Source organism: Lissotriton vulgaris, chromosome 1_1 (assembly GCF_964263255.1).
Source record: "Lissotriton vulgaris chromosome 1_1, aLisVul1.2, whole genome shotgun sequence".
Taxonomy (NCBI): Eukaryota; Metazoa; Chordata; class Amphibia; order Caudata; family Salamandridae; genus Lissotriton; species Lissotriton vulgaris.
Window position 1 is genome coordinate 1,494,872,259 of NC_141685.1, and position 288,358 is coordinate 1,495,160,616.

Here is a 288,358-nt window from a genome sequence, read left to right on the forward strand (position 1 = left end):
TTTTCTGGAGTGAAAGGTATGCAGCAAATAGATGCTTTCTCAACCTTGATTTACCAAATGTGGATATTATGTGGATTGGCCAGAGACGATTGAGATGTCACCAATTGATGCCATTGGTAAAATCCTTTTTGCATCTCCCACACCCTGACCTCATAATTGTGCATTGTGGTGGCAATTACCTAGGCAATTTGACTGGGGTAGGTCTGGAAATGCTTTTAAAGGACACCTTTAGGCAATTGATGTCACTTTTTCCACAAACTGCCTTTGTATATTCTAATATATGCCAAAGGCAAAAATGGAACTTGTCCAACCAATATTGTCCACAGATTGAGAAACCAAGGAAACATGTGAATAAGTCTGTTTCTGCTTTCCTCAGAGACTATGGTATGGGTTCTATATACCACAACAACTTGCGTTACAACATGCAAGGCACTTATAGAGGAGACGGAGTACATTTCACAGATGAGGGTAACAGAGTCTTCCTCTGTAACTGGCAACAGGCAAGTGATGTTAAAAAATACCTGGCCTAGTGATACAAAAAACTATTTAATAAGCACTGGCTGGTATTGGGACCCACACAGGAAAGTAAGCTCATAAACCTGCTTAATCTTTCCGACACCACATTTTTTAATAATACCAGCCAGTGCTTATTAAATAGTTTTTTGTATCACTAGGCCAGGTATTTTTTAACATCACTTGCCTATCACCCCTGACCCCACTGACACTCACTCCATTCACTCACATAGCACCCACAATTAAAAAGGTGCTCCAGCGTAGTCGCTTGTCGCAGCACTGCCCCGTCCGGCAGCCGGGCGGGAAGACCCCGATGATGAAGCATGACACCAAGGGCCCTTTTGGTGTTTGAGGGGTATTTTAACCACATGTGTGTATCCCAAGGTCACCAAGATACGCACTAACCTCTTTGTTTGAGGTAGACCTTTTTGATTACAGTTACTTTTGCAAGAGGAGGACGTGCCCTCCTCGGTGCCACACAGCACCACCTCTTCCTCCCCCCTTTCGATTTCCTTACTAATTATTTGGTATTGCACAGTGACAATTTCTGACTTGAGCATTTCTGTACTTGCTTTTGAAGACAAATTTCCCACAAACATCTCATATATTAAAGTTTGTGCAGCAGGGTTAGTCTCTATATCTGACCATTCAACATTTCTCCTGTTGTTCACTGTCTCAACAAAGTTTTTAAAGATAGCAGAAGGCCTATTTGCACTGTAAAAATAGAGTTTAAAAATCTAGCACTCAGCTCTTGATGGTCACTGTTGGAGAGTCATCCTGTGCCCTGGGCACCCCCCCAGCTTTTTCTGACTGGTACTGGTGGTAACTGACTCTGACTGACCCTGGGCTCTGCCTAAGCAGGTCCAGGGCTGAAAGAGACACACTTAGAATACAGTGAAAACATCTACATACACCTGGGTACCCTATGGGTTGGGGTACCCCTGTGATTTGGCATGACCTACCCTATACGGCCCTAGTACATAATAGTGTCAGGGGGATTGACACTACCTCTCAGTCCTTAGTATATAATAGGGCATAGCAGTTTACAGGCCAGCAGACCTTCCTGCACTTGTATTTGTGCACTTCTGAGGCTTGAGGTCCGTTTAAAAGTGGCTCTGTGTTGCAGGACTACTTTTAAAAAGTAAATTGTGGCCAAACTTGGCTTTGGTGCTTAGGGCACTTAAGAATGGACGTCCTACAATGTTTGGACATATTATGTACCCCCAGGGTCTCCCCTAGGTGTCCCAGGGGTGGGGAATCAGGTATTTATAAGGAAGACCCTTATAGAATGAGTTTTATATGCCCTGGGTTAAGTGAAATTGCACATTTCACTCCCCACATTGTGATAAAGTGCTGCACAAAATCGGCTTTGGTGCTAGGAGCACTGTGGTGGGAAGATCTGCAATATTTTTACATATTCAAAACACCTACAGTCTCCCCCAGGGTGTTCCAGTGGTGGGGTCCTGTAGATATAGGCAGAGGACCTATAAAATATGTTTTAATAAGCCACGGTGCTGGAAGAGGTACTCAAGTCATTTTCCCATTGCAAATCCCATGCCACATAGGTTAACATGGCAAGAAGTTATTAACTACTAACTCTTGGGAGGAGAAGGCTAAAAATACCATTCAAAGACTTCCCAGAATGGTATTAATAAACTCAACAATATGATATTGTTGAATTTCTCCTAAAATGTACAGACAAGAAATTATAAGACTTTCTTGTTTGTAAGCCTAGATTCAGCCTTCCAGTGGGCTGTCCTGATAGATCAGAGATAAGTGGATTGGCTAGGCTCCTTTGGAGAGATGATAAAGTGCCCCTGTGGTTAACCAGCTCCGCTGGTAGGGCAGTGTTCTGTTACACAGGAACGCCAGAGCAGGGGAAGGGTTGTAAACAATGGACTTCAGGGAAAGGGAAAGACACCAGTGTCATTTACAACTCTACTCTTTTGAACCCAGCCAGTTGAAAGGCTTAAGGAAGGAGTGAACATATGCAAGTGTGAGAGTCTATGGAGATTAGCCATCGTAGGGGTGTGTTTAGCCAGCTCTTCTCTCCCTACTAGAAAATCAGCCATTATGAATTTGGAAGAATTGGTGCACTCTGGGGCAAAATAGTGCAACACTTTGCAGGATGTGGTCATACCTTTGGGTGGTACCATGCACGCCATTGGACAGGAGTCACCGCCTGCTTGACCCAGAGAACTTGGAATAAGTATCTGAGAGGGGCAGAGCCTCTCAGATGTGCTGCTTAAAACTTAAGAAAGCAAGACAGGCCTTGGTGAGAAGGTACATGTGCATTTTCTAAGGTCTGCGCTATGAAGATTGCACCTTCTACACCATCTAGAACTACAGCCCTGTGAACTACCCTGCTGTAAAAGGAATAAAGAGTGGCCTCCCTGCAAGCTACATGTTAATAGACCTCACCTGGAAAATCACCACTATCCTCAACCTGGAGAACTACCAGTGGACTTGTAAGGGTTTTGTCCAAGTGTATTGTGGGAACTGAAGTCCTCAATTTTCAAGGACCATCTTGGAGATTCCAGACCCTTGGAGTGAGTTTGAGACACTTTGAGACACGTTGGGCAACTTCAAGAAGAAGTTCCCGAAGTTTGGAGAACTTTGGAAAAAAGCTCCATATGTGGACCGACTCAACCTAGTCAGCCAAGCTGCCTGCCTTCAACCGCGAGCCGGCCTACCGTCCAAGTTTGTCCGGCTGAAAAGCTCCATAGGTCCTAAGTCCAGAGTTTGACCGGGCGTGGTCGAAATCTAAGGCTGGTGAACCCTCACCGAATCCGGCCTGGTGAAGTGCTTCGAGGGACCCCACAAGAAAAAGCCCTGTAAGGGTTTCTGTCCGAACGAAGAAAAGGTGACCGAGAGCAACCGCGAAAGCCAAGCCGCCTGCCTTCATCTTCGTGTCGGCTTGGATCCTTGGTTTGTCCCGCTGGAATGCTCCAGTCGTCGGACTTCCATAAGTTTGACTGGGAGCTTGTCACAAAGCAATCCGGAGAACCCTCACGAATCCCGACTAGCTGAGAGCTTCGAGACACCCCTGGAAGAAAAGCACTAGAAACTTTTCCAAGTCAGAAGTTTAAAACTTTGAGCGAGAAATACCGTGAGGGGTAGCCGCCCAGGGCCCCATCGTGGTCAGCCTTAAACTTTGACCTGATCTATCATGACCAGATGTCCCAATAAGGCGCTATAGGTTTCTATGTGCTAGATAATGCTTAATCTTCGAAAATTCATATCTCCGGTTCCCTACATTGGATTTTTGTCATTTTGGTGTCATTTGAAAGATAACAATATTTCCTATTTTATAAATTGGTGTTTGATTTTTATTTTGCATTTTGTCTTAATCATTTACTTAATTGGTGTTTTTAAATGCTTTACATGCCTGTCTTTGAAATTAAGCCTGTCTGCTCGCTGCCAAGCTACCAAGGGTTGAGCATGGAAATAATTTTCTAAGACCTATTCTGAGCCCTATATTGTGTTAGTGGCATTATTGCCAGTGGCAGATATACATTTGCCCCTACTAATAATCCACTTTCCATACATTTGGTGCTTAGCGGTGTGGATGAGGACTTGTGTTTAAAATGTACATCTTCAGTAAAATGAATTAAGATTGTAAAATCCTCTAAATTGCCTTAGAACAAAACTTATGAGTTCGATTTTTGGAATTTGGACTAAACTGTTTTTAATTGGTTGTTTTGCTTTTCCAAATTGTTTCAAGTCTGTTGTGACAGAAAACTAGGGAACCATAGACCTGGACCTGGCTAAAGGTCCCACTTCGAGTGGATGATCTTAGGGTACAGTGTAGGCTTAGGGGGCTGCCTGCTTCCAACAAAATTAAGAAGGCAGGGTTGCTTAGGTCCCTAAAGGCCTGGGCTGGGGTATTTGAGGAGATTTAGGGGGGATGGACAGTGTTACCCCCAAACTCACCACAGAGGGGGGTGAGGATGATGCCTCTTCCATTTTTTTAGTGTTAGCCATATGATTCCAGATGGTGAGGTGGCGGGTCCCTTACTCCGAAACCACCACTGTCCCTTGCAGAGAGATGGCTTTGGAGCAGAGGAAACTGGAATTGGCTGAAAAGAGATGGGAGAGGGAAGAGGCATTGAAAATAAATGGTGTCAGTGAAAATGATGAAGATTTTGAGATGTACAGGGGTGGTGGCTTAGATCACAAGCTTCCCAAGGGTATAGTACCCAAGTACACAGAAGGGGGGACATTGATAAGTGGCTAGCAGTCTTTGAGATGGCCCTTAGAATGATTAGGGTCCATTTTAAGTATTGGGTTGCACTCCTGTGGGAGTTGATTCCAGTATCTGGGAGGGATTTGCTCCTGACCCTGAAAGGGGAGGTTGCAGAATCCTACCAGCAGATGAAGGCATGCTTAGTGACGAGATTTGGTCTGACTTCAGAGCAGTACAGGGTGAAATTTAGAGGCACCCAGAAATTGAGTTCAAAGTCTTTGGTAGGGTTTGTGGACGTTTCAGTGAAAGCACTGGAAGACTGGATTGTTGGTAACACACATGAGGGATTGTATAGTTTGTTTTTCAAAGAACATATTTTGACTCATTGTGCAGAAGAGAAGTTACGCCAGAATCTAATGGACCCTAAGCTTACAGACCCCAGACGTGGAGAAGTGTGGCTCACCGGTTAGAGGAGGCAGTCCCTGATGCAGAGGTCAGACCCGGGATCAGGGTTCAATCCCCGACGCGGCAGGGCCTTGAGCTCAAAATGTCAGCGGACTCGATAATTCTCGCCTCAGTGCCTACTCGAATCGTGGGATCACACTCTGCAACTCTGGGCAATAGCTTGCTTAATCTCCACTACGGCCCCACCGCGATGGGATGCCTGGTCTTCACCTTGGGGATGCCCAGTAGGGATAATCTTGCAGGGAAAGGCCAGGACGGGTTCCCAAAGCAAGCGCCTTGAGACCTTACGGTGAAAGGCGCTATATAAGAACGTATGATTTACGATTTATTTATTTACCCCAGAGAGCTGGGGGAAGCAGCTGCTTCAGCACCGGGGGGGGACAGATCTCTGACCAGGGGAAAGGTCAAAACCAGAAGGAGTCCTCCAAAGACCTACAAAAACCTGCACAAGGAGGGGGGCCATGAGCCAACTCAAATTCAAAGGGACGGGGTATCAGGGAAAGAATGGTAGGTTCTTTGATCCTTCAAAGGTGGGTAAGTGCTTTGACACACAAAGGAAGGGAAATGCTGTCTGCGCCAAGAAGCTCCCCCCCAAGGGGCCATCCACAGGGATTGCCAGTGTAAGTGTAGGGGTGGAGAGTGGCGACCCAGAGAGGGGTAGTCAGATGGTGGAAACAACTTTAGTGTCCCTGGGTGGGGTGAATTTTGCAACCCTTGCTGCCTTACCTCTAAACATGGACAAGTACAGGCAGAGGCCTAAAGTGAATGGGAGTGAGGTTGAGGCTATCAGAGAGACACGGGATAGTGTAACTATGGTCCTGGATGAGATGGTGCCTCCAGAGCGGTTGCTAACTGGTGAGTTTCACCAAGTGACTTATGCAGACAGCACTACCAAATATGGCGGTGGTGGATTTGGAATGGGGAGGTGTGACAGGCTCTATAAAGGTAGCTGTGTCAAAGGTACAACCAGTCCACTGTTCACTGGAGAATGATCTTGAAAGCCTCTTAGTGGTCAAAGGTGGAGAGAGGACTCCAAATTAAAATATTGGAGCTCCCTGAGTGGGTATGTGCTGTGACTAGGTCACAGACTAGCCAGAAGGGAGGGGCTAGACACTTGGACCCGGGAACAAAGGGCCAAGCATCCAAGGGCAAGGGTACTGGGCCTGGTGAGCCAGCCCAAGGAACTCCAGAGGTATAAGAAGAATCTAAACCTGATGGGGATAATCTGGCCTCTGACTGAGGGACTCCATCCCTGCCAGAGCTTTCAGATTTGCCAGAACTGACAGGAGCAGGTGGACCCTCCAGAGAGGAGTTCAGTAAGGGACAGAGAGACTGTTCCACCCTTGAGAGCTTGTGGCGTTCTGCCTCCAAGCAAGAGGAGGGGATGAAGTGGGTTTCACAAAATCTACTGGGCAGATTGACTGCTTTATACTGAGGCCAAAAACCTCAAGGAGGGGGCCACCAGGAGGGTGGTGGTGCCCCAGAAGTACAGAGAGTTCATCCTGACTTTGGGTCATGATATTACCCCTGGCAGGACATTTGGGCCAGACAAAGACATAGAACCGGTTGGTGAACCATTTCTACTGACCCCATATGTCTGAAAAGGTAAAGGAGTTTTGCAGCTCCTGTGTCATCTGTGAGGCCTGTGACAAGGCAGGGGGCAAGACAACGGTTCCCCTAATACCACTACCAGTCGTTGGGGTTTCTATTGTAAGGGTGGGGATGGACATTGTTAGCCCCTGGACCTATTCCCAAGGGAATAGGTATATCTTAGTGGTAGTGGGCCATGCCACTAAGTACCCTGAAGCAATCCCTCTTAGAACCATTGATGCTCCTGCAGGTGCTAGAGCACTCTTTGGTGTGTTCACCAGAGTGGGTTTTTCGAAAGAGGTGGTATCAGATAGGGGCATGAACTTTCTGTCTAGCTATCTGACTGCTATGTGGGATGAGTGTGGTGTCAACTAGAAGTTCACCACCCCCTATCACCCACAAGCAAATGGTCTAGTTGAGAGATTCAACAAAACCCTGATGGGCATGATAAATGGCTTGTCAGAGAAACTCAGGAGGAGATGGGACATTCTCCTCCACTGCCTACTGTTTGCCTACAAGGACGTGCCACAGAAAGGGGTTGGGTTCAGTCCCTTTGAGCTGTTGTTTGGACACACTGTGAGGGGGCACTTGAGCCTGCTGAGAGTCTTTAGAGAAGCCAATTAAAGAAGCAACGTTCAATGTGCTTGACTATACGCTAGGCCCGAGATCTAGAATGGCAGAGTACATGTACAAGGCAAGCAGGAAACTGGAGGCCAGCCAAGAGGTCATGAAGCACTGGTATGACCAGAATGCTACTATGCCGGAGTATGCTCCAGGACAACTGGTGTGGGTTTTGGAGCCTGTGGCGGCTCCTAGGGCCCTCCATGACCAGTGGAGTGGGCCCTATCCAATCTTAGAAAAGAAGGGTGAGGTTACCTATTTGGTTGAGCTTGGCACCCCCAGAAACCCTCACAGGGTCCTGCATGTGAATAGATTGAAACCCCACCACAACAGGGCAGATATGACCATGTTATTGGTCACTGATGAGGGAGTGGAGAAGGAAACTGAGCCAGTGCCTGACCTACTCCCCACTAATGTGCAAGATGGGTCAGTAGAAGTAGTTGTACTCTCTCCCAAGTTGACAGATCAGCAGCACAGAGACCTGTTCTCTTGATCCCAGGCATCACTGAGTAGTGTGTGCGCCAAATTGACACTGCTGACAGCCTACCTGTCATAAATATAATGTACAGGTTGTCTGGCCATGTCAGAGCCAGCATTAAAGCTGAGGTTGCTAAGATGCTGGAATTGAGGGTAATTTAACGGTCTGAAAGTCCATGGACCAGTCCAGTGGTACTGCTGCCCAAACCTAATCCACACGGAAGACCCATGGAGTTAAGGTTCTGTGTGGACTGCAGAGGATTAAATGCAGTCACAAAGACTGATGATCACCCTATACCTAGAGCTGATGAGCTGATTGACAGGTTAGGGGCTGCTAAGTACCCGAGTACTTTTGATTTGACTTCAGGGTACTGGAAGATTGCCTTCACTGATGGAGCAAAGGAGAGGTCAGCATTCTCCTCGCCAGAGGGACATTATCAGTTCAAGGTAATGCCCTTTTGCTTTAGGAATGCACCTGCTACCTTCCAAAGGTTGGTGAATGGGGTCTTGTCTGGGTTGGGACAGTTCAGTGCAGTTTATCTGGACAATATAGCTGTATATAGTTCCACCTGGGGGGATCACTTAAGCCACCTAAGGAAAGTTCTTCAGCCCATGCAGCAGACAGGCTTGACTATTAAAGAAAGTGCCAAATGGGGCAGAGTTCTGTGATGTACCTGCACCACCTGGTGGGTGGATGCCATGTACAGCCTCTCCAGCTTAAACTATTTTGGATTGGACAGCTCCTGTTACCCAGACTCAGGTCAGGGTATTCCATGGACTGACAGGGTATTATAGAAGGTTTTTAAAAAGTATGGGACCATTGTGGGGCCCCTAATAGAACTCACTTCTACGAAGAGGCCCAAAAAGGTGGATTGGACCGCAGAATGTCAGAAGGCTTTTGACACTCTGAAAGTTGCTTTGCGTTCAGCACCAGACTACCCAAAAGAATTTATGGTTCAGACAGATGCTTCAGAGCAAGGGATTGGGGCAGTGTGGTCACAGCTAAATGAAGAGGGCCTTCATCAGCCAGTTGCCTTTATTAGCAAGAGACTTCTTCACAGAGAGCAGAGGTGGAGTGCCATTGAGAGAGAGGCTTTTGCTGTGGTTTGAAAAGATTGAGACCATATTTGTTTGGGACTCATTTTCGAATTCAAACTGACCACAGCCTCTAAGATGGCTCATGCTGATGGGAGTGGAGAATCCCAAGATGTTAAGGTGGTCCATTTCCCAACAGGGAATGAACTTTACAGTGGAACACAGACCTGGGGTCGCCCATGCAAATGCGGATGGTCTTTCCAGGTTTTTCCACTTAGCTGATGAGGCCTACCAGGGTGTAGGTTAGTAACCCATCACCTTTCATTGGGGAGGGGTGGGGGGGCTATGTTCGAAAGTCATCCTGTGCCCTGGGCACCCCTCAACTTTTTGCTGGCTGGTACTGGTGGTAACGGACTCTGGACTCTGCCAACCAGGCCCAGGGCCAGTGCTATGCTGACAGACACACATTTAGAATACAGTGAAAACACCTACATACACTAGGGTACACAATGGGTTGGGGTAACACTGTGATTGGCATGATCTACCCTTTAAGGCCCTAGTACATTATAGGGCATGGAGATTGAAACTACTTCTCAGTCTCTGGTATATAATAGGGCTTGGCAGTTTACAGGCCAGCAACCCTTTCTGCACTTGCATTTGTGCACTGCTGAAGCCTGAGGTCCGTTTAAAAGTGTCTCTGTGTTGCAGGACTGCTTTTAAAAGGTAAATTGTGCCCAAACTTGACTTTGGGGTTCGGGGCAGTGTTTTGGCATATTAGGTACCCCCGGGTCTCCCCTAGGTGTCCCAGGGGTGGGGGTAAGGTATTTATAAGGAGGCCCCTTATAACATGAGTTGTATATGCACTGTATTAAGTGAAATTGCACATTTCATTCCCCACATTGTGATAAAGTGCTGCACAAAACCGACTTTGGTGCTAGGAGCACTGTGGGGGAGGATCTGCAATATTTTTACATATTCAGAACCCCTACAGTCTCCCCTAGGTGTTCCAGGGGTGGGGGTCCTGCAGGGATAGGCAGAGTACTTTATAAAATATTTGTTATAAGCCCTGGTGCTGGAAAGATGACCCAAGTCATTTTTCCCACTACAAAACCATGCCACATGGCAAGAAGTTAATAACTACTAACTCTTGATAGGAGAAGGCTAAAAATACCCTTCCAAGACTTCCCAGAATGGTATTAATAAACTCAACAATATGATATTGTTGAATTTCTCCTAAAATGTACAAACAAGAAGTTATAAGACTTTCTTGTATATAAGCCCAGATTCAACCTTAGCCAGGTTCCTTTGAAGAGGTGATAGAAAGCACCTGGGGTTAACAAGCTCTGCTGGTAGGGCAGTGTTCTGGTACACATGATTGCCAGAGCAGGAGGAGGAGTCGAATACAATGGACTTAAAGGGAAGAGGAAGACACCAGTGTCATTAACCTGTTGTGTGCTCATGACGAGCTCAGCTCGTCATGAGGCACGGTTGAGCTGCACTCATGACGAACTGAGCTCGTCACGGCCGTTGGAAAGTTCGCACATGGGAATAATTTCCCCACTGTGCTGAACGTTCCAAAACGGGTGTGGTTGTGACGAGCTCAGCTCGTCATGAGTGCAGCTCCAATGTGCCTCATGACGAGCTGAGCTCGTCACAAGCACGGCGGCGCAGCACGCGGGCACCCTCCCCCCTGCACAGCAGGTGAAAACGCCCCACAGCCAAGGGGTTAACAACTCTACTCTTTTGAACCCAGCCAGGTGCTAGGCTTAAGGAAGGAATGAGCAGATGCAAGGGGAAGAGTCTATGGAGATTAACCATCCTAGGGGTGTGTTCAGCCAGCCCATCTCTCTCTGCTGGAGAATTAGCCATTATGAATTTGGAAGAATTGGTACACTCTGGGACAAAATAGTGCCACACTTTGCAGGATGTTGTCATACCTTTGGGTGGTACCCTGTACCCCATTGAAAAGGAGTGGCCTCCTGCTTGACCCAGAGGAGTATTGCTGTTAAAGGACTATTGAGTGGACTCCGAGCAAGCTACAGGTTAACAGAGCTCACCTTGAACATCACCACCAGGAATCCACAACCTAGCGAACTACCAGTGGATTTGTAAGGGTTTTGTACAAGTAGACAGTGGGAACTGAAGTCCTCAACTTTCAAGGACCATCTTGGAGATTCCAGGCCCTTGGAGTGAGTTTGAGACACTTTGAGACCCTTTGGGGAACTTCAAGAAGAAGTTCCAAAAGTTTGGAGAGCTTTGGAAAAAAGCTCCATAAGTTAACCGACTCAATCTAGTCAGCCAAGGCACGTGCCTTTAACCGCGAGTCGTACTGCTGTCCAGGTTTGTCCAGCTGAAAAGCTCCGTAGGGCCTACTTCCAGAGTTTGACCGGGAGTAGTCAAAATCCGAGGCCGGCGAACCCTCACCGAATGCGGCCTGGTGAAAAGCATTGAGGGACCCCGCGAGAAAAAGCTCTGTAAAGGTTTCTAAGTCTGAATGAAGAAAAGGTGACCGAGAGCAACCTCAAAAGCCAAGCTACCTGCTCTCAACCGCATGTCGGCCTGGATGTGAGAAAGTGCCATCTTTCTTGCATGGTATGCCCCAACTTTTTGCTGAATTGCTGATGTAGTTTGACTGAGTATGCCCTGGGCTCCTGCCAATCAGGTGCCCAGGGCCTGTGTTCCTTCCCTAAAACTGTGTTGAAGCTAAAACCCAATCGGCATCTCTAGCCACGTCAGCCCCTGGTAAATGGTACCAGAGGTACCCAGGGCCTTGTGACCAGAGAAGACACATAAGGGCTGCAGCACTTATTGTGCCACTCTTAGGGGCCCTGCACCCTGACACACACACACTGCCTTTGCAGGCTGACTGTCCTGGTGCAGAACTAAACAAAGAGTCGACATGGCACACATCCCTGTGTGCCATGCCCACAAACCCACTGCCCTGGCATACATCAGTCACCCCTCTAGCTGGGTGCCCTATGCCAGTGGTGTGGGCATAGGTGCATGAGCCCTGTGCCCCTACAGTGCCCAGGGCCATTCCTGGGCACAGTAAGTACAGTGATGCCATTAAGAGTATATGGTGCTGGGAGTTTGTCATTACGAACTCCACAGCACCATAATGGCTACACCGAAGACTGACAAGTTTTATATCACACTTCTCAGCACAATAAACGCACACTGATGCCAGTGTGGGATTTAATGTAAGATGCACTACAGAGGGCATCTTAGAGACGCCCCCTGAAACCTAACCTACTATCCACGTCTTGTCTGAGAGGCTGCCTAGGCTGCCACACAGCAAACATGTTGCTGGACCCCTGGGTGGAGAGCCCCCCGCTCTCCTGGGCCTGCAACAACGCACATCCTGGGCGAGGTGCTAGGTCTCCTCCCCCAGGATGGGAAGGGGGAAGCTTCAAAGGCATGCCTCCTTTGTGAGCTTCTCCAGGCCACTTGCTGTACTCAGCAACTGGCCCCCACCGGTTCTGACCCCCACTCTGGCGGAAAGCCTGGCGGGAAACCTTACATGAGGAAAGGGGTGTGCCAGCCTGTGCCAACTCACCCCTCAGGTGGGAGAGGCGAGATGAAGCACAACTCCGGGCTCCAGCCATCTTGAGGATGGGGAGCCCTGCCCAATCAGAGATCGGCTCCTGCCCCCCTCCCACAGGAGAGGAGCAGGATAGGGGTTGTACTTACCCCAGGACAGGAACCTATTGTTCCCTGCCATTCCCCTGCCTTTAACTCCCCAAAATTTTGTTTTTAGGGGCACCTTCCTCAGATCTTGATTTTGAAACAATAAAGAACACCAAGAAGAAGAAGACCTACCATGCAGCTCCTAACAAGAGGACAATGAGGTGGAATTGAGCGACTATGAGGACCATGACGATGAACATGCACTGCCTGAACCCAACACAGCAGGAGTTGCGACACCAACCGATGGCAGACACAGACGGGCAGATATCACACGCAACTACTTTTAAGTAAGTGAAGAGACACAGACAGGTGGAGTATGCACCCAACGTAGTTTAATATTTGGCACTGCACAGGTACTCAAAAGCACAAATGTGCAACACAAATGTAATCCATTTAATAATGGTATTCCTGGGTCACTTCCCCATTTACTGTACAATTCATTTCTGCCCACGCCTACCAGTGGCAGATGTAAGTGGCTGGCTCTCCTCACTGTGTGTTTGGGCTGTTGGCTCACCATGGCGCCTGCTGCTCCTCCGTGTCTCAACAACAAGGGGGCTTGTCATGCTGCTCCTACTGGTGCTTTTCTCACTTTCCGGTACATCCAGAGCAGCAGTTTGTGCTGCAGTTTCACGGACGGTGCACTGGTTGGATGATTATTGAGTGCTTCTCCTGTCGAATGTTTAGCTGGGGAACTGATTAGCTTAAGGTTTCCCCTCAAATCAGCTGTAGGTGTAGGAAACACCCTCGTGTGTGTCACCACACACGCCTCTGGAGTCTTTACGTTGTTGACCCAGAACCATTACTGTTGAGTGCTAAGGAGTGCCCGAACTGTACGTCCCTGAAGAGGAGGTTGGCTGCACCCCCAGGGGTGTGTCCCCCTATTGTAGTGTGGGGGGGGACCTCGTGAGCCATTTAAAGTACCCTTGTCCTGATGAAGCCACAAGATACTGTTGGCGGAAACGCGACCGTGACTGCGTCGACATCTGATTAAGGAGTCCTACTATACTGTATATACTTTGTAAATAATATCAAGCACTGTGTACAAACACTATATTGTTTTTGATTAGGAGAAATAATAACTTTCGCGCTATAAGGACTACCTTGGTTGTGATACTCCACCAAAATTGAGGAGTGGGTACTTACAGAAAATTGATTGTGCTTTTCTCTTTTTTCTTTTTGTTGAGGGTACACACTGTTGTATATATAATGTATAAATTGCATCGATAGGTTTTGTTATTTTGTTATACACTGTACATATGTTGACCTCCTTGTCTTTTGACTTTGAATACTGTCCTTTTCAAATCATATCATTTAATGATAACAGAAATCACTGTATAAAACAGGATAATAAATTGTATCCTGTTTTGAAGTAGTCTATATGTCATTGATTCCTCAGTACCTTTCTTTCTACTTTTTCATCTTTTGATGCTCCTTGCCCAGGTATGCGAGGATAATTTGGGCAGAACCCCTGTTCATTCCATAGTCTGTGCATTATTCAGCACCTCTACAGCACTGGTCATCCTAGCAATGCCCCTAGACACCTCATTGCTGTTGTGTGTGAGTCCCTCCTGCATGTTGATGCATTGTCTGCATAGCAGGGAAGTGGCTGTGGCCAGGCGGTTCATTGCCTTACTTTGTTTTTGCGCATGCCGCCTCTCCTTGCGCCTTGCTAACATGTCCTGGTCCAGTTTACTGCACAGAAGCTGCACCGATTGTGTCATGTCCCGCATCCCTGCAGCCATCTCCTTGCTCACATCAACCAGTTCTCTGATGCCCTTCCCTATGTCTGCCATATTTATGTTCAGGTTCCTCATCTGGCGTTGCACAGACTGGATGGCCTTCCCCTGCATCCTTTGAATCTTGACCATGCTACCCTCCAGCCCACGGAAGACACTGGGACCCTCCACATGTGCTGCAACACTGCTATCTCTGGGCCTGCGGCGTCTGCTACCTGTATGGGCACCCACTGCACTGGACTGCTGTGTGGCAGTGCTTTCTTCCCCAGCCAAGGTTTGAGTGTCACCCCCCTCCATGTCACCTGTTGAGGACTCCATTGGGACTAGTGGGGCAACTACATGCCTCTTGCTCTTTTGTGATGCAGGTGTTGTTAGAGGCAGTGACGCAGGCAGTTCAGGTGAGGACAGTGGCAGGGGGGATCCTGAACGTTCTGGGGACGCCTGCAGATGTGGAGACATTTCAAGGTCTTGGGATGGTGGCTGTGTTGTGGGTGCACCTGTGTCCTCATTGACATTCTCTGCACTTGTGGCTGCCTCCTGGCTGTCATCCCTCTCTGGTGCCGTGCCTTCCATCTCCCTGGTACGCCTGCGAGATGTCTCGCCTGTGGGCATATAAGCGTACATTAGCTCTGTGCACCTGCCTCACAGCCTCTGCAATTAAATGATTCACACTGAAACACTGTACATGTTGCTTGCGCTTGATTATGTCGGAAACGATTTGCCTAACTTGTTGCTTGATGTGCTGTATGACATGGTGTTTCATTTAATGAATACATGTCCCATAATGCATTGCTCCTGTATAGTGCTACCTCTACTGGACTGGGGTTAACTTTGCCACATAGGGAAAATGGAAGGTGATGGGGTGGGGGTGATTGCTGTGCATGCCTCTTACCTTTTCTGGTGGCAGTTCAGGCTGAGCTGTCTGCATCTCCCAGTCCACAGACGCTCTCTGGTTCAATGGTGGACCCCACCAGCTCCTCCAGCTCAGTCTGGGGGGGTGCACAGTTCTTCCCTCCTCCAGTTTTGTTTGCCTCTTTGTGGAGCTCAGCAATTTTTTTCTTAGTCAGGCTCCTCAGGTCATACCACCTCTTTTTCAGGTTATCTATGTCCCTTGGAGTCACTCCTACAGCATTCACCTTTGCTTGTATGTCCAGCCAAATCTTCCTTTTGTCAGATTCAGACACAGTCAGGGACAGCTTGCCAAACAATTTCCGGTGTTCCTTCACCACCTCCTCCACGAGGACCTGCAGCTCCATGGTGCAACATTTTATTTTTCTCTTCCTCTCTGGAAGTTCCTTTTCACTGCTGCTTGCCATTTTCAAAGTTTAAAAGCACATACCTTTTCCTGTGGCTCAGGGACTCAGCTTAGCTTTCACAGCCTCTCCAGGAGGTTTTAATTACTTGCAGCTGTCTGTGTAGCCACTTCCTGGTAGGGTGGGGGAGGGTGGTAGCACCTGATTGGCTGCCTACTTAAGTTTCACTTTTATTTGCTTTCCGATTCGGTATTTACCAATTACCGAATCAGTAAATACCGATTCGGTAAATTCCGAATGGCAGATTCCGAATTTCACCGAATCTGTAAAAAATAACGAATTTTTACTTACATTGCATTTACCGATTCTGAAATACTGAATCTGTAAAATTCGGTATTTTAGAGTCGATAAATTGCAATTACCTACATCTAGCCCTATATCTTTTGATACAAAACAATTGGCCTAGAGTTCAGTTCTTGAGTGTGTGAGACCCTTTTCTGACTGAGTGTGCACAACAAATGCTTTACACTGTCCTCTGATACTGCCTTACTGCTCGACTAAGCTACCACTTTAGAAAGTAAGGTTATATCTAACTTTAGCCTCTGCCAAACCTCTGGGGACTGGAGACTCTGTGCACACTGTACCTTACTTTGGTCCAGTATATACAGAGCCACTTTCTTACAATGGATCCTTGGTTTGTCCAGCTGCAAAGCTCCAGAGGTCGGACTCACATAAGTTTGACCGGGAGCTCGTCACAAGGCAATCGGCGAACCCTTACGAATCCGGACTGGCTGAGAGCTTCGAGAGACCCTGTGAAGAAAAGCTCCGGAAAAGTTTCTAAGTCAGAAGTTAAAAACTTTGACCAAGAGCTACCACGAGGGTAAACCGCACAGGGCTCCATCGTGGTCGGCCTAAAAACTTTGACCCGGTCTATCACGTCCAGAGGTCCCGATAAGGCGCTGTAGGTTTCTCTGTGCTAGATAATGCTACATCTTTGAAAATTCATATCTCCGGTTCCCTACATTGGATTTTTGTCATTTTAAAGATAAAAATATTTCCTATTTTTATAAATTGGTATTGGATTTATTGTGCATTGTGTCTTAATTATTTACAGAATTGGTGTTTTCAAATATTTTACATGCCTGTCTGTGAAGTTAAGCCTACTTGCGCGCAGCAAAAGCTACCAAGGGTTGAGCATGGGAATAATTTTCTAAGACGTATTCAGAGCCCTATACTTTGGTAGTGGCAGATATAGATTTGCCCCTACTAATAATCCACTTTCGAACGGTCACTATCTGATCTTGGGATTACAGTCATATCCATCAGAAAAGGCCACAGTACCTGATCCAGCAGTATGTAATCGATATTACAAGTTAAAGAACCTCTTTTAAAAGTTGGGGAAGCGGGGGGAGTCCGATCTAGTGTTGCCATTAGCTATCCTTAAGACATGTTCTGCAGTTAAATCTTCCAACTGCGCTACCACTGCAGTCAGTTTCCTTGCAACTTGCTCTGCGGCCCTCGATCTAGTTGATAAATCAAATGTTTGCAGCAATTGATCTAGATTAATTTGATTAGTAGCAAGACACAATTTCCAGTCCCCTGCAATAGGTTTTAGGGCATTTCGATGTAGATGTTTCATCATGTCTGGGAGATGGTACATTATAGGGGATGGGATATTTGGGGGTACTGGTCTGACGTAAATATTGATAATACCAATATATCTCACCCCATGTAGAGAATTTCTTTTAATTTCAAGCCCCAATAAGTCATTAATATTTGATGGAACGATTTTGGCTATTGGAGAAGATCCATCCTTAGCAAGATCAGTAATTCGCCTGAGGCTCTTCCAGACCTAGATGGTACTGCGTTGGCACAGTGTGTAATAAACCCATATCTGAATACCGGGGCCACTTCCCAAGTCTCCTGTAGGAGAATATTATGATGTTGGTCAATGAACTCCCTCATTGAGGGTCTGAGAGCTTTACTCTAACTCCCGCCTGATTCAAAGACACTAGTCTTACAGAATGTCCTCCAGTCTCCCCCCTTTCTACCCTATACAAACTTGAGATACAAGCCTGGCCTTTATATACATTAATATCTTTCTCACCTGACATGATTACTTTGTGTTCCCCCTCTGGGATTATTGATCTGTCAAAACTACTCTATCAGTGTAGTAGTGATTGTTGTACCCCCCACCAGGTTACCCTTCAGTGAATCATTCTCGGACAGATTGGACCTCCGCCTTGTCCGAGTTTAGCTTCAGACGGCTGTTCCTCATCCAGTCGGTGACGGCCTTCATTCCCTCGTGGAGGTTGATTTTGGCGGTGTGCTGGTCCTTGGTGAGGGAGAGGATAAGCTGGGTGTCGTTGGCATATGGAGATGATGTTGAGGTGCTGTTGGCGGGCCACTTGTGCAAGGGGGGCCATGTAGATGTTGAACAGCGTCGGGCTAAGGGATGAGCCCTGGGGGACGCCGCAGATGATGTCGGTGGCTTTGGATCGGAAGGGCGGGAGGCGGACGCTCTGGGTTCTGCCGGAGAGGAAGGACGTGGTCCAGTCAAGGGCCTTCTCTTGGATTCCGGCTTCTAGGAGGTGTGTCTTTAGAGTGCGATGACAGACCGTGTCGAAGGCGGCTGACAGGTCCAGGAGGGTGAGGGCTGATGTTTCGCCATTGTCTAGTTAGGGCCTGAAGTCATCTGTGTCGGCGATGAGGGTGTCTCGGTGCTGTGGTTTCGTCTGAACCCGGCCTGGGACGGGTCCAAGATGTTGTTGTCTTCCAGGTGGCGGGCCAGTTGCATATCGACGATTTTCTCGATGACCTTCGCCGGGAACGGGAGCAGGGAGATGGGCCGGAAGTTCTTGAGGTCCTTGGGGTCCGCCTTGGGCTTCTTGAGGAGGGCGTTGATATCGGCGTGCTTCCAGCTTTCTGGGAATGTCACTGTTTCGAAGGAGATGTTGATGACCTTCCGTAGTTGGGGTGCGATGGCTGTGTCTGCTTTGTTGAATACGTGGTGTGGGCACAGGTCTGACGGAGATCCTGAGTGGATGAAGTTCATGACCTTGCGTGTCTCGTCATTGTTGACGTTGGACCAGGAGGTCAGGCGGTTGGCGCTAGTGGTGTTCATAGGGGATGTGGGGTCTGGCATAGTCAGGGCAGTCGTGGTGTTGAAGCTGTCATGGATGTCAGCGATCTTGCGGTGGAAGAAGATAGCGAGTGAGTCGCACAGTTCTTGTGAGGGCGGGATGTCGTTTGCGTTGGCGCTGGGGTTGGAGAGTTCCTTTACGATGCTGAAGAGCTCTTTGCTGTTGTGTGCGTTGTTATCTAGGCGGTCTTTGAAGGAGGATCTCTTGGCTAATCTGATGAGGTGGTGATGTCTACGGGTGGCGTCCTCGTGGGCTGCGTGGTTGTCCGGTGTGCGTTCGAGGAGCCATATCTTCTCCAGTTTCCGGCTTGCACGTTTGGAGGTCTGAAGCTCGTCAGTGAACCAGGTGGCTCTCTAACTGGCGTGGTTGTTGGAGGGTTTCTTCAGCGGGGCGAGGGTGTTGGCGCAGTCGTCGATTCACTGTCTGAGGTTGCGGGCTGCGGTGTCTGGGTTGGTGGGGTCGGTGGGTGGGTTCTGGGCGAGGGTAGTGATCAGCTGGTCTTCGGTGACTTTGCTCCAGCAGCGGCAAGGTAGATGTTGGGTGCGGTGGTGCGTGGTTGGTTTCTTGAAGGTGAAATGGATGCAGCGGTGGTCGGTCCAGTGGAGTTCGGTGGTGTGGTTGAAGGCGACGTGGGTGCCTGTGGAGAAGACGGGGTCCAGCGTGTGGCCGGTGGCGTGGGTGGGTGTGGTGACGAGTTGTCTGAGGCTGAGGTTGTCGATCAGGGTGGTGGAGTTGGCGTCGTTGTTGTTCTCGAGGTGGAACTTCAGGTCTCCGAGGAGGATGTAGTCTGTGGAGGCGAGTGCGTGGATGTTGGTGAGGTCGGCGATGGAGTCGCTGTACTGAGCTCGGGGTCCGGTGGGTCTGTAGATGAGTGTTCCTCTGAGGGTGGTGTTGGGGTCGGTATGGATCTGGAAGTGCAGGTGTTCGGAGGTGTTGAGGGTGTCGTATGCGTGGCTGGCGACCTTGAGGGTAGACTTGTGGACGATGGCTATTCCTCCTACGATTCCGTTGGCGCAATCCCTGCGGGTGATCTTGTAGTCATCTGGGATGGCTATGGCGATGTCGGGCGCCGAGGAGTCGTTCCACCAGGTCTCGACCGGAAGGCCACGTCTGGGGCTCGACAGCCTGCTTGCGTGCAGAGCGGGTGTTGAGTATGCAGCGGAGGTGGTTGGGTCCAGTCTGTGGAGGTTTGGCGGTTCTGTCGCAGGTGAAGCTGCAGGTGTGGCAGGAGAAAGGTCTGTGAGTCCGTTTCGGGGCGGCCTGGAAGCAGGTGTGGTTTCGGCCAGCGTTGAGTGCGTAGAGGGTGCTGGCGTCATAGCGGAGTCTGGTGCTGTGGCGTTTATGGGGTCCAGGAGTTCTGGCGCTGGGCGTGGTCCAGGGGCAGAAGGCTTGCCTCGCCCGCTGCGCGGCCTCCATAAGAGGGGGAGAGAGAGGGAGGAGCAGCTGTGAGGCGGGAGCGGGGTGGCCAATGGGGAAGCAGGGGGGGGCGGGCCGCAGCGTTGGGAGGAGTGGGAACGGTGAGAAAAGGCGGGCAGCAGTATCAGGCACGAAGCAGCTGGCAGCCGTGTGGTGGCGTGGGGAGCGACCTGCCTGCGAGCAGGGTCAGAGGTCGCTCCTTCACCACCGCGCGGCCTCCATAAGAGGGGAGAGGGAGGGAAGAGCAGCTGGGAGGCGAGAGGGGGGTGGCCAATGGGGAAGCAGGGGGGTGGGGCCGCAGGGACGCAGCGGTCGGAGGAGTGGGAATGGCGGGAAAAGGCGGGCAGCAGTATCAGACACGAAGCAGGTGGCAACCGTGTGGTGGCGTGGGGAGCGACCTGCCTGCGAGCAGGGTCAGAGGCCGCAGATGTCTACCACAGGTTACCTGACCCACCGGCACTCCGGAACACTAGCATGCAAGTATACGCTTTTGACAACCACTAACCGATGCAGCTTTGCGGCGTGTTCCAAGACGACCTGTCCCATGACTCCACTTGCCGAAGAGCGAAAGTCTACTTGTCGCAAGAAGGGTCAGGATTCCTCCTTAGTTGTCGCATGGCCCAGGTTCTCAACCTCATACAAATTGCCTTTGGCGTGCATGTGTATGATCTAGACCGTCTGTTGCAGGATTTCCCACAGCTCTTCGACTGAATCGGCGGCCTGGCAGGCCCAGACATTCAACTGCACATTGATGAGTCTGTTGCTGCCATGGCCCTCAGACATGAAAGGGTTGCATTCCACCTTAAATCCAAGGTGGAGGCTGAACTGAAGCTCTTCGAAAAGGCTGGCAAAATTGAGTGGGTAAGAGGCCCGTACCGTGGGTATCCCCTATCGTAGTGGCAAAAAAGTCCAAGCAGCCAGACGCAGTCCGTATTTGTGTTTACAAGAGGGTCCCGAACCTAGCCAAACGGGAACGTCATCTTACACCAACCACAGATTACATCATTGGGGAGCTGGCGGGCTCAAAATGGTTCACCAAAATGGACCTCAGGTCAGGCTAACACCAAATCCCACTGTACCTGGACTCCCTTCCCATCACCACCTTCTCAACCCAGACAGTCTTATGGAGGTACACAAGGCTTAACTTTAGCATCTCCAGCGCAGCCAAAGTCTTCCAGAACATCGTGAAGAACGTCCTCCATGGCCTACCTGGAGTGCCTTATGTTAGTGATGATACCCTCATTCACGCTTCCATGCTTGAAAACATCTGACTTACTTCCATGTCATCTTCACATGGCTCACGCTACACTGTGAGAAGTGTGACTTCCTACGTAGGGACATCAGTTTCCTCGGGTTCTGATTTTCTGACAAAGGCATCAGCCTCGACAAAGTAAAGGACATTCAGGAGGCCCTGCCACATCATCCGTGTCAGGAGTCCGTAGTTTCCTGGACATGGTGACATACTGTGAGCACTTCATGAAAAACCTATCAGACATTACTGGCCTGCTCAGGGATCTCACCAAGTCGTCCAGCCCATGGGTATGGGGCCACAGCAGAAGAATCGTTCTGACAGACCAAGGCTGTCCTGTCCACCGATACCACTCTGGTGTACTCCTATCCCGCCTGGACTACGGGAATGCCCTGTTCAACGGCATCCCACAGTACAGCCTGCGTAAGCTCCAACTGGTTCAGAACCAGGTGCCCGCCTTGTATTCGGTCTCCCCAGATTCCACCACACCTCTCCTCCGTTGAAGACCCTTCACTGGCTTCCAATTCGGGAACGCGCCTTGTTTAAACTAGGCTGCATGGCCTTTCAGGCCAGGTCTGGTCTTGCCCCCATCTTCATATCCTCAGCCATCAAAACTTACGTTCCTTGCAGAGACCTCCGTTCCTCAGCTCAACATCTACTAGTAGCCCCACGTTTCAGAAAAAAAAAACAGGGTGGTTCTAAATTTGCTACTCTGGCCCGTGTTTTGGAATTCCCTTCCCTTCCACCTAAGATCCCTTACCCAGTATTCCCTCTTCCGTAAATCCCTGAAAACTTTCTTGTTTGCCCAGGCCTTTTTGCCTTAAAATCCCACCCCGTTTCAGTTTACGTCCTAGTGGTTGACTCTACCCCCTCTGGTAGTTTGCTATCTCAGCGCCAAGAAACCGCTCGGTGTATGTCGCGCTTTAGAAATATTTTAAAACTAAACTAAACTAAACTTCCGTCTCCAGAGGGAATCACAACTAGTGGTAGATGCTAGTCCCACTGGCCTGTGTGCAGTGCTGGCTCAATTGCAAGAATTCAGAGAATGGAGTCCGGAGGCATACGCCAGCCGTATGCTTACACTCTCGGAGCAGCGCTATTCCCAAATAGAGAATGAGGTAATTGCAATCCTATAGGGCTGAAGGCACTTCTTCATCCACCTGTACTGCCATCCCTCCTCCATCATCACAGACGTTAAGCCACTTATCCTGCTCTGCCAAGGGTCCTCGTCAATGCCTCCCCCGAGGATTGAAAAGCAGATCCGGCGGCTGCAAGAGTTTGAGTTCACTGTGGAATACCGAACTGGCACCTGGAACCCAGCCGAATTCCTGGCCAGGCATGCCCGACCAGCTACTCTTCCAGAGGCCACGTAAACCGAAGAATACGTGAGGATGACTGTAGATCGCTCCAAGTCTCTCCTGTGTCCCTGGTGGAAGTAATAGACGCCACCCAATGCGATGACTAATTACATATCACTATCAAGGCAGTTGCCACCGGTGACTGGTGGACGTTTCAATACCCAACATCCTTCCGCACAGTAGCCACCCTGTCAGTCCTCAAGGCATTGTATCACATCTGTCAGGAGCTGTATGTAACCAGTGATGGGTCCACAAATTGTACTACCTGAAAGTCTCACACAGAAAGCAGAGCTCCTGGCACTCAGAGCACACCAAGGCATCGGAAAGTCCAAGAACCAGCTCACGAGTAAGGTCTGATTCCCAGGTCTGGCTCATAGAGTGGAGGCAGTCATACAAAGTTGTCCAGTCTGCCACGCTACGAGTCCACCCGACTGCCCGGCACCTGTTATCACAGAAGCAGGCCCCAGTACCCCATGGCAGAGAGTAAGCACAGACTTCTGCAGCTTACCTGGTTGACAACACATGCTGGTCATTGTAGATGACTATTCACGCTATCCCAAGGTAGAAATCATAGCGACAACATCTGCCACATAAGTCATCAAGAAACTGGAAAAGCTCATGGCCACTCACAGCCTATTCGAAGAGATCCACACGGACAATGGGCCTCCCTTCAACAGTTCCGATCTAGCTGAGTGTCTGAACTCTTACAATATCAAGCACCACCACATAACCTCTTGGTGGCGCCACCGTATTAGTAAGGTGGCGTGTCTGATGAGAACCCTCTCCAAAATGATTCAAATTGCAATGCCGGAAGGCACCAAAACTGAACATGCCTTGTACCAATTCTTACAGGAATATACTCACACCTCACTGCACAACAGGCATCTCCCAAGCAAACTTTGCTTTGGCCGATCAGTAACGGATACCATTTTCCATCAACCTGCATAGGAGAAAGTGCCAAACCCCCTGAATCAATCGGACATCTGGAGAAACTGCTCAAATGAGTACGCCTTCCGAAAACGATGGGCTAAGGAGAGCCCCATCAAGCTGGGTGACAAAGTGCTTGTGAAAGACTGCTACCCAGGCGGCAAGTTCAGACTACCCTTCAAACTGGGTCCATGGGTTGTCATTGACATAAAAAAAGTGACGGCCAAGAGAGGCCACGAGTGCGTTACACAAAACGTCTCCCAGTTGAAGGAAGTCCTGTGGAGACCCGCCCATTACACCTAAGTTAGTCGCTCTGCAGGAAGATGCTGTGGCTAGCAGGCCCCCGGCTATTGAACGATTCAGAAAAGGGGGTGGTGATGGACAGAGTATCTGAATTAAGTAGAACACTCGTACCCAGTCAACAGATCAGAGCTTGATCCATCACTGTTTTTTAGCTCACTGCACCATCCCAGCTCAGAACCTGGCTACATGCAAATTAGTCTGTCCCTGGCCCAGTGCATCATGGGAACAGGGCAGACCAAACCACCAAGCCAACTCTTTAACTGGAAAGGAAACAAGCTTCCGGGGACCGGTTTCTGGCATTACAGCCGTCTTCGGCCCAGCTTGCTTGAATCCTGATGGTGCAGTGAGCAAGGGACTCATGTCTGAGCATACCCTTCCACGCTTATGGTGGACAAAACGATTCAGAAAAGGGGGTGGTGATGGACAGAGTATCTGAATTAAGCAGAACACTCGTACCCAGTCAACAGATCAGGGCTTGATCCATCACCGTTTTTAGCTCACTGCACCATCCCAGCTCAGAACCTGGCTACATGGAAATTAGTCTGTCCCTGGCCCAGTGCATCATGGGAACAGGGCAGACCAAACTACCAAGCCAATTCTTTAACTGGAAAGGAAACACGCTTCCGGGGACCAGTTTCTGGCATTACAGCCGTCTTCGGCCCGGCTTGCTTGAATCCTGATGGTGCAGTGAGCAAGGGACTCATGTCTGAGCATACCCTTCCACGCTTATGGTGGACAAAACGATTCAGAAAAGGGGGTGGTGATGGACAGAGTATCTGAATTAAGCAGAACACTCGTACCCAGTTGGCCCTCAAACCTAGGGACCCCGACACAATTCGTAGTGCTAGGAGAGTATATAAATGCGCATTAAAAGAAAGAACCCAGGCCTTAAAAAAGCAAGCATGGGCTACATTAAGAGAAGCATGTGCCCAGAAAAACACCACCAAGTTTTGGAGACTTGTCAAGTCCTTGTACCAACCAAATAATAACGGTAATAAAATAGATCTGGCAATAACAGGCGACAGATGGTTGACACACTTTAGGCAGTTATACATGGACACAAAGCCAGCTGACACTATCACTCCGATAGGGCAGGTCCCAACTGTCCCACAAACTATAGACAGTAGGAGAGAGACCCATTCCCATACCTGTGCATTCCCCATTGACATAACATTTACTGTAGGGGAAATGCATGATGCAATCAGGGATAGTGCATCAGGCAAAGCACCAGGGTCAGACCCCGGTAGATGTGTACAAAGCTGAACCAGATTTTTGGGCCCCCTTGCTCACAAATGTGTTGAATAAGGGCAACCAAAAGGGGTTTATAGAAAGCTGGTCGGACGCAATAGTGGTCCCCATTTTTAAAAAGGGCAGGCGTGATGATCCAACCTGCTATAGGCCAATATCCCTATTAGACGGCCTTATGAAATTAGCAGGGAGGATTATTTTAAAGAGACTTCAGGAGTGGGAGGAGGAACACAATGTAGTCTCACATCTCCAATATGGATTCAGGAAGGGTATAGGGACTGCTGAGCAGTGTTTAAATCTGGCCCTTCTTTGTGCTAAATACACGCAGGCTAGAGGCGGGTCACTTTTTATAACTTTTGTTGATTTGAGTTCTGCTTTTGATTGCGTGGACCATTCTTTGTTATGGTCAACATTGGCCGAGATGGGTATTGACGCATGCTTAATTACCTTCATTAGAGAACTATATCATAACTGCGGGGCAAGAGTGAGATTTGGCAAGCAGGGCGAATGTACTGATAAATTCGCCCTGTCAAGAGGGGTTAGGCAAGGGTGTATCCTAGCCCCCAGGCTATTCACTTACTATATAAACTCAGTGGGCCATTATCTCTCTCTTTTTCAAAACGATTACCCTACCGTGAAAGGTTTACCGGCGCCAATCCTCTTGTACGCCGATGACGCGGCCATAATGTCCCAGACCCAAGTGGGACTGCAGAGGGCAGTGACGAAATCTGCAGGTTTTATGCAGGATTGAGGGCTGAAAGTAAATATTTTGAAGACCTTTACCATGCCGTGCACTAACAAGCGCAGTAAGGTGCCATGTAATGTGTTCCTGAACAAACAGAATATAGCCATCGTAGATAAGTTTTGCTACCTTGGCATACTGTTTGACAGGAAATGTCGCTGGAAACAGGCGATTGAAGCAAGGAAGCTGGTCTTTATCCACACTATAGGCGCCTTACGCGCTTTTTCCAACAGAGTGGGTGGTAAACCAATCAAAGAACTTGTTCAAATATATCAGGCAAAGTGCGTGTCCACAGCCACCTACGGGGCGGGACTTTGGGGCATCGAGAAGGATCAATCTTTGCAGAGCTGTGAGAACCAATTCATCAGCTACCTTCTAGGTGTCCCAAAGACTACATCCTCATTTATGACACATATAGAGGCTGGAGTCAAGCATTTGGGCGACACAATCAAGATGGCCCCAATTCTCTTATGGCACAAGGTATGGACAACCAGGGAGGCCAGTTTTAATAGGGACCTCCTGGAGGATTGCTTGGCCCTAGATGGGGTTGCAAACTTCCGTTGGTTGTCGTACGTAAGATCTGTACTTAGTGAGATAGGTCTCCTAGATTATTATGTAAATCCTAGGACCCTGGAGGGCGTATCTAGATCAGTTCTTAAGAAAACACTGACCGCCCATCTGGAAACTTTGAGATGGAACGCTGAAAAGAACAAACAAACTATCTTAAACTTTCAAGAAATCACCCCTAACGAAGGCATGCAAATGTATCTAAAAGTGGACCCCAGCCCCTATCACAGAATGCTTTTGACTCGTCTCCATCTTGGGATTTTCTTTCGTATGGTTTCGGTACCGGAGATGAACAACTGGTCTTCACTGACTCTGACATGTTCGTGTGACAATACCGCACTTCAATCTAATTTGCATTTAATGTTCTTTTGCTCTTTTTATTCCACCCCTAGAAAACTTTATTTAAAACCTCTGTTAAAACGTTGGGGAGTAAGAAACTGTAGGCCTGCCTTCTTAAGACTGTTAAAACTTGAAGACGAGCATGTGATCTTTGCGGTATCTTGTTTTTTAAGATCTGCCATGTTGTTGCGGAAAACCATGCTGTAAAACATTCTTGCCTGGGTCCCTCTATGCCTTTTGTGTTGGTCAGCACTAATTCCATTTCACATTGTATTGTATTGAATGAATTTTTAAGACTTGATTATGATAATAGCTGCTCTTTTTAACTGTTAAATCTCATATGTAAGCTTCTATTAAGTGTGATGTTTTTATATGTATGTGTTGTGCTTTTATGATTTTACGAAAATCGAATAAAGCTTATATTACTTACTTACTTACTTACTCGTACCCAGTCAACAGATCAGGGCTTGATCCATCACCGTTTTTTAGCTCACTGCACCATCCCAGCTCAGAACCTGGCTACATGCAAATTAGTCTGTCCCTGGCCCAGTGCATCATGGGAACAGGGCTGACCAAACTACCAAGCCAATTCTTTAACTGGAAAGGAAACAAGATTCCAGGGACCGGTTTCTGGCATTACAGCCGTCTTCGGCCCGGGTTGCTTGAATCCTGATGGTGCAGTGAGCAAGGGACTCATGTCTGAGCATACCCTTCCACGCTTATGGTGGACAAAACGATTCAGAAAAGGGGGTGGTGAGGGACAGAGTATCTGAATTAAGCAGAACACTCGTACCCAGTAAACAGATCAGGGCTTGATCCATCACCGTTTTTTAGCTCACTGCACCATCCCAGCTCAGAACCTGGCTAAATGCAACTTAGTCTGTCCCTGGCCCAGTGCATCATGGGAACAGGGCAGACCAAACTACCAAGCCAATTCTTTAACTGGAAAGGAAACAAGCTTCTGGGGACCGGTTTCTGGCATTACAGCCGTCTTCGGCCCGGCTTGCTTGAGTCCTGATGGTGCAGTGAGCAAGGGACTCATGTCTGAGCATACCCTTCCACGCTTATGGTGGACAAAACGATTCAGAAAAGGGGGTGGTGATGGACAGAGTATCTGAATTAAGCAGAACACTCGTACCCAGTCAACAGATCAGGGCTTGATCAATCACCGTTTTTTAGCTCACTGCACAATCCCAGCTCAGAACCTGGCTACATGCAAATTAGTCTGTCCCTGGCCCAGTGCATCATGGGAACGGGGCAGACCAAACTACCAAGACAATTCTTTAACTGGAGAGGAAACAAGCTTCCGGGGACCGGTTTCTGGCATTACAGCCGTCTTCGGCCCGGCTTGCTTGAATCCTGATGGTGCAGTGAGCAAAGGACTCATGTCTGAGCATACCCTTCCACGCTTATGGTGGACAAAACGATTCAGAAAAGAGGGTGGTGATGGACAGAGTATCTGAATTAAGCAGAACACTCGTACCCAGTCAACAGATCAGGGCTTGATCCATCACCGTTTTTTAGCTCACTGCACCATCCCAGCTCAGAACCTGGCTACATGCAAATTAGTCTGTCCCTGGCCCAGTGCATCATGGGAACAGGGCAGACCAAACTACCAAGCCAATTATTTGACTGGAAAGGAAACAAGCTTCCGGGGACCGGTTTCTGGCATTACAGCCGTCTTCGGCCCGGCTTGCTTGAATCCTGATGGTGCAATGAGCAAGGGACTCATGTCTGAGCATACCCTTCCACGCTTATGGTGGACAAAACGATTCAGAAAAGGGGGTGGTGATGGACAGAGTATCTGAATTAGACAGAAGACTCATACCCAGTCAACAGATCAGGGCTTGATCCATCACCGGTTTTTAGCTCACTGCACCATCCCAGCTCAGAACCTGGCTACATGCAAATTAGTCTGTCCCTGGCCCAGTGCTTCATGGGAACAGGGCAGACCAAACTACCAAGCCAATTCTTTAACTGGAAAGGAAACAAGCTTCCGGGGACCAGTTTCTGGCATTACAGCTGTCTTCGGCCCGGCTTGCTTGAATCCTGATGGTGCAGTGAGCAAGGAACTCATGTCTGAGCATACCCTTCCACGCTTATGGTGGACAAAACGATTCATAAAAGGGGGTGGTGATGGACAGAGTATCTGAATTAAGCAGAACACTCGTACTCAGTCAACAGATCAGGGATTGATCCATCCCCGTTTTTTAGCTCACTGCACCATCCCAGCTCAGAACCTGGCTACATGCAAATTAGTCTGTCCCTGGCCCAGTGCATCATGGGAACAGGGCTGACCAAACTACCAAGCCAATTCTTTAACTGGAAAGGAAACAAGCTTCCAGGGACCGGTTTCTGGCATTACAGCCGTCTTCGGCCCGGCTTGCTTGAAGGTTGATGGTGCAGTGAGCAAGGGACTCATGTCTGAGCATACCCTTCCACGCTTATGGTGGACAAAACGATTCAGAAAAGGGAGTGGTGAGGGACAGAGTATCTGAATTAAGCAGAACACTCGTACCCAGTCAACAGATCAGGGCTTGATCCATCGCCGTTTTTTAGCTCACTGCACCATCCCAGCTCAGAACCTGGCTACATGCAAATTAGTCTGTCCCTGGCCCAGTGCATCATGGGAACAGGGCAGACCAAACTACCAAGCCAATTCTTTAACTGGAAAGGAAACAAGCTTCCGAGGACCGGTTTCTGGCATTAGAGCCCTCTTCGGCCTGGCTTGCTTGAATCCTGATGGTGCAGTGAGCAAAGGACTCATGTCTGAGCATACCCTTCCACGCTTATGGTGGACAAAACGATTCAGAAAAGAGGGTGGTGATGGACAGAGTATCTGAATTAAGCAGAACACTCGTACCCAGTCAACAGATCAGGGCTTGATCCATCACCGTTTTTTAGCTCACTGCACCATCCCAGCTCAGAACCTGGCTACATGCAAATTAGTCTGTCCCTGGCCCAGTGCATCATGGGAACAGGGCAGACCAAACTACCAAGCTAATTCTTTGACTGGAAAGGAACAAGCTTCCGGGGACCGGTTTCTGGCATTACAGCCGTCTTCGGCCCGGCTTGCTTGAATCCTGATTGTGCAGTGAGCAAGGGACTCATGTCTGAGCATACCCTTCCACGCTTATGGTGGACAAAACGATTCAGAAAAGGGGGTGGTGATGGACAGAGTATCTGAATTAGACAGAAGACTCATACCCAGTCAACAGATCAGGGCTTGATCCATCACCGTTTTTTAGCTCACTGCACCATCCCAGCTCAGAACCTGGCTACATGCAAATTAGTCTGTCCCTGGCCCAGTGCTTCATGGGAACAGGGCAGACCAAACTACCAAGCCAATTCTTTAACTGGAAAGGAAACAAGCTTCCGGGGACCAGTTTCTGGCATTACAGCTGTCTTCGGCCCGGCTTGCTTGAATCCTGATGGTGCAGTGAGCAAGGAACTCATGTCTGAGCATACCCTTCCACGCTTATGGTGGACAAAACGATTCATAAAAGGGGGTGGTGATGGACAGAGTATCTGAATTAAGCAGAACACTCGTACCCAGTCAACAGATCAGGGATTGATCCATCCCCGTTTTTTAGCTCACTGCACCATCCCAGCTCAGAACCTGGCTACATGCAAATTAGTCTGTCCCTGGCCCAGTGCATCATGGGAACAGGGCTGACCAAACTACCAAGCCAATTCTTTAACTGGAAAGGAAACAAGCTTCCAGGGACCGGTTTCTGGCATTACAGCCGTCTTCGGCCCGGCTTGCTTGAAGGTTGATGGCGCAGTGAGCAAGGGACTCATGTCTGAGCATACCCTTCCACGCTTATGGTGGACAAAACGATTCAGAAAAGGGAGTGGTGAGGGACAGAGTATATGAATTAAGCAGAACACTCGTACCCAGTAAACAGATCAGGGCTTGATCCATCACCGTTTTTTAGCTCACTGCACCATCCCAGCTCGGAACCTGGCTAAATGCAACTTAGTCTGTCCCTGGCCCAGTGCATCATGGGAACAGGGCAGACCAAACTACCAAGCCAGTTCTTTAACTGGAAAGGAAACAAGCTTCTGGGGACCGGTTTCTGCCATTGCAGCCGTCTTCGGCCCGGCTTGCTTGAATCCTGATGGTGCAGTGAGCAAGGGACTCATGTCTGAGCATACCCTTCCACGCTTATGGTGGACAAAACGATTCAGAAAAGGGGGTGGTGATGGACAGAGTATCTGAATTAAGCAGATTACTCGTACCCAGTCAACAGATCAGGGCTTGATCCATCACCGTTTTTTAGCTCACTGCACCATCCCAGCTCAGAACCTGGCTACATGCAAATTAGTCTGTCCCTGGCCCAGTGCATCATGGGAACAGGGCAGACCAAACTACCAAGCCAATTCTTTAACTGGAAAGGAAACAAGCTTCCGAGGACCGGTTTCTGGCATTAGAGCCCTCTTCGGCCTGGCTTGCTTGAATCCTGATGGTGCAGTGAGCAAGGGACTCATGTCAAGTCAAGTCAAAATTTATATAGCGCACTACATACCCAGAGGGTCTCAAGGTGCTTGAGGAAGGGGGGGAGGATTACTTATCGAATATCCAGGTTTTAAGCTGTTTTCTGAAGGCTAGGTGGTTTTGAGTAAGGCGGAGGTGGATGGGAAGGGAATTCCAGGTTTTGGCCGCTCATGTCTGAGCATACCCTTCCACGCTTATGGTGGACAAAACGATTCAGAAAAGGGAGTGGTGATGGACAGAGTATCTGAATTAAGCAGAACACTTGTACCCAGTCAACAGATCAGGGCTTGATCCATCACCGTTTTTTAGCTCACTGCACCATCCCAGCTCAGAACCTGGCTACATGCAAATTAGTCTGTCCCTGGCCCAGTGCATCATGGGAACAGGGCAGACCAAACTACCAAGCCAATTCTTTAACTGGAAAGGAAACAAGCTTCCGAGGACCGGTTTCTGGCATTAGAGCCCTCTTCGGCCTGGCTTGCTTGAATCCTGATGGTGCAGTGAGCAAGGGACTCATGTCAAGTCAAGTCAAAATTTATATAGCGCACTACATACCCAGAGGGTCTCAAGGTGCTTGAGGAAGGGGGGGAGGATTACTTATCGAATATCCAGGTTTTAAGCTGTTTTCTGAAGGCTAGGTGGTTTTGAGTAAGGCGGAGGTGGATGGGAAGGGAATTCCAGGTTTTGGCCGCTCATGTCTGAGCATACCCTTCCACGCTTATGGTGGACAAAACGATTCAGAAAAGGGAGTGGTGATGGACAGAGTATCTGAATTAAGCAGAACACTTGTACCCAGTCAACAGATCAGGGCTTGATCCATCACCGTTTTTTAGCTCACTGCACCATCCCAGCTCAGAACCTGGCTACATGCAGGGAAGACATGGCTTGGCAGTTCGGGCTGAACTGTTCCCATGAGGCACAGGGTCAGACTGATTTGCATATAGCCATGTCTGAACTGGGGTGGCAGATTGGGCTAAAGAACGGTGATGGATTAAACCCAGATCTTTTGACTGGGTGTGAGTGTTTGATTGATTCAGATGCTCCGTCCATCGCCACCCCCTTTTGTACCGCTTTTGGCCGCCATTAGTGTGGCAGGGTATGCTCAGATGTGAGTCCCTTGCTCACTTTGCCACTGGATTCAAGCAAGCCGGGCTGAAGACGGCTGGAATGCCAGAAACCGGTCCTCTGAAGCTTGTTTCCGGTCCAGGCAAGACATGGCTTGGCAGTTCGGGCTGAACTGTTCCCATGAGGCACAGGGTCAGACTGATTTGCATATAGCCATGTCTGAACTGGGGTGGCAGAGTGGGCTAAAGAACGGTGATGGATTAAACCCAGATCTTTTGACTGGGTGTGAGTGTTTGATTGATTCAGATGCTCCGTTCATCACCACCCGCTTTTGTACCGCCCCGGCTATTGAAGACAATTACCATCAGGACCAGGAGCAAGGTACATTTTCAGAGGGAGTGTTCTCAGGGTCGACTCCCAGCCCCCCTCAAGACACAGAGAGTGGTCCTCCGGCAGAACTCAACAGGAGCCCTAGAGACTCCAACACATCGAGCCTGGGAGGATCTTCACCAGAATCCTCAGCCAGGGGTGACCAATATCTGATGCAGCCCCAAGCCATCTTAGAAGCACAAAGACTTTATAGCCGGCTAACCTAGGACTGATGGGAGTGTTTCGTTTGCGAGTAGGTTCACCTTTTCCATGACAACAAGTAAGAGAGTGATGTGAGATGTATGCCAGATCTGGACTGTGGCAAGGCACTGTTGTTAATTTTGATATTTTTCTGTTTAATGTTTGGTATCTCCTGGTAAGGGAGGAATGTAGTGTACCCGGTCATGGGCAACACCATGAGATGATCAGCGTGCACCATGGGAATGTCTATAAACCCCGGTGCTCGTAAGTGCAGTGGTAACGCTGGCGTTTGCCAGAGTAAGTACATAAATCATCCTGGGTACGGCTCAGTCTGGAGACCACCACTGAATAGAAATGTGTGCGTCATCCTTTGGGCGATAACAGGGCCTAACTGACCACACTGCAACTGTCAATGAAGTCCTTCTGTGCTGCAAGTCGATGACAATTTATAGTCCTACTTCTGTTTGTAGACTGTCCCAGTGGTTGGTTTACAAAATCTGGTAACCCTACAGGTATAGCAAGCCAATAGTTTCGAAAGTCAGGAGTTTTTAGTTTTGCCAATTTTGTTGTTTTTGGGCACTGGAAATTAAATGGATTTAACTAAAATCACAGGATGTCGAGCAGATATTGAAACTCGAATATGGTTCCTGAACGGTGACTAATGGCGTATTTCATTTCAAAATAGTTCTTCATAAACGTCTTTATCCTATTCTCGAAGTGAGCAGTACAGGAACTTGGAAAATCAAGTGCTCCCAACCAATAGTTTCTAAAGTCAGGAGCTTTTGGTTTTGCCAATGCTTGTTTTAAGGCACTGGAAATTAAATGGGTTTACCTAAATTCACAGGATGTCGAGCAGACATTGAAACTCGAATATGGTTCCTGGACGGTGCCTAAAGGCGTACTTCTCTTTAAATGAATATTCGTTATTTCGCAGTGAACTCTTATTTCAAAATAGTTCTTCATAAACGTCTTTGTCCTATTCTCGAAGCGAGCTGTGCAGGAGCTTGGGAAACCAAAGTGCTCACAACCAATCGCGTACGGCAAAGCATCTTGTATTTGTAATGGGAAAGCGTGATAAGATTTAATTGGTTGTGAGCACAGTCATCGTGATTAGCTAGTTGAGTTCTCATTGTCCATTGGCTATCGGCCCTAAAGATTGTCCCGCGGACTAGGATTGCCCACGAAAATGCTTGCCAGTTGATCATTGGTTGTGCTAATCCAGACAGTGCACGTGCCCCGGCATAGAATTTGCCTGCTGCACGTACCTATTTCTGACAGTGGGCAGGCTCCTTGATTTTTCATTGTGCGATTTTGCCCATTACCCCAGTGAGTTGGCGCTTGGACTGAGGCATCTGGACATACCCCTTTGATCCGCGTAAACTAGGTGGATGCTGGTGAGTACTCTGTTCGTTAAAGCGGTAGTCTAACGTCACTGCAGCAGAAACTACTCTGACGCCACCTGAAACCGAGAGCCACTCGGCCTCTGCATACGTCAGGACCGCGTCGCCCTCTGCGCCCCTCCGTTCCTCCCTCCAGAGCACAGTGGCTCTGCCCCTGGACCCAGGCCCCACCCTGTACCGCCACCGCAGAGTGCCACTTGTGTACGCAGGACGCCGGCCGACTGGTGAAAGTCGGGGCATACATCCCACCACGGGCCACCGCTACTGCGTAGGGCCGCTGCGAGGGCGGTGAGTGTGATGAGCAGGGCTTCCTCCAGCTCCGCACCTACTCGTCTGCGGAACTAACCTCCCTAGGCTCTGCACCCATCATTCCGCGAGGGGCGGGGCTTAGCTGCACCCTGGCCACCCACCTCTGCTTGAGCCGGGATGCTGCTGCTCGAGGTTGATTCCCGCTCAGAGGGTATCATGCAGGTGCTGTCAGTGATCTGTAACAACCTCTTGAATTACGTTGGCCGTTAGGGGACGTTTTCATCTGCTTTGGGGGACCTGTGTTTTTATGTTGGCTTCCTCGCGCTTTGTTCTAGCTATGTATTTTTGTTACAATTCAAATATCCATTCTGGAGAAAAAAATCTTTTTGCTGCATAGTTTTATATATTTGCACAAATGTGTAACGTGTTTGTATCCACTTCATTCAAATTTAGTCTTAGAGAAGTATTTGTCATTTAGTAACAACTATACGATCAGTGAGGTAAAACTTGAGTGCTCTTAAGGAATTATACATGTAAACATCTAATTCTCTTACCGTTCCTTGGTGCATCCGTACAAGATGACCGTGGTAGGAAATTGGACACGTGTTTTACACGTTGCTTATTTAGCTTCGAATTATTTTTGCATTAGTGCGTCGTACTAAGGACTCCTATCAGCAATACGGATGGATGAGGTGGACCGCTGGACAATAGGAAGGCAAGGTCTTTTATCATTTTTTTCAAAAGGGCACTGCTTTGTTGGGCAGGTTTGACTACATGTTGTGTTTGTGGCTGCGCTTAGCACTGCTGCGCTATTTCGTTTCAAGTGTAGGCTTTCTGTCTCAAGACAATGGAGCACTTGCACACCAACACTTGCTATTGTCATACCAGGCAATCCTAAAAAGAGATCAGTTGATTCAAACTGAATTACTCTGAGCAAGTACGACCTACATCAAAACTCAGTTCCATGCTTCCTAACGATGTGTACTCCTCTCCTCCCCCCCCCCCCCCCCCCGCTGCTCCTTGTGATAGTGCGCAGGTCACCCGACTCACATTACCATACTCACCTGGGCCCATAAACAACATGTGATAAGATTTAATCCGATTACCTGTGCACTTACTCTAATCAGTGATTTATAAATTTCATTTAGGACCTATACCATTGACTTACCAATCCTCGTCATTGGTACCTAAAGTCCTAAGTGATCAAAGGAGTTAGAATAATAGGTAAAATAATAACATTTGCACTCATTAAATAACCACAACTCGGGAAAGGTTTAAACTCTTTATCTAAAATCTTTAAAATGTCAAAATTCAAGCATTGAACAAAAGAAAATTCTCAATTAGGAAAATAACAATTAGAATGAAAATATGCAGAGTTTTTATAAAGCAGTCTTCACGCATTTGACAAGAGGATGGTAAAAGAGAAGGAATCAGAACAATAATATACGACAATATGCAATTTTTTTTAGCATTTAACATTAGGGTGGGAAGAGAAAAGTAAACAGAACAATGACATACCCACATTTTATATTTACCTGGAATGGTGTGAAGAACTAAACCTGGCCACGGGTCAGTTTAGAGGACAGAACCCCGAAAGTGCAGGCACCATAAAGGCAGGCAGGTGCAGATCGGAATCAGGACAGGTAAAGCCAAATTGGATCAGGACAGAACCACCACAGGCTAAGATCGGCACCCGCAGTTAAAGTTGCAACACCTGCGTTACTCCCTCTCTGCAGCGAACAGCCAGATCCAGCAAGAGTTATCAATTTATCCGACAAAGTGCTTCGCCAGCACTTCAGCTCTCAAACCCCAATCTGGGTTTCGAACCTTCTGACAGAGGGTTCCGCCAGCACCTCTGCTTCCTATCACGTATTGAGTGCGTTGGGTCAGTGACAGGTCAGCTATTCGGACAAACTAACTAGCTAAGCCTACCCTAGTTATACTATTTTCCAGGTCAGTGAACAACCCCCTCAATGTTGCAAGTGTAAGGATCCCCAATTTTGATTGGACAAAAGAATGAGGAGAGGTCATCGCACCATACCAAAATGAGAATTTTTGAATGAATATTATCATTTGCGTTCCCGCAGAGCATTTTATTTTCCCACGTATGTTTTATTCCACCCGGCAGTGAATGTATCAATAATGATTACAATGTAGTCCATATTTTAGTTCAGCTTCTTTCACAGGGGTCAGGAGTTGACGTTCCCATGAACATCTTCTAGCAAGTCATGAGTTGGCCGGGTTTCAATGTCCGTGCTTCAGGGTTTGTATTTTTATTCTGCGTAGACGCAGTTTCTTTCAATATGGAGTAGAGCGATGGGAGTCTGGCCCAAAATGATTTACATGTAAGAATAGAAAAGAAACAGTTTGAGAACACGGAATAAATGAATGGACTGTATACCACTTATATCTATTCTATTCCCATTACTTTATTTGAACTATTGCATTAGGAATTAGGCAAAACAAACAGCTTAGCAAAAGCAGCAGTGCAAGCTTCATGCATGCGGTAGCACAGGGCAGCCATCTTAGTTTTAATGCGCAGAAGAGAAAGTTTCCCTCCAAGCTGAGAAAGACGTCATGTCATATGAGTATGACAGACGCATGCACAGTAGGAAATCCCGCGTAGCAGCGGTCATTTTTAGTGCAAGCAGATTATCGTTAGTAGAAATACATATGCAAGCTTCTTCTAGATACCCAAGGATTTTGTGAAATGCAATATTAATAAAACGAACATGTTGGTTAGCGCATTAATGCTATGTCGAGAGGACTGAATTCAAGCAAGTCGCATTACTTGCAAATCCTTGCTCCATGACTTGTCAGGTACAGCAGTCTCTGCTGTGCCAATATCAGTAGGCGCACCGGGTAATAATTGAAGAAACAACATGTATTTTCTGATATACATGGGTACAAATCACAATGCTCCTCATGCTAAATTTCTGTGGATTGGCTGAATTGAGATTGGGGTCCTCATGCTAAATTTCTGTGGATTGGCTGAATTGAGATTGGGGTCCTTCCTTTATTTGTTTTTTCGAGAGTGCTGAACTGTAATTATTTTTTTTAATGCCACCCAACAGTCACAACCACCACCTCAAGTAGGTATTGTGTGGGATACGTGGGACTTGTCATGAAATTCTGGCAGTAGGTTGTACACGTGTAGCAGAGATTTGTTTATCAGCAGCTTAGAATATCTGCAATGCCACCGCGGTCTTTTCAGACTTCTATGTTATGCCAGATTTTTAGCATATCCCCATTTGGATAAATGTTCTTATCTTAAAATCTGGGATGGATCCGGCCCTCAATGACCGACTTTGGAGAACCCTGAACTACAGCATCCATTTTTTTAAAACAAAAGTCAGTTAAAATGTTTTTTTTTTTTTCTGTTCATGTGATCATCCTGTCTTCTTTTAAAACAAATGGCTGTTTGTCCGTTCAAGCAAGACACCATTTTGCAAGACTTTTGGCTAAGTAATTTAGTGCTTCCCTGATGACACGGAGAATAGTAAAAAAAAAAGCGAGATGGGTCACAAAGCGGAAATGTGGCTTGAGCTTCTGACTTTGGGACCCAGCTTAAAACCTTGGTCTCAAATCCTTGTACGCTTTTGAGCTAATCACTTTATCTCCCTGTACCCAAAATGTGAAATGTTTGTGTAATCTCAACTCAGTGTGCACATCTTATAGATTGCCTCCCAAACCCCCATGTAATGTAGAACACTTTATTGCTTCTTAGCTACGTTAACACTACAATCGTACTACAGAAGAGATTTGAGGATTTGTAAGAAAAGAACACGTTGTTCTATGCAGATCATGTCTGTTTGAGGGGGATTGATGTCTAGACCCAATGCTCAAACATTTGTATGTTCATCTTTCCAAATGCTATCTCTTAAATCCTTTGAGAAGAACTAGTTGAAAAAATATAATTAAGTATGTCTTAATAAAAACGTTATGCAATAGCACAGTATATATCTGCTTGAAATTTGCTGCAGCACCTTAATCTATGTAGGATATGTTATATCTAGCCTGTCGCCGAGAATCCATACTGAAACCTACCTTATGTACTACAGCTCCACGCAGCAATAACTCTGAATTTTATCTTGTAGCAAGTCTCTCTGTGACTTACTGTCTGCCATGCTTGGCATCACATTTTTGCTATTTTCGTGTAGCTGCTTAGTAGAAATACTATGGAGACTGCTAAAGCAGCACACTGGACCTTCTTGGATAGCTTTGCACACATTCCTACTCTTCTGCTTTGGGAAGTGCTGAATGCCAAAGGCAGGGTTTGCCCTCGGAGGAGGCTACCTAGTGAAGAGCACATTGGCACAGCTTTGTCAGCAAGTTTTCATGATCTATGCGTCGCCAAAGGTATTTTTTAAAATAAATTGTAGTTACCCACCAGTGCTACAGTTGAGTATAAATGCCTGTTTGAAAAGACATTTTTTTATTTTTAACTTGTGCCATGTACAGGAATGGAGTAATGGTTACTTACACTATTAGTAATAGCTGACAGCAACTTTGGCATCCTATTCACTAATTGGTAATTAAAAAAAAATTGCAGCATCAAATATTTGGAGCTGATGCTTAGCTAGCAAGGTGTCTTCCAGACTGCACCAGTCAAGCTGATTAAATTTTTACAAGATTTATTTAAGATGTACTTGAGCAGAAGCATGTTTTTTTTTCTGCAAGTTAGTTGAGAAGTGTGCAACTAAGAATTACCTTTTTAAAGTATGAAGGGCCTGCCCTGTAAATCGTAACACTATTTTGACACGTAGAGCAAAATAATTATTTCTTCTATGAGGTACTAGGGTAAATAGTAACTGAAGATGGCATATTTTGTTTATTTCTTAAAGAACAAAATGACAGTGCAGAGAGAGAGAGTTGGGCAATAGTCTAAATATAGAGATAAATTAGAGGTATAGTGTCTGCTCAAACATTTACTTCGCATTTTCGTACAAAGCTGCATCTTCATTCGTAATCTGTCCTTTGTCAAAAATACTGAGCTGTTAAACATGAGCTCCTTTGCCAACATCTGGTAGCATGCGAGTGCACAAAGGTCTTCCTTATGGCAATTGGTTGGCTCAGTCACACTATTCTGGGAGCCCAATGTAATGTTGGTGTATACCTTGCACCTGATATTGCTGTTATTTATTACATGCTGTGCCATAATCGTATTGTATACACTTCATAGTGGGACAAATTTAACAAAACAAGTAAGACAATTGCAGCAAAAGCCTTTTGCAGTTTCTTCTTCCTTTATCAGTTCAGCTACCATATGAAAACCTCTCTGCCGCCTTCAACACCGTCTGCCACCGCACACGCCTCCACGCCGCAGGGATCCGAGACAAGTCTCTGGATTTGACCACCTCCTTCCTCTCCGGCAGAATCCAGAGCCCTCGCCTTCTCTCCCCCCCCCCCCCCCATTCCGTTCCAAAGCCTCTGAGATAATCTGTGGCGTACCCCGGAAATCCTCCCTCAGCCCGACGCTGGTTAACATTTACATGGCCCCGCTTCCACATGTAGCCCGACAGCAGGACCTCAACCTAATCTCCATCTTCGACAACACTCAGCTGATCCTCTCCCTCACCAAGGTCCCCATCACCGCCAAAGCCAACCTCCACGTAGGAATGAAGGCTGTCGCCGACTGGATGAAGACCTGCCGTCTGAAGCTGAACTCGGACATGACGGAGGTCCTGATCCTCGGCTCCAACCCTTCAGCCTGGGACGACTCCTGGTGGCCGACGGCACTGGAGGCAGCCCCGACACCCACCGACCTCGCACGCAGCCTGGGAATCCTCCTCGACTCAACGCTCTCAATGACCAAGCAAATCAACGCCGTCTCCTCCTCCTGCTTCAACACCCTCCGCAAGATCTACAGATGGATCCCAACAGTTGCAAGAAAGACAGTCACCCAGGCCCTCGTCAGCAGCAGACTCGACTACCGAAACGCCCTCTACGCGGGAGCCCCGGCCAAGCTCATGAAACCACTACAGCGCATCCAAAACACCTTGACACGACTGATCCTCGACGTACCACGCCACGCGAACATCAACCCCCACCTGAGAAACCTACACTGGCTCCCCGTCAACAAGAGGATATTTTTCAAGCTCCTCACCCACGCACACAAGGCACTCCACAGGACTGACCCAGCCTACCTCAACAGACGGCTCTCCTTCTACATCCCCAACCGCCAGCTACGCTACGCCGACCTCTCACTTTCCACCATCTTGCACATCCGAAGGACAACCACCGGTGGGATATCCTTTTCCCACCTCGCCGCCAAGACATGGAACACCCTCCCACTCAGCCTACGACAGACCCGAGACCTGCTGACCTTCAGGAGGATACTCCAGACCTGGCTGTTCCATCAGTAGCGCCCCCCACCTCCTTGAGACCCTCGCGGGCATGTTGTGCGCTTTACAAATGATTGATTGATATAGGAATATATATATGGTCCTGTGCCTTTCAATTGAAATGCAAAATTATATCCACTTTTGTTCAGATTTGCTTGTTTTAATTAATAGTAACGTGTCTTTTTTTTTTTTTTGGTTATGCCACTGCAACCACTTTTGAAGTTGTAGTGAAGGGTAAAACAGGACTTCCTTGGAAGTACAAGATCAATCCGCACAATGGTGAATGCTACATGAAACCATGAGCAACTCGATTCTATTTTGTCATTGCACACACTCTTTTTAAAGTCTGGTTTTGACAGCACAGATGTGTGAAACTGAACTTTTGATAGTAGTATACAAATAGTGGGCTTTGTTTCCGCCCCTTTTAAACATTGGCCTTCCTCAAACAGCATATTTTTTCTGCCTTTGACTTCAGACTTTGTCAGTCACATCTTGGCTTAGTCCACTGGAACATTGATCTCTCACTTGATGTTATTGACTGTTTCAGGGGTGTGGAGTTTAATAAAATATCTACTTGTCCATAGAACAGGTTGCTTAAAAAATCTACATGTCCTGAAAAAAAAAATCAACTTGTGCCTTTAATGCCATATAGTGCAGTGACAAATTATGACAACAATTTCATTATGTAAAAGCTCTGATATTGGCCTTTCTGATTCTTGCCAGGGCTCATACTATAGCTGGGATTGAATTCTAGTAATTTCCTTATTTTGCCACATATATGCAGAACTACATACTGGAGATGGAGTTAGCCTTAAGCAAAAGTCCCGGGGTTGTAATGGCTTTTTTGAGTCTCTGCAAACCTACTAAATTGCATGTTTTAGCTGTTTTCGCCAGTTCTTCTCTTTTCCCATACTGAGAAAGGTTGGACAATTACTCCTGACAATGGCAGAAGTAAAATTTCTTCCAGGGTTAGGTAAAAAAAAGTGGTTCGAGGGAAAGTGAACTAGCAAACACTCTGCAGATTTTCGCATGAGCGAAAATGGGATGTGTTTCGCCAGAAGAGTTAAATCTAAGGCTCACCGCAAATTTACCTGGCACCTGGACGGGCAACCCCTGTCCCCAGTAGACTCCTACAAATATCTAGGTTTCACTATTGACCGTAACCTCAACTTCAATTTACAACTGGGGCAAGGCCGTATCAGAGCTAAACAACTGCAGTTCGCTTTCAGTGTCCTAAAGAAAAAACTTACGGGGTGCTCTACAGGCCATTTGCTCAAAGCCATTTCAGCAAAATTTTTACCCTCAATTTCATACGGCTCGGAAATTCTAAATACGAAAGACGTCATCTCCTCAAACTCAGCACAATCAACTCTCTTCAAGGCCCTGTTCTCAATCCCCCCACACATTTCACCATCCCAAATTCGTCTTGAGTATGGCCTGAGAAACCAGATCCCCGACAGGCAAGGGGCATTAGCAAAATACTACTGGAGAATGAGGGACGCAGATGATAACACCTTAGCACACTACTGCTGGAAACCCAATCCAGGCTAAGTAATTCAACGTTCAGCGTTCTGAAAGACTCTCTCGCGGCTCTGCAAGTCGAGGAGGCCTGGCTTACCCTCCCTACTTACTCCAGTTTCAAAATCGTAGTGAACAACGCAATCAAAAGGACCTCCCTATTAATGGACAAAACAACTGTCTCAAAAAAAAAACACGCCTGGACCGTGATTCAAGGCTATCAGCGGCTGAAACGTCAACCATATTTACTTGATCATTTCTCCTAGGAGAGAAAACAGTACTTAACGTTACTGCGGCTGGGGTCATTTCCATCAAAAGATCTGATACCAAAATGGAAACACCTCTGGCAATCTAAGGAATGTCGCTTATGCGGAGGCCGGGAAGAGTCCCTTCTACACCTGCTATGCATATGCCCCTCCCTAGTAGCTACCCGAAGAACGGTCCTTTGGGAAGCCTTAAGGAAGGAAGAAATACGGACATGTAGAGCAGCTGTCATCCAAAGCCTTGGAGGGTCATCAATCCAACTGTCCTGTAGGGCAATAACATTTCTCAAAACGGCAGCAAGAGAGCTGAATAAAAAGGAAACCATTCACTAATTTAATTAGTTCCAGCATACCCATCAATGGCATAGTCTTAATGTTTTAAATTCCACTGTTTTAAAATTTAAAATGTATTTTTATTTAAGGTGGTACCCCACCCTTTTATGATTTTTTAATTGAAATCAAATAAAAGTATTCATGACGGACTGAATTAGTGAGCATTCTGGGATCAATGTAGGTTGCCTAATATTGTTAAACTTTGTAGTGTGTACACTTTGCTACACCGAAACCACTGTCAGTAGGGCAGTCCAAGCTTACATTTCCTTAGAACTCTCAACCTAATAAGAAAGGCTTTATGTTAATGAACCATAAATACAAGTACCAACAGCATTAACGTATGGACACAAATATTACCTTAACTGCAGACCATGACCTTTTCTGATCCTAATGTGGTACAGTAAACTGGCAACCAAAGGGTTTGAACTTCAGGGGGTTGGGCCTACTTGTCAGAAGGACAAAATCAACATAAAACCTGTCTGCCCTTGAACCCAAAACAGTATATCCTGGGAATTGAGCTATAGGAATCACAACCCCTCTTTTTGGACGTTCGCTTCAACCTCAACTTGAATGTTTGCATAGATCTTCATGATGGCCTGCTTAGTATCTGTACCATTTTACTTTAGCTCCTGCTGACTCCATTTCCTATTTTTTCCCCTTAATTATCTGTACATTCATAGATGTCCACCTTCTCATCTCCTACATTGTTCCCCCTTAATCCCCATCTGCTCCTAGTTTCCCTCTGCCCAATACCCATTCTACTTCGCCCCTCCCTCCTTCCAATATGTGCTTCTTGTGGACCCAGCACCAGGCTGTCATGAACGCTCATTATTTAAACCACCCTTCCACTTTCCATACATAGGCTTGTACCAACCTCTTCCTGACACTCTTGAGTTCTCACCCCAACCTCCTTTTGCTTTTTGTATGCTTAATTCCTAGTGGCTTCTAATGCCAGCCTCTGGGACTTTATATCTATTTTTTTCCTTTACCTTGTATGCTGAAGGATTGCTTGCCCTAAAATTTCAATCTTTCTTTCCATGTAAAAAGGTCTTAAGGCAAGGAATCCATCATAGTCCTTCTTTTATCCTTGTGTTATAAAAACTGATGAATGACTGTAAGAATGCTCTTTTGCCATTTGACCTTTATTTGAAATAGAAACAAAAACAGAACTGTATTGAAGGGAAGGGGGGCCTTCAGTACAGTCTACCTTTTTGTTTCCTTGTCTGGCTTTAATGTGCTTGCTCTAGATGTTTTAGCACATTAAACCTTGTCTTGTTTGCTTCGCAAACGCTTGTTCTCTCAGTGACCCAAACCATTGAAAATATATTCCATGGTATTAGACCCTTTTGTTTGCTCCATCTCTTGAACTCAACACATTACCAAAAGTGCCCAGTGTGTTGCGCTGGGTACAAGAAGCCCAGGCTCAACAAAAAAACTACCATCGGCAAACTCATGGAGAGGCAGCAGCCCAAGAAGGGGAACGGAGAGCCCTGGTACCTGTACTGTGCTGGAGAGCAGGCAGAGCACGTTTGCCTGACCTGCGGCTAATCCTACTGCTTCACGCATCTCGCCCCGCACCGCGGAGGGGACCACGTTCTGCTGAGACCGCTTGGGGTGGAGGTGCTTTAGCTCTGCCGAGAGCATGGCTGGCCTCTGGAGCTGTACTGTCCGGTCCGCGGGAAGCCAGTCTGCGCCCCGTGTGCGGAGCACAAACATGCAGACTGCAAGCCGGTGCCCTTACAGCCGCTGCTGCAGATAGCTGGTGAGTGACCGCTGGTAAACAAGCCACCTCTCTGCCCAAAGAACGAGATTCGGGCTGCAACGATAAATTGGATTGTAGTGCGAGGTGTTAATAATTGCGTTTTTCCAATATTCTTGTCATTCACAAATATACTTCAGCAATTAGTTATATGTGCAACTTTAGAGTCAAACGCGAGCCAATACAAAGCACAGTAAACTTTCCAATAGAGACAATTTCTGGATGAATGGTGCTTTCTGTATTTGGCATAGTCATCTGGTGAGGGCGGGGGAGTATGAATGTTTATAATTCCATAGAATCGGATAGCCCTGACCACCTAGCTTATACAAGCGCTCCCCATTGCCTTATCCTCCCAGTGATCCTCTGAGCTCCGTGCCTGCTTCCCAGCTGTCGTGAAGACTTTTCTTTTCTGCTTGTTAAATAAACAAGCAGATAAGAAAAGTCTTCACGATAGCTGTGAATCAGGCAAGCCAGTCCGGAAAAAAGCCAAAGGGAGGCAACGAAAAACCCTCCTTTCCAATGGGAAGCCAGTGTTTACCATAAACTCTGATGATACCCAATGGAAATGAGGGGCGGGCTCGAGTCCCCTTCTTGAAACTGACTACCTATAGCTCTCGCAGGCGAGGAGCGCATGTGCGGTCCAACGCCAGGCGAGACATAATGAATGGCATATGGCAGTTATGGGTTTAGTAAAATCATGTTTTCTTCCTTTTAATCATGAACTCCCAGCCCACTGAATTTTAAGGCCTGGGGCAAATTTAATTTCTTTGAGCACAGCGAGAATCCACCTTAACATGCACCTTTTTTGGACTAAAGCATAAGCTATTAATTTGAAAGGAATGGAGTGGAAATAGGCATAGGATTTGTAGCACTGTCATGTATCGTGTCACTTATTTAGATTTACTTGAACCTTGTTTCAAAGGTAATTTGTCATTTCATTAATGTTGATGTTACATGACCAGATGGTGTGTGTGATAAGAGCTTGCATGTGCCAGGTTCTAGACCCATATCATTGGTCTGTTAAAATAATTATTTAAATTTGGGGGCCATTTAGTGTTTGTATGTATACCAGAAGGTCTGTAAATTGGTTGTGGTCTGACCCTACCAAACTCTTGGTTCCCCTCCTCTTGAAGAGGGGACAAAACTGCCTGTTTTCCAGCCAGTGAATGAGGCTCATCAGGCCTGCTCTCAAACTTTAGACTGGGTGTCCATTTGCTTCAGGGCCGCCAGTGTGTACATGTTAAGAGGCCTGGTGGTTTTAAGGCATTCCTTCTGAGGGTATTCTTTTTTTTTTTTTTTTTTTTTTTTTTTTTTAAATTGCTTGGGGTGGTCAGACGAGCACATTCAAGCACAAAGATGGATAATAGTATTTCATTGAACCCTATCACCAACGTTTACTCTGGAAATATAAGATGGAGGGAGCATGGGGTGACCTGCCCTGACATACACTGCTCTGGGACAAAGAGCTATATGGCTTAAATTTGGGTGCTTGCGTCACTATCAGATGGGTCGAAGGTAGTTTGGTGATGGAGCTAAAGAAATCTAGGAATATTATATTAATCGCCATCACATGCTCTGATACCATAGAATACCAGTACCTTCCCCACACTTAATTCCTTGAAGTGGCATCTGTTTGTCCATGCCATTCCTTCGGAAGACTTCAGGCAAACACCCAGCCATGACCTCGGAACAAAGTGGGTAGATAGAAACTTTGTACAGTGTAACTGTTGCAAATAGCATTGTAGAAAGAGTTTGAGGTGTTTGCAGAGAGTCTTCAATCAGTGCATTTGGAGACAATTAATTAAATGCATCTAATGGTCTCCATGATGAACTCAAAAAAGGTACGCTGTTTTTTAATAACGAGGCATCCATTTTGTAGAGCAGTTGTTCTCATTGGAGAGTGGATGATAACCATACTGTTGCTCAGTCCTCCCCAAAGGATTTGGTGAATGGTGTAGCATAGAGGCACAAGTGAGTCATTCTCAGCTAAAGCAGTCGGGGCCCAAACATACAGGTGAGTAAATGGGAAAAGGATCTTGTGGCATCAACAGCACTGTTGGTTTCCGCTGCTGACGCAGGGACTTCTGCAATTTTCCTTTTGTTATGGCGATATGAGAACCGTAGCAAGGCCTGTGTCCTGCATGATTTCAGCTTCTGGCTTAAAGCTCTTGGTTGCGGCCATGGTGTTTTGTTCTCTTTTTCCTTGCAGAGACGCAAAGTTGTCCAGGAAACATAACGGCGACCTTCATTGGAGCCATGACTGTCCATGGCATCGAATTGAAAACTATGTCCACAATGCTCTTGTGTGCCAAGGATGTTTGTTTTTGTATTCGAGAAACAGCCCCTGCAGCCCCACTTTGGGGATGAAGGTATGTCTCCGCGATGCAAAAACAAATAAACAGTGGCCCACCAATTCATGCATATTTGTCGGAGTGCTCCCTCATTGTTGACTTTCACGAAGGATGGCTGCCCAATTTGGGTGTCAAGAGGCAGGGGCTTGACCTTCATCACAGCTATAGTTTTCCGGCCCATTCATAATTTTCTAAATTACCCGTTTATTTTTTTTACATTTTTTTTTTAATTGTTTAGGGTCTTATTCTTATTCTTCTTATTTGTTCTTAGTCTATAACGGAGCTCACCACCCAAGCTGGTCATTTAGGTGTACATCTTCCCTTAAATCTACTTGGGTGTACTTGTAGTTGAAAGCTACTGAGATGTTTAAGAAAATTCTGTGTACTTCAATTTTCCTCTTGGTTTAATTGAATAATGTGTTACTTGAGTGGTTTCGTGGTTAATGCAAAATTGTAAAAAAGGTTGTGCTCTCTTTCCCATAACATTAGAGTTTGCCACATTTCTATGATAAAACAAGGTGGACTTGAAACATTCCTTTTCTTAATACCCAAAATCTTTTCAAACTACAGCATTAATTACATACACCCAACATCCCTCCATCATCTGACCGCCCACCCACGAACGAACACACCAAGAATTATACTCTTTCTCCGACAAGTCATGTCCATATACCCTACCATCGTATGTCCATTAGATAACACTGTTTGCACACACACACACACACACACACACACACACACACACACACACACACACACACACACACACACACACACACACCACTACTGTTTGACATTGCATAAAGTGTCACACCAGTAAATTAGTCACCCTATCATTCAACTTAGGAGTACCAAACTGACCTCTGTTACATCAGTGTAGAAGCCAGAAGGTTTCTTATGGTCCTCTGCTTCACACTTACAACCGTTCATAAGCTGGACCCAGTCATTCTTTAAGGTATCTGCCTGCGTTTCCTGCACTTTGCTTTATGCTGTACATACATCTGCACACTAGGCAGGTAGCTGGGTGCAGGGAGCGATGTTTTGGCAAAGCCAATCGAGACCCCCTCTTGGGGGCTAGCACTACCTCCTGGATGTTGTCACAAGGCCCTGTTGACTTTGTGATCCAGCCACCTCTCTTCTGTCAGAGTGGTCAATGGGAGAGATTCTGCAACAATGTTCACGGGTGGCAAGATTAGCCTATGTGGTCTGGTCTGTGGCATATATTTCTCCCTCCTGTCTCCACTCCAGCAGGTTTGGGGAAAACCTTTCCTGGATCAGAGGCAGTCCCTTAAGGCCTTTGTCTCTCCTGCTTCCCCCCCCCCCCCCCCCCCCCCTGTCTTTGGGGCTGGCACGGATCAGTCAATCTTTCCTCTCCACCACATTGAACCTGTTGCAGGGTGACCGCGATGACCGTCTTGCAGAAAGTTGGCACATGGTGGGTCTGGTTGCATGGTGCCTTAGACATTTGTGGTCATCTTGCTTGTGGCCACTCCCTGCTTCTCCCATTATCTTTTGAAAAGCCTTGAAATGCTCTACAGTCTGTTTAAAATATGGAGTAAAAATAAATGTCCCATCACTATAAGCGGAACCACAGTTCGGTGAACTTTGGTTGTCCGTAATTCTCCTCACAACTGATGTTAATTTAGGGAGGTGGTAAATTGAAGCTGTATTAGATTTATCTATCTTTGAATTTCCCAGCGATAGTAAAGAGACCCAAAAAGGCCACTAGCTCATCTGTCAAAGTAATAACGCAATATGGATCGTCCATGTTAAGGCTGTATACCATAATAAGGTTTTCTTTTCTTGAGCCTGCAGCATTGTCTCAAACACTACCTCTATTCAGACATCAGACCTAGAACTAAGAATCTTTACTTAAGAGTTTTTTGTACAATAATATTGCCTCCCCTTCTGAAAGTTAAATAATTATAACTTTCAAACCTTCAATTACCATTTATATTCTATGAACACACCCTGCACATCTTTTAAATTCTAAGAATATTGGTTTCTCATTTTTTTACTATCTGCACGTATTAATTTTGCATCATCTAAAAACATACTTCATTGAAACATTCCTAAAATTTTGGCAGCATCTTTCACTATATCCACCCCCAGCTGCTGTTCAAACCCTGCACCGGAAGCATCCCCTCATCTGGTCGGACCTTAGTTGAGTTTCAGACAGGTCTTCCCTTATCTTTGATTGATTTATTTATTTATTTAATGTTGTAGTGTACATTGTTGACAAGACCGTGAGTGTTGCAGAGCGCTTTTCAGAGGATCAACAATAAGAAATTGTGTGTATAAATCATCAGCTAAGTAAAGGTATAAAAATTAGGACTCCAAAATACATTACTTTCTGGAGAACTTATCTTGTACGTCTTGCCCTGATGGGGAACATTTCTAATGACTGTGACGTAGGCGTTCACCTTTAAAATTTTGTATGACTAGAAACCTATCTGAAAATAAAACGGTGGCTTTTTCATAATTTGCTTTAAGCATTACGATAAGCTGCTGCATCTGTCATTGCCTCTTGTCTTTCTCTCCTGGTTCTTAAGGGCTTATTGAGAATGGTTAACAAGGCTAGGAATTTGTCTGGTATTGGGGGAGCACTTTTACCCTTACCTTAAACAACTGAAAATAAACTGGATTCTTTTGCCTTGCTCTTCATGGCTTTCAGGTCTTTTTCATCCTTTGTTAAAGCTGTTCCTTGTTTCCTCATCAGAGTGGCTAGCTTTTTGTGAGCAGCTTTTAGCGTTCTATTGCTGTCCTCAATTTTTGTACTCTATCTACTGTCCTTACAGTTTGCTGTATCATACTGAATTTAGAGACCATAAACTCATACTCCTTACAATGTTCTTTTCCAGTTATGAGTGCTTTTCTAAATAGCTCTTGGGTAGACTTGCAAGTGTGGGAGCCATTCTTGTGCTTGCCTCAAGTAATTCTTTGGACTCTAAAAGTGTTTCTGGAGATTGCGTCGATAGCTGTAATTCCTTTTGTGTCTGGTATTTGCCTAACCCTCCCCCACTTCATTAGTTTCCTGCAAACATCTAAATGTTAAGACCAAATTCTCCAAACAAGGCTGCCCCTCTTGGATTTTCGATAGTCTTATATTAGAATGCTTTTCTTCTTAATCCTTGTGTAAAAACTATTTTATTAATTGACTAATCCATCTTGAGGTCCCACAAGTTGGTCATTTTCGAGCATTAGGTGACGTGCTCTGGCCTCTCCCATATCATGAGTCTCCCATAGTTGATAGGGGGGCTGGCTAACATTAGTGTTTCAATTATTCTTTTACTAGAAGTTAAGTGCACTTTGAGTCTACTAGTTGAGAATAAGCTGGAGACCTTCGAATGTCATGGAATGGTAGAGTTGGGGAGAGGGCACAGTGATTCTCCTCTACCTAGTAAACGTGTCTCGTTCCATGACAGGCCTTATGGAGAGCTACTTCTTTATTAATTTCAGTAATAGTTGAAATTTGCGGAGCCCCTAAAAAACTTAGTAACTGAGGAATGAGCTAGCTTTTGCTCCTCCCGCGACCTGTTAAGGTAATGTTTAAACCCTTCTCTAGGACTATCACAAACGGATCACAAACACGTGGTAGACAATACTGCAAAGTAGCCATGGCTGGACAGTGCTGCATGCTACTGAGGCAACTGAAGACTGCCAAGATTAATACTGAAAGTGGGAGAGCAACTGCCTGCAGTCGCACCCTATCTGCCATGCCATGTTATGTTAGGTTTTTTATTGGCGCCATAATGTCCACTAGCTACTTTTTATGTTTATTTTAATTGAATTCTACAGCAAACATGATTTATCTTTTACGTTAACTGGCCTTGAAATAATTATTCCCTGCTATATTTATATCTTTGGACTGATCTATATTAGGCAGAGCAAATTTTGCAGTTTAACTGTCGCTATTGAAACATTTACGAGAGCAGAGCTCAGGTGATGATGAAGCAGCTTGTTAGGCGCACAGCTGCTCTGTAGAAGTGTCCCGGTGCCAAGCACAGGTCCGAAGAGAAAATCATTTTGGTTCTTTCAAGCCTGGACAAATAGCCCAAGTTTTAAGCAACCTCTTTTTAAACATTGTCACGTTGCTAACTGTTCGGAGCTCGAGTCAGTATGTTCCAAGCTATATATCTCAGTTGGACAAGAGACTTTCCCCCAACTTTCGCACGCCAGGTTCTGGATGTGTCTGCTAAAAATGTATTAACTTACCTCTGTTTTCTTGCTGGAACATCAAAATTAAATCTAGTTCTGAGGTAGATTGCGCCAATCTGATATAGGGCTCCATGAACTAGCAGCAAGACCTTAAACCTAACCCTTTTCCTCACAGGAAACCATTGAAGACTGTGCAGGTCAGGGGACATGTACGTTCTAACTGGCAGATTCAAAAGAAGGCAAACTGCTGCATTTTGGATCACCTAAAGCTTCTCTAGCTGATACCAGGCAGCCCTAAGTTGAGGGCATTGCCATAGTTCAACCTCGAGGTTATCAAGGCTTGGAAAACCATCTATGTTGCTGTGAAGGCCAAACAGTGAAGAATCTTTTTCACGGCCCTCCGTACATAAAAATGTTACTAAGCCCGCAGATGTAGTAATTGGAATAATCTACACCACCTAACTGTAATGGACTTCCAAGTTAATTGTAGGAAGACATAAACTGACTTTTGACCTCGGTCTCTAAACTCAGAACAAATGTGATTAGATAAAAACAAGATTTAAATGCATCTTTACTGTTCATTCACTTTGTGAATGAACAGAACTGTTCTTTGCTCACCTCACCAGAAGTAGGCCCTAATAATAGCTCGCTCTGATACAATCCGACTTGCCTTTTATTAGTAGATTTCTCAATGCCTGATTTTTTTAGACCGTTGCTTCTTTTAAGAGTTTTTCTGTTTTTAGGTTTTATAATGCTATACTTCCACACCAAGTCCATGTAGGAAAAGAGCTATTGCACAAGTGACAGAGGTCTTCAAACATTTTGATGCCGAGCCCCCCTTCCTGTCAAAAATGTTTAGGCATAAGGACCACCTCCTGACAAAAAATTCTAGAACCTGGTGCTCCTCATTGACTACCATAAACGCCCCCAATTCCCACAGAAAATCATTTTATGGTGGGAAAGTATATTAAACAGGGTTAAGCAAACCAAGATTTGTGGGTTACTGTTAGGTGTCGGAGGCCTACCAGACAGTTCAAATACAGTTTTCAAAAAGAATCAAAAATACACAATGGTACTTCTATATTTCACAAACAAAACTAATTTGACAAAATTTATTTGGATAATAACACTTTTTTGACCAAGTTGATGGGTGTGCCTTTTTTTCTCCCGAGAGATGGTCAATATGTGGTTGCACCTCATTAGTACCAGTTTAATACTCCAATATAGCAATAAACAACAAAAAGGTAATCAGCCTAGCTTTGCACAGGGCCTTCTCCAGCATGCGCAGTAACAGTCGCCACTACTTTTAAGTAACTTTTGAATCAGTTAACCTATTAAAAAAATGTTAACATCAGCGCATTATGCAAAGGATGATGGATTATGTGGCAAAAGAAAATCGTACGCGGCCGCACAATCTCATACTCCCTGTGACCCGGTGTATAATGGCTGTAATGCATCGGCTGCAACTTTGATGCACGCCATCAGAGGACGACCATACTAAATTTCAAGGGATGCTGACAGCTTGGCTTTTGCAGCTGCATGGAACGGGAGGTTAATGGAACATCATAATTAAAACATACCGTTTACAGTCATTAACGATTAACTGTAAGGTCAAAGTAGAGTGCTTTTTTTCATTCCAGGAGAGGAAGTGTTCCCTTAATCTTATTACACAGTTTTTCGAAAAAAGTGTAAATTTTTACTGTTATGAAAACAGACGCTTCTATTTTAGCAAAAACTGACACCTAGTTTCATTAGTTTGCTGCTGTTGACTCATTGGGTGGGGGGCAGAAGGCCATGAGTGTCTGAGTGTGGGGGCAATGTCAAAGGCGTGGCTAAAAAAACAAAAAATTTAATATTTTTAGGGTTTTCACAGTGAGGTAGATGCATATAAAATAATGGGCAGCTTAAATGGAAAAAAATACAAAAACTTGTTACTCAATGTGAAATGCACTTTAGTACATTATGAATCCTCTGTTAGTTAATACAGTGCAAAGGTCTATGTGTAACTAGAAAGCTACAGAATTAAATCTTGGTTAGTGATATGTGTATTTGTAGTGCTACGTGGTGACAGCCTGTGACAAAAAGCACTGTGAATGTGTAAGTCATTATTCTATACTTGCATCAAACACAGTATAAGAAACTTTAAAAAAAATGCGCAAAATGTTTTGTGATAAAATTCTGCTTCCAAAATGTAGACTTTAGTAATATCCAGACTGTATGTAGTGCAATTTGTCTGTCCCTTGAACACCTCAGGTAAGTGCTTTGTAAATATAATCACAATTAAAAGCACGCACTTCGGAGCTCAGTTGTCCATTCAGATTGCCCAGAGGCTTGGCAGTTCGGGCTGGACTGTTCCCATGAGGCACAGGGTCAGACTGATTTGCATATGGCCATGTCTGAACTGGGGTGGTGTGGAGCTCAAAAAAACGATGGATTTAGGCCCAGGTCTCTGTACTGGGGTGAATGTATGACATTGTTCTGCATTCTGTCCATCAACTGTGGTTTTTGCATTTGTCACCCCGAGTGGGATGGGTATGCTCAGACGTGAGTCCCATGCTCTCCACACCACTGGATTCAAGCAAGCCGGGCTGAAGACGGCTGGAATGCCAGAAACCGGTCCTCGGAAACTTGTTTCCGGTCCAGGGAAGGCATGGCTTGGCAGTTCAAGCTGGACTGTTCCCATGAGGCACAGGGTCAGACTGATTTGCATATGGCCATGCTTGAACTAGGGTGGTGTGGAGCGCATAAAAACGATGGATTTAGGCCCAGATCTCTGTACTGGGGTGAATGTATGACATTGTTCTGCATTCTGTCCATCAACTGGTTTTTGCATTTGTCCTTTATTGAAGCAGAGTATGCCGCATGACGTTTCGGCTCCGTAGAGCCTTGCTCACATCCGATATAGAGAGAGATAGATAGATATCAAAATATACATTTAAAGAAAGAAAACCTTAAAGTACCAAAGAGCAACATTGGCCCATAGAAAGCATTGAGGGAGAGTTCACTTTAGTAACATATCCAAGTCGTCATAATAGTCCACATTCCAGCCAATCAGGCTGTAGCACCCTCTAGAACCTTCTCCTCAGAAGCTCAGGCCCTCAGATTTTCTACCGCACGTGGTGTGAAGGGAGTCTCCCTGAGCTCTGCTCAGTTTCCTTCAACTTCAATCCTTCAGAACTCCAAGAACATGTCTTCTACAAAAAAGTCTTTATTCAGGCCCTGTTCTGCCTGTGGGAAACTTCGTCTTTTCTCTGAGGACCCTCATAAAAAATGCATCTACTGCTTGTACCCGGACCATGAGGTGAGGAGTTGCAAATTTTGCAGGACATTTTCATCAAAGACCCTAAAAGATAGAGAGGCCCGTCTCCTTATGTTGCTACAGAGGTTGAAAACTTCGGACAACCCTGTGTCTGATATAGTGTGTCTTCTTGCCAATCTAAGACCTCTCTGAAGCGTGGGTCTGAGACTGAGATTCCTTCTCCTTTTCTTAAAAAGAAGAAGCTTGTGGACGCTCCGAAATCAGTCTCCCCACGGGATCTGCCAGCCTCTACGCCTGCGGGACATAGTTCTCTGGCGTCGGCGAGCCACTCTATGCCCTCGTCCTCTAAAACGAGTGCCAGATCGTCGACGAGCCCGGCGACGCGCACGTTGACTATGACCAGATCCGTCGACGTTATACCAACGTCGACGACGACCACGACTACGTCGTCGATGGTCCAAGATGTCCGGCCTATCTTGTCCATTGTTAAGATCTCGTCGACGGGGAAGAAATCCGTCTCGTCGACGAACCTTCCTAAGCGTCATTCGTCGACGAAGACTTCGTCGCGTACCGTCGACCCAACCTCTTTCGTCGACGGTGGTCTCGTCGACTGCCAGTACCTCGTCAACTACAGCTTCGTCGACGATGACTCGTCGACGCTGAAGATTTCGTCGACTGCAGCACCATCTTCATCGATGCCAGTGTCCTCGTCGACGAAGACCTCTGCTTTGTTGATGGAAACCAAAACGTCATCTTCTGCGCCAGGAACATCATCGAAGCCCTGGACCGTCGGCGGCTCCATATTCTCTGGCAACTGCAACCACCTTCACAGTGGTGACGGCTCTTTCGTCGACGGTGGTCTCGTCGACGGCCAGTACCTCGTCGACTACAGCTTCGTCGACGATGACTCGTCGACGCTGAAGATTTCGTCGACGGCAGCACCATCTTCATCGATGCCAGTGTCCTCGTCGACGAAGACCTCTGCTTTGTTGATGGAAACCAAAACGTCATCTTCTGCGCCAGGAATATCATCATCGAAGCCCTGGACCGTCGACGGCTCCATATTCTCTGGCAACTGCAACCACCTTCACAGTGGTGACGGCTACTACTGTTAAGCGTCCAGCTCCACTGGTTTTGAGCCCTTTACAACTTCGCTCAGGCCCACCGGCTCAACTATTTGCGTCAAGGACGTTTCAGATGACTCCTATGCAGATGACACCTTTCGTGCTGCCAGTAACCGGTCAGAGCTACATATCAAATGCCAAGACTATGATGACGATGATTAACGGGAGTCACACATTTCAGTTCCTTATGATACACGTGATGATGGCCACGATGTTCCTATGGTGCAGTTGCCAATGTCTTTGATCTCCAATCTTCAACACATGCTGGATGATTATAATTGCCGCTTCCCACCTTCTTCGCAGGCCTCTCCAACACCTCCTTCAAGTCAGGCGTCAGCTCAGGTCGCACCGGCCCGGTCACCAGTTCCACAGTATCCTGATAATGAAGATGCTGACCATCATAACGATACAGACCAGGATGATGATGCTGGCCTAGCGGCTTGGGACAATTACCAGGCTCAGACTCCGTCCCCTCCTCCTGCTTCTCCTCTGGCATCTCCACCAGTGGGGGTTTTCACCTTTTGATGGAGAAAGCCGCAAAGCGTTTCCACTTGCCTATGGTCGTTAGGCAACAGGACTGTTTTCTTTATGATTTTAAAGATCAACCTTTGAAACAAGTGCATACCATTCCAATCATAGATTTCATTTGGAAGGAAGGACTCAAACTCCTGGAACGGCCTAATTCAGTTCCGGCCGTACTCCCACGCGTTCACAAGAAGTGTAAGGCGCCTAAAGATTCGCCTGCCTGCCTTGTTCCTCAACCAAAGCCTGACTGTCATTTCGCAGGCTGCCCAAAAGAGAACACGTAATCCGGCTTCTCCTTTAACATCACCGCCGGACAAGTAAGGTCGACGCCTAGACACCATTGGCAAAAAATTCTCCACGATGGCTGCAACAACTGAAAGGGCGGCAAATTCTTTGGCCATCCTTGGCCGTTACGACCGACCAATGCAGCGATTTCCAACCACATTTGTCGACCTGAATCCTCCAGGGCAGAGGTACAAAATATCCTGCAAGAGGGTGAAAGAATTTCATTGGAAATTATAGACTGCGCCATCGATATTTCCTCGACAGGCTTCAGACAACTGGCAGGCGCTGCAGCCTTAAGAAGGCAGGGCTGGCTTAAGGTTACGTCCTTTCGGCCGGAGGAGCAAGCAAAAATACTCGACTTGCCCTTCGATGGAGAGTCCCTCTTTGGCAAGCATGTGGACGATGCCTTGGAGTCCATCAAAAAGGATACAGACACTGCTCGCGCCCTAGGATCTCTCCAATACCGGAAGCGACCATTTAATGGAGCACGTGGCAGGGGCACATCCTCCAATTTTCGAGGCTCCTCCCAGTACCGCTCCTACGGTGACAACAGACCGTGTTACTCCAACCAGCCTCAGTCTAGACAGACCGATTCCAGACCATACAGGAGAAAATCCTCCTACAGAGGAGGAATTTCCTCTAAAAAGCAATGACTTTCTAAACACCAATTCTTTTCCTGCTCTGCAGATTGGAGGTCAAATCTCACAAAACTTTTACAATTGGTTGCAAATAACTTCCGATCGTTGGGTCTTGAATGTGATTTCAAGAGGCCACGCCCTAGAATTTCTCAAGTTTTCTCCCAACCGCCCACCTACTGATTCCCCCCCCCCCCCCCCCACCCCCCTCTCCAGCACACTTGAAGGAACTGTTTGCACAAGTTGCAGTCATGATTCAAAAAGGAGAAGTCGAAGTGGTTCCTCGATTACAACGAGGGACGGGCTTTTACTCCTGATTGTTTCTCATCAAAAAGAAATTGGGAGAGTGGCGCCCGATATTAGGTCTCCGAGCCCTCATCAAGTCCCAAACGTTTTGAATGCTGACTTTGCTGGAAATCTTACAGTTCCTAAACTCTGAGGAGTTCCTCTCCACAATCGACCTCCAAGATGCCTACTATCATGTGCCAATCCACCACAGACACAGAAAGTACCGGCGTTTCAAAGTAGGGACGAAACACTTCCAATTCAACGTTCTGCTTTTTGGCCTTCATTCAGCTCCGAGGGTCTTCACAAAGATCATGGCTCCGGTAGCAGCTTATTTACGCCTACAGGGCATACAAATTTACCCCTACTTAGACGACTGCCTGATAAAGCCCCCAACCTTTCTCGCAGCACAACAACACACTCATACTTGCCTATCAGTTTTCAAGAACTTGGGTCTTTCCATCAACTACGAGAAATTGCACGTCCTTCCGGCACAGCAAAGAGTTTTTCTGGGAGCATTAATAGACATGAACCTAGCAAAGGTGTTTGTTTCACTGGAGCGCCAAGCTCGCATTTCCAAACTGGTGGCTCTTCTACGCTCCTAGACGTCTACTTCTGTCCAAATATGACACATGAGTACTCCAAGAAGAATTGGACAAACAATAGAGGCATGTCTCAGGCACATTCAATGACAAGGACTCACTGAAACTTCGACTTCAGGGAGCGTTAACATGGTGGGCTCACCTTCAAAACATCGCGACAGGGCGCATGTTTCAGGAGACAGTCCCCAGGCTTACCCTTACAACGGACGCTTCCTTAGAGGGTTGGGACGCACACCTCAAAGGGTTGTCGGTCAACAGCAAATGGACTGCGGACCAACGCAGGTGGCACATCATTCGCCAGGAGCTCTTGGCCTTCTTTCTCGCCCTGAAGTCCTCCCGTCTGCTGGTGGAAGGAGTCTCTGTTGGTGGTACGGACAACACCACCAGAATTATGCACTACCTCAACAAGCAAGGAGGTACGAAATCTCTTCTGCTCTCCAGACAGGCACAGCAGATCTGGGAATGGGCGATACAGCATAGAGTCCATTTGACTGCAGTTCACGTACCAGGCATCTCCAACGCCCTTGCAGACTCTCTCAGCAGATCTGCCATGGTCAACCAAGAGTGTGAACGCCATCAGCCAACTCTGGACTATGTCTTTCACATGTGGGGCCAACCGGACCTGGATCTATTTGCGACACCACTCAATCGCAAATGCCTACGCTATGCAAGTTGGCATCCCCACAAAGGATCGAGCGGGAATGCATTTTCGATCAACTGGTCGAAAGAATTCGCATACGCTTTTCAGCCAATCTCTCTTGTTCCTTTTCTCCTCCACAGAATGAGAGCACAACCATGCCTCATCCTGTTGATTGCGCCCAGGTGGCCGCCTTGACCATGGTTCACGGATCTTCTTCTTCTTTCCCAGTGCGATCCGATCCCTCTTTGCCCCCTGCCTCACCTTCTCACCATGAACCACGGACAGATCTGCCATCCAGACCCGGCATCTCTCCAGCTTCATGCTTGGAACCTGAGCACCTTGAGTTCGCCCATCTAAATATTGCTCCTGCCTTCAGAGAGGTCATTGCTCATGCACGTGCTCCTTCAACCATTAAAACCTATAAATTGAAATGGAGACGGTTTTGTGTTTGGTGCCACTTGGAAAACATTGATCCTATGCTTGCCACCCCTGAGCAAATCCTGCCTTTCTTCGTCCTTTTAGCAAAGTCGGGACTTTCACATTCCACTCTCAAAGTTTTCCTGGCCACACTTTCACGCTTTCGCCATGATGGTTCCACATCGCTATACTCCTCTCTGATCATTTTCCAATTCTTTAAGGGTCTGTTCCAGATGTTTCCACCTATCCGGCGTTCTCCACCTGCTTGGCGTCTGAATCTGGTCTTGGCTAAGCTTCTCAAGCCTCCATTCGAACAAATCCACTCAGCGGATTTGAAATTACTTACTTGGAAAGTTTCCCTCCTCCTCGCACTTACATCCTCCAGGCGAGTGAGCGACATCCAAGCTTTCACCATTCAGCCGCCTTTTCTTCAACTCTCAAAGGACGCTGTTGTACTTCGTACAAACCCTAAGTTTATACCAAATGTTCCATCTGACTTCCACCTTTAACGAACCTGTCATTCTCAAGACTTTTTTCCCTAACCGTCAGTCTCCCGCTGAGCGTACTCTTCATTCCCTTGACCTGAAGCATTACCTAAAATTCTACATCCAACGCACCGCTGTCTTTCGAAGGTCCGGCCAACTCTTTGTAGCCTATGGGCGGATACGCAAGGGACATCTTGTCACTAAACAGACCATCACTCGTTGGAGTTCTTCTGCAATGTCTTTCTGCCATCAACGAGCTGGCAAGCCTCTTTCTGCTCCGGTGCGAGCACACCCGACGAGAGCAGTTGCATCCTCTACCGCCCTGTTTGCTGGAGTGCCTCTACATCAGATCTGCAGGGCGGCAACGTGGTCCAGCAGGCACACGTTCACGAGGCACTACTGTCTTTGAGACCGCTAACGCTGCAGACACTGCTGTGGGTCAAGCGGTGCTACGAAATGCCTCTGTTGCTTCCCGCCTCCTGTCATCAAAGGTTTTTCTTGTGTAAATATGCAATGTTAATGTGTGTTGATATGATTGCATTTTTTCTTTATTGCCTTTTTATGACTCAATTTATGTTGGCTTACTGCTTTCTATTCTTATTCAAGTGAATCTATGAAAGACACCCTAATACTGGAGAAGAACAAAAGTTACTTACCTGTAAACTGTGGTTCTCAGTATTGGTGTCTTTAATAGATTCACATGCAACCCACCCTTCCTCCCCTCAGAGGCTCTCTTCTCCTCGTGCTCTCTTGGTCACTCTTGTGCTACAAAAATCTGAGGGCTTGAGCTTCTGAGGAGAAGGTTCTAGAGGGTGCTACAGCCTGATTGGATGGGATGTGGACTATTATAATGACTTGGATATGTTACTAAAATGAACTCTCCCTCAATGCTTTCTATGGACCAATGCTCTATGGTACTTTAAGGTTTTAATTCTTAATATGTATATTTTGATATGTATATTTTGATATATATTTCTTACTACTATTTTATGTACCGTGGGACTCCCACTTCGACGACAGGGAATTATTCAAGTATGTGAATCTATGAAAGACACCAATACTGGAGAACCACAGTTTACAGGTAAGTAACTTTTGTTTTGCAGCGTGAATCTTTCTGGATTCACTATCCTGTGCATTATTCCGCGGTCTAGTGGTTGGGTCCGGAATCGTAGTCCTTTTTTTTTTTTCGTAGCCCAGGTGGGCTTCGACGTCTCACCTTTTGGTGTCCTTCCTGTGACGTCGGCATGCTTCCTGCGGAAGCTCCCAACCTTGGGCGCCATCTTCAGATTCTTTTTTCCGCCATTGTGTCTGGATCGTTCCCGAGAGGGCTTCAGAGATTAGGAGAGAAGAGAAGCAAAACTCGAGATTTTTTGGAAAAAAACACTTGAGAAGACGAAGGAAGACTACACCATCGAAAGGACGACGAAGAAAGAAAAACCTCAACACAATTCGACGTCCAGAGAAGAATGCGCAACCAGGGGGCACCCCTGAACTCAAGACATGGACAACATACCATTCAAATTCTGCCGCAACTGGCACCATAAGTACGCGCAGAAGGACCAACACCCAGTCTGTAACCTCTGCCTGCCGGTCGACCACGAAAGCAAGGACTGCAACGCCTGCTCCGTATTCACGCTGAAGACCCTTAGAGAGAGGCAAAGAATAGCAAACTACACCATGCAGGGCAAGGGCCAACCACCGTCCCTTCGAGACCTGGGACTCTCGACCGACGAAGAGGATTACGTTGCCGAAGAAGACATCGGCTACACGGTCGCAGAGACCGATAATAAGAAAACTACAGAAAAGGTAGTAGACTCGACGCCCCAAGAAGGCACAAAAAGGATTGCACCGCCTAAAAGGTTACCAGCACCTGCATGGAACCTCAATATAGTGCTAACAGAACTCATGAAGGCACCCTTTAAACCAATGCATAAAGCCTCACTACAGATGCTAGCGTTAAAAACAGCATTCCTTGTGGCAATTACCTCGCTGCGCAGAGTAAGCGAGCTACAGGCGTTGACGCTACAGGAACCCTACATACAAATTCACAACGATAGGGTGGTGATGAGAGCGGATCCACACTGTATGCCAATGATGGTGTCCAAGTTCCACATAAACCAGGCAAATCAAATACCGAGTTTCTTCCAGAAACCAACAACAAAAGCTGAAAGGGCACTGCACACTCTGGACACTAGACGTGCAGTCATGCATTACATAGAGAGAACTAAAGACCACGGGAAAATGAAACAGTTTTTTGTGTCATTTGCTAAAGGTTTCATGGGCAAAGCTGTTACTAAAGGGACAATTGCACGATGGATTGCGCAAGCTATACAATTCTGCCACAAACAAGCTGGACAGGAACTAAGAGCGGCCACGGGCCCATTCAACAAGGAAAAAGGGAGGTACAATAACCTCTTGGCAAACACTCCCATTCAGGACATATGCCTGGCGGCAACATGGGCTTCTGTGCACGTGTTTACAAAACACTACTGTGTGGACATACAAATGAACAAGGAAGCACAAGTGGGACAAAGTGCTTCAGCACATATTCAAGAACCCAAGCTCCTCTTCCACCCAGCCGCCACAATAACAACAAACCGCTACAAAGTCTATGCACAGCATAGTGAATCCAGAAAGATTCACGCTGCAAAACTAATAGTTTCTTACCTGTCCGTGTAGTTTTGCAGCTTGAAGATCTTTCTGGATTCACTAGCGAACCCACCCACCTCCGCCAGAAAGATGAGGCTGGAGAAAAGAGGTGGTAAACAAAAAAAAAAAGAGACTTTAATGGAACTTCAAGGAAAAGAGCGGTAAAAGAAAAGATCAAAACATTGACATACAATTCGGAAACAGAACACAAACGGAAAAAGAAAAAAGAATCCGAAGATGGCGCCCAAGGGTGGGAGCTTCCGCAGGAAGCATGCTGACGTCACAGGAAGGACACCAAAAGGTGGGACGTCGAAGCCCACCTGAGCTACGAAAAAAAAAAACAAAGAAAAGACTACGATTCCGGACCCAACCACTAGACCGCGGAATAATAAGCAGTATAGTGAATCCAGAAAGATCTTCAAGCTGCAAAACTACACCGACCGGTAACAAACTATTTGTTCTTCATGGTGGGCCATGAGCATTGAGGACAGCAGTGGGAAATTACTCATAAATGAATAAAAGGAATGTTTTTCAGCTTAATGTTCTGAATGGCGTAGGCAACTCGCGCGTCATTGTTTTTGTTCAGTTGATGTCACTAAGTGCCCCTTTTTGAAAAACCTGTCATTACTTATTATAAACCCAACCACACTTTTTCTGTTTGCCTTGAAGTTAAAATGGTTTCTCACTAATCCAGTCTTCAGATAGCATATGCAAGTAACAAATTGTAGTGCGCAGCCTTCCAGGCACAATTTTACAAGTTTATTTTCAGTGGGCTGGCTAGCATGTTTCCCCTCTCCACCATCTGTGGAAAGTATCACCTAGAAGAAGAGCGTGTTATTGGGCCTGGTGAGGCAGATGGTTACTGATACTAGATTACTGGACAGCTTATTCTTCATTATTAGGGTGTCTTTCATAGATTCACATGCTTGAATATACCCTGTCATCGAAGTGGGAGTCCTACGGTAAATAAAATAGCAATAACATATGTATGTAACTACAGAACACATGAAATAATACCAGAAAATACATAATAAATACTCAAAAACAATTCCTACATAGTAATACATGGTAGAGAGAAAAAACGCTTGTAACATATTCCTGTCATGTTAGTCCAAACTACTGCCAATCAGGCGCCAGCACCCTTCCAGAACCTTCTCAGAGCTCAGACCCTCAGATGCTACTGCACGTCGTGTGAAGGGAGTATCCCTGAGTTCTGCTCAGTTTTCTCAACTTCTTCAAGTTTTCCAGTCTTCTCAGCATGTTTTCAAGTATGAAGTCTTTATTTAGACCTTGCTCTTCTTGTGGGAGATTGCGTCTTTACTCTGAGGACCCCCACAAGAAGTGCATTTATTGTCTTTATCCCGACCATGAGGTTGCTAACTGCAAGTTTTACAGGACTTTCTCTACAAAAACCCTTATGGACAGAGAAGGCTGTCTCCTCATTTGGCTCCAGCGACTTGAGGATTTGTCACTGTCAGATGCAGAAAGTTTGCAATCTGGACCTTCTAAGGCAGCCTCCAAACGTAGTAGTGTGCAGGATATGCCTTCACCTTTTCTAAAGTGGAAGAAACTTTCCCTCTCTGTGGCTCCTGTGTCCCAGGAGGCTTGTTTCCGGTAAAGGGAAGACATGGCTTTGGTAGTTCGGGCTGGACTGTTACCATGAGGCACATGGTCAGACTGATTTGCATATGGCCGTGTCTGAACTGGGGAGGCGGAGTGAGCTAAAGAATGGTGATGGATTAAACCCAGATCAGTTGACTGGGGGTGAGTGTTTGATTTGCTCAAACGCTCCGTCAATCATCCCCTTTTGTATCTCTTTATTCATGATGACTGATCTGATGATGAGAACCACTAAAGTTTAAATCTGTATTGTCATGGATAGTGATCTTTATGCTAAAGCGAATGCAGTCTTTTTAGTCTGTTTACTATGTGCTTTTTTGTTTAAGATCTTTATTTTCCTCAGTTTGAATATCCTAACTCGTTAGCCCCATGCTTCCTCACGTGCATTAACTATTTTAGCAATGTTACAGTTGCCTTTTGTAATTTGCTCTGGACAGACTATAACAAGTTGAACCTTTTATTTGTAGATTTGCGCTATATAGAAACTGTAATCGAGTCACTAGCTCTTTGATCTTGGGCAGTGTTTTATCCGTTACAAGACTTAACACCACTTAGCTCAGAATGACCTTCTGCATAATCCACAAATTAAATGTGTAAGTTGTGAGAGGCATGTCTTGTATTACTTTGGGCCTTCGTTCTAGGACAACCTATTTGACCACCAACCGTGTATCAAAGGCTATCTTTCTGTTAAGGGGGCCCTGAATGCCATATGTCTGTTCATTCTCTCTTGTTATGGTGGGCAATTCATGTCACCTTTGTAGTTGGTAATATAGAGTGTATTTTGGGACCAAGAGGCAATCGGTTGTGCATGCGTTTCCTTTTTATAAATTTACAATTAACTCATAAAGGACAATAAAGGTACAATATTAAAGATAGAGGGAAGAAAAGTATTGTCAGTGGATCCCTTAAAACGGAAGGCTTACAACTTGCTATTGTTTTCTATAAACCAGGTTTGTGGTATTTTAAATTTGCCATCCATTTAAGAATCTTTGGGCATTTAATTGCAAGCAATCACTCACTGCCCTCCATTTTAAATGTTTCTGTATGTAGTACCTAGAAACACTCGACCAGTGTACTGCTGGGACTCTGCCTATTTAAGGCTGCGTTACCTGTACCTTATGATGCAGAAGCAGCAATAATTCAGGTCAGTGTATCAAAAATACATTTTGACATCCAGGAACCCTAAATCTACCCATGTTTCTGTGGCATGTTAATTCCCTCAACCCCCAAACCTGCATCACACACACACTGAGCTTTCCAGATGTCGCAGGGGGTTAATATTCTGGGAGATCATTTTACTGCCATGCAGTGCCACCACTGTATATCCCTCCTTTAACATAGGCGCGTGTGCTCTCTAGATCAGGCACTGGTGAAACACCAGTATTTTCAATATTTGGTTCGTTCAACTAGGTTTAGATCAGGCATCTAGCCTCATTAGCTCAATTTAACCAGCTAGGACTGGCCCTAGACCAACCCACTTTGGAGGACACGACCTTGATGCCATATCTTCTTCCATGAAGCCTGGTATCAGTCACAGTAAACATCCCTACCATATGGGGTAATGAACATATTGTCCAGTTCAAACCAATCTTGCTTTCTGCACCTGGGGCTCCCTTAGAATTCAATACCCTCAATCCATATTTATTTCGGACGAACTTCGAACAAAACTAGGTACTAGAAAAAGTCAGTTTCCTTCCCTTCTAAGGCAAAAATGACAGTAAAAAGTGTTTTTTTTCAACTCCATACATTTATGACCCCTTCAAAAGGAAGGAGGATGGTTCAACTCTTATGTGGAATGAAGAAAAGGAGAAAACAGATCACTTTAAATCATATGGAGGATGTCGTATATTGTTTTCAACAAAAGAACAACACCAAAGGGATTATTGTTTTTACAGAAATTCCACCCCAAAATCAGAAAGGTCACACTAGACCCAACATATCACATGATGCTGGTTGCCCTCCTAAACAACTTTTCAAGTTGGTTCATGAATTTTGTAATCTTACCTGTGTCCACTCAAGTTTTCAAACCCTCTTCGGACCTCTGTGACGCCTTACTGACACACTTCATGGTAAAAAGTGCTTATCTTACTTCCTAATAAAGGTGAACAACACCGACCAGTCTTCATGCTCCCAACTGAAATAACTATTGCTAATACACCCTATTGACTAGATCGGAAGCATACAGTTGATAGTCTATCTTAAGATCCATTCACTACAAACCTCTTCAAAACTATTATCTTCAAATGCTCTTCTGTAGTTAGTCAACGAACGTCAACTTCCCCCTGTGCATAAGTGAATTCCCATGTGAATAAAAAGCCTCTTTACTTAAACCTAAATTACAGAAACAGCAACTTGACAAGACCGACCAAGCAAACTGCCCAAAAAGAGTTTACTTGCTATTGGCCTTTAAACTGAACAAAAAGGTGACTTTCTCCCAGATTTCTTTTAAACAGATTGATTTCAAGCCCAGAACAAGCGCAGAATCTGCACTTATTTCCATATCTGACAACGTGTAGAAATTTCTCTACACTAACGCAGTGGCTGCTTTATTCCCACTCTACCTGTTATCAACATTTGATACGACTGACCACCAAATACATCCCAAAAATACTTTGACTCATGGATAAGCTGAATGGATACAATCCTACCTCAAGTTTAGATTGTCTCAGAAGCTCCATTCGAAACCCCACCCTATACAGTCCTGCCAAAATCCTAACCTTGTATGATCTTCACAAAATATTAAGTGAAGTAAAAAAACATAGCTTGATCATGAATGTGAAACCCTCGCTTGAAAGTTTAATCAACAAAATGATGAGCTAAACATAGTATATGATTTGAATGCTTAAACTTATTGTCTGGTGATCTCTTTAATGCAGGATACAGGCATGTCATGCGTTTGTGCGATCGTGCTTGTACAGCCCAAAAAGACTTGCACTAGACTTTAAAGAAAAGAAGAAGCAATAGCACTCTGGTTACCCGTGGCTAGTAGAAATTGGTCAAAATTTCTGTTTAGTGGGCTACGGCTAGGCTTCTTACAATCCAAATTAAGGTTCTAAAACCAAGGGACAAACCTTAGGTCAAGTATGGCCCCATTCATGAAAAGTCTGTCCTTGAACCCCGACTCCAGTGATTTGGCTAGACGGAGCTCTTTCCCAGTACATATATGCAAGCTCCGGAATATCCTCCACAGAGAGGATTAAGAACACCAACAGCAGTTAACAATTCAGATTATAATTAAATCCTAGCTTTTCCAAAATGTTGAACCCAATGCAGCCCATGCTGCAGCCGTCCAGTTGTTTGTATGGTCTACTTCCTATCCCACCCTCGCACTCCTGTTTAACAACTTCCTTCATAAGCCTCATGTTCATGCCTGTGCACCAAGTCTGGAGCATACCCCTGGCCCTCGCACACAACAACAACACTCCACACTAATATATGTGAAGTTTACCAACAAACCTCTCCATTCCATGCACTATAGATGTAGGAGCTACTAGTCTTACTACTGTAAAGTATTTGGAGGCCTTAGCAAGAGGTAAGAAAGCTATATACAGGAGTGACTGGTGTAAGGGAAATGTGGTTCAGCAGCGCAGGGGGTGCACAAGGGGGCAACAACAATTAAGGAGGAAGCTTGTTTTGTGCTCCATCGGGAGCTGCGACCCTGTCCCTGCTGATCTTCTAAACAGGTGCTTGGAGAGCTCTGTGTGCGTGACGGTTTGGCGTCCTAAGACGACTGGCCGAATTGGCATGCGCACTGACAGCAGGGCCCACCACTCCTCCACCTGCTGCAGCGCTATGGCCCTGCCACCAACACTCAGCCACAAGACGAAAAATAAAATGATCTGCATGAAGATCATTTTAATTTTCGTTTTGCTCGGCGGGTAGTGGGGCTACGTTCCTCTGCCATAGTGGAGGAGCCTCCCCAGGCTATATTAATATTGCAGTTCAGTACAATGGAGGGGAAATCTCTTACCATGAAGCTAATCTTGTACATTCTCTGCAATGCCTGGATGAATTGTATCCCTAGGCGCTATTCCAGGAGATGCATGAAGTGCTTTTGATTCGATTGAATGTACTCTGTTTAGGCTATAAGGAAGGCTTCATCATTAATTCAGATTCTATATGGTAATCTGACTGGATGTGTGAAGTGGTAATAATATATGCCTGCACAAGACGAGCATGACCTTTGTTGTCTGTTTATTCTAGCACTGAAACCACTCGCTATGCAGATTGGAAATGAGTTGTAATCTGAATGTATATGGGGAAATAGTAATTGCTTTCAACAGATATGTTGATGGAGGAACCAAGGAGCTCAACAGGGCTAGTAAAAAATAAAAGGACTGAATTCTCTTGGGGGTTTGACTATTAAATCAGCTGGGCAATAATGCGAGGTATTCTCTCTGACCGTATAAACAATGTAAGCACAGTGGTTAAAGGAGAAATATTGCTTGGTGGCTCTGATTATTAAAAACTTGCATTCAAAGTAGAAATGTGAGTTGAAGCATGTTGGGGATGGACAACTTCAACTAAAGTACCAGATCGCTTCGAAGTTATGAAACTAGGATAAACTAGAAACTTAATTCAATGTAGAGAGGTGATGAAGCTACATAGGATATATCTTGTGTCGCTGCAAGAATCTAACACACTGGCATGTGAGTGAGAATGACTACATAGGTACATAAACCTATACCAAAAAGCCTAGGTTTAATTTTCAAGGGCTACTGAAAATTAGCAAAACAGTATCCTGGTGATTAGCACAAGGTTTATAGCAGCCCAAAATCTGCCCACAGAGATGGTTGAATGGGCGACAGGCATTGGAGACTGATAGCTGAATCTTCAAATGTCTTCCCGAGAACACCAGCAAAATGGCTACACTGGCCCTGATTATCAGCAGACTTGACTATGTCAACACAATCTATGCTGGAATCACTGAATCTGTTGAACAAGCTAGTCAAAACAATGCAGCAAGATTCCGCCTCAATCTACCTCTTATTGCAATTGATTTATGTAGCTCTTACTTCTCCAGTATTAGGGGTGTCTTTCATAGATTCACATGCTTGAATATTCCCCGTCGTCGAAGTGGGAGTCCCACGGTAAATAAAATAGCAATAATGCTAATAATATATATATATATATATATATATATATATATATATATATATATATATATATATATATATATATAAAGTATCATATAAGTAGCAAAAACTGATAAAATATGTACTGAAAACCTTTACAAAGGTTATTACATAGGAATGCATTAGAGAGAAAAAACTCATTTGTAACATATCAGTGTCATTATGTTAGTCCAAACTGCAGCCAATCAGGCTCAAGCACCCTCTAGAACCTTCTCCTCAGAAGCTCAAGCCCTCAGATTTTCTACCGCACGTCGTGTGAAGGGAGTCTCCCTGAGCTCTGCTCAGTTTTTTCAACTTATCTACTCTTCTCAGTTTTTTCACAAAGATGTCAAGTAAGCAGTCTTTATTTAGACCTTGTTCCTCCTGTGGGAAATTACGTTTATTTGAGAAAGACCCTCATGACAAGTGCATTTATTGCTTGTATCCTGATCACAAAGTGGTTGATTGTAGGTTATGTAGAACTTTCAATCCTAAAACCCTTAAGGACAGGGAGGGTCGCCTCCTATTATGGCTTAAGCGCCTTCAAGATAAGGACGCTGTTGTTTCTGACGCAGAAAGCCTTCAGTCAGCTCCTTCTTCTGTGGCTTCTAAGCGTGGCAGTGTTCAGGAGTTGCCATCTCCTTTCCTGAAGAAAAGAAAGCTGGCTTTGACTGTGGCTGCAGTTCCACCTACTGCTTCTGTGCCTGTTGTAACTACGCCCACGAGATCTGACTCTCAGGCGTCGTTTCCAGCTTCTATTAAAGTGGTTACACTTCTCACAGCGCGGTCGTCGACGGGCCCGTCGACGACCACTCCGACGACGAGATTGGCTGCTGTGGCCTCGTCTACGACTACAGTCACGATGACATCGGCGTCGTCATCGTCGACGAGAATCTCGACGACGGCTCTCTCGTCGACGAGAGCCTCTGTTTCTTCAATCTCGTCGACGATCCCCATCATATCGTCGACGAAGAAGCCATCGTCGATGAAGAACCCATCGTCAATCCCATCGTCGACGAAGGCCTCGTCGACGAGAACGACGAAGATTCCGTCGACGAAGATTCCATCGACGAAGATTCCGTCGACGAAGGTACCTTCGACGAAGATTCCGTCGACGAAGGTACCTTCGACGAAGATTCCGTCGACGAAGGTACCTTCGACGAAGATTCCGTCGACGAAGGTACCTTCGACGAAGGTACCGTCGACGAAGGTACCGTCGACGAAGGCACCGTCGACGAAGGCACCTTCGATGTCTAGGATGCCGCCTGCAATACAGTCACCGTCGACGGCCCAGACGACGTTTACTGCATCGTCGACGACAGCGTCATCGACGGGCTCGTCGATGAGCAAACCAGCGACAGTAGGGCCTAAGCCTTCTACGTCCACGGAGGCGCCTAGAGACTTACCGTCTACGGCGACAGCAACTTCCAGTTCTTCTTCCTATGCCAACATGCCTTTGGTGGCCATGGACACTTCAGTTTCTACTGTACAGTCCTCATTCAATAAAGAGGAAGATTCCGCTTTCCACCTTCAATCCCCTGCTCTACAACCACCACTTCAGTTGTTCGTGTCTGATCATGAGACTGAGTCAGTTCCAGATGACACTGTTTATGGGGATGCCCGGAGTCCATCAGATTTAATCATTAAATGCCAGGACACTTCTTCTGAAGAAGAAGAGGAAGAAGAAGTTGAGCAGGTAGATGAGCACGAAGGCCAATGCGTGCAAATCCCTATGACGTCTATTCCAATGACACTTTTTTCTAACCTCCAACATATGTTGGACGATTATAACAGACGTTTTCCACCTACCCCTCAGGGTACTCCAGTTCATGAGTCTACTGATGTAACACTTTCGCATCAACCACTACATACTCCTCCAAGACAGTCGGCTCCGTCAGTACATTTGAGTGCTCCCCTGTCTACTAATCCACTTACTGACACTGACTCAGAGCCAGAGAGAGAGGAAGGAGAGGTGTGTCAGGACTCAGAGGGTGAGCAGGATCCTTATTTGGCGGAGTTTGATAATTATCGAGTGCAAACACCTTCGCCGCAACAGGGCCCTTCAAGTGATTCACCTCCTGTGGACATTGCTAGTTTTCATAAACTTATGGACAAGGCGGCGGACCGCTTCAAGTTGACAAGGGTCCAACGTGATGAAGACTGTTTTCTGTATGATTTCAAAAATCAGCCGTATAAACAGGTGCATACAATACCAATTATTGAATTTATTTGGAAGGAAGGGCAAAAGATTATGAAGGCTCCTAACTCCTTGCCGGCCCAGATACCTAGATTGGAGAAGAAGTACAAGGCTCCAACTGGCTCACCTGCTTGTCTGCTCTCTCACCCAAAGCCAGATTCAGTTGTGACTCAAGCAGCACAACGTCGTGCACGTAATCCTACAGCGCCTGTCACTTCCCCTCCCGATAGAGAGGGACGCCGATTGGATGCAATCGGAAAGAAATTTTCGTCCATGGCTTCAACTTCAGCCCGTGCTGCGAATGCTCTTGCAATTTTGGGTCGTTTCGACCGACAAATGTGGTCAGACATGTCCATCTTTCTTGCGCAACTTCCTGAGTCATCGAAAGTGGAAGCGCTCCAGGTCCTTCAAGATGGTCAAAGGGCTTCGGAGGAGATTATAGACTGTGCTGTAGATGTGGCGAATACTGCATTCCGTATCCTTGCCAGTGCGGCGGCGCTCCGACGCCAGGGATGGTTAAAGTCTACTTCTTTCAGGCAAGAGGTCCAGTCAATGATAATTGACATGCCGTATGATGGCGAATCTTTGTTCGGTTCCCAAATCGATGCTTCTTTGGAAACCATAAAGAAGGATACCGACACAGCGAAGTCGCTTGGGTCATTACAATTTAAGAAACAGCCCTTTCGTGCTGCACGGGGGCGGGGCACCTCGTCCAATTTTACCAGAGGAGGACAGTCTCAGTACCGCCAGTACAATCAAGGAAACCAACGGTACTCGAATCCACAATCTGCTCGCCAACGACAATCCAGACCCTATAGAGGGAAGTCCAATTATAGAGGTGCCAACAACACCAACAAACGACAATGACTTGCCAGTTCAGCAGGATGTTGGAGGTCGAATCTCGCAGTTCTACTCCCAGTGGTCTCAAATAACATCGGACCAATGGGTGTTGGACATTGTGCGCAAGGGTCACGCCTTGGAATTCACAGAGTTTCCTCCTCCATCTCCGCCTTCGGGTCCGCCACCTCCCCATCTCGAAGAACTACAACATCAAGTTCAACTATTACTAACAAAGGGTGCAGTCGAAGTGGTTCCTCTATCACAGCGGGAGAAAGGCTTCTATTCAAGGTTCTTCCTCATTCTAAAGAAGACGGGGGAGTGGCGTCCCATTATGGATTTGAGGTATCTCAACCTCTTCCTGAAACAACAGTCCTTCCGCATGCTAACATTGTCAGAAGTCTTGCGGTTTCTCTGCAGCGGCGATTTTTTGACTACAATAGACCTGCAAGACGCCTATTTTCATGTACCAATCATTCCTCAACATCGAAAATACTTGAGATTCAAAGTAGGACGCAACCACTATCAATTCAAGGTCCTACCGTTTGGCCTCAGATCAGCTCCCCGTGTGTTCACTAAGGTTCTGGCTCCGGTCATGGCTTACCTGCGTCTTCAGGGAGTCCAGATATTTCCTTACTTGGACGATTGTCTGTTGAAATCCCAATCCGCAAGTCAGCTGCATCACGACACACGCTTGTGTCTCACCCTCTTCAATTCCCTAGGGTTGACCATCAATGTAAAGAAGTCACATTTCACTCCTCTACGAAGCAGGACATTCCTCGGAGCTGTTATAGACACGGACGTGTCAAAAGCGTTCATCTCCCCCGAGCGGAGACTGAAGATAGTTTATCTGGTCTCCACCATCAGATCAAGAAAGTCAGTTTCAGTGCGAATGTTAAAGTCATTTCTGGGGATGGCATCATCTTGTATCGCACTGATCCCGAATTGCAGGTTACGTACCCGTCCTATTCAGGAGGAATTGGACCTACAATGGCGACAGGTGTCGGGGTCGTTCAACGACCAGGTGACAGTCACAGCTGGCATGAAGAACAGTCTACTCTGATGGGAGCGACGGACCAATCTGAACCAAGGGGTCTCTTTCCTTATCCAGACTCCAGATCTGACATTGACCACGGATGCGTCCATGGACGGATGGGGAGCCCATATCCTGGATCTTTCCATCAAAGGAAAGTGGACGGCGACTCAGAAAACCTGGCATATCAACAGGCTGGAATTGCTGGCGATCTTCCTAGCGCTGAAGGCCTTCTTACCGGTGGTGCACGGAGAATCGGTGCTGGTTCAAACAGACAACACCACCAGCATGCACTACATGAACAAACAGGGAGGCACGAAATCTCAGCCCCTGTCTTGTCTTGCCCAGAGGATTTGGGAATGGGCACTTCGTCACCACATTTCTTTGACAGCAGTCCATTTGCCGGGAGCGTCAAACATACTAGCAGATTCCCTAAGCAGGTCTGCGTCATCCACTCACGAATGGGAGTTACTCCAGTCGACTCTGGACCTCGTGTTCCACCAATGGGGTCATCCCAAGATCGACCTATTTGCAACGCCAGTGAATCGAAAATGCCAGGCTTTTGCCAGTTGGCATCCACATCCGGAATCCAGCGGCAATGCCCTACTCATGGATTGGACCGGCCTATTTGCATATGCGTTTCCACCACTCCCACTGGTACCAAGGACGTTATGGAAGATGCGCAGGCAACCCTGCCGCTTGATCTTAATCGCCCCACGTTGGCCCAGACAGGCGTGGTTTTCAGAACTCCTTCTGATGTCCCAATGCAAACCAATTCGCCTCCATCCACGTCCGGATCTTCTGACTATGGACGGCGGACAAGTGTGTCACCCAGATCCGTCAACGCTTCAATTGTGGGCTTGGAACCTGAATTCATGGAGTTTGCCTCTTTAAGTATACCTCAGGACTGTAGAGACATTCTAGCGTCAGCTAGAGCTCCATCAACAATCAAAACATATAGGTTAAAGTGGAAGCGCTTCTGTCATTGGTGCGCAGCATCCAACGTACATCCTATCAGTTCCACTCCAGAACAACTGTTACCGTTCTTCTTAAGTCTTGCTCAGTTTGGTCTTTCACATGCCACATTGAGAGTCTTTTTGGCGGCCATCTCACGCTACCGTCATGACGGCTCTACGTCTCTCTGTTCATCCAGAATCATCAGACAGTTCTTTAAAGGACTTTTCAGGAAGTTCCCTCCGTTAAGGCGCCCTCCTCCAGCTTGGCACCTCAACGTGGTGTTATCACAACTTATGAAACCTCCATTTGAGCCAATTCATCGTTCAAACCTCAAGTTTCTGACCTGGAAAGTGGCTTTGCTTTTAGCTTTAACTTCGTCTCGTCGTGTAAGTGACTTGCACGCTTGCACCATCAAACCTCCATATTTGCAGTTCAAACCTGATGGAGTGTCACTTTGTACCAATCCTTCTTTTCTTCCAAAAGTGCCTTCTGACTTCCATTTGAACGAGCCAGTTTTCTTAAAGACTTTTTTCCCGGATCCTAAATCCCCTGCGGAACAGCGACTACATTCCTTAGACATCAAACGGTGTCTGAAATTCTACATTTCTAGGACAGCCCCTTTTCGTAAATCCAATCAGCTATTCTTAGCATATGGACTACTGCGCAAAGGACACTCAGTGACTAAACAGACTATAACACGATGGCTCTCTTCAGCCATATCGTTTTGCCATCAGCAGGCTGGCAGGCCTTTACCTACTCCAGTGAGAGCACATTCTACGAGAGCGATGGCGTCGTCCATCGCATTGTTTGCCGGAGTGCCTCTACACCAGATTTGTCGTGCAGCGACATGGTCCAGCAGGCACACCTTTACCAGACATTATTGTTTGGATGCTGTCAACGAGGCGGACACCGCAGTGGGGCAAGCAGTGCTTCGTCATCTTTTCAAATAAGGTGAGCCTCTTTCCCTCCTCCATTCTTGAGATTGCCTTGCTTTTATGCTATATATATTGTTCTTCTATTGTTTGGAAATATTGCAATCTCATCTCCAGGAGGTTACTGCTATCTATTCTATTCAAGCATGTGAATCTATGAAAGACACCCCTAATACTGGAGAAGAACAATTGTTACTTACCTGTAAACAGGTGGTTCTCCAGTATTGGTGTCTTTCATAGATTCACATGCGACCCACCCATCCTCCCCTCAGAGGCTCTTTTCTCCTCATGCGCTATTATTACTAGTGCTACGAAAATCTGAGGGCTTGAGCTTCTGAGGAGAAGGTTCTAGAGGGTGCTTGAGCCTGATTGGCTGCAGTTTGGACTAACATAATGACACTGATATGTTACAAATGAGTTTTTTCTCTCTAATGCATTCCTATGTAATAACCTTTTGTAAAGGTTTTCAGTACATATTTTATCAGTTTTTGCTACTTATATGATACTTTATATATTTATATATATATATATATATTATTAGCATTATTGCTATTTTATTTACCGTGGGACTCCCACTTCGACGACGGGGAATATTCAAGCATGTGAATCTATGAAAGACACCAATACTGGAGAACCACCTGTTTACAGGTAAGTAACAATTGTTCTTCCCTATACGAGGCTTCAAAGTGTTTTTTCGTCGAGTAGCAGGCTACTCCAGAACCCATAAAGGATTAGTGTTGAATTAGTATAGTGAAATATGGAAGTAATGTGAGTGGTGGATAGGTTAGTCAGTTATTTGGATTCAGAAGGATAGCAGACGGAAAAAAGTTTGCCTTTGTGTAGTGCGTTACCCCTGATGGGGTGTTTTAGCAATTTTTATTGGTGAGTACCTCTCTACTCCGGAACACAAAGGATTAGTGGTGTATTAGTATAGTGAAATATATGAAAGTAATTTGAGCACTCTCATGACCCATTTCAGGGAACAGCAATGGCTCCCAACCTACAAACGCAACCGTTCATACTGCTTACACACACATAAAAGGCACCACACAACACTGGCCCGGCCTACCTTAAGTCACATACACTTCTACACACCTCCCAGGCACCTCAGCTTAGCTAGACTCTTACTGGCACGGCTACCCTGCATCCGCAGGGTAGCCGTGCCAGTAAGTGGCTGCAGCTTGATGCTGTGCCTTCTCTTGTATATCTCCCAAAGCATTGAACTGCCTTTGCTACATCAGCCTCCTCATCGCTTCTCGTCTTCTGCAAGAAGTTGAAGACCTGGCTTTTCCAATAACCTTATCAAGGATACCGCTGCTTCACCCTCCTGCAATGTAAATGTTTTTCTATGAGCAGAGCAGACAGCCTGTGTAGAGCAGGCAGATAGAGAAGTGGAAAAGTCTGCTTTAGGCGAGCAAAGAGTATAGACTTGGAAGACTGTAAGGAGTTAAATGGTAAAAAGTGGATCATAGGATAAGATTGTCGAAAAATCCTAAAGTTTGTAGAGGAACTATCTAATACTGCATTTTGTACGAAAAAGAAAGTGGTTGAATTGTAAGCATGGCCCCTTTCAAGATACTGCATAAATACAAGTTTCAGTAACCTTTACAGTGTCTTCCTGTACTAACTTTGTACAGAGGAAGAGTGAATTATGCCTACTGGCAGTGTGAAGCAACCACTTAAGTCTGCTTTGTTTGAGTGGAGACTATGTATCAAAGTATCTTCGTCTTTCAAATGTAAGATACAACTTCTGTTTTATGTAGCATTTTTCCAACAACTAATTTAAAAAAATAATGTGGTACTCCTTTTCCAAATTTTTCTATGGAGCTTTGCATTTTGACCTGTTTATAAACTAATGCAGGATGTGAATTTGTAAAGACTGTAAGTCTTTGTTCCGCTGATGGCAAAATAATGTATCTCCCATGAAGAAGGAATTAGTGTAGTTTTTGTGGAGCAAGCCCTTACACATAGGATCTAGGTCTTTTGTTGTGGGGAATAGCAGAGGATGGCATGAACGAAGGGTGTTTAGGGGACTCTTCTTACTCCACACCGGATAAAACTATTTGTGTGGCTGTAGATGCACATGCTCTGCATACTCCTGCTATCTAGAGTTGGGCAGTGACATAACATGTTTTTGACTTGACTCCTTCGTTAGCTTACCTGCACATGGGCTCTGACTCCACCGTAGATTTTTTTTTTTTCATTCTCACCATCTGCTTTGGATGTGTTGAGCAGCAGCTCAGAGATGGACTCGTTCCTCACCTGTTCCAGTCTTTAAGACCGTAGACTCAAATTACAATCCCTGCTCAAGTATTTCCAAATAGGGTCACCTTTGCACTTGTACCGACCACTTTTTCTCAACAACCAGGCAGCTAACCATCCGGTCCCTGTCTCTGGAGTCTTTTTTTCGATCTCCATGGAGCTCGTTTGGAGAATGCGAGAAAGAACGGGGTGATAGAATGCATACCCTTCTTATTTTATCTAAGATGCAGCACGAAATATCTGTGGGCAGACGAGATGACATTTGCAAACATATCCTCTTCATGACTGCAACAAGATCTCTCATGAGGTGTGCTCGCCTTTCGGTGCAAAGACTTGGAGGTACCAAAAGGAAAGAACTTAGATGTACACGTAAATGCAGCAATAGTAATCCTACTAGATGCCAACGTCTTCAGTGAACAGGATGCGCTGAGCATCGAAGAGGAAGAACTGTCCTCTCTGGAATCCTATTTGCCTAACTGACACCTAGTCCTGAGTTTCTGTCCTTGAGTGCCCAGAGGAAGATCAAGGCAGCGAGCCTTTCACATCAACACCATCATGCCCTCACAACAGGAAGACACAGAGCACTATAAATACCACCCTAGCGCTAAGCAAAGGGATGAAACTCCACTCATGTAAGCACTGCTCCTGCAGGAGTCCGGTATTGAACCGTGGACAGGGCAGAAAGAGGGTATAAGCCTGTGGCCCACCGCCTCTCAAGTTCTGGTTGGCATCAAGAGAAAGTGTGTGTGTGGCGCTCTGTGTGTGTGGCGCTCTGTGTGTGTGGCGCTCTGTGTGTGTGGCGCTCTGTGTGTGTGGCGCTCTGTGTGTGTGGCGCTCTGTGTGTGTGGCGCTCTGTGTGTGTGGCGCTCTGTGTGTGTGGCGCTCTGTGTGTGTGGCGCTCTGTGTGTGGCGCTCTGTGTGTGTGTGTGGCGCTCTGTGTGTGTGTGTGGCGCTCTGTGTGTGTGTGTGGCGCTCTGTGTGTGTGTGGCGCTCTGTGTGTGTGTGTGGCGCTCTGTGTGTGTGTGTGTGGCGCTCTGTGTGTGTGGCGCTCTGTGTGTGTGGCGCTCTGTGTGTGTGGTGCTCTGTGTGTGTGTGTGTGTGCAAATGCAAAAGGTCTCGCATTTGCAAGACATTAAGCTATTGGCATTGTAAATGACAATTCCATTTATTTATCTGTTTTCAAAACCAACACATGTATAAAAATCATTTACAATGCAAATAGCTCTAAATTTAGCAAAGGCGAGACCGTTGTATTATAAATGCTTGTTTCTTGTATGGTGAGATTTTGAGGTGAGATGCACCTTTAGAGCAGAGGTTCCTTTGTTGAATGTGTCTGGTGATTTTATTCCTGATGAAGAGTGGTCCCATTCCATGTATTGCTTTGTGGGTGATACAAAGCAGCTTGAAAGTGGATCTTCTGGCAACTGGTAACCAATTCAGGGCTTTCAAAGCAGGGGAGATGTGGTCTCGCGGTTTGATATGCAAGAGTAGTCTGGCAGCCAAGTTCTGAATCAGTTTTAGTCTTTTCATGGTCGTTCAAGGTGATCCGTGGTTGATGCTATTGGTGTAATCGAGTTTGGACAGAACAAGGGAGATGATAGCTTGGACCTTGTGTGGAAATCCCAAAGGAGGGAAAACTCGTTGCAGCGTTTTTATAGTAGCAAAGCTTGATCTTGCTAGTTTATCCACTTGGGCATTCATCAACAGCTTGGAGTCCGTGGCCATTCCGAGTTTTTTTACTTCCTTCGATACTTTAGGCAGTGATCCCAGTTCATCCGGCCATGCGGCAAGCGGGTTGTAATGTTTCCAATCGCAACACGTGAGTATTTCAGTTTTTGAAGCATTCAGTTTGAGATGGCTCCAGGTCATCCACTGATCCACGGCTCTGAGACAGCTGAAAATTGGTGATTTTCCAATGTCTTTGGGGCATTCCAGTTGAAGGAGTATTTGCATGTCATCTGCATAGTTATAGCACGTAAGGTGAAATGTATTAATCAGTACTGGTAATGACTTCATGTAGATGTTGAAAAGCATAGGCGAGATGATAGAACCTTGAGGGACCCCTGCTTTTGTGGAGTACGGTTTGGACCAGAAAGGTGGGGTATGGATGACATTAGTTCTGTTTCGAAGGTAGGACGCGATCCAGTCTAGAGCAATTCCCTCTATGCCGGCTTCATAAAGTCTTTGTTTGAGTGTCATGGTTAACCATGTCAAAGGCAGCTGAGAGGTCCAAGAGGAGTAGCGCAGCAACCCCGTTGCAGTCAACTGTATTCTTTAGGTCATCCCAGATGGCAAGGAGGGCAGATTCAGTGCCTCTTCCCGGATGGAATCCTGTTTGGAAGTCTGAAAGTATGTCATTCTCTTCAATGAATTGTGACATCTGGGCGAACGCTGCTCTTTCTATCAGTTTGCCCAGGAACGGTCCATTTGTAATGGGTCTGTAGTTGTCAGGGTTCAGCGGGTCCAAGTTTGTTTTCTTCAGTAAAGGGAGTATGTATGACTTTTTGAGTTCTTCTGGAAATATTCTAGTAGTTAATGAATCTTTGATGATTCTTCTTACTGGAGTGGCAGCAGAGGTTGTTAAAAGAATAGTCTTGAAAGTTTGTGACGGACAGGGGTCAGAAAGGCTGCCGGCAGGCCTGCTTTCTTTGACCAGGTCCATAAATTCATTGTGTGAAATGTGTTGGAAGGAACGAAGAGGCTTGATTAGAGCATTCTTGGATTGTTGTTTTGTACAAGGGTTACTGATGGTGCTTGGTTTCTGTTAAATGTACAATTCCAACATGTCTGCTTTGTCCGTGTAATGATTTGCCACTTTGTCTGTGAGATCTTGAGTAACCGGAAGCGTTCCTTCTAAGCAATTTTGGTTTGAGAAATTCATTGAGTATTTTATAGAATTCTTGCACATTTAGCGTTTTGAATTCTGTTTGAATAGTACCTTTTCTTAGCTTTTTTTTGATAGCAGACTTGTATAATCTGTAAATTTTCTGTAGGTGAAGTTAGTATTGTTTGGCTTTTGTTTTGAGCCAGGTACGTTGCAGCTTTCTAATTTGTTTTATGTCTTTTATTTCTGTTTCTCCAAGGCACTTTTTTTCTTTTGTTCTGTTGTATGGTTTTGAGTGGTATCAGGATGTCAAAAGCTTCCTGTAGCCACTCATATAGATTTTAACCAGAATTTATGGTTTCCAGATTTGTACTGGATGTTAGTTGTGTTTCCAAGTGTTCCAAATTAATTTATTCCACAGCCGATAGGTGGCTGGATGTAAGGTAGTTTTAGGTGAGTCGCTTAGCGTTGTTTTATGTTGGAAGGCAAGCAAGTGGTGGTCTGACCATGTGACTGGAGTTATAGTTTGAGTGATAACTAGTTCAGTATTAGCAAAAATGACATCTAGGCTATGTCCAGCGGTGTATGTCGGATTGTGGACAGTCTGATGCAGGTTCAATGCGTCTAGGCCATTGATTATAGTTTTTGTATGGATCATATTGGGTTTATCAAACCAAATGTTAAGGTCACCCAGAACGCATAGGTTGGAGTGTATTGTTATCAGGTTTGAAACTGTGTCTAGAAGTGCATCTGGGAATGTTGCCTTGCTAGGTGGAGGTCTGTAAAGGAGCAGGAAGTTACAGGAGGAAGATGTAGGATTGCATCTTGTTAGAAGAGCCTCACAATTATTCATGGAGATGTCAATTTTAGTGATATGTATTGTTTGCCTGAATACAACAGCTAGACCACCTCCTTTTTTGGCTAAACGATTTTGGGTGATTATTTGATAGCCTAGAGGAATGGCTTCATGCAGGACTGGAGCCATATCTTCTCCCAACCATGATTTGGTTATGAATAGTATGTCTGGTTTTGCATCGGTGAGAAGGTCTACGATGTGATGCTTGTTTTTAGAGAGGGATCGAGCATTTATTAGTAGACAGTTTAGTGAGTGGCCTTTGCTGATGGTGGCACTTTGTTTGGTAGAAGTGATCAGTATTGTGTGGGCTTGTAGCAGGTGTGTTTTTAGTGCTGGTATTAGCTGTATTAGTGTTGCATTAAATAAAACCAGGAATTAGTCAAATTACCCTCACATATCTTGGAGTGTTATATTGCCAGTCTTTCATCTATGGATTCAGTTAATTTCTTTTCATCATTTGAATAGCACATTCACAGAAGCTTTAAGAAGCTCTGGCAAAGAAATGTATTTGCAGCTCGGTTGAAGTAAACAGTCCAGCAAGTTGACATTCGGTCCCCCCCAATAAAGAAACCTTGAGCAGCATTCCTTGTGTTTCCAACCAATGGTGTCTAATGCTATGCAATTCTTCTCCCAAAACACTCAATTGCCTTCACTTGATGGTTTACCAGACCAAGAACTTAACCCACATTTGCTTCCTCTCATTTACACCAGACACTTGAACTACTGGTTCACTCTTTTGTATTATGGATAAATTGCAGCTGTGTGAGTAAAGGCTGGTAGCTCACTCGGAGGATGTTCCTTCCATTCTCTGATAAGGGAGTTATCTTAGTTTTTAATTTACGTACCTGGAACAGGCACCTATAAAACATACGTTTGCAAACACACGATTCAAGGGTTAATTTTACAAATTCATAAGATGACTTCAGTTAGTAAATTACAAACATTAGTGTTTTCAAGAGAAAAATAGACTCCAACTCCAAAGTATTAGGTAGTCAGTCATCCATCCCTTAGCTACCCAGCCTGATGGATTATATTAGTGAACGTTTATACATACATGATTTTTATGTACTAATTCAGTTGTGTAGAAAATGCTCAAACTATCACTCCATGATGCTAATGCTGTTTTCCTTTCTTTCAGAATTTGTCCGAGCACTTCTAAAAGTGCTGTTTTGTTGCCATAATTATGGACAAAACATGCAGTAATCTTCGTAAAAAACGCTTTTTGCGCAATCAGGTATTTGGAAAGATTTAAAAATATTTGTTGTTGCCTTGTCCTCCACAATGTGCCCATTTCGCCTTTTGTTATTGCTAAATGTACATCAAGGTGTAGAGTTCGAGTTGCATCTTAAGTAATGTGTGGTAGTCTTAATTAGTTATTGTTGGTAACTTTATTTTTTTCTCAGCAAAACGGAGAAAATGAGCCAGAGCTGGAAGAAAATAGGCCCGGCACGCAGAAAATTCCGTTGAGGGACAAATGTTTTCAGACCGATCACCATCATCATGGCTGCTGTGAACAAGGTGTGTATATATATATATATATTTTCTTTTTTTAAAGAACTAAATAGTTTACATCGCTTTCTTAGATAACTAATTTCATGCCTAAACAGAGAAGCTTTATTACAGTGGTCTGCTCCCATTTGTTTGCATTTATTTGTTTGAGCTCTGCATATATTTATTGTAATGAATAAATATTTGTAGCCATTACCCACCCACAATTTTCAACCTCATTTCATTTTTTAGTAGTAAGATTATCCACTATATTAGTCGAATCAACTGATGGTATGTAGCTAATTCACCCCAGTTCCTTTTTTATGAATTTATTTTTGCCTTAACTGAGAACTTGGCATTTCTGAATGAGTAACTGATGGTAATAAAATCATTTTATAGAATTTGAGGTAATAGCCTTTAAAAAATAAAAAGACTAACTGGGCAGCGGGGAACAACATACAACTTATTATTTTATCAAATATTTAGTTTTGTCTTAAGAACATTCTAGTGGTGGTAAAGTCATATTTACAATATGTACTTTTGTGTCCAAACTTGGCTGTTGATATTGACTTGTCCAGTTGTACCAAGGATGTCTTTTGCAGAATTCTATTCAGTGACAGAATTGTTCATTCAAATTAAATGGTTTAGCAAAAACAATTTGTTGAGAAAGAGGTACGTTGATTTATTTGGTTGCCTCTTGGAGTTTGATTTAAACAAGTGCGATTCAGAACAGTTTATTGAAAGAACATGAGTAATGCTCACGCCAGAAAGAGCCTGTGTGTTATGAAAGAAATTAACCTGAAATGATTTGGAGTTTTTGCTGTTTTGCTTTTGCACAGACTACAGATTAGGTTCCTCCAGACATTTTCCATGCCTGAGCCCCTATGTTTACCGTAGTATAGAGTATTATAATGTTCATTTCTTAGTTACTGATACTCAGATCGAAGTTTTTACCGGTTTCTTTCTTTACACATTAACCTGGTGGATTATGGAGGCAGGTGAGCGCCATCTTTGTGTGGGGTTCATGTTGTAGTCTGTGGTTACTAGGCAATAACAGTGAGGGTAATTGTTGTTTATCACTGGTGTCCTGTGGCCACAGCACTATTTCACATACACTGAATGAGTGAATTATCACTTGACTCATACAATAGGGTAGTTGAGCAATCAAGGCTTACTCCAAGAAATGGCGTGGGGTCAGAAATTCCGAAACAGTGTGACTCTGCAAATAACACACAAAGAATGTTGAGATGATTTGTTATTTGCTTGGAGCAAATACAGATGGGTATCAAAACCGTAGGCCCAACCTTTAACTTTTCAGTAGCTCCTTGGCTTGGTGCCTAGACCAAGCTCGAGTTGCTGGTAGCTGCCCTGCAACTTGTAAGTAGCTCGTCTGTGCTCAATCTATACAATTTTAAGCTTTTCCTTGGCTGAGGTAATATATGTAGACCAAAATTCGGACTTAGTATTTTAGACAATGTGGGAATTGTAAGAACTCGTACATCTATGTTCAAAAGCAGATATGCGACTAATCACAAATCAAATGTAATGAACTATTAACTATTGCTGGTTGTGACGTGACCAAACTTATCAGATTCCCAACTTATTCTCGTACTATAATTTCAAATCATAGACCACTCTTTCAAAAGAGATATTCATCCAGGTCTTACTCAGAATTCAGTTGATCATAATTTACTTTAGTATGTTAATAAGTCCAAAGTTAAGGACTGATAATTTGAAGTATAAACAGTTTCTGTACAAATATTTAAATTTTTTATTCATCACCAGTTTCTCTTCTTTATAATTTAGAGTGCAGATTTCTGTCTTTCATGTATAATGGTTCTTCGGCTGAAACTTACATTTAGTGGAACCATAATCTTCTAGTTTTAGAGATTTATGTTATAATAGTATTGGAAATTTACTTGCAACTCCTCATCCACATTCATCTTTCTTTCTACAGTCCATAATTTGTGAATCCATAAGAGATCCAGCTTCCTTAATTTTAACATTCTGTCCCTGCCACTTTGATCATGTAAAATTAATCTGCGATAATAGGATTTTGCCTACCTCTAGTACTGTTGAGTTCCAATTCTATTAAGGACACAGAAGCTTTATTTTTACGGCAGGAAATGTCAAAACCATTAAAAACTACTACTCCCATGAACTCAGGAGTAGAACAAACAAAGTCATAACAGTCCATCGACGCTATCCATTAACCGGCCTCGCTTGGTCCCTCCTCGGTACTTCCTCTTACTTCGCGCGAACAGCCTCCATCGGAACATCACGCCTCCTGCTTGGACCCATCCTTCCCTGCAAAGAACAGGTCATATTAGAACCAAGTCCAAAATCAGGTAAAAGAGGCAACTGAAGAGACATTACTGACCCGCATAAGGGGTTACGCAACAACCACAACCATAACCACACAATGACTGACATTTCAGCAAAAAAAGATATCCCCTAAAGAGCAATACTTACTCCAGAAGGAGGAGGGTCCACGGGTTCACCAGACGCCGGGAGGGATAATCCTCGCCTCCATGTCCTTAATATAATTGGAACTTATCAGTACTAGAGCTAGCCAAATTCCTATTCTATGTTTGGACCGGAGACTCAGATTATGCCAGTTCAAAGCTTATCCACCACCAGCTGAGCCACTTCCAGTACTGCCTTAAAATAGAACGTCTTGATGGTTGAATCCAAGGACCAGTCGGCCGCACACATGAGGTCTAACAATGCTCCGAGTGCAAACGCTTAAGAGGCCATAGCACCTCGCGCTGAATGAGCTCCAAAATGTTATTGGTCCAACATTGCACCGTGAATGAGAACGGCAGGAGATTGAGGCAATTGATGTACAACGAGTGCTCCGGTACTGACCAGGTACCACCGTTAAAAATCCCCGCATCTGGCTCCCCAGCCTGTTCGACTGCCATCTGACTTTATCACAATATCTGGGGCCTACCCGAAGATCGCACACCCATTCCACGCCTCTATGTGGGTGAGCCACCACATCACCTCCTCCTTCACCTCTGCCGAGTGAGGAACAGACTGGGAAGAAGTCAGACCTCTCTGGAGGTGGTGTGCTTTGAGCTGCTGCAAAGCCCGGTAGTGCAGAGGACCCGGAAAGATGGCTTGCATCAAAGACGAGAGAAGCCCAACTAAGCAGGCCAGCTGACGCAGTGAGGTATGGGATTTAGCCAACATTTGGCGGAACTTGTGCCTGATCTTTGCCATTTTCCTGGCTGGCCGGCTCAGTCTACAAAATGGAATCTATAGTGAAACAGAGGAACGTAGCGTTCTGCACTGGGGACAGGAGAGATTTCTTCTTGTAGATTACAAACCCCAGCCTTTGAAGCAGGTTGACCGCCACCTGAAGTTGACTGGAGAGGGTCTGGGGGCATTGAGCCATCAGAAGCATGTCGTCCAGGTAGACGATCATACGAATGCCCTGAGGAATTCCACTGCCGGTCGAAAAACCTTGGTGAAGCACCAATGCGCTGAGGAAAGACCGAAAGACAGAGTGGTAAACTCGAACACCTGACCATCCCAAGCGAACTGAAGGAAGTGGCGGTGCGGGGGAAAGAAATCAGGATTGAGAGGTACGCGTCTTTCCGATCCAATCGGACCAATCATTCACAAGGCCTCAGTACGTCCCGAGGAGGTGGATCCCCCCCTTTTTGAAATAGCGATACACCACCCACTGCGGCCCCCGTCGGGCTTGTTGACCAGCAACAGATTGCTGAGAAAACCTTGGGGGTGCTCCTGTGCGCAACAGATAGCTCATTTTTGGAGGAGAGCTGAGATCTCTTCACCTACCGGCTCCGCATCGCGCTGCGAGAAAGAGATGGGGCAAGGCCGGGACAACTGCCGAGGACGGCCATGGAACTCCTGAACCGTCTGCAGCACACAAGGGTCGCTCGTGAGCGAGAGACCCATGCTGGGAGAAACTGCGCTAAACGACCACCCACTCGCAAGCGTGCCACAGGTAGCACACTCACCTTTTCCAAGGTTATTGGATTCTCCCTTGAAACCTCCACGACCCCGGAACTTCTGTCCTCTGGTGGGGTTGAAGGTGTTAAATCGGGACCCATCCTGATACTGCCCGCATCCGGAGCCTTTCCCCCTTTCAGGGTTGTGATAGTTTGAGCGTCCGGTCGCGCGGCCCTTGCTGCGGCCTGCCCTTGGAAAACCTGAGGGTTGAACACCCTTGTCCAGCGACATGAACGTGGCTATGGATATGCCCAACTCTCGCACGAAGGGATAGCCTAAAAGGCCTCCTTGGGCAACCGCATCCGCCTCCAAAGAGGCAAGGTCCCCCAATTTAGGGTCCACCTTGATCAAGAGCGACCAGCGTCTCTCCTTGGAGAGGGCGCAGTTGGCGTTCCCCAGGAACACAGTAGCCTGATGCGCCCAGCCAGAAAGCACTCTGGGTCAATTAAGGACCCAGATGTCTTGGCCTACCCTGCCATATGTAGGATTTTGGTAACCGGCCCAACGGCATCGATGAGCTTGTCCTGGCATGAACGCCAGAACCTGTCAATACCCTTCTTAGGGTCTTTGACGAATTTGTCGCCATCTTGGGGTCCGGGGGAGGGGGGGGGGCGATCTTATTCTGAAGACAAGGGCACTCCGCCCAGAGACTGTTGCGAGCCTCATTTTCCATTGGCTTGCGAAAACTGCCTGCCACATACTTCGCAACCTTATCTGCTGGGACTCAGTTGGTAGACCTAGGATGGCCTCTATCATCCGGGTGCAGCATATCAGAACTACCACCTGGGGCAGGGGAGGGGATCCAGGGTCTAGAAGGGCCCGCATCATCCTCATCGGTATCCCCAGGAGAGTCCCTGGTATCCTGAGGGTCGGGGCGTAGTCTGGGCGTCAACCTGGGTTGCTGCTGACTCTGACGGGAACCTGCGCTAAAAAGGTCAGATTCAGGCACGCGAAAGCGTCTGTGTCGACTCCTTCGCCAGGGTGCTTCTTGGCGGGCAGGAGACCTTCCCTCGCGGACCATTAGGAGTCTCCGGAGAGTTTGCGGGCGGCTTCTTCCATTGGCGCACTCCCGTGCAATTTGTGACGAGAGGCGAAGTTCAAGAGGTTCGAAGGCCTGGTTTACGACCCTGTATATGGAATCCCAGGGCAGGTAGGACAAATTCCCCCTTCCCCCAGTAAAGATCCTGGTCCTGCATTATACTTAAATAATGGCCCCTTGTAACCAGCAGGCTGTGCCTCAAGAAAATACCAGGAACACTGGTGTGAAGGATCACGCAGCAGGTGTGAGCAAATTGTGGCTGCGAGGCAGCCCAGACTACTGTGGGTGAACCGGAGGCTCACAATTATGCGGGCAGAGCCGTGGAGGCACTTAGGGCCTTAAATTAAGACCGGGCCGTCATCCCCCGAGAAAGTGTTCCCGTGGCGCAGCCGCCACCAATACAACCCTGCAGGGCATCACACGCTGAGAAAGATACAGACCCCGATCGGGGCGTAGCCGAAGAGCGGTGAAAAACAGAATCCAACTTTCTCCGGTCACTCGGGAGACCGGGGAAAGCAAGGCTCCTGACCAGGCAGGTCTCATCAGCACTCTATGATCAGTGCTGGTACACGCTGCCCGGGAGAGAGACCACAGCGCCCCGCGCTGTGGGAGACGTCCATCGCAATAGGCAGAGTCACGACTCTGGGATCTGAAAAGTAAAGACCGCAACATTTGACAACCCTCTACAAATCTCCAACATGCACAAAACTCGAGCAAATAAAACACAAGCCGTACTAACATTCCCCACAAGCAGAGAATAATAGTGACTTATCTTGCTTCTGAGCAGCGAAGGAAGAGGAAGTACTGAGGAGGGACATAGTGGAGGCTGGTTAATGGACAGCGTTCATGGACTATTATGACTTTGTTCTACTCCTGAGTGTTCATGAGAGTAGCAGTTTTTAATGGTTTCAAAATGTGCTGCTGTAAAAATAAAGTAAAGGGAGAAGGCATAATCTGAGCCTCTGGTCCTGACATAGAATTTAGTTATGAAGGTTTCTCCCAAATGTATTGATTAATCCATAGTTGTGACCAGACCTTTTAACTTGTCACTAAAATGGAGGTCGCCAGGTTCCCTCATGGAAAGTTCTGCTTCTGTAGACCCTAGCGCTAACCTCCCAAAATTATTTTTTATTTGTGTGTATGTGTACTCTGTGAAACATGTATAGTGTGTAAATATGTGAGACCAGAGTAATGGAGGCATGTGGATTCCATTTTTGGAAGTCCCTGGTCTATTTCTGCACACAAGATGGATGTGAGTCTGTTTTGTAGACAGTGGAAAGGTGTTGCTGACATTCCCAAAGAAGGGGGAAGGAGGCCTAGACTGAAGTGGGGACAGAATAGACTAGTCTCCTTTAGTAATTCGGTTCGTGCTTGAGAATAGCTTTTCCTGCCCCTATTTCCTGTTCTGCTTGCCATACCACTACTCTTGATCCCTCTGGTGTCTTTCAGTTTCGTGTAATTTCTCGATTTGCAAGTATAACCAGCATTTGCAGTGCAAGCGGCCTCTCCTTTGGGACCTTATATGTATTTAGCTACGCAGCACATTGCCTTTTAGTGGGAAATGGTATAGTCCCAAGCTCTGTTTTTAATATAAAATCGGGGCCTTTGTTGGTCATATCCCTAAAAATACAAGATTTGAAAGGAGAATGCTAAAGTGATTCTAGTATTTTACTGACCTCTGCTGGTCGTTTTCTATCTAGACAGTTAAATAGAGGCAGTTGAACAGAACAAAATGCCCCTAAGTCGAAGCAGACTAGTCCCAGGGCTGATCTCCAGAGCCCACAACGCATATACACATATGAGTATATATTAAAGTATATACAAAATGTCTTGAATGCTCAACCTAAAAACTAGGTCCTGAAACCTGCTTGTAGCTTTAGTTTGAGCAGCGTGCGTAAACCAATGCAATAAGCAGTTTTCTGGGGTGTTTAGGACCTCCCTCTCCGTTAGCATTGTAGTGTTCTTCTGCCAATATACAGTTATATTGGGTAATACCTAAACATGTGCATGAATTTCTCCCTGCTACACCATGGTCATCTCGCATTGGTCGTATTAAAGTGTTGATTCACTCGCCCATGAGTGAGATAAGCCATGCAAGATACACACTTTTAGCTTAAAGCCGGCATTTCTCCATACCTTAGGACCCTCTCCAGTATGCTAGCCCAGTCCTTCATGGGTACGTTGTTCCCTAGGCCCTCCTCCCAGCGTGTCTAGAGGGTACTGAGGCAGCACAATATGTCCTCTGTTTGCCCTATATAGGCAAGTAACTGCCTTGAAGGTCTGTGTTGGCGTGATCATGTAGTGACAGCTGTTATGGTGGGGAGGTACAGTCAGGCCCGCTTATCCGTGTTTACGCATTGCTGATTTTACAGTGCCATAGAGTAGGAAGTGTCCCGAATGGAAGTCCTCCAGTACAAGGAGTACCTCTGCTTGGAACTGGTTGCCCAACATGGTCACTCCCACATCCGCCCATTCTGTCAGTCCTTGCCAGTCTCTTCTGGGGTATTTTCATGTGTGTTTTCTGCAAGCAGCAGACTCAACAGCGACACATCACTCTTAAATTCTGTGGTAGCTACCTCAGTAGGGCATCTAAGCTGTAGTAGTATCCTAAGTAGGTGGTGGAGGTCATGGACAAAAGAACCCATCTCACTCCCAAGTGTTAGTCTACCCGCCACCCACTGCGTCAACTATTGGAGCTGTGCCGCCAAGTAATGTGATTTAAATTCGGGGGCTGCCAGAGTGACCAGAGCCACTCTCCTGTGGCCCGAGCCTCCGATAAATGCTATCATGAGGGATCGAGCTCTTTAAATATCACTTGAGGAATCCACACAGGCAACACCGTAAATAAAATAAGTTGGGGGAGTGCGACCATTTACAACCAGGCAAATTGGCCCACAACTAAAAGAGGAAATGCAGTCCAGAATTCCATTTCCCTCTTGAGAGTTCGTATCACTTTCGCAACGTTCCGCGTGAGTAGGTCAGTTGGGTTGTGAAAGATTTGTACCCCTAGGTAGTGCATGCATCAGGGTTCCTATTGTAACAGCACCAGGTCCCTTGGGGAGGGTGGTCACAATTTGCTGGTGTGGTGAATAAGAGTGATTTCTGACTATTTACTCACATTCCCGCGAGCAAGACTAATTTCTCTGGCAGCCCTCAAGCACCCTCTAGCAACATAGTAGTGTTCCTTAAAAAGATCAGGATGTCGTCTGCATATAGAGCAATATAATGGATTTATCCTTTGATCTCTATCAACCCCTCTCCCCTCCAAGCATTCACGGTCTGGACATTGCATGCTAGTAGCTCTATTGCTAGGACGAACAGAGGCGTCAAAGGGCACCCCTGTCTGGTTCCGTGACCCACCTGACCTCTTTCAGAAATAGTGAACCCTAACAGTTTGGCCTGGGGCAGAGATTTGTGGCCTGGACCAAAGCGCTCCACAACTACGTAGAGAAATGGCAATTCTAGATCATCAAAGGCAATCTCTATATCCACAGTGAAAATGGCCACTTCCTCTCAATCATAAGTATCCGTCTCTAAACTCATAGGAGTCTCTTTATTTAATTTCTGTATTGTGACCAGGTGTAAATCATTCTTGGTTGGAGTGTATGAGTCAAGGCATGCGTGGGAGAAGCCTAGTGGCAAGAATCCGGGTAAGGATCCTCTAGCCTATATTCAGCATATACAACGGTGGATTTGCCTTTGTCATGAGCTGCTATCCCAGGTATGAGCAGGGGCACTACATGGGCTTTCCGGGTGGATGATGACATAAGGCCCTTGTCTCTAGCTGCCTTATAAAGTTCGACGAGTGTGGGAACCAAGTAGTCTCTGAAAGCAGTGTAGAATTTCACTGGGAATACATCCGCCCCTGGTGTTTTGTCCAGAGCCATACCTTTTATAACTGTCGGACCTCCGATAGAGTGATCTCCCCATCTAGCTCCTCTGCTTCCTCAGGAGCTAAGGTTGGGAACTTCAATGGTGCCAGAAAAGCATCTGTCTGTGGGCCAGTCTGTGGTGGTGAGTAGTTAGTGTATAACTTGGGATTGTCTGCATGCCAGTAGACCCTGGTGCACTGGTCAGTCTCAATCTCCACTATAGCTGATCCCTCGCTAAGCAGGGTTAGTCTCTCTCTGTATGCGCCCTAGTCATATAGGCCTTCTAATAAAAGCATCACAATTTTTCTACCTTCTCTGCAACTGGTTCCTTGGCCACCAGCAGTTCTGATTGCACTTCTGGGTGTCCTGGCCTACGCTGTTCAATTATTCTCAAGCATCTTCAGCCAATAGCACTTCTGTTAGCAACATGCATCACACGTCCATCGATGCTGCAATACACTGCCCCCTGAGCACTGTCTCGACAGCATCCCACTCCACCTGAGGGGACAAGACCCTGCCGGCATTTTCTTTGAAATACTGTCTGATGCTATAACCTACTGAGGACCGAAAGGCCTGGTCCTCCAAGGACTCCAGCTTTAGTTTAAATCTTGGGATTCAGGGTAAATACCGCCCTCCATCTCAGGTTAAATAAAACTGGATTATGTTCTATGTTCTGACACGGTTCTAGAGAGATATCCGATGATGTGTACTGTGTACGTCCGGAGTACAGAGATATGCATCTAAGCGCACGTGTAAATAAGGTAGTGATAAAAGGCATAGTCTTGTTCCTATGGGTGTTGCAAGTGCCAGGTGTCAAGGAGTCCCCGTTCTGTCTGCTAGTCCGAAAACACACGAGCCAGCCTCGTAGTGGGTGGCAGGGGGTATTCTCTCAACGGGGGGGTTGGAGCAGTTGGACACTGAGTCCAACAAACAATTATAGTCCCCACACATGACGATTGAGTAGGTCAAATAAGGGGTAAAGATTCTAAAAATCCATGAAAAACAACCCTTGGTCGGTGTTTGGTGCATATACATTAAGGCTATCTGTCGTCCTTCCAGTCGACCAGTCAGCACCACAAACCTGCCCGATGGGTCAATAAGGGTTCCTCTACACTGGGAGGGAAATCCTGGGGATATCCACACTAATACTTCCTAGTATAGGCCTGGTAGGTTGTATTATAGACCAGGCCTCTCCATCTGCACTGTAGTCCAGCCCTTTCTTTACTTTTCAGGCGTGTTACCGTATGTCTCTTGGTCATGGTGTGCCTCCCACCGAACATCCCAGGATAAAACTTTATAGGTCACTGGGGTGCCATCTTGTGTGGTTAAGGATTCCAGAGTGACTCCACTCGCTCTCTAATACACAGTAACTTGTTCTCATCTTGGGGGGGAGATGGCCGCAACTTATGCGAGCTCCTCACAGATGCCCGAAAGGAAATAAACACAATAATCCTGCAATATAGAAACCAAAATGCTAGGCCCTGGTGGGGATTGATAAAGCTGACCATCCGTACCTGCACCTGGCTGTGTTGGACCAATCTGGGCCTTTGAAATAGCTTGAAGAGGTGCTGTGACCCGGGAGGCCTGTCAGGGTGAAACCGAAACTTAAACAGCGGCCTGTTGTGTAAGGTGAGGCTGAGACGCACGGCACGTCAGGCGGACTCTGACCGGCTTGGAGACCGCTGCGACCGAAGCCCCCCGGATTGGCAGTGAGGCGGGAGACTCTGAGGTTTCGGGCAGTGCCGAGCTTCTGCTGCATGGTTGGACAGCAGCCCACTTTCCAGAATTACGGCGCACACGCTGCAGGCCCCGTGAGGCTCTGCCTGTTCGAGAGGGGACAGATTGTGGCTGAGTGAGGTCCGTCTTAGATCCGGTGATGAAGGAAAGTGAGGCTTGGGCGGCCCTGGAAGTGGAGGGCCCCCCTAATGGCTGTGGCATTTACCCACCTGGCAGTGCACTGGGAGCAAGTGGAGGCATAAGGCAGCAGCTGAGAGGCGGACAGGGAAACTGCTGGGGACCGATCTGGTGCGATACGTGGTGCGGGGTTTGATGGGAAGCACCCATCGACAGAAATACAGTAGGGACAGAATCTCACATGTGCAACCAGACAAGCCAGAGAAAGCGCGCCGGAAGTCAAGAACACAGCTGGTCTCCCCCACCGCAGCTGCTAAGAAGGGCGAGCGAGCCAACACTTGACTATACCACAAAGATCTATAACCTTTGCACTACAAACCAAGACCAACGATGGGCAAACCTGACGGGATCCAACCGAAAATAACTTTTGAACATAATAAGAAACCCCCGGATTGGAGCTCTGAAGAACCGCTATCGCAGATGTCAAGAGTGCAGCAAGTGGAGTTACTAATGGCGACGTGCAGGCAATGTTCACCACGATACAAGCAGCGTTGACCAATCTAGATAGTAAGATTGACTCTCTCACGTACCATGTCGACAGAATGTCGGAACGCATGGACAGACATACGAAGAGGTTGGATATGGCCAAACGCCATATATCCGAGGCAGAAGATGCACATGTTCAGATGGACACGAAGCAGGTGAGGATGGATAAACAACTGGCGGACCTCGCTGCTAAAGCTGAAGATTTGGAGGCACGGTCTTGAAGAAACAACATCCGTCTGATGGGTATTTCAGAGACAACGAACACAGAACCTGCCGCCTGCCTCGCTGCCGCTGACCACGCCCCCTCCTCCGAGCGGCGTTGTCCGTGCTCGGCTGCCGGCTGCCTTGCTTCTTATATTATTTGTTCTTGTTTTTGCCATCCATTTGTGCTTGTATCATTGTACTTTGTAATTTGTGCCCGTGTTAACATTTTTCCTTCCTGTTTGCCCGCCTACCTCGCCGCCCCCCGCTCTCCCTCCCCGCTTCCCGCCACCGCCGATTACCCCGCCCCTTTTTCTCTTCTGTACCCTCCCCGCTCCCGCCTCCCAGCTGCTCCGCCCACCCGCGCACTTCGCCTTATATGGAGACCGTGCGAACGTGCAGCGGTCACGCGCAGCGGGTGCGCCGAAGGCGCGCCAAAGGTAAGCCCGTCTGCGCCCGTCCGCGACCGGATCGCGACCAGCGCCAGGACCCCTGCCCCCCGAAGACCCCGACCGACCCGCCTGACGTACTCCGCCGCCTCCCTCACCGCACTCAACACCGGCCGACTCCCAGAATGCCACCAAGCCACACCACGACGCACCCACGGACCCTTCAGCTGCCATGCCTGCAAATTCACCTGCATCCGGACCTGCCTCGCACCAGCACCCGCCAAGTCGAACTCCAGCAGCACCCACCTCAAGTGCATCCTGCTCAACACCCGCTCCGTCCACAGACACGCCATCGAACTCTGGAACCTCCTAGACGCCACAGCCCCTGACGTTGCCTTCCACACAGAGACCTGGATGAACGCCTCTTCAGCTCCCGACATCGCCATCGCTATCCCAGAGGGCTACAAGATCATCCGGAGGGACCGCAACGCCAACCAGATGGGAGGAGGCATCGCCATCATCCACAGGAACACCATCCGTCTCACGACCAGCACCGACAACTCCCTGACCACTGCGGAACACCTGCATTTCCAGATCCACACCGACCCGAACACCACCCTCATAGGCACCCTGATCTACCGACCCCCGGGACCACGCACACAATTCAGCGAGGACATCGCCGACTTCGTCAGCCCGCATGCCCTCCCCTCCGCTGACTACATCCTCATGGGGGACCTCAACTTCCACCTGGAGAACAACAACGACCGCAACACCAGCACCCTGCTCGACAACCTCGCCAATCTTGGACTCAAGCAGCTGGTGTCCACCCCCACCCACCTCGCCGGACACACACTCGACGCAGTCTTCTCTTCCAGCACAGACATCGACTTCAGCCACGCCACAGAGCTTCAATGGACAGACCACAGCTGCGTCCACTTCACCTTCAAGAGAACGACGACCCACCACCACCAGCAACAGGCCGCCCGCAGAAGCTGGAACAAGATCACAGCAGACCAGCTCGCCACCTCCCTGCGCCAGCACCCTCCTGCCAGCTCAGCGAACCCCAGCCAGGCCGCCGACAACCTCACGAAGTGGATCAGCATCTGCGCGGACGAGCTCGCCCCGCTGAGGACCCCGCCCAGCAGACCCGGCAGCAAGAAAGCCCCGTGGTTCACCGACTAACTCAAGAGCTCCAAGAAGAACTGCCGAGCCCTCGAAAGTCTGGAGAAGGGAACCCACACCGGACAACAGGACCACCTTCAAGCTGGCCACCCGGAAGCACCCCCAGCTGATCCGCGCCGCCAAGAAAACTGCATTCAAGGACCGGCTGGACAACAACGCACACAACTGCAAGGAACTCTTCAACATCGTGAAAGAGCTATCCAACCCCAGCGCAGGAAACGACATCACCCCATCGCAAGACCTCTGCAACTCCCTCGCTTCATACTTCCACAACAAGATCGCGGACATACACAACAGCTTCAACAACCAACCAACGCACACCAAGACCGAACAACCACCCCCCACCACCATCCTCCACGCCTGGACCCCGATCAGCACCGAAGACACCATCCGCACGATGAACTCCATCCACTCCGGATCACTGACCGACCCCTGCCCTCACCACGTCTTCAACAAGGCCGACGCTGTCATCGCACCCCACCTGCGAGACATCATCAACACATCCTTCGACACCGCCACCTTCCCTGAGAGCTGGAAGCACGCCGAACTCAGCGCTCTACTCAAGAAACCCACAGCGGACTCCACCGAACTCAAGAATTACCGCCCCATCTCGCTCCTCCCGTTTCCAGCCAAAGTCATCGAGAAGACCGTCAACAAGCAGATGGCCGCCTTCCTCGAGACGAATGGATCCCTCGACCCCCTCACAGTCCGGCTTCCGAGCCAACCACAGCACAGAGACCGCCCTCATCGCCGCCACCGATGACATCCGAGCCCTGATGGACAACGGAGAAACAGTGGCCCTCATCGTCCTAGACCTCTCCGCGGCATTCAACACCGTCTGCCACCGCACCCTAGTACAGCGCCTCAGCAACGTCGGAATCCAGGACAAGGCGCTGGAATGGATCATCTCCTTCCTCGACGGAAGAACACAGAGAGTCCGCCTACCACCGTACAAGTCAGAGGCCACCGAAGTCATCTGCGGCGTCCCCCAAGGATCCTCACTGAGCCCCACCCTCTTCAACGTCTACATGAGCCCCCTCGCGGCCATCGCACGCCAACACAACCTCAACATCATCTCCTACGCCGACGACACCCAGCTGATCCTCTCCCTGACCAACGACCCCGCCGCCGCCAGAGCCAACCTGCACGAAGAGATGAAAGAGGTAGCCGAGTGGATGACGACCAGCCGCCTGAAACTGAACTCGGACAAGACGGAGGTCCTCATCCTGGGCTCTTCACCCTCCGCCTGGGACGACTCCTGGTGGCCTCCCGCCCTGGGCACCGCACCCAAACCGACAGACCATGCACGCAACCTGGGCTTCATCCTGGACTCCTCCCTCTCCATGACCAGGCAAGTCAACAACGTCTCCTCGGCGTGCTTCAACATCCTACGCATGCTACGGAAGATCTTCTGGTGGATCCCCACCGAGACCAGGAAGACCGTCACCCAGGCCCTCGTCACTAGCCGACTGGACTACGGCAACGCCCTCTACGCCGGTACCACCGCCAAGCTCCAGAAGAGACTCCAGCGGATCCAGAACGCCTCAACCAGACTCATCCTCGACACCCCACGACACAGCCACATCTCCGGACATCTGAAAGACCTGCATTGGCTCCCCGTCAACAAAAGAATCACCTTCCGTCTCCTCACCCACGCACACAAAGCCCTACACGATCAAGGACCGAGCTACCTCAACAACCGCATCAACTTCTACGCTCCCAAACGTCATCTCCGATCAGCCAGCCACGCCCTCGCCGCCGTCCCCCGCATCCGAAGAACGACAACAGGAGGAAGGTCCTTCTCCTACCTGGCCGCCAAGACCTGGAACTCCCTCCCGACCGACCTGCGCCTGACCCAAGACCACCTCTCCTTCAGGAAGAAGCTCAAGACCTGGCTAGCGGCACCCCCCTCCCCTCCCCCCCCAAGCACCTTGAGACCCTCCGGGTAAGTAGTGCGCTCTATAAATGTCTGTGATTGATTGATTGATTGATTGATTGATTGAGCTACTAGGATACAGCTACTACAAGAAAAATTGGTATTGCCTGACCAAGCAGGCTTTGTACCAAATAGATCCACCACCCAAAACATAAGCACTATTTTTGCCCTTTGTCATCACCTGGATCCGGAGCTGCCGGTAGCGGCTGCATTGCTAGACGCTGCAAAAGCTTTCGATTCGGTGGAATGGAAGTACATGTTTGTAGTGTTATGCAGGATGGGATTCCCGGAGGGCTTTGTAAGATGGATAGACATTTTGTATACCGACCCGACTGCTAGAATCAGAATAAATGGACAAACCTCTAACCCCATACATATAGGCAGAGGGACGAGGCAGGGATGCCCACTATCACCGATACTGTTCACGCTGGTTTTAGAGCCCCTGGCCTGTAAGATTCGCCAATGTCACTCGGAAGCTGCTCTACAGCTAGGCCTACGCCCTCTCCATATTTCCCTATACGCTGACGACATGGTATTATTCATTCGCGATCCAAACACCCATCTCAATGACCGGATCAGGGAGTACATTCGCTTCGAACAGTATGCAGGGCTACGAATAAACTGGGACAAATCCATACTAATTCCTCCAACGCTGGGCACGACTCACCCAACACTAAATTACCCCCTAAAATGGCAGTCAGACCCAGTCCAGTACCTGGCAGTATGGATACATAGGGACCCAGATCAAGTATTAAGGGAGTAACTATGGTATGGCACTGGCTAAACTTGATGAGCAGATACCCAGATGGATACAGCTACCTTTTATCGTTGGTAGGTAGGACTGTGCTGCAGAAGATGATAATTCTACCCACATTTTTATATTTATTTATCAATACCCCAATTTGGCTGACGCAGGCGTTTTTCTCCAAACTGCGATCCCTGTTGCAGAGACTCACGTAGGTGGGCAATCAAGCCAGAGTAAGCTGGAAAGTATTGACAAAGCCATACCACCAGGGCGGTTTCGCAGCTATATTTTTATTGTGCACAGGCGCAGCACGCGCACTATTGGTCAACACATTACGCGTACATTCCACATGTTGCGGTAGAGACGGACAATGTACACCCAACTCCACTGATCGCTTTTATAACTCACCCAATGTCCCATATACCTGCAGAAACGATCCAACCTGTGCGCTGCACCTCAAGAGCATGGCACACACTGGCGAGCAGGGTGGATAAACTACCCATTTAGTCCCCAGCACTACCCATTAGCTAACCACCCGAGACTGTCGGTGACGCAGGAAAAGATAATGACACAGTTACTAGAGGACATGAAGATCTACACAATGAAGGATATATTCCCACATGGCAGATTCACAGAACGAAACGACCCATCACTGAGCATACATAACACTCCAATGAAGGTGTTCGCCCATATGCGTCTACAGATGGCGATCAGGGATTTGTATGCAACTTATCCGGAGGAACCACCAACATTACTCGCACTACAAGGCCTGTTGAAAGCACCAACACGTCAAAAATGAATAACCCGCCTATACACTGCATCACAATCAGAGCAAACAGAGCGTAGTACCAAATCATTCCTTGGGTGGTAAAAACTGCTGGGTGGGACCATTGAAGAACAGGACTGGGAGTATAGCTGTACACAACTACAGTTACTGACATCAAATTGTAACTTATTATTCACTTCAAATTTCTACACCAATTTTATTACTCCCCGACTCAATTACACAACTACGGATTGTGGAAGGGGTGCGCCTCTCACCTCAGGGTGGCGCTCGAGCAGGATTTCCATGTCTGCTGACCCTCCCGCGTCCCTGACGACCAGGACTCCTCCTCTCTTTCTTTCCCTGCAGGAAACAGAACAAGCAGCGGGGTTGCGCAACGAAACGGAAGTGATCTCCTGTGACCCTGGAAGTCCCGCCCCCATCACCAGCCCGACACACAGAAAAGCCGACGACGAAGAGAGGAGAGCGTTCCAGGTGGCGGACTCATGGCAGGAGACAGCGTGCAGAGAACCAGAAGAAGAGAGCAGAAGGAGAGTGAGGAGCGGAGACGAAGAAGAGGAGGACGTCTGGACCGAAGAGTGGTGGAGTCCTCAGGAGGTTGCTGGAGAGCGGCCGCGACTCGCAGGAGAGTTGCGGCGGGGCACGCGAAGCCGACTCCCGTCTGACAACCAGAAGACAGCCAGAAGACCTCTTCACCCAGACAGCCGCCGAGCCGAGCACAACCCTGTTCAGCCGACGCCTCGGGGAAAAGACTACAAAGCATCCAGGCTCACACCCTTGTTCACCCCTTTTTGGCTACCCTGATACCGAACAATAATAAAAACCGCTACAATAGCGCAATACATCCGGCCTCCACGCCTGTTATTCCGGTCCGCACCAACCCAAAGTCCACACGGACTCAGAACGCATGACAAATACACAGATACACAAATACTGGCAAGAAATAATGGATACACTAACAGGTATACTAGCCGAACTAGTGCTGAGCACCCCTCTGGTGTGTTTGCTGGGGATACATAAATTAAAGCCAGCCAATAGACGGTAGTACCTAGCGGCATCCCTGTTGCTAGCAAAAAGAAGAGTGGCTATTAGATGGAGTAGCAAGCGCCCGCTCCCCCCCAACCCCCCCAGGTTTAAGGACTGGCTCATTGACCTGTCCTATTGCAGGGAAACTATGGAGGTATGCGCGAAAGAAATGTGTGAAGAAACATGGATAAAGTTCCTGGGTCAGGGTAAACAATGTATGTTAAGTAACACACCCAGGCAAGCAATATGACTACTGGCACAGGTTAAATGGCAAACAAAACCGGATTAATGATGAAACACTGAATTAGCATAGAAAGTACATTTTAATAAATTTCATAAAACTTGTCAGAATTAAGTCATTGACATCTTGATAAAACATGATAAAAATAGATCCATCATCAAATATGCATTATTTGTGTAAAAAGTAATATAGTTGAGGGATGGTTTCCTGTCAATGCGATATATGCGGAAGAACTACCGCAGCCACCGAGGCCCAAAGACTTCTGGGAACCACTAAAACAATATCTCTTGAATATGCAGGGTGATTAGGTAGTGATAGAATATGTAAATGTACTTATAAGAGGTCAGTAGTGATTATGCTTTGCAGGGAGAACAACAGTATGAATATGCGACGGGCATCTATCCAAAGGAATGTGTAAATGATAAGGTGTAAAATGTCATAGGAAACTTATATCCTGTAGAAAGCCCTAAGATACACTAGTAAATGTTAATACATTAATATAAGATCTTATGTGACTATTGCTGATGTCCTGCTGTGGCTTGTACGTATTTCAACACTATTACTGTACACTGTGACCTGAATACTCACAATGTAAATGTGAATAACTTGTCTGACCAGACAAAATAAATAAAGTAAAAAAAAAAAAACCTTGTTCTCATCCTGCCCTGTGACAATAGTTGAACTGTTTGTGAGACACGACTCGTATTCAACATTTGAACAACAGCTAATACTCATGGGTGTGGTCACAGAAAATACCACTAACAAGGAGGGGTGGTGAGCGCGGTGGTCACAGTTTTCTGCGAGTGGGGGGCAGGAGGGGGGGTAGTTGGTGTTATTTAACATTTGCCTGTCTTTTGTTCCTTCCTCTTCATGAACTCGCTTGATGTATCAACAGAACTGCAGCCGTTCTATACTGTTCATATGTAGGTGCGCGTTCTGTCGCGTTGCATAAATCTACAGGACTGTTGTCCTCATGTCTAGCCTGTTCGATTTAATTTGATCCAGTTTACTGTAACAATATTTACTCTGACAAGGAATGAAATAAGAAAAAAGTAAAAGGAGGGCTGGTGAGTGTCCTAGAGCCCGTAGCCTCCGGGTCCTCCACACCCATCGCGTAGTCGAGAAAATTGAATGAAGAACATGCACAGGGGGGCAACCCACTGTCTCCACAGTTCTCACAATGCAAAACTGGCTCCAGTTCGGAATCACGGATCTCCTCTCCATCCATCGACGCTGCTGGGCTTGTCCCTTCACCTCTGAAACTTCCACCGCTCTTTGCTGCTCTCGGTGGATCTCTTTACCTGTGCATATCCTCTGGGCTCTCTCCACGTCTTGATCTCTGCCATCTGGTAGGCCCCTCAGATCTCTGACTGGTTATTCCGGTGGATGTAAATCAATCCACTGTAATGCCTCTTGCAGGGATCGAACGAATTGCACCCTTCAGGGGTCACCACACACAGACTAGCAGGGAACAGCTTGGCGTAAGGCAAGCCATTTTGGCGAGGACAAGGAGTGTCGACCGTTGTTTTTTTTACCTCCTTTGTGAAGTTTGAGAAAATCATGGCTTTGCTATTATCCGCCTTGATGTCGCCCTTCTTTCTGGCTTGTTCCAGGATATAGTCCCTGTCCCTGTAATATAGTAGTCGGGCCACCACTAGTGTTGGGGGTACATCTGTCAACTGGGCCCGTGCTGGCCCCCTGGGGGCTCTTTCCATGAACAAATGGGTGAGAGCTCCTCAGGAGTGATCTCCTCTCTCAGGCATCTCTCCCTGTAGTCCAGCATATTGTTCCCCACAACTCTCTCTGGAAGGCTATTCACTCAAATGCTGTTCCTCCTCTGTTTTCCGCTTCATCCGCCCTTTGTTCCAGTATCTGCACTTTTCCTTCCAGAAGTGTTGTTCACGACATGTCAGTAAATCAAAGGGAATCTCTGCCACCGTTCTCTCTGTTGTGGTGACTCGTTCCACCAGTCTTCGGTGGTCATCCTTGAGAATGCCCAGGTTTGCTCCCAATGTGTCCACTTTAATTTCTAGTACTTCTCTGGAAGCGGTGATGGCCTGTAGGATATCTTGCACTGTGGGGCCCTCAGGTGACTTATCCAGAGTAGTAATTGTGTCATTGTGTGGCACATGGGCAACCTAGCCACTCTAGGCCAAGCGCCCCCAAGTTCAGAGCCTTTTTTCTGAGTCCGTATATCCATTTAGTCGACTTCAGGGTGGAAAGCGCTGCGAAGTGAGAGGGTAATACAGTGCAGCTGCACTATTTCAGAGGCATCTCGATGCTAATTAAGTCAAAGGAGCAAATGGGCTTATATCGGCCTCAGCAAAGTCGGACACCTCAATGCAAAACCCCACCCACCCCCCTGGTTCTAGGGCACCTCGCCTGGCCCGCGTTTCTCCAGGTATCCGGTATCGTAGTTAAATCACAGTTCTTCCCCATTACGGAGTGGATGCCCTCTGGGTAAAGTTCCTGATGTGATTGGTGGCAAATAGTATGGCTTTTCGGGCTTGTGAACATGGACAGGACATCTCAGGGGTGTAGTCCCACGGTATCCCAGATCAAGGACCTGGGCTTCTCTGCCACGTGCCCTTCAATGATGCCAACTCCCGAGTCCAGGTTGAGCCCACTTGCTAGCTGAGCACCGATTGGGAAATGCTGCGCTAGTCACCTCTCATCTGCTAAGCTCTGGGATCCATACACATCGCCAGTACCACCTGCAGTGATCACCTCCACGAGGTTGACAGCCATGTTACTGTGCTCCCAGGCAATTCGGTTGGGTTTGGGCCTCTCCAGGGAAAATCTTCAACTGGCACCTCCAGTCATAACACATAGGCGTGGTTCCAAGCACCCCACGGCTAGTATGTGTCAGTGGTGTACTTGTTCCAGGTCTACCCTGTGGGGGTATAGTGGACTATGGAGATGCTTCTTCAGTATTCCTGAGTCCCCACTAGGTTGGAGAGTGCTTACTAAGACATGTTCATTTCAGCACGCTAGAAGCCTCAAGGCGGGGCGCTGCTCTAGCCCCTCGTAGTCAGCAAGCAGGTATAAAACGTCTTGCAAGGGAAGCGGAGGGTAGTGGTTCGTCCTCAGGAGCTCTGGCTGAGTTGTCCGCACCCTATTGCCGCTTGGCCACGCCCCTCCCTCCCCCACCACCGTTTAAACCTATTTGTTAGTGGCTATTTTCAAACTATTTAATTTATTTTATTTGCTGTCTTGCAGAGTATCAGCTGGAACCTGGAGACCCTCCTTTATTGCAAAAGCCACTGCAGATGTCAAGATCTGGAATTTTGCAAATTATTGATTGCTTTAAATCAGGTAAGAACCGTACATTTTACTTTTTGTGGGGTCTTTTTACCTGTTGCAAAGCAAAATGCTTTGCAGATATGTTTTAAAGTTGCATATTTCCAGCAGTATGCCATTATATGTGAAAGTGATAGAGGAGCATGTGAATACTGGAATCCTTATGCAAGAGTGGGACATGTGGGAATATTTAGGTTAAAAAAAAAAACGGATGCTTCTAACTGCAGATTTCTCAACTGTAGAAAATCCCTAGGTGCCAGACCTGACCCGGAAGATTGAAACAGCATTGCTCCTTACCGTTGGGCGGCATTATACAGCTTTATATTGATTTTATTCTGCCACAGAAGAGACGTTGGAGATGCATGTAAACATCCCTGCTTGTGGACACCAGATCTTTGCTTTCTGTGCCTTCATATTTGCTGTAAACTTCTTTCTAGTTGGTTCACAAATATGTGCAAGGGCACCATTGTAAAACAATTTTAAGCCTTGTAGGAACTGTCACAAACAACTGCTATGACAGATCACCCCAGGGTGTGACTCTGGTGTCTAAATTCAGATCACAACTCCAAGTCCTGCAAGGAGTGTGCCCTTATGAAGCCGAAGGTGATCTGAGAACGCGAAGTGAAGCAAAGCTGTATGTTTCTAAACACAAACATTTTGAGAGACCCAGTTGCAAACCTTTGGCACTCTTTTGGCTCCATCTGGCATGCCTTTGGCCCTGAGGATCTGCGGAGGCCTCCATTGGTATTACCACTGGTGGGCTGTCCTCTCCGCAATCTGCCTTGTTCAACCTGCCTCTGTTCCGCTCTTGACTTTAGAGCCAACTTCTAATACATCTCCAAAATCCACAGCGATCATTGCATCATTGACGCACTCTGTTGCTATGGTCCTATTTGACTCCGAGCTGAATTGATCTCTGATTTGACTGAGGTTGCATGCTAAAGCCGCTGCGATGCACCCAGTCCCAGTTCAATCCAACAGAACCATGCCTGGTGTGCAGAGCCTCACCCCAGCGCCCCAACAAATTAAGATCAGCGTTACCGATCTTTTGGAGATTAAATTGGAGATTGGGGAGGATTACTTTCCTCAACACTACCATCTGTACGTGCACTTGCAGGAGGCTAGTGGGCTGGATGCTTTCCCAGATACTGGGTTTGCTTTCTCCCTCTGGCCCATAAACTGAAGGGAGTGCCTCCTTCGCTGTGGAAATGTGACAGTCAGACTAGTTGTTGAACCTACAGCTGCCAACTTTGGAAGTCCAAACTAATGTTCTTGTGGAGGTTTTGGCTGGACTTGTCTGAGCCCCTAATAGCATTGAATGAATCCCTGACATACACCCTATCAGCATCTAGTCTTAGCCTTGTTCCTGCCTGCTGGAGCAGACAGGTTGCTAGGCTCCACAGACTGGCACCAGACAGCCTGATTTCTTAACACAACACTGGGAAGTTTGGTGGTTCAGGCTTACACCAACAGGGTGAACTGAAACATTTTATGTTTTTCTCAGCTAGTCTAGCCCTCTGGTAAGTCACTGCCAGCTGTTTGCGGAAGAGCTATTCCCATGCTTTCATGGGACATGGGCGATGAGATCATGTTGGCAGCCCTGAGGAATTCCGGGCCTACCTGGCTTCCACCAATGAAGATACGATCAAATACATCAGAATCAAACATTTCCTCCATTGGTGGCAAAATATATCGCGTGAGGGAGGAAGGGGGCCAGCTATGCCTTACTATACCTTTTCGACCACCTCATCCGAGCTTCTTTGAGAGGAGCACCTGTCCATCTTGCTTCAAGTGCAGAGTATTTTGGCCAAAGCAGCCTTGGAAAAGTAGAAAATAATTCATACGCCTAATATTTCCTCATTCAGAAAAAGGATGGTGCCTTCGTTCTGTTTTGGGTGTCTGTCGTTTGAATGCCTTCTTGTGGAAGGGCACATCTAGGATGCTCACACTGGTCCAGGTACTGTTCTGCATCCAGTTGACTGTATGATGGCATTGGCGTGCAGGACACCTATTTTCATGTGCCAGTCCTGCGGTTCCACAGACGCTACTTGTAGTTCAAGGTAGATCAGAGGCCTTTCTAGTTTCCTTGGCTCCCCTTTGCCCACATTAGTGCCACTCTGGGATTCACCAAAGTTGTGGCGGTGGTCTCTGCACACCTTCGGAGGTTGGGGAACCCCAGTCTTTCCTTACCTCGGGAACTGGCTGTTAAGGGTTGACTCTCCAAAGTCTTAGACCATCTCCAGACAACAGCGAACTTCTGACATCATTGGCCAAGTTCACACCTGACTTTCACATAATCTTATTTTTTTAATCAAGCTGCCCTGGAGACTGTAGTTTTAGGCCTCCACCACAGTGGGTCCAAGACATTCTGGCTATGATCCCAATGCTTAATCCTCAGTCCTGAGGTTTGAGGAGTTGCTCTGAGGCTTCTGGGTCTTTTAGGATCCTGCATCCTGCTCATCTGCTTTGTTCTGCTGTGGAATGTGGAGTGATAGTGGGCTCGGCACCAGGGGAGACTCTCCGATTCTGTCCAGGTTTCGTCCGAGACTAGAAAAGAGTTGCAGTTGTGGCTGCTCGACAGCAGTTGGACTAGCTTCAAACTCCTTTCCTTGCACCACAGCTGACCATGGTGACAGATGTAGTGGTGTTGCTGGATTAGGGAGGCTATCTGGGAGAATTGAAGATCAGGGGATTCTGGTCTTCAGTGGAGACCTGACTCTAAATGACCTTTTTCGAGGTATGTGCCATTTGCTGGTTGCTGAGAGCCTTCCTACCATTCATCAAGGGGAGTTTAGTTCAGGTTCTCACAGGCAACACCGCCGAGTTGGCATTCTAGAAAGTGTGCCTGGTGCCAGGAGACTTTTCACCTTTTGGAGTTGGGATATCCCTGGTCGTCAGCCCCATGGTGGGATCTTTAAACACTGTAGCGGCTAAACTCTGCATGTGGTGGATAAAGAGTTGCGATTAAATCCTAGGGTGGCACTTGGATCTGCTCACTATTGAATGTTTCATGTCAAAATATTGTGTATTGGAAATTTGAATGAAGTACTCTCTCCGAAGGGGTGGAAGGGTGCTTTCCTGATAGTGGAGCATGGTTCTCCTGTACGACTTTCTGCTGCTACCTCTCATGCGAAGAGTTCTGAAGCAGGTCAGAAAAAAACGATCTGAAGTCATCCTAGTGGCTCCACACTGGGTTAGGAGATGGTACTACCTGGATCATCTGGACATGAGCATATGTCTTCCGTATATGCTACAGCTTTGGGAGGATCTACTGTCGCAGGGCAGGGTTATGAACCTGAAACTGCGGAATCTACAGCTCCATACATGGAGATTGATCAGTGACTGTTGATTGTGTTTTACCTTTCTTTCGATGTTCTGGATATCGTCCATGCTGCCAGGGATCCTTCTACAAAGCCTGTTTACACTAGGCACTGGGATACATTTGTGACCTATGGAGGCACCCACAATACAAACCCTTTCCAGGCAAAATTGTTGCATGTCTTTTTTGCTTCATCTCAAGCCCAGCAAGGACTTTCAGTGGGCACTGTTAAAGCTCATTTGTGAGTCTTTCAGCCTTTTATGTGTTTGCTAGACTTATCTTCACTGTTCAAATCACTTGTGGAATGAGGTTTCATAAGCCAATGACATGTTTCCCCCGAAAACCTTTGTGATGCCACTGTGAAACCTCAGTTTGGTACTTGCTTTCCTCACGTGCTCTCTATTTCAACAAATGCACAACTGTCCACTGCTTCTCCTGACTTTGAAGACCGTTTTTCCTGGTCGCTGTAACTTTAGTTTGTCACGTTAGTAAACTCCATGTGCTCTCAGTGCAGCCGCCTTACACCACCTTTTTTCCTGAGAAATTGGAGTGGAGGACCAGGCCTGCCTTTTATTTTTTTTTCTCCAACGGTTGTGACTACTTTTCACATTGGGCAATCCATCACTCTCCAAATGTTTTTTGCCCTGTTTTATTCCTCAAAGGAGGAATAGTAACCCTAGAAGAGCCTAAGCTTCTACATTGAATGCACTAAAAGCCATTGGGTAGATGGTCAGCTTTTGTGGGATTATCCGGAGCAAAGAAAGGCAAGTCAGTGTAGAAATTACCTGTCAATATGGATGGCATTAAATCTCATACATAATAGCCACGAAGCAGCCTGCGGAATGACAGAGGGCCCATTCCACCATGGTCAAGGCTGCTGCCACTGTGCTGACATGCGTAGTGCCTGTCTGACATCTGTTAGGCCGAAACGAAGAAGTCCGTGTACAGGTTCACAAACTGTACTTTTTGGTCTAAGCCATGCAGCAGAAGTTAAAAGTATCCATTACAAGAAAAAGTTACTTACATTTGGTAAGCTCTCTCTGGTGGAATTTCTATCACAGCAGATTTCTCATCGCCCTGCCACCTCCCCTTTCTTTGGAATGGTCTCTTTTCTCATCTAAAATGGTCTCAAACTAGCGATCTGCACACTGGTTCCTCTGATCACTGTTTGGCTGCACATCCTAGGTTGCTGACAGTGTCAAAGAAACTACGATTGATGCCCTGGGGTGTGGGTGTGGTTTACCCGTCACTCTTTGGGCAGGACGAAGTCAATTAAGAGCAATGCAGTTTAAACTTCAGGATCCAGTCTGGTGTCTGTGGATATTCTAAAGGTGAGTAATCTGTAAGAGTATTCACCAGAAAGAGAATTACCTAGGGTAAGTAATGTGTTCTTCACTTAACAGATTATTTTCTGTCACTTCATAGGTTGAATGTAAGGTCTCAACAAAACATTTAACATCTTTGGACTGGGTGTGGACCAGGCTCAGAGTTGTCTTCAGCCTTGCTTGTGCAGTCCCTAACCAAAGCGCATGTATAGCAGAGGTTGGGAAAAATGCAGGGCCTTTTGCCAGGTCATGATCCCATCTGAAAGAGACATGTTGGTGAAAGATTCCTTACCTTAGAATATCCCCAGGCGTCTGACTGGATCCGGAAAGTATTCGTCAGCAGTACCCCTGCGCGTCAGATGGTGGCGTTGTAAGGCTCCGTGTCAGTCGCTGGCGTCGTATCCGCCGAAATGACGTCACGGAGACTACTTAGGCGCCACCCATTTGCGTTGACGTTGGTTCTTTCTTTTTCCCCGCCAGCAAGCGCAGATCCGGTTAGAGCACGTACCCTAGTCACTTTTTGACTATTTGAAACTTTTTTGTCTTCCATTTTTGAGTCTTTGACTCCTGGTACCACGTAGGGATGCTTAGATTTAAATCCTGCGGGCCCTGTCGCCGTACGATGTCGGTTGCCGACCCACATGTCTCTACTGTCTGGAGTGCAACCATGACTCCCGGTCATGTTCCGACTGTCTTGCCATGACTTTGAAGGCCTTATGGGAGAGGTACCATAAGCTGCTAGAGGTGTGTCAGTCGTCTCCGTGCCGTTCGAGGTCCAGGTGTCGCTCGAGGAACTGCTCGCAGAGCCATCGTCATTGCTTCCCGGGGTCAAAGTCTTCACACTCTGATTCGGGTATCATATTGTTAATATGATATTCAGATTATAATGGTTTTAGTTTTTTATGCTTAGATTGATGATATTATCTTCTCTTATAATATATACATATCACTCTCTTATCTTATTTAAATTTTCTATTGTATAATTTAGATTTTACTATATTTGTCATGATTTAATATCTTTTTACTTTCTAATGTGTTGACCTACAGATAGTCTTTTATCTAATGCAATGTTTATATAATTAGACAGTGTAATTAACATGCTACACATTTTCCTTTCCATAGTATATTGAAATGAGTTCATGTAATTTATTGTTCGAGGCATGTGGGCTGCTAAATTCATATCTGTGCATAGATCGCCGCCTAGTGTTGGGTCCGAATGATGGCACATTGTTGTCCTGGAAGAGTCTTCGAAGTATCACGAGATAGGTGGCTCCTCCCCTGGACTACAGTGCGCATGGGCATCGACTCCATCCTCAGATTGTTTTTTTCCGCCATTGGGTTCGGATGTATATTGGTTCACTCTAGTCGGAATCGATATAAACTTTCTTTAGGCCAAAAGGCCTTTAGTTTTCTTCGTCGGTATAGTCTTGCGTTCGGTGCCTGATTCTTCCAGCTCGGATCCGAGCCGGATTCCAGAAAACCGCGTGCTTTCGACGCGGAGGGCCCAGTCGACGCCACAGACCCTATCGACTGATCATCATGGAACGGAGCCCGTTCAAGAGATGTCCCGTGTGCAACTCCAAGTATCCCCACATCGACGTCCACCCGGTGTGCAACAAGTGTCTGTCAACAGATCATGATGAAGCCAGTTGCATGGCTTGTTCCCGTTTTCGATCCAAGAAGACGCTTAAACATCGAAGCGCTGCGCGCCAGGAGGCCCAGCAGACTGCACCGGCGCCTGTGGACATCTTCGATGCCGGGGATGATGAAGGAGCTGACCGGGAAGTTGGTGAAAACCTGTCTAATCCAGCGTCGGAGGTCGACTATAACTACGACGCGGACCCTGAAATGTTCGAAGCGGAAGAAGTCGTTGACGAGGTAGGAGACCACGATGGGGCCTTTGGGGCCATGGAAGATAGCTCGAGCGAAGAGCTACCTCAGACTGACATTGGGGCCGAAACGCTTCAAAAGGCTCAGGTCGAGGGATCGCCACTATGCCTTACCCAAGATCTTACTATGGGTTCTACGGCCCCGCCTTCGGGCTCTGCCACAGACATTGCTATTCAGCCGACCCTGCAAAAACTAAACCGAAAGTGAAAACAACGGTCTCGGCGCAAGTGAAAGCACTGGTGCCCCCCTCGAAACCGAAGGTGTGCATTACTTTGGTCCGATCGAAGGCCTCAGAGCCGTCGGCACCGACGAAGCAGAAGGGTGTTGTCGATCCGAAGACACAGCTCAAGGGCGTCGAGACGAAGTCTGCCACGCCGAAGACAAAGGACCAGGTGGTTGAACTGAGTAAATCGGCGCCAAAGATGGTCGACACCAACAAGGGACTCGGTGATCCGAAGGTTCTCGAGATTCCGCGTCAACAAGACAAGGCCAAAAGCAGCACAACACACGAGTCCACGTCCAGCGGTGCCTCGAAGGATCACGTCGACTCAGCGCGGCCGGCCGCCGCTTTGTCCAAGCAGGTGGCGGACTCCCTAAAGCGCATCAAGGAGAAGGCCTCAACTGTCGGCCCAAAAGATCCTCCCCCTTCGAAGCCGGTCGATAAACCTCATAAAGCGTCAACGCCCATTCACTTCACGTTGCCGCCGAAAGTGGCGCCGAAGGCTTTCACCCCTAGGATGGTCGCCAGCGTGCCAGAGAAGGTGCCCTCTGTGCCTAAGTCGACGACAGTGGTCCCGACCTTAAAGCATCGACAATCTTTGCTGGAAGAACAGCAAGAACATTTTATCGATGCCGAGACAGGCAGACTTTCCCTTCATAAACGGAAAATTGCCCCGGAACAGCCAATGGAGTCCTATAAAATTCCTTTAAAGAAAAAGAAGGATTCCACTTCAACTCCTGTTCTTGTGGAACCACTTTCTCCACATGGCCATGATGTCTCACCCACTTACTCTTGACGTGGACGCTGGGGAAGGTGATGATGAGAAGTACAGCTATCCTGTCTACACCGATCCAGATGATACCAATGAACCCTGGGCAGCTGGTGCTGACCCAGGTGATCCTCATTCTACCCCAGACACTCAGCTCTATGCTGTAAAAACGTTGCCTACAGAGGATTCAGCGGCGTTTAAAGCCCTCATTGAAAGGGCGGCTAAAAATCATGACGTCCAGCTCCATGCTGACCCCATTGAAGTGGACTTTCTTTTTGACACCTTTTCCATCTCAGAGAGAACTGTCAAGACTCTGCCTATGTTGAAGGGTGTCTTAAAACATGCTGGGGAGATCTTTAAAGAGCCTACCAGAGCCAGGGTGATAAACCCTAGAATTGAGAAGAAGTATAAACCAGCACCTACTGACCGTACTTACATCAAGGGACAGTTGCCTTTGGACTCTCTTGTTGTCTCAAATGCCCGGAAGAGGGCTAATTCTCAAACAACGGGTGATGCTCCTCCACCAGATAAAGAATCTAAGGTGTTTGAGATATCAGGGAAAAGGGTGGCAGTTCAAGCGGCCGAGATCTGGCGCATTTCAAATACACAAGCACTTCTAGCGATGTATGACAGGGCACACTATGACACACTGGAGACCCTGTTGCAGCACCTGCCAGACGAATACAAAGAGGCAGCTGAGATGCTCATCCAAGAGGGGAAGCTGATATCCAATGCTTCTATTAAATGTGCACTGGATGCGGCTGACACCGCGGCCAGAGCTGTCAACACTAGTGTTATGCTGAGACGACATACCTGGCTCAGAATCTCGGGATTCAAGCCAGAGATACAGACCACCATTCTTAATCAGACAGTCAACCCTGATCATCTGTTTGGCCCAGAGGTGGACACCACCTTAGAAAAGATCAAAAAGGACACTGAAACTGCTAAGTCCATGGGGGCCCTGCAGTCCCAGCAATTCAGGGGTGGTTCTTTTCGTCGCTCAAGCACTAGAGGTGTTTCCAGAGGCCAGCTCTCCCAAACCACGCAGTACTATAAAGGCAACACGCAGACCACATACACCAAACAAAGTCGAGGTGGATATCGTGGGAACAGCGCCAAAGGCAGAGGTCGTGGAAACAACAACTCCAGATCCTTCGCCACTAACAAACAGTGACGCCTTGTCACTGCCCCCCGACCACGCAACACCTGTCGGGGGGAGACTTCAACAGTTCCTGCCAGTCTGGAAGACCATCACCACAGACAGGCGGGTCACACAGCTTATACAGTATAGTTATTGTCTGGAGTTAACATCCACTCCACCCAACATACCCCCAAGACACCGTCCTATGTCCGCCGAGCATTTGCACTAATTGCAGCAGGAGGTCCTCGCCCTGCTGCAAAAAGGGGCAATCGAGCTCGTGCCTGTGGAAGAAAGAGGCACAGGAGTTTACTTACTGTACTTCTTGATACCAAAAAAGGACGGGTCCCTCAGACCCATACTGGACCTCAGACTCCTCAATCAGTACATCCTATCGGAGCACTTTCACATGCTGACCCTGCAGCAAGTACCCCCGTTGCTCAGTCAGGGGGATTTTCTCGCAACTTTAGATCTAAAGGATGCGCATTTTCACATTCCGCTGCACCCGTCGCACAAAAAATACCTCTGGTTCACCATCCAAAACCAACATTACCAGTTCAAGGTTTTGCCTTTTGGGGTCACCACGGCACCCAGGGTGTTTACGAAGTGCCTGGCGACGGTGGCAGCACACCTAAGGAGACAAAACATTCACGTCTACCCTTATCTGGACGACTGGCTCATCCAGGCAAAGTCAGCCCAGCAGTATGCCGCCCACATGTCCCACACCATTCACCTTCTTCACGATCTGGGATTCTCACCGAATTACCCAAAGTCCCACCTGCCCCCCGCCCACATGCCGCAGTATCTGGGTGCGACAATAAACACTCTGGCAGCCACAGCACAGCCAAATTCAGTGAGGGTCATCAGCATTCAATCGCTGATACAAACATTCAGACCTCAACACTCGCTTCCAGCGAGAGTGTTCATGCAGTTGATAGGCATGATGGCCTCCTGCATCTCCATAGTCCCGCACGCGAGAATACATATGCGTCCGCTTCAGGATTGCTAAGCACGTCAGTGGACTCAGGCTCACGGACAGTTGAAAGACATAGTGTTGGTGAGCGGTCGGGCTTACAACTCTCTGCATTGGTGGAATCCACAAAACCTTTGCAAGGGCGACCGTTCCAAGAGATCGTCCTGATGACGGACGCTTCTCTCCAGGGATGGGGAGCTCATGTACTCCATTACACTGTGCAGGGACTATGGACACCACAGCAAAGGAAGATGCACATCAATGTTCTGGAACTGATGGCGATCTTCATGTCACTAAAAGCCTTCAAAGTACATCTGTGCAACAAGGTCGTGTTGATCCGGACGGACAACATGACGGCCTTGTACTACATTCAGAAGCAGGGAGGAACACACTCTCCACAGTTGTCTCATTTGGCTCAGAGCATGTGGAAGTGGGCCATTCAGAGAAATATCTTCCTCATGGCAGAACACCTCCCAGGCAAAGACAATCAGATGGCAGACCTGCTCAGCAGGTACAGCCACCAAACGCACGAGTGGGAGTTACATCCATCGGTACTCCACCCGTAATTCCAAAGGTGGGGTCATCCAGAGATAGACCTGTTCGCCACAAAGGAGAATGCAAAATGCCGAAGCTTTGCCGCCAGGTTTCCACACCTCCAGTCGCAAGGCAATGAGAAATAGATGAACTGGTCAGGCAAATTTGCGTACGCTTTTCCCCCAGCACCTCTAATACCGCTGGTGGCACGCAAGCTGAAGCAGCACTCGATGACTCTCATCCTGGTTGCTCCAATATGGGCTCGCCAACCATGGTACACCACGTTTCTGGAACTGTCCGTGGTACCGCATCAAAGGCTGCGCCTCACACCCAGGCTTTTGACGCAGAGCCATGGCGACATTCAGCATCCAGATCCGCAACAGCTCAACCTGGCGATCTGGCTCCTGAGGTCTTGGAGTTTGGCTACCTCAACTTACCTCCTGACTGTATGGACATCATCCGGGAGGCAAGGAAGCCCACCACCAGAGCATGCTCTGCGGCAAAGTGGAAGCCGTTTGTCATTTATTGTGCAGGCCACAACATTAACCCGCTAGATGCCTATATTCAAAACATCATTTGTTATCTATTGCATCTGTACAAATGTAATCTGGCCTATGCTTCCATTCGCATACATTTATCCGCAATGGCTGCTTATCTCCAAAACAGACAGCACCTCTCACTTTTCAGGGTGCCGGCCATTAAATCCTTTCTGGAAGGACTCCAACAAGTCATTCCTCTGCGGACGCCACCAGCTCCAGAGTGGAACCTCCATGTGGTCCTCACCAGGCTGATGGGTCCCCTTTTGAACCACTGCATTCCTGCGAGATTGAATTCTTGAAATGGAAAGTGGCTTTCCTTATAGCGATTACGTCGCTACCACGAGTTAGTAAACTCCAGGCACTAACTATCCAAGAGCCATTTATTCAAATTCATTCTAACAGGGTGGTGCTTCGCACTAACCCTAAATTCCTTCCTAAGGTAGTGTCTCAGTTCCATATCAACCAGACTATAGAACTACCTGTGTTCTTCCAAAATCGAGAGTCACTGGCGGAGAGAATGCACCACACACTTGACGTCAAAAGGGCCCTAATGTATTACATAGATAGGACCAAAGATTTTAGGAAGACTAAACCACTCTTTGTTGCCTTTGTGCCACAACACAAAGGTAACCTAATTTCCAAGGCTGGTATAGCCAGGTGGATCGTTAAATGCATTCAGATCTGCTATCCGAAAGCCAAGCGCACTCTCACCATTCCACCACGGGCCCACTCCACCCGAAAGTTGGGGGCCTCCATGGCTTTCCTTGGAAATATTCCTTTGGAAGACATATGTAGAGCAGACACATGGTCTACCACACACACATTTACAAAACATTACAGTGTTGATGTGCACTCCAAACAGCAGGCAGCTGTAGGGCAGGCTGTTCTAAAAACACTTTTCCAAACTGCTGCAGCTGGCACGGGCGGCCGCCGTTAATGGAGGGACTGCTATGTATTCTATGCACTGATATGAATTCAGCAACCCACATGCCTCGAACCGAATATGCTACTTACCAGTATGCATCTATTCTTGGCATGTAGGGCTGCTGACATTCATATCGCCCACCCTCCTCCCCGGCGCCTGTAGCGGCTGCAGCATTCACACATACTTCTAGCATGGTCATCATTCACTTAGTTTCACCCCATCTTGGCCACAATGGCTAAAAACAATCTGAGGATGGAGTCGATGCCCATGCGCACTGTAGTCCAGGTGAGGAGCCACCTATCTCGTGATACTTCGAAGACTCTTCCAGAACAACAATGTGCGATCATCCGGACTCAACACTAGGCGGCGATCTATGCACAGATATGAATGTCAGCAGCCCTACATGCCAAGAACAGATGCATACTGGTAAGTAGCATATTCGATTTCACATATGGACTAGTATACTGGTATATATTTCATATGCATTTTTTTAAACATGAAATACTAATAAAAAATGATAACACAAAAGAGACTTCATAAGAAGTTGAAGAAGCATTTCCGCTCTCAGACGTCCCCTCCTCGGTCTCTGGACGCGGACAAGAGGGCCGGGGGTACCACCCCCATCTCTTTTGGAGCATGTGAGTCCCGCGGCCTACCCACCTTATCCGGGTCAGTCGGCGACTCCTGCCCGGGTGCAAGATTTTCTTGCAGCCATGGACCGCCGCCTCTGGCTCCCGCCGGCACACCCTCTGGCCCCGCGGTCCCAGTTGAGGGCCCTTCTTTGCTGCCTGCTCCACTGCTTGCGGCCCCGGCCCCGCTGGGACCTCTGCCCGCGGCTCCGATCCCGGCGTCGCAGTGGGTTCCGTTCTTTCCACCACCACCACCCTTGCCCGGGTTCCTGGACAATTTTGCTCCTGGTTGGGACCCTAATTGGGACACGGAGCCATACCGGCGTCGACCGTTGCCGGCGCTGTTTGACCATTTTGTATTCCCCTGTCCCTCCCTCACCACCGCAGCCTATTCCACAGGCAGTGGAGGAAGGGAATGACTGGGAGGGGGTCTGAGGACCCTCTCGCACGGTAATGCAGGTCAGAACAGGAATGGACAGAAGAGCTAGAGGATGCCGGTGGCCTTGACCTCTCCTCTGACCCTGGTTTTCTTTCTCCTCCTGCGGTGGCTATGGAGTAGGGTGCCACATACACTGTGGGGCTCCGTAGAACAGCTGAGGCTCTTTACCTTGACCTGCCTACAGTGACCCACAAGACTAATCCCTTCACTGAAGTACTTCAGACTGCGACAAGCTCTTTGGAGGCATTGCTTCTGACATCTTGATGGGCACCTGGTCTAGACCGGCCACAGGGGTTCCCGTGGATTAGAATATGGCCCTGCGACTTCGCCCGGCCCGGTTGACCCTGCTTTTCTATCCACCTACCCAGCACCGGAGAGCCTGGTCATCCAGGCATTCACTTCCCAAAGCGCATTCCCTACTGCTCCACGGGATTAGGAATCCAAAAAGCTGGAACAGTTCGGCAAGAAACTGTTTTCATCTGCCAGTTTAGGGCTATGGTCGGTGAACATCGCATGCCTCTTGGGCCGCTATTCCCATGCTGTGTGGGACACAGTTGCGCAGGTGCTGCCTCAGTGTCCGGAGGAGGCTCGGACCATGCTTTCCCAAGCTGTTGCAGCGGGGAAAGATGCAGCAAAGTTCGCCATTAGGTGTGGACTGGACACCGGAGACTCACTGAGTAGGGCGATTTCCACGACAGTGGTCCTCCATCGCCACACCTTGTTCCAGTCCACTGGTTTTTCGGGAGATGTTCAAAGTTCTCTTATAGACATGTCCTTTGATGGTACTCGCCTATTTGACGATAAGGCAGATAGTGCGCTGGAGCGTTTTAAGGACTACTGTGCTACGGCTAAGTCCTTGGGTCTCTCCAGCACGTGCCTGCCACGTCTACTTTTCGTTCCTCCATTCGTGGCCACGGAAGGGGCGCCCAACACGTTTGTTCAGCCAGAAGCCTGCACAGAACCAACCTCTGCGCTGCCGAGGACGAGGTTCCTGCGGAGGGGGGGCAGGGGCCAGCGTGCGGGTCCGTCCACCACCGCTCCCACAGCATCTGCCTCAAAGCCTTTCTAGTTCGAACTTTGGGGCACACCTCATGCCGGTCGGCTGCAGGATTCGCCATCACCTTCCTCACTGGCGTTCCTTTACCTCTGACAGGTGGGTGCTGCAAATCGTCCTAAGGGGCTACTCCCTCCCCCTCAAGACTACACCTCCAGACATGCCACCTCATTTCCAACACATATCGGGGGACCATTTTGTGCTTCTCCAGCAGGAAGTCGCGTCCCTCTTAGCCAAGGGGGCCATTAAGCGCGTTCCTTGGCCAGAAGTAGTATGTGTTTGTTATTCCCACTACTTCCTGGTCCCCAAGAAAGAGAAAGGGGGCCTGCGTCCCCATCTTGGACCTTGGAAACGTCAACCGCTTCCTCCGGAAGAAGGTCAAGATTTTGACTCTAGCTCAGGTCTTGGCTTCCCTCAACCCCCGAGACTGGATGGTAGCGTTGGACTTAAAGGACGCTTATTTTCACATCCCCTTCCTGCCGGCCCACCGGCGTTATCTGCGGTTCAAGGTGGGCCAAGAGCTCTTTCAGTTTGCCATGCTCCCTTTCGTCCTTACCAGAGCCCTTCGGGTGTTCACAAAGGTGATGGCAGTGATAGCAGCACATCTGCGCAGATCAGGGGTTTCAGTCTCCCTATCTTGACGACTGGCTGTTGAAGGCGGGCCCGCCCCAGGCAGTCTTCTCCCACCAAGACTACAGCCGACCTCCTGCATTTGCTGGGGTTCTCCATCAATGTGCCGAAGTCGCACCTGAGTCCCTCTCAGAAGCTCCCCTTCAATGGAGCGGTTCTGAATTCGACGCAGTTTCGGGTTTATCCTCCAGAGCAGCGAGTCCAGGATATTCGGGCTATGATTCTAATCTTTCAGCCTCTATCCCGGGTTTCAGTCCGGGGGGAAACATCCTTTACAACACAACTTTTACAACGCACTACCATTACGACGCAACTTTTACAAATGTAAATGTATGTGTCATGTAAAGTGCACTGCTGCCCTGAGGCGTCGTGGCGCTGTAGACCGCTAGGCATCCCGTCCTGGCTATCCCTGTGAGATGGTTCCTACTTGGTATCTCTAAGGTGAAACCAGGCATCCCATGCGGATGTGGGGGGTAGAGATGAGGCAAGCTAATGCCCAGAGTTGCCGAGTGTGATCCCTGGTTAGAGTAGGCACCGAGGCGAGAATTATCGAGTCTGCTGACCCTGGTCCACGACCCTGCCGCGCCAGGAATTGAACCGTGGTCCCGGGCCGTTCTCTGCTTCGGGGTCTGCCCCCTCTAACCAGTGAGCCACACCACTCCACTACAACGCATTGCGCTGGAGGGCGCTCTAGGATAGGATAGAGAATAGTTTAATTATTAATCCAACACCTTCCCTACGATCCACGGGGACTGGAGTTGGAATAGTAAATTAAACTATTCACTATCCAGCGCCCCCCAACGCAAGTCGTTGTAACGACTTGCGTTGTAAAAGTTGCGTCGTAATGGCATGCGTTGTAAAAGCATGCGTTGTAATGACATACATCCAGTCCGGGTGACCCTCCGGCTCCTGGGCCTCATGGTCTCTTGCATCCTGCTAGTGCAACATGTCAGATGGCAATTGCGGCCTCTGCAGTGGGACCAGAAGTTCCAGTGGGCCCAGCATCAGGGCAACCTGTCCCATCACGTCCAGATCTCGGAGGGCACTTCACAAGATTTGCAGTGGTGGCTCGCGAATCGCGATTGGGTAAAGGGCAGATCCCCCTCCCGTCCCCAACCGGAGCACACAGTGGTGGCGGATGCGTTCCTCCTGGGATGGGGCGGCCACATGGGAGAGGCGGAGATCAGAAGACTTTAGTCTCCGGCGGAGTCCCGGCTCCATATCAACCTTTTGGGGCTTCGGGCTATCCCACTTGCACTGAAAGCATTCCTTCCCTCTGTCCAGGAAGTGTAGTGCAGGTGTTCACGGACAACACCACCGCCATGTGGTATTGCAACAAATGGGGCGGGGTGGGTCATGTGCCCTATGTCGGGAGGCTCACCGCCAATGGACATGGCTGGAACATCAAGGCATAACCTAGGTGGTTCAACACCCGACAGGTTTTCTGAGTGCCAGAGCGGACTAACTCAGCCGCGGGTGCATGATGGAACACGAATGGCGTCTTCACTCGGAGGTGGCGCAGGGTCTCTTTATGAAGTTGGAAGAGCCTGGGTTAAATCGATTTGCCACCGAAGAGAACTCTAAATATCATCAATTCTGCTCGTTGAAATTTCCAAGGCGGCACTCGCTTGGCGACGCTTTTGTCACGAGTAGAGCTGCGTCTGTACGCTTTTCCACCTATACTTCTGCCCAGAGTGCTGAAGAAGATTCGCGCGCGACCGGGCCCAAGTCATCCTTGTGGCTCCGGATTGGGCACAAAGGCACTGGTATCCCTGAGCATGGCACTCGCTCCCCCGATCCGACTGCCTCTTCAGGAGTATCTTCTGTTGCAGCAACAGGTGACGGTCCTCCATCTGAACCTGCCCAGCCTCCACCTCCATGCGTGGGGATTGAGCGGGGACAGTTGACAGTTTTCGACCTTCCTTCCGAAGTCTGTTAACTTATTCTGGCAGCCAGGCGTCCCTCCACTAAGAGGGTATACGCATGCAGGTGGAACACATTTGTGGCATGGTGCACAGCAAAGGCTGTGGATCCCCTTGCTGTCCCTCTTTCCGAGGTCCTTCTGTTCCTTCTCTCTTTGGCCCAGCAGGGCTCTGCTCTGGGCACTATCAACGGTTATCTCTCGGCCATTTCCGCCTATATACGGCTTCAAGAGCAGCCTTCTCTTTTTAAGTCCCCAATTGTTAATCGCTTCCTGAAATGCATTAAACACGTTTCCTCCCGTGCCCTTCATAATGCCTCAATGGGACTTAAATCTTGACTTCACTTATCGGATGTGCTCTCCCTTTTGAGCTTCTTCATAACTGTCCCTTACGTCTTCTCACTCTAAAGACTGCCTTCCTGGTAGCGATCACCTCTGCCAGAAGACTGAGCGAGCTCCAGACTCTCTCTTCTAAACCTCCTTTTCTCTCTGTTCATCTGGACAAAGTGGTTTTAAGGACTCGTCCTTCTTTCTTGCCAAAGGTTGGCACACCCTTCCACATCGGTCAGACAGCACTTTGCCCACCTTCTTTCCGCATCCTAGAAAAGAAGAGAGGCTCCACCATCTGGACCCAAAACGTGTGCGCCTATTCTATCTAAAGCGCACACAACAGTTCCGGGTGGATGACCAACTTTTTGTTAATGTACGTGGGCGCCAAAAAAGGTTGGGCCGTGCACAAACGGACCATCTCTCGGTGGGTTGTTCTCTGCATCAAAGCCTGTTACTCATTGGCTAAGAAGGAGCCTCCTGTGGGGCTGCGTGCCCATTCTACCAGGGCAATAGCAGCACTACTGCTTTGGGACGGGTCGTTCCCTTGCAGGACATCTGTCAGGCAGCTACGTGGGCCTCGCTGCACACTTTTTTACCAAGCACTACTACCTGGACAGCCAAGTACGGAGAGACGGCTTCTTTGCCCGTTCGGTTCTCCGGGACTTTCTGGTATGATATTGGTTCGCAGACCCATCACCGAGTTTGGTATTGCTCTGGTATCTATTCTAAGGTAAGGAATCTATCTCTAATGTGTCTCTTTCAGATGCACAAGTTACTACTTGTGTAACGATATATCTGTAAGAGACATTAGTTGGCAACAGATTCCTTACTGCCCCACCCACCCGTTCTGCGAACTGATTTCTAGGATTAAGGTCCTCCCTTTCAGGGCCCTAGTTTCATTGGCAGTTTCTTGCATGGCTCTGCGTTCCAGGTGCGAAAAGTCGTGTACAGAACTGACGTCAGCGTGCATGGGTGGTACCTAAGTAGTCTCCGTCACATCTTCTTGGCTCATACGATGCCTGCGACGGACGCGGAGCAGCGCAACGCCACCTTTCGACGAGCAGGGTCACTGCTGACGGAAACTTTCCGGATCCAGTCTGATGCCTGGGGATATTCTAAGGTAATGATTCTATCACTAACTAATGTTTCTTACAGATATATCGTTAGAGTAGTAACTTGTGCAATACACTGCTCAACTCTCCTCCCTCTTTGCTCAACTTTGAGCCATGGCGGATTTCTTGCAGGGTGGATTCCGGCCTCCACAAATAAGTGGCATTTTTAGGTCGAGTTATTTATAACTCGAAACCTATTGGGGCTAAACTAAGGGCTAAACTAAGCTCTCAAAAAATGCGGATTTCCAGAAGTGCATGTGTCCCGTGCATGCGCTTCTATCCGCCTGCCTCGCATCACCACATCAAAGCCAGCCATCTGTTGCTTTCCCTGAAGCTTCCCCCAGCATGCGCTCGGCCTCAGGCATTTCTCCTCCCCTAATTATTCACTGCCGGCAGTACTTTCACGGCCGCCAGGCCGTGTCTCGCATTTCTTCTCCCCCTTAAACTTGTTTCCCTTGTTGTTTTTCCATTTGTTGTCCTTTTTCGTTTTTTCCGGAATCTGTATGCGTTTAAATTGCCTTTCGGTTAATTTTGTTGAATGCCGGTAGTACCTTTTATTTGCGCAAGAATCTTATTTTCCTATATGTTTTAAAACTAAAAAGGGCTGCTGTACATATACTGAGTACACCTACCTGCTAGGAGGCACCTTCACAGTAATATTACACTTATATGCAGTGTTTCATTATAAAGAATAATACAAGCATAGAATTGTCACATTTAAGCGGCAGCATGTTTAATTGTTTCCTTTGTTATTTTTATGGCATATGCTTGCAATAAAAAGTAGGAAAAGCATTACTCCAGCTTTCCCATGGGGGCAGATCTTTGCCAGTGCTTGTTTTAAATGCTTACCACTGTGACAGGGACCCCTCCGATCTTTATGACATTACGGCTCCCGAAGAAGGCTCGAACTTGGAGGCCGATTGGTGTGGACACTGCCCAGTCAGGAGAAAATGAGCACTTTTACATTTATATCCCGACCCACGACGTTAACCTCTTAGTTTCATTATCCGGCCTTGTATGGAAGACGTTCAACTAAGATTGTGCGCAACTTCAGGTAGTCTGTTTTTACTAGACATTGAATAATTTTTGGCACTTTTGTACGTGAGTGGCGATTTTTTGCGCGTCTTTCACTGTGCTCGCCTTCCAAAGAAAATATTTTCTGCCCGTTTGCCAACTCTCTCACGGCTGGTTCGGCGCCCTTGTTTTTGCAGCAGATGCTAATGCTGTGTAAGATGCTAATGCTGTGTAAAATGTTTTCGCTTCGTATGGCGGCAGTTGAAAAGGATCAGGGGGCATTTTTCTCCGTCTGCGCCTGTCTTGCTGCAGAGCTCCGGCAGCCGATTCTCATGAAGTGTTGCCGCTCAGCCAGGCTTTCTTCCAGGGCCTGAAACCCACACCTGCTTTTCTGAATACAAGACCCGCCCGAGCGCATAGTTTATCGGGATTTGTGCGAGAAATGAGGTGCCTAAGACATTTTCGAGTTTTGGGTTGGGGGTTATTTTTTTTAAAACCTACTTTGGTGGTATTATTTGAATGTCTGGCAAAAAAATCAATAGAGGTAGTGACTGCCCACCCATCCCAGCGTTACAGGTATCAATTAGGCCCCTTTCGTGTCATCATCTCACTACACCTCCACCATTACCGTGTTCGTGGAACCTCTCAGGAGCACAGATACATAAAGTCATCAATTCTCATTCTCGTGGCAATCGTTTCACATTGCATGTTAGAATTCCCAATTAACATACATCCCATTAATAACATCCCCTCCCTGACCCCCCGCCCCACTCCCCGCCACCAGTGTGCTCTGTGTCTCAGATTCAATACAATAAATAGGGTACTTTGAGAACCAGTAGGCTCCTACCGGGTGGTACAGCACCCTGCTTGACTCTTTCACTCTATCCTGGAACTTCCCCAGACACTTGGGTTAGTACTGTTTGAACCAGCCCCTCCCATGCTCTCGCTCCGTCCAGTGCCTTCTCATTATTCAGCCGTCGCACTTGCTGAAAGCGAGCAGCACCCTCGCCACTAGCCCATTTTATCAGTTCAGCCCTCCACCTCTTGCTACTAGGACCCTCTTTTGATCTCCAGAGCATCGTTATTTCTCTTTTAGCCGGCACCAATCCCATATCTATGAACTTACTCGTCACCTTACTCTTGGAGGTATGAGGGAACCAGTGCAATATACACGTGACCATATCAAAGTCCAATTGGTGTTCCATGGCTACATTCAATAGTTCACCCACCATTCCCCAGTAGCTCCCCAATTTCGGGCATTCCCACAGCATGTGCTCCAACTCCGCACTCACTCTAGCGCATCTAGGACACATCACACTGTCAACATTAAAATATTTCATGATCTTGCCAGGTATTAAATATACCCTGTGTAGTATAAAGAAATGCACTAGCTGAAATCTTGCATTTGTGGTGCCCTTCCATGCTCTGTGTAGATTCTGCCCCCAAGTGGCCTCGGGAATGGGTTTCCCTATACTCTCCTCCCATTTAGTCCCTCACACACCCTCAATCACCTCACACCCTCACAACCTTCTCCCCCTCACAACCTTCTCCCACTCACAACCCTCTACCCCTCACAACCCTCTCCCCCTCACAACCCTCTCCCCCTCACTCACTCACACCCTCAGCCTTTCTCACCCCCACACCCCCAACCTCACTCGCCCTCACCCTCACATACCCTCACCTCCTCACCCTCACCTCCTCACCCTCTCACACTCACACACTCATTCCCCCTCACACCCCCTCAAACATCCTCACTCACCCTCAAACACCCTCACACACATCGCATAACATAACACACCATAGCATAACAAAAAAAGCATAGGATAGCAAAACATAGCATACCATAACAAAACATAGCATAGCGAAACACAACAAAGCATAGCATTGCATAGCAAAACAAAGCATAGCATAGCATAACGCAAAGCAAAACAAAAGATAGCATAGTATAACCCCTTCGGTGCTCATGACGAGCTCAGCTCGTCATGAGGCACGGTGCTAGTTTGCTCATGACGAGCTGAGCTCGTCATGACCACACCCAAGACCATTATTGCCCAGCACAGGAGAGGAATATCCTGCGCAGCCAAGGTGATAACAAAACATAGCATAACATAACAAAACATAGCATAGCAGAATATAGCGTAGCAGAACATAGCGTAGCAGAACATAGCATAGCAGAACATAGCGTAGCAGAACATAGCGTAGCAGAACATAGCGTAGCAGAACATAGCGTAGCAGAACATAGCGTAGCAGAACATAGCGTAGCAGAACATAGCGTAGCAGAACATAGCGTAGCAGAACATAGCGTAGCAGAACATAGCCTAGCAGAACATAGCCTAGCAGAACATTGCGTAGCAGAACATTGCGTAGCAGAACATTGCGTAGCAGAACATTGCGTAGCAGAACATTGCGTAGCAGAACATTGCGTAGCAGAACATTGCGTAGCAGAACATTGCGTAGCAGAACATTGCGTAGCAGAACATTGCGTAGCAGAACATTGCGTAGCAGAACATTGCGTAGCAGAACATTGCGTAGCAGAACATTGCGTAGCAGAACATTGCGTAGCAGAACATTGCGTAGCAGAACATAGCGTAGCAGAACATAGCGTAGCAGAACATATAGCAGAGCATAGCAAAGCATAGCAAAGCAGAGCAAAGCAGAGCAAAGCATAGCATAGCAAAGCATAGCATAGCAAAGCATAGCAGAGCAAAGCATAGCATAGCAAAGCATAGCAGAGCAAAGCATAGCAGAGCAAAGCATAGCAGAGCAAAGCATAGCAGAGCAAAGCATAGCAGAGCAAAGCATAGCAGAGCAAAGCATAGCAGAGCAAAGCATAGCAGAGCAGAGCATAGCAGAGCAGAGCATAGCAGAGCATAGCATAGCAGAGCAGAGCATAGCATAGCAAAGCATAGCAGAGCAAAGCATAAATAGCATAACAAAACATAACATAGCATACATAGCATAACAAAACACAACATAGCATAACAAAACAAAGCATAGCATAGCAAACACCACTAAGCATAGCATAGCATAACAAAGCATAGCATAACAAAGCATAGCAGAACATAGCATAGCAGAACATAGCATAGCAGAACATAGCATAGCAGAGCAAAGCATAGCAGAGCAAAGCATAGCAGAGCAAAGCATAGCAGAACATAGCATAGCAGAACATAGCATAGCAGAACATAGCATAGCAGAACATAGCATAGCATAGCAGAACATAGCATAGCAGAACATAGCATAGCAGAACATAGCATAGCAGAACATAGCATAGCAGAACATAGCATAGCAGAGCATAGCAGAGCAAAGCAAAGCAGAGCAGAGCAGAGCAAAGCATAACCAAACATAGCATAGCCTAACAAAACACAACATAGCCTAACAAAACACAACAAAGCATAGCATAACATAGCATAGCAAAACCAAACAAAACATAGCATAGCATAACAAAGCATAGCATACCAAAACATAGCATAGCATAGCATAACAAATCAAAGCATAGGATAGCAAAACATAGCATAGCAAAACATAGCATAGCATACAGCCTCACTCAGCACCACCACAGCATCACTCAAGGGCACCACAACATCACTATGCGCTACCACAGCATCGCTGAACGCTACAGCATCACTCGTTCGCCACCACATCACTCAGGGCCACCACAGCATCAATCTCTGCAACCATTCAACAACAACTGGTTAAAATATGTTCTCTCAATGTTTCAAGCTTTATTACAAATGTAACAAAAAGATGTTAATATTTCACTTCTGTGCTTGGATTTTCGTCACAATAAAATGCGTTGAACATAATCTTCACAAAAGTTATTTACAAAAGTGTAAGCTATTGCCATTATAAATTACAATAATTTTTATTTTAATTATTAATTATTTTTAAAAAATTAAAAGCCATTGTTATTTGTAATATCAATACATGTAAGTAACGAAAATACAACACCTATTGCATTACAAATGCTATAGGTGTCACATTTGTGAAAGTTATACTATTGGCATTGTAAATGACAAAGCTATTAATTTTGCTATTTTCAAAAACAAAACATAAATAAAAAATGTGTCATTTACAATACCAATAGCTCAAACTTTCCTAATGCGAGACCTATTGCATTGCAAATGCTTGTTACTTTTATTTTCTGCATTTTGGTCTCCCAGGTGCTATCTTGGTTTGGATCAAATTTGGGATTTCATTGTTGCCTTTTCAGTCCCTTCACGTTGTCTTGATCGTCTTGGAGTTGTTTTCTCAACCGTTATTCTTTATTTTTTTTGCGTTATGGGCTCAGAGCACCATGCTGATAAGAGGTCAGTAGCAACGGAAATGTTTCTGCTGAGTACAGCTAACCAGGTCACTTTGGGGTCTGCATTCCCCATAATGGACAAAGTGCAATTTGTTTGTTATTCCTTTGTTTTTATGTCTTCTGTCTGCATAAAAGTGTGCGAACTTTCGCCTGTTAACGGACATGATTATCAAGTCATTTAACCCTTCAGAGCCTGCTGGACACCATTTGTAACACATTTATAACACTACCTATCGGATTACCATCAGATCTCAGAAAGGCTTTTTTTGCGTAACGAAGTTTCCTGGCATATTTTGCGTCTTTCTGTTTCGTTTTTGTTTTGCTAGGAAACTAATTCCTATCAAGCTAGAATGGAAGAATCCTTTTTGGATACTTCACTGGGTGTATCTGAACTAGCTTGGGATGCCAAAAGGCACTGCCAGTTGTGCAAATAGTCCAATCAGTTTAGTGCAATTTCTCTCAAATGTGTGATAATTCTGAGCGAACCATAAATGGCCATTTTAATGGAAACTAAAACCTAAGCAAAACTAGAGTGTATTACCATATATGTTTTTGAACAAATACACGTTACTCTTGTTGCATTATCTTTTTTAACTATGCTACATGTTACTGGCTGATCTGCTCTTGAATCCTGAATCAAGGTCAGCAGTGCGTTGTCTCCGTTTTGGAGGGCAAGTAACCTACTTTTTGACTAAATGTGTTTAAGTGGGCTTGAAATTGCATGTATGTTCCGGAAATACCAGGTTGCCTCGCACTGTGAAGCTTGATATGCTCAGAACTGCTCACTACCTTCATTGTATAGGATGGCCATTCTATTTAGGTCTACTTCTGAGTGTTATATGTTATCAAACATACTCCTCTTGCTTTGTGGACCACTGACTTTAGTATTTGTTTTTGTATCAAATCCCTCGATTAAAAATTATACCGTTTTTGTGTTTCAGGGACAAAACAACTGAAACATATATTGTTAAAGGAAGTGGACACCATCTTTGAGTGCAGATCATGCCGCAGTCTGTTCAGAGGATTACCGAATTTAATTACTCACAAGCAGTACTACTGCCTTTCCAGGTTCAGCATGGATGGTAATAGATTTTCTGTCGAAAATATGTGACTTCAAGTTATACTAACTCATCATAAGGCAAAAGCAAGTGTATTTTAACCTGCATTGCGTTTTTAAAAAATGGGAGGAAATTAGACTGCCTGTTAGCAATGTAAACCAAGTCATTCAAATTTTATTTTGAGTTTGAATTAGGTTTCACTTGTGATTATCATTTTAGCAAGAATGCAAGTCATCAATTTCGGACATTGTAGATCTAATTTGAAGGTAAGTGGTAGAATTTATTATAGGTTGGAATACACGTTTTCTAGCAACATTTAGAAAAATATGATGCTTTACCAACTCCTTTACGGCAAAACTAGATTTTGTTTATTAGAATGGAACTGTTAACTTATATTTGAATTTACGCTTCTGTACATTGTGGAAACGTTTTGCTTCCAATTTCCCAGACCAATGAAAGGCGTTATTCCGTTTACCATTCTGGATATGTAATCACTCTCAGCCACACTATCAAAAAATTGCAATTTCTCATAAACAAAAATTGTATACATTGAAAGTGCTGCATATTTATTATTGAAGACAGTTTTTGTGATTCAACTTGTGTTTTTTTGTTTGGAATGTACAGCTTTCTACTATTCTGTGTCTTAAGGTATGCCTTTACCATACCCAATCATTTCAAATAGTTAAAAGTAAGAATTGGCATTCTATCACAAAATAGATGAGATTATGGCATTTCTTTTCTAGCTTGCTGTAACACGTTTCGACAGGATCCCCTCACTGCCTTGCTCACACACTGAGCTCCATTGCTTCCCTCCCTTGTTTTGAGCAGTCAGTCACATGGTGTTACGGATATAGACAACATACTACCAAACTGCATTCAGTGCATTTTAGTGCCAGTTACCCCACAATACGTTTCTTATTGAAATCCATTTTGAATTACAAGATTTCTTTACACTTTCATTCTATCGTTTCTTTTTAAAAAATGATCTTATTTTATAAAAACTTTTTTTCGTTTTAACTTTTCTGTGCATACCACTTTTGAGCATAATATTTTTGTAAATAACATGTTTGCACTGTATCAAAGTGTAAAATATTATAACAAATTCTATGTTCAATACTCTCAGAAATGAGCTGGTTTCTTGGAACCCACTTCGGCGTTTGTTTTGTTTTTTATTTTTTATAAAACTGATTTTAATGCTTAGGTGCAGCATGAAAAATGACAACTCTTTATTACTCGGTGTATAACACTTTTGTACTTAATGGGTTAAGAGCCTCAAATTGGTAATGTATGTCAGTTGCTTTTTTAGCTCTCTGCTACTAGACCGCACCTGTGCTGTCTGTTGCAAGACATATTCTCTGCTTACAGTGAGCTTCGAGCACACCTATTACTTACCATTGGTTGTATTTTTTTTTGTCACTCATTTTCTTTCTTTTTATTTGTTCGCTTGTGTGGGCTTCACTTCCTCATCCTAGTTGTTCCTAATCCGGAGCATAGATATTGTACTTTTGTACACCATTGCTCATTTTTCAGTTGCTACTTTTTTCTTTTTGTTAGTTGCTTTCTCACCCATGTCCTTTTCCTTCCCCCTAGCCCCCCATTATTCTTTGCAGTTTGCTTTCCCCTTCTCCGTTCAACATTACTTTCTCATCAGTTTGCTGTGGTTTGCTTCCTCCCACCCACGCCCCGTTGTTGCTTCTGCTTGCCCATTCCCAGCCCTCTGTATTGATTTGCTTCCACCCTCTTGCACTACCCTTTTTTCCTTTTTGCTTATTTATCCAGCTCTGAATGGTAGACAAGACAGAACAGGCATCGCTAAGACCATTGGCAAAGCCAGTTGGTACCAGAGGGCATATTTTCCGGCTTTTTCTCTCTTGTACCACCCCCCTCCGACCAACCCTCTGCACTTGTGTTTCTCTTTCTTCACTCATGTCCTTCTTCCCGCCTACCCTTTGTGATTCAATCCCCCTTGCATGCAACTTCACCCTGCCTCACGTTGCTTTCTCACCCATGTCCTTTTCCTTCCCCCCAGCCCCCCATTATTCTTTGCAGTTTGCTTTCCCCTTCTCCGTTCAACATTACTTTCTCATCAGTTTGCTGTGGTTTGCTTCCTCCCACCCACGCCCCGTTGTTGCTTCTGCTTGCCCATTCCCAGCCCTCTGTATTGTTTTGCTTCCACCCACCCTCTTGCACTACCCATTTTTCCTTTTTGATTATTTATCCAGCTCTGAATGGTAGACAAGACAGAACAGGCATCGCTAAGACCATTGGCAAAGCCAGTTGGTACCAAAGGTGAAATCTACTGACTGTGCCAATACTTGTTTGGCTGTAACATTATCACCATAGTGTTGCCAAATTGTTTTTAACAATGGTGATGTGGGTAAAATGCATTGAAACACAGTGGATTAGGTGGGCACTGTTTTGCCTGCTACACAATACAGCACTTTACATGGCTTGGGAGAGAATCCTTGTGGAGTAGATCCTGTCTGAGCCGAGGTTTGAAATGCAACTCCACGAAGATTATGATTTCAGACATCTATTTTAAGAACGTTCTTGATCAGGTTGCAAGACCTAGAGGGAGGGGCGGAGTCATTACCAGGTCAACATCAGTGCCGAAACAACTATCAACATCAAGTCACGCATCTGTCAAACATCCAGACCAGGCTTTGCCTCAGGACAAAGCATTGGATCTGAAAAAAGGCTTGGCGTTGAGCCATTCGGACTCAAAGTGCATCAACACCAGCAAAGCTTAGACAGCAGTCGTTTTTCGATGACGAAAAATACCTTAATTCCAACAACCCAAAAAACAAACCTACATTCCTCCACAACAACACCATTGCCAGAGAAACAGGCAAAAACACTCCACACATCTGTAATGCAAAATGAAGAAGCCACTGTACTTGAAGGCCTTCATGAACTCATGAAATTGAAAAGCCATAAAAAAGGCCAAAAGGCAAGCACAAAACCAAACAAGCATTTGCAATGCAATAGGTCTCGCAGCATTAAAGTTTGAGTTACTGGCATTGTAAATGACTGTGCTTTGCATTAACTTTTTTTTTATTTGCAATTGGTATATAAACATTGTTTGTGAATGGTTAGCTGTTGCTTATGCCAAGCAAAGTTGCTAGTAATATAGTGTGCTAGTTTTGCTGTGCTGAATAAATATAGGCCTTGTTCGCTACGCCTTTGTAATGGAAGTCAACAGACATAGTCAATGACCACAAGTGTTTAACTTGTAGCAGTGAGTGATATGTTGTAGATTGTATGCCTTATTTGAAGTGGGGGGGGGACGGGACAGGACATAGGTTAATAAAATAAGACCATGTAAAATTCAATATGCCTCAACCCGTAAAAAGGATAAAAAATAAATTAAGAAACACAACCTGCGAGGTGCTGCGATGTAATAACATTTTTCTTTTACGCCCCGAGACATCATAACTGGGTAAGAGGCGCAGCTCCTGCATAATGAGGTGTCCGTGTGTGCACGGCAGTGGTGGTATGCGTGTGTGCATTGCAGTGGTGGTGTTCATGTGTGTATGGCAGTGGTGGTGTCCGTGTGTGTATGGCAGTGGTGGTGTCCGTGTGTGTATGGCAGTGGTGGTGTCCGTGTGTGTATGGCAGTGGTGGTGTCCGTGTGTGTATGGCAGTGGTGGTGTCCGTGCGTGTATGGCAGTGGTGGTGTCCGTGTGTGTATGGCAGTGGTGGTGTCCGTGTGTGTATGGCAGTGGTGGTGTCCGTGTGTGTGTATGGCAGTGGTGGTGTCCGTGTGTGTGTGTGTGTGTGCATGGCAGTGGTGGTGTGTGTGTGTGTGTGTGTGTGTGTGTGCATGGCAGTGGTGGTGTGTGTGTGCATGGCAGTGGTGGTGTGTGTGTGTGTATGTGTGTATGGCAGTGGTGGTGTGTATGTGTGTATGGCAGTGGTGGTGTGTGTGTGTGCATGGCAGTGGTGGTGTGTGTGTGTGTGTGTGCATGGCAGTGGTGGTGTGTGTGTGTGTGTGCATGGCAGTGGTGGTGTGTGTGTGTGTGTGCATGGCAGTGGTGGTGTGTGTGTGTGTGCATGGCAGTGGTGGTGTGTGTGTGTGTGCATGGTAGTGGTGGTGTGTGCGTGTGTGTGTGTGTATGGCAGTGGTGGTGTCAGTGTGTGTATGGCAGTGGTGTTGTCAGTGTGTGTATGGCAGTGGTGTTGTCAGTGTGTGTATGGCAGTGGTGTTGTCCGTGTGTGGACAATGTAAAATTCAATATGACACAAACCGTAAAGAGGATAAAAAATAATTTAAAAAAAACACAACTTGCGAGTTGTTGCGATGTAATAACATTTTTCTTTTACGCCCCCGAGACATCCTAAAGGGCCGAGAGGCGCAGCTCCTGCATAATGAGGTGGTGTCCGTGTGTGCACGGCAGTGGTGGTGTCCTTGTGTGCACGGCAGTGGTGGTGTCCTTGTGTGCACGGCAGTGGTGGTGTCCTTGTGTGCACGGCAGTGGTGGTGTCCTTGTGTCCACGGCAGTGGTGGTGTCTGTGTGTGCACGGCAGTGGTGGTGTCTGTGTGTGCACGGCAGTGGTGGTGTCTGTGTGTGCACGGCAGTGGTGGTGTCAGTGTGTGCACGGCAGTGGTGGTGTCAGTGTGTGCACGGCACTGGTGGTGTCCGTGTGTGTATGGCAGTGGTGGTGTCCGTGTGTGTATGGCAGTGGTGGTGTCCGTGTGTGTATGGCAGTGCTGGTGTCCGTGTGTGTATGGCAGTGCTGGTGTCCGTGTGTGTATGGCAGTGCTGGTGTCCGTGTGTGTATGGCAGTGCTGGTGTCCGTGTGTGTATGGCAGTGGTGGTTTCCGTGTGTGTATGGCAGTGGTGGTTTCCGTGTGTGTATGTTAGTGGTGATCTCCGTGTGTGCCTATCAAAAAGAGGTTCATTACTTAGAGGATGGAAGTGGGCTGGGGGGACGGGACAGGACATGGGTAGGTTAATAAAATAACGGACAATGTAAAATTCAATATGCCACAAACCGTAACGAGGATAAAAAATAATGTAAAAAACACAGCTTGCGAGGTGTTGCGATGTAATAACATTTTTCATTTATGCCCCAGACATCATAATGGGGCGAGAGGCGCAGTTCCTGCATAATGAGGTGGTGTCCGTGTGTGCACGGCAGTGGTGTGTCTGTGTGTGCATGGCAGTGGTGGTGTCTGTATGTGCATGGCAGTGGTGGTGTCCATGTGTGCATGGCAGTGATCAGCGTGCAAAGAACAGCGTTTCCTGGCAAACTTTCGTGCTCAGAGATTTAGGCACGCATGGCGGTTTCTGTCTGGAAGGGCCGACGCCGTCCTGTTTTCAGGAAGCGCATCACTTTGAAGAGATGTTGTGTGCAAGTGCTCTGTTTAGACTCCCATCAAAGACTTTAAAAAGCAATAAAAGACAGAGCACTTTAAGCGCGCGGGACAGATGTTTGCGATTGCACTTTAGGTTTTTGTTTTCATAATCGGCAGTGGGTTGGTTTTAGTGTAATTTCATTATCAAATCCATGTTTACACATTACTTGCTCAGACTGCCTTGCGAACTTGAGGTTATATTTGTGTAAGATGCGCCCGTTTTGCACGCTGGTTTCAAAACATTTCCCAAATGAAGCCTGCCGGCTCCAGCCCTCCTCTGCTTCCGCCTCTCCCGCACTCTGTCTCCGACGTCAGCCTCTTTAGGAGCGCTGCGCGCCTCTCTGCAGACTCCCCCTGCATTCCAAGAGGCGCACGTCGTGATCCGGTCTGCATTGGCATGCTGCGGAGAGATGACCTTGCCGCGCACAATGTTATCCTATGGGGAAACGCTGCGCGCCGCCAGGTCTTGTCTCCACAGTCCTTTTTTAGGTCTCGCCTGTCGATGCGCATGCGCATCGAGCAAGCGAGACTATAGGGGCTCATCCACTCTTTATCTAACTGCAAGGAATCGTGGCGATTCCTTGCAGTGCCCGTGACTTTTAAGGTCAATGCGCATTAAGCTTATGCGCATGCGCATTGACCTTAAAAGTCACGGGCGCGTGCACGTCCGTGTTTGTTTACCCTTGCCTACTCTCTCTCTCTCCCCTCTCCGCCCCCGTTCCGCCCCCTCCCCTTCCCGCCGTGTCGCATTTCTCCTCCCCCCTCCCCTCTCTTCCCCTGCCTGCCTGCCGCTAGCCTTGTTGATGCTTGTTTTCCTCCCCGCCTCTCTCCTCGCCCCGTTTACTGTGCAGCTCGCCTAACTCGATCTTGACTGCACAGAACATATTTATTTAAAAGCAGGGCGACTAGTTTTGTGACAGGAACGTGCAAGGATGCGCACGCTGCATGTTCTCTTTTGTTAAATAAATGTTAGGCTTGTCTCCCTGTCCCGTGTTTGACCGCCCCCACAACCCCACCGTAATTGCTGTTTTTTTTTCCTTACAGCGCACAAACTACTCTTTTTTTTGTTTTAACAACCAGTCATGGCGGCCGCTCGTCTTGCTGTACGCCAGTTGTCCAAAAATATGCCTTGATGTTAATAAACCATTTCATTCCACTGATATTTTGAAAACCAAGTTTACATTACGATGTGGGGAAACAAATATGGGGAACACGCTTTTCCGTAGCTTTCAGTAATTGCTTGTCTCTCCCCTCTCCGCACCCGTTCCGCCCCCTCCCCTTCCCGCCGTGTCGCATTTCTCCTCCCCCCTCCCTTCTCTTCCCCTGCCTGCCTGCCGCTAGCCTTGTTGATGCTTGTTTTCCTCCCCGCCTCTCTCCTCGCCCCGTTTACTGTGCAGCTCGCCTAACTCGATCTTGACTGCACAGAACATATTTATTTAAAAGCAGGGCGACTAGTTTTGTGACAGGAACGTGCAAGGATGCGCACGCTGCATGTTCTCTTTTGTTAAATAAAGGTTAGGCTTGTCTCCCTGTCCCGTGTTTGACCGCCCCCATAACCCCACCGAACCCCACCGTAATTGCTGTTTTTTTTTCCTTACAGCGCACAAACTACTCTTTTTTTTGTTTTAACAACCAGTCATGGCGGCCGCTCGTCTTGCTGTACGCCAGTTGTCCAAAAATATGCCTTGATGTTAATAAACCATTTCATTCCACTGATATTTTGAAAACCAAGTTTACATTACAATGTGGGGAAACAAATATGGGGAACACGCTTTTCCGTAGCTTTCAGTAATTGCTTGTTCCTTTCATGTTTTATGCACGACTTTTTAAAACTTTTTTTTTTTTTTACTTTTGTACCGGCACTCCAAAGGTATCACAGCGCTCGCTCGCAACCGGTTCCCTCGCTTCAAAGACGCTCGCTCCAGCCATTACATCGGGATCCTCGTCATTGCCCTGTTCTGCCTGACCCCTCCACCCGTGCTAATTAATTACAGGCATAACGGGGTCAGCATTTTGGTGAAGGCAAAGGTATCCATTGTATATGGAGGGCGCTCTTTTTAGATGAGTATTGAGTGGCAAATTGTCCCCAATAACTTAGATGTTTCTGCTGATGAGACAAAACAGATTTCATTTCGAGCGACATTGACACCAAGTGAGGAGCCGTCTGGTTTGCATTTTTTTACAGCGCAAACACGGCCCGAAGGTATTTCTGCAGAAACATACGGTACAATAAATTGCTCACTCACTCACCCTCAACCCCTCCCCCTCGACCCCTCCCCCTCAACCCCTCACCCTCACCCTCACTCACCCTCACTCACCCTCAACCCCTCACCCTCAAACCCTCACTCACCCTCAACCCCTCACCCTCAACCCCTCACTCACCCTCACTCTCACTCATCCTCACTCACCCTCAACCCCTCACTCACCCTCACTCACCCTCAACCCCTCACCCTCACTCACCCTCACCCTCAACCCCTCACCCTCACTCACCCTCAATGCCTCACCCTCAATCACCCTCAACCCCTCACCCTCACCCACCTTCACTCACCCTCACCCACCCTCACTCACACTCATCCTCACTCACCCTCAACCCCTCATCCTCACTCACCCTCAACCCCTCATCCTCACTCACTCACCCTCAACCCCTCCCCCTCCACCCCTCCACCTCAACCCCTCACTCTCACCCTCACTCACCCTCAACCCCTCGCCCTCAAACCCTCACTCACCCTCAACCCCTCACCCTCAACCCCTCACTCACCCTCACTCTCACTCATCCTCACTCACCCTCAACCCCTCACCCTCAACCCCTCACCCTCACCCTCAACCCCTCACCCTCACTCACCCTCAACGCCTCACCCTCAATCACCCTCAACCCCTCACCCTCACCCACCTTCACTCACCCTCACTCACCCTCACCCACCCTCAACCCCTCATCCTCACTCACCCTCAACCCCTCATCCTCACTCACCCTCAACCCCTCATCCTCACTCACCCTCAACCCCTCACCCTCACTCACCCTCAACCCCTCACCCTCACTCACCCCCACTCACCCTCAACCCCTCACCCTCCCTCACCCTCACCCTCAACCCCTCACTCACCCTCAACCCCTCACCCACCCTCAATCCCTCACCCTCAATCCCTCACCCTCACTCACCCACACTCACCCACACTCACCCACCCACCCTCACTCACCCTCACCCTCACTCACCTTCACCCTCACTCACCCTCAACCCCTCACCCTCACTCACCCCCACTCACCCTCAACCCCTCACCCTCAACCCCTCACCCTCCCTCACCCTCATACACCCTCAACCCCTCACCCTCACTCACCCTCAACCCCTCACCCTCACTCACCCTCAACCCCTCACCCTCAATCCCTCACCCTCACCCACACTCACCCACACTCACCCACCCTCACTCACACTCACCCACACTCACACTCACCCACCCTCACTCACCCTCACCCTCACTCACCCTCACCCTCACTCACCCTCACTCACCCTCAACCCCTCACCCTCACTCACCCTCAACCCCTCACCCACCCTCAACCCCTCACCCACCCTCAACCCCTCACCCTCACTCACCCTCAACTCCTCACCCTCAACCCCTCACTCACCCTCACTCACCCTCAGCCTCACCCTCACTCACCCTCAACCCCTCACCCTCACTCACCAACCCTCAACCCCTCACCCTCACTCACTCACCCTCAACCCCTCACTCACTCACCCTCAACCCCTCCCCCTCGACCCCTCCCCCTCAACCCCTCACCCTCACCCTCACTCACCCTCACTCACCCTCAACCCCTCACCCTCAAACCCTCACTCACCCTCAACCCCTCACCCTCAACCCCTCACTCACCCTCACTCTCACTCATCCTCACTCACCCTCAACCCCTCACTCACCCTCACTCACCCTCAACCCCTCACCCTCACTCACCCTCACCCTCAACCCCTCACCCTCACTCACCCTCACTCACCCTCAATGCCTCACCCTCAATCACCCTCAACCCCTCACCCTCACCCACCTTTACTCACCCTCACCCTCACTCACCCTCACTCACACTCACCCTCACCCACCCTCAAACCCTCATCCTCACTCACCCTCAACCCCTCATCCTCACTCACCCTCAACCCCTCATCCTCACTCACCCTCAACCCCTCACCCTCACTCACCCTCAACCCCTCACCCTCACTCACCCCCACTCACCCTCAACCCCTCACCCTCACTCACCCCCACTCACCCTCAACCCCTCACCCTCACTCACCCTCACCCTCAACCCCTCACTCACCCTCAACCCCTCACCCTCAATCCCTCACCCTCACTCACCCACACTCACCCACCCCCACCCTCACTCACCTTCACCCTCACTCACCCTCAACCCCTCACCCTCACTCATCCCCACTCACCCTCAACCCCTCACCCTCAACCCCTCACCCTCCCTCACCCTCATTCACCCTCAACCCCTCACCCTCACTCACCCTCAACCCCTCACCCTCACTCACCCTCAACCCCTCACCCTCAATCCCTCACCCTCACCCACACTCACCCACCCTCACTCACCCTCACTCACCCTCACTCACCCTCACTCACCCTCACTCACCCTCACTCACCCTCACTCACCCTCACTCAGCCTCACCCTCACTCACCCTCAACCCCTCACCCTCACTCACCCTCACTCACCCTCAACCTCATGCTAAAGATTTACAAAAAAACCCATAAACAATTCTAAAAGCACTAACTCTAATGCTGCGAGACCTATTGCATTTCTAATGCTTGTTGTGCAGAGACTCCGACTATAGTTCTCGATACGAGAACGCGCTTTTAGCGCGTTTGTCGTAGCGAGGCCTAAAAAGGTAGATACAGAGCATAGGGGCATAAGCCCCATGCCATCAAGTCAACCATCATTACCACGCATGAGATCCTCCTCACCTTCCCAGTAAATGGAGTGAGGAGACATCCCAAAACAAGAGGCTTATTGCTATGACTCGCAGGGAGACAATGCACATAGACCCGATCCATGGGACAACTATGATGTGGTACTCCCAGACACTGACATCGAATCACCTATCCCAAATAAGGCATGTTCACCGGAAGATACCTCTTCGTATCATAGTGATTCAAAGGGCAGCCAAATATCACAAACTGCCTATGCACACCACTGAGTAAGAAACATACTGCCTCTAGAGGACGGTCCAACACTTGCCAATGATAGGATCTATGCTTAAAGTCTCAAAAGATATTTTTAAAGGTCCAGTAAAATGAAGGGTACTTACGTCACCTATCGGGGGGGAAAAAATAAATGATCACCTTCGAACCCTCTATATTTCAGAGGACACCCTGCTGCAGACTGCAGACTGCAGCACGTAAAAGAGCTGCATCCCAATTCAGGGGTTGGCCCCACCTCCTGGTAAGAAGTGCAAGCGCATTGATGCTGCAGGGAAGAGAGCGTAATAAGGCATGCCAGTCACTGGAGGATAGCAAACTCTGTGGGCCTCCTATTCCTGTATAATAAAACAACATGGGATGGATTGGAGGAACTATTGCAAAATGTCCCGGACCAATACAAAAAGAAAGGGGAAGAGCTAGTTGCGTAAAGGAGACAAATGTCAAAAGCAACAAGTAGATGTGCACTGGATAGTGTAGACACAGCTGCAGGAGGCATCATTACTTCAGTAATGTTACATCACCATGTACGGCTTTGCATATCCGGATTTAAGCCAGAAGTTCAACAACTTACTCTGAACATTCCATTTGACGGCGAACATCCATTTCATCCTGAGTTTGCCACACAGCTTTAAAACATGCAAAGGGACATACCACCAAATCAATGAGTGCCTTGCAGAAAAAAACTCCTGAATAGCAATCTTTTGGAGGTACCAAGACTGAAAGGCCTCAAAGAATAACACACTGGAGACCCCAAGTTACCAATGACAGCAACAGCAATAACACCAGCAATCTGGCCATGGATATTACAGAGGTGGTTTAAGTCTAGAGTCCAAGGTAGAGGAGCACCCACAAATGGAGCCTTTTTCTCCAACCATTCCCCCAATCACACATTACCTGTTGAGGGAAGGTTACAACAATTTCATCAGTTGTGGCCACAAATCGCACCTGACCAATGGCTAAATTACTACATCCTATGTAAGCACTTCCACATGATGACACTACAGGATGTAATACCTTTTACTACTGGAAGGCGACTTTATGGCCGCACTAGATCTGAAGGACCCGTATTTCCATATACCAATCCATCCGGCGCATCGCCAGTACCTGCGGTCTGTGCTAAGTGGGCGCCCTTTTCAATTCAAAGTACTACCATTTGGTGTGAACACAGGCCCATGCATGCTCACCAAATGCTTAGCTGTAGTAGCTGCAAGTCTATGGAGGGAAAATATACATTTCTTCCCAAATCAGTAAGATTGACAGATCAAGAGTTTCAGCCAACAAAAAAGTCTACAGGATACTCAAAACGATAGCCTCTTGCATATCAATAATACCACATGCAAGACTACACATGAGACTCCTTAAAGAGTGCTTAGCATCACAATGGTCACAAGGGAGGTGTAACATCGAGGATCAAGTGCTGGTTTCACCCAAGGTCTATCACTCACTACAGTAGTTTAACACACTGAAAGGAAGAGCATTAAAAGACCCAATCCCAAAGTTACATGGGGTAGGGGTGCTCAAATGGAGGACATTAGTACGGAGTCAATGATCTGCAGAACAACAGACTTAATGTCTGCGTGCTGAAACTCCTAGCCATACAATCCGCTCTCAATGCATTCCTATCCAACGTAACAGGGAAGAATGTTCTTCTACGCACAGACAATATGGCTGCAATGTATTACATCTAGAAACAAGGAGGAACTCATTCATTACAGCTATCTCACCTAGCACAAATCATATGCAAATAGACCAGCAAACACTAAATCCACATCCTGGTACAATACATACCAAGGATGGTCAACTCCCAAGTGGACCTACTAAGCAGGATGCAACAACCAGTCCATGAGTGGGAAGTTGACACTCCAGTCCTTCAAACATACTTCCAAAGGTAGGGGAATCCAACAATAGATCTCTTCACCACCTTAAAAAAACGCAAAATGCCAACACTTGGCGTCCAGGCACACACATTCCAAGGGCACTGCACCATGGGTGAACAGGTCTGGGATATTTGCGTACACTTTTCCACCTCTTCCACTCATTCCTTACGTGGTCAGGAAACTCAGTCAGACTTTACTAATTATTATACTCCTAGACCCAACATGAGCATGTCAACCGTGGTGCACAACCCTTCTGGAGCTCTCCCTAGTACGTCACAAGAAACTTACCACCATTCCAGATCTTATAACTCAGTGTGGGTCTGGCACCCCAATGTAGTACAACTCAATCTTGCAGCCTGGCTCCTGAGGTTTTCAAGTTCCGGGACTTACAATGAACTCTAGAATATATAGACATTCTAAAAGAAGCCAGAAGACTAACCACAAGGGCGTGTTATGCAGCAAAATGGAAATGGTTTGTTCATTACTGCGCTGGGTCCAGACTGGAATGGCATGGTGAGCAACAAAAACGATTGAATTAGGCCCAGATCTCTGTACAGGGGTGTATGTATGACATTGTTCTGCATTCTGTCCATCAATTGAAGATTCTTTTTTTTTTTTTTTTTGTAGGTGTCATACGGTAAAATACATTGCAACGATGAGTGGGCGAATAAGCCAATACAGTAAAATCAGTATACAGGAGAGTAGGACGTCATATAAGACGGTATATAAAAAGAGAGTAACAATACGATACACAACCCGTTAAGCTGACGCCAGCAAATTGCGTCCAACTCGCGATTCAGGATAATTAACACCGAAACAGACACCCAGATAATGTGAAAGAGATAGATTCAGGATAAGCAACCCGCCTCTTGTAAAAAGGGAGAAAAAGAAAAGAAAAAAAGGCCATAGAACTAAACAAAGACAAAATAAAAAACCCTCCCCCGTTCCCCCCACACTGCACCCCTGCAATGGCTACGGCCTAACCCCACTAGCAGCGTGCCTGTCGCCCCACAACTAAATCCTAAAAGAAGGTAAAGAGTGGAGAAGGAGATATCATACATACTCCCGGCCCCCCTCCCTCACCGCTAGAAGCAAACCACCCCGTATTATGGTCAAGACACTGTGGAGCAGCAATTGCAATACAACCGGGGGAGTTTGTAAAAACCACCCGACTCCCGCATCATTGTAAGCTACAAGTCCCGTATCGAATACAGCTGTGTTATCAAACCCATACAATCAGACTCAACCCTGGCCACTCCGATTTTTCGTGCGCTTTCTCTCCGCTCAAACCGCCATCCCAACAGGAGAATCAAAACGTTCAAGAAAGTCAAAGTCAGTGCGGTGCGATCGAATCCAACGTGTTAGTACTTGGAAGTCCACAAATCAAAAGGAGATACCTGTCCACCCACAGTGAGGCACTAGAACGTGATTGAGTCAACTGGGAGAAAAAGAATGATGTATCAATCCGATAGTCACTGATAAAATTATCCAGGAGTATAAAATCAGCTGTGTCCATCTTGGGCGGTATCGGCATTGAGTATGCAGAGTTATTGATAGTTCCAGGCTTGCTAGCCGTTCGGGAGCCGACCGAAAACACCAGATCAGGTTTCCACTCGGGGTCCTTCATCACTGGCATGCCCTGAATCGCGGGTGACACAGCGTGTTCCAAAGCTATTGAAGAGTCGTGGTCCGGTCTCAGACACATACTCTCGGCCGTCACGTCCATTTTGTGGATGATGGCGGCGACCTGCAAGTGAAGCGCCCCAATGGCGGCCATTACGGTCTGCAACAATGGCGTACATTCCTCCCCCTCCATATCTTCTCGCATAGCGATAGATCAGACCTCTGGCCCCGGAGGTCTACTACTCCAGGGTAACGGGTACAAGCGGGTCCGACATTAACGGAGGGCACCCGTCATTATCGCGGTCTAGACACCGTCGCCGCAGTCGAGGATCCAAGCCCGTTGACCCCGGGAGGTCAGCAGGGTCTTCGGGCAACGGACTCCCACACACAGCAACCTTTGCGTCCCACCGCCGTATCCTTAAAATCCACCTGGCCACCGTACCACCATCCAAACCGGTCAGGATATTCTCCTCTTCGGGAGACCGGACGCTGCCCAAGTCCGGCGGCCTATGTTGTTCAACTGACCCGGTGGGTTAGAAATCGAGGCCCCGGCTTCAACGCTTGGTTAGGCCGAGAATGAAAACACGGCGTAGCTCCGTCATTCGAGGAGATGGAAATCTCAGGATTACACCTTTATGCTCTGCAACACTTCAGCCACACGGGAGTCTGGAACGATTTCAGGATCAGTATCAGGATTCATGAATTGCAGATTCTTGGTGCTGGATGCCCATTGCAAAAAGAACAATCAGTGGTCTGTGTGAAAGGTGTAAGCACTGCTGCTTAAATGGGCTATGGCAAGGGCACTGAGCAGCAGGTAGGCTCATCGTAGTCTACCCCTGTCTTTTTTGATTTAACCTTCAATGTATTTCAGAAGCACTTTGAAATATTTAGAATCTGGCACCTGTAAGGTGGAGTAGGGAGTAATAAAATATGTTTATATTGTGTGATGGCATGTGGTGTGTGTGCTAATACTGCCCTCACTCACACAAATGCGTGACATGCTTAATCATCGGGCTACTTACAAAACATACCGGCATAGCCACGCAAGGGGTGGAGCAATAGGGTGGGGGAAGACAATACAACACAAAAAGAAACAAATAATTTCAGTGTCTGGGAACGACAGTAGTGAAATTAAAATACCTTGTCAATATGGAGAGAATCCATAATTAAAACTGTTCAAATGAATCAGCAAAATTCATGAATAGTTGAAGACCAGCGTAATGCTAACAACGATGCATCACTGTATGGCTCCCTTCTGAAACCTATGGGTCTAAAAAACACTAATGTTGTGCCTGAAACTCATCGTTGCACAATTAATATAAAAAGATCAAATAGTGTGTGCTATCTCCATTCTTACCCAAATGAGTATCGTGAAGCTTAATTAATCTTTAATTTTGTAATGAGCTTCTGAAGTCTACATCTCATATAAATAAAATCCACTTGCCTCTTTTGGTACCAAGCAGATAGGTGACGGATTAGGACTGCATTCTCCTACAAAAGCTCTAACAAGAAGTTCTTCGATTATCACAGAGCTCATGTTACATCAGGGTTTGGATTCCAGCAAGGTTCCAATTGTACCAACTTTTTGTAAATCTGCAGGCCCCCCACTATGAACTGAACAAAATTCCTGTATTGAATACCGCTCTGCTCAAGTACGTGTTGGATTTTGTTCCCGTAACTGATCTTTACCAGGTGTAAGAACAAAGGACCTGATTTTACTGTCTGGAAAATCTAGCCAGCAGAATCACTTTCTGAACTGGCTGCATTGTAGAAGTCACCTGTTTTCCTGAATGACCCCCTCACACCCAAGCCCAAACTTTCACCATGAACACGAGGAGCATGTAATGCTTTCCCATACCAGACGGCAGTCTTCCCGGCCCGCCTCAATTCTCTTCTCCATCTTCCCTTGCTGCAGCCCCGTTTACATTTACGACTTGCCCAAATGTCAATGTGAGTGACAATACCTATAGAAAAGGGGACCGTGCATAATTCCGACATGTAAAACCAAGTCAGCACGATTATTGCTCGTTCCAAGGAAATGAACCCTGAATTGCATGCTACTGATGTGGGTGTTATGATCACACAATGCCAGTTTTTGTCAAGTCAAAACTGCTTTATTCAGTTAGTAAAAAACCATCCAAGCATACAATTAAAAACTTCATGGTTAAAACATCACAGCAAAAGGTTTAAAGCCCCCTTTTGTACCAAGAAAGAAGGTTAAGCACACACACAAAGTTCCAACTACCCTCCCGAGTACTACACAGTTGTCTGAGTTGACAGACTTTTCAATCAGCTGGCAGAGTGAATCAATGTTTATGCCATACAGCTGCTAAATATTGACTGACTGCGAACACAATCTGGGTGGAAGTATCAGTTTTCAGAATCCTGTGGGCAGTTAAGTAATGCAGGAACCCTAGGTTCAGACAAACTGGACGTATTTATTTGAGTATCAAATTGAGGTATTCAGGGAAAAATAATATGTGCACCTTAGTCTTGGAAGTCATCCCGCAGGTGGGGCACATATCGGAACCTGTCTCTCTACCACATGCAGGTAAACTATTTTAATGGAAGACAGCTGAGACGGAGGTGCACATATAGGACCTTATTATGACTTTGACACTCCTCTAGTGGTGCCGTCTGCTGGAGGACCGCCAAAGCCTTTGGTGCAACCACCCGCCAGATTAGGAGTTTAAACCTGAGCGGCCGAAGGACTGTTAGGCTCATAGGAGAGCCTAACTTGTATCCCGCTGCCATGACCGCACCTGCAGCACGTTCCTGCCCGGTGTGGCATACATGCTCATCACCGGCCTTTTTTCTTTACACCTTCCACCCCACCCCTGTTATTTCCTAGAGTTTGTCTCTTCCTTTACAGATCGCCTCCCAGACCTCCTACTTGTTTTTAGGGCTCGCCTGCTGTGCACATGGGCATAGCTGGCGAAGCTCTAATGTGGCTTATCCAGAGGTTAACCACCACTGGCGATTGCATGCAGTGCATGTGCTTTTTATTAGGGCTCGCCTCCTGTGCACATGCGCATAGCTGGCAAAGCTCTAATGTGGCTTATCCAGAGGTTAACCACCACTGGCGATTCCACTGGCGATTGCATGCAGTGCATGTGCTTTTTAGGTGATTGCGCAAGCGCAAGCCCTAAAAAGCGCGTGCACAATGCCACCAGCCGCCTGCCTGCCTGCCTCGCATTACCACATCAAAGGCAGCCCAGCCTCCCTCCCACAGCTTCTCTAATTATTCACGGCGGCCGGCCTTACTTACATCACGCCTGTTAGACCATGAAGTTCCGTCCTGTGTGATTTTATAATACGCTGATTTGTAAACTTCGTTACATAAACAGCTACGCATTTGAATTAAGTTACATACTAGGAATTTAACTACAATATTTATGTTTTCCAATATTTTCATCGGACAATAAATGCTAGTGAATTTTTAAAAAAAGCACCTTTACAAGCGTGGTCTCGAAGGCACGGACCTTCATAATGGCTGTCACGGATGCAGCTGCTAGTGACTTTTTCCATTTAAACTGGTCAAAATAACGTGGCATCTGCGCTACTAGTGCATGGCCATTGGCCACGGTTCTAGAAAAATAAATAACAAATGTATTGTGTCTGCAGAACAGTCGTTCTTTCCAGTTGCCATGTATAATGTGCGCAAACAGTTGTATTTCCCGCCACACCGCCCTCTGCACTTGCACTGCAGCGGAAAAGAACTAGTTAAGTTCTGAATGGCTGCCTGACCAAATCGAAAAGACTTTGATCTAATCAGAGCAAGGGACAAAATATACTAAGTGACATCACTACTCTTTGCCCAAGAGAGCAGTGGTTGTTAAAGTTGTTGTGACTTTTATTGCCTGTACATTCGGTGAGTTCCTTAAGTGATCCCTTCATACACCTCAGTATTTGACTCTTCACTACTTAATGTGAAAGAGCTATAATTTTTCCAGCGTATTCAACCTTTGTAGCGTGCATACTACCGACCATATACCAGAGCGCATATGCACTGGTCTAGTACTCCGCCGTTTCCAGATAGCAGTGGGCCAGTGGCGCAATGGATAACCCGTCTGCCTACGGAGCAGAAGATTCAAGGTTCGACTCCTGGCTGGCTCGACTCGACGCTCCAAAGTGCTCTTTTCATCCCTTTGTTAAGAAGTGCAATAATTAAGGGCAACATGAAATTAGACGAGTGTTAAAGAGTAACTCTACTATACTTTGCCAAAATCGCGGCATTTTAATTAAAACATATAGAGGGAAAATGGACAAAAATATCATTTTTTTTTATTTAATAGCGTGAAACAAAAGATGCATTCCCAGATGCTCTGTTTTAATTGTAAAGAAAAGAAAGGTTACAGTCGTCTTGACAAAGAACTTATTTTTTATGGTAAAATAAATTATTGTGACATACACATATAGCGCACTATTATAGTTGAACCAAATCTAACCGTCTCTTAGAGGAACACCGGGCGATCGGGGAGGGGGGGGGGGGGGTGGAGGGAGGGAGGAGTGTGTGCTTTTCTTTTTTTTCTTGAAACATGACTAAGAAAGCTGTGTGTCAACGCAGGCCCGACGGCTGCTCCTTGATGCAATACATCGTGTGATTTTATTTTACAAAATACTTTTATGCCAATAATGCCAGATTTGATGAATTAATTGTATTTTAAACCCATCTCCATATGCATTGGACTAGGCCTCTACTTGTTTATAGAAATACTTTTCTCTGCTTGATGCCACTCAGATGTATTAAAATCCGTTTCCTAAAAGAGATCAAGGTCGTGTTTAATGGACAAATGCATGTACTCTTCGAGAACAGTCGAATTAGCACCTCTAACATCAAAAACATCATTAGCGGCGCATGTGAAAATGGCTCGAGGTATCTTGCGAACTGGGAAAGTACTGTAATTGCAAAATTGCAGGTTTCATGGACGTAGCGCTTACTTAAAATGGAGCCAGCTTTTGCTCCTTTTGCAGGCATTACTTTCAACCTTCAGACCTCGGTTTTTTGGAATGGACCTTAGACTTTTTCTATTGGGTCTCGGGTGTTTTGCGTTCAGTGAAATTCACCAATACCCAGAATGCACCGATGCACCCACCACAGAGCTCAACAGATGCCCCCACCACACAGCTCCACAGATGCACCCACCACGCAGCTCCACCGAGGCACTCACCACACAGCTCCACCGAGGCACTCACCACACAGCTCCACCGATGCACCTACTACACAGCTCCACCGATGCACCCACCACACAGCTCCACCTATGCACCCACCACACAGCTCCACTGAGGCACCCCCACACAGCTCTACAGATGCACCCACCACACAGCTCCACCTACACAGCTCCACCGATGCCCCCACCACACAGCTCCACCGATGCACCCAGCACACAGCTCCACCGATGCACCCAGCACACAGCTCCACCGATGCACCAACCACACAGCTCCACCGATGCACCAACCACACAGCTCCACCGATGCTCCACCAATGCACCCACCACACAGCTCCACCAATGCACTCACTAAGCTCCACCGATCTACTCACCAAACAGCTACACCCATGCAGCCCCCACACAGCTCCAACTCAGCTCCACTGATGCACCCACCACCCAGCTCCACCGATGCACCCACCACACAGCTCCACCGATGCACCCACCACACAGCTCCACCTACACAGCTCCACCGATGCACCCAACACAGCTCCACACATGCAGCCACCACACAGCTCCACCGACACAGCTCCCCCGATGCACCCACCACCCCCAATGCACCCACCGCACAGCTCCACCGATGCACCCACCGCACAGCTCCACCGATGCACCCACCTACACAGCTCCACCGATGCACCCACCTACACAGCTCCACCGATGCACCCACCACACAGCTCCACCGATGCACCCACCACACAGCTCCACCGAACGACCCACCACACAGCTCCACCGATGCACCCACCACACAGCTCCACCGATGCACCCACCACACAGCTCCACCGATGCACCCACCACCCAGCTCCACCGATGCACCCACCACACAGCTCCACCGATGCACCCACCACACAGCTCCACCTACACAGCTCCACCGATGCACCCACCACACAGCTCCACACATGCAGCCACCACACAGCTCCACCGACACAGCTCCCCCGATGCACCCACCACCCCCAATGCACCCACCACACAGCTCCACCGATGCACCCACCTACACAGCTCCACCGATGCACCCACCTACACAGCTCCACCGATGCACCCACCACACAGCTCCACCGATGCACCCACCACACAGCTCCACCGAACGACCCACCACACAGCTCCACCGAACGACCCACCACACAGCTCCACCGATGCACCCACCACACAGCTCCACCGATGCACCCACCACACAGCTCCACCGATGCACCCACCACACAGCTCCACCGATGCAGCCACCACACAGCTCCACCGATGCACCCACCACCCAGCTCCACCGACACAGCTCCACCGATGCACCCAACACACAGCTCCACCAAGCCACCCACCATACAGCTCCACCACACAGCTCCACAGATGCACCCACCACACAGCTCCACTGAGGCACCCACCACACAGCTCCACTGAGGCACCCACCACACAGCTCCACTGAGGCACCCACCACACAGCTCCACCAAACGACCCACCTCACAGCTCCACCGATGCACCCAGCTCCACTAATGCACCTACCACACAGCTCCACCGATGCACCCACCACACAGCTCCACCGATGCACCCACCACACAGCTCCACCGATGCACCCACCACACAGCTCCACCGAGGCACCCACCACACAGCTCCACTGATGCACCCACCACACAGCTCCACCGATGCACCCACCACACAGCTCCACCGATGCACCCACCACACAGCTCCACCGATGCAGCCACCACACAGCTCCACCGATGCAGCCACCACACAGCTCCACCGATGCAGCCACCACACAGCTCCACCGATGCAGCCACCACACAGCTCCACCGATGCAGCCACCACACAGCTCCACCGATGCAGCCACCACACAGCTCCACCGATGCACCCACCACACAGCCCCACCGAGGCACCCACCACACAGCCCCACCGAGGCACCCACCACACAGCTCCACCGAGGCACCCACCACACAGCTCCACCGAGGCACCCACCACACAGCTCCACCGAGGCACCCACCACACAGCTCCACCGAGGCACCCACCACACAGCTCCACCGAGGCACCCACCACACAGCTCCACCGAGGCACCCACCACACAGCTCCACCGAGGCACCCACCACACAGCTCCACCGAGGCACCCACCACACAGCTCCACCGAGGCACCCACCACACAGCTCCACCGAGGCACCCACCACACAGCTCCACCGAGGCACCCACCACACAGCTCCACCGAGGCACCCACCACACAGCTCCACAGATGCACCCAGCTCCGATGCACCCACCACACAGCTCTGCCGAGGCTCCAACTAGGCTCCACCAATGCACCCACCACACAGCTCCACCAATGCACCCACTAAGCTCCACCGATGCACACACCACTCAGCGAAACCACAGCATCGCTCAGCACCACAGCAGCATCACTCAGCGCAACCACAGCATCACTCAGCGCTACCACAGCATCACTCAGCGCAACCACAGCATCACTCAGCGCAACCACAGCATCACTCAGCGCAACCACAGCATCACTCAGCCCAACCACGGCATCACTCAGCCCAACCACAGCATCACTGGTTCAAATATGTTCTTTCAATGTTTCAAGCTGTTTTCAAGCTTTCATGCTTTATTACAAATCACAAAAATATGTTAATATTTCACTTCTGTTCTTGGATTTTCGTCACAATATAAAACACTGAACATAATCTTGACAAAAGTTATTTACAAAAGTTTAAGCTATTGCCATTACAAATTAAATAACTTATTTAAGTATTAATTATTTAAAAAAATTAAAAGCCATTGTTATTTGTAATATCAATGCATCTAAGTCACGTAAATACAAAACATGTTGCATTACAAATGCTATAGGTGTTTCCGAAAGTTATAACTATTGGCATTGTAAATGACAAAGCTATTAATTTAGCTAGTTTAAAAAATAACACATAAATAAAAAAAAAATCATTTATAAGACCAATAGCTCAAACTTTCCTAATGCGAGCCCTATTGCATTTCCAATGCTTGTTTCTTCCTCCACCTCCCCTCTCAGATTCCTCTCCCGTTTAACTGCTACCAGGTACTAACTGAACCCCCCTTCCCCACCCTCTGTTTGTCTACTGCCAGAGACCCCACCCCCAGCCCCCCCCCCCCCCCCTGGTATTTCTACTTCCAGGGCCCCTTCAGACCCCCTGTTTGTCTTTTTCCAGAGACCCTGTCAGACCTCACCATGCCCTGTGTTTTCGCGCACCCTCTTTATTAGTTGATAAAGCCATTGGGCATCTGCATTGATAACTTTATGGCATGTCACAGCGTGTAGTCCCAGCAACACCCAGAAGGGCCCACGGGAGCTTGCGCGCTGGGGGATATAAGTAATTACATTTGTTATCTTGGCGCTACTCAGCATGGGTCACTCCATCCGTGTGCAAGGTGTGCACCGCCAAGATTGGATTCTGTGCCTTGCCTGGTACACTCCGATCTCTGCCGCGGGGCTCAGCCCTCCGAGCTGTCTTATGCCGCTACTTCTCTCAGCGGCATGTTTTCAGGCGGCGTCTGCACCCCATATATGAGATCCCCTCCGGTTTCATCCATTCATCATTATTGACGTCCCCTTTGCATTTTACTGCTCTTAAGCCCACGAAGGCGCATGTCCAGGTGTCTCCAGCACGAGGGGGGCAAACCCAGCTGTCTGAAGATTTGTCACCAGGACCTCCTGCTGCGCGTGTGTGTTGCTTTTCTTTAAAGGATCCCTCTTTGATTGTTCGGTTTCCCCTTCTCTCACCTCCTGTTGCTTCAGTATCCCTATAGATTGATTTATTGTTGTAATACAATATTTAGGTATCTGGTGCCCGACATGACAGGGGTGTCTGCGGCCGTGGCCCTAAAAATGTGTTGCATTGTTTTGTTTGCGACTCACTGAAATTCTGATCCCGTCTTCTCCCTGTAAGCAAATTGTGTGACCCTGGACATGTCAGTTTGTTGTCAGTTGCTCTGATGCTTTCCCTTTTAACAACGAGAATAACCAAGAAATTAGCTATCCTTCTGCACTGTCTATATAAATGGGTATTTAACTATGGAGTCATGTGTCAGTTCCACGCACAAAATAAGTGCCTGGGCTCTCGCCAGGAGACCGCTTGCACCAGCCCATTTTTAGGTCTCGACTGGCGTACACTGCGCAGCAGTGTTGCGCAGCTCGAAGTTTTGTTTTGCAGTTACTGGGGTTGAACCCGCCTCTCTTCCATTGGCTGGCTCCATAAATGGAGGCTAGCCATTGGAAGAGAATAATGTCAATCATTTTTGGAGCAGATTCGTGGGAGTTTCTGTGTTTTTTAAGCCCCGCCCCCTTTGTTTTGTCATGCAGAGGTGGGCCATAGTGGGTGTTTCCTTTTTTTTCCTTTTCCCCAGGATGTTTGCGGCCGCCATTTTTTCATGGAGCTCGGGCGGGTGGGATGATTGCGGTCCGGTCGCGAGTTCGATTGGGAGCCTGTCCCCCCTCGAGCCATAGCCGTGCCTGGCGTTGCTTGTTACGCTTTGTTGCCTCCTGTAGCAGTGAATCACGTCAGGCGAAGCCAGTGAGTTAACAGGAGCAAGCGCTCGCGCTCCGACCACGCTCTCCTCCCACCATTCGCGGGATGGGCTTGTTTAAGTTAGCCTGTAACTGCCTGAAGACTGTGTCATGCTATGTTTTTCCCCGTGGGGTAGGAGCTCCTCGCACAGCGTACGATGGCCCCTCCTCCCACCACTCGCGGGATGGGCTTGTTTTTGCTGGTGGTTGCTTCGGGAGTCGTTACAGCTGCTGTCCGCCCTTCCTCTGATGTGTTGTCTTAGCTCTCGTGTTCCAAGTCCCGCAGCTTGTGTTTTTGGCGCACAGTTGACTTTCTATTTAAAGATTTGGAAAACATCGTGGGCCCATCCAGGTCTGCTTCGTATCACGTTTTGAGCTCTGGTGTGTTTATTTTTCCTGTCACCTAAATTTGCTAGAGCAACAGTCAGATTTATTTTCGTGCCAAAATAAAGCACGCCTACTCTTGTCAGAGCAAAACGATTTAAAGAGAGGTTCCATTGAATTTAGTGCCGGTCAGTCTTATGGTGGGTGGCGTGTTACCACATTGCAGTCAATCGAGGTGAGCCATTCCTGAAGGATGAAGATCTGCTACCTTGGAGGTTCGAGGCATGTGGGCTGCTGAATTCATATCTGTGCATAGATCGCCGCCCAGTGTTGGGTCCAGATGATCGCACATTGTTGTCCTGGAAGAGTCTTCGAAGTATCGCGAGATAGGTGGCTCCTCCCCTGGACTACAGTGCGCTTGGGCATCAACTCCATCCTCAGATTGTTTTTTTTTTTCCGCCATTGGGTTCGGATGTATATTGGTTCACTCTAGTCGGAATCGATATAAAACTTTCTTAAGACCAAAAGGCCTTTAGCTTTTCAGCGGTATAGTCTTGCGTTCGATGCCCGTTTCTTTCAGCTCAGTTTCGAGCCGGATTCCAGAGAGCCGTGTTCTTTCGACGCTGAAGGCCCAGTCGACGCCAAAGACCTTATCGACGGACCATCATGGAACCGAGTCCGTTCAAGAGATGTCCCGTGTGCAACTCAAGTATCCCCACATCGACGTCCACCCGGTGTGCAACAAGTGTCTGTCGCCAAATCATGATGATGCCAGCTGCATGGCTTGTTCCCGATTTCGATCCAAGAAGACTCTTATGCATCGTCGCGCTGCGCGCCAGGAGGCCCAGCAGACTGCACCGGCGCCTGTGAACATATTCGATGATGAGGGAGCTGACCAGGAAGTTAGTGAGAACCTGTCGAATCCCGCGTCGGAGGTCGACTAAAACTACGACGCGGACGTTGAAATGCTCGAAGCGGAAGAAGTCGTCGACGAGGTAGGAGACGACGATGGGGCCTTTGGGGCCATGGAAGATAGCTCGAGCGAAGAGCTCACTCAAACTGGCATTGGGGCCGAACCGCTTCAAAAGGCTCAGGTCGAGGGATCGCCACTAGGCCTTACCCAAGATCTTCCAGTGGGTTCTACGGCCCCGCCTTCGGGCTCGGCTATTGGCATTGCTATTGAGCCGCACCCTGCGAAATCGAAACCGAAAGTGAAGACACCGGTCTCGACGCAAGTGAAAGCACTGGTGCCCCCCTCGAAACCAAAAGTGCGTATTGCTTTGGTCGGCTCAAAGCCCTCGGACCTGTCGGCACCGACGAAGCAAAAGGGCGTTATCGACCCGAAGAAACAGCTCAAGGGGGTCGAGACGAAGTCTGGCACGCCGAAGACAAAGGTCAAGGCAGTCGAGCCAGCAAATCGGCACCAAAGACGGTCGACACCGACAAAGGGCTCGGTGATCCGAAGGTTCTCGAGACTCCGCGTCGACAAGACAAGGCCAAGAGCGGCCCGACCCACGAGTCCACGTCTAGTGGTGCCTCGAAGGATTCAGTCCACTCGACGCAGCCGTCCGCCGCTTTCTCCAAGCAAGTGGCAGACTCCCTGAAGCGCAACAAGGACAAGGCCTCAAATGTCGGGCCAAAAGATCCTCCACCTTCGAAGCCTGTCGATAAACTTCAGAAAGCGGCGACGCCAATTCACTTCACGTTGCCGCCGAAAGTGGCACCGAAGGCTTTTGCCCTAGGATGGTCACCAACGTGCCCGAGAAGGTGCTCTCGGTGCCGAAGTCGACGACAGTGGTCCCGCCTTAAAGCATCGACAATCTTCGTTGGACGAACAACAAGAACATTTTATCGATGCCGAAACAGGCAGGCTTTCCCTTCATAAGCGGAAAATTGCCCCAAAACAGCCAATGGAGTCCTATAAAATTCCACTGAAGAGGAAGAAGGATTCCACTTCGACCCCTGTTCTTGTGGAACCAATTTCTCCACATGGCCATGATGTCTCACCCACTTATTCAGATGTGGACACTGGGGAAGGTGATGATGATGAGTACATCTATCCTGTCTACACTGAGCCAGATGATACCAATGAACCCTGGGCAGCTGTTGCTGACCCAGGTGATCCTCACTCTACCCCAGACACTCAAATGTATGCTGTGAAAATGTCACCTACAGATGATTCAGCTGCGTTTAATGCCCTCATTGAAAGGGCAGCTAAAAATCATGACGTCCAGCTCCATGCTGACCCCATTGAAGTAGACTTTCTTTTTGACACCTTTTCCGTCTCAGAGAGGACTGTCAAGACTCTGCCTATGTTGACGGGTGTCTTGAAGCATGCTGGGGAGATCTTTAAGGAGCCTACGAGAGCCAGGGTGATAAACCCTAGAATTGAGAAGAAGTATAAACCGGCACCTGGTGACCCTACTTACATCAAGGGACAGTTGCCTTTGGACTCTCTTGTTGTTTCTAATGCCCGGAAGAGGGCTAATCACAAACAATGGGTGATGCTCCTCCACCAGATAAGGAATCTAAGGCGTTTGAGGCATCAGGGAAAAGGTTGGCAGCTCAAGCGGCCAATATCTGGCGCATTTCAAATACACAAGCACTTCTAGCAAGGTATGACAGGGCACATTACGACACACTGGAGACCCTGTTACAGCACCTGCCAGACGAATACAAAGAGGCAGCTGAGATGCTCATCCAAGAGAGGAAGCTGATATCAAATGCTTCTATTAAATGTGCACTGGACGCGGCTGACACCGCGGCCAGAGCTATCAACACTGTCATGCTGAGACGACATGCCTGGCTCAGAATCTCAGGATTCAAGCCAGAGATACAGACCACCATTCTTAATCAGACAGTAAACCCTGATCATCTATTTGGCCCAGTGGTGGACACCACCTTGGAGAAAATCAAGAAGGACACTGAAACTGCTAAGTCCATGGGGGCTCTGCAGTCCCAGCAGTTCAGGGGTGGTTCTTTTCGTCGCTCAAGCACTAGAGGTGTTTCCAGAGGCCAGCTCTCCCAAACCACACAGTACTATAAAGGACACGCAGACCACATACACCAAACAAAGTCGAGGTGGATATCGTGGAAATAGCGCCAAAGGCAGAGGTTGTGGAAACAACAACTCCAGATCCTTCGCCACTAACAAACAGTGACGCCTTGTCACTGCCCCCCGACCACGCAACACCTGTCGGGGGGAGACTTCAACAGTTCCTGCCAGTCTGGAAGACCATCACCACAGACAGGTGGGTCACACAGCTTATACAGTATGGTTATTGTCTGGAGTCAACATCCACTCCACCCAACATACCCCCAAGAAACCGTCCTATGTCCGCCGAGCATTTGCACTTATTGCTGCAGGAGGTCATCGTCATGCTGCAAAAGGGGGCAATCGAGCTCGTGCCTGTGACGCCTGGCAACGTTTTGCTTACTGTTGTCACATTAATTTGAATATCAAATAATTGTATTTTGGAAAATACTGGTTTCGACATGATATGTGGTTTTTCGTGTGTATAGCAAAAGTTGCCTGATACTACTGAGAATTTCTGTCATCTGCATAGTAGTATTTTTGTTGCCATATTTTAGATTTTGTGTATAAAAGAGAAAGAACAAAAAAAGTGAGAATTTTGAGTAATAAAAAACAGTTTAAATCTGTTCTTTTTTCCTTGCTCTACTTTCAATTGTTGACCACGTATGTGGCAAGATTCTGAATTGATGGAATAATATTAGAATAATTCCTTCAGGGACACCGTTTAATTGTTATTGTGAAAGAAAGAGGCACAGGAGTTTACTCACTGTACTTCTTAATACCAAAAAAGGACGGGTCCCTCAGACCCATACTGGACCTCAGACCCCTCAATCAGTACATCCTATCGGAGCACTTTCACATGCTGACCCTGCAGCAAGTCCTACCGTTGCTCAATCAGGGGGATTTTCTCGCAACTTTAGATCTGAAGGATGCGTATTTTCATATTCCGCTACACCCGCCACACAAAAAATACCTCCGGTTCACCATCCACAACCAACATTACCAGTTCAAGGTTCAGCCTTTTGGGGTCACCCTGGCACCCAGGGTGTTTACGAAGTGCCTGGCGACGGTGGCAGCACACCTAAGGAGACAAAACATTCACGTCTACCCTTATCTGGACGACTGGCTCATCCAGGCAATGTCGGCCGAGCAGTGTGCCGCCCACATGTCCCACACCATTCACCTTCTTCACGATCTGGGATTCTCACTGAATTACCCAAAGTCCCACCTGCAACCCGCCCACATATGGCAGTATCTGGGTGCGACAATAAACACTCTGGCAGCCACAGCACAGCCGAATTCAGCGAGGGTCAGCAGCATTCAATCGCCGATACAAAAATTCAGACCTCAACACTCGCTTCCAGCAAAAGTGTTCATGCAGTTGATAGGCATGATGGCCTCCTGCATCTCCATTGTCCCGCACGCGAGACTACATATGCGTCTGCTTCAGCAGTGCTTAGCACGTCAGTGGACTCAGGCTCACGGGCAGTTGAAGGAGCTAGTGTTGGTGAGCGGTCGGACATACAACTCTCTGCATTGGTGGAATCCACGAAACCTTTGCAAGGGACGACCGTTCCAAGAGCCTGTGCCACAGATCATCCTGACGACGGACGCTTCTCTCCAGGGAAGGGGAGCTCATGTACTCCACTACACTGTGCAGGGACTATGGACACCACAGCAAAGGAAGATGTACATCAATGTTCTAGAACTGATGGCGATCTTCCTGGCACTGAAAGCCTTCAAAGTACATCTGTGCAACAAGGTCGTGTTGATCCGGACGGACAACATGACGGCCATGTACTACATTCAAAAGCGGGGAGGTACACACACTCCACAGTTGTCTCATTTGGCTCAGAGCATGTGGAAGTGGGCTATTCAGAGGAACATCTTCCTCATGGCGGAACACCTCCCGGGCAAGGGCAATCAAATGGCGGACCTGCTCAGCAGGTACAGCCACCAAATGCACAAGTGGGAGATACATCCATCTGTACTCCACCCATACTTCCAAAGGTGGGGTCATCCAGAGATAGACCTATTCGCCACAAAGGAGAACACAAAATGCCAAAGCTTTGCCGCCAGGTTTCCACACCCACAGTCGCAAGGCAATGCGATATGGATGAACTGGTCAGGCAAATTTGCGTACGCTTTTCCCCCAGCACCTCTAATACCGCTGGTGGCACGCAAGCTGAAGCAGCACTCGATGACTCATCCTGGTTGCTCCGACGTGGGCTTGCCAACCATGGTACACCACGTTTCTGGAACTGTCCGTGGTACCGCATCAAAGGCTGCGCCTCACACCCAGGCTTTTGACGCAGAGCCATGGCGACATTCAGCATCCAGATCCGCAACAGCTCAACCTGGCGATCTGGCTCCTGAGGTCTTGGAGTTTGGCTACCTCAACTTATCTCCTGACTGTATGGACATCATCCGGGAGGCAAGGAAGCCCACCACCAGAGCATGCTATGCGGCGAAGTCGAAGCGGTTTGTCATTTATTGTGCAGACCACAACATTAACCCGCTGGATGCATCTATTCAAAACATCATTTTTTTATCTCTTACATCTGTACAGATGTAATCTGGCCTATGCTTCCATTTGTATACATTTATCCGCAATGGCTGCTTATCTCCAAAACAGACAGCACCTCTCACTTTTCAGGGTGCCTGCCATTAAAGCCTTTCTGGAAGGACTCCAACGAGTCATTCCTCCGCGGACGCCACCAGCTCCAGAGTGGAACCTCAATTTGGTCCTCACCAGGCTGATGGGTCCCCCTTTTGAAACACTGCATTCCTGCGAGATTCAATTCTTGACATGGAAAGTGGCTTTCCTTATAGCGATTACGTCGCTACGACGAGTTAGTAAACTCCAGGCACTAACTATCCAAGAGCCATTTATTCAAATTCATTCTAACAGGGTGGTGCTTCGCACTAACCCTAAATTCCTTCCTAAGGTAGTGTCTCAGTTCCATATCAACCAGACTATAGAACTACCTGTGTTCTTCCATAATCCAGAGTCACTTGCGGAGAGAATGCTCCACACACTTGACGTCAAAAGGGCCCTAATGTACTACATTGATATGACCAAAGATTTTAGGAAGACTAAACAACTATTTGTTGTCTTTCTACCACAACACAAAGGTAACCTCATTTCCAAGGCTGGTATAGCAAGGTGGATCGTTAAATGTATTCAGATCTGCTATCAGAAAGCCAAGCGCACTCTTGCCATTCCACCATGGGCCAACTCCACCCGAAAGTTGGGGGCCTCCATGGCTTTCCTTGGAAATTTTCCTTTGGAAGACATATGTAGAGCAGCCACATGGTCTACCACACACACATTTACAAAACATTACTGTGTTGATGTGCACTCCAAACAGCAGGCAGCTGTAGGGCAGGCTGTTCTAAAAACACTTTTCCAAACTGCTGCAGCTGGCACGGGCGGCCGCCGTTAATGGAGGGACTGCTATGTATTCTATGCACAGATATGAATTCAGCAGCCCACATGCCTCGAACCGAATATGCTACTTACCAGTATGCATCTGTTCTTGGCATGTAGGGCTGCTGACATTCATATCGCCCGCCCTCCTCCCCGGCGCCTGTAGCGGCTGCAGCACTCACACATACTTCTGGCATGGTCATCATTCACTTAGTTTCACTCCATCTTGGCCACAATGGCTAAAAACAATCTGAGGATGGAGTCGATGCCCATGCGCACTGTAGTCCAGGTGAGGAGCCACCTATCTCGTGATACTTCGAAGACTCTTCCAGGACAAGAATGTGCGATCATCCAGACCCAACACTAGGCGGCGATCTATGCACAGATATGAATTTCAGCAGCCCTACATGCCAAGAACAGATGCATACTGGTAAGTAGCATATTCGATTTGCAATGTGCTGTTGCATTCACATAGTGCTTCATACCTCCGACGATACGCCAAAGCGCTTAGTGATGGCTTTGAAGCCAGTGGACGCTAATTGGTGACGATATGATGGAAGGGTGATCACATTGAAGTGAACGGGGTGAACTGCTCTGAAGAGGCTGGTTCCATTAAAGCCAGATGAGGTTACCATGATTCGCGCACCCAGCACTAGCACCTTTACCCCTAAATGCGCCCTCCAACGACGCCTCGTTGCTGGGGCAGCTGTTCGTGCTCAATAAAACGTTATAACATATAACAAGACTCATTGTGTTTACTTGGTCTGCTTTCGTGCATAGCATGTCCCGCAGAGCTGCGACTGCGTTTCAGCACATACACATGCGAAGAAAGCGCGATCTTGCTATGTGTTTGAACGCTCGGAAGTGTGTAGAATGTACAATTTCCAAGAGGGTGACATTGGTTGGCAGAGCGAGCGATTGCTCTGATTTCGAGGGATGTGAAACGCCGCAGGGAAGATTGTGCCCACCTGCCAAGAAACTGTGCATTTTTTGTAAATCAAACAATCTCTCCTTTAATCATCTCCCTCTCCCGGATTTGGCAGATATTGGCATATAAAGCAAAATGGTTTGACATCTGTTGCGTATGCTGGGAGGTTTCATCTTAATAACAATGACTTGCTCCAAGCCAAAGTGTCCGGCAAGTTTTACATCCTGAGGGTGTTGCCTACCCCCTGTCTTTAAAAGTGTCATGCGTCCTAATGTCAGATGTCTCTGCTTGAAGTCAATTAGTTGAGATGCCTCCTACATAGAGGCGCGTGCCTGTGTCTGTGGGTTGTCTGCCGCTGCCAGCACTCAGCACCTGCACTTCTTTCATTTGGAAGGGATTGCACCGGCACTTCTCAGCACTGCTCCCATGCTATTAATGGGGGAGTAACATCACTTCTCAGGAGCAAACGTGCTCTAGGATAAGGAGCACTTACACTAATCTATTTCCTTTTCAAGCACTGGTCTCCACTGTTTAGTGTATGGTTGCATTTGTATACGCTTACTACCCCTGTGTGCGGCAAGACACACCAACACGGATAGCTGGCTACACTCCACAGGCTGCATGGTTAAAAGGTTGTAGTTTTTGTTTTGAGCCTAGTTGGGAAGTGCTTTCATATTGTGCAACATGACCACCAAAGTGCAGTTATCGAGTTACGGGACTGAGTGCTTGGCGGTGTTACAGTACTCAGCGCTTGGCAGTGTGATGGGGTATGTGATGAATAAGATGTGTAAATTACAAGTGTTATTATGAATACAACATGCAGGCAGCTACACAGCACCAGCCTAGCCTCAGGGGCTGCGATTACTGCGCACACGTGCACAAAGTATGGGAGGCATTGAATACAGGTCATAGAACTTTGGAGCAGGGGTGCATGTTTCTGATACGTTCTTGGTGCCATGATGGCATTGGAGATGTAAAAAGACACAAACAGCAACATGCCAAGACACTGCAGAAATGGGGAGGCGTGCATTTTTTCTTTTACTTTATTCGGGGTACCTGGTGGAAAGTTAAATAGCCCAATTGCAAACGTTTTTTACTTAATTCATCTGTTATATTATCGGGTTTCCACATTCGCTGAACTTCTACTGATAAAAACAGCTGTCTCTGAACTTGTTTTTGGTGTGTAATACTGCAAATACGTTTCACCAAAAAGGTTTTAAATTTTATCAGTAGAATTCTTATTGGCTTTTTTCCATTGGTACATCTAGAGCACAACTTCCCCCAAACACACATGCTGCCATTCCACTGGGTCATGTAGAGACCTTTTGCAACAGGTGAACTGGAATTTACACCAAGATTTGACTGTAGTTGAGAGCAGAATTTCAAATATGTTGAGAAATGTCAGAAGCGGGTCTGAAAGGGAAGCTTCCACTTTTTATACAGGGAGATTTGTGGAAGGTAAGTGGCACCGAGAGATTTAGGATGCTTCGCTGTGTGCAACACTCTAAAATAAAACGCAGTGTTCAGACCTTTGTCTCAACCCCCCCCACCCCCGTCTATCCACTCCTGCACCCGCACCAGGTCTTCGTGCAGCGTGTGACCAGCACCCACATTCCAGCTGCACCCCTCCTTCCCCTGCAGTGCCCTCCAGTTTCTTGACAGCTCTGTTTTGGAAGCAAATCGCTCTTAATATCTCCCAGACGTAATACTCAGGTTAATCCAAGAGAGAGCAGCCCCGCTTAGCTCCTCTTTGAATATTAAGGTGCGGTGAAGGATGCTGGCAAGCGGGGACCTGTGTGTGTGTGTGTGTGGCTCTGTGTGTGTGTGGCTCTGTGTGTGTGTGTGGCTCTGTGTGTGTGTGGCTCTGTGTGTGTGTGTGGCTCTGTGTGTGTGTGTGTGGCTCTGTGTGTGTGTGTGTGTGTGTGGCTCTGTGTGTGTGTGGCTCTGTGTGTGTGTGTGTGGCTCTGTGTGTGTGTGTGTGGCTCTGTGTGTGTGTGGCTCTGTGTGTGTGTGTGTGGCTCTGTGTGTGTGTGGCTCTGTGTGTGTGTGGCTCTGTGTGTGTGTGGCTCTGTGTGTGTGTGGCTCTGTGTGTGTGGCTCTGTGTGTGTAGCTCTGTGTGTGTGTGTGTGTGTGTGTGTGTGTGCAAATGCAATAGGTCTCGCATTTGCGAGAGCTAAAGCTATTGGCATTGTAAATGACAATGCCATTTATTTAGCTGTTTTCAAAACCAACCCATCAATAAAAAGTTTGTCATTTACAATGCCAATAGCTCTAACTTTTACAAAGGCGAGACCGTTGCATTGTAAATGCTGGTTTTACTTGTGGATTGTCCATTTAATAGCTCGGCTGCACTCAAGCCTGTAAAGGCAAGTCGCCTTTTCTGAGGCAGGTTATTTATCATTCGAATGAGACAGATGTTATGGGGCGCTGATTGGATGGGAGGTTTGGGCACGTCTGGTCACCGATCTGTATTATAATGGAAGGAATAAAACACCACGAATGGTCGTTAAACTTAAGAAAGCGGCACGTCACACAATGTTCAAACAAAGTTACAGCAGTGCGGGTGACTCAATTTCCGTTTAATTTTATATGTAAATGCACCTTTGGAATTTATTCTTTCATAAACGCAGCATAATGTGTTCGACAGAGGTGTGTCTCCTGTCCCTGGGAGCAGGAAGGAGGGCAGTTTGTTCATCCAGTCAAGTTTGCTTCTTTTTGCGTATGGATAGCTGTGTCTATTTGCACGAGGCCATGATCTTGCCGGCCTCGTGCATGGACAGAAAAGAGGCAGAAAAAAAGGGACCTCTTTAACGAATCATATAGTGAAAAAAGTTCCCTCGTTTGTAAATAGGGAAAGTTTTGAACTTTTAAAAACTCATTTTATAGGTGATTTGCAAGCTATGCCTTGCCCGTGCTACAGGCAGTTTGTGGTGATATTGAGGAACTCTCCAATAATCAGCATTGGCAAAACGAATCAGTCCGCCGTAAAGAGGTACTGGCATTGCCAATGTCTTTTAGCAATGTTGTACTGCGGTGCAGCTGCTGTGCAACATGAAAGTTAGACAACAAGCATTTGCAATGCAATAGGTCTCGCATTTGCTAGAGTTTGAGCTATTGGCATTGTAAATGACAAATCCTTTTATTTGTGTTTTGAAAACCTGCAAGCGCTGCGTAAACACACACTTTGTACTTCTAGTCATTACATACGAGAAGCAAGGCTGGCAGTAACTGTGCCTCTTTTACTGCCATCCTTGCTTCTTGAAAGCAAGGACTAGAAGTACACTTGTAGGTTTTAAAACATATAGATAAAATACAATGTTCTGCACAATGCCAATAGCACGAACTCTCGCAATTGCGAGACCTGTTGCATTGCAAATGCTTGTTATTAATGGCTATCAATCCATCTGTACCAACGCTAGCCCCTCTGAGGTGAGCAGGGCAAAAGGGAGATTAGCTACCCTAATAGCACTTAATACACCCCTAACTTTAAAGAAAACGCTTGTCTCATCACAATTTTACCAGTTCCTGTATATTCTCTTGGAAGGAAATGAGGCCATTGTCTTAATTAATTTCTTTGATAGAACTAAAAGTAAGTTCATCGAAACATTAAAAACAGATTTGGATAATTTTTTTAAAGGAATCGAACGGGATTATAACCTAGTTTGGGCAGGAGATTTTAATTGTGCAAAGTGTGAATATGAAGTGGGAGAACCCTGTGGGTTCTGTGATGAGTTTGGAGATAAAATTCCGCTCTTTATCCATAATGTGTATGGGAATGTACTAAATAATGCCATACATAAACACTATCTAGCACTACAAGAACCTTCAAGTGAAGATGGAAAAACTAAATTACCAACCTTCGTGGGGAATCTTTCTTCCTCAGATATAGATCACATTATTGTTACAACAAATTGCTACCATCTGCTGGTAAGTATACGAATTAATGTGAGTCTTTATAGTGACCATTATCCCCTAACCGTGTCACAAAGATTAATTATGACACCAAAAGCTCAGGGAAAAATTATGGATATGAACATTAGTACCCAAGGGAACAATGGTATCTCAAAGTGGTCGAGAGTTAACCCAATAGCCTTTATGGACAATCTTTATGGCAAAACTCAAAAGAATTTTAACATTTGTCTAGATGGTTCTTCCCCTGATTCGACAAAACCGCCTTTTGTAACATAATTTTTACAATTGCAGCTGATTTAACAGCTAAGAAGAGGATGAAAACAAGCCCAAGATGGTTTAATCATGAATGTTCCAGATTGAATGGAGAACTAAAGTTGGCATTAAAACAAATACCTAAGGATAGTGCTAGGATTAGTCAGGTGAGGAAAGGCTATAAAAATTCTCTGATCTAAAGGAAAAGGGAGATAAGCGACGAGGCCTGGGAGAAGCTCATTAAAGCAGCTGTGGTAAAATGATCATGCTCTTTTTTGGGAAACAATTAATCATCCATTTTTTTCAAAGAAAATAATGTTGTACAAATAAATACTGTAGTAGTCCCAGAAGAAAGGGTATCCCACTTTGAAGGTACTTTTAATCCCGAATTTTTAAGTATAGCTGATGTGAGAACTGGTGATTTTATGTAAGTGGAGCCTACTGGCTCTATGTAAAAGCGCCAATGGGAAAGCAGCTGATGTTGTTGGAGTGCCAATTGAGGCTTTAAAAAATAACATGGCTTTCTGGATACCCGTTTTAATGAACGTATTCAATGCTATTTGTGGGGGAATAATACCTACCACTTGGACTGAAAGTATTATTGTCCCTATTTTTAGGAAAGGCGACTGAGGGAAAGCAATTTGCTACCGCCCGATATACCTTCTGAATTAATCCTTGAAAGTGATGGGCCGCATAGTTTTAGAGAGGCGTGAAAATTGGTCTAGTGAGCAAAATATGTTAACAGAGGCTCAGTTTGGGTTCAGAATGGGCATCTGCACTGTAGAGCAATGCTTGAACTTAGATGTATTAATAGGGAAGTATACACTAGCAAAGGAAGGGGCGCTTAATTTGTTTTGTTGATCTTACAAGCGCATTCGACCTAGTCCATCACCACACATTATGGCAAATACTGAAGGATCTCGGGGCTCCGATTGATATAATAGCATACCTCTCCCAAACCTATAACCTCCTAACATCTAAGGTTAATTTCGGGAAAGAGGGGGAATGCACATCGGTCTTCAGAGTAATGCGTGGTATTAGACAAGGGTGTGTGCTAGCGCCACTCCTGTTCTCCCTTTATATTAATAATATCGACCCCTTTTTACAAACTTTGAATGCAGATGCCCCGAAAATAGGAACACGTTCCGCGTCTGTTTTATTATATGCAGATGATGTGTTAATGTCAAGAACAGCAAATGGATTGTAACTCCTTATAGAAGAGTTCACATTGTACATGACTAATATAGATTCTCGACGAAGCTCGAGAACAAACCAATAAGAGAAATCCTAGCCTTATATCGAAGTAAATGTGTTCCGGGGGTCTGTTATGGGGCAGCAATATGGGGAAGAGCGAACATAGCCCTTACCATTGGAAACAATTTCTTTAAAATATTGTTGGCTGTAGCTAGATCCACCGCGAATTACATAGCCCACAAGGAATTGTCTGCCTCGCATTTAAACGATATAATACATTTGGTGGGGCTGACCCTCTGGCGAAGGATATGGGTTAAAAAAGGAACAAAAATCCCAAAAGATCTAATAAAGGATTGTTTAACATTGGACCATAGCAGGAAAATACCATTGCTGGAACATATTTTTATACTGCAATATAGACGTTAACAAAAAGAACCCGACCTCAATCGCAGAGTTTAAGAACAGTGACCTAAAGCTTGGATATCTAGCCTTCACAGAGAATAAAATGTGTAGGGCTGGTAGTTTAAAAAATAGTGTTGCAGCCTATTGTGAATTTCCAATAATGAATGGTCTGCAATTTTATCTTGTGTGGGTAGGTAATATCCAACGCAGATTTTACTTAACCAGGCTAAGGTTGGGCACATTGCATCTTTTAGTATCATTCCCAAACATGGAAAAATTGTGCCACAAATTACCGAATTGTTCCTGTGATGGAAGAACACCCCAATCCACTCTTCATTTTATGTTGTATTGCAGTTTTTATAGGGAAATCCGGAAATTATTTTTAATGCCCCTTTTTTATCAAATACAATTTTTAATCACAAACATTTAATTTTGTTTGTAGTTTGGAAAATATGAAAATAGTAAGTGCAGTGATTTGATATGTGCAATCTGCACTCAGAAAAAGAAAGGATTGCATACATTTGGATGTACTGTTATATGATCTGAATGGTGATTTTAGTAATACTTTATAAATCTTAAAAATATTTTGCAGATATACTAATATGCATTTATGATCACAAGTGATACCAACTGAAAAGAATAGTCTCCTTAAGTCCCTAACCCCTTTGTGAAAATCTGGATGATGACTTTCAGAATTACCTATACATTTTTAATTACCCTACAGACTTATGATCACTAGCGATATCGATCAGTATGAATTACCTTTGTATGCTTTTAACCACTTATGGATGTTTTACAATAGGCATTATGTTCCCTATGTATTTTATTTGTAGAATGTATATGCTACCGTACATTTTTGCATTTTTAATTATGATGTCTAATATTCAATGTATTTAACACTTATATGGCTCAACGAATCATCCCCAGGGGCATCTCTTTTTATATACATGCTTTTATGGTGATTTTAACTGCACTGAATAAAGCGGATTTTATTTGATTTGATTTAGAGGTTCCTCAGCAGCACTACCAGCTTATTTCTGCTCCTGTCTGCAGCGCGACCGCTGCGGGATCCTGGATCACCAGCAGATGCAGCGTTCCTGTGGCGGTCGGAATGCCCCACTCATAATACTGCAGAGGCCCACAGTGTGGCGGTGGTCGGACAACCACCGCGAGTACGGTGGTCCTATGGACTGCTGGACTCTCAATAAGGCTCTTAGCAAATGGAGTGGTGATATTGTTCTGATAAAGCTCAAACAAAGGAGTAACCTTAAATTCCCAAAATGTGTTGGTTAGCCACCTGTTGGCCTGTCACGCAATACATTGTTCATGGACATAGGCCCAATAGCATGTTTTTATACTTCTGATTTGCCGATTGTGTTAGGTTCATGTCAGAATCTTAGGAGACCAGGCTTCAAATACCAATTAAACACGTATTTCAATCTGGGAACTTTCATAATATTGTTTAAAAACACTTTTTCCCTGAGGGACACCCTGTTTGCCTTAGGCTCTGATGTAGTCCTCAAGCTAACCCAGCACGCTAGAGATTTCAGTGATATCAGGCTTGAGGTTCGGTTCATGCCCAAGTTTAAAAAAAAAAAGAGCGAGCTTAAAGGGGTCCTGACCAGACAAGCTAACAGTGATCTCTCGAAGATGTTTTCCACAGTGTCCGCATACCCCCAAACATCTGTGGCGAAGGTTGCAGCACTCTGGGCCTTCGTGCAGTAAACTACCAGTGCAGGAGACACCAAATGGGAGCATATGTTTTCTGTGCAGCTGCAGAATAGCCTGGGATGCAGGCTGAATAAGGAGTGAGCCTTTACTGAGTTGGCGTTCCCACCTAAGTTTGTCAGTAATCCGGACTGCTAGTCTGTATTATGGACTCTTTACTAGTGATTCTTCTCCTACTCTCACTGCACAAATTCTAACAGTCCCTAATCCAAACACCATATTCTTGTTATTAGTTTAATTTAATTCTGAAGCTCTAGTTTTGCAGAATTCCAGAAATGTAATAGCTAATACCCCATTGGTGTTTTAGAAATGAGGAGAATATCATCAGCAAATAAGAAGATTGGTATCATTTATTGTTTAAGACCGGGAAATCGTTTTGGCAGTCTGAAAGTAACTGTACCACACTTTTAATATAGAAGATGAATAAAGTGGGAGCAAGGACCCACCCTTGGCGTACACCTCACCAAATGGGAATGTGATCTGTCCATTCCCCTTTGCTGCCCCAACGGACCGGAGCATAGTTTTCCATCTGCAGTTTAGCTAGAAGGTTGAACAAGTTCTCGGGTACAGCCATTTTAACCCCTTCGATGCGTGTGACAAGGTCAGCTCGTCATGGGCGTTACCTGCGCTGTGCGTGTGACGAGTTGACCTTGACACATAACAAGGGATTTTTAAAATTGCAGCACAGCACAGGAATTGCTGCAGCAATGATGCGGTTAAGCAACAGACACCATCATTTCCCCCGGGTGACTAGATTAAAAGTGGCTCTGAAGTGGGCAAGTGCCACGTACCATTTTGGCTTAAGTAGCAAAGCGGATTTCCGATAAAGAAGAGCCAATGTGAATACCTGATCAGAAGTACTGGTCTTTGGTTGAAACCCGACTTGGAGTGGAGACAAAACATATTTATTGTTGACCCAAATTAATCGTTTACCCAGGACCTGCGTAGTGAAACTTTTCTGCGAGTTGTCCATAAGGCTTATAGGCCTATAATTTGAGGGAGTATACGGGTCACCCTTTTTATGCACATGGAAATTTCAGCACCCCTCCAAGTGTCCGGGATTCCCCACATCTTCCTGCTACAGCGTTGGAAATGAGATTGATATTACTAGTCCAAATCAGAGGTTCCGATTTAAACAGGTCACATGAGATTCACCTGAAATGGTGGTTTGGCTGGCTTTAGAGAGTGAATTGCCTCAGCAGTGTCTTCTGAAGTAAGTGCATAAGATCAGTATTTGAAGTCTCGGTGCTACTCCATTGCATATATGAAGATTTCGGTCATAGTGCTGGGAAGGGTATCGCTGTCGAGAACAAGGGCCTTTGTAGCATACAGCTCTTAAAAATGAGAAACCCACTTCTCAGGCTGAATGTGATGGTGATGCACTACGGTCATCTCTGCTACAATGGGCAAAAAAGATCTGTTGTCCTTCCGATTAATAGCAAGAAGTAAATATGGCCAGATTTTATCATCCCAGTTTTTTTGCCATTAGCTATAGCAAATTTATTATTTCCCCTAGCGTCTTTACTCTCCCCTAGCCTCTTTACTCTCCCCATGCATGGCCTTTGAGAGCCGCACTTCGTCTCATTTTGCTTTTTTGCTATCTGGATTAAAAAGTTTAACATCCCTCGCCACAGTAGGCTGCCTGTGTGTAAGTTGCTTATAAAATATGCCTTGTAGCTTGGTGAAAAACGGTGTTTGAGGCATATCTGCTGTAAATACACATGCTTTGTATACTCCTGCCATCTAGTGTTAGTTGCTGATGTTTGAAAGTTGTTTTTCTTCGTAGAAGTCTTTTCCAGTCATGAGGTAAAGTGACTCCTCCTTTCAGTGATAGTGCGCATGGGCATCGACTCCGTTGTTTTCTTTCAGCCATCGGGTTTGGACTTGTGTTGCTGCGCTCCAGTTCAAAAGAGTCCTTCGGGTTCCCCTCGGTGCGCATCCCACTGTACCCTTGACGATATTGTTCTTGTACGCGTTTCCCTCTCCCCGCATATTGATTTGATGGGGAAAGTCTCCAAACATTGTGGGCGGCCTTTTGGTCCAGCTTTCTGCTGATGGAACAGACTCTGGTAAATTTCAATCCTCGGTGCCACTCCAAGTGCCCTTGCACCGACCTACACCAAGTCTGCAACTTGTGCCTCTTGATAGAAGATTTGTGAGGCTTGTCTGTCATTTCGATCGAAAGATTCTTTGGGGTCATCTGGCTCGACAACGAGAAATGCAGCGCTACTGCAGTCAACATATTCCAGAGGTGAATCAGAACAGGGAAAAGCGACAGCTGATGAAGAAGCGGGGTCCTTCTCGGTCCCAGAATCTGAGTTTGACTTAGAAATCGACTTGGAGTCTGCGGACGTTCCAGCAGGATCAGGGTGCCTTGAGTACTAAAGCCCCCTTACCCCATAAACGCTCTCCCACTAAACATAAAGCTTCGGCACCACCTCTGCCTTCGGACCTTGGCCGGCACCGAGACGATGCTCGGGCCTGGCACCAAAATAGTTAGTCAAGCCTTCCGGCTCAGGAACGAGTCAAGACAGTCTTCTGAACTGAAACATTCCACTCCGAAAGAAAAGTCTGGTTCGGATCTGAAACCTGCAGCTTTGAAGGACAAGCTTGGTTCGGCACCGAAACCTTTAGCACCTAAATCAAAAGATCATCTCCCAGATCCCCCGGAACCGATCATAGATGTCCTGAAGAACAGATTTGACCCTAAACCTGGAGCTCTACATCAACCCAGATAGTGGACACTTTTTAGCTAAAACTCCTTCAAAAAGTAAAGTTAGTTCAGAGGACACAGAGTATAAGATGCCTCTTAAGAAGGAGGGCACTGCTACAAGTCCTATCCACCCTACTTTGCCATCACCTCCACCCTCTTCACCATTACCACAACTGCCAGGCTCAGATCTACTACATATAACACCATTGGGGTCTCCTCATGCACAGCTTGATTTAGGAGATGATGATGACAATGTTCCTTTACCAACCGATCCATGGGACAAATATAATATTAATCCACCGTGGATAATGCACCAGATTTATACCCTACAAAACCATCACCTCCAGAGGATAACTTATCTTATCAAGAGCTGATTTCAAGGACAGCAGCTGATCATGGAGTTACACTGCACAAAGAGGCTTTAGATGACGACTTTTTATTTGGGACAATAGGGTCCTCACATAGGACTAGTCAAAGTCTCCAAATGTTGAAAGGCATGATGAGGCATGCAGATGAGATTTTAAAGACCCTGTTTGTGCCCAAATTTTAACACCCAGTATTGACAAGAAATACAAACCATCACCATCTGATCCTGTTTTTAGAGGGCAGCTACCTTTAGACTCTCTGGTAGTTTCTAATGCTTGCAAGAGAGCAAACTCGCAGACCTCTGGGGATGCACCTCCCCTGGATAAAGAGTCTAAATTAATTCGCACATCTGGTAAGAGTGGTTAACAACTGCAATCTGGTAAGAGCCACTAACAACTGCAAGAACCACAGTTGATAGACTGAATGCAGAACAATGTCATACATTCACCCCAGTAAAGAGATCTGGGCCTAAATCCATCGTTTTTTTGCACTCCACACCACCCCAGTTCAGACATGGCCGTATGCAAATCAGTCTGACCCTGTGCCTCATGGGAACAGTCCAGCCGGAACTACCAAGCCATGCCTTCCCTGGACCGGAAACAAGATTCCGAGGACCGGTTTCTGGCATTCCAGCCGTCTTCAGCCCGGCTTGCTTTAATCCAGTGGTGTGGAGAGCATGGGACTCTCGTCTGAGCATACCCATCCCACTCGGGGTGACGAATGCAAAAACCACAGTTGATGGACAGAATGCAGAACAATGTCATACATTCACCCCAGTACAGAGATCCGGGCCTAAATCCATCGTTTTTTTGCACTCCACACCACCCCAGTTCAGACATGGCCGTATGCAAATGAGTCTGACCCTGTGTCTCATGGGAACAGTCCAGCCCGAACTGCCAAACCTTGCCTTCCCTGGACCGGAAACAAGCTTCTGAGGACCGGATTCTGGCATTCAAGCCACTAACAACTGGCGCTTTGCCAACACGCAGTGCCTACTAGCTAGGTATGACCTGGCACACTGGGACGCGATGGAAGGCCTACTTCAATATCTCCCATAAGAGCACAAGAAAAAGGCACTAGAGCTAATCCAAGAAGGAAATGTATATCTAATTCTTCTGTAGATGTGCTCTAGATGCTGCTGAAACTGCAGCAAGAGAAGTTAATACCAGCATTCTTTTATGTCGACATGCCTGGCTTAGGATTTCAAGTCTTAAACCAGATGCCCAGCAATTTTTTTTAATTACCCTCTTTGACAAACAGCATCTTTTCGGACCTCAAGTTGATAAGGTTTTAGAAAAGATGAGAAAAGACACTGATGTGGCAACATTCATGGGCACTTCAGTCATCCTCAAGCAGAGGCTCCTTTCGCTGCTCATTTTATAGGGGAGGGTCCAAAACTAGGTCCTCAGACTCTAATGCTTCATCATACAAGTTCAACACACAACCCTCTTCCTCTTGAGGCTTCTATAGAGGAGGGTACATAGGAAACCATTTTAAAGGTTGGGGTAAGAGCACACCAACACGTAACTCCCCTTCCCCCAATAAACTGACTTACCTATACTCCCCCGATCATTTAACACATGTCTGGGAAAAGTTCAACAATTTCCCCTCCTTTGGCAATCCACAACATCAGACAAATGGGTGCTAGACATTATCCAACATGGTTATTACCTGGAGATCACCAGCAATCCTCCCAATACTTCCACCTCGCACTCACAAACTCATCAGAGCACCAGCAACTCATCAAACAAGAGGTATAAGCTCTTTTAGCAAAAGGAGCCATAGAACCAGTTCTGTTGCAGTACTAAGGTACAGAGGTTTACTCTCTGCACTTTCTATTCCTCAAAAAGGATGGCTCCTTAATACCAATTTTGGATCTAAGAACGTTAAATCTATACATCGGAACATTTGGTTACGTTTCAACGAGTACTTCCACTTGTACAGCAAGGTGATTTTATTTCCACACTGGACTTGAAAGATGCATATTTTCACATTCTGGTTCACCCAAGCACAACTCCAATATCTCAGATTTTTGATAGCAGGAAAAGACTATCAGTTCAAAGTACTCCCATTCGGAGTAACTACTGGTCCCAGAGTATTCCCAAAATGCCTAGCAGTGGTGGCAGCACATCTCAGAACACAACAAATTAATGTCTTCCCATACCTAGATGACTGGCTCATCAAAGCCAGCACACACCAAAAGTGTTTACAACACACTCAGGCATTAAATCTACTCCACCACTTTGGTTTTACAGTCAATGCACAGAAGTCTCATCTTCAGTCTTCACAAATGCAGTCCTATCTGGAAGAGACTTTAAACAGAATTCAAAATATTCAAACTCTGCTACTACAGTTTCAGACCAATCAATACTTAGCAGTCAGAACTTTTGTGCAACTGTTAGGAAGGATGGCATCATGCATTGCAATAGTGCCTCATGCAAGGTTACACATGCGTCCTCTACAACAGTGTTAAGCACGTCTATGGAATCAGTCTCACGGTCAATTTGTAGACCGCTCACCCATTGATCTTTGCAGTGGTGGAACACACAAAACTTATCAAAAGAGCAGTTCTTCATCAACGCTGTTCCATAGACAGTGCTAACAGCATACACATCTCTCACAGGTTGGGCTGACCATTTTCATAATTCAAGGTCAATGGCAGCCGTTCCCAAACTGGGGTCCCAGGGGATCCCCAGGCAGCAGTAAAAGCAACAATAAAAGCATCTGATACTGCTCGTGCTCTGGTATCCCTCCAGTACCATAAGCGGCCCTTTTGTACTTGGCAGAGGTACTTCTTCCAATTTTCGTACCTCCTCCCAGTACCGTTCCTATGGTGACAACAAACAGCGCTACTCCTTTCAGAACCAGAATAGGCAATCCGATTCCAGGCCTCATCTGAGAAAGAGCACCTACAGAGGAAGTGTTACCTCAAAAAAACAGTGACTTTCCAAAACTCAAGTGTTCTCCTGCGCTGAAAATTGGAGGTCTAATCTCCCATCACTTCTGCAATTGGTCAAGAATTACTTCGGATCGTTGGATCTTGGATGTCATCTTAAAGGGCCACGTTCTCGAATTTCTCAAATTTCCACCCACCTGCCCTCCCTCTGCACATTTAAAAGAACTGTTTGCTCAGGTCAAAATTATGATACAGAGAGGGGCTGTCTAAGTGGTTCCTCGATTACAACAGAGCAAGGGCTTTTATTCCCGCTTTTTTCTAATCCAGAAAAAATCAGGAGAGTGGCGCCCGATCTTGGATCTCCGAGCCCTCAACAAGCTCATCAAGTCCCAAACATTTCGGATGCTGACCTGGAAAATTTTACAGTTTCTAAATTCCGGAGAGTTTCTGTCCAACATAGACCTACAAGATGCATATTTTCATGTGCCCATACATCAGACACAGAAAATATCTTTGCTTCGCCGTAGGATCGAAGCACTTCCAATTCAAAGTCTTGCCTTTCGGCCTTCATTCCGCGCCGAGAGTCTTCACGAAAATCATGGCTCCGGTTGAGGCATTTCTTCGCCTACAGGGCATTCAGTTCTACCCTTACTTGGACGACTGCCTGATAAAGGCTCCAACTTTTCAAGCAGCAATGCAACACACTAATACTTGCCTGTCTGTCTTTCACGCCTTGGGCCTTTCCATCAATCACGAAAAATCTCATGTCCGGCACAACAAAGTCTTTCTGGGGGCATTGATAGATTCCGTATGGCAAAGGGGGTTGTCTCACAGGAGCGACAAGCTCTCATGGTCAAGATGGTGGCTCTTCTGCGTTCAAGAAGGTCCGCTACTGTCCGGATGTTGAAATCTTTTCTAGGCATGGCATCCTCCTGCATACACCTGATCCCAAATTGCAGGCTACATATGCGAGTCCTCCAAGAGGAGTTGGACAAACAATGGAGACCAGTTTCGGAGTCATTCAACGACAAGGTCTGCCTGACCCCCTGCATTCAGAGTGCGTTGGAATGGTGGGCTCACCTTCCAAACATCGCCACAGGGTGGCATTTTCAGGATGCAGATCCCTCGCTTACCCTCACGACGGATTCCTCCTTGGAGAGTTGGGGGGCACACCTTGAAGGGTTGTCAGCAAGGGCAAATGGACTGCAGATCAATGCACAAGGCACATAAACCGCCTGGAACTCTTGGCCATCTTTCTCGCCCTAAAATCTTTCCGGAGGCTGTTGGAAGGAAAATCGCTGCTGGTGCGTACGGACAACACCACAGTATACACTACCTCAACAAGCAAGGAGGAACGAGGTCTCTTCTGCTTTCCAGACAGGCACAACAGATAAGGGAATGGGCGTTTCATCATCGTGTCCAACTGATAGCAGTTCACGTGCCGGGTGTCTCCAACGCCCTTGCCGACTCTCAGCAGATCTTCATCAGACAATCACGAGTGGGAACTCCACCAACCAACTCTGGAGTATGTGTTTCACTTGTGGGGGCAGCCGGAGCTGGATCTCTTTGCAACTCCAATCAACCGCAATTGCCTACACTTCGCAAGTCTGCATCCCCACAGAGGCTCGAGCGGGAATGCATTTTCGATCGACTGGTCAAGCAAATTCGTTTACGCTTTTCCGCCGATTCGTCGGATTCCACGCCTGCTGCACAAGATGAGACTTCAGCCGTGTCACGTCATACTGATTGCGCCCAGGTGACCGCATCGCCTATGGTTCACGGATCTTCTACTGTTTTCCCAGTGCGATCCGATTCTTCTTCGCCCTCTGCCTCATCTGCTCACCATGAGCCAGGGCCAGCTTTGCCATCCGGATCCGGCGTCTCTCCAGCTGCACCCTTGGAACCTGAGCACAATGAGCTTGTACATTTGAATATTGCTCCCGAGTGCAGGGAGGTGCTGGCTCATGCACACGCTCCTTCGACAGTTAAGACCTATAAGCTGGTGCCATAAAGAGAAACTCGATCCTATGCTCGCCACGCCTGAGCAAATCCTGCCTTTCTTCCTCCTTTTGGCAAAGTCTGGACTTTCGCATTCCACTCTTAAAGTCTTCCTGGCGGCAATTTCCCGCTTTCGCCATGATGGTTCTACGTCCCTGTACTCCCCTCGGATCATTCGTCAGTTCTTTAAGGGCCTGTTCCGGATATTTCCGCCCATCCGGCGTTTGGCGCCCGAATTTGGTCTTATCACAGCCCCTCCGTCCTCCTTTTGAGCCCATTCATTCTGCGGAATTAAAATTCCTCACCTGGAAAGTTGCCCTCCTCCCCGCACCTACATCCTCCCGGAGAGTGAGCGACATCCAAGCTTCCACCATTCAGTCTCCTTTTCTTCAATTCCCCAGGGACGCTGTTACACTACGTACAAATCCTAAATTTATTCCTAAAGTTCCTTCAGACTTCCACCTTAACTAACCTGTCATTCTCAGAACTTTTTTCCCGGACTCTGTCTCCCGCCGAGCGCTCTCTTCATTCTTTGGACTTAAAGCGCTGCCTCAAATTCTATATTCAACGCACTGATGCTTTTCGTAAATCAGACTTTGTGGCCTATGGACGGATGCGCAAAGGACATCCAGTCACTAAACAATCCATTACTAGATGGATTTCTTCTGCCATCTCCTTCTGCCATCAACGGGCTGGCAAGCCTCTTTCTGCTCCGGTTCGAGCACTCGACGAGGGCAGTTGTATCCACTACTGCCCTATTTGTTGGAGTGCCTCTACATCAGATCTGCAGGGCGGCAACGTGGTCCAGCAGGCACACGTTCACGAGGCACTACTGTCTGGAGATGGCTGACGCTGCAGACACTGCTGTGGGTCAAGCGGTGCTACAAAATCTCTTCAGATAAAGGTGAGCCTCTGTTGCTTCCCGCCTCTTGTCATAAAAGGTTCTTTCATATATATGTGATATTCATATGTGCATTTATTGCTTGCATCTGTTCTTATTGCCTTTTATGACTCGTGTTGGCGTACTGCTTTCTATTCTTATTCAAGCATGTGAATCTATGACAGACACCCTAATACTGGAGAAGAACAAAACTTACCTGTAATCTGTGGGTCTCCAGAATTGGTGTCTTTCATGGATTCACATGCGACCCACCCTTCCTCCCCTCAGAGGCTCTCTTCTCCTCATGCACTCTTGGTCACTTTGGTGCTACGAAAATCTGAGGGCTTGAGCTTCTGAGGAGAAGGTTCTAGAGGGTGCTGCAGCCTGATTGGCTGGAATGTGGACTATTATAATGACACGGATATGTTACTCAAGTGAATTCTCCCTTTGGGCCTATGTTGTTCTATGGTACTTTTTTTAACTTTCTTTATGACATATATATATATATATATATATATATATCTACCTACCTACCTACCTACCTACCTACCTACTGGCTACTGCCAGTAGGTAATATATAGTTAGGACCTAGTTCCATAGGAAATCACCAACATTCTATTGGGAATAACTTTGGTGCCAGTTAATGAATCTACGTGAATTTCTCAAAGAAGATGGCCCATTACGCTCCGCTCCTTCCCTGAAAATTTGAGGGCGGTTCGTCAAGTGGGGGCCGAGATAAAAGGGGGGTCCCAAAACGTGTTTTCCCCATGCAAATTTCCATAGGACCTTTAGACTCGGCTACAGCTCGAACGGCTGAACGGAATTATTTCAAATTTGGCAAAGTTGAAGAGACCGGTTCGCAGATTACGCTTTTGTTTAATTGGTGTAAATCCGTCTAGTATTTGCTGTGAAATGTGCATTTAATTTCAATTATATATCTATAGGCGCGCACGCGTGCGTGCACCCTCCCGCCTGCCTGCCGGAAATCGTGCCGCCGCGCTGTCCGCGGCGACCCGGAAGTGCTTGGGCCGGCCGGCCAATCCCAGGCCGAAATGTCCGCCCCCGCCGCGAGGGGGAAGAGGGGAGATGGCGGCTGACTCTGCAGGGCTCCCGTGATGGGAGGGCGCCCTGCCAGCTGGAGAGAGAAGTGTTGTCTGCGGCTGGGGCTCCCGTGTGCTGAGGGAGCCCCGAGGAGAGCAGGAAGCCACCGGCACCAGGACGAGGACGACGAGGAGGCGGGACGGACAGGTGCGGGGCTCCCCTGTGCCGAGGGAGCCCCGGAGACCAGTGAAGCAGGCAGCCACTTAATGAAGCAGGACTCCTTGGCGTGTCTCTGGCTGTCACGAAAATATCTGCAACAGCCCTCCAACCTCTTGAAAGGAAGGAGCCACAGACGGGGAAATACAGGTGGGGTTCTTTATTTGATATCCTTACAGCCGGGCATAATGCATTTCGGATTATTTCTCCTTCCTCAGACGCCCCTCGCTGTTACACCTCTTGTCCATAGCGCCCAGTTAAAGTATTGACAACCTTTATGTAGTCCACTGTTAACGCCGTCCCCACTCATGTGATCATCCGCATGTTAGTCTGTAGGGAACTCCCAACTCCCAGAATGCTGTGTACCTGGTGTAGCGTGATGGGGGGAAAACAAGGGTATATATAACCTACTGGCGGTCGCCAGTAGGTAGTTATAGTTAGAATTTTGAGATTTTGCATTGAAAAAAATCCTATTGTGAATAACTTTGGCGTCGGTTGACGAATCTGCCTGAATTTCCTCAAATTTGCCTCGCGGAGCTCCGGTCCTTCCCTGAAAGTTTGGGGGGGATTCGTCAAGCTGGGGCCGAGATAAAAGGGGGGACCCAAAACGTGTTTTCCCCATGTTAATTTCCATAGGGCGGTCAAACTCACTTTTAGCCCGAACGGCTGAATGGATTTGCACCAAACTTGGCAAAATTGTAGGGACTGGTAGCCCGATGTGCCTTTGCTAGGTCTCAAGATATGTGCTCCAGTGGTTTTTACGAAAATTAACTTTGAAAAAATATATATTGGGCTACATTGGGCTATATATATGTTAGAGTCCAAATGTAGCCCAATGATGGCCACCAGAGACAAAAAAAACAAATGTAGCCCAAATATCAGCCAGATGTAGCCCAACTATAGCCCAATGACAGAATGTCCCCGAGTGTTCTAAAGAACAATTAGAACGCCAACAGTCTTACTTATTACAAAAGTATGGCACACCTGAAGTCATCTTGATTGGAATAAAGTGGTATCACTTAATACATTTAATTTGAAAAGGAACAAAATGAGGGGTTTCATTTTGCCATAGAAATGTAATATATATTCACACGTTCCGTTTCCGCATCAAGGCTCGCTCACTCCAAGCGCCCTCCCAAGCAGTACAGACATATATATATATTCACTGAAAAAACCATAGGTTTCACACCAGTTATAGTTCGGCATTAGCATTTAAAAAACCTATTAAATTCACTGAAAAAACCATAGGCTTCACACCAGTTATAGTTAGGTGGAAATGTTACTCGCATAAAACCATTGAAATTCCCACGTTATAGTTAGTTGGACTCACTATAACTTGCGCGTGCAATGCACTGCTGATGACGTCCCATATTACATCACTCATGACATGGTCAGTGACATCACTCATGACATCACTGATGACATCTCAAATGACATCACTGATGACAACATCCTTGTGACAAAGTGGCAGACCTCCTATCAGCATAAAATAACCTTTGACACACACATTCAAAAATAGAAACTAACATTTTCTTAAAGGAGAAACCAATACCAATTACAACAACTTATTAGGTAATTCCAACATCTACATACACATCCACTAATTCACTAACAGTTCTATATAGTCACTCATGCATGTACTTACTCATCATATGTACTCATACACCTATACATCCTGTTACACACTAATACTCATCCATATAGTTACTCACACTAATTCACACCTGCAAATAAACCATTTACTTGATTATACTGCTATATACACACCACTACACATACTTCTACAGAAACTGAAACATATTTACTCTTAAACAATCAATTATAAAAACACATTCTCACTAACCCACCCATATACACAATCATCCACCCATACAGTCTTGCACACATGCTGCCTTCAAAATACATACAAATAGTGAGTCACTCATTCATGCATCTGTGCTCTAAGTAATATCCCCCACCGAACCATACAGACACTGATACTCAAAAAACCAACTAATAACCCATATACACACACATGTAGCTACTCACCAACCCATGCAGCCACTTATACACAGTGAGACACAGATACAGATATTTAAATATTTAAACATTACTCGCTAATATATGTATTCACTAAGATACATTTAATAAGTCAGTTAACCAATCAATTTTACACAAAAAAAATCCATTTAGACCTTTATTTACCCATGTATTCTTCCATCAACCTTTAGATATACATATATTAAAAAAACATTTTTTTAGAAAGATACACATTCACTGGAGGATGTCATCAGTGATGTCATGAGTGATGTCACTGACCATGTCATGAGTGATGTAATATGTGACGTCATCAGCAGTGCAAGTTATAGTGAGTCCAACTAACTAGAACGTGGGAATTTCAATGGTTTTATGAGAGTAAAATTTCCACCTAACTATAACTGGTGTGAAAAAAAAATATATATATATATATATATATATATATATATACCGTATTTTCCGGCGTATAAGACGACTTTTTAACCCCGTAAAATGTTCTGGAAAGTCGGGTCGTCTTATTATACGCCAGGTGCCAAATTTCATGGTCTGTTTTCATGCGCTGTTTCATAGCGAGGACTTTACTCGAAGGTGTCAGACCGCTTCACAATAGGAAATAACAAGAAACAACACACCTTATGTTAAAAAATACAGCCACCGGCACTGGCAACGTCCACACCCAGGCCCCGCGCCATAAACTGTGCAAGTATCGAAAGCGAGCGTTTTTTTCCATAGCGAGGACTTCACTCGAAGGTGTCAGACCGCTTCACAATAGGAAATACAACACACCTTATGTTAAAAAATACAGCCACCGGCACTGGCAACGTCCACACCCAGGCCCCGCGCCATGAACTGTGCAAGTATCGAAAGCAAGCGTTTTTTCATAGCGAGGACTTCACTCGAAGGTGTCAGACCGCTTCGCAAGCGAGCAAATGGCGCTATGAGTCTTACCTCGACTGCCGTTTGCCGCTGCACACGCGCCTCCAACCTCTTGCACATCCCCAGGCAGACGAGGCAGCAGGACGAGGCAGCAGGACGTCCGAAATATATAACGAGCAGCCAGCGCCGAAGATGGCAGCCCCCGCTGTGTTGCACGTTAGGCACGCGCTCCTCTCTCCATGGCATGGGCATGGGCATAGAAAGGGGACTGTAGAATGTTCCCGAAGGCAGTAGAGCACTTGCCGTGATTGTCTCTGCACCTGTTCATACTGTACAGCACAAGTACGGTACATCCAGTGCAAATGGCTGACAGTGAAGAACCCGGCAAGGCTCCAGCAGTACATCCAGTGCAAATGGCTGACAGTGAAGAACCCGGCAAGGCTCCAGCAGGACCGGTACATCCAGTGCAAATGGCTGGCAGTCAAGAACCCAGCAAGGCTCCAGCAGTGGCAAGAAGAAGGAAATATGAAGCCAGTTACAAACTTAAAGTTGTGGATTTTGCCACAGAACATAATAACTGTGCTGCTGCAAGACTATATGGAGTAACAGAAAAGATAGTCCGGGCCTGGAGAGCAAATGAGAAAGCATTAAGGAGTATGCCAAGGGGCAAGTGTGCATTAAGAAGAGGCACCCCACATTGGCCAGAACTTGAAAAGCATGTAGCAGACATGGTGACTGAGCATCGCCAAAGCGGTTATGTAGTGACCCGAAATAAAATCAGATTGGTTGCACTTCAGTGGGCCAAATCTAACCCAGATCTCAGCAACAGATTTAAGGCCACTGTATCCTGGTGTACCAGATTCTTGGGAAGGCATAATCTGGTATTGCGGCAAAAGACAAAAATTGCCCAAAAATTACCTGCGGATCTTGATGCCAAAATGCAAAGCTTCCATCGCTACGTTATTAGGCTGCGCAATGCACATGGCTATGCGCTAAGTAGCATCGGAAATATGGATGAAACTCCAATGAATTTCGATATGATTGCAAACAAAACTGTCCATCAAAAAGGTGAAAAGACAATTTTAATAAAAACAGGACATGAGAAGTCCAGTTTCACAGTGGTACTAGCATGCACAGCTGATGGCGCAAAACTGAGACCAATGGTTATTTTCAAAAGAAAAACAATGCCGAAACTCAAGTTTCCTGTTGGTTGTTTTGTGCATGTGAATGAGAAAGGATGGATGGATGAAGAAGGGGTAAAGCTATGGCTTGATAATGTATGGAGCAGGCGACCAGGTGGACTTCTACAAAGACGTAGTCTACTGGTGTGGGATATGTTCAGGGCTCATTTAACTCCAAGCACCAAGCAAAGGCTGGCAAGACTAAAAACAGATGCTGCAGTTATACCTGGAGGATTGACATCGTTGGTGCAGCCACTGGATGTGTGCCTAAACAAGCCATTTAAAGATCGCATCCGAGAACAGTGGAATGAGTGGATGGTTAGCGGTGAAAAAACATTCACAAAAGGAGGAAACATGCGTGCTCCACAGTTGGATGTTTTGTGCACCTTTGTCATAAAGGCCTGGAACGACATCGATGCAGAAAAAGTGTGGCATATCAAATTCATTAGATGGTATGGAGGACGACTACTTGTGGCAAGATGAAGAGGATGCCGAAGCAGAGACCACATCATCTGATACGGAATTGGTACCAGATCCATACGATGACTGCCTTACAGATGTACCACAAGATCTCATTGACTTACTTATGAGATCAGATGACGAAGAGGAGGATTTTGAAGGCTTTTAAAGGGAACGTTGTAAATCCTGTAGAAATCGCTTGGATTTATGAAAAGTTATGGAAAGTTTAATCCACTTGCACTGTTTCATGCACTAATTTATGTTTACCGTACCGTACATGTTTGATGACAAACAGGTATGGTATGTTCACAAGTGACAGTTTTTCATTCTAAATAAAAATATTGCGAGTAAAGCAATATTGTTTATACAACCAATTTGTTTGAGTTCAGTCTTTGAGTTTGTAAAATAAACGCTTAACATTGTCCACTGATAAAGCCTTACTGCTCACCCACAGGGAGGAGGATTAGAATCACTAATCAGGTAAGTTCAAAATACATTCTCGGAATGGCTATGCAGGACTGCGTTGGACTGCGCTGGAAGTGGGGGTAGTCTTATACGGCGAGTATAGCACGAAACCTAAATTTTAGGAAGCAAAGTAGGGGGTCGTCTTATACGCCGGAAAATACGGTGTGTGTGTATATATATATATATATATATATATATATACACACACACACACATTACTACTATTTTATGTACCGTGGGACTCCCACTTCGACGACGGGGAATTATTCAAGCATATGAATCTATGAAAGACACCAATACTGAACAACCACGGTTTACAGGTAAGTAACAAGTAACTTTTGTTCTTATATATCGTACCAACAGCAATATTAATTCACTAGATGCCTCTATTCAAAATAAAATGTGTTATCTTTTGCATCTACAGCATGCTGGTCTAACGTACACCTTCATTCGATTGCATCTTGTAGCAGTAGCTGCAAATGTGCAAAACCGGCAACATCTATCTTTGTTCAAAGTTGCAGGAGTTAAAGCTTTTATGGAGGCCCTCAAAAGACTAATACAACCCAGGGTACCTCCTGCACCAGTTTAGAATCTAAACATTGTGCTTGCACGGCTCTTGGGGCCACCATTACACAACTGTCTGTTACAGTTTCTTTCATGGAAAGTTGCCTTCCTCATTGCGATCACTTCATTGAGGAGAGCTGGTGAGCTACAAGCATTAACCTTAGAAGAACCCTTCTTTCAACTTCATAAAGTTAGAGTAGTTATTCGTACCAACCCAAAATTCCTTCCCAACTTGGTTTTTGCTTTTCATATCAACCAATCAGTTGTTACCTGTTTTCTTTCCTAAACCTGATTCAGTAGCATAAAGAGCTCTTCATACTCTTGATGTCAGAAGAGCTTTATTGTATTATTATATTGAAAGGACAAGGGATTCTCGTAAGGCGAAACAACTGTTTGCTGTATTTGCTACACCTCACAAAGGCAATCAGATCTCTAAATCTGGTATTGCAAGGTGGATTGTTAAATGCATTCAAACCTGCTATGCTAAAGCTAAAAGAACTTGATCTATACCTCCTAGAGCATGCTTCACTCGTAAAATAAGAGCGTCTATGGCCTTTTTTAGCTAGCATCCTTATAGCTGACATTTGTAAAGCAGCAACATGGTCCACACCACACACCTCTACCAAACACTACTGTGTGGATGTGGTACCACGTCAACAAGTCCATGTAGGGCAAGCAGTGCAAAAGACACTTTTTCAAGCAACATCTGCCAGTTAGCCACTGTTTTGGGAGAATACTGCTAAATAGTCTATGCAAAGCATGTGTATCTGCAGCACACATGCCTCGAACCGATTATGCTACTTACCCAGTAACCATCTGTTCTGGCTTGCTTGCCTGAGCTATCTTGGTAGAGCATTCGTAATCCGCTGCAGAGTGTAGGTGTTTGCAGCCTGTAGCCTGGAAGCCTGGCAGAAAAGACTAATTTCAGTTACCAGTTTTTATGGGTGTGGATTTACCATTCTGCTAGTCCAGTACAGTTGTTAATCTAGCCCACAGAGGGGCGCTAAGCAGTCATAAAGTGGTATTTTTAGGGTCGTAATGCCCTGTTAATCTGTGAACACCAACAGACTTGCATGGTTAAGGGTATTCACCAACTCCCCTCTAGTCTCTGCACATTGGAAAAGGTTGAAAGTTTATTCATGAAAAAAGCTAAATGATTTTCATGATGTTGAAAGATAGTGTATTTGCATTTGTGAAGCAGTTTGTTGCACAAGTATAAATAAGTGTGCCTATTTGCTAATGAGAAAATAGTTTTCACAATAGTTTGCTGATGGAATGGTTTCAGGCCTACTTCTATGAACTTGTGAATTGCTGAAAGCCATGAAACATCTGGGTCTAACTTCAGGTGTAACCCATCTCATTGCAGTCTGCCTCGAGCCCTTAGGGCCAGGTGTTTTTTGGCCTTCCCTTTTCCTTCACCCTTGAGGGTTCCAGGTCAGGGCTTGCCTGGTGGTGGTTGATGCAGGCTTGTGGAGGGTGTGGACTATCTAGTCAAGCATTTTTTCATGATTTGTTCAAGCACAAGGAGTTGTGAAGTGTGCTGCCATAGGTTGTTGTTGCTGGTGTTTGGGCAGCAGATTTGAGGGATTTTCATCGGACAAGTGTTGATAAAGGTCTGGACTTTGTTGGTAGTGGTCAATGTTGTCCTCCAAGTTTCTGCTCCATACAGAAGGACTGTTTTTATGTTGGTGTCAAAGTCTGATCTTGGTTTACAGTGTAGCTCCAGATCTTTAGCTGAATGAAGGCAGCACTTGCTTTGCCCATTCTTGCCTAGAAGTCTGTCAAACTGCTTGCTTATGACATTGCCCAGGGAGCTGAAGGCCTCAACCTCTTCCAGTGCATCGCTTACAAAAGTGACTGCAGTTGTGCGGGGTGTGTTGTCCTTCAGGATCTTGTTTTTTTCCTGTGAATTTTTAAGCTAAGTTTTACTGATGTATCTGCCACATTGTCTGTCTGCTCTTGCAGCTGCTGATAGGGAATGGGAGAGTATGGCAAGGTCTCCAAAGTCAAGGTCGTCAAGCTGCATCCAAGGTGTCCACAGGATCCTATTTCTTCTCTCTACTGTGGACCTCTTCATGATCAAGTCTGTGCCCAGCAGGAAGAGAAAAGGCTAGATCGAATAACCCTGGCGGACTCCGGTCCTCACTTTGGAAGGCTTCTGCAAGTTGCCCTCCATGGACTTTCCTGCAGGTCACTCCCTCATAAGAATGCCTGATGTTTCTTATGAGTTTATGTGGCACACAATAGTGGTAGAAGAGTTTCCAAAAAGTCTCTGTCCATGTTTTTGAATACCTTCTCAAAGTCGAAATTGAAATAGAGGGGGGCCGGGCCGTTCCAGTCCATTGACTGATCGATTATGATGCACATTATTGCATTGTGGTCTGTGCAGGATCTATCTTTGTGGAAGCCAGCTTTCTGATCTCGCTACTGAGTGTCGACTTGTTCCTTTAGTCTGTTCAGGAGGACTCTGTTTAACACTTTGCTTGGGATTGATACTCTGTAGTTTGTATAGTTACTCAGGTCACCTTTCTTATGGATCTTGTTGATATCTGTTCTGGAAGGAGATATCCCTCCTTCCAGTCTGATGGCACCTTCTCTTTCCTGGTCCTTCGAAACATGGGGTAGAACATGTCTATTGATGATTCAATGTCTGTTCTCAGGACCTGCTTCCTTCCAATTTTTCAGATGCTTAATGGCTTGCTGCATTTCTTTAGCTGGTCTGCTCTAGTCGATTGGCAAGTCCTTGTCTGGCTGTATGTCTGGTGGAGAATGTGGCACAGGTTGATTCAGCAGTTCTTCAAAGTGCTCTACCCATCTTTGTTGTTGGCCTTCGTAACACATGATTACTGGGGGTTGGACAAGGCAGACTCCACTCTCCATATTTCTGATGCACCATAATGTCTACTCACACAACTATAAAGCGACCGTTACGTCTGTAGAAATCATTGTATGAAAAACAAGTACTTAATACTTCATATTTCTGAAAACACTTGTCTTTTTCAACTTTATCCTTAGTTTTGAATTTAATCAAAATCTCTCTACAAGTGTACAACACTGCGTATTGCTGCATATTGTTCTTGCTTCCTATTGCCTTATTCATTTAGTTTGTAATATTTTAAGTAATAATGCAAATGTGCCTAGTCTTCCCTAAAATGAAATGCTACAAACTAAATGTCTGTATTTGCAGGATCACCAGATGAAAACAGCAAGCAAAGTCGAGCCATAAAAGATCTTCTGGAAGCCATCTATCCAAAAGCAGACAAAGAAGATTATGTTATCAACATAGAACCCATTGAGACTAACCCAAATGCAGTGTTTCAGCATGTTAATAATGCCAGCATTCCAGACAAAAGCAATGAGAGAAGCAAAACTCCTGAACAGGCAGACGTTCAAGTGCAAGAACCTACAACAGAGCAAGTACCTTCACCTCCTCAAGCTGAGGTTGTAGAGCCCCTACCTTCTGAGCCTATAAAACAAGATACATCAGCCACACCCTCTGATAAAGAACTACCTATAGTATTTAAATCTTTCTTGGAAACATCCAAGGTTCCGGGTACTCTTCACCAGTTTACTTGTGGACTATGTACTAAAGAATTTAATTCTAGACGGGGTATCCGCCGCCATGTGAGAAGACTACACAAAAAGAAGTATGAAGAAATGAAGAGGTGTGTTGAGATGAAAGTGAAAAAAAAATTGACCTCTCCAAAATTGACCTCTCCAAAATTGACCTCTCCAAAGATTAGTAAGAAGTTAATCTATAAAACACCAACTACCACTTGCCAGGAATGTAAAAAGACCTTTGCAACAAAAGCAAACGTGAGGAGGCATATTGAAGAAGTTCATAAAGGCCACAGAAGAGATGCTGCCCCTCCTGCTGAAATACCTGCAAAGCCTCAGAAGCCCATACACACAGAGACTGTTTTGCCCAAAAAAACTGTGAAAACTGGGACTGTGAAAAAGGATTCTTCAAAGGATTCGTCCACATTACTTGCATCTAAATGCCCCCATTGCAGAAGGAAGTACAGTTCGCAAGTTCTGTTGAAAAAACATATGCAAGTAGTTCACAAGACCATTCTGAAAGCAGTAGACCCTCAGCGACAAAAAAGACGCTATAATACTGCCAAAAAATCAGAAGTAAAGGTTGAAGTCCCTGAACCAGTAAAACCTATAGTATCCTTGCCACTCACTGTTGTGCATTCACCACAAAACGAATTTAAGGGGGCGAATCATGTAAATGAGAAACCTAGCACACAAGCAATGCAGAAGTGTAAAATAAAGATGGATTCTGAAATTGCCAAATCGCCTGCCTCCTCTGCAACACATGGCGAGCAAAGGTTGAGGAAACCAAAATTGTCTGCAGGGTTTGACTTTAAGCAACTTTACTGTAAAGTATGTAAGCGCCAGTTTACCTCGAAGCAAAATTTGCAAAAGCACATTGATTTACATACAGATGGAAATACAATTTTTGTTAAATTCTACAGATGTCCAATCTGTACCTATGATACACGTCGCAAAAGGGATGTAATACGGCATATAACGGTTGTACATAAAAAGACGTCTCGTTCACTCGCAAAGATAACTTCTAATTTGGAAAGCAGAGCAGTTAAAAAACCTATAGAGTTTGTTCTTAATAAAGAAGATGGCACAGAGCTCAATGATAGTGAAGAGAATGAGATTGCTACAATACAGGGTACTCCCCCTGTCTCACCAATTACAAAAATTGAAAGTGCCGATGTTGGCATTGAGGTTAAAGTGACTAAAAATTTTACGCTTCTTAGGTGCAATAAATGTGGGAAAGCGTTTGCCAAAAAGACTGATCTGGATCAACATCAAAGAGCCCACAAGTATAATGCATCTAGTTCTCCTGATGAAATTAAGAGCAGAAGTACAAGGTCTAAAACATTTGTCTGGCTATAAAGCAAATTGTTTAGGTTTTTATTTTCTACTATTTGTCGGCAGATGGTGATGTACTTAAAAGAAGCTGATTTCATGAACGGCTTCTACCTCGGCCAGTTACTGGCTAAAATCTTTTTAGAGGAATATGTTCAGCATATAGCCTCCTGAATTGTATGTATGAACTTGAAGAAAAACAAAATGTTTTCGCCAAGTGTACTCCGTTAGTGTTTTAAACTTGTTTTTTAAAAAAACTGTTTTTGGCGTACATATTTTTGAAGTAGGAATTGTAAATGTTTTATTTTGAAAAATGTTATTCCTGGAACTATGTTTCAGTGTACTAATTCAAACATTTGAATAGATGATTATGGAAGTACTAATCTGAATGTCAAAACAATAAATGTAGAAAATGGGTAACTTGTACCGATAAGTAATTGAAGCAAATCAGTTTCAGGCATGGTTAAGTTGGTTCCATTGACAAAAAGCTAACTTGCTAATCCTAACAGTGGGATTTTATTACTCCACTTCCACAAAAGTTTGAATTTCTATGACTTTACTCTTGTTGTTTCACTTGCTCTGTTACCATAAGTAATCATTAAGCTAGAAATGCATATCCTTTTTTATTGCTGAAAGGAATTTATTCTTTTAAGAGAGCATTAATGTTCACTTCCAAGGTTGTATCAAATTTTGGAGAATTAGAAATTAGCCATGAGAAGTCAGCATAAGATTTGGATATTCTTCTTACCCTCTAGCAAAGTCTTTTGTTAACCGGTTATATCTGCTCACGTTACAACAGGAAAGACATCAAATAATTATTTATAATGTAATTTCAGTTCAACTGATGCTGGTCTACTTTCTTTTTACTTTGGGTTTGAAGGTATGATGATGTAATATAATTGTATGTATATATACAGGGAATCGACCTGTATTACTGAAACCTCCACTAGAACTGCCTGGTAGCCTATAGAAAAGTACCACACAATTCTGGTTTAGAAAATGTTGCTGCTGTGCATGTAAGACATCCTTGCAACTTATTTTGTTTTTTATTGTAGCATTTGGGACTTGGCTTTTGTACACCCGTGTACGACGTTGAATAATTAGCACCCTATCAATGTAGGGAAAGCTTTTTAACACCTCTTAAAATAATTGAATATTGTGTTACATGAAGCTGATCAAAATGGATTGTGCAGCATACGCTTTCATGTGCCATTTTTGTTTTTTTCCTTTTTGTGACTGATCTGTTTGCCTGGGACATTTTTATTTTTTGCAACTTTTTTACTCCATTCATGACCTTTCTGATTTGAACTAGTTTGTTCATTCTTACCTGTTCTCCTGGGTTAAAATTTCCTTTATTTTTGCTTTCCTGGTCATGTGACCGTCAGTATCCATGTTGCAATCGATTGCATGTCTCTCTGGATGTTTTTTCTGGTCCAGATGCTATTGAACCTGCTGTATTTTTTTCATTTTTTTTTTTTTTTAGATCCTTGTTTTACTGTCCTCGAATGACGAAATGAGTAGTTCAGAGAGCTTGTGTGGAAATGGTAATGTTACCTGCTTATATGTTCTCTCCATATATGTTCTCTCCATATGGCTCGCTAAGGGGATTCACTGACCTCATTTGAAGTCCGTTTTAACATGGGCTTTTTCATAGGCAGCCTGATCTTTATGCAGCAACTTAGTAGTTGTTCATCCTCTGAAATGTCCTTTAACCACATGGCTGCTGGCCGTCCCCCCCCCCCCCCCCCCCCCCCCCGTGCTGGAAAATGCCATTTTAGTGGCACCATGACGAGCTCAGCTCGTCATCAGCACACGACACCCGTGGGTGATGACGAGCTGAGCTCGTCATCAGCATCGAAAGGGTTAAAGAGTCTTTTTGTTTTTCTTTCTGTTAATGTTTATTCACAGCCATTTTTTTGGGGGGGAAGGGGGTAAAATGTTTTGTGGATAAATGTATATATATCTTTTCTTATTATTTCCTCCATCTGTTTGCCTTTTTTAACCAAAGGCCCCTTTCTATGCTATGAGGTTGACTGGTTTGAAAGCTTGGTTGAGGTTGTCTGCTAAGGGATCCAAAAAGGTAAAGCATTGAGTTTTGTGGACTCTGACAGATTGCTGGTACCTTTGTCCATAGGGCTGGCATTGGGGGTGTGATTTTTTGTTTGGATTTTCAAGTGTTATAATTGGCTTAATTTGCCTGTTTTCTGTGGTTCTTCCAAATAATGCTGGCCTTTCTTTTTTCTATAGTAATTTGCACTGAAGTCTCAGTGTGGGAGTAATGTTTGTTTTAGTTTTAGGCATGTCGTTATTGGGCTCAAATTGTAATTAGACAGGTCAGTATCTCTTTACCAACCCCCTAACCCCCCCAATCCTCGCCTTTATTTTCAGTTCTTTACACTGCTGGTTGTGTAGTGCTTATATCGCATCTCTTCCTTTCTGTTTTTCACTCCTTACTGCTTAATACCCACCACCCATTTTATACTAAAATTGTATGCATCTTAGAGTAAATAGCGTAGCTGAAGCAAATGGGGCCAATAACTGGTTGCAGAGACCACAATCTGTATTGGAAGAGTATTTTAACATCTTTAAAATGAAAACTGGTGGAACAATAGCAAAATGAGCGCTGTGAAGACACTTGTTCAATTATTTCTCTTGGACTTCAACATCTGTCATCCCCTCCAATTCAAAACACATCTCTTTCAGTGTTGCTCCAGGTTTTTTAGTCATCAGCCAAAAGTCACTAAGCTCTAAGTTCCAGCAGTGATTACAATTGCAACATTCAGCCCCATGTGCGAGTGATGCCTTCACTCAGAAAGAGGGTTTAGGAGTGAATCATTATCTTTGAGTCAGTAAGCACCATGTTTGAAAACAGCGAGGGCATACTGCAGAGTAGATGATGTGGCTTGTGACATAACCAGCAACTCGTCGTAGGAAGTAGTTCTGTAATTGAGGATTGCACTTGGATCGCAATTCATTCTTCAGAGGGTTGTTCCCTTGCTCGTTTCCATGTGTTTCCGTAGTAGTAATTATTTCCCTAATTATATGATGTAAGCACTGTCCGTTTTTTGCTCACCCAGTTCTACCCCTCAGTACAAGCCAACACATTGTCTTCTGCACTTGCAGATTTAGGCTTTCCTTGCCTTCAGTGCAACACTTGTTATTTGCAGCCCTTAGGGCTATGGAAACACATGTGGTAGACTGAGCCTAGTTTGGACTGAAGAGACCGAACTTGTGAAGCCAACAGACAGTGTTGCAGTGGCTGCCATAACATGTACAAGTTTGTAAGCTGTATACCTTACCATTTTCACATCTCCATCAATCCTGTCCATAGCTATATTAATAATGGTCTGAGGGCTTGAGCTCACCTTTAAGTGAAGGTAGTGGTTTGCTAATGTATTTTTTAAATTGGTCCTCAAGAAAGCAATGTTGATTAAGAATTGGTTGCTGTTTGTTTGAAGTTCCAATGATGTCCAATTTCATATCAATATGAAGTGAGCCCCCTCCCAACGATTCTGGAAATGTTGTTCCCCTCTTGATTTTAATTAGTCTAGTTGGACATGGCTTCAAAATATTGTGTCTCCTACCCCAAATATGAAATGAGTTTTTGAGTCTCAAATCACTACCAACATCTCTAGCTACCCTACGGTGTTCACTCGTCAGCAAGAGTAGTCTAACATTTGTTGTTGGTGTGGCCACAGGCATGAATACCTTTTTGTATCGTATTCAGTGGGTCAGTAATCTCTCGTTCAGATAGAGAGAGCTGTGGACTGCTGTGAAGTTTGCTCCAGACCTACAGAATGTTTATGCCTGTTTCACCAAGTTGGTGAAGGGAATCACTGGATTGCTGCTTTGAACCTTCGATTTCAGTGTGGAGTTAACATGTTAGCAGTTAAGTTCAACATCTGATATAGTCAATGCATATGATAACTTCTTTGATTGTTCTGTTGTCTAAATGGGCATAGTGACAGGACAGGAAAGTACGTTTGAAAAACTAAGGTCTTTCTGATTGATTTCCTTCTGTGAGGACTTAATATTTTCTAGATAGTAAATGTATTTACAGCGTGGAAGTTGTCACTTTATATTAACTTTGTTGACTTTTCAGTGATCTCCACATTGGACTTTAATAAAACTTTCTGTGTGGCAAGTCTTTCTTCATTAGACGTGCAGTTATCACTCCCCTCTTTAGTATTCTACTTAACCCTTTCGATGCTTATGACGAGCTCAGCTCGTCATGATGCACAGTTGAGCTGTGCTGATGACGAGCTGAGCTCGTCATAAACAAAGGAATAAAGCATTTTCCAGCACACAGCGGGAAAACGCCTAGCAGCCAAGGTGTTAAACTGTATTTGTGGTAGACATAACATACCAGTAGGTGTTGCAGGAGTGTTAAAAGGTATAGCAATAAAAACAAATGTACACTGCATTCCAGTTGATTACATACAGATCTTAGTATTAAGTCTTCCTTTTTGTACATGATTTATTTTTGATAACTTCAATTTGGAGGTCTTTTAGAGCAGCTCCTTTAATGCAGTGCCTGAATGTATATGCAGTAGAGTGATCTGTTGAGAATAGGAGTAGGTGAAGTGGGCCTCTTATGAAAAGATGCTGTGTAAACAGTACTTTGTTTAGGGGAAAAATATTAAAACATTAAAAAACATCACTTTCTTACACGATTGGCTGTAGATTCTCCCAGAGTAAGAAGGAGTTTTGTTGTAGGTGGACCCCAACCAAGTAAAACTTCTGATGTTATGTGTATGCTTCTAGGCACGCACATTTTGTTTGTACAGTCCTGTATGGTCTAGAGCTGTTCTTTCAGTATGTGGGTCTGCAGATGATTTTGAATCAAAAGCAATGTGTAACCAGTCTTTGAGTGCATGGCATAGTGCATGTGCTAAATGAGTTATTTTAAGCTTCCAGCCTTACCTTTTATCTAATCTTTGTATGAGTAAATCCTTCTTGTGATTTTTAACATCACTGCATGCAGCGCACAAATGTGGTTGGTGTTAGCCATCTGCTACTGTGGGCTTAAGTTGGCACCTAAAACAGGTGTTTACAAGATTTACAATTATTTTTTCAGGACATTGTAGTCCGGTTTCTTATATCGGACTGTTGCTTGGTCCCTGCAGTCATGAGTAGAATTGCATTGGAGGTAAAAAGAAGCAAACTATAGTGTCGATGGAATCAATCTTTCTAGAAGATATACAGCCACAAGAAAATATATGGACCACGGTGGAAACTAAGACCATACCACTTTCTTCATTTTAGAGACTTTAAAATACGTTTCGAGATTGGGTTCTGTCTTCTGTCAATATAGTAATCTTTTATCTTTGACAGATACAATCTCTCTGAAGTCCCCAGCTCAAGGATTAAGAATTACACTATTGTCAGGGAATTGCTATCACTAGACTGCCAGATCAAAGTGTGCCCTCTGCAGTTGAGCTACATTATCATTACCCAGTTATTAACATTGTACTATAAAGGTTGTCACCTACAGATGAAAATTGATTAAATTCTGGTCTTATTAGATGACTAGGGTCCTTTTTGGAGCTCGAAAATTAATTAACAGAAATACCTGTGTTACACACATGCTATATTCCAAACCCTTTAAGTGGGACCTAGAAGTGTCTGTCTAGGTAATGGCAGTTGTGAACGACTAGCCATCCACCCTCCACCCCCAAAATGATTTTTTCCTACAACAGATGTCCTGCATGCGTTCGTGTTTGAATTTGGTCTAATGAACAGACAGTCTATCTGGTTGTAGGTAACGAGAAACAGCCAGATGAATTAGAGGGAAAGATGGGTTTATGTACAAGCCTTATCTGCTAAACTATTTGTTATAGATTGGATTCATTTAAAATCCTTTGCACTAGTGTTTATATTTCAGTTGACTTGGATATAGCTCAAATTCATGAAATCTAGCCAAGTGGCTTCTGTCCTTAGATTGGCTTCCAGGAAATTGAATGTCGATACCATGGGTGATGAGATCAATATGTTATTCGTTATGTTTGTCACCATTTGTAACAAATGCCTAGGAAAAAACGATAAAATGTAAGATCTTTAACTTTGCAGGTGGCTTTTAGACAGTGAGCAAAGATTGGATTTTAACTTGATCTCATTAAGCTTTTCTCTTGTTTTTAATTTATGTAATTTGGATGTATTTATGTGGGTCTACCCGGTATTGAGTTTCTTTGTAAGCAAAGTCTTTCCATCTAGAATTTAGATGCAGAGACCAAAAGCCACACATCTTGTGCTATGTAAATATCTAATAAAAACAAATACTGTGAATTTACTTGTTTGATTTTGATTGTTCTTTTATGAAAATGTATAAAAGGTTCTTTGCTGGATGATCAGTGTTATATTCCGAGGCTTTTTATCTATGGTCTATGTCTCATGGCCGTATGCTGACATGTACTTTTGTATCTGAAAGAGACACGTTAGTGATAGATTCCTTACGTTAGAATATCCCCAGGCATCAGACTGGATCCGGAATTTTTTGCGTAGCAGTACCCTTGCGTGTCGGTAGGCGTTGTCTGCGGCTCCTCGTCCGTCGTCTGCGTCGTGGGCGCTGTGATGATGTCGTCTGAGTACTTAGACACCGCCTCCGCTTGCTGACGTCAGTTCTTTTTTCCACGCCAGCAGCGCAGATCCGGAAAAAGTGGTACATTAGTCACTTTTTGACTAAACTTTTTTGAGATCTTTTTGATCATTCTTAGACTTCGACTCCGATCGGTGCCGATAGGGATGCCAGGTTTTAAGCCTAGTGGGGACTGCGACCGACTGATGTCGGTCACCGACCCTCACCGTCTGTGCCTCCACTGTCTCGGCATCAATCATGACGACAAGACCTGCTCCGACTGTCGGGCCTTAACCTCGAAAGCTAGGCGGAAGCGGTCCCGCAAGCGGCTCGAGCGCCGGCAGTCGGCCCCGCGCCATGAGAGGTCCCATTCCGGACGGAGGTCGAGGGACCGGTCGCGGGGGCGGAGCCATCATAGCTCCAGGAGTCGACATCACTCCTCGGGTTCGAAGTCGTCAACAGGTAAGCACAAGAAGTCGAAGAGACGTCATCGCTCTTCCGACTCCCCCCGACGTTTGCGCGATGCGGGTGACACCGCCCAAGCGGCTCCGTCTGAGTTGCGGGCGTCGCGACCTGCCCCATACCCTCCGGCCCCTGGGCAGCAAGCGATGCCGGAGGAGCTTGAGCGCTTCTTAATGGCCATGAGGTCCCTCACTCCTCCGGCGGGTTCCGCGGCACCTTCGGGCCCAGCGGACCCGTCTGGGGGCCCTAGCGTAGCGGGTCAGGTGCTTTGGCCCAGATGCCAGCGGGTGCTTCAGCCTCGACACCGCCGGCGTCTTCGGGCCCAGCACCGCAGGGCCCCACTGGATCCGCTTCTGGATCCGGATAGTCGCCAGTCGACCTGACGACCTCACCAGCGCCGGTTCCACAGGTGTCACCTCGGGCGTCGGAGCGGCGCCGCTCACGACGCCGCTTGGGGAGTTCTACTTCAATAAACCTGCCCCGTCCTTTGACCACCCTGATTATCAGGAGATGGGTGATGAGGAGTATTGGGAGGGGTCTGAGGACCCTCTGACACGTGAGTGTCAGTCCCAGGAGGACTGGACAGGTGGACTTTGGGATGCCAGTGGTTTGGACACTTCGCCAGACACTGGTTTTGTCTCACCTCCTACCATTCAGAAAAGGGGGTGGTGATGAACAGAGTGTCTGAATTAAACAGACCACTCTTACCCAGTCCAAAGATCAGGGCTTGATCCATCACCGTTATTTATCTCACTGCCCCATCCCAGCTCAGAACCTGGCTATATGCAAATCAGTCTGTCCCTGGCCCAGTGCATCATGGGAACAGGGCAGACTAAACTACCAAGCCAATTCTTCACCAGAAAGGAGACAAGCTACCGGGGACCGGTTTCTGGCATTTCAGCCGTCTTCGGCCCGGCTTGCTTGAATCCTGATGGAGCAGTGAGAAAGGGACTCATGTCTGAGTATACCCTGCCACACCTATAGTGGCCAAAAACGATTCAGAAAAGGGGGTGGTGATGAACAGAGTGTCTGAATTAAACAGACACTCTGTTTAATTGTTGTAAATATGTGAGACCCTTGCTCATTGCACCATCAGGATTCAAGCAAACCGGGCCGAAGGCGGCTGTAATGCCAGAAACCGGTCCCCGGGAGCTTGTTTCCTTCCCAGTGTAAGCATTGGCTTTTGTAGTTTGGTTTGCCCTGTTCCCATCATGCACTGGGACAGGAACAGACTAATTTGCATACAGCCAGGTTCTGAAACTGGGATGGTGCAGTGAGCTAAAAAACGGTGTTGGATCTAGCCCTGATCTCTTGACTGGGTAAGAGCTTTCTGCTTAATTCAGAGACTCTGTCCCTCACCACCCCTTGTTGTAAATATCACCTCCTACCATGGCTTCGGAGGAGGGGGCAACCTTCAGTGTGGTGTTGACGCGGGCAGCCAAGGCCTTGGGCCTTGAGCTCCCAGTCGCGGCCGTGAGGAATAACCTCCTCACTGAGATTCTTAAACCGCAGTCAAGCTCAACTGATCCTCTGCTGCTGTTTAATGAGGCCTTGACTGATGTTCTTTTGGGCACTTAGTCCAGGCCCGCTACAGGCCAGCCTGTAGATAGGAACATGGCCAGACGCCACCGCCCGGCCCCGGGCGACCCTTGTTTCCTGTCCACCCACCCCAGGCCTCTAATTCCCAGACCGCATTCCTGTCGGCTCCGCCTGATCCGGAATCCAAGAGGTATGAGAATTATGGCAAGAAAATATTCTTCCTTAGTTTGGGGCTGCGGTCTTCCAACACCGCATGCCTCTTGGGCAGTTACACCCACTCCCTGTGGAACACGGTCGCGGACGTGCTGCCACAATGCCCGGCAGAGGTCCAGGCTAAACTCGCCCAAGCCCTTGCGGAGGGTCGCGATGCGGCACGTTTCTCCATCCGGTGTGGGCTGGATACCACCGACTCACTGGGCAGAGCGATGGCAACGACGGTGGCGATTTGTCGCCACGCCTGGTTGAGGTCCGCCAACTTTTCAGCGGATGTCCAGAATACACTGGTGGACAAGCTGTTTGATGGCCGTCGCCTCTTTGGCGACAAGGCATACCATTCGCTTGAACGCTTTAAGGACTCCAGGGCTACGGCCAAGTCCTTAGGCCTCTCGGCCCACGTCAGCAAACGGGTGCCTTTCGCTCCTTTCGTGGCTAAGGAAGGGGTGCCCCAACATGTGCTGCCAGCCACGCACCGCAGACTAACATACAACGCGGTGGCGGCCGAGGAAATCGCCGTGGAGGCAGTCGGGGACAACAGCGAGGCCAGTCCACACATTCCTCCGCAGCATCCGCCTCAAAACCCTCCTAGTCCGTGCTTTCAGGCCCATGTGACGCCAGTGAAGGGCAGGGTTCTCCATCACCACTCCCACTGGGGCACTGTCACTTCGGACAGGTGGGTGCTGCAAATCGTCCGATGGGGCTACTCCCACCCCTTCAAGACGACCCCTCAAGCCATGCCATCGCAATACCACCGCGTATCGGGGGATCATATGCAGCTTCTACAGGAGGAAGTTACCGCCCTCGTGGCCAAGGGGGCCATCAAGCACGTTCCTGGGCCAGAAGTAGGGTGTGGTTGCTACACCCACTACTTTCTGGTACCCAAGAAGGGCAAAGGGGGCCTGCGCCCTATCTTGGACCTTCGGAACGTCACCGGCTTCCTCCGGTAGAAGTTCAAAATGCTGACTCTGGCTCAGGTCTTAGCTGCCCTGGACCCAGAAGACTGGATGATAGCGTTGTACTTGCAGGACGCTTATTTCCACATCCCCGTCCTGCCGGCCCACCGGCTTTACCTGCGGTTCACGGTGGGGCCCGAGCACTGTCAGTTTACTGTGCTCCCCTTTGGCCTTACCAGCTCCCCACGGGTGTTCACTAAAGTGATGGCGGTGGTCGCTGCTCATCTGCGCAGGTTAGGGGTTCCAGTCTTGCCCTACCTCGACGACTGGTTGTTGAAGGCGGGCTCGCCCCAGACAGTTGTCAGCCACCTCCAGACGACGGCAGACCTCCTGCACCAGCTGGGGTTCTCCATCAATGTGCCAAAGTCAAACCTGTGCCCCTCCCAGAAGCTCCTCTTCATCGGAGCGGTTCTCGACTCGGCGCAGTTTCGGTTCTGCCCCCCCCCCCCCCCCCCCCCCCCCCCGCCCGAACAGCAGGTTTGGGACATACAGGCTCTGATTCCGATCTTTCAGCCTTTATCCCGAGTCTCGGTCAGGTTGGCGCTGCGGCTTCTGGGGCTGATGGCCTCCTGCATCCTTCTGGTGCATCACGCCCGTTGGCGGGCTCTGCAGTGGGACCTGAAGTTTCAGTGGGCCCAGCATCAGGGCAACCTGTCCGACCATGTCCTGATCTCGGAGGGCACTGCAAGACAGCTGCAGTGGTGGCTCACGGACCGCGATTGGGTCAGCGGCAGATCCCTCTCCCTTCCCCAACCGGAGCACATAGTTGTGACGGACGCGTCCCGCCAGGGCTGGGGAGGCCACATGGGAGAGGCGGAGATCAGAGGCCTCTGGTCTCCGGCGGAGTCCTGGCTAAATATCAACCTTTTGGAGCTGCGGGCGATTCGTCTTGCACTGAAGGCATTCCTCTCCTCTGTCCGGGGGAATGTAGTGCAGGTGTTCGCAGACAACACCACCGCCATGTGGTACTGCAACAAACAGGGCGGGGTGGGGTCATGGACCCTCTGCCAGGAGGCTCTGCGCCTTTAGCGTGGCGCAAGGTCTCTTTATGCAGTGGGGAGAGCCTTGGTTGATCTATTCGCCACAGAAGAGAACGCGCAATGTCATCAGTTCTGCACTTTGGAATTTCCAAGGCGGCACTTGCTCGGAGACTCTTTTCGTCGCGAGTGGAGTTGTGGTCTTTTGTACGCCTTTCTGCCTATACCACTTCTGCCCAGAGTGCTGAAGAAGATCAAATGCGACCGGGCCCAAGTCATCCTTGTGGCTCCGAACTGGGCACAAAGGTACTGGTATCCCGAGCTACTCAGAATGTCATTCATTCCCCCGGTTCGTCTGCCTCTTCAGGAGGACCTTCGGTCGCAGCAACAGGGGAACGGTCCTCCACCCGAACCTGTCCAGTCTCCACCTCCATGCTTGAAGATTGAGCGGCGACAGGTGAGGCCATTTGACTTGCCTCCTGAAGTCTGTAATATCATTCTGGCAGCTAGGCGTCCCTCCACAAAGTCTGTATACGCCTGCAGGTGGAACAGATTTGTGGCATGGTGCACAGCAAAGGCTGTGGATCCTCTCTCTGCCCCTCTTTCTGAGGTTCTTCTCTTCTTCTTTCTCTTGCCCATCAGGGCTCTACTCTGGGCACTATCAAGGGCTACCTTTCTGCCCTTTCAGCCTTTCTAAGGCTGCCTGATCAACCATCTTTGTTCAAGTCCCCTATTGTAAATCGTTTTCTGAAAGGCTTCACACACACACACACACACACGTTTCCACCTGTTCCCTTTGTGATGCCTCAGTGGGATTTGAACCTGGTTCTTACGTATCTGATGTGCGCTCCCTTTGAGCCACTTCACAACTGTCCTATCCGCCTTCTTACTCTGAAGACTGCTTTCCTGGTTTCCATCACCTCTGCCAGGAGAGTGAGTGAGCTCCAGGCTCTATCCTCTAAACCTCCTTTCCTTTCTGTCCATCCGGACAAGGTTGTGTTGCGGACAAGACCCTCTTTCCTGCCCAAGGTAGTCACAGCCTTCCACATCGGGCAGTCCATCACCTTGCCCACCTTTTTCCCGCCCCTGCATCCCTCAAAAGAGGAAGAGAGGCTCCACCGTCTGGACCCAAAACGTGCGCTCTCATACTATGTGGATCGCACACGCCAGTTCCGGGTGGATGACCAACTCTTTGGTTACGTGGGCGCTAAGAAAGGACGGGCGGTGCACAAACGGACCATCTCTCGGTGGATCGTGTTGTGCATCCAAGCGTGCTACTCTTTGCCTAAAAAGGAACCTCCTGTTGGGCTGAGGGCTCATTCCACTCCGGCCACGGCGACTACTACTGCCCTTGGCCGTGGAGTCTCCTTGCAGGACATTTGTCAGGCAGCTGCGTGGGCCTCGCTGCTCACGTTCGCAAGACACTACTGCCTGGACAGCCAAGTCCGGAGGGATGGCTTCTTTGGCCGTTCAGTTCTCCAGGACTTTCTGGTGTGATTATTGGTTTGCAGACCCACCACCGGGGTTGGTATTGCTGGGGTATCTATTCTAAGGTAAGGAATCTATTACTAACGTGTCTCTTTCAGATGCACAAGTTACTACTTGTGTAACGATATATCTGTAAGAGACATTAGTTAGTGATAGATTCCTTACCGACCCACCCATCCTCCCCGTTCTGCGAACCGATATCTAGGGTTAAGGTCATCCCCTTTCAGGGCCCTAGTTTCAATGGCACCGGTGTTGTTTTTTGACATGGCTCAGCGTTTTTGGCGCGGAAAAGCTGTGTCTAAGAACTGATGTCAGCACGCGGAGGCGGCGTCTAAGTACTCAGACGACTGTGCAGACGACGGACGTACGGTTACTTTTAACTTAAGATTCCTAACCTTTAGAAGAAAACTGAAAAATCTCAAGGCACCAGCCTGGGTAAGAAAAATCCTAGCAGTAATTGTTCCGCATGTCGGTGGGTGGTGCTATAGGACTCCATGATGACTTGTTTTTGCCTCCGAAGTTCTGCTACCAACTTTGCCAGTCTTCTGCCGATTCCCAAAAATTATTTGCACCGTGCTAAGGAATGATGTCATGCATAACAGTGTACCAGCTGTGCTGAAACTGCATGCAGCACATGTCTGTCTCAAACCCACATGCAGTATGCCTACTTTGCTTGGGTTAAACCCACAACTCAAGCCTGCAACAAATAAAGCCACCTGCACCCTAACGTGATTTCGATCTGGAAAGCTAGACTGTATGTCTTGGTACATTACTGGTTTTGGTCAAGTTTAATTCCTGCTCCAGTTCCAGGTCACAGGCTCGACCTTAGTCCCAGCCACATTGCTGCTCCTATGAAAAGTTGAATTCCTGCTTTAAGTCTTCCAGTAAATCAAAGTCTAATTCTAGGCATAACCGTAAGAACTCCCAGTCCGACTCAATCTTGATCCTGCATCTCAATACTTGGTGGGTGGGATGGGTTGGGAGGTTTAGGTATGAAAGCGCCATAAAAATTGCCCTCCAACGACATCTCTGCAGGAGTATACCTGACAGAGTTTTGCCATCAACAAACCAAAGTCCCATCTGAGTCACCCCCATTAAGTGGGGCAATTCAAGACATGGTGTTTCTCTGCCGCAGTGCCTCAGGGCATTCAGGATATCTGTGTTTCAGGATGACTGTTTTGTTGATTGTAGCTCTGAGGCTTGTTGGTTGCCTTGCCTTGTGTCCCAAGCAAATATACACTACTGGGTTTGGGCTCCCAAGCAGCAAGGCCAAGCCACAGCCTAATGTATCAACAAAAAAAGCGCCAATGCTGCCATTAATTGTTTCTCACGATATCAACAACTCACAATCGATTTAAACAAAAAGTGAGGGGGATCTATGTCTCTAGAATCAATCTTCAATTTTATTGATTTATTGCTTCATTTAAGTTTTTTGATTTTCTCTAGATCATTTTTCAGTTTGAAAAAACATAGAACATACAAAATATGAAACACATTATATACACTTAAAACACTCCCCTACCAACACTCACACATACACTCAGTTGTGAATCACAATCAAACACTCGCAAGCACACTCTACAATACAGGGTGTATGTGTTACTGTTGTTTTACGTTGTCCCACGCCGTGTGCTAAGATGACTCTGACTAATTGATTTGGTTGAATTGATACAGAGGTAAGAGGTAGAGAGGCGGCTGTTGAGCCACATAATGACTTCGACATTTGGTCCAGAACTATAATCTAACTTAGGTCTCCCCTCCTTTTCGTTTTTACAGTGTGTGGTTCTGATGAGAACTCGAAAAATATGAAGAGTTCGAAACGCGTAGACCCTGTATTGCATTATGCCATAAGAATGTAAAAAATTTTTTAAATCTCTTGTGAAAATTTACAAATAGGCTTAAAGGAATATCTATGGCATTATAGATATATGATTTACATTGAATTCTGAATAACTGTTAATATCTACCCTGAGTGTGCTTGCGAGTGTTTGATTGTGATTCACAACTGAGTGTATGTGTGAGTGTTGGTAGGGGAGTGTTTTAAGTGTATATAATGTGTTTCATATTTTGTATGTTCTATGTTTTTTCAAACTGAAAAATGATCTAGAGAAAATCAAAAAAACTTAAATGAAGCAGTAAATCAATAAAATTGAAGATTGATTCTAGAGACATAGATCCCCTCACTTTTTGTTTAAATCGATTGTGAGTTGTTGATATCGTGAGAAACAATTAATGGCAGCATTGGCGCTTTTTTTGTTGATACATTGTGTCCCAAGCGGCAGGTGGCACATGGGAAGCCCTGTGGTGGCTCCTCTGATCAGAGTGGGACCTTTAATTCCAGTGAGCCCTGCATCAGCACCGTCTTTCTGACTTCTACAGATCTCAAGACTGTGCCTTATTTGCAGTGGTGTCTGGAAGCCACCCGGTATACACATTGATGAGAGCCTTAGCACTGCTTGGTTTGGGATGCTTCTCAGAAAGGTGAAATGAAAGCCCTCAGCTCTCTGGTGGAGAGCTGGCTCCATACTGCAACCAACAAGATTGAGTGGTGTGCCAGGAGCCGCTGCACTTCTGGACATGGCTGGACCAGCAGAACATCTTCCTGATCTCCAATCACCTGGTGTGGTCTGAGGAACGATCTTCTTGGAAAACACAAGTGGTATCTTCATCCTAGAGTGGTTCACAATGTCTTCAATCAGTGGATACACCTTGATCTCCTCGCCACTGCAATGAAAGCTCTGTGTCAACAATTTTGCTCATTGGATTTACCTCCAGTACACTTGCTATAAGACTCATTCTGGCTGGAATAGAAGAAGGAACTCCTGTTTGTAATTCCGCTGCTACCTTTGCTGCCTTGAGTTCTTCGGAAGGTCAAGACAGGCTTGGTCCAAGTCATCCTTTACACCCCTGATTGGATCAAGAGTTTGGTACCCAGAGGTCTGAGAGTATTGATCCTCCGATTGGTCTTCCTCTTTGGAAGGGTTTTTGTCTTGGCAACTGGGCAGGATCCAAGTCTCTGCAACCTACCCCTCCATGCGTGGAAATTTGAGTGGCAGCAACTAAATGCATTAAGGTTGTTGGAGTTGATTGATTTTGTCTTTACGATCAGATGGCCTTCTATGAAGCTGATCTGAGTTGAGGTGTATTTGTTGCTTGGTTTGGTGCTCATAATGCAGACCCCTGCCACCTCTTGTAGCCACAGGTTAAACATTTGGATTTTCTTTTGTTAGCCTTGCAGGACACTGAGGCGGACATGGTTAAATGTTATTGTCTGCCCCTTTGTCCCTTTTGCGTTTACCTGACCAGCCATCTTTAAGTCACCAGATGTGATGTATTTTCAAAAACGTTTGATGCACCGGTTTATCCCTGAACTCCACTCTCTCACCCCACATAGTTTTTAAAGGCTACTGACACACAGACAAGTCTTACTCATTTCCATTGCAAAGCGTGTGAGTGAACTGCAGATGCTTTTGGTGCAGCAGTCTTACACAACCTTCTTTCAAAACATTTTGGTACTGAGGATCTGGTCGGCCTTCATACCAAAGTTTGACTCCCTTCCATACTAGCTGGTTCATAATTGTTTGCTTTTTGTTTGAGGGGGGTTGTTAACCCCTCTCAAACAACCACAGTTCCCATCTGGGTGAACCACAAAAGTCACCAAATTACCCTGTGCTCACCCTTTGATAGCTTGCCAAAAACACAGTCCGGCTTAACATGTGTTAAGTATTTATGCAGCACACAAACAGTAATAAAGTCAGAATACAACACAAGAACAATCCCACATCAATTTAGAAAGATATAGAAAATTCATAATAATTTGACACCAAAAGGAATTGAATCCAATCAGTTTTTAACGTTTTTGTGAAAAAATAGTGCCAGAAATAGCAAAGTGCCACCCACAGGCATCTAGTTGCTCTACCCCAGAGCAAAGTCGAAAGCTCTGGCCAACCGCGATGGAGCACAGTTCGAATATACAAGGTGGATTGGGCCCATGCTCTGTTTCTCTTCAGGCTTAGAAGAATCTTTGCAGAAAAATGTCTCGAAGGTAAAGTTCAGCGGGGCAATGCAGTTGACTGTGTCTGAGGAAGTGTCCTTGTTGAGGAGCCTCTGGGCAAAGTTGCGGTGAGGATTTCTATGTTCGGACTTTATGAATGATTTGGTAGTCGAAAATTTCCAACGAGACGAAGCTGCAGGCTGTAACCAGCTAAGGCTCCATGAGCCCAGATACCTTTCTGGAACTATGCTGCTGCACAGTATGTGCTGCTATGGAGAGGAACATAGTGAGGCATCCGCAAAGTCAAGCAGAACGATGATGCACCTTAGCAAGCAGGAAGTTCCCGGTCTCCTATCTGTTCTCAGTGGAAAATTGTTAAGTCCCAAATCTTGTTTTTTGGCTGTTTATGCACCTTTAGCACCACTTCCAAGTGTCCAGGCCAGAGTGGGCACCACTTGGAGGGCAGGATTCCCTTCAAGCTGGCTTAAAGTGTGGGTTCAAGGTTGTTGGAGCTTTATGCGCAGTGGTAGTCCTGAAAACAAGCAACAAGGCACGCCCAAACAGCAGGGCAGTCCGCTGGTAGCAGCAGGGCAGTCTCCTGAAGTACAAAGCGGGCCTTCTGGAAGTCCTCTGCAGGTCCCGTAGTAACTGAGGGTACAATATTTATACCTGGTGGCAGCCTTTGAAGTGGAAGAATCTTCTAGACTTTCCCAGGAACTAAGTAGTATAGAGTGACAAAGTACTAGTGGGAAGTACTTTGTGAGAGTGCCGGAGGCCGCTCCTTTGAAATGCAAGTTGAGCGGGGAACAGCTCCTTCCCTCCCATGCTGGCAGTGTGGCCCATCCTGCCAACACCTAGTCCCCCTTTGTCTGACAGTCTAGCAAGAATACACAAAGGCCAACTATTCAGAGTCATGTTACCAATAACTCGGGCTTCACGTACCAAATGGTTCGGACAAGAAAATGGCAACTTTCTAAATAACATTTTCATAATTATTTAAAATCTGACTTTGCCATTATAAAGTGTTTTAAATCAAAATTCTTTTGCGACCAAACATGATATTTCTACCCTGTTCCCAATCAAAAGCTAGCACTTTTCAAATGTAACGAGGTAACAATGTTATCCTAAGGGAGAGATAGGCCTCCCAGTATATTTTCTACACATAGGTGTAAATGCCCTTTCTGCCAATGTCCAATGTAAATTGACTGTTTAAATGGCTTCCCTGTGGGGAGATGTGGATTTCTCTAATACAGTGGACAAAAGGCTTTGGTGTGGAGGAATAGTTTTTCCTCTTTGAGCAGGATGACCTCTAGGTCGGTGCCCAGCCCCTTTCCTCAACTTTAAAGGATGGCTACCCTGTAACCTTACTTCTAGCTCACACCTAGACCTGCCTCCTGTCTTCCTAATCAACTTGAATCTCAGTGAGGGGGGGCAAGTTGCCCAAGAACTAATTTGGAGCGACCACAAGGGAGAGTTTGCCAATTATCAAAGGGTCACTATGTGATACTCTTTCGTTAAACACACAAACTGCTGCAAAAGTGGTAGATTGACACCTGTGAACCTTTACCCCATTTGTTAGGTAGTTGGCAAGAATTACTCCCGCCCACAAGCTGGGCATAAAATAAAAGTGGCACCACCAGTACTCTCCTCTTAGCACCCCTGGGCCTGCGTAGACTCAGGACTTTCCTGCTGTCTGAATTCCGAAGGAAGACTGGACATGCCTCGAAAGCAGTACCCCAACACTAACTTCAAGGGTCAATTGGCAGACTTCCTGGTTGAGCTTCAGGGACACTACAAGCTTCCAGAGGCCTCTCCTGCAACTTCCCAGCTGACCAACTAACCTGCCCTGCACCCTCCTGCTGATTACTCATGGAGTCCTAGTCTCCAGTGGTGCAACCCCCCAACATCCTGGACCCTTAATTGGTGTTAGTGTACTCCTCGTGTTCCCAAACTGCGAAATCTGGGACTTCTAAAATCTTTGGCATCTTTCTGCCTGGAGAATGGGATCACTGTTGAAGCAGCTGCTATCTATGTTGACTTGCCAGTAGGCGAAGTTGGCTGGTTTTCCATGCTGAAGGAGACTTGACATCCAGGAAATGTTCTACGTCTGAACGTAGAGGGCCTAATCAAGACCGCTACTGAACAGCATCCCATAGACGTCGAGGCTTTACTGGACTAAGACTCAGTCTGCTCGGAGCGTTCCCACTTCTGTTTATGCCCACACTAGGATTTCATGTTTCTTCAACCTGCTCTTGTCAAGCTCTTCTTCGGATCGAGTTTGCATTGCCGACTACGACCTTTTCTCCACAAAAGTTTTTAAGTCCGGAGGTAAACTTTCCATTGGGACGAACCTGGTACTTCTATGCGTCCCCCGCTACATCGTAGTCCGCCTTAACCTTTGGATTTAACCCTGTCTAGTGCAACAGGATAACCGTATGTTGTGCTTTTTAGTGACATTTTTAACTTGAACTTTAAAAATTCATGTTTACAATTCGACTTCTAGGACGTTTGTCGGTTTGGTTTCATATATTTTTTTTGTAAAAAAAAATATTTCAAAATTGGTTTGGGATGTTTTCCCATTATTGTTGTTTAAGTCCTTAATAAATACTTTACATATTGCCTTTAAGTTAAGCCTGTCTGCTTTGTGCCAAGCTACCAAATGGTTCAGCAAAGGTTTGTCACTTTTGTGGTTCCAGCTGACGAGGTTTGTGATTATTTGGGGTGGGTTCTGACACCCTTTAACTAAAACTCCCAATTTCTTACCATATGAAGTAACTACGATGGACTTAAATCTGTGGTGCTTCAGATGTAATGCTTTTTTCCTTTGTTTGGTGGAATCCAGGATCTGGTAGTGATTTAGACTGCCTGGCCCATGGATTTGCAGAATATTTGATGCATGCAGTTTCTGAAGTCTTCGAATTTGCTTGTTTTGACAGTTGACAGTAGCATTTTCCTGCTGAATTTTGGCTTTTGTCAAAAGAGCTTGTGCTGTTATGGCTCTTGATCTGTACAGATTTAGGTCTTCTACAGGGAGGTTTCAGATTTTATTTAAGACGCTTGGTAGGCTTTGTAAGATAGTAGTTTAGGACGTGAATCAATCCTTAATTTGGAGTTCTAATGAGCAATGCAAGGCTCTTGGGGTGTTGCCAGGGCAGCCAAGATGGCGGACGCAGCTTTGAAACGCTCTGTCACATTGCCCCTAATAATCTGTTATTATCAATGAAAAAGCGGGACCTTGTGATTGAGACAGAAACCTACGACCCTCGAGACATGGTGGTGCAAGGTGAGTGCTGAGAATTGAGCAAAAACAGCTCAGAAGACTGGAGCGCTCCACGAGGTGCTCCGCGCTGTGAATATATGGGGCCTGGGAGGAGCCACGGAGGTCCTCCTCGCTGTGAATATATGGGGCCTGGGAGGAGCCACGTGATTTGGCTGGAGAGTGTGCGTGCTCCAGCTCCGAAGTACACCAAGCAAGGAGGGAAACAGCCCCACTGGTATGGTGTTCATCTGAACGATAGATACAGCAGTGTAAGATGAGAGATGGGCAAGCCCCATCCCAACCTAAAAAGCAGGCGAGGTACAGCACGATGCTCTGGGGAGCCGTGAAGCCAAATGCTAAGGAGCGGCGGCTACAGCAACCACGACCGCAGAAAAGTATACAGAGCCGACCCTTCCCTCCACAACCTCAGAGATCACAGGCCCAGGGAACAGAACAGCAAAGACGGGTCATACCCTGTTAGGGCTGTGCACTCCAACAAATTAACGTGGCGGAAAGAGAATAGGAGAGCGGTACAACGCACAGGTCAGTAGCAAAAAGAGTAATCAGCTAAGGGGCCCTTACACTATACAGCAGCCACTTAAGCTGAGCAAATCAAATAGAGACAATAGGAACACGCCGGGAGAACTGACCAAATTGTGGAAAGTTGATTTTGCCAACACAGACCAGGTTTAAGAAGATAAGAGGGCACATGAGGAATCGCAGGAGAAATGCAGCCAACAAATAGCAAGTGGGTATCCTGTTTGATACCTGCGACAAAAGGAGACAAACCATAGGTCAGAGGAGGTACAGTTGGAAGGATACATTAATGGGAAATTTATTAAGTTTCTAGAATCCAACAGGATTTTAGACTCCTTCCAATCCAGTTTCAGACCCATGCATAATACCGAAACTGCTATCATAGTGGTTACAGTGTAGTGTAGTTCTGATGGTACCCTTTCATGCAGGACCTACGCTGGGCTTGGTGGCAAAGTGAGTCTGTACACCCCCACCGAATAAGTCAACCTATATTTTCACATTTGCTAGCTCGGAGTGCTTGTAGAATCTCCTGTTATCAGAGAGATTAGTTTGTGCAACTTCAGAACAGAATAACCTCAGACTCGTGGAAACAATATACTACTTTTCACCCAGTCACTTGTGCTTGCTTGTTTTGCTCTCAGAGAGATACACAGAAGAAACAGTTGAGCGTTTTTGCAATAAGAATTTATTGTACCGTTCTTCTCATGTAAAATAAGTGCGGTGCTACAACTGTAATACAGTAGCAGAGATATAGAACCTGTAGTACAGTGAATAGAAAGAAATAGTATTGTTCTACCATTTTTCAATAGTCATGAACCCATACATGAATATGAAATGCATTCATAAAATAAAGTGCTTACTCCGAAGATGCCTGTCTAGATGTACCTAAGTTTACCTAGCATGTTTGTAGGTGTGGAAGAACCCAAGCCTAAGTCTAAGAGCCAAGAATCCAACTAGGATTTAGTTGTACCCCCATACCTGAATAGTGAGAGTGTGGGACTTCGTCCTGGACTTGAGCTGGACACCCTGCAAGAGATTGTCAGACCACTGTCAGCTGGAGCGATAGCATGTCTTAGCTGCAGCTTCTCTGGTCAGTGTGTCGGCCTTGAAGTCTGGGTTCCCTCCTGCTTACTGATAGCAAGAGGTGCTGTATTTATAGTCTATGTGCTTATGTTCCCCATTGTTTAGTATGAGGATGACGGGGATTAAACCTTTTGCGTCGATGAGAGGTGAAGTTGACCTCCTGCAGAGTGTACTCTTATATTATTCATATGTGCTAAGGATGACTTCTTAGCAATATCGATTGGGAAAAACCCTCTCTTGCACGGAACTAGGTGAAAGGTTTAGTCCATAGAAGGCTATAGTTCTTATAAGGCGTTTTTTCCGTATAAGGCAGTCTGTCCTTATTCGGAGTTATGTCCTTATAAGGCTCGTTCATATGAAATGACAGGGAGACTATGTAGGGAAAGTGTACGATGTTTCCTAGACCTATATCAGGGTACCGATATGAAATATAACACTAGACTATATCAGATGCTCTCAAGATGAGTCAGCCTTCACTGTTAGTGCTGCTTGACTTGTTTTCCACTTTCGGCACGGTATCTCATCCTAGATTACTCCAAATATTAGAGGAGATAGGTATGCAGTGTACTGCTCTAAGCTAGTTCATGAGCTTTGTAGCTCAAAGAACCCAACCATCAACCTACGTTGGTTTAAATCTTGCACTTTAGAGCTCAACAAGGGGGTGTCTCAGGGCTCATGTCTTAGCTCCACATTATTCAACAGCTATATAGCCCCCCTTGCTAGAGCCATCAGAGCCCATGGATTCCCACCTATCTCCTATGCGGATAGGATGCATCTTCTTATCTCCTTTGAAATGAAATGAATGAGACTTATATAGCGCACGACTTACCCTGGGGCATCTCAGCGCTTGCTTAGGGAACCCGTCCTGGTATTCCCCTGTGAGATAACCCTGGCAGGGTATCCACAAGGTGAAAGTCAGGCATCCCACCGCGAGGGGCCGTTGTGGAGATTAGGCAAGCTATTGCCCAGAGTCACAGAGTGTGAACCCGTGAGTCGAGAAGGCACCGGAGCGAGAATTAACGAGTCCGTGGAATTTTTGAACCCAAGACCCGCCAAGGCGGGGAATTGAACCCTGGTCCCGGGCCGAACTCAAGCTCCAGGTCTGCCGCCTCTAACCCCTGAGCCACACTTCTCTACTTTGATAAAGACCCCCTACCATATGAAAGCCTGTTTTGCAAATGATATGAAAGCTATCTCCGTTTGGATGACTGAACTTTCTTCAGTTAAATGCTTGTAAAACCGAGATCATGCTCTGTGGCAGAGCCCAACTGCTATGGTCCCCGGATTGGTGGCCAATGGAGTTAGGCACAACACCTACCCCCAAATCTACAGTAATAAAATGTGGATGTACGCTTGGATCAGACTCCTACTATGAAAGATCAGGTAGGGCTTACCACTGGCACCTGCTTCCATATGATGAGTCTACTATTCAGAGTCTTTCCTCTACTTCCACTCTGTGTACGCAAAACCCTAGTGCAGGCACTAGTGATCAGCCGCCTGGACTATTGCAGTGCCCTTCAAGCTGCCAAAAATAATTCTCCACTTGCCAAACTTCAGGTGGTCCAGAACACAGCGCGTGCCTGATTCATGATATGCTGGCCAGATCAACCTTTGTCTCCCCTTCTACGATCGCTACATTGGCTTCCTGTGCAAATTACAATAATTTTCAAGATCTACTTTTTAGTGCATAATTCACTGAACGGTAAAGGTTGCAGATACTTGGCTGACAAACTTATGTTCGAGGCATACGAGCTGCAGATTGTACACTTGGCATTAGATCACCACCTGGTGTTGGGTTTGGATGATTGCATGTTGTCGTCGTCTTGGAAGAAGTCTTTTGTAGTCATGAGATAGGTGACTCCTGTTATGTTGTTATGTTATGTTAAATAAACTTATTGAGCGCAACTAACACCATTAGGTTTCTTGGCGCTTAACTGAGGGAGCAGGGAGGAGAAGCGTGAAATAGCAGCTAATTGTAAGACTCAGTGAAGAGGAAGGTTTTAAGGGTGGAGCTGAACCTGGAGTAAGAAGAAGACACCCTAAGAGGGAGGGGTAGGGAATTCCAAAAGGACGGGGCTAAAAATGAAAACCTAAGGCCGCCATGTTTATTCCTCTTGAATCTGGGAATGATAACAAGGCCATCTGAGATGACCGGAGAGTGCGAGAAGGAACATACGGGTGAAGAAGGGAAGAAATAAAAAGGGGACTGTGACCTGCAAGAGATTTGGAGATAATGCAGCCAAGCTTGAATTTGCAGCGGGCAGATATCGGAAGCCAATGGAGACTTTTTAAAAGGGGGCGAACATGTTGATCTCTGGGTTGGTGATAAATCAGGCGAGCGGCCTGATTTTGGATCAACTGAAGTCTCCTAAGTTGATAAGCAGGAATGCCTACATATAATGCGTTTGCGTAGTCAAGCCTAGACATGACTAGCGCAAGCAGGGCCAAAATGAGGGCCTCGGTAGTGAGTAGGCGAGAGATTTTACGTATTTTCCTGAGTTGGAAGTGGCTTGAGGCTACTACAGCGCTTATCTGGGGCGTCATAGAGAGGTCACTGCTAATGACGACTCCCAGACTTTTGGCTGAATTAACAGGGCAGGGAGGACTGCCTAGGCTTGCAGGCCAGAAAGAGGAATGCCAGGAATTGGAGGGTCCCCCGACAAGAACCAGCTCGGTCTTGTCGGGGTTGAGCTTCAGGTGGTTTGAGCTCATCCAATTACTGATGAAGCAGAGCGTGTTTTGGAAAGTGGTGATAGATTCATCAGAGGAGTCGATAGTAAAAACCAGTTGGATGTCATCCGCGTAATTGAACGCGGTGACATTGAACCTGCAGAGGGAACGTATTAACGGTGCCAAATACAAATTAAAAAGGAGGGGGGGGGGGATAAGGAGGAGCCCTGTGGGACACCGCAGGTCAGTTTGACCTGGGTAGCGGAGAACTGGGACAGCCTGACTGCTTGATGGCGTTGGGTCAAGAAAGACCGAACCCAGTCCAGGGCGGTGCCCTGGATGCCAGCCTCTCTGACACGGTCGACCAAGATATCGTGGTCAACCATGTCAAAAGCGGCCGACCGGTCCAGGAGGACCAGGGCCTGACAGGTGTTAGCGTCGGCCCCCCTACACAATTCCTCCATCACAGAAAGTATAACTGCTTCTGTGGAGTGCGCAGGTCTAAACACAGCCTACTGGGGGTCCAAAACGCACGAGTCTTCCACAAAGGTACTGAAAGTTTGAGTGACATGCGACTCTAAAACTTTACTGAGGAAAGGGAGGAGGGAAATTGGGCGATAGTTGCTCATGATGGAAGGGTCTGCCGAAGGTTTTTTCAAAATGGCAACCACCTCGGCCTGTTTGAAGGATCCAGGAACCTCCCCGGTAGTCAGAGAGTTGTTTAAGAGGGCTAGGGGGGGGTTCAGGACAGGAAGTGAAAGCTTCCCGAAGGGCTGAGGGGGGGCAGCAATCGCTAGGGGAGCCAGAGGAAACTTTATGCAGAAGTGAAAGAAAATTAACCTTTGAGATAAGGGGGATCTGGGTCAAGGTGTGAGTGTTGGACTGACTCCTCCCTTGGACGATAGTGCGCATGGGCATCGGCTCCATCCTTAGATTGTTTTTTTCCGCCACTGGGTTTGTATGAAACTTTTCCGCTCTGATATCTACTGTTCAAGTACTTCGACGCGTAAAAACGTATTCAAACTTCACCAAACTACTTTTGTTTTCGACAAACGTCGTCTCGACTCAATCTGCTAGATTCCGGTCGTCGACGCGGGCCGTTGGGCCTATCCACGCCGTGAGACCTACACCTCATGGAAAGGATGCCATTCAAAAGATGCCCCAAGTGTGAAGCAAAGTTTCCACACAGTGACCATCACGAGGTTTGTAACCTGTGCTTATCGCCAGAACACGACTAATCCAGCTGTACAGCCTGTGCGTCCTTTCGATCCAAGAAAACCATTTGAGATCGGCAGGCCCGTCGACACGACATGCAGAGCTCCAGAACTGGTGGGTATCTTCGACGAAGTTCCGCTCGTTCCTGAAGAAAATTCAGACGATCACCAAATGGTATCCGAGGCAGATGACTCCGATGACTCCATACCATCGGGTCATCGCGTGAGTACTACTGCCCCTGCCTCATACCCACCACCCAAATCGAAGGCGAAGGTCAACACTCCACCTACGGGGCCCAGTCGCGACCAAAAAAACACTTCTAAAGCCCCGCCATCGAGCCCGGCTCCGAAGAAAATACTCAAGCCTTCCGGTAGCTCCTTACCGTACAAGCTGCACATGCCGATCCCACCAGCTCCCTCTGCACCGAAAGAAGTCCCGGCTCCGAAACAGTCGACTTCTAAAGACAAAACTATGAAGCCAGCATCTGACACCTCGAAGCCAACGAGACCAGCTTCCACTCTGAAGCCAATATCTTCGGTACCGAAACCTACAAGGCTTGATTCCAATGCTCTCAAGCCCTCGAAATAGCCTATGACTCCAAAAACAATACCTTCTGTGCCGAAATCTACGCCAAAGGACAAAGTAACAACTCCTAAGGTTAAAGACAAGCAGCAACCACAGCCGGAACCGAAATAATCGGCGCTGTTAAAGGTTCCGCAAGGAGAAGACCTTTTCCAAAATTGACCCAAAGACCGGTCATGTATCCACTACACTACACAGGATGAGGAAATCAGACACAGCACCTACACCTGCAGTGTATGTCAAGAAGGACTCTGTCACATCTCCTATGCACCCTTCTCCTATACTTCCTTCATCTCCTGTTCCTCTTAACATTTCACCTCAAAATTCTCCTGAAAACTCTCCTCCTCATTCTTCACCACATACACCTCCAAATCATGATGAGTATAGCATAGTGGGAGGGGTAGACCCAGATGAGCCTTTTCCTTACCCTGTTGATCCTTTTCCTTACCCTGTTGATAATCCAGATTGGGAGTACCAAAACCCACAAGATGTGCCAGATCTTCCTGGCCCACTTCATATCCATCAAAACCTTCTCCCCCAGAAGACAACATTGGTTTTGGGCACTTACTGAACAGGGCTCCCATCTATCATGGGGTCACCATGAATTCAGATGAGGCAGAGGAAGACTTTTTATTAGATACGTTTGAACAATCACAAAGGTCTGTTCAAATTCTTCCTATGATTAAAGGGGTCATCAAACATGCTCCAGAACTATTTAAAGATACTGTACGTGCTAGGGTTCTAAACCCTAGAATTGAGAAAAAGTACAGGCCTGCTCCTCCTGGGGATCCTGCCTACATTAAAGGAGAGCTACCCTTGGATCCCTAGTGTCAAATGCTAGAAAAAGAACAAACTCACAGACATCAGGTGAAGCACCACCCCCTGATAAAGAATCTAAGGTAATAGATGCTTCAGGCAAAAGGATCGCTGCATAAGCTACCAATACATGGCATATTGCAAGATATGACAGGGCTCACTATGATCAGTTAGAGACATTACTACAACATCTACCTGACCAATATAAGGCACAGGCAAACAACCTTATACAAGAAGGCAAGTTAATTTCAAATGCCTCAATCAAGTGCACACTTGATGTAGGAGACACTGCATCTAAAGCTGTAAACACTAGTGTCCTACTTAGACATCATGCGTGGCTATGCATTTCAGTATTTAAGCAGGAAGTGCAAACTACCATCTTAAATCAGCGATTCAACCAACATCAATGGTTTGGACCAGAGGTGGACACAGCACTTGAGAAAATGGAGAAAGATACTGATACAGCCAAATCTATGGGAGCTTTGCAATCCACACAAGCTAGAGGCTCCATTTGTTGCTCCTTCTATAGAGGAGGCTCCAAACAGACTGGAGCAGACAATACATCTTCCTTCAAATCCAATACACAGACATCCTCCAGTAAAGGATATTTTAAAGGAGGCTATATAGGCAACAACAATAAAGGAAGAGGTCAAGGTAACAACAATAATTGAACCTCTTCCACCACAAAAAAATGACTTCACTCTGCTCTCCCAACAGCACTCCACTCATGTGGGGGGCAGACTGACACAGTTCCTACCTGTCTGGAATTCCATCACAACAGACAAGTGGGTAAGACAAATTATCCAGTATGGCTACTGCCTCGAACTTACAGCTACCTCTCCACACATACAACCCAGGCAGCGTCCAATGTCTGCAGAACATCTTATACTGCTCAAACAAGAAGTCCTATCACTTCTTCAAAAGGATGCAATAGAAATAGTTCTGTTACAACATCAAGGAACAGGGGTTTATTTGCTGTATTTTCTAATACCCGAAAAGGACGGGGCACTGAGACCAATTCTCAACCTCAGGCTCCTCAATCAATATATACACTCAGATCATTTTCATATGATCACTTAACAACACGTGCTCACATTGGTGCAACAAGGAGACTTCCTTACAACACTAGATCTAAAGGACACCTACTTCCACATTCCCATACATCCTTCTCACAGGAAGTATCTGAGGTTTGTACTGGAAGGACAACATTATCAATTCAAAGTCCTTCCATTCGGGGTAACAACTGCACCAAGAGTGTTCACAAAGTGCCTAGCAGTAGTAGCAGCACATCTCAGAAGACAACAGATGCATGTCTTCCCATATCTAGACGATTGGCTCATAAAAGCCAAGTTGTTCAATCAGTGTGTCCAGCACACACATCAGACAATTCAAACATTGCACGACTTAGGGTTCGCAATCAACTACACTAAGTCGCACCTACAGCCCTCTCATGTACATCAATATTTAGGGGCTTCAATAAACACGTCTACAGCTCTAGCATATTCCAGTCCAGCAAGGATACAGAGCATTCAAACCTTAGTCACAAAGTTTCAACATCAACACTCTCTCCCAGCCAGAGTGTTCATGAGACTAATAGGCATGATGGCATCTTGCATCTTTATTGTACCATATGCAAGACTGCAAATGCGTCCGTTACAGGAATGTCTAGCACAACAGTGGAATCAGGCTCAAAGACAACTAACAGACCTGGTGTTAGTAGACAGCCGCATACATCGGTCTCTGCAGTGGTGGAACACCAAAAACTTGACAAAAGCTGGCCGTTCCTCGAACCTGTTCCACAAATAATACTTACTGCAGGCGCATCTCTCACAGGATGGGGAGCCCATCTCCTACATCATACAACTCAAGGGCAATAGACCTTTCAACAAACATCGTTCCATATCAACCACCTTGAGCTGCTAGCAATATTCTTAGCGCTCAGAACATTCCAAGTACAAGTACAAAACAAAGCTGTCTTAATCCGGACAGACAACATGACAGCCATGTACTTTATACAAAAACAGGGGGAGACACACTCTCTACAGCTGTCCCAGCTTGCACAGAACATTTGGAGATGGGTCATTCCACAAAACATCTGTTAGCAGAACACCTTCCAGGAGTTCACAATCAGATAGCAGATCTGTTAAGTCGATAAACACGACAAATTCACGAACAGGAACTACATCCGCAAGTTCTTCTACCATTCTTTCACATGTGGGCTCATCCAGACATAGATCTGTTCGCCACACACGAAAACGCGAAATGCCCAACCTTCGCCGCCAGGTTTCCACACCCGCTGTCCAAGGGCAATGCGATATGGATGAACTGGTCAGGCAGATTTGCGTACGCTTTTCTGCCACTACCACCAATACCACTAATAGTGCGCAAGCTACGACAACAGTCGCTCAAACTGATTTTAGTAGCTCCCACTTGGGCACACCAACTGTGGTATACAACACTGCTAGAACTATCCCTAGTTCCACACCAAAAACTACGTCTGACACCATCACTGCTAACGCAGAACCATGGAGACATCCAGACACAAGCCAACTGAATCTGGCGATCTGGCTCCTAAGGTCTTAGAGTTTGGTTATCTTAACCTACCACCAGACTATATGAATATCATTAAAGAAGCCAGAAGACCTACTACTAGAGCTTGCTATGCTGCGAAATGGAAAAGATTTGCAGTTCACTGCAACAATATCCAAATTGATCCCCTAGATGTTTCTATCCAAAATATCATTTGCTACCTTCCTCGTTTACAAAGATGTAACTTGGCATATTCATCTATACGCCTACATCTGGCAGCAATTGCAGCATATTTACAAAATAGACAACATCTGTCTTTATTTAGAGTGCCTGCTATTAAAGCATTTATGAAAGGATTAAAAAGAATCATTCCTCCCAGGTTACCACCCTCTCCAGTGTGGAACCTAAACATTGTTCTTGCAAGGCTCATGGGACCACCTTTTGAACCTCTACACAAATGTGAACTGCAATTCCTCACATGGAAAACAGCTTGTCTAGTAGATATTACCTCTCTTAGGAGTGTTAGTGAGATTCAAGCTATCACTATACAAGAACCATTTTTACAATTACACCGTAATAAAGTCAGAACAAATCCTAAATTCCTTCCAAAAGTCATTACTCCGTTTCATTTAAACCAATCTCTAGAGTTACCGGTGTTTTTCCAAAACACAGACTCTGTAGCAGAAAGAGCTCTAGACACACTAGACGTTAAAAGAGCACTTCTCTATTGTATAGATAGGACCAAATCCTTTCGCAAAACAAAGCAATTGTTTGTAGCTTCCTCTCCACCACATAAGGGCAACCCCATCTCTAAAGCTGGAATTGCAAGGTGGATTGTAAAATGTATACAAATATGCTATCAAAAAGCAAAACGTACATTAACAGTTCCTCCTAGAGCGCACTCCACACGCAAACTATGAGCTTCTTTTGCTTTCTGCAAGGCAGCAACGTGGTCTACAACACACACCTTCACTAAACACTACTGTGTTGATGTGCAAGCTAAGCAGCAATCTGCAGTAGGCCAAGCTATTCTAAAAACTCTTTCAAAATACTGCAACAGATACAGGCGACCACCGCTAGGGGAGACACTGCTGCACAATCTATGCTAAGTGTACAATCTGCAGCTCATATGCCTCGAACGGAAAATGCTACCTACCAGTATGCATCTGTTCTTGGCATGTAGAGCTGCAGAGTTGTACACGCCCTCCCGGGGACCTGTATCTGTTCCAGTTTCATCTTAATTAGATATACACATGGACATCCTTTCTTTATTTCTACTAACTCCATCATTTCCCATCATGGCAAAAAACAATCTAAGGATGGAGCCGATGCCCATGCGCACTTTCGTCCAAGGGAGGAGTCGCCTATCTTGTGACTACAAAATACTTCTCAAGATGACAACAACATGCAATCATCCGAGCACAACACCAGGTGGCGATCTAATGCCAAGTGTACAACTCTGCAGCTCTACATGCCAAGAACAGATGCATACTGGTAAGTAGCATTTTCCTTCGTACCTGCCAGGCAGACCTTTAAAGTTAAGCTCTCCTTACTTTTCCTCCAATTAAAAAACACACGTTCAGGGGATAGAGCATTCTCTTACTTGGTCCTCCACTGGAATAAATAACCCACTCACATTCAGAAATGCACAGACCACCTGCTTTTCAGAAGGCTTCTCAAAACTGAGCTATTTCCTTACTAATTCTGCATTGCCAGTGATTATTCCGGTGCTGAGATAGCCCTCCCGGAGTTATTCAAGCATCCTACAAGTTAAATTAGCATGACATAACTTGAATTGGGTCTGCAGTAGAGCAATCTCAGCGTCCCGGTTAATAAATTGTACTTTGTGATAGTGGACAATTTGACAAAGATATTTGTGATCGAGGATCTCTGTCCTATCTCAGCAGTGAAGCCGATCCACTGGCAGTGAATGGAAGAGTGGTATTCTCTTGCTTAGAGATTAAATTTTTCTTGTATGCATTATTCTACTGTTTCTAGTTTTTAAATATGCCACCGCTGCCATAGAGAATCAAAGCTACCTCATCTGTTTACCTTTGCAGAGAATATGGAACTCCCCCAGGTACTAATTTCTTTTGTGTTATCCTCTGCCCTTGCCAGTACCAGTACCCTGCTTGTAAGAGTTGGCTGTGGAAGTCTTCTCAAGCATAATCTGGAGACTGAGGTATTCCGTTTCAGCTTTTCACCTTTCCTTTTGTAACTTCACTGCTGTTTGCATTAAGTTTTGTAATGTATTAAAACAATCCATGATAGAGAAATTGTCAATTATCTCTGAATCCTGGGTGAAAATAACAAAAAAAACACAATGCTAGTACTAGCAATCATATATGATATGACGATTTCCCAGAAACGGCCTGTGAATTTATGCATTTCACAAATGGGTCTTTTTGACTCTGGAATCTTGTCTTAGGCAGTGTCTTGGCTTGATTGTGCCTCTCCGTAGCCTGTAGAAGCTTGGCAATTAATTATGGAGTAAATTTGGCAGCGGGGCTGGGTGCATTGACTCTGGCGGGTCTTGCCACCCTCTGACCTCTCTTGGAGTGGAGTCCGAATAAGCCTGTGAGGTACTCGTTGGCTGGCATCACAGGACTGAGTTAAGGTTGTCCGACTTCCGCGCCTCTCCTTATGTACAGTGCTGCGCTTGGGATCAGGAGGCAGGAGCCTTGAAACACCCAGCAGGATGATTGTGTGGCACCAGGCGCGCAACGCCCATTGGGCTCCAAAGGCGTCAGCCCCCAGCCCCCCTCCCCCTACCCCCCACCCCCCACCCCCCCTTCTTGTGTGTGCCAGCCCGGGCTGATAAAGCTTCCAGGGTAACCACACAGCCGCACTAGAGTACTTTACTTGCTAACAAGGCTTTGTTGCGTTTTCACCTCTATTTAGAGGCCCTGCATTTCCACTCTGCATATTGCTGGAAGAATCAGCCCCCCCCCCCCCCCCCCCCCCCCCCCCCGGAAATGTGGCTCTACTTGCTCCTCTGTGTGGCACCACCCAGGTTCAGAGAGCATGGCAGGAGTGAGTCATAGATCGAGGATATAGTTCGTGAGTCAGGTCAACGAGGCTCCACAAGTCAGGAGAATAATAAAAACAAGCATTTGCAATGGAATTAGTCTTGACTTAGAGAGAGTTTAAGCTGTTGGCATAGTAAACAAAACTGCCTTTAATTTGTGTTTTGAAAACCTGCAAGCAGACCATAAACACAGACTTTGTACTGCTAGTCCTGGCTTACAAGAAGCGATGAGGCCCTGCATTTCCACTCTGCATATTTCTGGAAGAATCAGCCCCTCCCCCCCCCCCCCCCCCCCCCCCCCCGGAAATGTGGCTCTACTTGCTCCTCTGTGTGGCACCACCCAGGTTCAGAGAGCATGGCAGGAGTGAGTCATAGATCGAGGATATAGTTCGTGAGTCAGGTCAACGAGGCTCCACAAGTCAGGAGAATAATAAAAACAAGCATTTGCAATGGAATTAGTCTTGACTTAGAGAGAGTTTAAGCTGTTGGCATAGTAAACAACACTGCCTTTAATTTGTGTTTTGAAAACCTGCAAGCAGACCATAAACACAGACTTTGTACTGCTAGTCCTGGCTTACAAGAAGCGATGATGGCAATAAAAGAGGCGCAGTTACTGCCAACCTTGCTTCTCGTAAGCAATGACTATAAGTGCAAAGTGTGTGTTTACGGTCCGCTTGCAGGTTTTCAAAAAAACACATAAATAAAAGGCATTATCAATTGCAATGCCAAAGCCCAAAACTCTTGCAAATGTGACACCTGTTGCATTGCAAATGCTTGCTGCCTTTGCAGTGGAGAGGGTGAACGGTTAGCCTGGCTCCTTACCAGTGGCATAACGCAAAATGATGGGGCCTCCTGCAGAATGTGACGAGGGCCCCCTGAGTCAATGATAGATCACAGATATTCATGGTCCTTGAGCTGATTTGCGGCCCCCTAAAAGTCTGGAGGCCCCAGAAGTGTTGGAGCGCCCTGTACTGCGGAGGAGGGTTGATAGGGGGCGGAGAAGGGGGATGGGGTTGTTCAGAGGCCTGGGTTCGGTCCCTGTTCCTAGCTCTGAAGGCAGGAGACAGCTTTTATGATTTTATTATTACTGTGGTGAGTTATGCACATGTATTCATGGCATGTGCCTCCCTCTCTGCCTGCTGTAATGCAGTGAGAGGGGCCCCACCAGTGGCCCTGGCATTTAAAAATGCGGCCTCCAAAGGCCCCTATCAGCGGGGAAATACCCTATGAGTTATAAAGCAAGTTTGGCCCAGCAGCCCACATGATTTTCTGTGCGCGGAAGTGCTCTCTGGCAATTTCCGGGGAGGTTTAACTTCACACTGGTTAACTATGGGCAACTCTTTGATTTCACTATCAAAGAGTACATGATTGCCAACCATCCGGTACATATACACTTTTGTATATAGCCATCATTACTCAAAGGTGTTAGGGTGCTTTACACTCAATCAATCATTTGTAGAGCGCACTACTCACCCGTGAGGGTCTCAAGGCACTGAGGTGGGACCGAAGGTCTCAGGACCTGGAGGATCCCTATGGACATTCCAAGGTGTTCGGGCGCTTTCTGACACATTCTCTGTGTGCATAGAAGCTCTATACAGCGCAAGGGCATAGGGCCGAGCTCTTTATATACCGCCATTGAAACAAGCAGCTGCACAGTCCGAGTCAATTACAACCACCAGTGAATTACAACAATATTTTGCACACCTGCCGAGTGCCTCTCACACCTCAGCTACGCTGTGCGCTGTCCCCCAAGATGAGTGCTCCCTTCTGGTCACTCATGCAGGGAACCACCCAGGACCAGTGCCCACCAGGTCCACAGCCAATGGTGTAGCATGCTACACATCCACAAATGTGCTTTGACAATCCAGAGTGCGGTGTGATGCGCTATAAAAATGCTGCAGTACATACTCCGGGCCAGTGCAAGCCTCTGTCCTCTTTCTATGTTGCAGTCGCCTCCATGCTGGCCCACATGGCTCGCTGCCCCAGTCTGTTGGCTTCTGGTGAAACACCCAGCATGGTGCAGAGAAATATCCGGGAACTACGCAGGCATTAAAAAACACGAACTCACTCGAGGGGCAGGCAGCTGCAGTGCTGATGCGTCTTGTGGTGAGATTAAGAACCTCATTTCCCCTAATTTGTGAAATTGTTAAACCCTCACAAAGAAGCTGTCTCCGTTGCGCGAGTGAGGAATAAAGTGCTCACAGAGTGATGGAAGGAGACAGCATCTTGCCGCAAGCAAAAGATCCTGTCCGGTGGGGCCTAAAGGAGACAGGGCGGTCACTAAAAAGCCTCACTTTGAATCGGAGGCCAGCGTTTACCATAAAGGATGACACCATGCAATAGAAAGGATGGGCGGAGCTTCCTCTCCCCTTCCGAAATCAATTTGATGACAATAGATCTTGCAGAGCGAGTAACGCATGCGCTGCAACGCTAGGCGAGACCTAAAAAGGAAACAGTCATATAGGCAGGATATAATCCAGATCCAGTCCAATCTTAGGAATGGTTAGACTTACTGGAGAGGTTAGTGCAAGCTTTAAGCTTGAAAATGAAACCTAGCAGAAGGAAATAAATGAAATATACAGCTGATTACACACTGCAAAAGATTAAGCCATACAGGTCTAACAAATTAGAGGACCCTGCCCTAGTTTACAATGCAAACTCGTTCACATATTTGACCAAAATGAAACACATTTCCATTTACTATTTTAATGCAGACAAATAGTCATAAAACATAATTTCTACCGAAATTAAACTATGTCTTTAAAACTATGCTCAAAGACACAGTTAATACTATTACGGCAGAGTTACAGTATAGAACTGAGCTTTTTATTTATGGGTCATATTTTGAAGGCATCTTTCAAAGCAATATACAGCTGAACTCGTCCTTTGAAATATGCAATAACTTTAATAATGCCGTATGAGACCAAGGGTTCTGTTTTTTCAGCATCTGTAGGATTTGGGGAAACCCCATCAAATCACTGTAAGGGGCCAATTTGAACAGTGCGGGTGGGCCACATGGGCAATGGGGATGAAACAGTGTAACAAATGGCCTAAGAAACTCAATTGGTAACCTAGATAAAAAGCTTAGAAAATATTAACGTGAATTAAACAGAATAGAAAATGAAGGCATGACTTATCCGTCCAACGGTATCTCCATGATACCAAGAAACATAAAATGGATTCTGAATTCATGTAATTGCTAAAGAAAAGTGCAGTGGCAGAGTTGACAAACATATGACAAACATCACCTTTATTTCCACACAAGCTATACCTCCAAAGATCTAATTTCTTTAGATACCTTATATTCGAAATTGAAGCATATAGGAAATATTGAAGAACTTTTTTTAATGATCAATAGTAGTTTCGAACCACAAGCAGTCCAAACTTCTGCTCGGACTGGACTACTGTTAATAGGAACTGAGTAGGTATGCCCTATTTATTAAGTGCAGCTGTTTGCTTAACATTGATATGTGTTCTGCAAGCAACTACGCTTACAAATTGACATTTGTTAGAAGAGAAGCGTAACATGATACACACGCATTGTAATATTGCCTCAAGTGTTACGTAGCACGTAATTTTATTTCAAATAAAAAAAGTAGTGACTATGATAAAGACCTTGCAAAAAACACAGTTGATGAACAGAATGTAGAACAATGTCATACATTCACCCCAGAACAAGGATCTGGGCCTAAATCCATTGTTTTATTGCACTCCACACCACCCTGGGTTAGACACTGGCTATATGCAAATCAGCTCTGACCCTGTGCCTCATGGGAACAGTCCAGTCCGAACTACCAAGCCACGTCTTTCCCAGACCGGAATCAAGCATCCAAGGACCGGTTTCTGGCTATCAGCCTTCATCAGCCTGGATAGCTTGACTCCAGTGGTGTGGAGAGCCTGGGACTCACGTCCGAGTATACCCAGCACACTCGGGGTGAAAATTGCAAAAAACGCAGTTGATGGACAGATTATAGAACAATGTCATACATTCACCCCAGTACAAGGATCTGGGACTAAATCCATCGTTTTTTTGCACTCCACACCACCCTGGGTTAGACATTGGCTATATGCAAATCAGCTCTGACCCTGTGCCTCATGAGAACAGTCCAGTCCGAACTACCAAGCCACGTCTTTCCCAGACCGGAATCAAGCATCCAAGGACCGGTTTCTGGCTATCAGCCTTCATCAGCCTGGATAGCTTGACTCCAGTGGTGTGGAGAGCCTGGGACTCACGTCTGAGTATACCCAGCACACTCGGGGTGAAAATGGCAAAAAACACAGTTGATGGACAGAATGTAGAACAATGTCATACATTCACCCCAGTACAAGGATCTGGGCCTAAATCCATCGATTTTTTGCACTCCACACTACCCTGGGTTAGACACTGGCTATATGCAAATCAGCTCTGACCCTGTGTGTCATGGGAACTGTCCAGTCCGAACTACCAAGCCACGTCTTTCCCAGACCGGACTCAAGCATCCAAGGACCGGTTTCTGGCTATCAGCCTTCATCAGCCTGGATAGCTTGACTCCAGTGGTGTGGAGAGCCTGGGACTCACGTCTGAGTATACCCAGCACACTCGGGGTAAAAATTGCAAAAAACACAGTTGATGGACAGAATGTAGAACAATGTCATACATTCACCCCAGTACAAGGATCTGGGGCTAACTCCATCGTTTTTTTGCACTCCACACCACCCTGGGTTAGACACTGGCTATATGCAAATCAGCTCTGACCCTGTGCCTCATGGGAACAGTCCAGTCCGAACTACCAAGCCACGTCTTTCCCATACCGGAATCAAGCATCCAAGGACCGGTTTCTGGCTATCAGCCTTCATCAGCCTGGATAGCTTGACTCCAGTGGTGTGGAGAGCCTGGGACTCACGTCTGAGTATACCCAGCACACTCGGGGTGAAAATTGCAAAAAACACAGTTGATGGACAGAATGTAGAACAATGGCAGTTCGGGCTGGACTGTTCCCATGAGGCACAGGGTCAGACTGATTTGCATATGGCCATGTCTGAACTGGGGTGGTGTGGAGTGCAAAAAAACTATGGATTTAGGCCCAGATCTCTGTACTGGGGTGAATGTATGACATTGTTCTGCATTCTGTCCATCAACTGTGGTTTTTGCATTTGTCACCCCGAGTGGGATGGGTATGCTCAGACGTGAGTCCCATGCTCTCCACACCACTGGATTCAAGCAAGCCGGGCTGAAGACGGCTGGAATGCCAGAAACCTGTCCTCGGAAGCTTGTTTCCGGTCCAGGGAAGGCATGGCTTGGCAGTTCGGGCTGGACTGTTCCCATGAGGCACAGGGTCAGACTGATTTGCATATGGCCATGTCTGAACTCGGGTGGTGTGGAGTGCAAAAAACGATGGATTTAGGCCCAGATCTCTGTACTGGGATGAATGTGTGACATTGTTCCGCATTCTGTCCATCAACTGTGGTTTTTGCATTTGTCACCCCGAGTGGGACATGTATGCTCAGACGTGAGTCCCATGCTCTCCACACCACTGGATTCAAGCAAGCCGGGCTGAAGACGGCTGGAATGCCAGAAACCTGTCCTCGGAAGCTTGTTTCCGGTCCAGGGAAGGCATGGCTTGGCAGTTCGGGCTGGACTGTTCCCATGAGGCACAGGGTCAGACTGATTTTCATATGGCCATGTCTGAACTGGGGTGGTGTGGAGTGCAAAAAAACGATGGATTTAGGCTCAGATCTCTGTACTGGGGTGAATGTATGACATTGTTCTGCATTCTGTCCATCAACTGTGACCATAAAAAATCGTGAGAACATAAACAGGATAAAGGGCCATGCCCCATGGTACAACTCTGAACTCAGAGCTCTACGCAAAGAGTGCAAAAAGGCAGAGAGACTGTGGAGAAAGGACTGGCTCCATAGTAATAAGGACATGTACCACTGCTCGGTAAGACGTTACAAATCTGCCCTAAAGCTAGCCAAGGCCGCATTCTATGACAATAGAATAAAAAATGCCACCAACTCCTCCAAAGAATCTTACCTCATAGTCAAAGAACTTCTTAACATTCCTTTGGCACCCGCTGCCTGCCCCCCTCCCCCAGATAGAAGTAAGGACCTGGCCACCTATTTCGATTCCAAAATATCCCGTATTCTGGACTCCCTCCCTACCATCAGCCCTCATAACCACACGGATATAGAGGCCTGCACCAACAGCCCGCAGCTGCACTCTTTCAGAGCAGTTTCCCTTACTGAGGTCACCTCCACGCTGGCCAAAATGAAAAGCGGATCCCCCCTTGACCCAGCCCCGGCTAGATTTTTAAAAACCGTGTCTCCCAGCATAGCCCCCACTATTAGGGATCTCATTAACACCTCTCTCTCCCAAGGCACAGTGCCTCCCAATTGGAAGAACGCTGTTGTCAAGGCTTTATTGAAAAAGCCCCATCTGAACCCGGACGACATGGCCAACTACAGACCCATATCGCTCCTTCCTTGTATCAGCAAAATGGCTGAGAAATTAGTGAATGTGCAGTTATCCCAATTCCTTGAGACCAACAATCTCCTTCGTCAATCCCAAACAGGATTCCGGCTTGGCCATGGCACGGACACTGCCCTCCTCTCCGTCATCGAGGAGGCAAGGTGCATCCTGGATTCAGGAGGATCAGTGGCAGTGATCCTCCTGGATCTCAGTGCCGCCTTTGATACGGTGGACCACCGTGTCCTTCTCCATCGCCTGGCCAGGGCAGGAATTGTGGGAACTGCACATACATGGATTAACTCCTTCTTATCCGGTCGTTCATTTCAGGTGTGGGACGGCAACTCACGTTCAGACCCACTCCCACTCACAAGTGGTGTCCCTCAGGGGTCTTCGCTCAGTCCCACCCTGTTTAATGTCTACATGGCCCCCCTTGAAGATGTCGTGACCCCTTACGGGATAAAAATAGTAAACTATGCAGACGACACTCAACTTGTCGTCTCTCTGTCCCACCTGGATAAACACCCAGACAGCCTGCTGAACTGTCTCCAGGATATTCACACCTGGATGTGCGAATCTTCCTTGAAGCTGAACGGTGCAAAAACCAAAATCATGCTCTTGGGCAACAAATGGTCCTCCATCCCACCATCAGTTTGGCCGGACGCCTTTGGTGAAATCCCCACACCAAAAAAGAGATTAAAACACTAGGAGTATGGCTGGAACCTGACCTCACCATGAAGACCCAGGCAACCAAAACTGCTGGAACATGTTTTGGCCTCCTGCGGTCAATTCGCAAGATTCTCCCTCTCCTTCCTCCCCTATCCAGGAAACTATTGGTTCAAGGGCTCATCTTAGCCCGGCTTGACTATAGTAACGCCGTCTACCTCGGCGCACCTGAATTTACCCTGGCCAAACTCCAACGGACCCAAAACGCGGCGGCGAGGCTCATTATGAACCTTCCTCCCAGAGCCTCTGCCAAGCCTGCTCTTAAGGCTCTGCACTGGCTTCCTGTCCGCCAGCGAGTAGAGTTTAAAGCCCTGTGCACCACCCATAAACTTATCAACGGTGTTGGTCCAGCCGCCCTGAAAGACATGGTCATCCCCTACAAGGCTCCCAGACTCCTTCGCTCTGACGGCGAACATCTGGCCACAGTCCCTAGGTTCAAGAAGGCTCGCACCGGTGGCCGACGCTTCTCTGTCAAAGCCTCTGCAGGACGGAACTCACTTCCTCGCAATTTGCGTCTGGAACCTTGTCACGCCCTCTTCCGAAAAAAACTAAAAACCTTCCTGTTCCCCAAATAGTTCCCTCGGTCGCCCTCTCTTGGTTCTCACAAATTTACAGCGCGGGGATGCCTACGGGTCACCAGGCGCTTTATAAATCGCAAAATAAATAAATAAATAAATAAACTGTGGTTTTTGCATTTGTCACCCCGAGTGGGATGGGTATGCTCAGACGTGAGTCCCATGCTCTCCACACCACTAGATTCAAGCAAGCCGTGCTGAAGACGGCTGGAATGCCAGAAAACTGTCCTCGGAAGCTTGTTTCCGGTCCAGGGAAGGCATGGCTTGGCAGTTCGGGCTGGACTGTTCCCATGATGGAACAGGGTCAGACTGATTTGCATATGGCCATGTCTGAACTGGGGTGGTGTGGAGTGCAAAAAAACGATGGATTTAGGCCCAGATCTCTGTACTGGGGTGAATGTATGACATTGTTCTGCATTCTGTCCATCAACTGTGGTTTTTGCATATGATAAAGACCTTGGCATGAGGAGGAATGGATCAATAGCTAAATCTAGGCAGACAGACAATGTGTGAACGCAGACGGGTCAACAGCTGTAGGAAGCACCAATAACCTGCACTATGCATAAAACCCAATGTCCCAGCATACAACCTCATCACAAATGAATAAAAGTGTAAATTGGCAATGGTGGGCCTACCATTTTAGGAGACTCCGGATGTGTATATGTTCAGAAAAATGAACATACATATTCAATACTGGGCTCATTACTCAATTATATTTTAAACAAAGGGATAAAAAGCGGGAAAAAACAATCCAACACTGACTTTCAGTAATGCTCTTTCTGGTGGCTACTCTTTCTAACCCAAGTCCTCGCCTTTAGCAGATTCACACGTGACACAATTGAGCTGGAGAATTCTTCCAGCAAAGATGCTGCGTGCTAGTAGGTGGCATCATATGGCCTTGTGGTGACTTTGTCACCCCTGAAGTGACAGAGAGAAACCACATAAATGTTCCACGCTGCCTTCAGTGTCTTCTATCTTCTACTGTTCCCTCCGACTCTGAGCATACATCAGATTGTTTTTAAACCGTGTTCAGTGTGCTGAATTCTTAACTTGGGACCTTTTTGGACAGTAAGGAGGCTACTCCATGGAACAATGAGGGCAGTGAGGAGTCTGCAGTTAGATTAACAACAAGAAAAAGGGTTACCCCTGGGAGTTAACTTCTTCTTTTGATGACTTTTTCTAATTTAAGATCCTTTAGAATCGATACAGTAGCAGTACTTTCCAAAAGATGGAGGGTGTGGACTTGGACCAAATGTCCTGCTTAACCCAGCGGGCAAAGAGACCTTCCTACAATAATTCTGAAAATGGCACTTTTAGAAAGAGGCCATTTTCTTGTCCCAACTATTTTGTGCCTGTAGCCGTAGGTCACATGACTAGGTGTAAGTGGCAGTTGGTCTTTGTGTATTGCTCCCAGAGTGTGAAACAAAGGGGGAATAGGTGTTGGCAGCATGAGACATCTCTGACTTGATCTGGGGTGGAGCTGTCACCTACCACACTTGCACATCACAAAGTCTCTGCATCGGCACACTTAATTGATTTCACACTAGTCCTTTGTGTCCTCCAAAAATCTGACTTCAGGGTAGGGAGGCAGGAAATTCCAGACACCCCTGTAGGTGGAGGACTGTAGAAGCTTCTCTCACTTAAAAGTGGGCACCAGTTATAAGTAGTGGGCCCTCATACTCCACTCTTCAGATAATATCTGGACAACCAATCACAGCACAAATCTCCGCAAGCCACACCAGCTCCCTCGGCAACAACGCAGGACATTATATCGCAGCTGTTCGTCGACTGTCATCGACTGTGCTGCTGCGTAATGCATCTCAATGCTGCACCTTGCATTACATCTCCTCATTGATGGCTTCTTGATGTTGGCCCATGCATCGCAATGCAACGACTTTACATATCGACGAGGAGGCCACATGGTACATTTATCAGCAAACTGAACTCAATTCTGTATCCAGTTTTGCACTCCGTCCTGGTCAGCCTGAACTTGTGAAGAAGACCTGGTCTACCTAGACCAGATAACCACTATTGACTTTTTTGCTTGATTTCTCCAAAACCTTTAAAATTACATAGCTCTGGTTAGACTAATTGGATTTTTGTTCTTTAGTGGCAAATCATTTATTAAAATGTACTTTTTTTATAATTGGTGTGGGATTTTTCTTGTTCTGTGTTTTCACTTTACTACTGTTTGAAGTGCTGCATACATATTTCAGATATTGCCTGTAAGTTGAGTGTGACTACTTTTGGGCCAAACTACCATAGAGTTGAACACAGGTTTATTTGGGGGTTGTTTGTGTTTCACCCTGATAAGAGCTTCGGTCGCTGCTTGAGTAAGGTTTCACACCCCAATAACTCATTTCCTATGGTCACATAACTTGTCTTTATTTACGCTGCATATACTTAATGTTGCCTGCTAAATTCATTAAGGAGTGTACCAGTAACACAATGAATCATATCATTCAGTTTACATGACGAAAGGGGGGAAAAGCCCCTCACATATTGCCTGAATGCAATTTATTACATACAAATGGGACACTGGCCTTCTGTTCACCTACGAAGCAAGGATAGAGGACGCAAAAACGCAGAATACAAACAATAATTAAATGTAGGAGTGGATGGTTATAATCTTGACATGGAATATAATCTGCATTAGGAAGGGAATACAAATGCAAGAATATACTCTCAAGCTTTGGGTCTAAAATCAGATCCATTTTAAATTGGCAAGAGACCCCCTAACTAAATATGAATACACCATACATCATTTGAGCAGTTGCCGCCATGACGCCACACTGAGAATTTGAAATGCTCAGTTTTTAAATTGCTGGACAAAGAATGGTCATCATCATAATACTTAAGAGCTTGTTGAAGATTAAAACCATAAAGACAATAGTGTTAGCAGAGGCAACGGACTCTAAAATCACGAAGGACTTTGATTGTTTCCTTACATGCCCCAAACTATGATTATCCTTCATTTTTTCAGACTTCATAGTAGAATTATCCATTATTATTATATTTCGTGGCTTCAACTGCATATATTCTAAGCCTTCCACACTTTTTTGTGTGTCCTCATGCCTGAACCTACTGACCCATTCATCAATAATAGCTGTACAAACACTTCCACGCCAACCAAGGCGTGGAAGGGGGCATTCCTTTTTGCAAAGAGTCTTGGGACAATATTCTGATCCAAGCTAGGAGAGAGCCTGCAAGTGCTGTGCTTATCGAATCCACCTAGAAATCATTCATTCATTGGGGACCATTAGTCAAATTTACGTACCTACCGCCATTAAATAATCTATCTTTAATTGTCCCAGCCAGTCCTCTAGCTTTGGGGGAATCAGGGTGCATCCATTTTCTACAAATAACATGCACCACAATTTTTACCAGATAAAAGATTACATTTTTTCTTTTCCAGTTTTCAGGCTCATTCTCCATCGCTTGGATTATCCCTAACCAAATAGGCGCTTCCAATATAGCTGAATTTACGTTCCCTCAGAATATTTTCAATCCATGGCATTCCACAAATGTAATGTAAACAAATTACTTATTTTAAACACAGTGGAATTGATCACATTATATAAGGTGCAAAAAGATACAACTGATCGCTCTGCAAGCTGCTGCCTCAGATATTTTATGATGGTGAGTGCTCCAGGTCTTCTGCTTGAAACATCAGTCCATACCACTTTATAACTTCTTTTTTGATCATGGGGAGATGTAGGAAAGTTTGTGTACCCTGGGCTATGCAGTTCATCTTTGTGCGCCACTGTCCAAGAAGCTGACTGTAAATATTTAGATTTGGCCAGATTCCCACCTGACAGTGCTCAGCTCAGGATTTCAAACTTCTGCCATCCACCAGATCACCCAATTTTCTAAACCCTGCAACTAACAACGGAGCATATAAACTGCTTTGTAGGCATTCCAGGGTACCAGGTGAGTCCAGATCTGTGCATAAGAAGAAAAATATGATATTGCCCATATTTTCCAAAGCCTGATCCACAAGGTTGTGGCAGATGCTAAAAACTTCAACCTCAAGTTAAAAAAATTAATATTTAGGATCCCCTATCTTGTACAGATACCTGACTTCATCAGCTCGAAATACTAACAATGCCCAGAGCATCCTGGCTCTAGCCTCATTACCAGAGTCTATTGATGCGTTTGAAAGAACCCTGAATGAGGGTGTGGCCAAGCAAGATGGCCGAGTGGAAGTAATCCACTAGGCCTCCGTGGTAACCTCCATAAGAAAATAGGGAATTAGCACTTAATCCCAGCAGCAACATGCTTTACTTTAATTCACGTACCTGTGCACAAAAGATTGGCAAGAGAATCAGAAACTGGGGCTCGGTGTAATGCACAGATTCCGAGACATTACAGGGGCACTGAGGCGGATGTTAGCTGAGTGGGCCGCCGACCCAGGAGAGGCTGCAGGAATGACCAGGATGGGACCGGCGAAGTGGAGACTCGGTAAAGGGAGACTAGGGGGCACACAGACACCAGGCGCAGTCACTTGAGGGGAAGGTGGCATACAAATAAAGGCAGTGGCGTATGGATGTGCGAGGGCCGCTTGATGCCTGACTCCAAGATGGCGGTTCGAAATTGAATACGGGGGTGAAAGGCATGGAGATGCGGTGAAGACAACTGCGGCTGCTGACAAGGTGTCTCAGGTGCCTACAGTGTGGATATTGGTTCTGTCCTCTTGCAGATATGGCCCACAAAGGGAAAGACCGGGCTCTGGCTGGCACGGACTGATGACCATCACAAAGGACACACTCGCCAGACCCAATGAGCCTATATTGAAGACAGGGGCACTACGTAGAGGCTATATCCAGAAACCGGGGAGACATCACTGCCTCTAATAGGTGCCAGGGAAGAAAGCGGAGCAGGGTTCAGCCATGGTAAACTCTCAAAGGTGGAGAGATGGAACAACAATGGGGACCTAGGGACCCTGGATGACCCCTGAGACTGTATGGCTTTGTGATAGCAGAAAGGGGGGTGGTCAGCGGTTCTGGAGGGGACTTGCATGCTCGGCCGTAGACCGTGGGGCATCTGACCCTGGGCTCTTGGGGTCAGGGTGCTCAGCGTTGTCCTGGTGCTGTGTTGCCTTGTGGGTGCTGGCGTCTATGCCACCAAAGAAAGGCCAGAGCAACAGTGTCTCCAGTTATTTTACCCTGGTGGAGTCACAAGAGGGGCTGTCTAGCCCTCGCACTGATAACACAGTGGCCCTGACAAAAGAGGATCTCTTGAATTCACTGAGGGATTTCAAGCGTGAGTTATGTGAGGTACTAAAAGTGGACATGGCTTCCTCCCTTCTCTTGGATATTAATGGCTTCCTGACGTCGCTACAGCAGCATGTGGACTTAGTTGCAGCTAGAACCTTTGATCTAGAAGACAAAATACAGGAGCTAGAGCGTTGTGCAGCCTAGGCTTAAGACTCAGCGACGCTCCTCGCCACACAACTACAGTTGTCCATACTAAAGGGCAAGGACTTGGAAAGTAGGTCTTGGACGGATAATATAGGAATAAGGAATCTGGTGGTGGGGGCAGAGGGACCGGAACATAAACAATTAAAAAATAAACTTGATAGGGTCCACAGAGTGGGTCCTATGTGCCTGGGAAAATGAGATGACCCAGAAATGTGCTTGCTAAGCTTCACTCCTTTAAAGTCAAAGATGCAATCATGCAGGCAGAGGAGGTGTCATTTCCGGGAGCCTCCTGTTCCATATTCCAAGACATTGCTCCAACGACTGGCAAGGCACCTGCAGTTCCGACCAGTGACCGACAAACTGCAACGAGACTGCATACAATATTGATGGACTTAACCCTTTGGCTTGGATTTTGAGTTGCACCACAAGTAACATGTCCCGGATTTCCACGAGGCACTGCAGCTCTTGGGCTTAACATCTGAGGCTGAGCGGGTGACCGCAGAGGAAGCGGGGAACTTGGCAACCTTGCCAGTGGAACAAAGACCATGACAGCACCAGAGCGTGGACGAAATCCTGAAGGGGGTTGGGGAGTCTGCCAATACTTGTGGTGCGGGGAAAGACTACAATGTTGCTTTTTTTGTGAGAAAGGGCCATTGGTACAAATAGGGGGTGTTAGATTTGTGGGTCTCTAGTTGGCAGAGGTAGATACCTTTGACCAAATTGGAACCCATGCGTCTACTCCGGGTAAGGGGGTACACTCCTAAAATAACCCCTGCTCACCCCCTTGGTAAGGTGGCACAAGCAGACAGGCTTATCTCGGAGGCAGTGTGTAAAGCATTTGTGAACACATACAGTAACCCAGTGACAACACTACAGATGGACATCACACAAGTTGTAGTATAAAAATAAATAATTTTATATAGACTTAACACAAGACCACAAACAACATAAATCCACAATACTGTATTTCAAAAATGGTAGAAATAGCTTAGTTCTCTTTAGATGTAAAATGTGACACTTTGAGTTCAATGTACCTTTGGATGCGTAACGCTATACAACAAAAGTGTTGCAGGGAAGATGATGCGTCGGTTCCTTACATTCAAGAACAGTGATGCATCGGGTCCTTACTGCTGCATAGAGGATGCATTGGTTCTTCTCAACGTAGGGAGGTGAGGCATCGGTTTCTTACTGCGCTTCTGTGGTAATGCGACCAGCAGCGCAGTGATGCGATAAAGATCTGGTGCAATGAAACATAAATGGCATCTTCTCCTTGATGCTACACCATGCGTGCACGCCCGACGGCCATGTGGCGACTCAATGATTCTTCAGAGCCGCGACAAGCCCTGCAAAATGCTTCTCTGGTGATGCAACTGCATCTGATGCGACGGTGACACTCTTCTCCGGTGATGCGAGACGCTTCGGCGATACATTGCAACAGCTACAGCGGTGACACCCTTCTTCAGGGATGCGACGACAGTGGCTGGGGCGGCGACACACTTCCCGATGATGCTGCATTCTATCCATAAATTGTTCTTTTTGCATTTGTCACCCCGAGTGGGACGGGTATGCCCAGATGTGGGTCCTGTGCTCTCCATGCCACTGGAGTCCAGCTATCCTGGCTGATGAGGGCTGAAAGCCCCCAACCGGACCTAGGATGCTTGTTTTCAGTCCAGGGAGGAACTGGCCTGTCAGTTCGGGCTGGACTGTTCCCATTGGGCACAGGGTCAAGACTGATTTGCAAACGGCTGGGTCCAAACTGGAATAGCATGGTGAGCAAAACCATGATGGATTTAGGCCCAGATCTCTGACTGGGGTGAATGTATGACATTGTTCTGCTTTCTGTCCATCAATTGTTCTTTTTGCATTTGTCATCCAGAGTGTGACGGGTATGCCCAGACGTGGGTCCCATACTCTCCATGCCACTGGAGTCAAGCTATCCTGGCTGATGAGGGCTGAAAGCCCGATACTGGTCCTAGGATGCTTGTTTCCACTCCAGGGAGGACCTGGCCTGGCAGTTCAGGCTGGACTGTTCCTATTGGGCGCAAGGTCAAGACTGATTTGCATATGGCTGGGTCCAAACTGGAATGTCATGGTCATCAAAGAAATGATGGATTTATGCCCAGATCTCTGTACTAGGGTGAATGTATGACATTGTTCTGCAATCTGTCCATCAGTTGTTCTTTTTGCATTTGTCATCCTGATAATGCAACGGTGTCTAATGTGACGGTGAAACTCTTCTTCAGTGATGCGACAACAGCGGACGGCGACACACTTCTTCTTCGTGAGTTGCTCTTCCAGCTCCTTGCGCACACAGTCCCTCAGAAAGCCCAACACAACTGCAGGCACTTCCAAAAAAACTCTAGGGGAGCTGGTGGGTGAAGTCTGTTGTCCCTGAGAGTTCAGCAGGAGGCAAGCTCTATCTCAAGCCCTTGGAGATCCTTCACAAGTTGAATGAAAGTAGCACAAAGTCCTTCCTCCTTCCTTTGTCAGTTGTGCAACCACTGCAGGACCAATCCCCCAGACAGCACTCAGCTTAGGGATAGTCTCTTCCTCAGTTTCTCTGTTCCTTTGGTTCGTCTTCTCAGCAAAGGTTTCTTTTTGTTTCCCAAAAGTGAGCTAAAGTTCTGGGGTTTGGGTCTCCTCTTTTATACTCCTTTTCCCTTTGTTCTCTGAAGGCAGAGAGACCTTTTTCTAGTCCAAACCAGTTCTGGTCGGTCCTGGAGCACTTTGTTGACAAGACTCCTTTTCTCCTTTCACACTGCAGGCCAGGAACATTAGATGCACCACAGGAGGTGGAGCCAGCATTGTGGAGGGAAGGCACAGCCCAAGTCAGGTTCCAGGTGCAGCTCCTCCCACCCATCTACATGCAGATATCTCTATTCAGCCCTGTACTGACTCACACTGTCTCCTGGAATCCCCCCAGCCCCTGTCACTCAAACTGCAGACAAGGAATACACAACCTAGCAGAAGCTGTCTGGGACAGTTAGGCAAGAAAATGCCTACTTTCTAAAAGTGGTATTTTCAAACACAGAATGTTAAAACCAACTTCACTAAAAAAAGTATTTTAACATTCTGAGTTCAGGCATACTAAACGCGAATTTCTACTTAGTTCCCTGAGACAGTTAGGGTTCTAAGGTGTTGTAATCAAACTGCCCAGTCTGGCCTATGGGAACAGGTAGCCTTGCAACAGTAAAAAACAAAAATGGCTGTAATTCACTATCAGGACATGCCACACACATCAGGGGGGCATGTCCTACCTTTTACCTACAATGCACCCTGCCCTTGGGCCTACCATAGGTGTGACTAATATGCAGAAAAGGGAAGTTTTAGGGGCTGGCAAGTTGGTGCCCAGTCAACATGGCAGTACCAGACTGCGTACAGGTGGTTCTGCAATGGCAGGCCTGAGGCACATTTTACAGGCTGCTTCTGTGGGTGGCACAAACAGTGATGCAAGCCCACCAGCAGCATAAGATTTAACAGCCCTGGGCACACGCAGTGCACTGTACTACGGTCTGACAAGTAAACCGCATAAGCCAATCATGGAGTCACTAATCCATACATCAATTTACAATAGGGAGAGCATATGCACTTTAGCAGTGGTAAAGTGCCCAGAGTCATAAAACTAACATAAACAGGTCAGACAAAATACAGGAGGAAGGCAAAAAGTTCAGGAATGACCCCGCAAAAAAGGGCTAAGTCCAACAGGGGGTGATCACCTGTTTGACGGCCACCCCTGAAATTCGCCCTTGAACATACTATGGTGGGGATGGACTATTGTTTCGTATAGGAAGACTGGTAGATTCACAGGTGGGCGGGGGGGATCTAATATAGGATGCACGGATATGCTGGGTGCATTCTTGATTTATGTTAAATTAACACAGGTCAGGTTGCCTTAACGGATTTTTACCAATACGCTGGTGACAAGGCAACATTGGGAGGGAATGTTAAGTTCGAGAAGATGTATCATTGTTCTATTTGTTCTAATTGGGGGGTTTGTATTGTTTTTTCTTTCTGGTACATGGGTCTCACTAGATTCAATTGAGGAACACACAAGGAAGAATGAGGGAGAGGATGCAGGAATGGCAAAGTTGGCGGACCTGGGAGAGTGGGATGGGAGGCCACTGCAGATCTCGGGGAAGAGGTACATTCCTGGTTAAGGGTCATGGTGTTGACTACACTTACCTGGAACGTGAGAGGCTTGAACTCTCGTGCTAAAATACAGAACATTTTGAAATATGTGCTGGACCAGAGGCATGATGTGACCCTGCAGGAGACCCATATCAAACACACAGAAGAATGCAGGTTGAAAAATAAGAGTTAACCCCTTATGTACAAGTCTTTTGCTACTTCCAAAAGGAATAACGTTGCACGCTTTTTCACTCCACTGTATGATTCCAACCTGAGGGCTACAAATAGGACAAGGAGGTAGAATTGTTCAAGTGAAAGGTACATTCCATGAGACGCCCAACACTAACCAAGCGGCAGTCCTGCATGCATTCATCTCTATGTTGGATGCCTACGCAGAAGACATCATTATTCTCATGAGAGATTTTAATTTCACATGGGGTGCAGAGGTGGATAGCACACAGCCCCATAGGTCTAGTACAGAGAGATTCCCAAAAATGCAAAAAAAGGCATTTGGGAAATTAGGGCTCCACAACACTTGGTTACACCCAAACGATCAGGACCATAAATTGTTTTCACATTTACACAGAAGCTACTCGCTTATATCTTTGTTAGTAGTGCCTTGACTCCAGCATTGCAATCGTTCACCTTTCACACCATTGTATGCTCTGATCACGGACCAGTGGCCTTGATAGTGGACTGGGAGGCTCCTTCACCCAGACATCATAGGTAGGTCTTTCCCAACTCATTGATAAGAGATCGCCTCCTAAGAGGCAAACTGAGGATCTCAATCAGGGAATACTTTTTGACAAATGTTCCACAGGGTACCTCCCCTTCTACCAATTGGGACGCATTTAAGGCAGTTCCTAGAGGGCAAAGTAAAGCCCCGATGGCATTCTTGAATAAGCAAAGATTAAAGAAAAGACAGTCGGGAAGCAGAGCTAAAGGCTGCAGAGCAATCACATAAGGAAAACCCGACCATAGCGCTTTAACGATGAGAGACCGCATTGAGAGAGAAACTCAACACTATCTATAACAATAGTGCAGAACTCACCCTATTACAACTCCAACGTACAACATATGAGCAAAGCAATAAAGACAATTGAGGTTCAAAAGCAAGAGAGAATGCATAGGGAACATTACTTGTGAGGGGGAGAGACAGTCGCATCTGACGCAGAAAAGGACCAGATCCTTGGCAGGCTTAATAAAACTTTTTACTCGTCGCAAGAATCTAATGAACAGGCCCGGGGGTGGGGGGGATCACCTGGAAGAGTTGACTCCATCTCAGGTTACGCATGCCCAGAACGATGCTCTGGGCAGTCCCGTCACAGAGGATGAGGTGCTCACAAGGAAGGCCTTGAAACTGAACAATTTTCTGGGGTCTGCTGGGCTAATGGGCAAGTTTTATAGGACTTATGGTGCAAAAGTTATTCCACATCTGGTGTCCCTCTTTAATTCGACTCCATTGAACACAAGGTGTCGCTTTTTGCAGACAAAGTTCTTTTGCCCCTGACTACCCCTCACCAATCACTAACTGTGCTCTTGACATATAGCTTGGTCCTGTGTTAATTTAACCAAATCTTTCTTGCTGAACCAAACCCTGCCCTGGTCAAAGTGGACATGATAGGGAGGATCACACCATTTCAATGGGCTAAAAAGGGCATCACGTACTTGGGCATTAATATCACCCACGGATTTTGTGCCTCTTATGTGCCAATTATCCCCCTTTACTCCACCAATTAAGGACTGGCCTGCGCAGGTGGGCCTCCTTGTATCTATTGTGGCTGGAGAGAATTTATGCAATTAAGATGATCGTACTGCCCAAGTTGCTTACTTATTTCAGGGTCTACCCGTTGAGCTAGAGCGAGGCAACCTCCCGACACTGCACACCTTAATAATTTGTTTTTTGTGGCAGAACCGTAGGGCCCGTCTACCAAACAGGCTGCTACACCTACCTAGGTCGGCCAGCAGTATGGCCGTACCTGACTTCGATCTTTAGTACAAGGCGGCCCAGTTGAGGGTGATTCCAGAGTAGTTAGTAAGTTAGTAGGATAAACATTGGCTCCATATGGATAGGGCAATAGTGGGGAAATATATCTGGGACCTATTATGAAAACCTAAGGCAGACAAGCCCTGAAATGCATATATCAGCACAATGACTAGGACTATGCTTCAGATATGAGACGAGGTGCTTCAACAATTCTCTTGGCTGACTTTCCCCTCACCTCTTACACCTGTTCTTTTTAACCCTATATTTCGTCCTGTGTTACATCCGGGCCCCTTTGAAGCCTAGAGGGAAGGGGGGATGGCAGACAATATCTGACTTGTTCCACAGAGGGGATAGCTTATCCTTTGAACACTGTAGGCTGTAGTTTCACGTATCATCTACAGAACTCTTCCACTACACCCAATTAGCCCATTGGGGTGCTACAGCCTGCCGTGTGGGATGTGGCCATGAGAGACTTGACTTCTATTGAAAACGTTGCTCGACAGAGGGGTGGCACCAAGGGATGTATTTCCACTCTTTTCACTCTCTTGCTTGATTCCCTTCTTACTCTGTGTCTGAGGCACGTGGACATCTAGGAGCAAACATTAAGGAGCACCATTCCAAAGACCAGCTGGTCTAAACTTTGGCGGGATATTCCTAAACTGAATCACTCTATGGGCATGAGGGAGGCCCATTATAAACATTTGTTCGACTGGTACCTCAACCCTACTAAACTAAATTAAAATATTTGTTGGAGGGGTTGTGGCATGTTAGGGGATTTCAAGCATATATGGTGGAACTGCCCAAGTATTCAACCCTTTTGGGAGGAGATCCTCCCTGAGCTCAGGGAGATTTTGGGATATCCAATTGCCTTCTGATCTGGGATTTGTATTGCTGAGTTTTTGAAGTGACTCCTTGAAATATCAAACTATTGAGGATAAAACAAATATGTGGCTTCGTTTGGTGGCTGCGAAAATGGCAGTGGCGGCAGCGTGGAAGAGAAAAGCGGCGCCCTCTTTGACCCAATGGCATGCAAGCATCTGGAGAAAGATTACTAAGGAGTATATGGCAGATATACTGTCAGACACATATTTAAATTTTCAGCATATCTGTGGGTCCCCTGGTTCAGTATCTCTTGACTGGTCTCCCGCTGTGTGCCTGCCCGACCCGGAAAAGGACCCTACATCTGTTTCAGTTCTAAGGGTGGGCACTAAGCTGGTGGAGATCTGGGGATGCGGTGCATGTCACCTGGGTGGTGCAGGCTGTATCCTCAATTGGAGTTATGAATCTCATGTGTATAATAGCAAGAGTTCCAATGTACCATAATGAATTTAAGGGGGTTTGGGGTAGGGGGATGGATGGGGAGGGAAACAGGGTTGTTATGCTTTTTGTGCCGCCTGTCATAGGCAATTTTGATGCTATTGACCTTAGCTTGTTCCGTGATTGATGAGACGCTGACTATATCTTTAGCTTTGCCTTTCAATACAGGAACTGTATTGTACGATGTGTCCAGCTGTTTGTATACCTGAAACTAATAAAAACTGTTTTGACAACAAAAAAAACCCTGAAAAACTTCAATTGAAACACAATACAATAGAGTTGGATATGTGGCAGCTGTTGACCCCCTATTCCGAAGCTTTTATCTTAACTTCTTACGTGATATCCTATCTCCTCTTGGCCCACAAATGCTCCCCTGAATCTTTTGAATTAGTTCCTTTGGGAATGTTAACAGGATGCAATTAAACAAGAACGTAAGCTTAGGAAGAATACTAATTGTAATCAGATTGACTCTGCTGTATATTGGAAGGGATAGGTACTGCCATTTTATGAGGGATTTATTAATCTCAGTAAAATGAATTCTTCCCTTGAGGAAGCATATGCGTAAAACAAAATGGTTTACACATTTGCTTTGTCGAGAGGAGATTTGATTTTACTGTTAATAGGATGCTCTGCCACCTTGGTTTGTGGGGCCATTCTCTCTCATCTAGTAGGTTTTATTAATCTCTACAGAGGCTTTACCCAGGTTTATCTCTACAACTGCATCCAGTCTATAGTTACAAAGATACATAGATAGCACGCTTCCTCTTTAATGAGGATTTCCTATATTTCTGAATTCCACACCATTATCTCGGGTTTATCCTTATTAATGAGATAGCCTGAGATCGCCCCAAACTCATTGACCAATTTCTGAAACCTTTCCAAGGTGGTACTGGCCTTAGACGTGTATAATATCAGATTATCAGCATAGACACAGATCTTCTTTAAATGTTGATGGATTAGGAAGGAAGTATTCTGATCCTCCCTGAACTTCTGAGCGAGGGCTTCAATATATAGATTAAACAATAAGGGGGACAAGTGGCATCCCTGCCTGGTGCTTCTAGTGTCAAGGAAGAGGTCTGTCACAACGCCATTAAAAAGTACTCTATCCGAGGTCTTCAATTATAGTGCCTTTAGAGTCTCTACAATTTAGGGATACTGAACCTTTCTATGCAGAGCCACAGATCGGCCTTGTGAACTCAAAAAAATGCCTTAGCCATCTCAAACGTAAGTACTACTAAGGTAAGGTTGTTATTGGTGACCAAACCAATGGTGCCTATTAATAAACGGGTTTGGTTGTCCATTTGGCACCCTTTCCTAAAGCCTTGCAGATCCTGGTGAATAATTTCATTTGCAAACCGTCCAAACCTCCTTGTCAATATTTCCACCAGGATCTTAAAGTCCGTATTCAATAGTTAGATAGGGCAGTACGATTTGCATTTTCTTGGAAGGGCTTCAGAGTTAGTTGCATGTTTTTTTTTTTCTTTAGCCATTTCTTATCCAACTGGAGCCTGGCCAAACACACAAATTCAAAAAGAGTCAAATCTTTCACTCTAAATAGTTTTTGAGAATTCATAGTGATAACAAAAATGTCATACTGTGGAAGAAAAGTATTTGAGAATCTTCGTAAAATGACGAGACAGGTTGCAATGTGAGGCATATATTTTGTGCAGTGATTAACACTATGCAGATGAGGATGTGGTGCCTCTTAATATTGGTTGTGGGAAGTGGACATGCAGTGTTTCTAGGTATAACATTAACTGTCTTTCCTCAAAACTGAATGTAGCTGTTAAAGCGGCTCTGATTCCCATGCTGCTGATGGCATTTATATAAGAAAGTTTCATTGAGTTTTTCTTGTATTTTTTACATTACTTTAGAACGCTGATATTCATGACCTTGGAGACGTATGCTGTGTTGATGATTATTTTTCATTGAAAAGTAATATTTTCTGTAACTACATTCTGATACTGAGAACTAATTTATATATAAAAATATATTATGAACATTAACGGTTAAAAACTACTAAACCCAATCTGGACTTATCCTCAGCTCTGTCAGATTGTATTGAGAATGATCCCGCTCATTCTGGTAACCGCTGTAAGGAAAGGACCGGGGACCTTTACCAAGAAGCCATCTCCCTGATAATTAATAGAATAGGTTCTTCTGCACTTCTTAGGTGGTGCTTTCATCGTTGCAGTGGTGATGCATGTTTTGCTATTGGAACCAGGACCAAGGAGGATTTGCATATGATTGATTTCTTCCTGAGGTGGCATGATGGGCAAAAACAATGGGCTGGAATGGGGCCTAAGCAATTACTAGTGGCAGAGATTAATACAAGTATGCTACCTATACGTTTTTGTTGTCCTCAGTGCCATGTTTTCAGAGCCACTGAAGTGGGACAGCATATAGCTGTTAGAGACTTCTACCAGCAGATTCTTTATCTTATAATATTCCCTAGGCATCAGACTGGATCTGGAAAATCTTGAGCAGTACTTCTGCGTTCCAGTAGATCGTGCCGAATGGCTCAGCGTTGGCCGTGCCAGATGTGATGTGCATGGTGGCTATATGGGTGACCCCCAGCACCCGAACACTGTTCCTTTCTTTCTGTGTCAGCGTAGATCCGAAGACCTACCTCAGCCATTTATTGACCAACTTTTTTGACATTTTGTCAATCTGTTTGAACCCTCTTGCTCCTAGTGTGCTTTAGGGATGCCTGCTATGAAACCTGGAGGTTTTAAACTCATTGAAGTGTGTCACTCGCAAATGTCGGTGACAGGGTTCCCCCGCCAAACCTGGTTTGCTTGTGGTGCCTGGAGCTGGACAAGTACTCCAGGGCCTGCCCCAACTGCCATACGAGGAACCTCAAAGTGATCTTGAAGCAGGCAATGAAGCTCCAGGCTACTCAACAGTGGATGAATCCACACCGCTCCAGTTCACGATCACCCGGTTAATCCTTAGCCGTTTTCCCCGCTAGTGATTGTCGTCAAGGTCAAAGCTGTTGTCGGGTAAGACCCTCAAGAAGAAGAAGAAGGTAAAATGTTCATTGACTTCTGTGCTTGTCCAAGTCATCGGACAAGGTGTTGGAATGACATGCGTATTCTGGGTCCTGCTCCCACTAGTCCCCTGCAGAGCCTGAGCCTGTGTCTGCTCTATACCTCCCTTAATTTCCTAGAGCAACACCTGCACAACTGAAGACATTCTATGAGTCCACACACCTCCTCTTTGGGTGACCAGATCCATCTGGAGTGCCTTCGGGCCCACTGGATTTCACCCGGCTGGTTCACCCCTGGCACCAGTCGTACCCTCTGGATCTGGACTGACTCCAGTTGCAAATCCACAACCTTCTCCAGGATTCAGTCCTGTGCCACTAGTCCTGACGCCACCTACATCCTTCAGTGCTACTGAATCCATAGTCGTTCCTGACTCCTATACAGATTAGTGTCATGCAATGTCGACTCTGGTGGTGACTGTGCTAATACCTTCTGGGTCAGAGACAGTGCCTTCTTTTCTAGACAGGCCCTCTGAAGTGCATGACTGGGGTGCATCTGAGAACCCTTATGGCTGCCCTGTCCCCATTGAAGACCCTTTGTCCATAGACAATTGGTATGAGGACCTGGCTGATGCCAGTGGTCTGGGCACCTCACCAGTTACTGGCCTGGTTGCTCTTCCTAGTGTGGCTACAGAGGAAGGGGCTTCCTTTGCTATTGTGATGCAGAAGGTGGCTGTGGTCCTCAACCTCATGCTAGCTTTGGTGGAAATCAAGACCAATGTCTTGACAGAGGTGGTCAGCCTGGGGTATCCCACATGGAACCCCACTTGCCCTGATATCATGCTTGGGGCCATGACCAAGCCCTGCACAGGCACTTTCATGCACAATGTGATTGCACGCTGCCACCACCCCTGATTCTGGGAACCCAGCTTTCCTCACCAAGCAACCCACCCCTGACACCCTGGTGGTGTAGGCTTTGACCTCTAAGGTTACTCCATTCACGTTCCCTATAACGTCCTCAGGTAGGGAATCCATTCCAAGAGGTTGGATACATAAAACCAGAGATATGCCCAGACCTTCACCCCGGGAAGCCTCTCCCTCCAAACCTCTTTAGATCTAATTTTCGCCGACACGGGCCCCTTGTTGGCTGCAGGATCAAGTGCCACCACCACCACCTGCCAAAATTGCATGCCTCAGGCAAGTGAGTGGTTCAAATTGTACAGTGGGCGTACGGCAGGCTGTTTTGGCCAAAGGATCCTCGAGAGTGTACCAGCATCAGAAGTAGTTAGGGGTTGTTATTTCTGCTCTATGGTGCCCAAGAGGGACAGAGGACTCTGTCCAATCCTAGACGTTCACTCTCTCAAGTATTTCCTGAAGGAGGAGGAATTGAAGATGCTCACAATCGCTCAGGTCCGGTCTTCACTCGACCTTGGAAACTGGTTGGTAGCAATCGAACTGCAGGGTGCATATTTTCATTACCTCATCTTGAGGGCCCATTTGAGCTGTCTACCATTTATGGGGATCAGGATCATTTTCAACTTGCTGTGCTCTCCTTTGGCCTCACCCATACTCCTCGGTGATCACAAAATTGATGGTTGTGGTTGCAGCACAACTCCGGAGGTCAGGAGTTCCAGTCCTCCCCTACCTCTACGAGTGGCTGCTGAAGGTGGGCTCACTACAGGCAATCATTACCCACCTCCATACTACGGCTGACCTCCTGCATCCGCTGAGGTTCACTATCAATGTGCCTAAGTCACACTTGACTCCTCAGATGCTTCCTTTCATCTGAGCCAGGCTGTGCTAGGCGCAGTTCTGTGCCTCACCACATGAGCAGGGAGTCCAGAAAATTTGAGCAACGACCCTAATGTTTCAGCCTCAGTCCTGTATCTCAGTGAGACTAACTCTGAGGCTGCTGGGTCTGATGGCCTCCTGCTAGTTAAACATGCCATTTGGTACATGCATGCTCTGCAGTAAGACCTGAAGTACCAGTGGATGCATGTAGGTAAGTGGGTTTCTGTTGCAGTAACCCCACACTTTTTGCCAGACTACTGATGCACGTTTCCTTGGTGTGTCCTGGGTCCCTGCCAATCATGTACCCAGGGCCTGTGTTCTACCCCCAAAAACTAACCAAATTGGCATCTCTGGCCACAGGTCATGCCTTGGTAAGTGGTACCACAGGTCCCCAGGGCAATGTGACCAGGGAAGGCCTCTAAGAGCTGCAGCACTTATTGTGCCACCCTTAGAGGCCATGTGCCCTGACACTCACACACTGCCTTGGCAGGCTGCGTGTCTTGGTACAAAATCACCCTATGCCAGTGGTGAGGGTACGGGTGCATGAGCCCTGTACCCCTACAGTACCCAGGTCCATTCCTGGGCACGGTAATTGCAGTGTTGCCATTAAGAGTACATAGTACTGGGAGTTTGTCATTACGAACTCCATAATGGCTGCACTGAAGACTGGGAAGTTTGGTATCAGACTTCTCAGCACATTAAACCCACACTGATGCCAGTGTGGAATTTAATGTAAAATGCATGACAGAGGGCATCTTAGAGATGCCCCTGAAACTCGACCAACTCCTAGTGACCTGACTGAGTGACTGCCTAGGCTGCCACCACCAGACATGTTTTTGGACCCCTGGGTCGAGAGCTTGCTGCTCTCAGGAGCCTGAAACAATGCACATCCTGGGACGAGGTGCCAAGGCTCCTCCCCCAGGATGGGCAGGGTTCACGAAGGAGAAGCTTCAAAGGCATACCTCCTTTGTGAGCCTCTCCAGACCACTTGCTGTACTCAGCAACTGGTCCCCACTGATTCTACCCCTCACTTTGGGCGGGAGAAGCAGCGGGATAAACAAGTGAGGAAGAGTGGTGTGCCCACCTCTGCCAACTCCACCCCTAAGGTGGGGTAGGCGAGGTGAAGCACAACCTCGAGTCCCTGCCATCTTGAGGATGGGGGACCCAGCCAACCAGGAATAGGCTCCTGCCCCCCTCCCACTGAGATTGTCAGAATAGGGGGTGTACCCACCCCAGGGAAGAGTCCCATTGGTCCCTGTCCTTTACCTACCTGTAACACCCCTAACTGTAGCATTTATGGGTGCCCTAAACCTCCCTACCTTATATTCAGCAACCACAAGAAAAGAAGAAGGGCGAAAAGCCGAGCAGAGCTAACAAGAGGACGACGCCCACTGACTTGTCCCCAGCACTACAGGCTTGTCTCCCCTCGAACCTGCTCCTGTGAAACCCCGGCGTGTCCAGCAGCCAGCAACCTCAGAAACTCAGGAGGACCTGCCTGCAATCAACTTCCAAGCTGTTTCTCCCGTGAACACTGGACGTGTATGAACTGCAGCTCCTGGTGCCAGCCAGGAACCGCGAATCCAGCCCACTCTGCACCCGCCAAACCCGGCCCGAGCTAGAGTGGAAAAACACCACTAGGAGGTCCCCCCCTGTAATCCTGACCTGAGATCCTGTGACACCTGACCTGCCTCAAGCCTCCAGATGACTCCTGCAGCCTCAATCCAGAGGACCCCCCTACCACGACCAGAGCGGGTAAGAAAATCCGACATCCAAAGGCACCCCTGCACCTGATGCCCCACAGCCTTGTGTGACCAACCCAGCGGTGTCTAACCATCCCTCTACATCCTAACTTACCCCTTGAAGTGGTGGTCACTCCTGGAAGATCCTCGTCCCTAGCCTGCAGTATTTCTATGTCCCAGGGAAGCTCAATTGAAATCAACAGGGCACCCGACCTCAAAACAGCACCCTGCACCCGGCTGCCCAAGTGCCGCTGAGGGTGCCCCTCCTGTACTAACTTGGTCCACAACTTGCCCTGAGCTTAACCCTAGGAGCTTTGCTCCCACAACCCCGTGGCCTGCTTGCCAGCAGCCACCAACCAGAGTCCCCCAATCGTCCATAGGGCTAACATGGGGCCTCAGCACTCTGCACCCGGCCACCCTAGTGACACTGAGGGTGCAACAACAGTGCACCACTGACCCTGGGAGACCCCTAAGTCTAACTCCAGAACCCTAACTCAAAAGACTGATTACTTACCTCGAAACCGATAACTCATTTTTCCTCATAGGATAACATTGACACTTTTTCTCCCAAAAAGTTTTTGTCAACTTTTGAAAATTACAAATATTCCATAAAAATCAGCCAAATAACCAAAACGCATTTTCTCAACTGTTTTCAGGAAATGTCCCAGTGCTGAATCTAGGTATCCAGCACTGAGTAAGAAAAAGTATCAATAACATAACTTACCTGCTAAGTGAATTTCCTCCCATAGGATAACATTGGTGATTCTATGCGGAAAGGTTTTTTAGTGTTAACTTTTGAAATGCAATAATATTTTTTAAAAATCGTACCTCTAACTAAAAAGCATTTACTCACCTGTTTTCAGGAAATGTCCCAGGGCTGAATCTAGGATCCAGCCATGTGTTAGCAAAAGTAACCTGAAAAGTAATTAACTGCATTTTACTTAAAAAGCTCATTCAATTGAATGTACTTGAAAACTGCTTACTTAAAACTGTAACCAAAATCAGTACAAGTTACACTGCAATTTGAACTGTGTTCATACAAGTAATTTACTACTGAAAAGTATTTTTATTCTTACCTCTACCAGGCTTGCTTGGTTCTAGAAATAAAACAACAGTATATTTTTTTATACTAAACAATTGGCCTACAGTTCAGTTCTTGAGTGTGTGGATTCATTTGCTGACTGAGTGTGTACATCAAATGCTTTACACTGTCCTCTGATACTGCCTTACTGCTCGACCAAGCTACCACTTTAGAGAGTAAGGTTCTATCTAAATTTAGCCTCTGCCAAACCTCTGGAGAACCTTGAACTCTATACACAGTGTACCTCACTTTGGTAAGGCATAAATAAAGCCAGTTTCTTAAACTGCAGCACTAAGGCAATCTTTCAAATCATGTCCAGATATCGGAGGAGACTGCATCAGATCTGCAGTGATGGCTACTAAACCATCATTACGCATACTTTTCTAAATACAATATGTGGGATGCGATGAACCTTCGATAGTCCACAACGATGCGTGAATGAGATATGAACGAATGTGTAACCTAAGCCATATGTAAATACATTACAATTCGCTGCGAGGAGTGTTTTTAGATATCTATGAGTGAGTGAGATTCATTATTGGGTTGCACAGCACCCACTGGAGGCATGAATATTTTGTGTCTGCTTGAGAGAAATATATCACAGCGGTAGTCACCACAATACTTTTCACATGATGGTGATGTGAAAACAATGGAGAATAAATAATGAGCGATGTTGTTTATCCCTTGTGTTTTTCCATTTCAAAGATTTGAAATTAATATACAATTGGTATGTTTTTGACCGCCTGAGTAAGGCATACAGAGAACATTACTTTGACCACCAGGCATGCGTACAACAATATCAATATATCACTGATTAAGGTGACGTAGGGATCATTTCTTTTTGGTCCTGAGGAAGAAAGCCAGGGAGATGGCTTCTGAAACATTTGACCCTGTAGAAAGTGACTCATTATAGTACACCATCTACACCTCCCCATTTTTACTATTTCCAGCTAGAGAGGCAATACAATTATTTTTTCCACTAGCCAGGGAATTTTTAAACTATTTCACATATTTTTCATGACCCTACCACCCCACGGACTACACATAATCACTATCATGAATAAAAGTGCTCCTGCGTCTACGTAGGTCGTAGCACGCCCCATCCCGTAGAAGGGCGGGAAGACCCCAATGATGAAGCATGACACTAAATCAGGTTTCAGTGTGTGAGGGGTATTTTATAATTTCCAAAGGATTGCCCTTCCAAAACAAAAGAGAATCTGCTTGATTTTTCCACACCATCCTTTATTTAGTTTAGGACCTGACTTTGATTAGAACCTTTAAGTCACTAGTATCTAGAAAAAGGCGGTAGAATCCTTGTGTTGTATAACAGTATTGAGAGGAGGACGATTCTACCTCTTTCCTCTTCACTCCCCTCTTTTGATTTCTTGTCTATCTAACTTTAGCCTCTGCCAAACCTCTGGAGACCCTTGGACCCTTGTACCTCACTTTGATGCAGTATAAATAGAGCCAGTTTCTTATAAAGCAGCACTAAGGGAATCTTTCAAATCATGTCCAGATATCGGAGGAGACTGCATCAGATCTGCAGTGATGGCTACCAGCGACGGCTCGTGGAGGGAGTTACGGTGGGGCAGGAGGGTGGGGAGGGGGAGGGGCAGGGTGGAGGTTGCTAAAAACCGGCATATGGATAATTGCAGGTAAGTAAACAATTTAATTAATAAAACGAATTTCGTAGTGCGCCTTGCATCGCAAAATGCAATGCAGTGCGAGCTACGAAATTCGTTTTATTAATTAAATTGTTTACTTACCTGCAATTATCCATATGCCGGTTTTTAGCAACCTCCACCCTGCCCCTCCCCCTCCCCACCCTCCTGCCCCACCGTAACTCCCTCCACGAGCCGTCGCTGATGGCTACTAAACCATCATTAAGTCAGTGGCAGACCCTGGTCCTTTCCCCTCTCAGAGCGGACAGTGGTGACCGAAGTATTGCTTTTGAGATGGGGCAGCTATCTGGGAAAGGAGGAGATCACAAACCTCTGGTTTCTTGTGGAGAGTCTGCTCCAAATCAATCCTCTGGAGCTGAGGGTGCTCCAGAAGGTGGTCCAGTTGTTCACTGACAAGACCATCGCCATGTGGTACTGCAACAAACAGGGTGGGGTGAGGTCATGAACCCTGTATCAGGAGGGTCTGCATATCTAGACATGGCTGGAACTTTAGGATATTTTTGTGGTTGTGCAGCATCTGGTGAGATCTCTAATTGGCAGGGCAGGTGAACTCAGCCATTAATGCCTCATGGACGAATGGTGGCTACATCCAGAGGTGGCTCAAGGTCTCTTTCAGGACTAGGGAGATCCTTGGCTACATCTATTCACCACCACTGAGAACGAGCAATGCCAACACTTCTACATGCTGGTTTTTCCAAAGTGGCTCTTGCTTGGAAACTCATTTGGACAAGACTGGCATTCAGGACTCCTGTATGCCTTTACACTGATAATACTCCTTCCCTGAGTTCTTGAGAAGATCTGAGCCGGCCAGGCCCAAGTCAGGCTAGTGGCTACATATTAGGTGAGCAGTGAATTATGTTCAGGATTCTGGAGTATATACATCTGTCCTCTTATCAGGCTGCCCTGCTGGGAGGATGTCCTGTCACAGCAACAGTGCAGGATTCTGCACCCAAACCTACCCCTCTCTCTCCACGCATGGAGATAGAGGGGCGACAGTTGAGGGAATTCATCCTTCCCCCGCAGGTCTGTGACAGCATTTTGTCAGCCAACTGTCCATCGACACAGACCTTATAATCCTGCCCCTGGGACTAGTTTAAGGCTTGGTGCACTGCAAAACATTTTGATCCTCTTTCAGCGTATGTGTCCAAAGTGGGGTTTGTTCTGTCTTTAGCCCGGCATGGCCCTGCTCTGTGTACAGTTTAGGCATCTTTCAGTTAGTTAACATCTGCTTTCTTGCGGTTGCAAGGTCAACCCTCCTTGTTCAAGTCACCTGTTGTGACACATTTCTTGAAAACACATGTTCCCGCCTAGACTTTTCATTATGTCCCAATGGGATATTAATTTCACTTTGACCTACCTGATGTGCTTCCCCTTCACACCCATATATAGTTGCCATCCCTAATTCCTTGGTGACCATCATATCGGGCAGGAGGGTAAGCGAGTTTCAGTCTGTCTGTCCAGCCTCCATATATCAGCTTCTTCCCTGACAAACTGGTTCTCTGCACCTGTCTCTTACCCAAGATAATGACACATTTCCATGCAGACCAAATACCACACTGCCAACATTCTCTGCTTCACCACTCCCTTCTAAGGAGGTAGTGAGACTTGACTATCTGGACCCGAAAAGAGCACTGTCTTATCTCGATCATACTAAAGAAAATTTGGTAGATGATCAGTTCTTCGTGGAGTTCACTGGTACAAAGAAAGGGAAAGCAGTGCAGAAGTGAACCATCTCCAAATGGATTGTACTCTGCATTAGGATCTGCTATGCACTGGCCAAAATGCAACCTCCTGAGGTCTTGCCAGCTCATTGTACCAGAGCCAAAGCTGTGACCACAGCATTGGCTCATGAAGTTCCTGTCCTGGACATCTGTCAGGCCACTACTTGGGTGTCCCTGCACACATTTACTGAACACTACTGCCATGACAGTCTGGTCGGTTATGATGGGCACCTTGCCCGTTCGGTCCTCCAGGACATTTTGGTTTGAATCAGTTTGCAGCACCACAACAGGTGGAGGGATTGCTTTTTTATCTTTTCTAAGTTAAGGAATCTGTGGCTAGATTCTCTATCAGATAAACAAGTTACTTATCTTAGGTGACGCCTTATTTGGTAGAGATTCGATCTAACCAGAATTCTTTCTGACCCCCCCATCCTCTCAGTTCTGTGAACTGGACCTTTTCATCTACAAAGGTCCTTGTTGGTCTGTAGTTTTGGCACACTGCTCCTGATGACCCCATTTAGGTGAAACAGCGGATGCGACCTTCACAATAATATGTGACTTATAAGAGGCCCGCTCCCCCCAGAACCAAATATGCAAGCCTACAAAACCGTTTAATGTACACAACAATTTGTGAGGACCCACATACGGTCAGTCCTCTGCGCGAGTGCTAAAAATGCTTTACACGTGGTATCTATTTTTACCATTCACTTTTTCACGTCACTCCCCTTTGTTCTGAGAGGTACTGAAGAAAGCCCCAATATTCTTTCTAGGCCCGCTCCCCCCAGAACCAGATATGCAAGCCTACAAAACCGTTTAATGTACACGACAATTTGTGAGGACCCACATACGGTCAGTCCTCTGCGCGAGTGCTAAAAATGCTTTACACGTGGTATCTATTTTTACCATTCACTTTTTCACGTCACTCCCCTTTGTTCTGAGAGGTACTGAAGAAAGCCCCAATATTTTTTCTAGAGGGCTGAAACATGTTGACCACCATACGGTAATAAATAGCTACACATAATGTCTGTAACCCAATACTCACTCTCCTGTTTTTAAATATGCCCCGGATCACCAAGAATAAAGTAACAAGTTGAATTCTAGAGGTATTTTTACATTTACACTCACTTCATCACACTCATTCACACCTTAACCTACTCCACTGTAAACAGGTGTCGTAGCACAGCTGGGTAGCATTTGGCTACCCGGCTTTGACCCGATGATGAAGCATGACACCAACTAGGTTGGTGTGTGAGTGTTTTCTAATCAAACCTATGAGGTGCCAGGTACTCTAGTGTCAGACAGCCATTCACCTTGGCCGTCTTCTTTGGTTATAAAACACTAGTCATAATACCTTGGTGAGTCTCGGTGCTTCTGGTATGGAAGCTGTCACATAGACACCGATGTCAGAGTGCTGGGGTAGCGCCTATACAGGCACCATGGATGTCACATCCGTCGGAGATGGCACAGATGTGGAGCTGTTCTTCACCTATGTATGTGCAGAGGTACTGCTCAACTGCTCAAGATTTTCTGGTGCCTGGGTAATAGTCTCTGTAAGGAATCTATGGCTAGTTAAAGTCTCTTCCAGAAAAGGCGTTCCCAAAAGTGAGAAACTTGTTTGACTGCATCATAAAGATGAGCTATGCACCAAAGGCCCTATCTTGGCTCCACTTCAGCTCCTGAGGTTGGGAAAATGCTGAATCTTTTCTGTGGCCTAACCATTCCTGAATGGCAAGACCATAGTTCCCAGGAAGGAGTCCTCACTATAGACACTAGAGGTCATGTAAATTTGGGAAGTTTCCTCAGCACATGCATAGTTCCCTCCTAAGCCGCACAGCCTAGACTACCATTAGGGCAATCTACTTAGTGCTTCATTGTCTCTGCAGAGAATTGGAATACACCACTACAACCCTATCTATTGTAGAATACAGCACTTTCTGCCTCTTCTCTTCCTCTGGCAGATTGTGCAATCTACCAAATTTGCCACATCTGGTAATGTCAAAGAGGCCCTTTAGGCACCATGGATAATTTAAGATAAAATGGGTAGAATGTCTGTGGCCCCGTTGTCATTGGGCTGTATCTCCTGTCTCCTCTGGCACAAAGTCTTTTTTCCCTGTCAGGGGGTCAGATCTAGGGATGGGTCCCACCATTTTCCCAACCTAATGGACTGATGGGCTCACTAAACACCACTGACATTTGAAATAAAAGAAGAACAAAAAAGTGAACCAATATGAAAGCTCTCCTAAGCCAGAGGTTCCCAAACAGTTCCCTTGACCAATTGACTGCGTCCCTCCAGTATGTTACTTTTTTTGGATGGGGGTGAGAGGGGCAGTGGGAGGGGGATCGGAGGGGATGTAAGCTCGGCCTAAGTGGTACTTCCATTTTTCTCCCTGAAAATAAGTATGATGACACCGGTGAAGGTATTATATTCATAGATGTAACAAAAATACAAAAGAAAAACATAACAGTTATTTCATAAAAAAACACTTGAATTGGTTAAGTCAGAAGCAACTCTATTACAATAATGGCCTGCTCCTCATTAGCTCAAAGGCTGAACAAGTGGAAAAAAGGTTTATTCTTGTGGTAGAGAAATTATTTGGCTTCTATCCACAGTTTTACACACCGTTGTGATGTTCAATCTGGCAATGTTGCCAGCATATATGTGTGTGTGTCAATGTCACCACCTTACTACATGTAAGTCCTCCCCTCCAAGCGTGAAAAAAAGGGGGAGGGAAGGTTGACAGTGTCTCACGGAAGCAACACCAAGGAGAGGATTATATCAGACTGGTACTCGCCTGATTCCTCACTTCTCATCATCGACTACTGTCAACCTTTTAAAGAAAATTGGGAGAAAAATAAACATAAAAAAGTGCATATAGGTCCAACAACCGTGTGGTGTTGTGAGTGCTAGAAACCCAGTGTGATATTTTTGTGCCCAATTACGTGAAAAAACAAAATACCACGCTAAAACGAGTGAAACTAACTGGCAACTCACAATGTTATTCTGTGCTGTTAGTTCACTCTGATTAAAAGTCAACCACTTGATGATTCAACGGTGTAAAGTTCGAGGGGCGTCTTAGATCTGTGGAGAAATTAGTATTGGAAGTAGTACTTTCTTTTCCTTCAAAACATTTACGTAATTTGATTTTTCTTATCACTCCATTGAGTTCGCCTCGTAATTGGAAGCTATCATGCTTGGGAGTAGGGACGAAGCCAAGACCTTTGTTAAGTACTGTATTTTCGTGTGATGTCAAGTGATAATCAGACAGATTTACCACTATGTTCTCCGGGGGAGTTATATTGGCGTGCGACCCCTGCTGCGGGTGATCCTTGGGGAGTAGGTTTGTTGGTTTGTGTTGGCTATGTGCCGGGCCCTTCCTCTGCCTCGGCCTCTCGTATTTGCCCCTCTCTGGTTCGACTGGTGCTGCCCTAAAAAAGCTCTGAAGAGGGCTCCTAGGTCCTGGTCAGATGTGCCCTGGGGTTGAAACCTCACCCGGGCGTTGCCCTGGGGGGGTTGCATTTCCAGGTCATCTTCCTCGCTGCTTGTATTATCGAAGGCCCAGTTCTGTGGCGTTCTCCTAGGTTGTTGTCTACCACCCCTACCCCGATGAGGTGCTGCAGATTGAGCTTTGGGTTGCTGATAGTATTCGTCCTCTACATATGGGAAAGCCCATTCGTGACTAAACCTGTCCAGGTTCCGTTTAAGGCCTTTTATTTTTTGGTTCACCATATATGTTTGGTATTCCCCCAGGTCAGTTTGGATTTTGGCTAGCTGTTCTTTAGCATCAAGTACCAGTTTACTGGTAAGATTAGAACCTAAGATCTTTCTTGAGGACAAGCAGTTCCAGGTAGACTGGAGCTACATAGCCAATAAGTGTACCCGGGACTGGCTGATTCTAATTATTAACACCGCCAAACGCCTTAGTGAGGAGTTGCTCACGGAAATATTGGAAATGGAAACCACTATAAAAAATGATACCACCATACTTGATGCTAAAGAACAGCTAGCCAAAATCCAAACTGACCTGGGGGAATACCAAACATATATGGTGAACCAAAAAATAAAAGGCCTTAAACGGAACCTGGACAGGTTTAGTCACGAATGGGCTTTCCCATATGTAGAGGACGAATACTATCAGCAACCCAAAGCTCAATCTGCAGCACCTCATCGGGGTAGGGGTGGTAGACAACAACCTAGGAGAACGCCACAGAACTGGGCCTTCGATAATACAAGCAGCGAGGAAGATGACCTGGAAATGCAACCCCCCCAGGGAAACGCCCGGGTGAGGTTTCAACCCCAGGGCACATCTGACCAGGACCTAGGAGCCCTCTTCAGAGCTTTTTTAGGGCAGCACCAGTCGAACCAGAGAGGGGCAAATACGAGAGGCCGAGGCAGAGGAAGGTCCCGGCACATAGCCAACACAAACCAACAAACCTACTCCCCAAGGATCACCCGCAGCAGGGGTCGCACGCCAATATAACTCCCCCGGAGAACATAGTGGTAAATCTGTCTGATTATCACTTGACATCACACGAAAATACAGTACTTAACAAAGGTCTTGGCTTCGTCCCTACTCCCAAGCATGATAGCTTCCAATTACGAGGCGAACTCAATGGAGTGATAAGAAAAATCAAATGACGTAAATTTTTTGAAGGAAAAGAAAGTACTACTTCCAATACGAATTTCTCCACAGATCTAAGACGCCCCTCGAACTTTACACCGTTGAATCATCAAGTGGTTGACTTTTAATCAGAGTGAACTAACAGCACAGAATAAAATTGTGAGTTGCCAGTTAGTTTCACTCGTTTTAGCGTGGTATTTTGTTTTTTCACGTAATTGGGCACAAAAATATCACACTGGGTTTCTAGCACTCACAACACCACACGGTTGTTGGGCCTATATGCACTTTTTTTATGTTTATTTTTCTCCCAATTTTCTTTAAAAGGTTGACAGTAGTCGATGATGAGAAGTGAGGAATCAGGCGAGTACCAGTCTGATATAATCCTCTCCTTGGTGTTACTTCCGTGAGACACTGTCAACCTTCCCTCCCCCTTTTTTTCACGCTTGGAGGGGAGGACTTACATGTAGTAAGGTGGTGACATTGACACACACACATATATGCTGGCAACATTGCCAGATTGAACATCACAACGGTGTGTAAAACTGTGGATAGAAGCCAAATAATTTCTCTACCACAAGAATAAACCTTTTTTCCACTTGTTCAGCCTTTGAGCTAATGAGGAGCAGGCCATTATTGTAATAGAGACTTTTGAGTGGGGGGCGGCCTGTCTCTGTTTCCCCCTTGGCTCCTGCTTTTGTGAGTAAGTCAGAAGCAATACAAGGGAAATCCTTCAGCACTGTGGTTTGCTTACAGAATCATAGGTGTATAAAAATACTAAAGAAATCCCATCACTGGACTCCCCTCTAGAGTTAGCAGTTGCTTCAAAAATATGGGGATTCTTCTTTACCATCCAACTGTAAATTAGACCCCTGGACTGCAAGGGAACTATGCTCATGTGTATGATACACTATCCATCCTTCCCTGGAGACACTCTCTCTCCTTCCTTAAGCCTTCAACATGCCATTTACACCTCTAACCCTTCTTTGGCTCCCTGGTCTAGATTTTTTTTCTCAGACTGCTCTATATCACTTTACCAATCCATTAATCTCTTCCTCCTCTCTATTCATTCATTCATTTTCCATCTTTTCATTTTTCTCCTGTCTTCATCGATTAGCTTCGCTAGCTCTCCTTTCATTCAGTTCTGCACTCGTTCCTCTCTTCTTTGCCACATAATGTCTCTGTCTTCTTTCCTTTTCCTATTGCGTCATGACTCTATGACAGTATGATCGTGAAGTATTAGTTTTTTTGCAGTACGCTCCACTGCTGTGCGACTCAGCTGAACTGAAATACTATGGTCCATCTCTCTTCTCCCATATCTAGCAAAGGACTTCGAGAAAGTAATCAACCAGCAACTCATCCAACACAACCTCCTGGACCCCTCCCAATCTGGCCTAACCACAGCACCAAGACACCCTGATCATAGCCACTGATGACATCAGGGCCCTCCAGGACCATGGAGGAGCAGCATCCCTCATACTCCTGGAACTGTCAGGTGCATTTGACACCATCTTCCATCACATTCTGATCAACAGACTCTACCACATCATAATCCAGGGAGAAGCCCTCAAATGGATTGTTTCATACCTCACTGGTAGAACCGAGAGGATCCGGCTCCCCGGTTCACCTCGGAACCGCAGAAGGTTATCAGCGGCATGCCTCAAGGATCCTTCCTCAATCTCACCCTCTTCAACACCTACATGACCCCCCCATCTCACTCCATCAGATCGCACAAATTCAACATGACCTAATACGCCGATGACACCCAGCTCATCATCACTGTCCGAAGACCCGTTCATCACCAGAGTCAGCTTCCACAGACCCATAATGAACGATGCTGACTGGATGAAGGACAACTGTCTCAAACTCAAAATGGACAAGACAGAAGTCCTCATCTTCAGGAACAACACCTCACCATGAAATGATGCATTGTGGCCTGTGGATCTCTGCTCCTCCCCACTCCAACAGACCATGTCTGCAACCATGACATCATCCTGGACACCAAGCTCTCTATGAAGAAGCAGGTCAACGCAGTCTGATCTGCTTGCTTCCACACCCTTCCCATGCTCCACAGGGTCTTTAGGTGGCTCCCTATCACCACCATAAGGACCGTCACACAGGCCCTCATCACCAGCAGACTGGAATACAGAAACACATTCCATGTTGGAATCACTGCACGCCTCCAGAAGTGTAGCGTAGGTCCGATAGTACCCTTTCATGCAGGACCTACGCTGTTTACGAATACCATACACTGTGGGCTTGGTGGCAAACTGAGTCTGTACACCCCCACCGCCTGTGTTTTCACATTTGCTAGCTCGCAGGGCCCTAAAATCTCCTGTTATCAGAGAGATTAGTTTGTGCAACTTCAGAAAATAATAACCTCAGATTCGTGGAAACAATATACTACTTTTTACCCTGTCGCTCTTGCTTGCTTGTTTTGCTCGCAGAGAGATACACAGAAGAAACAGTTGAGCGTGTTTACAATAAGAATTTATTGTACCGTAGTTCTTCTCATGTAAAATAAGTGCGCTGCTACAACTGTAATACAGTAGCAGAGATATAGAACCAGCAGTACAGTTAGTAGAAAGAAATAGTATTGTTCTACCTTTTTACAATAGTCATGAACACATACATGAATATGAAATGCATGTATAAAATAAAGTGCATACTCCTAAGATGCCTGTCTAGATGTACCCAAGTGTACCTAGCATGTGAGTAGGTGTGAAAGAGCCTAAGTCTAAGCGCCTGAGTCTAAGAGGCAAGAATCCCACTAGGATTTAGTCAAACCCCCATACCTGAATAGTGAGAGTGTGGGACTTCGTCCTGGACTTGAGCTGGTCACCCCACAAGGGATCGTCAGACCACTGTCAGCTGGAGCAATGTCATGTCAGAGCTGCAGCGTCTCTGGTCAGTGTGTCGGCCTTGAAGTCTCAGTTCCCTCCAGCCTACTGATAGCAAGAGGTGCTGTATTTATACAGTCTGTGTTGTTTAGTATGAGGATGACATTGGGGATTAAACCTTGTGCGTCAATGGGAGAGGTGAAGTGGACCTCTTGTAGTGTGTACTCATAAATTATTCATATGTGCTAAGGATGATGTCTTAGCAATATCGTTTGGGAAAAACCCACCCTCTGGATGGAACTAGGTGAAAGGTTTAGTCCATAAAAGGCTACAGTCGTTATTAGGCGTCATGTCCATACACGGCAGTCTGTCCTTATTTGGAGTTATATCCTTATAAGGCTTGTTCATATGAAATGACGAGGAGACGATGTAGAGAAAGTGTACGATGTTCCCTAGACCTATATCAGGGTACCGATATGAAATATAACACCCACTCCACTTATACTTAACAATGATAATACACATATGAGATACACATTTATAACGGTGTTAGTGCATAAAATTATCAAGCAGTCATTTAAAATGTTTCTAAAAATGTCATTTGAAAACAGTTTAAAAAGGGTAAATACATGTTTTTGTGAAAGCATGACATTTGTAGTAAAGTTCCGCAAATCACAGTTCTAAATGAGTTAGATCACACAAGTTGAACTACTGTAAGCGTACTTAGAAGTGAGCAAAAGAAAACAGAGTGGTCCAACTATCTAAGGGACAGGGTACCAACAAAGTCAATGTAGAAATCGTAATTCTCTTGGAACCAATATAATCCTCAGTCACACTGACTTATTCACAGTTCACACTCCATCCATACTTAGTGCCACGAAAGGGGGAATCCCGTAGTTATCAATACAAACATATCAGTTACATCAATAGACCCAATTATTGCAAATAGTATAAATTTATCATCAATAGATATTAGAATAAAAACATTCAAATTTCATGGATACACATTGTACATATGATCACTTCACTGAAAACCTAAAACAAAAATTTGCATCAAAAAACATACAAAATATACACGAAAGAGACAAAATCAAGTGATATTTTACAAAATCATCAAAACGTTAATTCATTAGAATCTATTGTAACTGTGTCAGAATTGCATCGGGGAGTGCTGACAGAATAGTTCCTCGAATTTAACTTAAATTGTGGCGTCAACGCGTTTCGGTGAGTTGCCAGATATGCACCAACTTTGTCAAGATTATTACAGATGCTTGTCTCTTTCACAAGCAGAAAATACTTTCATATGCATCTAAATGAAAACATGAAAAAAATGTATATTATAAATCAATAATCATCCTACATTAATAAAACCATAGGTCTATACAGCATCTGCTATAATTCAAACTGATATGCAAACATGTAATTCAGATTATGCTGGAAAGACACTGTGCAATGGTTCTCTACATTCTTAAAATATATCATCCACATATTACAATAAACCCAAAACATACAGTCTTAATTACACAAAGAGAACACATTTAGGTGGTTGTCTTTATAACTATACTGACATTCCACCCACTTGGCACTGAACTAAATCCCCACATTACAAAGGACACATACATCCAGCCACTCATCCTTCTGTCTACAAAAACGGTCACGTACCTATAATAGGTTAATCCTAGTCAGGGGTCAATCTTCCACAATGTGAACCACTTTGTTAAGGAACAACGGCCTAATAAAAAACAATTAAGACAATTAAGACTGAATCATAAACCCACCGTGATTACATATCATCTCATCATTCTGGCGATTTATTACCTGTATAAATTCTCTATAGGCAAGCCCGCCTGATGGAGCAAGGTTTCACACGTAAAGTGACTTGCTTATACTCAACTCTCTCGAAATAATATTAATGTACTAACTAACATGTTTTGTCTTATTAATATTACATTACACAACATATTAGACATCTAGGTGAAGCTTGTCTATGTGCGATTACTAACTATAATCCGCTCGCATTAAAATGGCTGCTGCTACGCGGGATTTTCTACTGCGCATGCGTCTGTCATGCTCACGGGATATGCTTGGTGGGAAAACTTTTGCTTCTGCGCACTAGAACTTAGATGGCTGTTCTATGTCTTAACGTGCAAGAAGCTTGCATCGCTGCTTTGCTAAGCTGTTTGTTTTGCTTAATATCTAATGCAATAGTTTAAATAAAATAAATGAGAATAGAGTAGAAAGAAGTGGTATACAGTGCATTAATTTATTCTGTGTCTCTAAAACTGTTTCTTTTCTATTATTACATGTTACGAATTTTGTTCCTAAATACTCTGTTAAACTCCATCTTTGGAGAAACTGCGCCTGTGCGAAAAAAGTCCTGAGCCACTGAAGCTGTAGCCTTGAACTAAAGCCAATCAGACATGGATGGCAAGGGTATACAGCAGGAATATCGACGCGAAAATATCGACAAGCAGAAATATCGAGGTAAGAATATCGACTGTGTTAAATATCGACAAATTAAATATCGATGTTGTAAATATCGTTTTTTTAGAATAGCAGAAATATCGACATTGAAAAATATCGATGTATAGAATATAGATGAGAGAAATATCGATGTATATAATATTGATATAATAATTTGTTGTGTTATATTTATTTAATAATATGTATTTATTATGTTAATTTTATTGTAATTTAATGTTTTATGTGATTAATATTAGAATTTTTTAATTTTTTTATAACATTTTTGTAAATTTTTTAGGAGCGGGTTCTTGGTTTTATAGGGGATAAGGGTGGGTAGTAATTTAAAAATGTTGTGTAAAATTTTTTGTTTAATTTACAAATCTAACGAAAAAAATTAATGAATTTAGAAATTTGAAAATGAAATTTGGAATTAATTTAGATATTTTTAAAAATGTATTTAAATTAAGTATGTGAATGTTTTAGTAGCGGGTTGTTGGTTATATAGGGGATAAGGGTAGGTAGTATTTAAAAATGGTGTGTTTATTTATTATAAATAAAAAAATTGAAAAAAATAAATAAATCGAAATTTGAAATTTGAAATTTGAAATTAAGATATTATAATAATTTACATTAAATTAAGTGAGTGATTGTTTTATTAGTGGGTTGTTGGTTATATAGGTGCTAAGGTTGGGTACTAATTAAAAATACTGTGTGTTAATTTTTATTAAAATGTTATATTGTAATAAAAATAATTCGAAAATTCTAATTTCAAAATCAAAATGAATTTATACATTTAAAATTTATTTTAAAATTAAGTGTGTGAATGTTTTATTAGAGGGTAATTTCGTTTATAATGGATAAGGGTGGGTAGTAATTGTAAAAATGTGTGTAAATTATTTTTTTACATTTTTTTGGAAAAAAAATTTAAAAAAATCGAAATTTAAAATTAGAAATGATAAAAAATGCTATTTTATTTTAAATTTGATATTTTAAAAAAATGTAAATGTTGTAGGAGTTGTTAGTTGGGTTTATAGGGGGAAAGGTGAGTAAGATTTGTAAATTATTGTGCTTTACTGTCCAGCACTTTCCCTGAGCTATGTTTGATTGAAGTTAGAATAGTAAATTATTATGGTTTACTGTCAAGCACTTTCCCTGAGTAATGTTGGAATTGGAGTTACAATATTAAATTAATATGGTTTGCTGTCCAGCTCTTTCCCTGAGTTATGTTGGATTGGAGTTAGAATAGTAAATTATTATGATTTACTGTCCAGCATTTTCCCTGAGTTATGTTGGATTTGGAGTTAGAATAGTACATTATTATGGTTTACAGTCCAACACTTTCCCTGAGTTATGTTGGATTGGAGTTAGAATAGTAAATTATTATGGTTTACTATCCAGCACTTTCCCTGAGTTATGGTTGAATTGGAGTTGAAATAGTAAATTATTATGGTTTACTGTACAGCACTTTCCCTGAGTTATGTTGGATTGGAGTTAGAATAGTAAAATATTATGGTTTACTGTCCAGCACTTTCCCTGAGTTATGTTGGAATTGGAGTTGGAATAGTAATTTATTATGGATTACTGTCCAGCTCTTTCCCTGAGTTATGTTGGAACTGGAGTTTGAATAGTAAATTATTATGGTTTACTGTCCAGCACTTTCCCTGATATATGTTGGATTGGAGTTAGAATAGTAAATTATTATGGTTTGCTGTCCAGCACTTTCCCTGAGTTATGTTGGATTTGGAGTTAGAATAATAAATTGTTAATGTATTTTTTTTAAAAATATTAAAACAAAAAAATACATTTTTAATAATATTTGTAAATATGATTACATATATAGAAATATTTCAGATTATATTTAATAACATTCTTATAAAAAACAATTATACCTTTTTATAACATTTTTAAATTTATATCACAAGTTTATAAATTCATAAAGTACAATAGTAATATAGTCTTGTGAAAAAAACAGTATTTATTGTTAGATTTGCTTGTAGATGGAAACATTTAAACTTTTTTATAAAAAATATGTTTCTATTTATTCAAATTTAACATTGCAGTATTTGTAACATATACATTGTAATTTTTTTATTAGTTAGCATATTAAATTTAAAAAATTTAAAATAAAATTTAATATGTTAATTAATTTACATATAATTGGCATTTCCAAAAGTATATACATAAAATTGTTCACATTTTTATATTATAAAGAAAAAAACTTTTTACTTAATAAACATATTTTTAATATACAATAATGTTTTAATATTTATTTTGATAATACAAAATTCATGTATATTTTACAATATTCATATGTTTATTGTAGAAATATAGAACATTATAACAATTTAACAAACATAATTTGCAATTTTTTACACATTTTTTCATTCATTAATATGGGGATTAATTCCTATTTTTATATATTATTATGCTGCCATTTTGTTTTGTGTTGTTCACTTTTTAGTCTATCAACATCGTTGTTTGGGTTATTTCTGAAGACGGAACCTCGCGGTTGGGGGCTGCTTCATGTTTGTTAATGTAAGTTTAATTTTCATTACTTTTAAGTTAATTTTAAGAAATTATTTAGCTAGTTTTAGTGTATATGTGTTGCTATGTGTCTTATTTAACTGTTTATGTGAAAAGTATGTGTTATTTAAGAACGTTAGTGATAGCGTTCTTAGGGCTCCATTAGGATGGCGGGCGGATTGCCCCCGCCAGGCTGGCGGTAGCCACCGCCAGCCTGGCGGGGGCAATCCGCCCGCCATCCTTCCCTGTATTCCCCCACGCCATATTAGAATGGCGGGGGGAAACCACTGCAGAGCAAAACACCGCCCGCCACTTTTCCGCTCCGTTCCCATTGCGGCCGGGGCGGAAAATGATTAATATGGTGGCGGTGTCTATGAGACACCGCCAGCCATATTACAATGGCAAGTGTGCAATGCCTTTCCGCGGCGGCAATGCCGCCACGGAAAGGCAGGCGGTGTTCACTCTGGGGGCCCCCTGAGGGCCCCCGGAGTGAAGGCCAAAGGGGGGTGGCACACGGGGGGGTACCTGTGGTACCCCCCTGCATTTGCATAATCAAAGCGGCAGGCACCGCTCGGTGCCTGCCGCTTTGATTACGTAAATGCTGCTAAGCATTTTTAGTATTGTGGCGGGCGGAGCAGAGAGCTCCGCCCGCCACAATACTATAAATACAGGATGTGCCCGCCACTGTGGCGGGCACATCCTAATGGTGTGTGCGGGACCCCCGCCCTTAGGGCGGGCGGTCCCGATTTCCGACAGGATGGCGGGCGGGCAAAGCCCGCCTGCCATCCTAATGGGGCCCTTAGTTTGCTATCTAATATGGATGTAAAGTTAATGTTTTGTATTAAAGTATTACTTTTTGTATTTTAGTACCTTTTTTATGTTATTTCTTGGCTTTGTGGGTTTAGTATTTATTGCGGTGGGTTTTGTTTGTACTTTATTTACAGGTGTCCGTTTTGGTGACCAGATGGATCTGATCTCGGTTTTTTTTTTAACATAAAGGGGAAATGTTTATATACATTTCCTTATTTTTCAGGATTTAGGAGCGTTTTTTATCGTTATTTATTTTCGGGTTTTTTATGGCTCCGTTATCCAGAGAATTTCTACGTTGGACTCTTTTTATACAGTTGTATTTTTTGTATTTTTTGGGGTTTAATTTTACGATGTGAATTGCTTTTGGTTGGATTTGTTTTGAAACCATCTATTTCGAACACATTCTACAGCTGCAGAACCGTAAGTAATTATTTATTTAATTTTTGGGGTGGTTTATGTTTATTGGTGATTTTGTATTTTAATTAGTTATATTATGTCTTGTGATTATAACGACATAATTTAACTAATGTAACAAAAAATGGCCTATGTTATTTATTGTTTGATGGTTTGCTATTTGTATTTTGTTAAAGGATAGATTTTGCAATTAGGTTTAAGTATTCTAGACCTTGGGTACTTGGGTACATTCTTGCATTTTGTTGTAGGTATTCGTACATATTTAGGGGCCCATTAGGATGGCAGGCGGATTGCCTCCGCCAGGGTAGCGGTGGCCACCGCCACCCTGGCGGAGGCAATCCGCCCGCCATCCTTTCCTGCATTCCCCCCCGCCATATTACGATGGCGGAGGGGACCGCAGCGGTGACAAACACCGCCCGCATGTTTTCCGCCCCGGTCGCCTTGCGGCCGGGGCGGAAAACCAGTAACATGGTGGTGGTGTCTGTTAGACACCGCCCGCCATATTACAATGGTCTGGTCTCAATGCCTTTCCGTGGCGGCAATGCCGCCACGGAAAGGCATGCGGTGTTCACTCTGGGGGCCCCCTGTGGGCCCCCAGAGTGAAGTACAGGTGGGGGGTGCACATGGGGGGGTACCTATGGTACCCCCCTTCATTTGCATATACAAAGCGGCAGGCACCGCGCGGTGCCTGCCGCTTTGTATATGCAAATGCTGACAAGCATTTCTAGCATTGTGGCGGGCGGTGCTGAGCGCTCCGCCCGCCACAATGCTAGAAATGCAGGATGTGCCCGCCACAGTGGCGGGCACATCCTAATGCCACCCCAGGGACCCCCGCCCTTATGGCGGGCGGTCCCATTCCCCGCTAGGATGACGGGCGGACAAAGTCCGCCCGTCATCCTAATAGGCCCCCTAATGTTTGTTTAGTTAGTTTTGGCCCTATTTTTGATAGAGATTGCTCGATTCTTAGTTCTTGGTAGCTTTGCTCTTTTTTGATGCATTGGATTAGTTTATGAAGTGTTGGTTGTGTTCTTCCTATTGTGGCTTGGAAGGCATTATGCCATCCTTCTACCGCGTTGTTGGTTTTGGCTTTTTGTGCTATAGTGCTAGCGTACACATTCCACCATGGAATTTGGAACTTCGGTTGTCTGCGGTGACCAGAACGATGTAATCTTCCTACCCAGGTGTCTTCAAAATAGTCTAAGAAGGGAGTTAATTTTTTCTCATTACTGCGGTAGAAAGGGCTGTCAAGTAATAAATTGTAATAATTAGCCACTTCTGTTGTTGGGACATATGCCAGTGCTATTAATTTTTTAATCTGGTAAGAAAAGTTGCTGTTAGTAGAATATTCTATGCTTAAAGTAGATTTTTGTAAGTGTCTCCATATACTTTAGTTGTAGTGATAATAACACCCTTGTATTGCAGTGAGTGGATATATTTTAACACCTTAGCTGCTTTGCAAATATCCCTCCCCAGTGCTGCGCTGTCCATTGGAACTAGTGCTGAATGGACGTCCAATGGTCGTGCGCAGCACTGGGGAGGTAGCGCTCGTGACGACCGTTGGCCGTCAGCAGCGCTTAAGAGGTTAAGTATAGCTTGAATCATAGCTATTTCAAAGTCTATTATGATTCTTTGTGGGTAGTAATTATCTGTAAAATCTTTGATTGTTGTTAAGATTTCTATGTAGGTTGCATTTGTTTTATTTAGCAGCAGTGTATAAATTAAGGGGATATTAGTTTCCTGGTATTCACCGTGGATGGTGTAAAGTTGATAGAAAGGTTTTGGACACACTTTAAAAGTTCCGTCCATCATCCATGTTTCACGCGATTTTAGTTTTTGCAAATTGCTATTTGTTGCAAAAAGTAAAATTATTTTATCATGACTTTGGTTATCATACATTAAGAATGTATCTTCATTATGGGTAATAGTATATTCTGGATATATTTTAATCTCTTCAAAAGTTTGAGGTGGTGGTGGAGTTGGATCAGAAGCTCTTTTAGTTTTAGCTATTAATCTTTTCAAGTTGGGGATTGAGGGTAACTGTCCTGGTACGTGTTCTGGGACTTTAGTCAATTTTTTTTTCAAAATAGTGGTGCTTGTTTCTTGGGAGCCTGTACTAGCTTCTCTAGGTGTCTCTAATGCTTCTCTTACTTCGACTTCTGTTACATTGGGTGGGTGGTTATGCTCACGTACATTTACAACATTGTCATCGACAGTAGTTGCTCTACCATAGCATGCAGTTGAATAATATTTACTACATTTCCAATGGGTTTTATTCTCTTTGACTTTTTCTTGGGTGTAGGTATAACCCATGTAGCTGAGCATTATTTTTCCTTTTTGAGATGTTATAAAAGTAGCTCCTTCTGCCATTTCTAAGGTAGATCTGTGAAGACATATATATGTGTTTTTAGTAAATCTGTTAAACATTTATTTCAATGTTTAGGTTAAAATAGCAAATTTAAAAATGTACTTACAATGTTGTTTTTTCAGCTATTCTGATGTTTTCTGTTCTTATATTCAGAGTTTCACTGTTGAATTTCTTGTAGTTGTGGTAGAGAACAGTAGTAATTAATAATATTGTTTGATACTTGTTTGTTTCTCTTTTCTGATTATTAATTGACACAGTGAGTATACTTACTTAATTTTGTAGAAGTTGTTGTTTGTGTAGATGTAGATTGGTAGATGAAGTTTGTTGAATCTGAAAAAATAAGTGTTACTATTAGTTATTTATTATATTTGGATATATTTATAGCTCATACCATATAAAGTCATTTCAAACTTCTGTTTGCTATATTGTTATTTATTTACAACTTTTCTTTGTAGGCATTGATTAGGCTGTTCATATTTTAGTATATTTATTTATTGTGGCTGTTGTTGATAGGGTTTTTTTAGTTCAATTTAAAAAAAAAAGAGCATTTATTTAGTACAGGGAGTTTAGCTAATTTTCTTGAGGCTTTTATAGTATATAAAATGGGAGTTCACTTACTTGACTTGTAGTAGACTGTGTTGTAGTAGTTGTTGTAGGTGTGTATTCTCTTCTCTTCAGCAAAGTAACCGTTTTTCTCCAAGTTTGGGCCAAAAATGGTAATTTTAGTTAAGTATGTAATTGTTTTTATAGAAGTTAGTTAAGTATTTCTTCATTTTGATTGGTTAAATTACATGTATTTTAAATTCATTGGATGAGAACCTTAGCTTGAATTTGATATCCGTTATTTTTAAATGAGGATGTTTTATTAGTAATTTCGTTCTAGTATATATTTAAAGATGTTTTGTATGTGTTTTATATTTATAGTTTATAATGTTAAAAATGTTTAAATATGTGAAGTGTTAATAAAAGTTTTCTAAATTGAGGATATTTGAATTATCAAGTAAGTTTATATTAATTAGTGTTTTAAAAAAAATTATATATATATTTAAAATATATAGTATATTTATTTATGTTTTTAAAGTATTATTTTCAATTTAATAATTATAAAATATTAAATTTGTTGAGGGTATTGTGTATTTAAGGTTATAGATAAAAAGTCGATATTTTTAGTATATTTAATTAGGTAGTAAGTAAGTCGATATTTGTGTTATCGATATTTGTGTAGTTGGTAATATTATTTCAAGGATTGTCGATAATGTAGTAGTCAATATTTATGTACTCGATATAATTGTGAACGATATTAATGTAGTCAATAAAAAAAATCGATATTTGTGTAAATCCTTGTTTAAGTATATGGTGACGATATTTTTGTAAACAATGTTTTTGCGACGATATTTTTGTAGGTCGGTGTTTTTGTAATCGATATTTCATCATGGAACCGATGGCAAGAACTATGAGAAGAGTGAACTCCTTACCCTGCCAGAGGAAGCGGAATTGAATAAAATGTTTTTTATATCTTATTGTTACATTTCACTACCGGGCGGAATAAAAGTACATGGGAAGATAAAGTTATGGGAGGGAACATTTTGAATATATGATTGACAAGTTACCTCATCGTAATATGGTGTGATGACTACTCCACGTTCTTTGTACAATAAAATTGTTGGATTCACACATTTTCAACAATTGGGGGTTGTACACTGACCTCGAAAATAGTATAACTAGGGTAGGCTTAGCTAGTTACTTTGTCCGACTTGTCCGAATAGATGACCTGTCACTGACCCAACAAACTCAATAGGTGATCGGGAGCAGAGTTGCTGGCGGAGCACTCTGTCAGAAGATTCGATAACGCAATTGGGGCTCTGAGAAGGAGATCGATGACCCATTCGGGGTTCGACTGTTAGCTGCAGAGAGGGTTTACAACGCTGGCGTTTGAACTTTAGCTGAGGTGCTGGTCTTAGCCTGTGGTGGTCCTGATTCAATTTGGCCGTACCTGTCTTGGATCTGTAAAATGTAAATGTAAATTGATACTTGTATAGCGCACTACTCACCCGCAAGGGTCTCAAGGCGCTTATACGAATACCGCTGTGGAACCCATCCTGGCTTTCCCTGTGAGGCGTCCACTCCTGGGCACCCCTAAGGTGGAGGCCAGGCATCCTTAGCATAGTGGGGGCCGTTGTGGAGATTAAGCAAGCTGTTGCCCAGAGTTGCAGAGTGGGACTCCATGATTGGAATAGGCACCGAGGCGAAAATGATCAGGTCCGTGGAATTTTGAGCCCAAGACCCGCCAAAGCGGGGAATTGAACCCTGGTCCCAGGCCTGACTTCTGCATCAGGGTCTGCCGCTCTAACCATTGAGCCACACTTCTCCTAAAACTGATCTGCACCTGTTCTTTCCTGCTGGCACCTGTACTTTGGAATTCTTATTTCTTGACTTAATCCGTGGCCAGGGTTGGTCACCACACCATTCTAGGTAACTATAAAGTGTGGGTTTGTCATTGTATTTGTTTTCCCTTTTTTTTACCCACCCTTTGTTTAAATGCTTATCGATATTTTCTCTCCACATTATTTGCATATGTTCATGTTTAAATCGGCATCATTTTAAATAGAATAAGAAATTAATTGAATTAATGTTTTCCAAAACTCTTCAAAAAAAAATTCTTAGATAAAAGAACTTACATTTTTCTTGAGTCTGTGGTTATTCTATGAAATGCTGAATGTTATTGTTCTACCTATTTTCTTACTAACTTCTTTGATCCTTTTGGTCAATAGGTAATGGTGGCTTTGATTGGTAAGACAAAATGGTATAAATCCTGAATAGTAAATCCCAATTGATTGAGTCTAGGTTTACCTCTTTAATGTATACATAGATATATGGGCCCAGGTGAGTATGTTGAGCAGGTGAGACCGCACTCTATCAGTTATTTTGGTAGCAGAGGTAAGGTTAAGGATTAGTGTAGATAGGTAGTTAGTTTAGTATTGATTATTGATCTACTATTAATTATTGCTTTTATTGATTTTATGCATTAACCAAAAATTGTTCGTACCTGTTTTATGATTTGTCTGGAAACCCCGGGGGCAGAATAACAGGTGGTAAATGGAAGCCACTCTGTAGTGAGGTCACTTGTCCGAGGAAGTAAAAGCATGGTTAGGTAAAACCGGAAGCACTGTTTTAGGGATTTTTTTTCTTTATAAATGTGTGAATAATTTATAGCAAGGAGTTTGCTAGTAAAACTTTGGTGTGATATCACCTAGAAAGGGTCACACTGGAGGAGTAGCAAGTTCTTCTGAGCTTGATTGACAGCAAAGGGGTTCGTTGGTGAAACATTGGCCTTACATAACCTAGAAAGGGTAAGCCCGAGGAAGTAACAGGTTCTCTGATGCTTGTGTGAAAGGTAGACAGAAGGGATCTACTTGTAGTGTATGAAGAGTAAATGGAAGGGAGTTACTCGCAGTGAATATAAATCATTCTTGTCTTTTGAAATAGTTACTCAGACACAGTGGCAAATGTTTTTACGTTGTTAATTAATGAAAAATGAACATTTAAAATAAATCTCTCGCATTACCTTGTAAAGGAGGGAGTCAGTTGCGGAGCTGCGCTGACATCACTCAGAGCCACGCTGGTATTGGTTGAGACAGCGGGTGTGTAGCTGAGGTAATACTGTAAAGGAGGGGTGAGTACAGAAGCGTGAGAAATTGTCTCACGAGAAAAGCCGCGCAACCATGAATATATTGTGAATTCTAATTGTTGAATGGTCATTGAAAATAAGAAACGCATTGGTATTGAAGGTTTTCATAAACAATTGAAGTGTCATCACAAAGTAAAGCGGCATAAAATATATGTGGTATTTAGATCCAGGAGTCATAGGAAATAGACCTGATAGAAGAACAGATGATTAGAGGGAGACCTTATATCATGTACGGAGATAAAAGAAAAAGGTCATTTGTCAAGAAAGTTAAACATTTCTTTAAAAAGGATAAGCTGATAAAAACCAGAGAAGGGATTATTATTCCACCACTGAATACGCCCGCATCATACATGATGGTTGAAAGGGACTATCACACTTGTATATGGTTAGAAAACTGGATAGAATATACAAAAGATAATGGAATTTTGGCATTTCCAGAAAATGGTATCTTCTATGGTAGAGTTTTGTACAATTTAGGATCACACGTGTGTGAACTAGATCAAAGACCTAGATTAACTCAATATGAGGCATTGGAGGAATGGGAAACAGAGGCTTTTGAGCGAGACAGATCTAGTAGTGATAAAAGTATAAGTACATTTTATCCTAAATTTCCTAAAGAAAGGAGAGATAAGCAGATGAAACAATGGAGACAGTCTATGCTAGTGGAAGGATTATATCCTGTCCGAGCATTAGAAGAACAAACAGGGAGTAAAAGCACTGAAAAAACTAAAAATGTACTGACAAGTGTCGATCCAGAAGATGATTACTTGGAGGATTTATTAATGAAAAATCCACAACTTTATAATGAAGAGTAGAATCAGACAAATCCTAGTGCTCCGTTCTTAAAGCCACCTTTAGTTCCATAAGTGTTACATGAAGCATCATTAGAAATAGTTTTACAGGAAAAAGAATGAGAAGCAATAATTAAGCAAAGGAATGAGTTAATTCAGAAAATTACACAGTTAACTATCAGTCCTGAAGCTTTGACGATTCCTGTGAATATAGGTCCAGTTGTTCCTTTATATGGAGATAAACAAACTAGTTCTAGACCTCCTGTTCTAACTACACATGTACTGCAGCCAAGAAAAGAAACATTGATAGTGGATGACCAAGCAAGTGAATGTGAGTCAGAAATTTCTTTGATGGATTTACCTATACGAGAGCCAGTAAGTAGTTCAGCTAGGAAAACTACACCTGTAAATTCTAGAGAAGTACACATGGAAACTTCTTCAGGTACTAGAAATGCCATTGTAGTTACTCCAGAAGAAATTGAAAGATGGTCCCAAGAAATAGAAAAACCAAAATCACAGTCAGACATTGGATATTTTTTAATTAAGGGTTGAATTGGAAGAAATGATTGCTGGAAATGTGGGATTAGACCGATTGAATGCATTAAATGAAGATGAATTGTTGTTCATATGTCGAAGTATCACCCGAAATACAAAAAAAATTCATAAAAAATTGACGAGTTTGGAAAATGAAATTGGGATTGACATTGGTAAATCAAAAGTGTTACAGAAACCATATTGAGCTGAATTTTCTGACAAAGATTTAGAAAACATGAATGTGTCAGGTCGAAAATTGCAGATTAAGGAATTGTTAGCATTATTGCAGAAATGGGATGATATAGACAGGTGGAAAGCTAGATGGTTAAAGAAAAAAGAAGAAGCTCATGGGAAAGACACTGTAACAGAATATATTTGAAAGAAACTGAGAAAGAGGAAAGGTTTTGTCCAATGAGAGAAGTACCAGGTGGAGGTTATGTACATGTCCCATGGTCCCGACAAGATATTTTGTCATTTACAAATGATTTCCCAAAACTCAGAGAGAAACCTGTAGAATGGTACAGGCAGGTTGAGTGATTCGTAAAAGTCTCAAAGGTATTACTAAAAGATCTAGATGGGTTATTTGACATTGTTGTTCCTGTTGATTTATGGACAGAATGCAAAATTGCATTTAACTGGCCAAATGATGAGTATTCTAGAGACCCAAAAACAGGAGCACCATCAGATGAAGTGATGAGGAAATATAATCAAGTAATACTGTATTTAAAAGGAAATGTACCTCCAAAAGAGACAGACTGGACGAGAATAGACAGAACTACCCAGAATAAAGCTGAATCTGTACATGCAAATTATGAATGACTTTTACAAGTTTTTAAACAGTACAGTGGTTTAGAAAATATTGACACCAAAGATATGACACATGTTATCTATCGGTTTGTCTGGGCTCAAACCAAAAATTTTTATTAAAGATCATACAATCTGCTGGCAGGCCAAACCTGAAGATGAAATACTAAAATATGCAAAATATTGTGAAGATGAATTGGACAATAAACAACAGAATTTAGAAGAAAAAGTAATGTGGGCAAAGGTAAAATTAGCAGAGCAACAAGAGCTCCAAATGAAAAATATTCAGACCCAAGGAGATGGAAATGGGAATAAACCTAGGGGAAAGTTTAATCGAGAGGAAGCTAAAAAGAAATTTCCTTGTCATGGGTGCGGCAAGTTGGGACATTGGAAGAACAAGTGTGAGACTGTATTAAATAATAACGTGCAAAATAATAATTTGAATTCACAGACGCAGAATGAGGTATCGAAAAAGCAGCAACAACAGGTAATACAAAACCAGTTACCATTGGCGCCTACGCCAAACCGTGGGAGTCGGCCTACATACAGTGTAGATACCACAAGTTGGGAAGGAAGAGGTAAAAGGGACACAGTGACACCCCAATTTCTTTTGAGTGACTCATACTTTGATAAAGATAGTTTCTGACCGTGCCTGAGGGGGGAGGACGAGGAGTGCGTACTTGGCGCATCCTTGCAGGTAGATCAATCAGGTCCATACATTGAGGGAAACGTTGAAGGAAATTATGTTACCTTTCTGTTGGATACTGGCGCTACCCGTTCTACTGTGAGAACAGCAGACGTTCCAAACCAACTCCTCTTGGGAGAAGCGATCCAAGTAGTGGGCGTTTCTAATAACGAAATTAGTACCCCAGTTACAGAACCAATGGAAGTTAAAATAGGTAATTTTAACGAAATGTACACATTTGTTGTATGTCACTCCAGTCCTATAAATCTGTTAGCTTAGGGATTTACTGTGCAAAATGAACTGTACTATATTTTGTACACCGAATGGTGTCAAAATTCAAACCCCAGATGAAGATGGAATTTATAAAATTATGCTAGCAAAACAGGAAACTGAAAAACAAAAGTTTACCATAGAAGATATGTCAAAAGAACAACAACATACGGTAGATCCTAAAGTGTGGGATTTTACAGGAAAAGATGTAGGATTAATGGTCAATGTTGACCCGGTAAAAGTGACAGTAAAAGAAGGTGCTGTTTATCCAAATACTCGACAGTACAAAATGAGCCCAGAAATAAAAGCAGGAGTTGCAACTGAAATAAAACGTCTGGTGGATGCAGGAATTTTACAGGAGATAATGAGCAGTCTATGTAATTCACCCATAATTGGCATCAAGAAACCAAGCGGAAAATACAGGGTCGTACAGGACTCCCACAAAATTAATAAAATTGTCGTCCCATGTTGTCCAGTTGTGCCAAACCCTGCTGTGATTCTGTATCAAATACCATGGGCAGTAGGCTGGTTCACTGTAATAGACTTTTGCAATGCATTATTCTCCATACCATTACATCCAGATAGCAAGTATCTTTTCTCGTTCAAATTCGACGACCATATCTACGTTTGGAATCGCGTCCCTCAGGGGTACACATAAAGTCCATCAATTTTTAATCAGATTTTGAAAAAGTGCCTTGAATCTCTGAAATTGCCCCGACAATCAGTCTAGGTGCAGTATATAGATGACCTATTGGTGGCATCTAAGAATCGAAAAGACTGTGTTACTGATACAATTGCTTTACTGAATCATTTAGGTAAAGGAGGACACAAAGTATCACCTGAGAAATTACAATATTGTACCACATCAGTAAAATATCTGGGGCATCAGATAGAGAGAGGTGTCAGAAGGGTTACCTCTGAAAGAATCAGAATAATTCAAAACATGAATCTACCTCAAACGCAGAAAAAAATCAGAATGTTTCTTGGAGTTGTAGGTTACTGCAAGCAATGGATTGTGGGATTTGCAGTCCTAGCAAAATCATTGATACAAATGACAAAGAAAAGAGCAAAAGCCCCAGTAGAATGGGATGATGAAAGCATGTCATCTTTCTTGAAATTACGAGATTGTCTGTGTTCAGCTCCAGCATTAGGAATGCCTGACTATTCAAAAGATTTTGCGTTGTTTTGTGATACACGAGACAATTGCGCACTTTCAGTTCTGACTCAGACCCATGGTCTGATGAGACGCCCTGTTGCATATTTTTCCTCTACACTAGATCCAGTGGCAGCAGCATTGCCAGGATGTCTAAAACCAGTAGCTGCAACTTGCATGATTCTTGAGCAAAGTGAGTTCATTATCATGGGACATCCAGTAACAGAATATTTCCCACATGCAGTTGTGCTTTTGTTAAAAAAGACTAAAACTCAGTACCTAACTGACTAAGTATGAACAAATTCTTGTGGGTGCAGATAATTTGACAATTGCTAGGTGTAATATTCTGAACCCAGCAACATTGTTGCCTGAATCGCACTTCGCGGGAGTCAAAAATGAAATCGAACATAATTGCATTGAACTTACAGAATACTGCACTAAACCATGCCAAGACATAAGAGAAGAGCCACTGATAAATTCAGAACATGAGCTATTTGTAGATGATTCATGTATGTGACATGAGAAAGGAGGTTTGAGTGCTGCCTATGCTGTTTGAACTCTATGGGGTCCAGTTGAAGCATCATATCTACCTGGAATAAAATCTGCACAGGTAGCTGAACTAATTGCATTGACAAAAGCTTGTAAATTTGGGAAAAATCTGAAAGTGACATCCTATACTGATAGCCAATATGGCTAGGGAGTTGTGCATGATTTTGGCTAACTCTGGACGCAAAGGGAGTTTCTGACATCATCAGGCACTCCTATTAAAAATGGAAATTTTGTGAAAGATTTGCTAAAAGCAATCCAATTACCAGAAACAGTAGCTGTGGTCAAGTGTGCTGCTCACCAATCTGGCAACCACAGAGTGACAGCAGGTAACCGATATGCTGACCAATTAGCTCAATATTGTGCTAAAATTAAAATGGCAATAAACAAGAAAATTGAACCAAAAGGAACCAGCTGCCAACTTATGTTGCTTGAGAAAGTGAAAACTTGGGAAGAAGTGAAAGATTTGCAAAATGATGCAGAACAAGAAGAAAAGGAAGAAGGGGCGAAAATAGGATGTCAGAGAAGGGCTGGAGATGGTGTCATTGTTTACCTTGATGGAAGGCCTGTGTTGCCAAACTGTATGCTTGCTCCTATGGCTAAGATGTATCTTGGTGATTCTCATCTAGGGCGAGACGCTATGATAAGATTATTCAGACAAACTTGGTTCAATGCAAGGTTCAGGAATGTTGCAGAGAGTCTTTGTCAAATGGTCTTTGGCATGCCAACAAATGAATCCTGGGAAAAGAACTGTAGTGTTGTCAGGAAAGATTGGAAAGGCAGAAGGTCCTATTATTCGACTAGACTGATTTCATTCAGTAACCCCTTGCAGTGGAATGAAATATGTTCTTGTCATTGTCTGCCTATTTTCAAAATGGGTGGAAGCTTACCCTACACATAGGAATGATAGCATCACAGTAGCAAAATTACTACTTAGGGAGCTCAAACCACGTTTCGGTTTTCCAGTAACGATTGAATCAGACCGAGGAAGACATTTTAATAATGAAATAATTGTTCTAATCTGTGAAGCATTTAAAATTGAGTAAAAACTGCACTGTGCATAATGCCCAGAGGCTTCTGGAGTGGTAGAACAACTGAATGGCACAATCAAGTCAAGATTGGGAAAGATTTATGAATCAACTCGATTAGAATGGCTAGATGCTTTACCTCTTGTTCTGATGGGACTCATAAGCATTCCAGACAGAAACACAGGCTTGAGTCCTCATGAAATACTCATGGGAAGAGCAATGAGGCAGGCATGGGTGCTAGGACATAAGCTGATAAATGTATCTGATGACTTGGTACTAGAGTACTGCAAAGAACTGGTGGACCAAGTGCGTTCTAGCTCTCACCAGGTTGGAGAAGACGCTGTCACCGGGCAGACAACTCCAGCACACGATCTGGTTCCAGGTGACTGGGTTGTAATAAAAGAACATAGATGAGAATCTTGTCTAGCACCAAGGTGGGGAAAGCCAACACAAGTGATATTGGTTACCACAGTAAAATGTAAAGGAATTCCGAACTGGATCCATGCAAGTCATACAAAAAGAGTGGCTGAACCTGATGAAATTGAAGCTGAAGGTTGTGCAGCTGAGGAGTCTCAAGAAGGTGATTCCGAAGTAGTTGATGATGAACAACCGAGCACCAATCAGGATGAATGGATTCCGGTGTTTGACCTTCCTGCAGATGTTGTGAGAACCAGAAGCCAGACCTATTTAGATAGACAGAGTGATAGTAAGGATGAGTGAGGAATAGAAGAACGTACTCAGATTACAGAAACCAAAGCCAATAGTAATTCTGAGGAGGAACAGATAAGGAAAGATCAATATACTCAGACATTCCAGATACCCGTCACAGTTCCAGAGTCTGGGAAGGGGCAGATAGGTAAAAGGGCGAAGGCTCAGGAAGAAGAACAAGAGATCGAGATACCTGAGCAGGATCAGATAGATGTAGAAAATGTGTTCAGGAAGAAGAAAACAAACCAAATCAAAGTCAATTGCAGCACACACCTGAACAAGGTCAGATTAGCATCCAGGCAGAAGAAACTGAAGCAAGACCTGGACCAAGTCAGATAGAGAGGGATACAGATGATGAAGATATACAAATTGTGCCACAACTGAACGAGAATAAAAGAGTAATTGAAGAAAATCAAAGTACAGTGCCAGCTAAAAGACTCAGAAAGGGAGATAATTGGCCTGGGTGTGTCAAGAAACTAAAATTTCGTCTTAAATCAATAAATGAAGAACCAGAGCAAATAAACCAAATATCAAGTCAAACTGGGCTTTCCACAGAACAACCAAAAAGAAAAGTCTGTGAATATAAAGACTGAATTATAGGTTCAGAGGCCCTGAATGGACTTATGTTATCCTTGAAGATTTTGAAAAACTAGAACTGAGTGATGAAGATGATGACAAATTAATTGATGAACCAACAGATGAAGAAGTTAGACCAACTTGAAAATTTCACAGGTTAAAATTTTGTGAAAAGTCTCAAAGAGGGGCTAAGTCTCCTTAATCGAAAAATGGCTGATCATACTGTTAATGGTAAACCGAACAGAAACTGCTTAAGAACATGCTATAGAATATGCACATGTATTGTAGTAATAGTACTCATAGTATGGTTAGGACTGACAGTAGCTATTCCTTATCTAATGGATAGAAGTGAGAAGAATGACACTAACATTCATGAGAAAGTAGATGTACCTGTAAACTTAGATACACATGGAAGAATAAATATTGTTAGGCAGCAAAGAGTAGAATTAGAAGCATCAGATGAGGAAGGATTACATTATGATAAAGTTAGAAATAGAACACACCTGAATGTATTTGCAAATCTGTTAGTACACAATGTAGAAGCAATGGAAATAGGTGATTGCTATGTTTGTATGAAGCTACCATTATCTGTAGCAGAAGGCGTCACTTATCACCATTTGCCCTTGACTTATGGTATTTCATGTAGTATTTTAGCTAGTTTATTTTACAAGAAAGGACCTTTACAATATTATTATTCTAATTCAGACTTGATTTTCTCTGAACTTCCAATTCATAGTAACCTGAATCCTGTACATACTAAAGGTAACATAGCTCATTATATGGGAGAATATATTCCAACAATAGGTACAATAGATATAGCTGAAGCACACAAGAATAATTTAACATGCATTTTACATGAAGAAGAGATGATATTTTTAAATTTAGTTGAAAAGAGGAGAGAGGATTTCCAGAGAAAAGGTACAGAACAGAAACGTAAAATTCCTAAATGGGCAGAAAATAAAGAATAAACCTTAAATGGCAAAACTCATGCTGCTATGTTGGTGGACTTTGAAAAGGAAGGGAAACTCTGTTGTCTCCACAGGGAAAGAACAAGTTATCATAATAATATATTCATTGGTTCTAGTGAATGCAAACACAATTATAAAGTAATTGGGGGGTTGGGGTTTCAAAGATGGAACTGAACCGGTGTTTCCTGGAATTTATTATATCTGTGGGAACAAAGCATACTATAAATTTCCTGATCATTGGCATGGGAGTTGCTATTTTGAAATAGTATTCCCAAAGGTATACCATGTAAATAAAATTACTGGAAGCAATGAAGAAACTAATGGACTAATACGTAGTAAAAGAGCTACTTTTTCAGAAATTGTAGGTGATATATTTAGTGCATTGATACCTTCAGTGGGAGTGGTTTTAAATACTCAAAGAATTAGCAAATTGTCAACAGTGGTGGATCGCTTCTCGACTGACACTGCTATAAGATTTTTAATGATTAATTCTGAACTAGTTGCGGTAAGGTCAATGGTTTTATAAAATCAACTTGCTCTTAATACATTGTTTTTTTTTTTTGTTTTTTTTTTTCTATATCCTCATATTGCGGGTTGAGAGAAAAGAATGACAGGCATTTGGGAGACCAGCATCAAACGAGCCAAGTGTTAAACTTGGACTGCCCCTGATCTTCTATCAAGAGGTGCAAGGGGTAAGTCTCGTTCTTGGTCTAATCCGTTCTCCACTGCATACCTCCATCTTATTCAATAATTCCATCGTTTCGGGAGATCTTTGACCCATTGGATAATTGACAGACTTCAAGTCATGCCAGGAATTATTGTCCGCTTAATCATTGGAATCAAAAGAAAAAGAAAAAAGAAGAAAAAAAAAAGAAAAACACAGCTGAGGGGCCTCTGGTAAAGAGAAAATTATAAGTTATTGTCTAGATTCAATATACTTTTCCAAGATCTCCCAGTATTTCATCTTTTTATTTTGTTTCCCTTTTCTATCTAAGTTGCTAATTCTTATTGCAGTGTTTAACCAGCTTTCATGTGTTGGGGGAGATGGTTTTATCCAATTAATACATATCTCTCTACGTGCTAAGAGAATCATAACAAATAATAAATTTTCTTGATGTGTATCTAACTTTATCTGATTAAGTTGAGTGTTGCAGTGTATCCCAAAAATAATTAAGATAATACTCACAGTTATTGGAGTTGCCAGTATTGCAGTTAGAGTCTTACCAATTTCTTGCCAGTATTGTATAAGTGAAGGGCACCCACCGAACATATGTATATCATCCGCTTTTTCCTCTCCACATTTACTGCATGCTTTTACTGTAGCTCCTTTGAATTTTGACAGCTTTTTAGGAGTCCAGTACGCTCTATGTATGGAGAAAAGGTGGTTCCTCTTTAATGAAGCGGCCTTTACACATAACCAACATTTTTCTACTGATTTGTTCCAAAGTTGGCAGAGATCTGAGACTTCGTTTTGCAAGTCTTTCTTCCATGTTTTTTCAACAGTTGTTTGATCTTCTTTTTCTGTTTCAATTAGTGCCCAATACCATTTTGATACTTCTTTCTTTAGTGCCGTTTCGCTGATCATCTCTGATTCTAGATTCTCCGGATCTAAAGCTCCTTTTGGAATGGTGCTTGCCCAACTGCTCAATTGGTAATATTTAAACCTCGAAATTTTACGATCTGTAATTATTTGCAAGTGGTCCCATGACAACAAGGAATTCCCAGATAGAAGTTGTCCCCATTTTTCAATTCCAGCTTGCCTAATTGTTTTTGATAAAGAATCTTTTAAACAGTCAGGGGTACCTGGGGAGTCCCATATTGGAGCCAAGTTACTATAATATGGAATCTGTATGATTGATCTTATTTGATTCCAGATCTTAACAGCATTGTTCAGAACCTTTAGTTTGACTTTTTTGAAGAATTTCGGATGGCCGAATTTGAAGAGGAAGTGATCTTCCCCCTTTGTCAAGTGACGCAAGTATGTTGGATATGCTTGATGTGCTTTTAGTAAGACTCTGATGTTTTTGAATTGAAAGGATCTGCAATATTCATATATATCCGGACTTGCAATACCCCATTGTTCCTTCTTTCTCCTGAGTTTATTCCATGCAATTCTTGTGCTCTTGGATGACCAAATAAAGCTAGCTATTTCTCCTTGTATCTTTTTTAGGGCTTCCTTTTTGAATTCTAATGGAATATTGTTAAAAAGATAGGTGAATTTAGGAATGATTGACATTTTGATTATATTGGATTTACCTAAGAAGCTTAATGGTAGACCTGACCAGATTTTCAAGAGCTTTTTCGTTTCATTCATGACTCGGTTGAGGTTTGTTTCTGCTAATTTTCCAAGATCTTGTGTTATGGTAATTCCTAAGTATTTTATTTTATCCTTCAAGAGTGGTGAAATTAGTTGTGAGTTCCAGCTCATTATTTCCGTTTTATCGGCATTTACCAAATATCCAGATACTTTACCAAATTTGTTCATCTCTTCCTCAATTGCCAGTTTAGAATTATTATAATTATCTGTGAGCACCATTAAGTCATCTGCATAGAGCGCTACCTTTCTTGTCCATTGTGAGTATCTAAAAGGTGTGATGTTAATGTTATTTCTGATGGAGCATGCCAAGGGTTCAATATATAGATTAAAAAGTAGCGGAGATAGGGGACATCCCTGACGTGTACCTCTTTGGATCTCAATGTTTTCCATGAGATTGCCATTAACAGCTACCTTTGCTCTTGAATATATTTCACTTAGCATGTGGTTAAAATTAATCCCGAAGTTACTTTTCTCTATGCTTTTGGTTAGAGAAGCCCAGTTAACCCGATCGAAAGCTTTAGCAGCATCATAAGTAAGGAGTGTAAGGGGAAGATATTCCTGTACAGCTATATCAATTGTTGCTATTAGCTCATGTGTAATATCTTGTATCTGTCTACCCTTAATAAAACCCTTTTGGTCCGTATCAATTAGTTTGGCCATAACCTTAGATACTCTTTTCGCTATTACATTCATGAAGATCTTATAATCGCAGTTTAGGAGCGATATTGGTCTATATGATGCGCAGTTCTTTGGGTTTTTTCCTGGTTTTAATAATATGCTTATCGTAGCGTCGTTCCATGAGTCTGGGAGCCTTTCATGTTCCATATATGTCTTATTCATTGTTTCAGTTAGAGGTTCGATTAGTGTTTCTTCCAATGCAATATAAAATTCATTGGGCAAAGCATCTGGACCTGCGGCTTTTCCTTTCTTTAGATGACTTATGGCGCTCCTTACTTCTTCTGCTGTTATTTCGGAATTCACAAATTCCGCTTCTTCCTCTGTCAGACGAGGGAGTTGGACCTTCTCAAGATAATTTTTAATTTCTTCCTCCGTTGGGTTTGTATCTTCCTTGTATATTGAAGTAAAAAAGTTAAAGAATTCCATTCTAATTGCAACATCATCTGAAAGAGTGGATGATTGATCTTGGTTATATATATTTAATATATTATTTCTGGATTGATCTGTTTTCATTTTCCAAGCTAGGAATTTTCCGCAGCCTTCCCCATACTCATGGTTTGCTAATTTACTGCTCTCCCATTTCTCTTTGACTATATTCTCTAAATAAGTTGACAGATTTTCTTTTGAGTTACGAAGTTTTTCTTCCAGCTTTTCCTTTTGTATTTGTGAAACATCACATTCCAGATGTAATTCGTCTTCTTTGATTTCTGTTTCCAATTTTATGATTTCCTGTTTTTTTTCTTTATGTTTATGAGCGCCTGGGCTAAGCAATTTTCCTCTGATTACCGCTTTGTAAGCATCCCATATCATTCTTTTTGTTGTGCTGTTTGCGTTATCCTGGAAGTATTGTCGGGTAGTTAATATAAGTTCCTCCACGCATCGGTCGTCTCTTAAAATTGTGCGGTCAACAGTCCACCTGTTAGGCATTTGTAGTTGCGGTAATGTTATATTTAACTGAACGGCAGAATGGTCCGATAAGTGAGCGGGTAGATGTTCAATACTTTTCACTTTATCTCTTAAATTTTTGTTTAATAGAAAGAAATCTATTCTTGATTTATGCCCTAATTTTTTTATTGTGAAAAGTGTATGGGTAGTTTTTTATTCCTTTTCATCTCCACATGTCTTCAAGCAATAAATCTTTTTTGTAGATCCCTAACCACTCCCTCATCTTCGGTAAGTTCCATTGTTTTGTTGGTGGGGATCTATCAATTTTAGGATTTTGATACATTGTTGCCAAAAGAGGGTGGAGTCTGCAGAATGCTGAAAGCGCAACATTGTTGCACTTACATACCTGACAAAAGTGTAGAACTGAAAGGGTATGTAAGGAATATTACACATTTAGAAAAAGAACTTAAACCACTGGAGGTTGATAGTGCATGGAAGAGACTAACAGATGGTCTTTTCACTGTAGGTAGTTGGTTTTCTAACGTAGGGAAAGGTTTTGTAGGTAAAATACTGATTCCAATGGTGGGAATAGCCCTAATAATTTTAGGGATAATAACTTGTTGCAAATGTCGCAGGTATAAAAGGACATATACAGTGTATAAGAGAGGAAAGAAAAGAAACATTAACAAAATAGAATTAGAAGAGCATAATGGACATTTGTACAAGAAGGTGAATGATCTGCACATGAAAAATAAAAAGAATATAACAGAAAGTTTGAAGAAATTGAGTTGGGTGAAGTGTAAAAGTTGGCAAACGTTTCATTAATTAGTGATGATATAAAATATCATCAAAGAGGGGATTGATGGAGCAAGGTTTCACGCGTAAAGTGACTTGCTTGTACTCAACTCTCTCGAAATAATATTATTGTACTAACTAACACGTTTTGTATTATTAATATTGCATTACACGACATATTAGACATCTAGGGGAAGCTTGTCTATGTGCTTTTACTAAATATAATCCCCTCGCATTAAAATGACTGCTGCTACGCGGGATTTTCTACTGTGCATGCGTCTGTCATGATCACGTGATATGCTTGGTGGGAAAACCTTTGCTTCTGCGCACTAGAAATAAGATGGCTGTTCTATGTCCTTACGTGTAAGAAGCTTGCATCGCTGCTTTGCTAAGCTGTTTGTTTTGCTTATTATCTAATGCAATAGTTTAAATAAAATAAATGGGAATAGAGTAGAAAGAAGTGGTATACAATGCATTACTTTATTCTGTGTCTCTAAAACTGTTTCTTTTCTATTTTTACATGTTACGAATTTTGGGCCTAAATACTCTGTTGAACTCCATCTTTGGAGAAACTGCGCCTGTGCGACAAAAGTCCTGAGCCACTGAAGCTGTAGCCTTGAACTCAAGCCAATCAGACATGGATGGCAAGAACTATGAGAAGAGTGAACACCTTACCCTGCCAGAGGAAGCTGAATTGAATAAAATGTTTTTATATCTTATTGTTCTATTTCACTACCGGGCGGAATAAAAGTAAATGGGAAGATAAAGTTATGGGAGGGAACATTTTGGATATATGATTGACAAATTACCTCATCGTAATATGGTGTGATGACTACTCCTCGTTCTTTGTCCAATAAAATTGTGGGATTCACACATTTGCAACATTTGGGGGTGGTACACTGACCTGTAAAATAGAATAACTAGGGTAGGCTTAGCTAGTTAGTTTGTCCGACTTGTCCAAATAGCTGACCTGTCACTGACCCAACGCACTCAATAGGTGATCGGGAGCAGAGTTGCTGGCAGAGCACTCTGTCAGAAGATTTGATAACCAAATCGGGGTTCTGAGAAGGAGATCGATGACCCAATTGGGGTTCGACTGTTTGCTGCAGAGAGGGTTTGCAACGCTGGCGTTTGAACTTTAGCTGAGGTGCTGGTCTTAGCCTGTGGTGGCCCTGATTCAATTTGGCAGTAACCTGTCCTGGTTCTGAAACTGAACCCTGGTCCCAGGCCTGACTTCTGCATCAGGGTCTGCCGCTCTAACCATTGAGCCACACTTCTCCTAAAACTGATCTGCACCTGTTCTTTCCTGCTGGCACCTGTACTTTGGGATTCTTATTCCTTGACTTAATCCGTGGCCAGCGTTGGTCACTACACCATTCTAGGTAACTATAAAGTGTGGGTTTTTCATTGTATTTGTTTTCCCTTTTCTTTACCCACCCTTTGTTTAAATGCTTATCGATATTTTCTCTCCACATTATTTGCATATGTTCATGTTTAAATCTGCATCATTCTAAATAGAATAAGAAATTAATTGAATTAATATTTTCCAAAACTCTTCAAAAAAAATTCTTAGATAAAAGAACTTACATTTTTCTTGAGTCTGTGGTTATTCTATGAAATGCTGAATGTTATTGTTCTACCTATTTTCTTGCTAACTCCTTTGATCCTTTAGGTCTTTAGGTAACGGTGGCTTTGATTGGTAAGATAAAATGGTATAAATCCTAGGTTTACTTGTTTAATGTATACATAGATATATGGGCCCAGGTGAGTATGTTGAGCAGGTGTGCCCGCACTCTATCAGTTATTTTGGTAGCAGAGGTAAGGTTAAGGATTAGTGTAGATAGGTAGTTATTTTAGTATTGATTATTGATCGACTATTAATTATTGATTTTATGCATTAACCAAAAATTGTTTGTACCTGTTTTGTGTTTTGTCTGGAAACCCCGGGGGCAGAATAACAGGTGGTAAATGGAAGCCACTCTGTAGTGAGGTCACTTGTCCGAGGAAGTAAATGCATGGTTAGGTAAAACCGGAAGCCCTGTTTTAGGGATTTTTTCTGTATAAATGTGTGAATAATTGATAGCAAAGGAGTTTGCTAGTAAAACTTTGGTGTGATATCACCTAGAAAGGGTCACACTGGAGGGAGGAGTAGCAGGTTCTTCTGAGCTTGATTGTCAGCAAAGGGGTTCGTTGGTGAAACTTTGGCTTACATAACCTAGAAAGGGTAAACCCGAGGAAGTAACAGGTTCTCTGATGCTTGTGTGAAAGGTAGACGGAAGGGATCTACTTGTAGTGTATGAAGAGTAAACGGAAGGGAGTTACTCGCAGTGAATATAAATCATTCTTTTCTTTTTAAATAGTGACTCTGACACAGTGGCAAATATTTTTACGTTGTTAATTAATGAAAAATGAACATTTAAAATAAATCTCTCGCATTACCTTGTAAAGGAGGGAGTAAGTTGCGAAGCTGCGCTAACGTCAATCAGAGCCACGCTGGTATTGGTTGAGACAGCGGGTGTGTAGCTGAGGTAATATTGTAAAGGAGGGGTGAGTACAGGAGCGTGAGAAATTATCTCACGAGAAAAGCCACGCAACCATTGGTTGAATACATTTTGAATTCTAATTGTTGATTGGTCATTGAAAATAAGAAACGCACTGGTATTGAAGGTTTTGTAAACAATTGAACTGTCTTCACGAAGTAAATCGGCTTAAAATGTATGTGGTATTTAGATCCAGGAGTCATAGGAAATAGACCTGATAGAAGAACAGATGATCAGAGGGAGACCTTATATCATGTACGGAGATAAAAATGTCATTTGTCAAGAAAGTTAAACATTTCTTTAAAAAAGGATAGGCTGATAAAAACCAGAGAAGGGATTATTATTCCACCACCGAATACGCCCACATCATACATGATGGTTGAAAGGGGCTATCACACTTGTATATGGTTAGAAAACTGGATACAATATACAAAAGATGATGGAATTTTGGCATTTCCAGAAAATGGTACCTTCAATGGTAGAGTTTTGTACAATTTAAGATCACTGGTAAGTAAAATAAGAGGATTTCTCCTGGTACTATTAGAATCCCCACCAATCAGTATTGGCGGTGGAAGGTTCCCGTAGTCAATAACTCACACTCAGCTATATCATGCATACATTCCTGACGAATTCAGTTCCTCAAAGGTGATAAAGTGACATCAGAATGACAACAATACTAAATAAGAAAAATACAGTGTGTCTTTAATAAAATTAATAATAGTATGTTCTACAACATTCATAAAACAATCTGTGTATACAAAACAGATAAAAAGTCCTATTGACCAGTCATTTTGGCACAACCTAGAGTTAAAAAGGCAATTTATATCAAAAAAAATACCACTGTATACATCGATCTAAATATCTGAAAGCTAGCGACCAATTGAAGTGCAAACAAATAAAAAGCATCTCTAGTTGGTTACTCCATGTAGAACTCAATATTTATCTCTTAGAACAGGTGTCCATAAGTTATTTCATCAAGGGCGACCCCCGTATGGTTCTTTGGATGTAACATTCAATGAAGCGTCGACGCGTTTCGGTGGCTCATATGTTTCTCTATGCCACCTTCTTCAGGACAATATATATGTGTGTAAAGCAAGCTTTCTTCTTATAACGGCGTATATAACCTATATGAAACAATAGGCACAATTAGAAAATGCTCTAAGGGCGATTAAATGCCTATGCCTAATAGTGCCTAGGATAATATATCTCTCGACAATTTTAATAATGCTGGAATTCATTATTAAAATTGTCGAGAGATATATTATCCTTGGCACTATTAGGCATAGGCATAAGAAGAAAGCTTGCTTTACACATTATCTTAACTTATGGACACCTGTTCTAAGAGATAAATATTGAGTTCTACATGGAGTAACCAACTAGAGATGCTTTTTATTTGTTTGCACTTCAATTGGTCGCTAGTTTTCAGATATTTAGATTGATGTATACAGTGGTATCTTTTTTGATATAAATTGTCTTTTTAACTCTAGGTTGTGCCAAAATGACTGGTCAATGGGAATTTTTAACTGTTTTGTATACACAGATTGTTTTATGAATGTTGTAGAACATACTATTATTAATTTTATTAAAGACACACTATATTTTTCCTATTTACTATTGTTGTCATTCTGATGTCACTTTATCACCTTTGAGGAACTGAATTCGTCAGGAATGTATGCATGATATAGCCGAGTGTGAGTTATTGACTAGGGGAACCTTCCACCGCCAATACTGATTGGTGGGGATTCTAATAGTCCCAGGAGAAATCCTCTTATTTTACTTACCAGTGGTACCCCTTCTCTTGGGTCTGGGGTCACTCCCATCTGATTTTCACCACAATTTAAGATCACGCATGTGTGAATTAGATCCAAGACCTAGATTAAAACAATATGAGGTATTGGAGGAATGGGAAATAGAGGCTTTTGAGCGAGACAGATCTAGTAGTGATAAAAGTATAAGTACATTTTATCCTAAATTTCCTAAAGAAAGGAGAGATAAGCAGATGAAACCATGGAGACAGTCTATGCTAGTGGAAGGATAATATCCTGTCCGAGCATTAGAAGAACAAACAGGGAGTAAAAGCACTGAAAAAACTAAAAATTTAATGACAAGTGTTGATCCAGAAGATGATTACTTGGAGGATTTATTAATGAAAAATCCACAACTTTATAATGAAGAGTAGAATCAGACAAATCCTAGTGCTCCGTTCTTAAAGCCACCTTTAGTTCCATAAGTGTTACATGAAGCATCATTAGAAATAGTTTTACAGGAAAAAGAATGAGAAGCAATAATTAAGCAAAGGAATGAGTTAATTCAGAAAATTACACAGTTAAATATCTGTCCTGAAGCTTTGACGATTCCTGTGACTATAGGTTCAGTTGTTCCTTTATATGGAGATAAACAAACTAGTTCTAGACCTCCTGTTCTAACTACACCTGTACTGCAGCCAAGAAAAGAAACATTGATAGTGGATGACCAAGCAAGTGAATGTGAGTCAGAAATTTCTTTGATGGATTTACCTATAAGAGAACCAGTAAGTAGTTCAGCTAGGAAAACTACACCTGTAAATTCTAGAGAAGTACAAATGGAAACTGCTTCAGGTACTAGAAATGCCATTGTAGTTACTCCAGAAGAAATTGAAAGATGGTCCCAAGAAATAGAAAAACCAAAATCACAGTCAAAGACATTGGATATTTTTTAATTAAGGGTTGAATTGGAAGAAATGATTGCTGGAAATGTGGG

At 45.6% G+C, this 288,358-nt stretch overlaps 1 protein-coding gene across 3 annotated transcripts; it reads left to right on the top strand.

The window, feature by feature from the left end:
* The first annotated feature begins 34,153 nt into the window (after positions 1–34,153).
* Positions 34,154–188,514, top strand: ZNF800 (zinc finger protein 800). 3 transcript variants are annotated; one of them, XM_086967407.1, is made up of 6 exons: positions 34,154–34,382; positions 82,040–82,135; positions 82,305–82,419; positions 103,405–103,500; positions 127,491–127,631; positions 185,397–188,280. In XM_086967407.1, the coding sequence occupies exons 2-6, from the start codon at positions 82,085–82,087 to the stop codon at positions 187,124–187,126; spliced, it is 2,133 nt and encodes a 710-aa protein (XP_086823533.1). In that variant the 5' UTR covers positions 34,154–34,382; positions 82,040–82,084; the 3' UTR covers positions 187,127–188,280. The 3 variants fall into 3 exon arrangements, with proteins under 3 accessions (XP_086823533.1, XP_086823532.1, XP_086823537.1); XM_086967406.1 differs by lacking the exon at positions 34,154–34,382 and adding an exon at positions 34,480–34,676 and having other exon boundaries at positions 185,397–188,514; XM_086967411.1 differs by lacking the exon at positions 34,154–34,382 and adding an exon at positions 34,523–34,859 and having other exon boundaries at positions 185,397–187,511.
* Positions 188,515–288,358: the final 99,844 nt, after the last annotated feature.

What these genes read in the sequence shown, in the direction of transcription:
- ZNF800 (XM_086967407.1), top strand. Translation starts at nt 82,085, where the DNA reads ATGGACAAAACATGCAGTAATCTTCGTAAAAAACGCTTTTTGCGCAAT. An exon ending in AACGCTTTTTGCGCAATCAG is followed by an intron (nt 82,136 to 82,304) that starts GTATTTGGAAAG and finishes TTTTTTTCTCAG; the next exon opens with CAAAACGGAGAAAATGAGCC. An exon ending in TCATGGCTGCTGTGAACAAG is followed by an intron (nt 82,420 to 103,404) that starts GTGTGTATATAT and finishes GCTGTCTTGCAG; the next exon opens with AGTATCAGCTGGAACCTGGA.